We start from the raw sequence: 288,358 nt of genomic DNA, 5'->3' as shown, positions 1-288,358 counted from the left end.
AAATGGCAGGTCATTTATGGCAGGAAAAGACACTGAACCTTCTAATGGCCCATTTCTCTTGATCAGGCATTCGCACAGATGTTCAGAGGTGGTGTGTGGCATGCCGTGAATGTCAGCTGGTGAATCTGCTGGCCACCCCAAGAGTACCACTGTGCCCCCTTCCGTTAATCGAGGTTCCCTTTGAAAGATTTGGCATGGACCTCGTCAGGCCATTGGAGTGGATGGCATGAGGACATCTCTTTGTCTTGGTTCTGGTGGACTATGCAATGCGATATCTGGACGTATTGCCTCTGTGCAACATCTCAGCATGTGGCGATGCAGAGGTACTCTTCAGAATAATCTCCTGAGTGGGGATTCAGAAAGAAATCCTCATTGATCAGGGCACAATGTTCATGTCACAGACACTATGCAAACTATATGAATTGCTGGGTATTAAATAGATATGCACCAGTGTTTACCACCCACAGACAGACTGATTGGTGGAATGATTTTATAAAACCCTAAAAAATATGATTTGAAATTTCAGTCACGAGCGTGCTAGTAATTTTATTTGTAGTTTGAGAGGTCCCGCAAGCCTCCACAGGGTTTTCCCCATTTGAGCTGCAATATTGCCGTCGACCATGTGGTGTGATTGACGTCCTGCGGGAAGCTTGGGAGGAGGGACCTTGAAACAGTAAAAATTTTATTCAGTACTTGAAAAACTAATTCATGCGTTCATGACCTCAAGACTAGATTATTGTAATGCATTACTGGGAGGATGTCCAGCAAGATCAATAAATAAACTTCAATTGGTTCAAAATGCAGCAGCCAGAGTGCTGACGAGAACCAAGAAATATGATCATATTAGCCCCATTTTATCATCGTTACACTGGCTACCTGTTAAATTCCGTATTGATTTTAAAATTCTGTTAACTACGTACAAAGCTTTGAATGGTCTAGCTCCGCAGTACTTAAGTGATCTTCTAACACGCAATATTCCAACACGCTCATTAAGATCGCAAAATTCTGGCCTATTAATAGTTCCTAGAATATCAAAATCCACTAAAGGAGGAAGATCCTTTTCATATTTGGCTCCTAAACTATGGAATAGTCTCCCAAACACTGTTCGAGATGCAGACACACTCTCTCAGTTTAAGTCTAGACTAAAGACTCATCTATTTAGCCAGGCATACACCTAATTTATCCCACAATTAGGCTGCTTTAGTTGGGTCTGCCGGAACCAGAAACCAGAAACATTGAGCATGATCTCTAACTCTGCAATAAATTCAATGGCATCTACGCTTACATCTTTTTATTTGTTTCCCTGTCTCAACCTCGGACTCCTATCCTGAGGTCACCAGAACTGGCTGGATCCAGCACCATTCCTGCTTCATGTTGGACTCCACTGCTACATGTCGCAGAATGATGATGACTAAATGCAGCCGGTGCCAGCCAAACATCACTTCAATCTATTATGACGGACTTCAGAGGATGAAATTATGCCAACTCCAACCTGCATCACCTCGGTCTATTTATGGACTACGATCCTGAAATGAAATGCTTAGACTAACAATTGCCAACAAAAGCCTTCATCAGCCAATTAACAAGGACAATTGCATCTGTGAACTTCTGCAATTAATCAAGATGGACTTCAAAGACTTTGGTCATTAATCTTACAGTTCAAACACAATCTATGTTTAATCAATGACCCTTATCACTTAGTTTAATAATTTTAAACCATGATTTTACCTATACATAATTAATATTTACATTACATTCATAATGTTAGCCAGAGGGAACTGGCCCCCACAGTGAGTCTGGTTTCTCCCAAGGTTATTTTTCTCCATTAATCTACATCTTATGGAGTTTTGTGTTCCTTGCCACAGTCGCCTACAGCTTGCTCACTGGGGTTATTAATACAATTATCATTTAATTATTTATAAACACTATTAAAATTCGTATTTTATCTAAATTACACAATGATGATTAATCGACTTTATAGACATTACAGTTCTTATCGTCTGTTAATGCTAATATTCTGTAAAGCTGCTTTGAAACGATGTGTGTTGTGAAAGGCGCTATACAAATAAAATTGACTTGACTTGAGTACGTTCTTGATCTTTGAGCAAAACTACACACCTTGGGTCAACTAACACAGGAAATTTTGCACCAACCTCAAGAACGTCAAAGACGGCTGTATGACAGGGGCTATGGGAATTAGCACCGGGAGACAAAGTGCTTGTAATACTCCCAACGTCGAGCTCTAAATTACTCGTCAAGTGGCAAGGGTTCTTTGAGAACACAATACATATAGGAGATCTTGATTATGAGGTAAGGCGAACCGATAGCGGTGACGCTTGTCAAATATAGCATCTCAACCTCCTGAAATTATTTACTGAAGCGGTCCCTGTGACATTGGCGATAGTAGTTACAGAGAGGAAGGAGTTTGGGCCAGAGACGATTGTTGGGGATTGCCCCACTGAATGTTTTTTAAGGTGTTAACCACGTCAGTACTCTGATCAGGGAGTAGGAGTCATCAGATATCTTTCCCACCTTTTATTTGTGCAAGATTCAACCTTGTACACATAGCAGTATACAACTGACAATATCAAAGTATCAAACTGAAATAAATAACTTGTCTACATACATACTGTTATGATTCAACAGTAAATTACAAATCAATATATACAAAACAATATCAATATCATATATATATATATATATATATATATATATATATATATATATATATATATATATATATTACACACTCACCTAAAGGATTATTAGGAACACCATACTAATACTGTGTTTGACCCCCTTTCTCCTTCAGAACTGCCTTAATTCTACGTGGCATTGATTCAACAAGGTGCTGAAAGCATTCTTTAGAAATGTTGGCCCATATTGATAGGATAGCATCTTGCAGTTGATGGAGATTTGTGGGATGCACATCCAGGGCACGAAGCTCCCGTTCCACCACATCCCAAAGATGCTCTATAGGGGTTGAGATCTGGTGACTTTGGGGGCCATTTTAGTACAGTGAACTCATTGTCATGTTCAAGAAACCAATTTGAAATAATTCGAGATTTGTGGTGCATTATCCTGCTGGAAGTAGCCATCAGAGGATGGGTACATGGTGGCCATAAAGGGATGAACATGGTCAGAAACAATGCTCAGGTAGGCCGTGGCATTTAAACGATGCCCAATTGGCACTAAGGGGCCTAAAGTGTGCCAAGAAAACATCCCCCACACCATTACACCACCACCACCAGCATGCACAGTGGTAACAAGGCATGATGGATCCATGTTCTCATTCTGTTTACGCCAAATTCTGACTCTACCATCTGAATGTCTCAACAGAAATCGAGACTCATCAGACCAGGCAACATTTTTCCAGTCTTCAACTGTCCAATTTTGGTGAGCTCTTGCAAATTGTAGCCTCTTTTTCCTATTTGTAGTGGAGATGAGTGGTACCCGGTGGGGTCTTCTGCTGTTGTAGCCCATCCGCCTCAAGGTTGTGCGTGTTGTGGCTTCACAAATGCTTTGCTGCATACCTCGGTTGTAACGAGTGGTTATTTCAGGCAAAGTTGCTCTTCTATCAGCTTGAATCAGTCGGCCCATTCTCCTTTGACCTCTAGCATCAACAAGGCATTTTCAGCCCACAGGACTGCCGCATACTGGATGTTTTTCCTTTTCACACCATTCTTTGTAAACCCTAGAAATGGCTGTGCGTGAAAATCCCAGTAACTGAGCAGATTGTGAAATACTCAGACCGGCCCGTCTGGCACCAACAACCATGCCACGCTCAAAATTGCTTAAATCACCTTTCTTTCCCATTCTGACATTCAGTTTGGAGTTCAGGAGATTGTCTTGACCAGGACCACACCCCTAAATGCATTGAAGCAACTGCCATGTGATTGGTTGATTAGATAATTGCATTAATGAGAAATTGAACAGGTGTTCCTAATAATCCTTTAGGTGAGTATATATATATATATATATATATATATATATATATATATATATATATATATATATGTATGTATCTCATATATATACTTAGATAAAGAAAGCAAGGGATATAAACTATGGAAAAGATATAAAAACATCACATTTTGCAGCATTATCATATTAACTGATAACAAACTGCAGAATAAAGTATTATGCACATATGGAGATAAATTAACATATAGAATCATATTGCAGATATTAGCAATATAAGCAGCCGTGCTAGCCATGCTAGCCGCACTAGCGCAAGTGTTTATATGTGACAAACAAATAATTATACAGAGAGCAAAAAGCGGCAATACTGGCTTAATGGCAGAACTAGTTGCAACACATACAGAAACATTCCGCATCAAACATAGAATCATGATATGAACTTACGTCATCAATAACTTTAACTTACACTTAAGGATGCTGCACGTCAATGGAAACATTACAAACTCTGGTTGCGCCGCTTGCGTAATAAAGAATACGTCACTTACGTTAGAATCATATCTGCGTCAAACTGTATAATGCGTGTTTTCCGTAACCCAAGACCTTAACAAGAGAAGTTACGGACAATAAGACAAAGAATTTACAACAGCCGCCCCCACATTTGAGCCGCAAATGTGCAAATTAAGAGGATTCTTTAAGAGCTTTAGTGTCGTCCTCAAAGGCTGGCAACAGAATGAGTCGGGCAAATGGCCTAGAGTACATTTTGTCCCTAACAAGAACATCTGCTGTTCTAACATATCCATCCTTACTGACCACTGTCTTAACCACTTTACCGATAGGCCAATGAGCTCTGGGAAGTTGTGGATCAATTATCAAGACTACTGAGTTGTGCCACTTCTGGTGTGTCTGGAGCGTGGGTAAGTAGTTCCTTGTAAATTGAGTCCAAAACTGGTCCACAAGATTTTGACAATGGCGCCATCTGTGCCGCCCCATTTCTCCTGAGGCATATGCCACCTGAGGAAGCGATGCATCCAGCCACCCCATGAGAAGAAGGTTTGGTGTAATGGCATCGAGATTTGCAATGTCTGAGACGTATCCGAGGGGGTTCAAATTAAAAATGCCCTCTACCTCTACTAAGACTGTAGTTAGAACATCTTCAGAGACTGACTGACTTCCAACTGCCACCTAGAGAGCAGCTTTAATGGAGCGGACCTCTCGCTCCCAAACACTACCAAAATGAGGAGCATTAGGTGGATTGAACTTGAAGAGGATCTGGTAATCGGCTAACTGCTCTTTTAATTTGAATTCCATAGCCGCAAAGGTTTCATGTCGTTCTCGATCGGCACCACGAAAGTTTGTGCCACAATATGACCTAATCTGTTTTCGTCTGCCACATCTGGCTATGAATTGTCAAAGAGCAAGCAGGAAAGCGTCCACATCCATGGAGTTGAGAAACTCTATATGTACAGCTCTTGTGGTGAGGCATTTGAAAATAACACCCCAACGTTTCTCAATCCTTCTGCCTATTTTGACATGATATGGGCCAAAACAGTCCACTCCAGTACAATAGAATGGTGGTCAGAGAAGCCTGAGCCACTCTGGTGGCATATCTGCCATTTGTGGTACCTTGGACTGAGTTCTCCATTGCTGACCCGAAGCTGTGAATGCCCCAAGTATCTGAAAGTGCCTCATCGGTTCACTCTTTGGAGAAATTTCCAAGTTAATCTTGGACCCGGAAAGGTTAGTTAAGTCAGATCGTACTGTGTGTGGAGCTTCAGGTTTCAGGTTCACCCTCCAACTCAAGCTTGTGGACGGATATTAGCAAGATCATAGTTCGCTGCGCTCCATTGTCTAGTACAGCGTAAGTCTCCACTGACTTGAACTTGCTGTGTAACAACACTGGTACCACTTTAAGAAGCACTCTGCAAGTCACACTAGCGGGTGTGAGGTAAATAAGACTTTCTGATGTACTTGATGAACCATTTGTTGGATCATCACGTGCTATACGGTGGAGCACCTGGAGATGTATTCCACCACAGTCACTGCATGGCTTTTTGAGGTTGCATATCTCAGGTACGTGTAATTGAATATACATCGCCAGCATCGCTTCCCATCAGTAATCCACCTTCATAGGTCAGCAACCGACTGCTCTTTGATGTTGTCACAGCGTGTAATGTAAAGTAATGCTCTTTATTGTTGCAAAGCGGCAATGTACCTTAAGTGGTTTCTTTTGCTTGAGCTCTTTGGGATGGGTAGAGAGCACAGACTCAGTAGGGGGTGCACCATGATAAACTACTAGACTTAGTACCTTTGTTTTAGCTGAGGTTTTCTCTTTAACGACACCTGAAAATCTCTCGTGCTGGTAGCGCTGTACTAATCGAATGGACAGTCTCTGCTGCTGTGCTTTGAAGCAAAGTCCTGCTGATTATAAGGGTTAAGACTGATGGAGTTTAGCTTTCCCTGCTGTTGAAGGAACTCAATGAAGCCATCCCGTGCATACTTTGGCAGCTTGCTAAGTAGGTGGTCTACATGTGAGCAGCAATAAAGCTCCATCCCTCTGGGTCCCTCTAGGGACAGTAGCATACTGACTAGGAGATGAACTCTCAAAGCAAAGCTCTGAAAGCGGTGGCTATCACTGGGCTTAACATCTGGTGATGTGACGATGGCTGCTATCTCACTTTGAGCCAGTTGATGTGGCTGACCATACTGTAGTTGAAGTGCGTGCATAGCTACTGAATAGGGATATGGGTGATGCCGGCAAGACTGCCCTATCATCTGAGCTTCAGGCAGTTTAAGACGTTTCAACAGTACATGATATTTACTGTTATTTCTCTGTTAGCTCTGGGTAAGGTTCAAGCAAATTGTCCTGTGCCAGCCTCATATTAGCAAATTCTCTTTCACTGTCACTTGTGAAGTCTGGAATTTCAGGTTTAGGGGGACTATACCATGTCCGTTGAGGTATACTACCGCCCGGTGGAGCTACAGTCTTGGCTGGCATCAGCTGTGGAGGAGCAACTACTGCCGCAGAGCTCACAGAAGGGAGTAAACAAGGAATCATGTTTTGAAAGGGTAATGTTGATGGCATTAGTGTTTGATAGGGAGGGGCATAACTGAATAATATGGGTGCATTCACAGGCTGTATCTTTGAATGTGGTGTTGCAAGGTCACTCGCTAGCGCAAGTGTTTATATGTGACAAACTAATAATTATACAAATCGCAAACAGCAGGCAATACTGGGATCCAGCTGACAGAGCGGTGTCAACAGGTGGTTATGTTTTTGTCTTTTTGTTTCATTAAATATTACTTTGATTGTTCAGCCAGTTCACACCTCCTCCTTGCCCATTTTAACCCCTGTAACATTGGTGCAGAAACCGGGCAGGAGGAGGGATGCGTTGTCTTTGAGTCCTCGCCACTGCCGTCTGACCAATGGAGCAGCTGCAGCCATCCGCAGAGGGAGTTGCTGTCAGCCACCTGGACATGGAGAAATGGCCACGTCCGTGAGGGGCTCACTGCTGGCCGCCTGGAGTGGTGGAGCAGCAGCCAGAGGCGGAGGGGCTTCATCAGCTATTTTTTTTTTCACTCTCTCCTCTCTCTCTCTCACTGTCACTCTGCTTCGCTCTCCATGGTGGTATACCTGAGCTTTATAATATCTAACACCTGTTTTTGATTGCAGTAATCACTGGGGAGAGTGATAAAAAGAGTGACCATGGCAGAGACGAGAAGAGAGCGAGACACACGCAGTAGTGTGTGTGTATGTCTGCGTGTCAGTGTGAAGCAGTGTCTTATTGTGTGTGATGGAAGAATGCAGCAATACAAGTCTAAGTGTATTGTTCAACCCGGTCCCAGCTTATTCCTTTCCACCCAACAACGAACCTTGTTATACTTACTTAAGTGTCTGGGTTTTTTGTAAACAGTTACACACAATTGCAAATGATAAGTACATTCTGAAAAGTAGTACAGCGGTTAAAAAAATCGAAATAAAAAAGAATACTTCTAAATGAATAGAAACGCATAACGGTTATATGTATGTGTGTATGTATATATATATATATATATATATATATATATATATATATATATATATATATATATATATATATATCCTTCCTTCCAAATTTAAAAGCAGCAATTTTGAGGTAATTCGATTTCTTAAAAATGGCCTAAAAACAGACTACTACTAATGTGTGAAACAGCACTCTGGATCACAGACAAATGCATGTAAAAGCATTTCTAGATCTTAGCCATTCATCAGCCAGGAAGCCTCATTATTCTGTTTATATGACCATTACACAAGCCATGATTGGCACTAAAAGAAAAAAAGTATTCCAAAAAGCTTGAGTGTGGTTTTGCTAAGTAGTTCAAAATCTGACACTGGTAATTTTGATGACATCATGGCTTGAAAGATAATGTGAATCAGATAGCTAAGGTCAACAATAGAAGTACTGTATGAAGATGGGACCTATTTCTAGCATGGAGTCAGTCAGTTGTAATCTTATTTATCTATCAGTGGGATTACAGAAAAGACAAGTCAATTGTTGCAGATTTATTATACGAGCTTAAAGTGAAACCTAAGATTCACACAACATCACTTATTTAAGAGAAGCATTTTGAAAAGTAATTTTTATAAAATACAATTCTCTATCATTAAAAAATTATTCATCCAAAGTGTTATGACCTGATTCCAATTCTGTATCTCATCTTTGGTAGAATGATACAAAAAAACTGCCTTGGATAAGACACATTTTGACCCCTAGTGGCAGATGCAATAAACGTTCAATGTTTATGAATACACCATTCCCAACATACTATCCTTATGATAGTATTCTTATGTTAGTAAGATCATCCTCCTCTTCTTGTATATAATCCATTTAGGACAAATGATGGCCAATACTTTTGAAGGGGACATATAATGGGTTGCTCAAAACTGCAGCGTTAATGCAAATAATTTATTTTTCATTCTTAACCATCCATTCTACAGAAGTAGAAGGTGTTAAACATAAAGTTAGACAAAAACTTAATGTAAATGGTTGTAGATTGGAATACATGACATCCAGTCAAATAGTTGTATACTGTGTAGTCCAATACGATCATGAGATAATTCAATGTGTTGCCACTGAATTTTCTAATACCCTCTATCAACCCTAATCTGACAAATTACTGACTAGTGCCATCTCTGATCAGACATTTTTGCATTAATTCAAATGTATTTAACTTGTCCAGTGTTGCACAAGCAGCCTCAGAGACAGTGGTTTGAGACCCATGGAAACCAGGAAGTAATTGCATCCACACAATCAATGGTGAGTATGATTCAGAGATTGCATATTCTCTCTAAGATTCCATTTTTAGGTGGAGGTTTGAGTCAGGGTATAGTTTTAATAAAATGTGTATTCATATTAGCTGTATTACATCATTACAGTAACAATTAAAAATATTACTTGCTTTCTGGGCCACACTGTGGACATTCCACCTGGGAACTGTGCCTATTCGTTCAACAATACTTCCAGCTTCAGCCACTGGGGGTAGTGGTTAACATTTCCATTAGCAGCACTTTCCATTGGAAATGAATGACTTCATACATCTATCATATCGTTTGTCGGAAGCAGTAATGTTTTAATACTTGCATATACACAACCAGATCATGAATTAATTTAGCTGTATGGTTGCTTACATCTACTAGCAGAGGCCTCTCATAAGGGATGCAGGCAGCCTTAGCCACATAGCGAGAGATCTCCGCCACTACAGAAATCAGCTGCTGAACCGTGGGTGTGTGTGGGTCAATGGCATTTTAAACCACCTCACTACAGTAAGAACATCATTCGCTTCAATTAAATAGAATAGACAGGGAGACAGGGGAGAAGGGGTGTTGCGGAAGGAAATGCTAAAAACTCGAACTTCAATCCAAATCATGCTGAGATAGAATAACATACAGCAAAGCATATGTGTCTTGCCCAGCTGTTTTTAATTATTCCAGATACACAGGGGAGTATTGACAGCAGTCGTGTATTTTTTTTTTTTTTAGCAAATATGCATATAATTTATTGTGAGGAACACAATTTACATGGGAAGTCAATGCCTGTTTTATGGTCTCACAAATAGATGTATGAACTGAAGCATATAATGGCTGAAACCAGCGGGTGCAAATACATTCTAAATCTTCCAAATGTGCACCAGGAAAAATGTAACCAAGGTATATAAAACAGATTAATTTGTGTATGTTATGTATTGGTTTTTGATTTACAAATCTAATCCCGGAAATTTGCTTGGGAACGTGGCTGGGGTTTGTTAAATGCCACAGAGCCTGAGGGGTTGGTGGGTGGATGGCTGTCTTCGGTGCAGACGTCTCATGTGGCAATCATGTATAGACTTGAGATGGTAATTTAGAGGCAATATTAGAGAGAGGGAACAAGGATAGTTAAACGGGCAATGAAAACCCCTGAAATGATGCCTTTTATCCTGGAGCAGGATGATGGAGCTGGTCTACACTGAGTGTTTTTCACACCACATTCCCACGTCACGCACTTGAGGCAAATGCATGGTGCACCTCATCTTTGCACACATTACAGCCTGAAGAGGAGATGACTGCAGCCAGTCTTTCAACACTTTATCTTCAAACACAATAGTTCTGACACAAAGGGTTATGGCTACCTGACAATGACCTCGGCCCAATTCCCTTCTGATAAATTTAAGATAAAATAGACCTAAACCTGTAGTGTTAACTACTGCTGCAATTGGTGGGACAGCTATTCCCAAGTGTTTTGAGATTTCCATCAAGACTCAATGAATACCAGTGCTATGTTCTGAGCGCCACCCTGAGTTCTGTCATGGATTTGATCTGAGGGGATATTGTTAATGCATTAGCCATTAAAGGTTTACAACACACGTATAAAAAAACACCAAAATGAGATTGTAACATAAATCAGCCCATTCATGGCCTGGGCCGTTGAAGGGGAAATCTGTCCATGGAAAAAGAAGCAATGTGTTAATTGACAGCTTAATAGTCAATAACTGGTGATAGGGTGTAACCTCCATAAGAGGTAGTATGCAAATTGTTCATTTGGGAATGGCTTTTAAAATGAATCACTGTCAACAAAAGAGGTTGAGTGGCCTGGAATAGGGAGTATTGAGGTCATCACGTGCGTACATGTCCTATAAAGCAATGTCTCTCACAATGGCTCAGAGGTGTCAATATGGGTCATGGCCAGAATGCTAAGTTCCCCAGAGAAGCGCTATAAAAACAGAGGTGAAATATGTTCCGGCTCTTACAGTGATGAAATGGGTGGCTGACAGGTCATGCTGGACATCCGTGTGATCTGACGACAATTTTAATGTGAAATATGTCATTTCTGTGCCTCTAGTGGCACCAAACGGAATTAAACAGGTTTCCCATTCTTCCATTGGTTGGACAAACAGCTAGTCCTGCCCCATTAGTTGAGCTATTGTTGCTCAAACAAAAAAGCAATGTTTTATTACCACAGAGCCACTGTATTTTTTGGGTGAAATCAGCCTATCAATCGGTAAATTATAGTTGTCTGTGCATACTGAGATGGGATATTATAAAGTGTTTAACATTAAAAAAAATACACATGACACATTTAGGAGAAGAATTTTCGGTTCAACATTTGCCGCACATGGGAGGATGAGGCTGGTTATGCTGACATGGCCAAAATACATCTGGGTGTCAGAGACTGGACCGAGGTCAGCCAAACCAGGCGTGTTTTCTCTCCCTCGCTTTCTGTGCGTCTCGCTGCCTGACTGAACAAACACTCTTTGGGCAGACACATAGGCGATCAATATCCAGGCAGCAACCCAGCACACACATACACCCACATTCACATCCACACACATACAGTATTAGCAGACCGAATCAGTGCCGCTCCTAACCTTAAAACAATCACACGCCACCAGTTTTATTAATCTTTAACAAGGCAATCTCTGCCAATGCCACATCGGCGGAGGCAAAACAAGCTTAGAAAAAAAATCATCAAAGTACGTGTGTTAAATAATACATTTGGTTTTGATATGAAAGTGAAAATAGAACCAAAGTTATTAGTTTGCTAAGTGACTTGTGTGGTTTCCCTCGAGTGGGTTTGAGGAATCCATTCGCTGGCACTTTTATATCGTCCTACTTATTCAAGTTCTTTCTTGTGCTTTCCAGCATTTTAATTAAAAGTCTTCCTCTCTTAAAATTAAAAGTCTTCCAATCTTATACAAAATAAGCATCAGCATTTTCTTAAATCATTGTAAAATAATATGCCACCACTGCTATCTGTAAAGACTAGCTACACAGATAAAAGAGTTCTAGCTTAAGTTTACTTGTGGCTTTGGTGTGCATTTGAAGGGGATCAACTCTCCTTTGTTTGATACCCTGAGGTTCACGCTGAGGAAACATGGTCATGCAAATTTCTACAAATTGGTTTAGTTAAAATCTGTATAATTCTGACAAAGAAAAAAAAACACATTAACTAACTAGATCTGGATTTTTCAACAGGTGTTCTGCGGCAGTAGTGCAACTCATTAAACAATATCTTTGTAAAAAAAAGTCGATTTGTTTTTAAACAAAAATATAATATAAAGTTAACTTTTATAAAGTTAAAGGGGTCATGAAATACTCTTATTTTTATAGTTGTATTTTCTTCCCTTAGGTCCACTGATAATGTTAGTAAAGTTTTTTGTATTAAAAAAGTTGGCTAACATCATGCAGCCCCTGAAATAGAGCCATTTTTTAAACTCAATCGGAAGAAAATGAATAAGCACCAAAACATTATGAAACTAAATGTCAGGGTTTACACATAACGCATATCCAACACATTGCATCCGAGTAGATTAAACTGTTCATCTCAAGCACAACTGTTACTATACTCTGTCTACACAGGACATGAGAGTCACGTCAAAACCAATAGAGTAATAGAACCCATTTTAATCAATGATGCTGTCTACAATGGAAGCGTCTGTTGCAGTGCGTTGCATTGCGCCGACAGTAAACAGATGTCCAGTTCCATTTTGCACTGTATACATTTCAGCTACTACTGCCAACAACACAAATAAATAGTTTAGAAAGTTTGTGTCGATGCACCCAGTGACAGCCTCAAGATGCATTGCGTCGAGTCAATGGATAAGCCTGGTGTACACAGGGTATCACATAATCATGACATATGAAAAATAAATGTATGAAGCTGCTCACTCGTGGTATATTGCGATCGCGTCCAAGTGTTTAACTGACCCATCCCATAATAACAGTTAATTTGCAAAGCTTGAATCGTATTATGACTGGTATGATATTAGCCGAACATACAATCCATTCTAAAATATGCCGAAGACACATCCACATCCAGTTTCCAGTATCATTCCATCATGTTTTCATACACTAACAACTGAAAATAGCACAGATGGGTGAAAGAACGCATCCATGATGTGTTTGTGCTCAAAACACCAAGAGACAGCAGCTGAATGACAGAGAGCTTCTCCTCTTCAGAGTTGTAACTTAACACCACGTCTTTTAACCCTCTGGGGTCGATGGAGTCGCCGTCGCAACTTGCTGGATTTTTTCATCATTACACTGGAAACAACATTAAATTCTCCATCATTTTGGGGCATACAGATAAGTGAAAGACATCATTAGAGACTATAAAGCGTTTACTTTTATTTGTGTACACTCACAATAACAACAAAACCTTTTGTAAAATAAAGAAAATAAAAAGGGTGAGCCGAGCATATCTCTGAAACACGTCACATAAATGAACTGAAACTCCACGAATACTTATCACTCAAACATGAAACAGATGTCTAAAGAAAGCTTAAAATGTCTACTTTTAAATAAAACAATTCAAATTTAAAACAAATATTCTCTTGCAATGTAATCTGTATGAAAAGAAGTGATGTACAGTTTTCCTGGCTCAGCTAATTTATCTCTAATGTGATCCCACCAACCAGCAGAGCGTGCTATTCATAAGGTAATGTGCTGAGGCGATCGATGCAAATGGTAAACGCCCCTGACTTTGTCTTAAAAACAACAAGTTAGTTCATTTTTCTGCGTGTTTGAAAGATCGCATGATACACAAGTGAGAAAACTCCTGGATTGTGACAAAGAGTTACAATTTTCCTCAGAAGAAGAGCGGGACTGCGATGAACGTTTGTATTTTCAAGAGAGATTTGTTCCAGCCGAGGATATAATTTCAGACGAGTAAGTCATTTAGTTTTAATTAGTTGACATGCTATTTTATATAAACATGTACATATTTTACTAGTGGGACTGTTTACAGACTTGCCAGCCAGGATTCAGAGTGTTGAAATTTGAATCCTAATAAGCAAGTTTTAGTTACATGTAAATGTTGTTTCGGCTAAAGCAGGTATTTCAATTGTATGCTGTATGATATAAATATTATATGTAATATAATATAAAAATAATAAGAATGTTTAGATTATATTTTATCTGGTGTTTATGCTGCCTCATTATCATCAACAAAGCTTGTGCTTGCAAATATGGGTTCAGGTGTAAATGAGTAAAATGCACTATAAATATGCCCATATTAGAAAATCTGCATATTATTATGATTTCTGAAGGATCATGAGACACTGATGACTGCACTAATGATGCTGAAAATTCAGCTTTGATCAAAATTGCATTTTACAATATATTCAAATACAAAACTGTTCTTTTAAATTGTAAATATAGTTCAAAATATCACTGTTTTTACTGTATTGTGGATCAAATAAATGCAGCCTTGGTGAGCAGAAGAGACTTCTTTTAAACGGTAGAGTAGGTCTAAAATTAAGTAAAGTTTTTATGTAAAGAAAATGTATAGTCAGATTACTTCTTTTAACTTAAAACTTGATTTTGGTCATTAAGAATCCTCACATTCATTCTCTTTCTGTCACATTTCTCATTGATAGGCCCAGGGGAGGGGTCTTTTGTCTCTGCAGGTGTGAAATACAATCAATATTCATGATCATTCACGCCTCCTTGCATATGACCTTTCTAACACTAAAAGTGTCTTACAAAAGTTAAATTACTATATTGTTTTCTATGAATGAGTGATCAGGATATGTTTCACATCATTTTGTAGCAAACACTCTTGGCTACAAAATCCAGTTCTCAAAAGGCTTGTGGACAAATGTTTAGTATGTGTAATATGGCCTTATTTCAATGACTTACAAATTAGGTTTTTTTTCAAAAACCATGCATAAACTTTATTTTCTCAAAAATACAAACATGTACACACATGTTGCTCACATATTATTGTAGCCCAGTTTGTGCTAAATACAGTGTTATCAGACTTTAGCCATTCATGTGTTTTTAAGCAACTGAAAAAAGGACAAATGTCAAGGCATGTCAAAACTTCTCCAGGCCCAAAACACCCTCAGACCCCAGAGGGTTAAAAGTGGCCCGAGACATGTAGCAAGTGGTCAAAGACGTCTGTCTCTGCATGTTTATGTAAAAAACATTTAAATCCAGACTGTCACATGAAGGTCTCATGAGTAAGTACACTTTGGACAAGTCTTCCATGATCTCTCTCCTTTTCACCTGTGTGACTGACTGAGCACCAGTCGGTGGGGCCAAGTTTGCAATGATGGAAAAATAGGTGAATTCCAAATGAGCATTTTCACAGCATTGGTTCAAAATAGGACGATTTCAAATAAATGCTCTTTTTCTATAAAGGAGGATGTTTTCAGTTTTGAAACTTACAGTATGTTTTATAGTACAATGAACTCATAAATGTCAAAAAATCAAGGAAAATTTTATTTCCCATCTGTCGCTCACTTTGATGTTGTGTCGAAGAAACGACACTAGGGGTCTCTTTTGAGAGCCTCGCGCATCTCTGAACTTGAGAAAAGGCCAATGAGAAATTGGCAGACAGAATTTGCATGTCCCTCCCCCAGACATACAGGTATAAAGGGAGGGAAATATGCGTCTGCCCATTCAGATTTTTCCTTTGGAGCCTAGCGGTTGTGTGATCAGTGAGCAGTATTCACCGACTGTTCCACTCATCTCTACAGAGCGTATGCTGTTTGATCTATGTTGCATATCAGCGGCTTTATCCTTCTCTGCACAACAGTGCAGCTTTGCCCCTGGGTGCTTCTAAAAGAGAATGTTTTCCCTAAAAGAGTTTATGTTCTCTAAAAGAGCAATACACAGCAGCATCGAAAGTCCTATTCTGGAGGTGTCTTTATAAAAATGCCCTTCCGCACCTGTGTAGTTCCTGGATGCGGTCGAGTTCTCTCCACTCCTGACGGTCACAGGCGCTGCCTCGTGAGTCTGGGCAGCGATCACAGCAAGGCACCATTTGTGGATGGTTTGTTTTTCATATATCGCTCTCCCTGGTGCATTGTATTGAAAAGATGGACTGGGATATTCAACAAAACACCTATTTTGTGTTCCATATTAGAAAGAAAGTCATCCAAACATTTTTTAAATGACATGAGGGTATGTTATGACATAATTTTAGGTTTGGATGAATTATTCCTTTACAATGGACTCCTGAACAATATTCTGTGTTCCAATCAGCTAAAATGAATAATAACAATATCTACATTAACAAAACTTATAATATTTTCCTTTCATGATGCACACACAGTTCATGTGAACCAGTTTAGGCATAGTTTTAGTTCTGGAGAAGTAAAGCTGGGTTGAACAGACCACAAAAGACCACAAAAGGAGAGAAACAGATGATTTGTGCCCCTGACCATGGCAGAAAGTGTGAGAGTAAATAGATAAATCACAGGTAGATTCTCTGTCTGGTCTTTAGTAGGTCACTGTTTTTGTCCTCAATCCATTAGGGAATAATAGGTGGTGCATTATTAGATGGTGGCTGCTAAGAGGACGAGAGAGCAGCCCTGCGGCGAGGGAAAACCACGTAATCTGGAATGAACGACCATCTACAAAATGAAAACAAATGGGGTGTCATCCCCAGGAGGAAATATATTATTTTCTATTTTTAGTAATCCATTCCTTCAGACACACACACACACACAAACACATCACTCGCATACATATACATAGATCTCAAAATTGAAGAGTCATTCTTAGTAATCAGTTATATTAAGTTATATTAGACAACACTGGAGATTAACTTTCCTATGAAGCCAAGTGCATTCTATCCAAACGTCCAATCAAAAATTCAGTTTCAGTCTGCAGATGATGTTTGAACCACTCAATATGGTTGCAAACATGGGACAATGGTAATCAATACTTAGATTCAAAATGTATTAAGTACAATTTTAGTTTAACATTGGATGATGCTGGCCATTTCTTGTATCAATTTCTTGAATAAATTGTGCACATTTCTGATTGGTAAAATTTTTCAGCAATGGCTATCACTTTTTTGATTGACATTGTAAAGAGAGAACATTGATATTTTTTTTTGCCAAAGAAGAAAAAACATATACAAAACATACATAAACAAATAAAAGTCTCATTTTTATTTGTATAGTTCCCCCCCAAAATACTTTGTTCTAAAGCAGGGAGGTGGAGCTCTACCAGTTGGATCTGGTGAGGCTTACTTAGACGCAGAGTCTTGGCTCTGAATCCATACTCTTGGATAAGGGATGGACTCTATTCTTTTCTGGAGTTTCCCAGGGTGTGAGGCAAAGGGTGGTACAGGCACAAAGGGCTGTACAGGCCCAAAGGGCTGCACCTTCTGCCGTGAGGGAGGCAAAGCAGTGGGTTTGAGAAAATTTCTGAGAAGCCGTGGAGAAGGACTTTTGGTCCACACCAAAGTGTTTCTGGAAAACCATCCACCACCTTAGAAAGGGGAAATGGGGAACCATCCAAGCTGTATACAGCAAAGATGGGATGCTGTTGACCTCAACCGAGGAGTATATTGGGCAGAGGAAGGAACACTTTGAAGAACTCCTAAATCCCAACACGCCCTCTATGCTAGAGGCAGAGCAGGAGGCTGATGGGGGATCATATTCAGTTTCCCTGGGGGAGGTCACTGAGGTAGTCAAACAACTCCATAGTGGCAAAGCCCCAGTGATTGATGAGATCTGACCAGAAATGCTGAAAGCTTTGGATGTGGAGGGGGCGTCAAGGATGAGACACCTCCTCAACATTGCTTGGAAGTCTGAGACAGTGCCAAAGGAGTGGCGGAACAGGGTGATGGTTCCCCTCTTCAAAAAGGGGGACCAGAGATTGTGTGCCAACTACAGGGTTATCACACTTCTCAGCCTCCCTGGTAAAGTTTACTCCAAGGTGCTGTAGTGGAGGGTTTGGGATTGAAGAGGAACAATTTGGGTCCTAGCCATGGAACGACAGACCAGATCTTTACTTTCGCAAGGATCCTGGAGGGGGCCTGGGAGTATGCCCATCTGTTCTACATGTGTTTTGTGGATCTGGAGAAGGAGTATGACCGGGTCCCCCGGGAGATAATGTGGGATGTGCTGCAAGAGTACGGGGTCCTTTTTTAGGGCGATCCAATCCCTGCACGTCCAAATCGAGAGCTGTATCTGGGACCTCGGCATGTAGTCGAGTTTGTTCCATGTGGGGTTTGGTCTCTGCCAGGGCTGTGCTTTGTCACCAATCCTGTTTGTGATATTCATGGACAGGATATCGAGATGTATTCGGGGTGGGGAAGGGGTGCGGTTCGGTGGGCTGGGTATTTCAATGCTGCTTTTTGCAGATGATGTGGTCTTCATGTCATCATCGGTCATTGACCTTCAGCTCTCACTGGATCGCTTGGCAGTCGAGTGTGAAGTGGCTGGGATGAGGATTAGCACCTCTAAATCTGAGGCCATGGTTCTCAGCAGGAAACCGATGAAGTGCGTACTCCGGGTAGGGAAGGAGGTATTGCCCCAAGTGAAGGAGTTCAAGTTCCTCGGATATTGCACTCGCTCTATTGCACTGTTGTCATGAAAAGAGAGCTGAGCCGGAAGGCAAAGCTCTCGGTCTACCGGTCAATTTTCATTGCTACCCTCACCTATGGTCATGAAGGCTGGGTCATGACCGAAAGAACTAGGTCGCGAGTACAAGCAGCCGAAATGGAGGGAGAAGCTCATAGTAGAGCCGCTGCTCCTTTGCGTAGAAAGGAGCCAGTTGAGGTGGTTTGGGCATCTGTTAAGGATGTCCACTGGGCACCAACCCAGGGAGGTTTTTCAGTCAAATTAATTGATTATGAGAGATGTATGAAGTGTTGTGATGGTTGTAGGGTGTTTTGGATGAAAGATAAATGTCATGGTTACTGTTGTAACCTCCGTTCCCTGATGGAGGGAACAATACGTTGTGTTGATTGTAGTGACACAAGGGGTCTTTCTTTAGAGCCTTGCATACATCTGTATTTGAGAAAAGGCCAATGAGAAATTGGCAGACAGTATTTGCACGTCCCACCCAGGACATACGAGTTTATACAGAAGTACGCATCAAGGTGGAGCGAATACTGCTTAAACGAAAGAAAATTGAATCGCATAGCAGTCAGGTGGTCCTGGCCAACCAGCCCGAAAGCCATGCATCCAAGCTCCGTGCGAGGGGAACTAGGGGGATGATAATTTTTGACGTACAGGGTGGGGCTTCATAGCGGGGGGGAGCAGGTAATAATGTGTCAGAGGCAAAAGTGCGTCCCGAGGCTGGGGTGCTGAGAAAAGACTCAAAGCACTTACCTGTCTCCACGCATCTGGCAGGGGTGGGATTTTGGTGCTGGGGTGCCGTGAGAACTTTTATTGACAATGTGGTTACCGCAGTCCAAAGGGGGTGCAGCGAAAGAAAATAAGGAAAACAGGGATTTTCCTCCTGGCCCTGACTACCTGGGTCTTCCATCTCAGGAGCACTTGGGAGCCTTTCGGGTCCTAGAGGGTTCCTGGAGATGGGGGTCGTATGCGCCTGCTAGGCGCTCGACGCTGGTGCTGAGAGCTGGGCCCAGGTTGAGGCAGAGCTGCCTGTTGTTTGTTTCATGAGGCTACAGGGGGACGCCCTCGGTGGGTAGACGGGGCGTGGGCTGCACTGGGGCAGCGTCGCTGCATGATATGAAAGATTGCTTCTGTCTGCCTCTTTACAGCCGAAAACTGCTGGCCGAAGTCGGCGACATCTGGGAGACAGGGACGTCGAGGAAGCAGGCTTTGTCAATGTTGCGCATCTCAACCAGGTTTAGCCACATGTTCCTCGACCATGATTGCCTGCTTGAGTGCCCATGTTGTCACCTTCGTGGCTCTGAGAGCGAGGTCGGTGGCAGAGCGCAGTTCCTGCAGCACGTCAGGGTCAGGACTACCCAAGTGCAAATTTTTCAGTGCCTTAGAACTTTCAGTGACCAGTGGCACTGTAGGCTTTCGAGGTCAGGGATGATGTCATCCTACAGGCCTTGGAGGGAAGTACCAGACGATCCCGCCAGGTGGCGGCATTCTCGGGCACAATCGCAACCGCTCTGTCCACCTGGGGAACCTCTGTGTACCCGTGGGCCGCCCCACCGTCAAGGGTAGTGAGAGCAGATGAGCGAGGAGGTTGGTTCTGGGTAGTAAAAAGTGCCCTCCACGACCTCGTCAGCTCGCCATGCACCTCCAGGAAGAAGCGGCTGAGAGCGGCGCCCTGACCCGAGGTGCCAATCGACAAGCCATGAAGGCTGTGGGGAGGACGGAGGGTTCCAGTCCAACCCGATGCTCACGGCAGCCTGGGAAAGCATGTCGGCCATCTGCGCATCAGCCTCAGACTGGGTGGACTGATCCAAAGGTGGAAGGCCAGTTGAGTCTTCTGCGTCAGACGCCTGGACGCTCTCCGATGCAGCAGCGACGTCATCATCCAACTCAGGGGGCTCGAGGGAGAACGCAGACTGTCCATGAGGCAACTCGCCCTCACCTTGAACCTGGACGGAAGCAAGCCAGCGTGCTGGTGGTTCGTGGGGACGTACCCGGTGAAACTAAGCCCGCTGCCATCCCCAAATCGCCTCTATCACCAACCGGGTCGTCCTCAATCCCATGGGAAGAAGGAGCGACGCGGGGGGGGGGCGGCTGGAGAGGCTTTCACTTTGAGGAATGAAAGCCATGACCGCAATGTTGCCATGGTCATATTCTCGCATTGAGTATATGTACCATCCACAAACGCTGCCTCGGTGTGATCGTGGCCCAGACACACAAGGCAGCATTTATGACCGTCGGATTTGGAGAGATATCGACCACATCCAGGAACTTCACAAAGGCGGAAGGCATCTTTAAAAACACGCGTCCTGAAAAGGACGTCCAATGCCTGCTGTGTATTACTCTTTTATGAATGAAAAATACTCACTTTTAGAGGGGAAAACATAGTGTATAGAGGGTATACACTCTTTACAGAAGCACTGTCAAAGCACCCAGGGGCGTAGACTGCACAGCGTGCAGAGAAGGACAAAGCCACTGGAAATGCGCCGTAGAACCAACAGCAATGCTCTGATAGAGGTGAGTGGAGCAGTAGTGAAACTCAGCTCCGAAGAAAAAAATCTGACTGACAGACGCACGTCGGGCGACATGCAAATTCTGTCTGCCAATTTCTCATTGGCCTCAAATCCAGAGGTACACGAGGCTCAAGAAAGACCTCTTGTGTCACTACAATCGACACAACGTCAAGTGAGTGACAGAAGGGGAACTGTTGTGCTATTATATATGTTGGTAGAGATTATTGTGTGAAGAGTGTTGAAAATGTGTTCAGAGTATTGAGAAATGTGTGAAAATGATAAAAAAAAAAAAAAAAAGTAAAATCTCACATGTGGACATAAATCTTTAGGAAAACTATTTGCTCTAGAATTGTATTTATTTATTTATTGCATGTTTATTCGGTGCTACTAGTCACAAATAGCACCTAAAATGCACACAGCAGTCATGCTCGGGTCTCAGAAGGTCAAATGAGCAATTCTTACTTTTTAATAACAAGATCTATTGTCAAGTTTAAGGTAAAACAGTCTGAAATATATGATTTCCATGTCTTTTTTAGAAATGGAATTTAAAAAAAGTAGAACATATCTGAAAGCAAGCACAGAGAGACAGACAGACAGATAGTGTGTCTGATGACAGCAGGCATAAAACATTCCCAGTGTAATATAGTAACTTGTTGTAAAATATCTTACACTGCTTCCTCATGATGAACAAAGAGATGAGGAGGGTCTTTTATTTATTTTAGCAAGAAAAAAAAAGGCTCATCATGCAAGCCCCTAATTAATGAATAGCTTAAATGTCATGATATTGGGTGTTGAAGGGAACTTGACAAGGAAGCAGAGCCAAGCTCAGCATAGCTAAAATAGGGCTGCCTATCTCTCTCTCTGTAGAGCACAGACACCCCAGGGTTAAAACTTAATTCACTATGTAAGGTACTCAATCCTGGCTCTTAACAACCTCTCTGCCCATCTGCAGGCCACGGTGGGAGGTTCCACCCAGACGGATGACCCCCAACAGCTTAAATATGAAATAAAAAATTAGGGCCTTTTGTCGCCTTGTTAGGGGTCTGCTGAAGGATGGTAATTGAGCCTTTACCTGCTGGGTGGATCTGGGCGAGTGCTGAATGGAGAGGCAGGCCTTTTGGAAACCACCCCTACCAATAGGGGTGATACACTCACACAGAGAAATGTCTTAAAGGGGTAACAAACAGGTACACACATTTACTCACAGCACAGTATGTTTAAACACTTTATATAGTTGCCAGCCGTTATTAAAAAAATACATAAACTCTACTAATTAAAGGGATAGTTCACCCAAAAACTATCCCTTCATGTTGCTCCAAACCTGTATGACTTTCTTTCTTAAATGGAACACAAAAGGAGATGTTAGGTAGAAATATTCACTTTCATTGCACATCGTTTCCATACAATGAAAATTATTGGTGATTGAGGCTTGCATTCTGCCCAACATCTCCTCTGTGTTCAGTGGAAAAGAAAAAAAGTCATACAGGTTTGAAATAACAAGATGACATAATTCTTGGGCGAACTATCCCTTTATGACCATATTATAGTCACACACTGCAATATCACATTTAAAGTGACACATGTTAGCTAATGACCCATAATAGATGTGCAGTTATAAAATGAAAGCCTGATTAAATTTGTTATGAAAGAACTGTTGTGCACTACTGATACAGAACAAGATCTATAGATACTCCTAAATAAAAAAACACACACAATAGCTGTGTGTTCAGACACATACCTACACCATATCACATTGCACGTATACACACCAATAGATCCATGCATGATATGCAAATACCCTGGAGTGAATAAATTATTATGCCTAATGCTGGGGCGAACATGGCAGGCGGGCGAGGAGGACTGGCCCTTTAAAGCAGTCGCCCGTATTCAAAGCAGGCTGATTTTGCTCGGCTCCCAGATAAGAGGTTTGAAAAACAGGAACCCAATTCCCATTATCTGCTTCCCTTATTGTCTGCATTAACCTTCCCCATGGTAACTTGTTCTTCGTAATGCTACACTTGTCTAGCCGCAACACATCAGCACGGCAAGCCAATTGTGTCATGCAAATGAATCCGGGCCCTATTGTGAAGTCCGTGAGAGAGCAGCGGTTTATCAGGAACATGTCTGCCTGAGCAGCACAGGATTGTCTGGTCTTAATGGCAGACTGGGGGCTTCTGCTTTATTTACAGCTCAATGGTCATCCTTAGAGCTCAAGAAAAACGCACATACACACACATACACACACATGGGAACACATGCACAGGCTCCAAACAATGCATACTTCTGCTTTCCAATTTGGTCATTTTCTTTCTTAATTGTTACTGTGCAGTGGCTTCTGTAGAAAGAGGAGACATATTCACGGTTTTGTTTTGCTCCTTTCAAGGTTCTTTTGTTTTACTCTGGTGTAACTGTTGAAAGGTTTTCAAAAAAGACAGCTCCATGCATTTTAGAAATGGCTCTAATCCGCCAGCACTGTCGAGAGAGATTGTGCGTGTGTGTGTGTGTGTGTGTGTGTGTGTTGGTGGGTTTGGGTGGTTTACAAGGATTTTTTTTTTTAGGTTACAAACTGGTAATTACAAAAGTATTAAGCTATAAATGTGGTTTATGAGGACATTTCTAGTGTCCCCATAATTCAAATCACTTAAAAACATTAAACGTGTGTTTTTGAAAATGTAAAAATGCAGAAAGTCTTTTGTGAGGGTTAGGTTTAAGGGAAAAAAGCTATAGTTCATACAGTACAAAAAACATTATGTCTATGGAGAGTCCCCATAAGGACAGCCGCACCAACTTGTGTCTGTGTGTGTGTGTGCATGTGTGTGTTTGTGTGTTTGTGTGTGTGTTTGTTTGTGTGTGCTGTACAGAAGAGCTCTACAAGACTTAACCTCCACAATCCATAATGATAAAGCTCTTTTAGTTTGTGTGCAGACATGGCTGATCACCTGCAACCACATACAGTATTTCAATATTTACAGTATGTCCAAACTGCATAAACTGCACCAGAAGTGTTTGTTTTTTCATTGCTTGAGGTAGTAAAACCTATATGATGCTACATTATGGCAAATAACAATCCAGAACTGCATGATTGTGTGGGTAAAAAAGTGTTTGTCTAAAATGTTGTTGCAGAAATCACTGAATCAAAGTCAAGTTAAATCGAGTCATCATCAAAAAATAATTTGCTTTAAATTGAAAATTCTGTTATCATTTACCAACCCTGATGTCACTCAATACTTTTGTTTTGTTTTTTGTTTTGCTTTGTTTGTCGATTTGAACCCAGGTCCTCTTGCATAATAAAAACAAATACTGGACTTCTACACTAGCATGCCTTACAATTCAGTAAAGAATTACTAAGGATATAAAAAAAGGTGTTTTATTTCTCTGGTCATATCTTAATTTGCTTATGACAAACACACAGACAAAAAAAGTGTATAATGCCCCTGGAGAAGATCTATGTGGTGCCATGACAGATGACACTTTTGTGACCTTAATATTTCTTACAGATGCTTCCTGAGGGATATGCAGATATTAAAAAGTCAATGCATCCAAACAAGAATATGCATAATAAGGCTCATAAACTTCTCTTCTCATGCTGTAGGGGAGGATGGGAAGCCTGCATGCAGAAAATGGCCATATATATGGAGCTCAATAATTATAATTATATAATAATAATTATATAATTAGGATGAATTGTGAGAAAGTTTTTGGCCAGTTGACAGAACAGTCACTGTGTTGCATCATCACTGCCTCTTGCATTAATTAATCATTTATTTTTAAGACTTGCCTACTTGTATTAAACATTGTGTGTTGTGAATTATGCTAATTTTAATATGTCACCAGGGTAGATTTATCTATCTGGCTAACATAAAAAATTCTAGAAATACTTGTGATAGTCTTAGAAACAATAGTTAGAACCACTTAAAAAATGTGGTAAAAAATCATATGCCATCATTTTCCAGCAAAAATGTGTCTTGAGTTTTGACCTTCACCATTATGTATTATAGAATTTGTTTTATTTCTTTTTGTAAGTATACTTTCAGAAATAGTTCACCCAAAAATGAAAATTCTGTCATTATTTGCTCATCCTTATGACACTCCAAACCTGGATAACTTTCTTCTGTGAAACATAAAATAAGAAAATACACCTTTTAAAAAGTATTAACTGGGTTTATTTGACAAATATTGACAGTGAATAGTGACTCTAGTCTGACAAGCACAAAAAAGGACAAAAACAACAATAAAACCACAGGAAAGGTAATATATACTGTATGGCAGGTGCAACTGCTCGGCTCTGAAGAAAAAATCTGACTGACAGACACATGTCCACTTCCCTTTATTTTGCTTCCCGGGGGCGGGACATGCAAATTCTGTCTGCCAATTTCTCATTGGCCTTTTCTCAAGTTCAGAGGTACGCAAGGCTCCCAAGAAAGACCCCTTGTGTCACTTCATTTGACACAATGTCTCGTTCCCTCCCTCAGGGAACGGAGGTTACAACAATAACTGTGACGTTTTCAGACACATATAAAATATGATACTAAAATAGCAATTTATCTGATTTGTGTATGGCCAATAAAAATGTTGGTGGGGCAAGTACAATTCTGGTCTGACGGGTCCAACATAAAAATCCTCTGTTGAGACCTGATATTGAGCTGTCTCCTCAGAAAGCCTTGTAAACATAAGCTGTTCTGTTTTATTAAGCTTGTGTATGAGAGTGTGTTTGCATCTCTGTGTGTGTCCACATCTCATTTTCCATGCATCTCATCCTACATAGCCCACTCAAAGCAACCATGACTGCGGTCCCTCCTGTTTTCCATTCTACAACAACCTCCCCTCTCCCTCATTCATTTTGGTTCTCCACCCTTTTTTTATTCATCTGACTTTTTTTATTTATTTATTTATGCTTTGCATACTAAGCACTCAATACTGGTGTCTGTGGTGCCAGAGATAGCTGTTAATGAGAAGAGGTCCCCCTTTATTTTCTTTATTCTGCCACTATTATCTGCATGCAGTCTATAAGCGTGCAGTTACCTTACAGGCCGATAACACCCAAGAGGCAAACGGCACTGATGAGCTTTCTATACAGTGGAGTCCCACACAATACCTCTATTGGAGGAGCAGACCTCAGGATAAAAGGGAAGGGGAAAGGGTAGAGCAAAGAAGAGAGAAAGAGAGCACAGTAGAGAGAAAGAGAGAGACAGACAGAGAGAGAGAGAGAGAGAGAGAGAGAGAGAGAGAGAGAGAGAAAACCCTGAACCTTATGTGAGGGACAAGCAGGGCCAGCTTGCACTAAATATCTAGTGAATTTACAGCTAGGGCCCCCTTGAAACACGGCTTCGTGCACGCCTGTTTCTCTCCCAGCTGCTGCAGTTTCTTATCTCACCTCTTCCTCTTCTGCCTCGCAGATAACAGTAATTCTTCTCTATGTTGTATTTTCAAGCCCCCCCATACTCCTAACTCCCCCCAATAAACATGCACCAAATTCAGCTGCTTCACTCCTCAACCAAACCCTGTCAAACACACACATACCATACAAAAACACACGCACAAGCACTCACACACCAGCTGAGAAACCTCAGTGTGGGGATGCAGCAAATGCCTTTCTGCTCAGTCTAGATAAAGGGTTAAAGACTACAGTCGGTCTGCTTTTTTGCGAAATGAGTAAAAGGAACGAAGGGAAGGAAAAGGGGGGGAGGAAGAAATCAAATATTCAAGTAGAGATTTTTTTTATCAGTTGTACGGCACATAAAACAGTCATTTTTGCCTCTTTCACGTATGCTTTTTTCACAAATGTGGCTGTAGCCTGGAGTGTTGAAGCTAGATAAAAGAATTAGTGGTTGCACAGAGGGGCCGGGACGCTAAGTACAGCCACGAATTAGAATGTCTATCTCTGTCGCTCTTGGCTCATCCTCTCTAGCCAGCCTGGCTCCGAGCTCGTAAACAATTTAATCTTTTCACTACAGTTTGGGGGGGAAAGGAGAACGATGGGAAAAAAATTAGACGTGGACATTACTTCTCCACTCTCTGTTTCTCTCTTAGTGCTTCCCTCTCAGTGGCTACTCTTTTAAACAAGAAAACTGATGCAAACATTTGTAAGGCGTTTGAAGATTGAATCTGATTTCTTTTTTTTTCACTCACTTGCTCACCCTCCCTCTCGCTTTTTTTGTCCCACTCTTGAAATTTAAGATGTTTTGCTAATTCAGCTCTGGGGCCCATTTTAGAGATGTAATGTAATTCATAGCCTATCATATACCAGGAGCCACTCACAGACAGGCTGTTCTGCTGTTCCCTCAGTGCAAGTTTCGCTGCAATATTTTGACTCTCAAAATAAGCCTGGAAGCGACCACCCACTTCCATGACGAACTCTGAATGATGTGAACTAGTCGTTCTCCTTACTCTTAAACTACTTTTAGATTTGTGTATATCGGAATATTTAGCAGTAAACTGTATTTTTTCTATACTTATCATCAACAACCTAAAATCAACAATTTTACATTTTTATATAGTTTTATTCAATGTCATTCTCAATGCTTCATTGGATTGTAGTCCATGACCTCATGAAAGAAGTACGCAGACTTGTACCATTGTCTTTTTGTCGGATTTCCAAATATTTTTTGCCTTAAAACAAAGTCTGTAATGTTGTGATTCACCTCTGTTTGGTCTCATTAATGTAACTCATTAATGGAGGATATTATGAAAAGTTTATAGAAGAAATGAATGGGAAAAATACTTCTATCAGGAAGACTCACAGACTTCAGTGAAATTTAAGTTGACATTTATTTGATGAATATAAAACAGAAAAGTAATTTCTCTCTTTTGTGTAGGCCCCATCTGGCGGTCTGAAGAAGTTGAACTCGGAAATGTCATATCCTGTCTGAGAAAGGAGGCAGAGATGAGGATCCTACCCTCATGCAGGACGGGACTCGACCTGTGGTGGTGGGGTGGTGGAGTTTGCCGTATTAGCACACTGAAACAGCAATGTGATAGATTGTGAGCAGACTTATAAAGCAATGGCTTATGGTGCGATGATGTACAGCTGCTAGTCTCCCCGCTAGAACTGCGCTGTGCTTACATTTCTGGAACCCAGATGGCTAAAAAAGTGGGCAGGCACTGTTGCGCTCTATAGTGTAGAATCCACAATTTTTTTCAATAATTGAGGGGAGAGAAAAAAGATAACTCAAACAGAAAAAACTGTTTCCTGTCCAGTACAATAATATATTTTTATATATTTGTTTCTTGCATGAAACACAGGTTTACTAGAGTAAGATTTGTCATGTTTTGAAACCTCTATACAAATGAAAAAAACATAAATAAAATACAAACAAATGTAGATAGGCACACTGTATAGAGGGTTAAAAGGGTTATATGTCAACAGGCATGTGTAATAGATATATGTATTTAATAACCAACTGAATGAATGGTCTCCTAAGACTAAAAGGGCAAAAGATTAAATGAATCAAGTGGCAGTATACCTTGTATCAGGCCTCTAGCTTCACATCCCACTGACCCTGTGAGATGATTCATTTGCAGGAAAAACAGTGGTCTCTAAAGGACCCATGTAATCCTCCTATGAATTCCATAACCATCATAAAGCCAACTTAATTTGGTATTGAATACAATCAGTTTCCATAGATCCTTCTACAAAGCAGGCTATAGGAACAAAGTACAAGGCAGAACCAAAGAAAGCAATGTAAGTGGTATAATGGAGGTTAGTCAAGAGAAACTCTGGCTACACTCTGCCAGCAGGATCTGGACCAGACATGGTGTTGGGGGCATCAGAGCAGACTAAGGGGATGAACAGCACTAAGGATGGCAGAGCTTCCATGTCCAACATGTACCATTTAATTTCATTCCATAATCGCACTGCCTCCTGTTCCCTATGCAAATTGTTGATTTTGCTTTGCTTGTCTATTTTTCACTGTTTGATTTGTGCCCTCTCGTCTTTATTTCTGCACTCCTAAAGCTGTTATTGCGTATTCAGGCGTATTCAGGTCAGCAATAGAAACCACAGAAAATGCGATTTTACCTCCCCTGCTGGCTGGACAAGTAGTGGATGACAAATTTGGGTGGAGCAGGACTGAGAAGAGAAGAAAAGCACATCAGACATTACATCTTTTTGCAAGAAATGCAGAATGGAATTTAAATATGGAGGTGAATCCTGAAACCAAGCACCTTTATCCTGAAATGCCATGAAAATTAAAGTGGTTTTGTCACTTTTGGTTCAGGTCTTTTAGCTTTGAGGCCTTCCAACATTTATACGAGATGCCAAAATTGTAAAGTATATTGTACATCTTGACTCATCTGAAAGGAGGCTAACCAAACAAAAAACTGAATTTCAAATTGATACAATTCAGGCATCAAATTTTAGCTAGTCTCCTATCCAACACTATTTTAAGTAAGGAAGCGTCTGTGAACAAATTTGGTTACTCATTGCCTATTTTTTTTTTGCGATAAAAATGACTGATATATCAATTATCTATAATATGCTTTCCCCTTTCTCATTCCAAACCCAATGTTTTCTTTCTTCCTTGGTACACATAAGTAATTTTTCTATTTAAATCATGGTTAGGTTTAGGTTTTGGAGTTTGGGTTAGGGGGTTAAATGAGGGGGAAAAAATTACAACTCTCGTTCAGAACCCTGATGATTCTCTTTCTTTTGTGGAACACAGCAGTGACTTTCTAGGGTTTAGGGTTTAGGAAAGGGGTTAAACATAGGAAAATATTTTTTTTTTATGAAAGTAAAAGGCATATTTACGTACAAGCCAATTCGTACAAAAGACCAGGTTGGGCCATCGATGTGGTAGTATTCTTTTTTAAGTTTACAAAATAATTTAAATTAAAAATGTACTTCATTCCTCTTCTGAGAGAATGGAGCAAAAATAGATCAAGATTGTTTTTTTGTTTTTTTTATTGAATATTGATTAAGAAACATAATTTGTGTGAAAATAAATAATAACAGAAGGTTTTTTTTATTTAAAATGTATTTTAAATTCATTTAAAGGTGGAATGGGAGCCTGTTACCCCACATGTGCAAGATGGTCTTTTGAGTAACAAATTCAGATAATACTAATCAGAAAAGGATTGAAAATGTTTCATAAGAATAAATAACAAAACATAATGCCCCACTTAAGAAAAACAATGTGTTTTATGGGGGCAGTTTGCTCCTACAACAGGGGGTATTTTACTCCAAACACAATCCTTAAATTTATTTGAAAGTTATTAAAAACTATTGATTTAATGACCTTGAACAAAACTGAAAATGATAAATAAGTATCTGTCTAAAAATAAGATGTAGTACCCTACATCTACACAAGACAAGTCAATTTCAAGCTCAATTCTGTTATGCATTAAGTCCTTGTGTTCACTAATGTCACATTCATTGACATTCACATTTAGTGACAGACAATTTCCACTTCACCCAAACATATCTTAAGTCAGGTAGATGTGTATATCTCAAGCCAAAACTGGTAAGCCCTGAGAGGGGTCAAAGTGCACTACAAAATGAGCCCATATCAGAGGAGCCCTTTAACTTGCCCCAGTCATAGACCTTATGTGGCACCCTATTGCTCTGAGGTGGCGTGGGGTGAGAGGTTAACCATTGTAGCAGACTAACAGCTCATCACTGGTATAATGAAGCTGGCCGGCCAGGCTGACTGAATGACTTTGGGACAAGCTGCTGTTAAACCTGCTAAGATCCCATCTCCAAGGTCAGCCCTTTCCACCCAATCTCCCTGGTTGCTGATGAAAGTACAATTTAAGGAAAAGAGAAGCTAGGGGTGGCAGGTGAGTTGGGGGCACCTTGTCGCCAGAGTGGATAAGACTCAATTTGAGAAGCCTGTAGAGGGAAATGACTGTTTTTTGGCCCCCATCATGTTATACAGCGAGGGCAGTTTACTGTGCAGTTTGCTAGGGGGTGCAATTTTACAGCCGTTTCTGCGGCGGGATTTACTGGATGTGCAGTTAATAGTTTATATAGTTGACTTGGAGCAGCAGGGATTAAAGATAGAGGGTTGTTGGGTGCAGTGGCACGTGGAAGACATTTATCCCCAGAAAGCACAGGCCTCTTACTGCACTGTCTGGCCCACTGACCTTGGGTTGGGCCACTATTGGGACGTCACAGACCAGTGACCATCATAAAGGTCTCGTGTGTCTCTATCTCTGATTGTGTGAGTGTGTTTTTGGTAGGGATGTGTCACGATGGCTGACTATCAACTTGTGGTCCAACAACCGTATAGTAAAATTGATAGGTTGAGTAGATCGATTTTCTACCTTTTTTTATTTTAGATTTTTCTTTAATTATCAGACTGATAACATGATGTGCTTTAGAGTTTAGACAGTTTGAACCCCTCGAAAAAAGCATTTTTAAAGCATATGTGGGAACCTGCGTCCATCTGTGCGGACATTGTGTTTTGTCTTCGCTATACACTATGCATAATTTAATTTCATTTAAACCGACTGATCTAAGTTCAGGACAGTCTGAGCTGTCAGTAAAGGGTTAAGCTTTCGACATACCGAGTCATGTGACAAAACAACATGGCTCTGATCGGCTTGGTCCTTGGGTGAAATGCCAAAAAATCTAAGGCTGTGTCTGAAATTGTAATTTTTTTATTAGGTGCTTCTAATTACAAATCAAAAGGAAAATGGAAAATGCACACATCAGTCATGCCTGGGTTTCAGGAGATTAAAACAAGCACCACTACTAGAGCAGATGGATGTCTTTGCATCAAGACTTGCTTTTTGTTTTGAAAGATACTGGCATAAATTTACTTTACTAAAATAAATGTACTTTATTAATATGATTGTATGTGAGAGTTAATAATGACTTAAATTTAGTTAATACATTGCACAAAGTGATTACATGGCTTCAGAAAATGTATTTCTATAGGGAAGACATGCAGGCTTGAGTGAAGTTTAAGATGCCATTTATTTGAGAAATGTAAAACAGAAAGTAATGTCTCTCTCTTTGGCATAGGCCCCATTCGGTGGTCCGAGGGAGTTGTACCCAGAACCGTCATGTCCTGCCGGAGATAGGAGGCAGGGGCGAGGAGCCTACCCCTGTGCGGGACAGGACTCAACTGGTGGTGGTGGGGTGGTGGAGGTTAGCAAACTGAAACAGCAATGTGATAGATTGTGAGCAGACTTATAAAGCAATGGCTTACATGCGATTGGCTAGGAATTACCCAGCTAATAATGTGATGATGTACAGCTGCTAGTCTTCCCGCTAGAACTACGCTGTGCTTCCATATACTGTATGAGTAAAATCAATTCATTTTACTGCGGTTCACAGTGTCCTTTTCGAGCTTGACAGACTGGAGTCACAATTAACTGTCATTACATTAATAAACTATGTGAAGACTTTTTGTGTTAATCAAGAATGTTGTACGTTTTTTGGTGTGACATGAGAGTGAGTAAATAATGACAGAATAAACAATTTGGGGTGAACTTTTCCTTTAAGACGGCATGTAAAGTTTAAAATAGTTTAACTTTCAAAAGCACTTATTGTGACCCCTGCATTCTGTTCCATTCTTTTGTGTTCCACTCAGCTGTTTTTGAACACAAGAGCACATTCTATATGAACACCCTCTAACAATTGTGTCTGATCAGGGTCAGGTGAACCCAAAACCAATCTAGATATTCAGGACTTAGTTGACTAGTTGTCCCACCAACCTGTACACTAGCTGAATATGAAAATATTTAGTCGACGGTTATATAGGTCTTTCTCATTTTGTAGTCATTGTTCTTTTTATCTGCCATTATTTGTAACACATTTTGCTGTCCTGCTTTTAGTCCCAGATTTTCTTTTTTATTTAGCGAACAATCACAGCTTTCTTAGAGCCTCCTGGATAAACAGGAGCCCAACTGAATCTGTGTCTTTGATCCTGTCACCCTCTACATGGGGTTTGTGATAGAAAAAAAAGAGTGACCAGTAGTTCACTCTTGCCCTTCTGCTGCGATACCTTGGTGTCACTGACCCCTGGCAATGCTGGGTAACTTCACGGCTTGGCTGAAAATTAAACAGAGCCTCCCTTACCATCTGAGGCTTGCCTGTTTGTGAGGTTTAGTGCCACGTCTCTGTGTGCCTTTGTTTGTGAACAGCCCTCTCACACCCAATTGTCATACCTTCAACATCGCCCCTCCAGCTGGACCAAACACAAGCCAGCTCTCCTGTCCTCACACACCTGCTCAGAGGCCTCACGCCCAGACACACGACCATTCCAGCACCGAGCTTCGCCATAACCCACAAACAAGCAAAGTTACAGGGACTTCTATGTTGGCCAATGAAACTCCCACCAACGTGACAGGAATGCGCCAACACAATGTCTGTTCATGGCAAGTGGCTGATGGGGTAAACAGACACAGGAGGTGAATTTGTGAGGAGAGCTGATTACAGCTTGCCAGGCTTGAAGACACACTTCACACCATTGTTCCATTTGGTTTATTGAGAAGAACCTCACAATATCAAAGGAGAAGGAACATAAACAACATCTGTGCCATAGTAAATAGAAAAACATAAAACATATGTTTATCCTGGAGAGTAGCTGAGGTGTTTGTTTCTGGAGCTTGTGGGGACAACATAAGGATTTGATCAGTTGGACTGACAGTTCAAAGGAAGATGCCTTTTCTATGAATAAGTTCTCTGGCGTGAGCCTGACAACTTCTGTTTACTGTAAAAGGCTTTTAATTCATAAAAATTTGTACAGTCACTCAGGAGACTAAATGAAACTCTGTAATGTCATGTGTATAGCATAGCTCAGATAATTTACTCCTGAAAGAGTTCCTATTGACATCTCTGACTTTTGATTGCAGACTTTGGTAATCTGTGCACAGTTTGAGTACATTGTAGAGATCTCTTTTCAAATTTAAAAGGAAACACATGCACGATTATCAGGGTCTTTTTCTGTGGTGAAAAATCTGAGAAGCATTAGAATTGAAAGAAAGTCTCAATTTGGTCTCCATAGCATCATTGCTGTCTATGACATACATTTGAGATATTAAAGAGATCACTTTTGTTATTTTTCTTTCCAGTTCTTTCCATATTTTTAGGATTAGAGTAAATAAGAGATTACAAATATTTGTAAGTATTATCCATGTGAAAAAAAAAAAAATACATGAAGACACTGTATATGAGAGTTTTAATTTGAGTTAAAGATCCACAGGCTAAACTTATCAAACAAAGCTGTAAGAAGCTATCTTTGATGAGATATGATCTGTGTTCAAGACGACCATTATTTTTAAGTTTTTCTTTTACAGCTGGTGTATTAAAAATGAAATATGGCCAGGAGTGTGTGCAGGGCATGTGAAGGGCATGAGTTTTCTGAAGGACCAGTGGAGCGAGAACAGTTCTAAACAAACTGGCCAGGAGAAGGAGGTGAGGAAGATTTTGGGGATCCAAGCAGAGAGACCTGAGCAAAATCTGAGCTTCATACAGGCAACTTAAACAATAAGTTCTGCACGGTATCACACAAGCTCAGCAGATTTCAAAAGAATTTAAAATCCCTTTTTTCACAAACTGCTACACACATCCCACCCCTTGCATATTTGTTTACAAAATATTTTGGCTAATTTTATTCACTTTATGTTAGCAATAAGAATTTAGTACTATAAGCTCCAATTAACACATTTTAATACATTTAAATCTAGTCCCCTAACAACCTGATCTCATCGGAAATCGACATTATGATTGGGGCTGGGGGAAAGATCAATGATAATAACTGCACATTTTCTGTGAGAAGCAGGATCATTTCTTCAAACATATAGCATTCGAGTGCAATGGATCACTCCATTGTGATTCAAAAACACCAGTAATTCCTGAAATAACATGACATGGCATTGATGTCAATGCTCATCTGAAAGAAAGACTCTAAAATGACGGTGAGAGAAACACTATTAACTGCCAAAAAAATGCCACTGTAAGGAGGAATACTCAATTTCATGTTAAGTATTTTCACTCCAAATCCAAAATAATGGATGTTTGCTTTAAACAGAACTGAGACAGTGGCCTGAAAAGGCAGTTTTCTTTTTTTTTCTTTTTCTTTTTTTGTGATATACTGTATTCTATTTTTAATACATTAGCCATATACTGTCTACAAACTGATGAACCCAATTTAAAATGGAAAGCTGGTTTGCTGAGCTTTAAAAATGGAAAAGGCTTAGGCTAAGCTATGGGGAAGAAAACACTTGACAGAAAAATATTGTCTTTCTCCATTGATTGCAGATTCGATGTTTTGTCAAAAAGTGGTGTTTATTAAAAATGAAGATTGATAGAAATTTGGTTCTTCCTGGTCATTCTATTAAAGTGGTTTTCATTTTAAGCATATTGGAGGATGTTCACAAAGTTTATGTGTCCGTCTGGGCTGTTTTCCAATTGTTTTACAATGCAAACAAGCTCTAGGTGGACCTCTTTAACTGTTGTGCAGCATCTTACGCCAGAGCCCTGCTGGAAAAACACTGTACCTATTTAAAGCTGGAATGTCCCGTTTTGGTCTGGTAAAAAGGTTGGTAACCCTACTGACAAGTGCTATCCCCCATCAGACATTTTTTCCTCAATTCAAATGTGATCACATTTCCATCTGGCTTGACTGATAGCACATTCTGCAAGAAACCTCAGAGACAAGGGTTCTGGTCCCATGAAAACCAGGAAGTAATCGCATTCATTAAAAAAATTAGAAGGTGGCATTTTTGTTGCAAATTACATTTTTACTCCACTGACAGATAAGTTTAGGGTTGGGGTTTGGGGGTAGAGTTAATAAACCATCCATCTAATACATCTTACAGAATGTTTATCCATTAAAAAACAGTTAAACTGACAGCTAAATAGTAGTCAAAAAATTACAAGAGCTTAAAAATTCTTCCAACCATATACGTATGACTAAAGTGTGCATGTGAGAGTGAAATGGGGCGAAGTACGATTTTGAAGTGCAATAAGTGGATGAGATTTAGAGGGTAAAACTACTCCACTTCAGCAAGCTCACAGCCCAAGACACTTGCACAATTATAACTAGCCAACACTCTGAAAGAAATGGGGGGAATGGAAAAAAGAAAATACAAAAATTGACCCACTTAAATGCAGTCAACAAAAACTAGCTTCTCTACCTTTGGGTTGTGTTGTTTTGCTTTCGCTCGCTTTGCCTGTCTCGCCTTTGAGAGAAAAGAAAAGGTTAGAGAGAAATGATTGTTGTGTGATGTTTACGGTGGCCAAACTGCAGACAAAATTATGCTGTCAGAGACACATCCAGCTCAGATGAGGAGGACACAATTTAAAATTTTCACTGTTCTACACCTTTAATGACTCGTAATGCAAAAGGTGTTGCTATTCCTATTAAATGTGTAGCTGAATCAATAAGAGGCATAATTAGAGTTGTTAGAGAAAATTATAACACAGCTATTATGTATCAGTGCAGTGTTTCTCTGTAAACTGTTATTACAAGAGGGGCTGGGATTCAGTAGGGGGAGTGCTTCGAAAAGGGGTTTTATGCAATAGCTACTACTGTCTGCTATAATTGTGACTGGCTTTATTGACAGCGACTTCACTCTCGTCTTTTGTGTACTCTATAATTTCCTGCACCTCAACCCATCTTCAAACACAGATTGCCCCGTTTCTGTTGTTGTTTATGGATATCAAGTAATAGGAGTTGGGTGTTAACCTCAACTCTACACGTTTTAGTTTTCAACGTTATGTTTCTGAGTAGTATTGATCGATATTGTACAAACTCAAGTGAACGGAGAGAGGATCCGTTCCCACTACATATGTAGGTGAGCTCTGCTCTTCGACAGATAAATTGCTCAGTGAGCCTGACAGACCCTAATGTACTGAAGTGGTAACCCTTGTCAGCTGCTTAGATAAATATGTGTGTCTGACTTCATATATGACAATGGCAGTGGCAAAGCTATGGAAAAACAAATAATAACTCACAAGGAAATGACGGGAAGACAATCCCCTTTTGCTATCTCTCACAGAGATTAAATGATTCAGACATACACTATGGCGGTGAACAAAGATTGGTTTAAGACCAAAGACAAATAATAGTGCTTTACCAGGTAGATGTTCTGTATACATCAGATTCAGAAGTCTCTGTGGACATTCAAACCGAACATCCTTATCAAAAACAATACAGAGCCTTAAAAGCCAACACACTGCAAAAATGGGTGTAAAAAAAAAATGAGGTTAATTGACAAATAAGGCTGTCTGAGGAGATTGAGAAATCTTTAAAAAATCTAGTTTGAAACATGAGTCAAGTTCGAATAAATGTAATCTTTGTGTCCATGTTGGTTGCATAAATAATAATAATAATAAAATATATAGCACTGTCTACAAAAAAAGTATTTAATGACTTGTAATTTGGTGTAACCATCAAGTAAAATGTATTAAAATAACTTCCAAGCACCTTGAGTACATGAGAGTGTACACAACTTAATTATTAATAAAAATACAGTATGTTTTTTTGTTATGAATATTTAAGTTGTGTAATATTTTTCAAGGTAAAAAATATAGTTTGCAAATATCATACATTTGTGGTGTCATGAAAATGCCTTTTCATAAAAATGTCAAAATGTCTGATTTTAATATTTTATTTTATTTTTTGTCACGTGAAAAGAAAATGTTAACCTACATGTTGGTTACACCACCTAATTGTTTTGTGTGAATAGCATTTTTTATGTATTTTTAAATAACTTAATATATCAAAATAGAAATGAGTGTCACATCATTGACCCTTGTGGTTAAAACTAGTGACAAATCAGACAATTAAACAGGTCAAAATACACTTAAATGAAAGATGCATTCTTTAAAAACAAGACTTGATATCTTATGTAATTTTGCTTACCAGGTCCATTTGTCTTATTTTAAAGCTGAAGAATGTAATTTTATTTTTATACTAGCGCCACCGAATGGAATTTCAAAATTAAACAATGTTTTCAATACAGCTTTCTGAATATGCCCCTCAACTGCCATTGATCAAACAAAGAGATATTCCCATCCTCAACTCTCGCCATTGGTTGAGTAACATTGTTGGGGCGGGTCTAAGTGGGTCGCTCAAAACAAACACATGAATTTTCATAGTGCCACAGAGACACAATTTTTACAGTTTTGAGAAAATGAACCTATTTTATGTTTATTTTAGGCTTACATATTTAACAGGGATAGAAGAATGTATTTTAACACTGAAAAAGTTAAATATTTCAGATTTGAGGATGTTTCAGTATTTTACACTGAAAAAGGGAAACACTTTACAATAAAGTTCCACTTGATATCATTAGTTAACAACATTAGTTAACATGAACTAACAATGAACAATACTTTTACAGCATCCATTCATCTTGTTTAATGTTAATTTCAACATTACATTTTTAAAATCAAAAGTTGTATGTGTTAACATGAGTTAATCCACAATGAACTAACATGAAATAGTAATGAACAATTGCATTTTTACAAACGTCTTGATTACTGACGTAACCTTCGTTCCCTGACGAGATGTTGTGTCGATGAAGTGACACTAGGGGTCACTCCTGGGAGCCCCAGACATCTCTGATCTTTGAGAAAAGGCCAATGAAAATTGGCGAGTGGAATTTGCATGCCACTCCCCCATACATACAGGTATATAAGGAGCTGGAATGCGTACACTCATTCAGGTTTTGCACTGAGGAGCTGAGATAAGGTCCCGGATGATTCAGCAGGTAGTTCGGTGTTGTGGCAGGAGGGACACAACGTCTCGTTCCCTCCATCAGGGAACGGAGGTTACATCAGTAACCAAGACATTCCCCTTCTGTCACTCACTTGATGTTGTGTTGATTAAGTGACACTAGGGGTCCCTATGGAAAACACCACGACTACTGAACTGTGTTATGTGGACTGGTGGTGTGAGACGGGCAGAGCTCTGTGTGCCTCATAGCCACCGCACCAGGCCATCACGCTTCGAAGCCTTTCTCGGGTTCTTGGCGGCTGGCTGTAAGATAGTTGGCATCTGCTTCCTGCGGGTTGCTCTACTCCGAGACCGTCCCAATGGGGTGGGCTGTTGCAGAGCTGCTGTTACCTCTGCAGGGGGACGCCCTTGGCGCCGAGCAGACAGGGTGTGGGGTCTTGAGCTGTGCCAGAGCCGTAACCTTTGTCACTCGGAGGGCGAGATCGGTCGATGAGCGCAGCTTCTGCATTTATCCTGAGTCAGGACTACCCTCGTGCAGTTCTTTACCTTGGCTTGGTGCACTTGCAGGAGTTCCATGGCATGCAGGGTGGAGGCAGTGCTTCCAGCAGCACCGTAGGCGATGACGTAAGCCTAAAGGCCCTGGACGGGAGCCTTGGATGACTTCGCCAGGTGGCGGCACTCTGCAGGCACAAGTCCACCATGACCGCCTGATCCACCTGAGAAATTGCCGAGTACCCCATTGCCACCCCACCGTCAAGGGTAGTAAGAGTGGAGGAGTTAGCAATTCTGGTGTGGGCAGTAAAAGTTGCCCACCACGACCGCGTAAGCTACTCGTGCAACTCCAGGAAGAAAGGAACGGGGGCGAAGTGTGATCGTGAGTGGCGCTCTGGCCCGAGGAAGAGCCATGAGCTCGCCCTGAGTCGGGCCCACGGTCTCAACCAAGAACCTGAACAGGGCATACAAGTGTGCTGGAGAATGGGAGGTCCGAGGGAGGTTTCCCGGCAGAGAAGCTTCCATTGAAGGCTCCATATCACCCCCAGTGCCAAACAACTCTGCCGAGCTGGGAGCCCCTGGGGTGGCTTTCACTCTAACGAAGGAAAGCCACAATCGCATTGTAGCCATGGTCATGCTCTCGCAATGAGGGCATGAACCATCCAAGAACGCCGTCTCCACATGGGTAGCACCCAAACACGTGAGAGAGCGATCGGAATAGCACACAAACTGAAAAGGCATCTTGAAAAAGACACTTTTGTAAGTGCCACTCTATTAGTAGGAATATATTCTCTTTTAGAGAAAATACGCTCTTTTTCTTTTAGAAAATATTATATTTTCTGCTGCTGAAGCACCCAGGGGTGTTTCTCTTCACAATACCGGTGCGAGAGGGGGAGAACCGCTGCAAAACGCCATAGATAACAACAGCTTGTAAGAGCTAGAGATGAATGGATGGCAGAGTAATTCAGTTCAGTGAATACAAACGTTCGGCTCCGAAGAAGAAGTCTGTATGCATTCCAGCTCCTTGAATACACATATGCCGGGGAGTGGCATGCAAATTCCACTCGGCAATTTTCATTGGCCCTTTCTCAAAGATCAGAGATGTCTGGGGCTCCCAGGAGCGACCCCTAGTGTCACTTCATTGACACAACGTCCAGTGAGTGACCGAAGGGGAAAAAACATTAACAAAGATTCATAAATGCTGTAAAAAAAATATTTGTACATTGTTTGTTCATGATATCTAATGCATTAACTAACGTGAACGAATGGAACCTTATATTTGTTTTGTTTGTTTGTTTGCATTGCAAAACAATGCAAATATGCTAATACTGTGTATCTGATTTGTAAAATAATGTATGACTAAAATGAAACAGATAATGCAACACTATGGCATCTCATTTAAGTAGCAATCATATAAAAGAACAACATGAATATCAAAAACAAAGTTATCAATTATTGAATCCATTGTTGCTCACTGTTAAAGCGAAATAAACTTTAATTTTAATGCACACTCAGAAGAATATGACAAAGACCATGGACAATCAAGTGAGTGTGTCTTAGAAATCATGTGCTCTGTAGTCTACAGGCTGCTATGGTGGCCTGTAGGGAAGACAATGATTGGGGAAATATGTGATGACAGAAATATCAAATATTGTCAAACTAATTAACTCCTTAAGATCAGGTAAAATCTAAATTATTCGCTGTGAAAAAGGAGTAGCATGCAGAATGGGATTACTGCTTTGCCCGCTGATGAGATGAAATTGAATGGGCCTGGGGCAACATGACATGGTCCGTAAGGAGATGTATTTTCACATTAAACAGATAACAGTCACTGTGTCCTAGATTACCTACAATCTGCCTGCAACAGGGGGACAGTAATGTACATCTGTAATGGAGGCTAATTGTGTTGTGTGGCACCCTGTCTCTGTTCTTTTAAAATTGCTTTGATAAGAAAAGACAGTGAGCCCAGGAGCCTTTCAAACAATAATGGAGTGAACTTCTCTTATTTGCTTGTTTTTTATGCTCAAACTTTACCCTACAAAGTGTAATCCTGCCCAGGGGTAATAGCACAGTTAGCAAAACTGTCATTAACACTTCAGTGTGAAGTTTAAGTTTGAGACGTTCTCTCAGTTTGAAGGAAAAGTAAAGAAAGTGTTAGAAGGGCACCATTGGTTTCAAAAGACAAATGCAAATTTGTTTACTGTTTTTTTATTATTAGATATGACCGGGGCTAGTTGTCACTCTGGGAAGTTGCTTTCTCTGTAACAATGTGGTTTTGGGTCAAGTCAAATTACACAAATGCTTGCTTTTCTCCAGCAAAGGTTTATACTGTATATTGGTTTCAGACCTTGTTCAAAACATAATTTAGATTCTATTCTACAAAATGAAATTAATACTCTTTATATTTTATAATACTGTAGCTCTTGTGTAAACAAGTGAACACAATGATATCACAGTGGGACGCATTCCATCAAGGGGCAACTATAAAATAAAGGTAGATTTTAACTGAAAGATTGAACTATGTTCTCAGGACAATGGTATTTTTAATAAATGTTAGGTTGGTTGTCATAAATGTCAGGCTTGTCAATCATTGTATTGTTTTAAATTCATTAATAACAATTTCAATTGGTCAAAATAATTGCTTAATATTTTTGTAGCTTACTTTTATTTTTTTGCCATTTCATATTAAGTTACAAAATTTATTGTTTAATTTATTGCTGAAAACCCTATAACAAGCTATTTAATGGCAGATTGTGACAATTTACCCCACATAGTGTAACAACATGGCCCGTTAAAGTCGAACGTGTTTAATGTACTATATCTATTTTTCATGGGCATAATGGTGGAAATGTTCAACAGCTTTTTTTGTACTCAAGTCTTTAAGGTATATACTAACCTAAAATTGACTTTCAAATGTAAAGCTTCTCAGAGAAACACTCACTGGAGTAAAAAGCATGACAACTAGACCTGTTGTCACCTATGTCAGCACAGGTGTCATCATTTTAGAGTTAACATTAGCATTTATTCGTATTTTAAATAAACTAGTGTCAAGTGTTTATTTGTCTAGATTTTTTTCTTATTTGTTCTAGTTTGAATGTAACAGAAATAAATCATTCTGGGCTCCTCGGTCTGTCAGAGCTACAGTCAGAACAGGTACAGCAGGACTGAAGGAAAGGAGTGAGAGAGGGGGGAGCAGGGTCAGGGAGAAAGCATGCAGGGTAAAGGGAGGGCGTGTTAGAATGGAGAGAAAAATGGGGGGAAGGAGAGACAAAATGGGGTAGGAGCAGAGGGGGAGAAAAAAGATTGAGAAACAGAAATAGAGATGCTGAAATAAGAAGAGGTAGAGAGAGAGAGAGATAGTGAGAAAGAGAGAGAGAGGTTAATAGCACACAGAAGGCTCAGGGCTGATAGAAATGCAGACCGCATCTGTGGCATGGCGCTCAGTGATGGGTTGGAGCTGAGATCTGGCGCATGCTATAAAGGAGCTCATTGAAAATAATTTAGAGTGACGGCTGTGCAGGCCTAGAAACAGAGAGCAGAGAGAGAGAGAAAGCAAGAGAGATGGGAAGTGTAGGATGGAAGAGGAGGGATGGTGAAAAAGCAGTTTGAGGAGAAGAAAAGCTGTAGAAGTTGAGAAGTCGTGGGAGAGCTATATACTTTAGAGATGCAGTAACACAGACACTGGTTTGCAAAGTAATAAATTATGCAAACTGAGAGGAGAGTAAAAAAAAAAATATTTGATGGATAACATGTCTATGAGACTATTTTATCAATATCAAGATTCTAGGTTAAAATTTGAATGAATGTACTGTAAAAGGGAAAGTGAATATCTTGGGTCATGTAACTGGTCACTTTTGTTTTAAGTTCTACACCATTTTAAATTTAAGTGATGTGAATTTTTAAAAGTATAAATAACCCATGTAGTCCTTCAATTAATATGAGATCATAAAACCTGCATGCAATAATGAGAAAATAATTAGCAAAATGCTGTTTTACGTGGTCATATAGAGTATAGCATGTCAGACCCCAAGACATGTCAACTTCCCAAAAGTAATTCATGTCAACAACACAATTGCAAATGTAAAAATACAGTGTAGGAAAGACTAAAAGACTGCAAGATGTTGCCCTACAACTGAGAATTAACAACAACAAAAAAATTACTTGCCATAATAAAATATTGATTTATCGATTATTGATCAGTACGTTATTTGATCTTTATATTTTGGAGGAGTGGATATATTAACATTAGCTAACATTTAAATTAGAAGCCTAATTTGTATCCTTTCCAATTCACTCAGTTGCCCTTGTTTCATGAAGTCTGGCGTAATACCGTTGAAAGACCACAAAAGGGTGATATAAAATTTACAACACAGGAAGCATTGATGTGGTGCAGGTGGCAGTTGTGGATCTAGTTGCCATTTAAAAAAGTTTTGAAGGTTTTTGTACTTCTTCAAGAATGAACAAAGTGACGTTGATGAGATTGCAGGTTAATGTATGAAACTGGTTTAACTGTACAAATTGTAGTTTTTATTCAAAATTATTATGCAAATTCTCTGTATGTGGCTTTGAATAGGTTTCATTAAAGCTGTCAAACTGTAATAGTAAAGACATTCTTGTAACCAGTGTTGGGTAATGTTCCTTTTAAAAGTAACTCATTAGAATATGGTGTTAGTCCTTAAAAAAGTATGTTAATTAATTAAAAAGTACATTTTTATGGAAAGTAAAGCGTTACATTACATTTGCATTATTTTTTTGATAGCCACTTTCTCTTCTGCTATGAAATGCATTCCATACAAAGAAGCCATCGCGGCTCACCACGATACAGTAGACGGCAAGTCTCTGGGTAAGCACGACTTAATTATCAGGTTCCTAAGAGGCGCCCGGAGGCTAAATCCCCCCCGGCCAAGCCCGTTCCCCTCCTGGGATCTCTCAGTGGTCATCACGGGCCTCCAGAGACCCCCTTTGAGCCGCTAGACTCAGCTGGACTCAGGGCCCTCTCTCTCAAAACGGCCCTACTGATCGTGCTCGCCTCCATCAAGAGGGTCGGGGACCTGCAAGCGTTCTCTGTCAGCGACACTTGCCTGGAGTTTGGTCCAGCAGACACATATGTAATCCTAAGACCGCGACCGGGCTACGTGCCCAAGGTTCCTACCACGCCCTTCAGAGATCAGGTAGTGAACCTGCAAGCGCTGCCCCAGGAGGAGGCAGACCCAGCCCTTTCGTTGCTGTGTCCGGTACGTGCTTTGCGTATCTATTTGGACTGCACGCAGAGCTCTAGACGTTCTGAGCTGCTCTTTGTCTGCTTAGGGGGACAGCAGAAAGGGAACGCTGTCTCCAAACAGAGGCTCGCCCGCTGGGTTGTCAACGCCATTTCATTGGCTTATCACACCCAGGCCGTGCCCCCCCCCCCGCGGGTTCAAGCACACTCAACCAGAAGTGTTGCGTCCTCGTGGGCACTAGCCAGGGGCACCTCCCTAGCAGACATCTGTAGAGCAGCAGGGTGGGCAACATCTAATACCTTCGCGAGATTTTACAATCTCCTGGTTGAGTAGGTATCGTCTCGTGTTCTCTCAGGTCTGAGCCCGTAGAACTCGGTAACACGCTGACGAACTGGCCGGGTGAATCGCTTGCGCCCAGGATCCCTTGTTGATTCCTCCCTAGCCCTCATGGGTCCGCAGTTCAGCGCAGGAACTCAACCCAATCCACTATGGGTACTTAATCTACCCTGTACTGGAATAGGTGCTCCACAGGTTAAAGGCCTCCAACGTGGACTCCCCCTGTGTGTCATCTCCGTGGTACTGTCCCCTCACGAGTGGACTCCCGTGTCTCCCTTAGGCAGTTCCAGCTGCCTCGGTCGCCGTGCTGTAGCAACTCCCCCATCTCCGAGGCTGAATCTACCACCGCGCCACCTTTCCCACATAGGACCTAAGCGGCCATGTGATGTATTCGCCACCGTTACCTCCCCCTGCAGGGTAGGTGTGGTCTTTGCAGGGTCTTCTCCCCCTGAAAGAATAGGAAACTGGGTAAGACCCCCTTCCCTTAATGCATGTAAGGGCCCCGGCCGTGATTGCTCTATGCGAGAAACATAGAGAGAAAAGAGGCCCAGCCAGGCTTGGCCCATTCCCAGGTTGGCAAGCATCACCTTGTTCCTCTCACTAGGGTAACCAGAAGGATTCTGATGACTTTAATGGGGCATTGGGGAAGGGTACGTGCAGCCTGATACAGGTGGTCGCGTTTGCACGTGAGAATACCTGCTTGCTTCTGTATCAGCAGTTCACCTACACGGCCCAGCGCATGGCATGATTTAAGTGGGACCCCTAGTGTTGCTTCTCCGACACAACGTCGAGAGAGCGACAGAAGGGGAACGTCTAGGTTACGTATGTAACCTCTGTTCCCCGATGGAGGGAACAAGACATTGTGTCCTCCCCGCCATGTCACAGAGCCGAGCCACTGGTATGGCCGGACCATTTCCGGCTCCTCAGAAAAATCCTGAGTGATCTCCAGTATTTGCCTGCTTAAATACCCGTATGTCCGGGGGCGGAGTATGCAAATACTGTCTGCCAACTTCTCATTGGCCTTTTTTCATAAGTCAGAGGCATATTTCGGCGCTCAAGAGAGACCCCTAGTGTCGCTTCTCTGACACAATGTCTCGTTCCCTCCATCGGGGAACAGAGGTTACATACGTAACCTAGACATTTCCACTGTTATCCAACTTTATATTTCTTCTAAACCCAACAAAAATTCACGATTCTCCAAATTAGCAGAGTGTATCAATGAAATCAAACATTGGATTGCCATTCCTTCTACTCAATTCTGATAAAACCTCTAAAAATGAGCAGCTAAAATATAATTTGACTCTCCATGGATGTACTGTTATGTCGTCTTCTTCAGCAAAGAAATGTAAGCACAGTGTAGTCCTAGCGGGAAGACTATCAGCTGTACATCATTGTACCATTAGCTAGGTAACTCCTAGCCAATCATATATAAGCCTTTGCTTTATAAGTCTGCTCACAATATCAAAATTTGATACCAATCTTTGAAAATCAAATTTCCAATGTACAGCATTCTTCGACCTCAAAAATATTGGTAAGTTACTACACATGCTCTCTGTTGCTGAATCCGAAAAGAATTCATGCATTCATGACCTATTGTAATGCATTACTGGGAGGATGTCCAGCAAGTTCAATAAATAACCTTCAATTGGTTAAAAATGCTGTTTATAACCAAGAAATATGATAATTTTCGCTCAATTTTATCATCATTATATTGGCTACCTATTAAATTTCATATTAATTTTTAAATTCTTTTAACTACATACAAAGCTTTGAATGGACTACCTCCACAGTACTTAAGTGACCTTCTGACATGCTATATTCTGTCACGTCTGTCACATTATGATAACAAACTTCTGGCTTATTACTTCTTAATAATTCCAAGAATATCAAAATCCACAAAAGTTGGTAGATCATTTTCATATTTGACAATAAACAATGGAATCATCTCCCTAACACTGCAGACACACTCACTCAGTTTAAGTCTAGATTAAAGACTCAACTATTTAGCCAGACATACACCTAATTTATCCATCAACTCACAATTAGGCTGCTTTAGTTAGGTCTGCTGGAACCAGAAACATTTATCATGATATATAAATCTGCATAAAATTTAATGGCATCTACACTAATATTATTCTATTTGTTTCCATGTCTAAACCTCAGGATTCATATCCCGATTAACTGATGCCAACTCCAACTGTAAGACATTGGATACTTCATATGCTACTGCCTAAACCTTGGATTTAGAATGGACCCCACCGAACCTAACCGAAATAACTTCCCAGTTTAACTGAGATGCACCTCATTGATCTCTGCTTGCAACACCTTTGTCTATTGATGGACTACACTCTTGAAATGAAATACTTTTTCTCCATTAACCAACATCCTTGCTACAGTCGCATTCAGCTTGCTCACAGAGTTTCTATATACAATTATTATTTAATTATTTAATTTGTATACACAATTTACAATAATATTTAATCAAACTACACAATGATCCCTCTAAGACTTTATAGATTTTAGAGTTACATTTTTTGTTAACGCATGATGTCCTGTGTGTTGTGAATGCATGTTTCATGTGTGTTGTGAAAAGTGGTATACAAATTAAAATGACTTAACTAGACTAGAATCTAAGACAGTTTCTCTGTGTACACATTCGATGTAGAACGTTGCACGGAGCCATTGATCCAGAGTCAAATTTTCGCATCCCATTTTCCCAGTTATGGGGAGCTGTAACACAAAGCAGTTCAGCTGCAAAACTCAGTAAGTTACACCCTGTGTATCATGTCATGGCCAGTGGAAGACTAGTCTTATAATCATATTTCAATCACGATTCACTCAAACGAATGTTATCCTCATATTACGCTAAAACAAGCAATTTTCCCTGCTTGTATAGCTAATGCTTATGTGTGTCAGCGAGTTGATTGACAGATGATGTCTGTATCTAAAAAGTGACTAGCTCTTTTACCTGCAAGGTGGGACTTCCTTTCTACATCCATTCACTGTTGGGTGCTAGAGCCTCTTGGTTGGCCATTCCAGTTTCTCCCATTCATTTAAATAGAAGTTATTCATATTTGCTAAATAGTTTCTGGCCCCACACTCTATAGAACTATAATGCCCATCATGCACTGCGTCTCCTCCCCGAAGTTTGCAAACTTTTACTCCTGATTTCTCACAATACAGGGAAAGTAGAGGTGTTCAAAAGCAACATGTTAGAATAAAGTAATCTGATTATGTAATGCGCATTACTTGTAACCAACACTGCTTGTAACTGAAAACACATTTTGTAGGCTATATGAAAGATATATATACACAATATATTGTATCATCCAGTGATGGCTAGAGTAAATAAGCTTTGTCCTTTGATAATGATTTGGGTCGAATTTAATGGGAAACTATGTGAGTTGATCTCCGTGGTGCTGCTGAATTTTAAGCAGTCTCTGGAGATGGCGAGTGGTGGCAGTATGTGTGTACCCTCATAGAAATAATTGTTTCTAATTTTAAAACGTGCCAATTCATCTGCCAGGTGTGTCTGGTGTGCGACCCCCTTTAATTTGTCCTGCCACTCACACTTTACCAAAGTTGTGTTGAGAAAAATAACTGAAAGTACTATTATGCAATGAGCAGCCCTATTTATATCTGGAAAATGCTGATATATTGATAAACATAAGGAACATTTTCAAATTATCGATGCGTGGAAAAGGCTTCGCTTCCAAGCCTAACGATTACAATAGCTTTCAGAGCCATTGTTATATGTTAAGTGTATCAATTCTACCTCAATAGCATCATTGGACTGAATTGCAAAAAAATTACAATGTTTCCCTAACACTCCCCTCATCTTGAATTGGTCGGACAAATATATAGTCCCACCCCAAACTAATGCCATTGGTTCAGCCAATGTTGCTATGTCGTGCTGTTTCTGATGCTCAAACATACAAACCAATGTGAAAGCATCACAAAGCCACAGTGTTTACACCTTTCAGGGGTATCAACCTAATAACAGCTTTCTTTTGTTTCTGCATATTAAATTTGGAGAGGAGAAAGCATTTACACATTGTACTACTTGTATTTATTTACAAAATTATACTTATGTATAATACTAATTGCATGTTTATTGTAATAAAAAAGTGTTTAGATTTTACATACAAAGTGACATAATGTTACAATATGCAATCTGCAGTCAAAATGTCCATAAACAAATCCAATATTGTATTTAACCCCAGCCTTCCTTTTGGTTCTGATTTAGTCATTCAGACAGAAGAAAGCCATACTGCTTAGCAGTGCATTCATAGTGTCTGAGCTTTGAGCCTTTAGAATTCAGCACTTGCCTGAATGTGTTGCCAACACAGAGATATGACAGGAGCCCATCACAGGGAGTGGCCTTCTGCCCTCTCCAGCACCACTGTATTAATGTGGACCAGCAGACCTCTATTAAACTGTGCAAAGCTCATTCCAGGCACGAGGACATCGTTTACGCTAACGTCGATGCTTAAGCACACACTGGCCCCAGTGAGAGGCATCCAGGGGTTAATGGGGCTTGTCTGCACTTGGGTGCCAGGGAAGAGGCAGGGGGAGGGAGGGCACAGGGTTTAAAAAAGGACAGAGCCATAAAGCACCGTACAACCCAGCTGAGACCCCATAACCCCCCACAGGCTCTCAATACAACTACAAACATAAATATGCTACTACAGCCAAAATAACGTTAGTGCGTTCTCCATCAGTCAAGGGTATGAAATTTGTACCTTGCCGCAGGCTGATGTAAATAGGATGGACGTCTGTGTTTTGCTCAGAGATGTGCTGTATTTATACCCACTTTAAGAGTTGACTCAATGTATGGAACCATGAGTTCAGAGCTCAGCGATGAGTCCGTCACACTGTAATTTATAGGCCACCAGATTCACAGGGTGAAATTTGACTCAAAGACAGAAGCAAAAATCATTGAGGACTTGAATAACTTTTAATGGTCAAAATAAATTAATTGAAAACCAACCAATTAGCAGCAAATCAAATCCACAAGACCTTTTACTAAAATAATAACAATCGAAATAATCAATGCTAAAAAGTGTTAGTTTTCAGAAAAGGCCGCTCTTGATATCTCCGACTAGGCTCAAATCAGAGGCACCTGCCTCTCTATAGCTGATCAATTTAACGTACCTCCGAACATAACAGTAAACATCGACAAAGTTATTTTTTGTCATATTAATGTTTACAACCAATCAGGAGAATGTAGGCCAGCTTAATTAAATCAAACAGACGGCGGAATGTGCAGAAAATGAGAAGTTCGTCTAGAGACCAAAGACAATTGATCACTTCAGACCATATTCAGTCAATTGTTTCTTGACAGCACTTCAGAGCAGCTGAATTAGCAGAGCTGCATATGGTGATTAAAAAGTTGTTTCTCCCATCAAAAAGCATAGCATCCTAATTGTCAGAAAATGGAAGAGGTCTACACTAATTGTTATATTATATATTGCATCACTGGGGTGGTTTTGTGGATTTTCAAATTGTTCCAAGATCAAACCTATGAGCAATCAACACTTGTTATGATATAACTTACTTTTGAAAACCTTTTAAAAGATCTTAGAAGGAAAAGCTTTAGTAGGACAGTCCTAAGTCACATTTTACCCCAAAATCATTAGAAAAAATAAGAAATGATATGGTAAATAAATGGTCTGCTCTTATATAGCACCTTTATTTAACCTTAGCAGTTACCAAAGCACTTTACACTGCATCTCATTCACCCATTCACACACACACACCCACACCAATGACAGCAGAGCTGCCATGCAAGGTAGCCTGCCACTGGGAGCAGTGTCTTGCCCATTGTGATTAGATATTTTTGTCAACTTGTTTTCTTTCAGTTAGCACAGGTTTTGTTTTTCATTTTGGAGTTTATTGATCGTAGGCTTCATTGAACTGAGCTTGTGTATCTCCGTTTTTGAGCAATAAAAGCATTATTTTTGGATCATTTTGGCAATATTGAATAAAATATGAAAACATTCTGTACTTTATCACACTAGTGTGCTTTAATGTTTAACCAATGTTTAATGTTGTTTTGAAATGTTTTTATTTAGTTTAAAATGGCACAAAGTCACACTTGTGGTGTTCCCGGTCAAAAATGACCGACCTTTAAATGGTCTGCACTTATATAGCACTTTTTTTTAACCTTAGAGGTTACCAAAGTGCTTTACACTGTGTCCCAATAACCCATTCATTCATACACACACACACACTCATACACCAATGCAGGCGCTAGCCTGCCATTGGGAGCAACTTGGGGTTCAGTGTCTTGCCCAAGGATACTTCGGCATGTGGAGTTGTGTGGGCCGGGAACTGAACTGCAAAACCTGCGATTAGCAGCCGACCAGCACTACCACCTGAGCACTACCACCTTGTATTTCTTTTTGGAACTTATTGATCGTAGGCCTTAGTTTTTGAGTGATAAAAGAATTATTTTTGGATAATTTTGGCAATATTTAATAAAATATGAAAACATTCTGTACTTTATCACACATTTATAGTGTGCTTTAATGTATTACCAGGAAATTTGTTTTGAAATGCTCTTATTTTGTACAAAATGGCACAAAGTAAAAAATGACCAGCCATTGAAAATGAATGGGGAAGATAAAAAATTTTGTTTAGAGAATAGATAGAGAATTTAGTGTTCAGGAGCATGCTCATCATGTTCATGTTGACATATGTGCATGTGTGCTTGCAAACATAAAGGCCTCGGACCTGTGGTCTCAGCCACATGCACATACTCCCACACATGCGCAATAACTCACACACATGCGCAATAACTCACAATACTCACGGACATGAACAAACTCTTTTGAGTATTACATGCTTTCTTTTTCATGTAGATTAACTTCATCCTAGCCTGAACTGCATCCAACATTACCACACACACAACACACACACACACACACACCAGAACTGTCTTTGCCACACAGTGACCCCTGTCCAATAGAATCTTTCTTTGATGATCTTTCTTTCATCAAGGTTTGTGTGTTTCAAATGCAGAGCACACATTTGCAAGGCACATGCAAATGCTATTGTCAGTCATGTGCATGAGGACACAAAACCTCCAGGTGTTTGTTAATTTGGTTTGTTGTTGATTAGAAAATGTAACTGAAATATGAACAGTGCCAGATTTCTTTGTCACAATGGTCAGATTTGACAGGGAACACCACAAGTGTTACTTTGTGCCCCTTTTAAGAAAATTAAAACATTTAAAAATATAACTCCTGTTTTTTTTTTTTGTGATTCTCTCCTTTAATTTTCAATGCTAGTCATCTTTGACTGAGTGCACCACAATTCTATGGACTCTGTGGGGCAAAGACAGTTCTGGTGTGTGTGTGTTTGGGGGTGGGGGGGGGGGCAATTTGGGGTAGTTTACAAGGACATTTTTTAGGTTACAAACTGGTAATTACAAGGGTATTATGCTATATATCTGGTTTATGAGGACATTTCTAGTGTCCCCATAATTCAAATCGCTTAAAAAAAAAAACATAATAAACTGTTTTTTTTTTAATGTAAAAATTCAGAAAGTTTTTTGTGAGGGTTAGGTTTAGGGGTAGGGTTATGGGATAGAATCTATTGTTTGTACATTATAAAAATCATTATGTCTATGGAGAGTCCTCATAATGATAGGAAGACCAACATGTAGACCACTCCTGCATGTGTTTGAGTAGGATGTTTTCTCAGAGCAGAAATTTCTGGCGATATGCCTTGGGAACCAGTTTGTACAATTTCAGAACTGCAGATTTAACTTTATCATAGTCCTAACTATCGGCAAGACTAAGAGAATAAGCCTTCTGCACCTTACCTGTAAATACGCACTGCAGCATCAGAACACACTCAGTTTCTGGCCAGGATTGACTGTCTGCAACGGGATAAAGAAGATGTCCACATCCTCCTTACTGAACAATGACACTGAATGCAAGTATGCGGCCATGTGTAATATCGGAGGGTTAGATCACCACCTATCAAACCATCATGGTCACCCTCATCGGTAAACGTTTTCATTTTACCTTGTTTAATCAGATTCAGCTGCTGTTGTTGGAGATATATATATTCCTCTTTTCTAAATCTGGAGCCAATATTGTCTCTTGATCTAATTTTAATTTTTCAATCTCCATCTGGAACGCCATTTTACGGGGTTCAAGGTGGAGAATGGCCAACTCAATTCACTATTCAAAAGTCAGCATTACAGCTGAAGACAGCGGAACTGGCGAATCTAGAGATTCAACTAAATCGGATAGAAACTCGAATACACTCTTACAAGCACTTTTTGCTCGTCATAAGGCCAATGCCATAATGTGTCACAACATCCAACAATTGAACTTAGACAACAAATTTAACATTCATTTAGATGGAGATTTTAAGATTTTAAGAAGCCCTTATTAGGTAAAGGTACCTCAATTAACGATTACGCACTCAAAAGAGACTCACTAAATTAGAAACAAATCCTTACATTCACAACTGTAAAAAACAGAGAGGAAAAATGCCCCATAGATTAGAACTTCCCCAACCCTCACTAATTTACAAAAAACTAAGTCGACCTTAATCTTCGAGCATACAGCGGCGGGTACCTATCTCCTGTAAGCAAAAGAGAACAATCAATTACATTGGCAATTCCTCCAAACTTCGGGGGTGCTTCCGAGACAATGTTCTAACCAATGATTCTGCTCAAAAACAACAAACTAAAACAAAAAACTCGACACGCCAATGAAGGACATGCCGCTTATTCCTAATGGAGAAGCAAATCATAGGGCCCACCACAACAAACCTCTGAAATAGTGATGATACAGGAATAATAAGTGCATCGACCGAATCACAAATTCATTATTAACCAATTTCATACTCGTCTCTCTTGTGCGTATGTGAGCATGTGTGTGTTTGTGTGTGCGTGCGAGTGAGTGTGTGCATGTTTTTTTGTGTATGTATATGCGCATGCACAGATCCAAGGCCTTTGTACGCAAGCACACATGCTCATATGTGAACACGAACATATAAGAAAGCATGTAATACTCAAAGAGTTTGTGAGCATGTGTGTGCTTATGCGTGTGTTTGTGTGTGTGTGTGGAAATGTTGGATGGATGAATGGATGTTGGATGCAGTTAAGGGTATGACAAAGTTCATCTCTGTGAAAAAGAAAGCATGTAATACTCAAAAGAGTTTGTACATGTACTTGAGCATGTGTGTATTTTTGTGTGCATGTGCATGTGTTGGTTTTAGTCCGATGACTTTATATTTGCAAGCACACATACACATATGTGAATATGAATGAGCATGATGAACATGTTCCTGAACACTAAATTTTCTCTTATTTTTAATCTCCCCCATTCATTTTCAATGGCCATTTTCAAGTTGGCAAAAATAACTATTCCAATATTTGGTGATAATGTAGCATAATGAGAGATTTATAAGCTATTTATCGGGAACACCACAAGTGTGACTTTGTGCCATTTTGTAAAAATAAAAGCATTTCAAAACAACCTTCCTGGTTAAATATTAAAGCACAAGTTTTAATCCAATAGGATAACATTAACTAGCATTTTCAAGCAAAAGAATATCCTCTTTGGGTCAAAATGACCGGAACACTACATGAGGGTTAAATGAGTATAAATTAAAGGCATTATATCATTATCTTTTTTAAATCAGCATAAATTAAAGGGAGCGCACCAAATATTACCATAAAGTACAAATATTTTAACAGCTAAATAGTATCATTATTTATGTTTGTATTACAGTAATGATAATGGGATTTTTGTATTAGCGTAATGAAAATGGAGGAGTGATTGTTGTTTGATTTATCATTACATTTGTATTTTTTTAAAAATACACAAAATTGTTGTGTAAAATAATGTTTTTTTATTTTATTTATTATTCTGGGGTGAAAAATTACATGTACATGTTCTTGACAGGTTTTGTGAGATTCATCCCAGTGGTTTTACATTTTCATTTGTTTATTCAACATTCAAATTTACTTATGAAAGATAGGTGGCTGGGTCATTTTCAGGAAAAAACTAAGAAAAACGAAAACTAAAAAAACAGTCAAAAAACAACACATTGTAAAGATGATATCTCTGTCCACAGTCTTTATAAAGCATTTCCCTCTCTCTCTCTCTCTCGCTCTCTCTTTCTTTACCAAACCAGCCTTGCTCCTTACTTCCATCCCAGCCTATGAAAAATCAGCAAATAAAAAGTTACATTAACCCCAGGCCGACCTTTCCCACGTAATACACTGCAGCATGATGGGCTGGTGGGGGAGCTTCATTGAAAAGCTGTCACTCTCCAGTATCCCAAGCACTGCCTGGGGAACATTTACTGGATAATTAATATATTAAATGCATGAAAAATAGTTACACAGGGGCTTCTAGTCAGCTCTTCCCTAGCACGAGGGGAAGAGGGATACAGCCTGTGAACCATCAATATACAAGCATCCCCTTTCAATGGCCTATCATAAAAACTGCTCATAATTTAATGGCTTCATTCACAGCCCTCGCTGTAAAGGAAGGCCATATTTCCTCGTAATTCAATGGATCTCTTCTGGCTTTTATGATTTGGCAGTTTAAAGCTGCCGCCTACTGCAATTAGAAGGTGGTCTTTACTTTTGTGTGAAGGACACAAGGGTCAGCAGCCGGCACCATGACTAAACAGAATACTCCAATGCAAACTGAGCTAAAAATACTCAAATTCAAGGGTACGCTTCTATTTCTTCTCTATGTTCATGCCTGTCTAGACAGTAGACAATGTTTCCAATTCTTGCAAAGGCCAAATGAGAGCACATGGACGTTCTAATGTTGTTCATTGCTGTGACCACTTACAATCAGATGTGATCAAAATCAATTTCAGAGTAGACAATTAGAATGGAATAATGATCTCTTTCCTCTTGTGCAAGAGCGAATAGTTGTTATTTACTGGGGTTTGTACCTGCTCATAGTATGTACCTGCTGAAATTTGGCACCCGGAGTTTGTTTTGCCCACACTCTGGCATGACACAATGCCACCACATTTCTTTGTCTGATCTAAACATCCTATTTGATTTCAGAAGTGAAAAAATTCTTTACAATATATACGGGGGGAGGCACTGGCTTCATTTCTCCTGTAGTCTATAATTAAACTGCTCTCTGCTATTTTCATGGGACATTAAGTTCAGTCACGTGATCATTATTATCGTCATCCAGACACAGATGAACAAACACATGGAAATGCATGCAGCCAGACATGTGCTCATGGTCATAATAAAAGACTACAATACATGCGCTCTCATACTCTCACTCTCTCTCTCTCTCTCTCTCTCTCTCTTTCTGCCAGTCTATTGCTTTCCCTCTTCCTCAGTCTCTCTCTCTCTTTGAAACACACACCTATAAGACAAATGGCAATGCGCTAACATGAGATATGGCATTACATTGTGCAGAGCACCTGCCATAACACAGTGATTTAAAAAACACTCAGAGCAACAATAGTGGTGCAAATATATCAGTTGTGAGAGAATATAAATACATGGAGCTGCAGAACTGCCATACGTCGCCCACTCAAAAAAAAAAACACTATATCCTCCCACTGAGGGTGCATGAAAGGATCCAAACCTTCACAATGCCCTCTCCCATACGTAATCTTGTCTGCGCCTATCCGTTACCGAGAAATTTCCCCCCCCGAGACCCTGCCGTTATTAATATTCCTATTCATTAAATATTACTCTTTGTCAAAAGGGTAGCATAATACTGGCCTGGAGACAGGAGCCCAGATCTGGGGGTAAGCTGAATTAATTTTCTGGAGCAAACGTCCAATTTTGCAAATGGCATTCTGTAGCGGTAACATTTTAAATGTGGCACAAATGGCACTCAATGCGATTTAACCCAGATGCGATTTGAGGCCAGTGGTATGGTCTGTGTGGAGTGCTCACCAAAACAAAGGTCAGTACTGTGCCACCACTTGCCTGACCACATTCCCAAGGCTGTCAAAGAGTGATTTACCTGCAATAACATTAAACTAAATTCACCAAAAGCACGCACAGTGCAGCAAAGAGAACCAGTAACATACATGTTTTAATCATATAGGCCTAGAGGCATTCTGAGGGTCTTGCTATCAATATGATTAACTTTAAGTAAACAATATAAAACAGATGTGTGCTTTTGTTTGTGCTTTTTTATGTTTGCTGAGCACAAAACAGGTCAATCAACTTTCTTTATTTTAAGAATATACTGTTGGGGAGAACGATGCTGGGATCACACAGAAGACCTACTGTATTGTCAGAAGGATATTTTAGGAATAGGAATTCTGTTTTTAAAGGAATATTCTGGGTTCAATACAAGTTAAGCTCAATCGACAATATTTGTGGCATGTTATTGATTACCACAAAAAACATTTTGACAAAGACCCTTTTCTTAAAAAAAAGCAAAAATCTAGATTAAAGCGAGGCACTTATAATGGACGTTAATGAGGGCCAGTCCGTAAAAGGTTAAGATATTCACTGTTTTAAAAGTATAGACACAAGATGTAAACAATATGTGTGTTAATATGATTAAAGTGTGATAACATCACTTACTAACCTTTTCTGTGTAACATTATTGCCAATTTTACACCTTCATTGCCATGGCGATGTAATGTCAACAAACTGTAAAATGACTTTAACAATGATCATTTAAACAACTTTACCGCTCAAATGTAAAAAAGAGTTTAACATAAGAATTTATGTAAGTGCTTTTATAAAATTACAATTCACTTTTCTGCCTTTAAACCCTCCAAAAACTGGCTTCATTTACTTCCATTGTATGATGCCTCATTGTAAACTCAATTGTTTTACCTCAAAATAATTTCTGGTGGTAATCAACATTATGCTACAAATGCCACAATCTTAATTTGTATTGAACCTGGAATATTCCTTTAAACATGATTTTTTTTTTAAATCTGAGCTTATGGTAGGTCTGTCTTTCAAGGTTTATATGCTATTGATAATAATCAATTTCCCAATGAAAACAAAAATGAATGGGATTTTTAATTTATAACTTGACTGTTGTGCTCTATAAAACCACACTAGCATAAAATCGGGCAAGGGTCAACTATATGAAGAAGGTAGAGTTTTTTCAGGTCAAGTTTTCACATTTTATTGGGGCAAGTTGTTACATATGTTTTTATATTATATATGTATACTATTAATTTATACTATATTATAATATAATGCAGTGGAGTGGTGGTGGCATAGTGGGCTAAAGCACTAAAATGTTAAGCAGAAGGTTGTCGGTTCGATCCCCACAGCCACCACCATTGTGTTCTTGAGCAAGGCACTTAAATCCAGGTTGCTCTGGGGATTGTCCCTGTAATAAAGGCTCTGTAAGTCACTTTGGATAAAAGCATCTGCCAAATGCATAAATGTAAATGTAAATATATAATATCAGTTTAGCTGGATAGCCTATAGAAGGTAGCTTAATATCAGGTTCTATTGTGACATCTTACCACAAACAGACAACATGCTCTGTTATTGAGTCAACATGTGTTCAATAAACTGTATTTGTTTCCTTGGCAATAACCATGGAAATGTTCAATAGCTTTTCTATCATAACAACAACTAGTCACACATGTGTGTGTATAGGTATACGCCTACAAAGAAATTAATTTTAAAAATAAACACTGGAGAAGAAAGTGACAATTAGGTCTCTCTTATATAGGAAGTTTTATTAATATTAATCACAAATAGTTTGCTGCCCACTGCATCACCTACTGATATTTTAATAGTAATGGAAAAACAACATACAAAACCTATATGGGCTAGCAACACATAATAAGCCTATAAATAAAATGGGCTTTTAATCAGGACTAAAGGGGAATATTTATTTGTCTCTGTTTATGCTTTAAATAGCATGGCTAATGTACTCAAACCTAATGTCATGTGCATGTACAATGCAGAGTATAGGTGATCCCAGAGAGCCAGCAATAAGCAGACCTAATCCTGTTGACTAAGAATGGGCACAGGGAGCCATGCCAGGATGCAAAGAGCTCAGTCTGCTGAGTACACAGGGGAATTACTCACCATGCCAGGGTGGTCCTCATTTGAGTATATTCTGCTGCCAACGGGCCCCAGTGTTAGACTGCCATGTCCAACATCGACAACCCCCACACCCGTTTTTGCCCTGTGCCAGCAAGGACTTGGAATTGAGGGATGTTCTCAAATTATTACATTAGAATAGAGTTGCAAATTGACTAAATTTCTTTTTTTGTTTGTTTGTTTGTTTGTTTTATCTAATTTCTAGCCCTATAAGCCTCCATATCCTCTTATGACAAGGCCACAGAGGGCATTACCAAAGCTAAATGGGCATTTCCGCTCCCTGCAACATTGGCAGGCCATGGCAGTAGTTTGGTGCCAGCGTGCACCATCCCTTTGTCAACTGCTGTCAGGTGGTACTACAACACAATAATTATAAGGCTGGAGAAGCTGTTGAACCTCAATGAGAGAATTAGCACAACATTATGAGGAAGCTGTAGATGATTTGACATTTCCAGTTTGAAAGACAGCTCCTTATTGTTCCTCAGAGTGTATGTGTCACTCTAATACCCTTAACTCTTGACTAGACTTGCAGCTCAGTGTCATACACAGACCCATTCAATAAAGTGTAGTGCTGCACTGACTTAATGTCAAGCCTCTGTGAGCCCTGCAAAGATTTTCTTAAGTCATTACAAGAGTGTCACCAGTTAATGAGATGACAGAGATTATGGCGATCGAGAGAAGGAGCACAAAAGATATCATTATGAGCCCCCTCCCCAATTTTGCTCAAATTTTTCATTTTTCTCCACTGAGGGCTCCCCTCAGACGATTGAATATTAGCTGTTTAATCAGTTTAGCTGCAGGTTACATGAACTAAGCAGTGGAACAGCTTCCCCTGTGCCCGCTCGGCCACTGTTTCACTATTAGGACGTAGGGACACGGGAAGGGAAAAGGAGGTCCTCAGGGGGTCGTAAGCAGAGGCGGTCAACCCCAGTAGCCCCATTAAATCATTACATCCCTTTCCTGCTTGGCCTTTATGAGCTGTGTCCTAATGGCCAAAAAGACAGGGAGAGGTGGGCCAGCAACACTGATGTAGGATCAGAAAAATGCCTAGCACAGGCCAGGACAGTTACGTTTACTAATGTGGTATCAAATACTTCAGGTAAATCTGCCCCTAAACGGTATTTAACCAAAAATTTAAATAAATAAATACAGTAATTGGAATTTTACATGTCGATCAGACCGTTTCTTCCTCTATAAATTGGCAGTTCTTGGCCATAATAGGCTGCAGTATTCATCCTGGTCTCATGAAAATTACGTGACTGTGGCGATACGTTTGCAAAATTATATTATGTGGTTACTTACACATATCGCTGCAGTTCAGAGGAGAAATGTCCACTCTGTGGTGCTAAATGTGAGATATATCTTCTCTCAAAAGAGATAGTCCATCCAAAAGTTCTCTCATCATTTACTCACTATAATGCCATCCCAGGTGTGTATGACTTTTTTTCTTCTGCTGAACACAAATTAAGATTCTTAGTTTGCAGGTCCATAGAATGCACACCAAAACTTTGAAGATCCAAAAGCACAAAATAGCAAATGGATTTAACCATTGGAGTCTTATAGATTATTTGTATTCTGCCATTTGTTAATGCTCTATCAAGTTTTAACTCAAAACCTACCTCCCTACTCTTCATCCTAAACCTAAAACTGAAGGATAGTGTGATATAAAAAAATTGTATATGACAAACACAATTAGTGAAGAAAGCATGCATTTTGTTGTGCTACTATGACAATTTCAACTCATGTCGACTTGCATGCTCTTTATGTCTCTTACCCCTGGTCTTTTGTATCACACAGTTTAGCTCACGCGCAATTTGATCATGCTCGACCAAGCTTGTAAACATAATTATGTAATGCAAATGTTAAAGTGAATCACCTTAATAGTCATACAGATTAGTATAAGGGTTTAGGTGTCATAAGATAGCATTGTGTGAGGAACAGGATGAAAAGTATTTGTTTATGAACTGATAATCTACAATTTTAAAAGTCTTAATTGTAGCTGTAGTGTATCTTGGGTTAATTTCACCAAAAAACTGCTGCAATATGGAGACAATATGCTGCTTTATATATTTGCAAACAAATAAAGTATTGCAAAAGCTTTAATTGCAAAAAACAATGAATGTTATAAACGAAACCCAAGAAATTAGATCCTTTTTGAATCTGGAACATACTTTTGGCATTAATTCTTTTGCAACAATTATTTTTCTTTGAGCTTCACTTTGTGGAATGTATTTTTATTTGCGATGCTCCTTTTTTATTCTTCGAGTTTCTTCCCTTTTTCTCCCCAATTTGGAATGCCAAATTCCCAATGTGCTCTAAGTCCTCCTGGTGACCTCAATCTGGGTGGCGGAGGACGAATCTCTGTTGCCTCTGTGTCTGAGACCATCAATCTGCACATCTTATCACATGGCTTGTTGAGCATGTTACCACAGAGGCATAGCTTGAGTGTAGGCTTCACGCTATTCTCCGTGGCATCCACGCACAACACATCACACGCCCCACCGAGAGCGAGAACCACATTTTAGTGACCATGAGGAGGTTACCCCATGTGACTCTACCCTCCCTAGCATCTGGGACAATTTGGTTGCTTAGGAGACCTGGCTGGAGTCACTCAGCATGCCCTGGATTCTAACTTGTGACTGCAGGAGTGGTAGTCAGCATCTTTACTCGCTGAGCTACCCAGGCCCCCTGCGATGCTCCTTTCAATGTTCATGGTACCTCTTTCCCTTTGTGCTTCACTATGTGGCACTGTTTTGACATGGGGTGGAGTTTATGATATGTGAGTTTAGAGTCTGACAATATCACGTGGGGTGTGGCTTATTCACAATGTCAAGGAGCATGCGCAGTTTACATGCACCATGATGCCCGCTAACTTCAAAACAAGTGGAGACGATCAGCAGAAAAATGTCACTGTGATATAAGGTTTGTCTTATTTTCTGCATTTCTAACCAAGAATAATATCACTTAATGTTAAAAGCTGAAAAAAGCTAATTTTTATAGTGAAAGTCCTGGTTACAGTGCTTTTGTGCTTCATGTAGCTTTTTAGCTAATATCACTGGTCTATGTCATTTGATGATTCATTCTGCTATTTTCACCTAGGTTTTTAAAAACTCCCTATAAGTAAATAGGAAGTGTGTGTTTGTGCCATCAAATTAGTTCAAATCTTGATTAGTTCTTAATGTTACCTGTCTGATTAAAACACCTGACACTGTTTAATGTGCCATGTATCACAAAAAAAAAGCTGAACAAATTCTGGATTCCAGGATTGGTATTAGTTTGACACAGCTCACCAAATCAAATCAGGCTTCATTAGGGTTAAGTGATATCGAGACGCTCGTTACCAACTTTCTCTATCAATTTAGAATTTGATCCCAAGGTTATTAGTTCACGTGTACATTCACATGAATAAAGCAAACAGCCAATCGAGTGTGAGATAGTGCAAGTCACGTCTCACGAGACGTGAGATTTACTTATGCTGAAGATCTTTAGTTATTAACTTAATATAATTGAATACTATTAGACATAAATACATTATCGAATAATACAAATGTGAGCAATTGGAAAATAAGTAGATGGTATGCACTAATAAAGACTTATTTGTTCTTTCTTTCTAGCAATATAAGACACAATAAAGACATATTTGCTAGTGTGCTTTTATTGAACTCCAAGTGAAATTCTCTATATTTATGGAATCTCTGCCAACAAATCCTAATAAGAAGGGGTTTGGGTGGCATTTACACTTTTCTGACATACCTACAGTATATTGTGGAGTGATTAAGTTTTTATATTTGAAAGTAATTTGAGTAATTCCTACTTAAAATTATAATTATTTTAGGTTTATTTATTCATACATACTTTATGGCCAGTGTGAGAAAATGTCTTTAAACAAATGCAAGACTGCCAAAAAATATATTTCTTGCAATAAATAATTATCATAAATAGCTTATTTTGTAAATATATATACAATTGTCTTGTTGATGTGCACTGTAAATTGGAGTGAGAGATACTGGGGGGAGTGATTGTCACTTTGCTCACAGCTGATTGGTCCAGAACCTGGACGAGATCTTTGATTGGGAACATAACCTTAACAGGTTAACAAATTAGCATATGTTACTATGGTGTAGAACCCCGATGAAAGCCTATTCACTTTACTGATACTGCAAATTCAAAGTTCGCTTGAACTGGTGGAGTGGTGGTGGAGTAGTGGTCTAAGCACATGACTGGTAATCTGGTAATCAGAAGGATGCTGGTTCAAGCCCCACAGCCACCACCATTGTGTCCTTGAGCAAGGCACTTAACTCCAGATTGCTCCAGGGGATTGTCCCTGTAATAAGTCCACTGTAAGTTGCTTTGGATAAAAGCATCTGCCAAATGCATAAATGTAAACGTAACGAAGTTTAAACTTATCTAGCTAACTGCTTAATCCTGCTTTGTGACATAGGTCAATGGTATCATCTGATTCGGTGTAAGAAGCTGTTTCTTTAAGTGCAACATAACACAACACAACAAAACAATCTTTATGTCTTGTTCTTGTTATTAATAAAAAATAAGGCATTAATGGAGAAGAACAGCAGTATAGCTATAAAAGTGCCTTTTTGAAATATGAATCACAATTCCTGAAGAACATATACCATAAACTAACACTCTAAATTAGAGTTTGTGCAAGAATTGAGTTTCACATTTGTTAATGTATTTAATAAAAAACATTATATTTAGTATATTAAATTTATATATAGTATTCTTTTGTGCTTTTCTTTGTTATGGCAGAAAAGTCTTATATTACTCTCAAAAAATACTATTTCATGTTAAGTGATGATTGGCTTATTGATTCTTGCTATCTTTTTCAGATGTTTTCCCTGTGAATTACCCATCAACTTTGAGCACTTGACTCCCTTGCTCCTAAACTCTGTGTTTCAAGCTCCAAAACAGGATACATTTTTAAATGTGTAACATAAGATCAGCAATTCTTCTCTGTGTTGGTTGTCAGGCTTTTTACTAATATTTCCATGTCTTCAAATAAAAGTATGGTAAAACTTGACAAAATTAGCAACACTGACTTCTTTTGGCTGCATTAAAGGATTGGTGCACTCAAAAATTACAATTCTGTCATTGTTTACTCACCCTCGTGTACAACTTCTTTCTGTGGAACGTGAGAAATTGTGAATATTGGCGTCTCTGTTTTTCCAGTCCCTAACATCTTTTGGGTTCCTCAGAAGAGTGCCATATGGGTATGAAACTACACAAGGTTGAGTAAATTACAGATTTGTTTATTTTTTTTGTTTAACTAATCCCTTTAAAATCATAAATCTCTTATTGTGTGTTTTACCCAGACACTTTTAAGTTTCTAAACAACAACAAAAATTACTCAAAAGCAAGTCTGTTTGCTAAAGTACTATTTAGGAATTATTAAAAACATTCAGTATAAATTGTTGTTTATGTTACCACAAAAGACAACATATTTAGGTATTTTGGTTGAGGCATTTTGTGTGTGGTCATGTCAGTTGTCTGGGACTGATGCCACTAGTCAGCGCAAGAGCATTCTGGTCAAAAAAATAATTAAATTATATGTAAAGTCCACTCCTTTATTGAAAGGAAAATGTTACACAAAGAAACAAGATTGTGGCCATGAAGCGTTGTAATGCCTCACCAGTAGCACAAAAGCCCCACAGCTGTTTTCATCATCTTGTGATAAGGAGCAGGGAGCACCATTTCTCCAACATATAAATTATTTGGTCTTCTTGTACCTCACAGCCATATGCTTCATCAGTAAATAACTGGAATACACATTGTTTACATGGTTAATGTAACATAACTAATCCTCATGAGTAACATTGTATTGGTCTGAAACAAAAACATACAAATGTGCTGAAGAAAAAAAAAAACATTTCAAAACAAGACATAAAGATTGTTAAAAGATGCTGTGTTACGTTGCACTTAAAGTAACAGCTACTTACACTGAATCATACATTTTATCAGACAGATAATGTTAAGAACTAATCAAGAATTTGATGGCACAAACACATATTTCCCAATATGTAGATAGGTGTTTTTAAAAACCTAGTTAAGGTGAAAATAGCAGAATGAATCATCAAATGACATAGACCAGTGATATTAGCTAAAAAGCTACATGAAGCACAAAAGCACTGTAACCAGGACTTTCACCATAAAAATTAGCTTTTTTTTTCAGCTTTTAACATTAAGTGATATTATGCCTGGTTAGAAATGAGAGAAAATGAGACAAACCTTAAATCACAGTGACATTTTGCTGCTGATCGTCTCCGCTTGTTTTGAAGTTAGCGGGCATCATGGTGCATGTAAACTGTGCATGCTCCTTGACCTTTTGAATAAGCCACACCCCACGTGATGTAGTCAGACTCAAACATTAAAACATTAACAGTGAACATTAAAAGGAGAATCGCAAAGAAAGAATACTTTCCGCAAAGTGAAACTCAAAGAAAATGAAAGGTTGTAAAAGTATTGATGCCAAAAGTCTGTTGCAAATTAAAAAATTATTGGGTTTATTTGACAACATACATTGTTTTTTGCAATTAAACACACATTTGTCTTTTGCAATACTTAATTTTTTGGCAAATATATAAGGCATCATATTGACTCCATACAACGAGCCACAAAAACATCATTTTGCAAAAATGCAGGTATAATAACGTGATTCTTTGAGACCAGGTTGGCAATGTGGATCAGACCTTTTGGTGAAAGATCTGGCAATGTGAGACTAGGGAGGGTCCAGAAGAGTGAGGATGCTTTTGTCACAGGTCAGGTGCCTTTCCTCTGGACGTCTTGTGCTGGGTTCACACAACGTTTGAGGAAATTCTGCTGTGTGGGAGGGATTTGTTTCTCTCTCACTGTTCCAACTCACAGCCTTCACGACTTGAGCCAAAATGTCATGGCACAGATGCTCTGGCAAGCTGGGTAGACAAGCCAGGCGGACAAACCTTTTAGTGACTTGAGCATGTCGTTTCTCATTATTCTTAGATATAAAAACAAACAAAGAATTTCAGGGGGTCTTTTCATTAGATCGGCTTGGACAAAATTCCATCATATAGTAAAAACTTACAGAAAGCATGGATAGCAAAACATTTGCCATAACAGCAGCCAAGAATATATGACCATATGCCAGTGACATGCAAAAGAAGAACTACACAGCAAACAGACGATAGGCTAAGATGTCAACACCATCTTGCACCTGCGTGCAAGAACCATGCACAGTTGACAGACAGAAAATAGGAACATTCATCAGTTAGGAAATAAAAACTTATCGCTGCTCAGAAACAAATGCCCAACAGTCAGATAAAATGACATCTATTATACTTTGACTGTACTAGTAATGAAGTGGAGCAGAAAAAGACCACACTCACTGGGACAGGTTGTGAGACAGATTCATGGAGTATCACTAGTCATCATAACAGGAACTCAAGTAATTCTCTTTAAGGCAATATACACACTGTAGCTACATGGGTAGTTGACAAGAAACATGCCCTACTGTGTGACATGCAATACTAGTGTTTCTCAACTGGTGGGCAAAAATGGGTCGCATGTCTGGTCTGACAATGCTAAATTTGAACAATGAAGAGCAACTACCCATATAAACATGCATAGTTAGGATAGCAAATTAAACTTTTCAAAGAGAGAACAGCTGTATAATTTGTAGTTGATGTCAAAGACTGGGCGTCCAATCACACTCTATGGAATTTTGACAGAAAGTCTTCTGAAAGACGGTAGAAGTTAGCCAAATAAGGCAGATGCCAAAATGGTTAGTTTACATGGCATGCCTTCATTGTCGACAACCATTAACAAACCTAAACAAGATATGACTCAGAATACATTAAATATAGGTTCACTTGTTAGACCGGTAAATCACTCTTCTGTTGTTGTTTTTACATTTACAAATTGTCAATTTTCTTATTCAGCCTATGTCATTTTAATAATTTTGGATATTGTGGTAAAACTGCATTTCAGTAGTATAAGTTATACATTTATTTTTAGCACAATAAAAAATGTTTGATGTAAAATCTGGGACCTAAAGCAAAACCATCTAGGTATGTCTAAAACTATTTTAAACATGTTTATATATAATTAATATGCATGCAGCTTTAAAGACGTCATAGTGAGAATCTCTGGAATATTTGTACATTTAAAAATGTGTGTCACACAGCAGGACCATTGAACTAGTAAATGCAAAAATGTGTCTAAAGATGTTAAAAATTGTGTGTGTGTGTGTGTGTGGGGGGATACTTAAAGACATAGACATTATTGGGACCTACAGTAAGATGTGCACTTTCCCTTAAACAATCATACACATTTCAATCTAAAATCTTCATGTTGTTATTAAAAATAAGTCTATGGACACATAATACATCAAATACCCACATAAAACTGTCACTCCTCTGCTGAATGATTAACATAGCTCTGTGCACACAAAATCTAGTTATTTAGAAGAATTGCATCAAATTCTCTCATCATTTACTCACCCTTATGCAATCCCAGATGTGTATGATTTTCTGTCTTAAGCAGAACACAAACAAAGATTTTAGAAGAATATTTCAGCTCTGTACATCCTTACATTAAAAGTCAATGGTGACCAGACCTTTGCAACTTCAAAAATCACATAAAGGAATCATAAGTAATCCATAATGTTTCAGTCTCCACCCAGGGATAGCATAGTATATTTTATGCAACATTTGTGAATGCAAATCTGCTTAGATTTGCTCAAGAATTAGTCCAATTTTAATTGTGTGTGTGTGTGTGTGTGTGTGTGTGTGTGTGTGTGTGTGTGTGTGTGTGTGTGTGTGTGTGTGTGTGTGTGTGTGTGTGTGTGTGTGTGTGTGTGTGAGCGTGTATTTATCGCTTTGTGGGGACCAAATGTCCCCATAAGGATAGTAAAACAAGAAATGTTTGACCTTGTGGGGACATTTTGTTGGTCCCCATGAGGAAAACAGCTTATAAATCATACTAAATTATGTTTTTTGAAAATGTAAAAATGCAGAAAGTTTTCTGTGAGGGTTAGGTTTAGGGGTAGGGTTAGGTTTAGGGGATAGAATATAAAGTTTGTACAGTATAAAAACCATTATGTCTATGGAAAGTCCCCATAAAACATGGAAACACAACGTGTGTGTGTGTGTGTGTGTGTGTGTGTGTGTGTGTGTGTGTGTGTGTGTGTGTGTGTGTGAGCGTGTGTGTGTGTGTGTGTGTGTGTGTGTGTGTGTGTGTGTGTGTGTGTGAGCCCAGGGCCCAGCAGATGTGAGCAGATGTCAGTGTAAGTGAGTGGGGACTTGGGAGAGAGAGAGAGCAATGTGCCGGGCCAACGCTCTAATTTACGCATGAGTGGAGCAGCACCACCGATATTTACATTTAAATTGATGTTTCAGATACTTAATTAAAGACGAGGACTGGGCTCTTCTGGTCGACAGCGGCTCCTTCCTCATCCTCCTCCTCCTCGCCGAAGCCAACAGACCACTCACCGGAACCTAGAGCACTTCCCAAAACCCATATAAATATTTCACTGGAGTCACATTAATGACAATGGTCCCAGTCCTTTCTATGGTAATTTGTAAGAACATTACTGAAGACACAATGCCCCCTGGTGGATTCTAATTCTCATTCATACTGCAGAAACGACTATATTGTTAATGTTGCTTAAACGTCGGCTTCCCTTTCAATCAACCATTGTTTTGCAGACCGCCCTGATGAAGACCTGGTGTTGCCCAGGAAATGGAAAGGAGGGGTGGTGATATTAATGCCCTGGGCATGCAGTCTGATGATGAGGGGGATCCTGTGGGGCCCGAGCTATAATACAGTGGCACTCCAACCCTAATGAACTGAAGTCCCAGCATGCCTCTATGGTCTCCGGCTTTCGCCCATCGAGGGACCCGTGGCTCAACACAGGACACCATCCTCAACCATTTACTCTCAAACAGCCTTTTAATAGAGTTTAAAAGACGGTTATTAACATTACCTGCTAATTATGTTAAGGACCTAATTAGAGAAAAAGAAAAAAGGGCCTTTTTGGTCTAATTAGGTTTTCTTTTTAAGTACACTGATAACCAGGGGAATGCTGAGATCTCCGTAGAAATGAGAGTGCAATGAGCCAGTGAGAGGCTCCTTCGGAAAAGAAGTTAACCCTCTCATCAGCCGAGTTGACTCTATTAACGGTGCCCTGGCAGAGTGCAATTACCACCCAAATCGTTTATTTAGGTCGTGTTTATCTGGAGTGGACTGCATCATTTAGCGCGTTATAAACTCACTGCTGGCTTCATTTGTGATTACAGTCGGTGGGTGGTAATACCTGCCTGATACAGCCAACAGAAGCCTGATGCTATCAGTGTGCTGCTGAATTACACCAAACGGATTTTTCAGCAGTCCACAACATTTCTGGCTGCTTCCTCCCCTCACCTTAAACACACTCAGCACTGTGCCACTTAAGTGATCTAAAGCTGGAACTAAGGCATTGATTATAGGATCTGGCCTTGAAATCACACGGACAAAACAGAAGAACAACACCACATCCAAGTAGGTTTGTGTGGCACTACAATAACGGATACCTTGTAAGCACAAGGCAATGCTGCAATAACATTTGATATTTGATGCTTTTTCCTTTTTCTTTTTTTGCTGGATATTGTTCTGTTGTTGTAACTCAGTGTGCCTTTATCCAGTTCTTGTCAATGAAATCAAATGTCAGCAAAGAGGAGACGTCTTGAGCGTTCCAAACACAATCCAAAGCCACTACTGGGGTTCAAGTGTATACTCCATCTGCTTTTGCTAGTGACACCAGCTCCTACACAGACTTTGAAGAGAATGAAGAGAAACAAAAAGCAAGAATGTTTAGAGATAGAAGGCTATGACATGGATTTCCCTGATGGCTGCACAGAGCCCAGAACATTCCAAAGTGCCTCCTTCCGTGATTACACGTTTAATTTACTTCTCATCTCAAAATTGTCCACTCTGACAGAGCCAATTTGTCGTGATCCTGTGCGAGCGTCACCCAAACCGGGGGGCAAGCGCACTCCTACGTTCCTAATGGAATCTCAATGAAGCCAAAGCAGAGGGTACGCGGGTGCAGACAGCCACTCGCCATTACAAGAAAGAACCCTCCTTCACCCGGACACCTCTCACTCACGGCTGTTATTATCACTTCAAGCCACAGGCTAAAGAGCCAGGCGGCCAGCAGGAAAAAGCCACAGAAGAAAAGAGGTTACTATTACTTATCACTGTGTACCTTGACATTTTTCAGATCTGGTTTGAAGGAAATAGGCAGTCTTCCAAATTTACAGCAGTAGACACTGTGTTTAAACTGATAGTTGATCGTAGCCATGCAGTCATCTCCCATTTATTTTCAAAGCCTGAATCATAAATAGACAGACAAACCACAGATATCTGAACTGTAGGCGTCTACCTGTCCATTACTTTTTTCTGCTTTATAGAAACAAGCCTACTTCCTTTTCAAAAGTGTTTTCTCCATTCCATATTTCTCAATCCTGAGAAATTAAGGAAGTGTTTACAGATGTCCAATATAATGCAAATATGTGGGTACCTCTGGGCCCATGGGCTCGCTGGTCTGCTGAGGCCCGCTTTAAGTTGTTGAGAGGGTGGGAGGGTTGGCTTTGGGATTGTGGTGCTGGTCCACTGAGGCGCTGGTCCGCTGAGGCCCCCTTGAAGTTGTTGAATTGGGTGGGGGGTTGGGGAGGTGGAATAAACTGCTGTGCATTTAACAAGCACTACACAGATGCCTTTAACGGTTGCGCATTGTTACCATGTCAACAATCGTGTCTCCGACAGAAAGCATTTCAATGCGCTCCTCCCGCTAGGCCCTATGGGAGTTGTAGGCCCCTGGGCTTCAGCCCGTATAAGACCCTGTATACTGCATGAAGTTTGTAGGTGTAAAAGTGTTTTAATTCTAGCTTCATATCTAAAAATCATATACCAGTACCAGTCTGGCACTATTTATTTAGCCTAACCAAAGAATTCAATGTAGACTAATTTAACAATTATGCACTAGAATATTTTTTAAAGTATAATATAAGTATAATATACTATAATATTTTATTGTTTTCGGTGATAGCTGCCCATTGAACTAAAGCTTAACATAAACCTTTACTTAATATGGGGGAATATCTGATAAGATGAACATTGCAGTCTTCTGTATTAAAAATAATTAGGAATATTTGAGACTGACATGCTTATCTGAGAGAATAGCTCATGATTTTGGAAAAAATATATAAATATGTGGGTTCTGCTTAAAATTAATAGCAAAAATCAGGAGAGCACATATGAAAACAGAATCTAAATCTCAATAGTGCACAACAGTGTCTGCCCACTTTTTCAACAGTCCTGGTTCAGGGAGCAATTTTTATTTATTTATTTTTTTTTCATTCACTCACTATTACCATAGGGATCAAGTACATTGTAAAAGAGTCCTAAGCCATTAAACAACTCAATCAACTAAAATTTTGAATTTGAATTAAGAACGATGTTACAAATATAAAACTATTGATCTACAGTTGTTGAATCTTAAGTATAAAAACAATATATTATATTTTTATGGGAAAATATTGAGGTACATATATAAATATATAAATAGATTTAGAGTGTAGGGAGACGACTCAATTGTGTCATTCACAGTGCATCATGAGAGAGGGTAGTCGCTGCAAAGCACTTTTGTTGCAGTTTGTTTGCCACGATTCACAGATTGATTTTCCCCATTGGGATCATGGCTAGTTAAGTTCTTCACTAAGAACCAGATTTTTTTTAAATGAAGTTGAAATATTGTGGACTGATGTCTTCAACATAATTATACACCATTGATTAACTACCTTGGATCTTACAGGTTTGTCTTTAGTTTTTATATGGTATCGTTAATAATCAATTCTCTTATGAAAAAGAAAATAATATGATTTCTATTTTCAGAACCAGATCAGATTAAACTATAAACATCATCACCAAGAAAATTATTTTACATTTCATTATCATTCTAGAAGTTTTATATGTGCTATTGTAATGTAACTAAAGGCAATATAACAATCACAATATTTTGTTCAAAGTATGAAAAATTAAGACTTCACAGGAATATAAACACACATTCTGTACTACTTTGTCCTCTGAGGGGCCCTTGAGGGACCTTTGGGATGCTCTATGAGAGTAGCATGTTTAATGGTCCTGTACTGGGAGCACTGCCGTGCAAACTAAATATGTTTACTGTTTGCTCAGCCAGACCCTAGTCAGGAAAGACAAAATGAATTTGATTGCTAATGCAAAAATAACAGACAATCATAAATCATGGAAGTGGGAGTGGGAGTGGGAGTCGATGACGAGAGTTAATCAATACGAGCCCTGACTTTGCCATTGTGCAGAGTGACACTCCATTTATAACAGAGGAGTTTGAGAAGAAACATTATTCACATTAGGGTATGCACGGAGAAGGGCACGGGTGCGAGGCGAGGGTGCTTAGTCACCGCAGCTGTGGAACGCTGGGAGCGTGCCTGAACAGCAGCCATCATCCACACACCTCATAGCTCTGCAGGGGCACAAACATCAGTTCTTAAGACCCCAATGATAAAGTTTTAATACGAGTTAATATTTGAGGCACGAAGATTCATTGCAACTTGATAGAGCTGTTTGATTTGAAGTCCTAAAACCCAGAAGAGAATTGGCATTTTTCAGCCATCGGTTCCAATGGGGTTTTTAAATAATGTTTTTGATTTATACAAATTTGTAAAAGAAGGTCTGTGGTTAAAGGAATAGTTCACCCAAAAATGCTGACATTATTTACTCACCCACATGTCGTTTCTTCTGCAGAACACAAAAGGAGATATTTTTATGAATGTTTCCATACAACAGTTTAAAATATCTCACTTTAAAGATGAAAAAGCACCCAAACGTGCCATAACAGTAGTCTATGAAACTCGTGTCATATTCAAGTCTTTTGAAGGCATATGATTACTTTGTATAATGTTCAGGCTGAAATTATATTTGTTTTTCTCTCTCAAATCAAATAAAATCATTGTAAACTCAATATGGTGACACGTCAGTAACATTAAACCTCATTGGCTCTTTTGTCAGGATGTTTGCAAGAACTAGTTGTTTGATGTTATCGATTCTTTGCCATATTGTATTTGTGTGCTTTATACATGTGTTTGCAAAGATTTGATCTGAAATGAGAGTGAATAATGACTTAAATTTGTGCTCAGCAGAAGAAAGTCATATGGGTTTGGAACATGAGGGTGAGCAAATAATGTTAATTATTAAAAATTTTGTGCACTCAATATTATGCCACAAATGTTGTTGATAACGCTTAACTTGGAGCTTAAAACGCCATTAGAAATACCTGAGGGAACACATGGCAAATTAGCCAAAAAAAAACTGATGTCTTGACTCAGCTCTATATAGTAGAAAAAGACAATAAGCATTGTATGTGCCAGATAAACAGAAAAGTTCACTAAATTCCATTTTACTCTGTTGAGAGGCCTGCTGACCACAGTGGTGGTGTTTCATGATTTCTTTTTGAAAGTCGGGCAGCCTGCTTGATTTGAGTGGTTCTAGAATGGAGCTCTCGGGGGAAATTGGGCCTGGGGAGCACCACCTAATTTACTCTGGGCTTGACCTGTCTGTTCTATGAGCTGAAGGCATGGAGACGACACATGGATCTCATCCCTGCAATATTTATAGCTGCACGCTAAAGGACAGGCCTAGTGCACCACAGCCCGGGCATTGCTTCCCCTTCTTCATCTTCTCCTGGTCTCTATCGCTCTCATTCTCTCACCTCTGCAACAACTTTCTCACGCTGCAGTCATTTTTTCTTACCTAGCTCACATCCAGCGGTTCTGGAGTTGGATGTATGGCTTTATTTGAGCCGTGCCGGGGTTTCATTGGATTCGTATCACCCTGAAACAGGAAAGGACATTTCGGATTTATCAAGAGACAGTTTAATTCAGGATTCAAAGAGTCTGCATCAGTCAACATGCCAGGTAAACTGCGCTCAATGTGGTCTCGATTTGTTTGGGCAACAGTGACTTCACAATGAAAGATAAAGTACAGCATTACATGATTAGAAAATACTCTAATGGTTTAGTTTACTTCGATTTAAAATAGAAATAAGAAATGCCTTCTTTTACCATCGATATGGATGAAAGGAAAGGTAAGGAAGCTAGTGTATCTGCATCATTAAGAGTAAAAGGTATTGGTTGTGTGAGATGCTATTTTGAAGATAGAACAAACACCACTGATTGAACGAATGAATGAATTAATTAATTAATGATGAGATGGATGATAATTATCATATAGATGCAAAAATTTATAAATGATTAACCTTGTGTGACCCCGCATGTATTTTGTATTTTGGCTTCTCTATACACAACGCATAATTTTAATGTATTTAAACCGACTTATCTCAGTTCAGGAGACTCTGTGCTGTCATAAAAGGGTTTTACTTTCTGATATAAAAAACAGTGTACTCTAATGTGTGCTTTAGCATTTTTTCTTAAGAAATCTTATATTTACTATGCATTATCAAATTTAGAATCAATGGGTTCATCCAAAAGCTGAACAATTTTGCTTTCAGAGGCTTTATATAGCTTTATCAGTGCAGACAGACAGCACACTTGGGGTTAAGTCATTAACTAAATAGGGAGCAAGGGAGCATCCAATAGCTTTCCTATGCAGCTAAGAGCATTGAATCTTCCAAACTCTTATAAAATGTTCAGTTTCAGGCTGCGGATGATGTATGGAACACTCAACATGTTTGGCAGACATGGAACAGTGGTAATCATTACTTACTGTATATACAGAATTTATAATGTATTATATTTTAACATGGTTGGCAGTGATTGGATGATGCTGGCCATTACTTTGAATCAGAAATAATTATGCTAATTTCTGATGTCCATAACATCTCAAAAAGATGCATAACCAACACTCCTGGAAATGTAATAAACAATTTGCTAAAAAAAAATTATAATAATAAAAAATACGCTTTTTAGACTTTCTATATCTTGGTATTATTTAAAATGTCACAATTTAGACCCACTGTCCACATATGTTGCCATCAATTTTTAGGAAAACTATTTTCTCTCTATTTTTAATTTGATTTATTTATGTATTTATTTTGTGTCATGTTTATTAGGTGCTACAAGTTACAAATAAAAAGGGGAAATGGAAAATGCACAAAGCAGCCACGCTCGGGTTTCAGGAGGTTAAACAAGCAGAAAAACGTTTTGTCACATTCTGCAATGGATTGTATACAGTGGTCCCAAAAACATTTTTGTACACTTAAGCCACACTTTATAAATTATATAACAAAATATTATACCAAGTGGCATTTAATTAAAAGATATATAGCACAAGCACACATATCAAGCTTAATATTTCACAAGAAGAAGTTGGTATCGTTCCAAATGATAAAGCAATAGATATACTGTTTACAATTTAGACAAAACTATTGGGGCAAATTCTGAATGTCGAACATTAGTGGATCATATCAGAGTTAATGTGATGAATTACACCTGTAGTTACTATGCTAGGACACTGTGTGAACTTGAAGGGAACTAACTTCATACATCCACAACAAATCAGATTGGGACCAAAATAAATATTAGTTTGGAGAAAAGGTCAAGCATCATTTATATGTAGATGCCACTTTATTTGATATTGTGTTATCTAAAGCAGCATTTATGCATTTTAAGTGTTTAAGTCATATGTCCAAAAGTGTCCAAATACTTTCTAAGGTCACTGTGTGTAAAAAGGAGGCCCTGTGTGTGGTTCTCCAACCTGTCCTGGAGGCTTCTCAACACAATATTGTGGCAGCAGGGGTGTGGTCAAGGGCACTTACACCTGAGCTCTAATTCTAACGCAGAGAACATTCTTGTGTTCTTATGAAAACCAGTCTTGCCAATGTGACGTGGCGTTAGGGGGAAGCAGGACAAAACTAGTATAGCTGATTATGCCACCCTGTTAAACAGGGAAATATTAATATTTAATTAGATAACCCATAAAGGGCACACAGGTTCACTTGTTTCACAAAAGGACCCAAGACGTGGATACCAAAAATACAAAACTTTATTTGCTACAATTATCAAGCAGTAACTTTAAAACATGTATGACCAGGGCAGAAATTGCACACATCAACACAAACAATACAAAACAAGAAACTGAGGCTTACCAGTGGCAGGTAGGCTAGCTGATAAGCACAAGGCTCCAATCATTAAATCTTACCACCCAGTGCACGAATCTCACCACGCACACATCAGCACACCAATGAAGTCAAGCGTGAACACACGTCACTCAGTGAAAGAAGTCCCCCCACCACACGAAGCTAGCTAGCTGCCTGCCCTGGGTCTCGGTTCCTGTAAACTGAAACAAAAGTTAACCACAAATAATAATAATTAATGAAATCATGAAAAACACTTCAACAGCACAAGAATGGTAGCAGTTGTTAGACAGGGAAAATGGTGACATAAAACATCGGTTTATATGTGAACCAACTCTCTATGAGCAGATCAAGACAATAGATTAACCTCACAGGCCCATAAATATAGCACTTGAATGGCGGTGATTCACGTAGTACTCAAAAATCACACAGAGCCAGAGAAGAGGTTAGATGAAACAAAAATATTCAAAATAGCAGATAGCAATACAATTTTGCAGGACTGGTGACATGTTAAAAGAATAAAGTCTGTAAACACTTGTTTTCTCTGTGTTTATTACTGTATTAAATGATGCCCAAAAAAACAACAAATGTTGTCAGAGTATAACAACTCTCACAAGCCGTCACTTTCACGAGCTTACAGTAGGAAACTCTTGAGGAAAAAAATAACTGATAAATGTCCTTCGTCTGCCACCATAGTACCGAATACTTGTCCACAAGTCACCATCTGATGCATCCTCGATATCAAGGACACATCCGGGTAATTTCATGCTCTCTTTGTACTTGCGTTCTTGAGGATTGTAATCGAACTTCAGGAGTGGATGATGTCGTAGAATGAGTCCACGAGAACGTAAGAACATAAAAGAACACACATTGAGAAACAGCCCAAGATTTAAATTTGGTGTGTCAGAAAAGGGCGAAATGCAAAATGTGCAGTGTTTGGAGGGGCTTCAAGGACCAGATTGAGAACAACTGCTGTAAGGGATGTAGTTAAAAAAATATTGATCAAAATCTAAAAATAAATGTATATATATCACAAAACAACGATAGAAAACAAAGTCAGCCAACCACAGTTGGAAAAAGCAGTTCAGATGTTTGTTTTGCCTCCTGCCAGGAAGTCTCATCTCCTACACCCATAACAGGTCACATCAACAACCTGCTAACCAAGATAGCACACAAGCTAACACACACTCATTGTCACACATATATCCACATCCACTCTTTTTTCAGCCGCTGTATCAGTCCACTCGTCCTGACTTCTGGAAACGGTTAGAAATTTCACACAATATCCCAGCACAGCAGTGTCTGTGGCAACGCTGGGATCCAATATGTTTCCATAATTGGGCCTGTAGTGGGGGCAGAGTCCAAGGCAATTAATCCTTTCCTCTTCTGTTGTTTTGCGGCCGGATGGCGGAGACTAGGTGCAGAGTAATTGGACAGGAGCGCCCTTGTCCCCTCCACTTCACATCAATATCCTTCCACCCAGGCCTTAATCCCGGCCAGGCCTCAGCCCACACCGCCTGAATTGCTCCCATGTCAAGTGCTTGCAACATATGCGTGGATCCAGCCTGCAGAGAAATGAAGAGAACTCTGACCTGGATCAGAAAGGAAAACGGGAAGGAAAAGAGGGATTGGAGGGGCCTCGACACCATGAATGTACACCAGTTGTATAGGAGCCTAAATGCTCAAGTATATTTAGTTTTTCCACATGCCTCTAAGTCTTGAGCACAATGTGCATGATGCAAATTGCATCATTAGTACAGTACACATAGACCGTCAACATTCAACACATTTTTTTGACACACAGTTTTTCCTCTGTGTGCGTCGCTTGCACGTGCTCCTTGAGTTGACTGAGCAGCCGTAGTGCGCAGCTGCCAAACATCTCCATTCGTGTTAAAAGTATACTTTAAAGGGCTAAAACATACAACAGTGTGCAACATGTAATGGCATGCTGAAAAGTCATATATGTGGCCTAGGAGTTAACACATGCTCTGACACATTGTGCTGTGATGCTCATGTGGGAAATGCAGGTTTGAATCTGGCGTGCATCATGTGCTGATCATGTGTCCCCACTGTCTCCTTCAATGACTCCACTAGCTAACAGCTACAAAAAGAGTGTTATTTATATTACTGATGGCAAATATTTGTGAAAGATACACTCACTTAGCACTTTATTAGGAACACCGCTATACATACTTATTCGTCTGATTATCTATTCAGTCAAACGTGTTGCAGCAGTGCATTAAATCATTCAGATACAGGTCAAGAGCTTCAGTTAATGTTCACATCAACCATCAGAATAGGGGGAGCATTTTATCTGGGTGATTTTGACTGTGGCATGATTGTTGGTGCCAGGCAAGCTGCTTTGAATATTTATGTAACTACTGATCACCTAGGATATTCACACAAAACAGTCTCTAGAGTTTGAAAATTTCCAATACAACCACCACAACCTTAATTTCATCAGACATTTCAAAAACCACAAGGTAAGGTAAGTTTATCATTTAATTATCCAGAAAGATTAATATGTAAAATTACTGTTAAAATGTTTGAGGGTTGTCAGTAAATTAAAATGATTCAAGATTAATCTCATGTTTTGACAAGTTTGAAATGACCCAACAAATACCTCTAAATGTGTGTGTGCCTTTTCAAAACCTTCTCAACAGTCAACAATATACCATAAACATTTGTTGGCAATATAAAACCATAACGGGCAGATTTGCAGTCACAACACTTTATTTAAAACATGACAAGTAGTATAAAATAGAAAGAATGACTCGTGATGAAATCTAAGTGCTCTCATAGTGATTATGACTTCTGAAGTCTTTAACTAAAGCCCTTAAATGCAATACCTTAATGACTATTTTATATAAATGTCTCTCTGAAGAAAACTGACTGTCTTCTGAAATGTTTCGATGGCATTTTCTTTTCATCTTACTTCCATATAATGCCTAATAAACTATTGTTTATAAGCGCAGGGCTGCTTTGTGTACAGGCATTACCAGGATAACAGCTGTATTTCTGCTGCATAAGCGCCACCTACTGTCAGAGAGTGAATTTGCATTTTCATTCAGCCCGTCTGCCGTTTGTTAGATCAATGTGAAAATCTGACCGCATGTTTATGTGGTTTTACACATAAAATTTTACACAGGTTAATTCTAAAAATAATAAAATTAGGATAATAAGGTATCTAGATGTATTTTTAAGTGTCCACGATAAAAATATAGTGCATGTTCATTAACGCAATTTACTATATATATATATATATATATATATATATATATATATATATTGTATAACACATTACTGTTATACTATTAATATTAAAAAATGATGATAAAATATGTTATATAAGTTCATCTTTTTGGAGCAAAAATAAATATTTATTTAAAAAATGAACCTCTATTTATTTTAGTTATGTGGATTGACTCGAATTGACTTGAAACTCATCAGGACTTGACTTGATTTGACTTGATTGAGGTGAGTCACTGACTTGACTTGACTTGCTTGATTTGTCTGCACTGCACTTCAGACTTGACCAGAGACTTGATGGTTAAGACTTGAGACTTGCTCCCCCCTTGCTCCTCACCTCTGCCACTCTGTAAAATTGTAGTGAGCATAATAGCTTCTCAGAATTCTCAAAACGTTGAACCTTGAGGCAGATGAGCAACAACAGCAGAAGATCATGTCAGGCACTTTATTATGACCATATTGTTCCAAATAAAGTACTCAGTGAGTGTATATGAATACTTAGAATCTTTCTATGTGAACATATTCACATAGGTCATTTCAAGGTCAAGGTGCACAGATCAATGAGCCATTTTGTGATTCAAAACAACAATAGGCGATTTGGATTCACACACACAACAAAAGCTCTCACTTACAACAATTCTGGCCCACAAATGTGCACAAAGCATATTCACTCCATGTCCTTTCCTTCTTTCTAGCTTTCTCTCTGTCTCTGTTCTCTCTTTGAAACCCCTCTCTCTAATCTCCTCCAGCAACTTTTATAAGCCTAGGTGCACCTCAAAAACAAATCAATAGAGGTGTAATAGCACAGAGCACAGGTTGTAATTTTTATATCATTAGTTTTGTTTTTACCACACTTGCTTCTCATGCATCAAAAGGTGGGGTGGGGGAGGAGGGGTTGAACATGCAACGGCGCATTCTTGTAAAGTTTATTTAGTATTCTATGAATATCATATCAGTTATGTTTCCTAATGACTTGGAAGAGGTGATGGTTGACAGGGGGGAGGGGGGTGCAGGTGCTGATAGGGAAGGCAGAGGGAGAAAAGGGAAAATCAATAAGAGTAGCAGACTTTTCTGCAGCATGCTGGAGAGGGGATCTATTGTGGAGGAATTATGATTTATGTCAGGGGTGGAAGGGCCGTCAAGGTGCGGCACGGACGGAGGTGTGCGCCAATAATGATTAATGCCCCCCTCTGTCCCCGACACAAGGCAGCCACAGCCCCTCTCTAACCTACACCACACACACACATCTCCATCCATTTTGCTTTCGCATAATCCTCAAGACTGTGTTTCCTTCTCTGGTCCTGCCAAATATGCAGATATGCCTTTCATATCAGGCCTGTTTCACACCACAAGCGAAAGCAGAGTGTAAGCGAAGCAGCAGTGTAACTGCAACAACAGGCTTGCACTATGCAAGTGTTTCTAGTGTAACAGAGAAACGGCTCTATACTGAATATATTCTATACTGAATAATAACAGGTATAAGGTAAACACAGTAAAATCAATGTAAAAATATCTGATGGGAGATGGCAGAACTCGGCAGAATGGGGTCTATGTCAGGGTACTGGAACATTCGGTAGCAACATCTCGATTTCCTGTGTGAGAGTATGCTGTATTCGTCCTCTCTAGTTAATGTGCTTCATAAAAACTTATATTGCAAAAGGTCATGTTGATAAATAATTTTCAGTGCATTTATTATGTATGTTCCTTTATGTGTACAATGCACAGCGTGCTTCTCCTACGTAGCCCCGCGCTGCTTATGTGTGCAATGTGAATGCTGTAACCTGTTAATAAGGAACCAAAACTAAATATGTCTCTTATTTAAGAGTAGATATAGCTTTATATTATTCTGTAACTCTCGCATTTTCCATTAATGCTTTATTTCACTCTTTATCCTTCCTAAGAGTAGGTATTTGCTACATGTCTGTTTGGCTAGCAGGCTGCAGTTGGCCATGATAGATTTGCAGCTCCCCAGCTGTGCAGCTGCAGGACAGTGGTCACTTTTTAAACTGGACATCCGCACTCTGTCTTTGCCAGCCCTGTCAGCACTCTCAGACCGGAGACAGAGTGTGGGAGGGATGGACAGAGAGAGAGATGGACAGAGCAAGAGAGCAACTGATGAAAGCAAATGAAAAGATGGAAGAGGGCATGGTGACAGCAGACAGAGAGAGAAATGGAGCTACTCAGAGTAAAAAAATAAATAAAAAAAGCAGCCCATAGTATCATAAGTGAAAAGATGCTTTTCACTAGTCAAGCAGTTTTCACTTGTGTAGAGATATATTAGAAATGTTACAATAATAACAAAGTAATTCTAAAAACATAAATTCAATCTATATTTAGGTCTATAGTGAGGTTCAAAAGTCCACTTGTGAAAATTCTTCTCATTTGCACTTTTCTATTTATATACAGTATTTATATATACATATTGATTATTTGTTTAGAGCATATTATAGATTTAGACATGAGCTATTTTATTTTTAAGGTTGTATTATTTTAAAAGACTAACATTTAAACGTAACTGTGTATAGCATGGCTGATTGTAATAGCCAACATACATTTAACTTGATAACCAGCGAAAATTTGTCAGAAGTTATAAAACAAAATGTGGATTGTCATATTTAGCATTTTGTACATTTCTTGTATGTTTAATTTGCTTGCTAGCTTGGCAAATGTTGGATGTTGATTAACTTTTGAGTTTTTTTCTATGCAGGAGTGGATGACGCTAGCTAGGTTGCTGTGAGCCATTTCCAAAACTACTATGAAGCGTGCACATCAAAGAGCATGGATTATTTCCTCAAAAGATTTGTCAAGGGATGTGGGAGGCTAAAAGATAATAAGCAATTTTAAGTGACTTGAGGTGGGCGATACCGATTACATCGATATATGGACAGAAATCCAAGACATTATTGTGTATCCTTGCTATTGCTGTGAAGCAAAGTGCTGCTGTTTGCTAGGGAATGTGCATTTGTAGCCATTGTAAGTTGGTTGTGCGTTTTTCATTTAAATGTGCACTTTTCCTGGCAGACAGCGTGGGGAGAGTGAAGACACCTAAAGATGCTTAAAATGAAAACTGACCTTGATGTATTTAAATTTGTTCTGTAAATATTGAAACAAAGAGCTTGCTAACTAATTATTAAAAACAATATTTATTTAAGTACTTTCATTGAACATGTGGATATGAAACTTTTACCATTACTCTGGACACTTGATTCTTTCAGAAATGTAATCACTTTCCATAAAAAAAAATATTATTTCATGATATATATATGTAGATAACGTCTAGGCTACTGTTGTAACCTCCATTCCCTGATGGAGGGAACGAGACGTTGTGTCTGTGTCGAATGAAGCGACACTAGGGGTCTTTCTTGAAGTCCTCGGTTACCTCAGAACTTGAGAAAAGGCCAATGAGAAATTGGCAGACAGAATTTGCATGTCCCTCCCCCAGACATAAAAGGAGGGAATCGTGCATCTGTCCCTTCAGGTTTTGCACTGAGGAGCCGAGAATAAGGGTCGCCGTTATAGTGGCTCGGTACAGCGTCGTGGCCGGGGGGACACAATGCCTCGTTCCCTCTATCAGGGAATGGAGGGTACAACAGTAACCTAGACATTCCCTGTCAGTCACTCACTCGAAGTTGTGTTGATTGAAGTGACACTAGGGGTCCCTATTCAATCACGCCATGCGATGAACCGTGTACGTAAGCTGCTGATGCAGGTGCAGGCAGACAGTTGCGTGCCAAAGCAGCAGGCTGCATCAAAATGCACATACCTTTCCCCAACACCCCATAAAAACGTCATAAACTTTTTTAGGTTCCCGGCATCCCAGAAGGGGGGGAACAAGTGACGTGCCAAGCATGGGAGCAGGCCGCGCTAGCTGTGCCTTTTCTCTCTCTTAGAGTTAAAGCAGCTGGGGCTTTTTAATGATATAACATGCATCGGGGAAGGCATTCTTTTCAAACTCATATTCTTTCAGGGGGAAAAGAGCACCCAAAGACCACATCCTGCCCAGGCTGGTGGGAGGATAAATGTGGTGAATACATCACATGGGTTTTCAGACCTCATGTGGAAGTGGCACGATGGTAGATCCTACCTAGTGAGAGAGGAGTTGCTACAAACACAGTGACCGGGGAGCCAGGGGGACTGCCCAAGGGAGATGCGGGTCCACCGGCAGGGGGATTAATCCGTACACACAGGGGGCCAACCCTGTAGAGGACCTATTCCAGTACAGAGAAATAAGTACCCATAGTGGGTCTAGTCGGGAATTCCTCCATTAGGAAAGAAGAACATACAGGGAGCGCAAGTTTAGTGGACTCTCCTGGGAGAAAAGAGCGCACAAGATCACTTCAGTGGAGGGGAAGAGCACTATGTGCAAGAGGAACACCTGGTCAGACGTTCCACATTACCGAGTTCTACATGTCCGGGCCCGAGAGAATACGGGACGAAACAGACTCAACCCTGAGATTATAGAATCTTGTAAAGGTATTGGGTGTTGCCCAGCCCACCGCTCTGCAGATGTCTGCTAGGGAGGTGCCACTGGCTAGTGCCCATGAGGATGCCACACTTCTCGTCAAATGTGCTCGAACCCGCAAGGGGGTGGGCATGGCCTGGGTCTGATAGGCCAAAGTGATGGCGTCGATGACCCAGTTGGCTAGCCTCTGTTTGGAGACTGCATTCCCTTTCCGCTGTCCACCAAAGCAGACAAAGAGCTGCTCAGAAAACCAAAAGCTCTGCGTGTGGTCCACTTAGGTATGCAACGCATGCACCGGACACAGCAACGAAAAGGATGGGTCTGCCTCCTCCTGGGGGAGCGCTTGCAGGTTCACTACCTGGTCCCTGAAGGGGGTCATAGGAACCTTGGGCACATAGCCCGGTCGAGGTCTTAGGATGACATGGGCATCTGCCAGACCGAACTCCAGGCAAGTGTCGCTGACAGAGAACACTTGCAGGTCCCCAACCCTCTTGATGGAAGCGAGCGCAATCAGGTAGGCCGTCTTCAAAGAGAGGGCTCTGAGCTCGACTGATTCTAGCAGCTTGAAAGGGAGTCTCTGGAGGCCTGAAAGGACAATGGAGAGATCCCATGAGGGGAAAGGCATGGCCTGTGAGGGTTCAGCCTCCGAGCACCTCTAAGGAACCTGATGATCAGGTCGTGCGTCCCTAAGGACTTACCGTCCACAGTGTCTTGGTGAGTATATATAGCGACTGCATAAACCTTCAAGGTGGAGGGGGACAGCCTCCCCTCCAGCCTCTCCTGCAGGAATGAGAGCACTGACCTGACTGCGCATCTCTACGGGTCTTCAGATTGGGAAGAACACCAATTTGCAAACAAACGGCACTTCAGGGCGTAAAGCTGCCTGGTAGAGGGAGCTCTGGCTTGGTTGATCGTGTCTACGACAGCAGGTTGTAGGCCACTTAGATCTTCTGCATCCCATCCAGGGGCCAGAAGTGGAGATTTTAGAGGTTTGGGCGCAGATGCTTGAGGGTGCCCTGTCCCTGAGAAAGAAGGTCCTTCCTCAGGGGAATTCGCCAGGGAGGTCCTGTCACGAGGAGTGTAAGATCTGACAACCAAGTCCACATGGGCCAATAGGGGGCCACTAGAGTGACTTGTTCCTCGTCCTCCCTGACCTCGCACAGCACCTGTGCAAGTAGGTTCACTGGGGGAAATGCATACTTGTGCAGCCCCCGGGGCCAGCTTTTGAGCCTCCACTAGGGAGTACAAGAGCGGGCAATGGGCGGTCTCTTGGGAAGCCAACAGGTCTACCTGTGCTTTGCTGAACTGCTCCCAAATCAGCTGGACTGCCTGGGGGTGGAGTCTCCAATCTCCGCTGAGCGTGCCCTGTCATGACAGCGAGTCTGCTGCTGTGTTGTGGTTGCCTAGGATATGAGTGGCGCGCTGCGACCTGAGTCGGCGGGCGAGTTGCGACATGTGATGAGAGCGCACACCGCCGTGGCGATTTATGTACGCTATCGTGGTGGTACTGTATGAACGGATCAAGACATTCTTGCCCTGAAGTAGCGGGCAAAAGCAAGAATTACAGCCAGCAGCTATAGGCAGTTTATGTGCCAACCCTGCCAGTGCCCCGTCCCAATGCACATGGCACCCCAAACCCATTTTCAGTCATCTGTGGTGACCAGAATGCGTCAGGACACCTGCTGTAGGGGAACTCCTGTCCGCAGAAAACAGAGGTCTGTACAGGGGTTGGAAGTCTGGCGGCATGAGGGGTGATGAACACACAGTATGACTGATGTTTGGAAGCCACAGGGGGACACCCTCGGTGAGCAGACGGAGCACGACTCGCACTGGAACGGCGGCGAGGCATGGTGTGAGAGATGGCCTCCGTCTGTTTCTTCACCGCCAAAAACTGCTGGGCGAAGTCGTCAACAGTGTCACCGAATAGGCCGAGCTGGGAGACTGGGGCGTTGAGAAAGCAGGCTTTGTGATGGTCAGTGACGACATCATCCTACAGGCCTTGGAGGGGAGTACCAGTCGATCCCGCCAGGAGGCGGCGTTTTCAGGACACAGGTGGATCGCAACCGCTCTGTCCACCTGGGGGACCTCCAAGTACCCGTGGGCCGCCCCGCCATCGAGGGTAGTGAGAGCAGACGAGTGAGGAGGTTGGTTGCGGGCAGTAAAAGGTGCCCTCCACGACCTCATCAGCTCATCGCACACATCCTGGAAGAAAGAAACCGGGGGTCCTCCATCGCCAGCCGGGTTGTCCTCAATCCCGTGGGAAGAAAGACAGATGCGGGGGGCGGCTGGAGTGGCGTTCCTTTTGAGGAAGGAAAGCCGCGACCGCAACATTGCCATGGTTAAGTTCTCGCAGTGAGAACAAGAACCATCCACAAATGCTGCCTCAGTGTGATCGTGGCCCAGACACACAAGGCAATGTCTATGACCATCAGGAGTGGAGAGATATCGACCGCATCCAGGAATTACACAGAGGCGGAAGGGCATCTTTAAAAAGACGTGCCCTGGAAAGGAAGTTCAACGCCTGCTATATGTGCTCTTTTAGAGAAATTAAACTTTTTTAGGGAAATAACGCTTTTCAGAAGTGCTGTCCAAGCGCCCAGGGGCAAAGCTGCACTGGCGTGCAGAAAAGGAGAAAGCCGCTGATTCGTGCTGTAGATCCAACAGCTAACGTCTGCAGAGGTATGTGGAACAGGAGCTGAACTCACAACCATTCGGCTCCGAAGAAAAAATTAGAATGGACAGATGCACGATTCCCTCCTTTTATACCCGCATGTCCGGGGAAGGGACATGCAAATTCTGTCTGCCAATTTCTCATTGGCCTTTTCTCAAGTTCAGAGGGAACCGAGGCATACAAGAAAGACCTCTAGAGTCGCTTCATTTGACACAACATCGGGACAGGGAACCAAAAGTGTTAAGAATGTCACAGTACAATATTTGCTTCTATCGCCCACAACTAAAAGGGACAATTACAAACATCAAACTTAATGAGTGCAGTAAGATGTCAGGTCCAAATGAGTAAGTGGTGTTTTTGTGAACAGACATGAGCAACATGTGGAGAAAGCTGGTACCTCATCACCCATCAGTATATACATATATATATATTAGGGCTGTCGATTTAACTTGTTAATTCAGTGCGATTAATGGCTGTCGATTTAACGTGTTAATTCAGTGCAATTAATTTGACAAAAAATAACATGTTAAAGTTACGCAATTAATCGCATGCCCCCGGACCATAATAAGGAAGATTCCTGAGAAATGCAAGATTGTAGTACCACCTGTTTACTCCAGAGGGCAGTAAGTGAAATTTCAGCTGTATGAGCAACGCAAAGTATATACAGTGAAGAAAACACTTCAGTAGGCAGAACAACACAAACATGCGTTACGTTCTTGCGTTCAAAACACTTGATGGAGCGCAAATCTGAACCAAGGGATCTCAAGATGTGTTTAAATAGTGAGTATTTAACTATATTTAACTTGACACAGTGACCTAAACATTTTATGTTTATGACACAATGCATCCGAGACGCTACATAAGCATGTCTGACGTAGGTGTAAATTGACAGGGTCCTTAAACAAGCCCTCATAATAAATCTCGAACTGATTGACAAATTCACTTGTGAAATGGATTGCTGTGAACTGTATGCCAATGATTGACTTATGATCAATAATATGGTAGTAAACAATACATTGTATTGTCTTATCAATGATTATCTCTTCTGCTACAGGAATGTAATCAATTGTAATTATCAGAATATTTTGTATTATATATATATATATATATATATATATATATATATATATATATATATATATATATATATATACTTTTAAATATTTAAAAATAACTATGTATAATTATATATTTATGTAAATATGTATAATCATTATATATTGAATTATTGTTATGTGATGGGCTTTCTCAGCAATTATTTGTATATGCGATTAATTAATGGGGACACCATGTAATTAATTGGATTAAAAATTTTAATCGATTGACAGCCCTAATATATATATACATATGTGTGTGTGTGTGTGTGTGTGTGTGTGTGTGTGTGTGTGTGTGTGTGTGTGTGTCTGTGTGTGTGTATTTAGTCCATTCAGATGGAAAACATTTATACATATAAATGATGAGATCCAAAGTGCATTTGAACAGCGGTGAAACACTTTCTTATGATGTGTTACATTCATACAAGCAGACAGAGAAGTAAGTTTGAAGTAAGTTTGGAGCAAAAGAAATAGAAATAAACCTTGTTAATAAAAATTGTCAGATTTACGCTAAGCTAAAATGCTATTTCTAGCCATTTTACATGCACGTTACCAGGCACGATCATATTTTTTTTATCAAGAAAATTCACGTTGGATCACAATTTCTTTTTCTAGTAAGACCTTTGATATTAGGGCAAAAATCATATTTTTGATAATCATTTTGTATTGTTTTCCTGTAAAAATATCTAAAAATCCTTAAGACAAAATCAATTTGATTTATCTTGTTTTTGAAACAATACTGCATAAGATATTTAGGTTTTTCAGATAATGTATTTTTAACATGTGTATTTTGTCTTACTGTACTGGCAGAGTTTTTATAGTCAAAACAAGAGAAAAAATCCACCAGTGCTGAAGAAGTAATCCAAAATATTTAGAATAAGTTACTGACATTGAGTAATCAAACGGAATATGTTACAAATACATTTTTAAAGCATGTATTCTGTAATCTGTAGTGGCATACATTTCAAAAGTAACCCTCCCAAACCTGCCTGTATATATATTATATATGAGATCAAGCTTTTGACACTTGGTACAATTGAGGGATGTTTACACATCTGTGCAAACAATAATTGATGCTCAAGAAGACAACGCACTAATACTGTATATGCATACAATATGTTTTTATCTGTAATGTAGATTCTGAAGAGCAGTACTAAATTTAAAAATATTTGATCTCCTATACTTTTAATTCTCATAATAAATTACGAAAGGTGTGTGAAAATGTATGAGGCAAAAGGGAATGCAAACTAATCTTCTCAACTATGTATACTGTTTATAAAAGCACTGATTAATGGGTTATCAGCTGTCTTTTCTTCTGCTTTCTATCTTGTTTCTGAACAGCAATCTAAATCGAGCAATTCTGTGTTTTGGCAACTAAAAACAGCCATTTGGCTCCATAATGTTTCCGCTTAGGAGCCAATGCCTCATAAGTCATTTTTTAGTCTGGAGCCCTGAGGTTAGTAAATTAGATTAAGTAAATTTTCAAAACAAGTAAGTTAAGTGAGGATTAGAATCATTAAACCTTGACAGTGAATATGTTCGGTCCATGATAGTAACTAAATATGAGTAATTTGTGTTTTTGTAAACAGACATGAGCAACAAAGGAAGACAGCTGGTACCTCATCACCCAGCAGCGAGTGTTTGAACAAGTTAGTTAATAGTTTTAGTTAGACAAAGTAAATGTCCAAAACAAGTAAGTTAAGTGATGATTAGAATCATTAATCCTTAAAACTCCTTAAAACACAGCAGACAGTGGAAAAACCTGTCACTATTATAATCCCCTCAAAGAGGGAAAAAAAAAAAACCTGAACCATTCAATTGTCTATATTAATATATGATTTTATTTTGCTTATATAAAATAATAATAATTTAAAGAAAAGTGTAAACATTTTGCAATATTACTTTGTGGCATGTGATGGCACCCCTGAGAGAGACGTAACAGCACTGATTGTTTTCCTGATAGACCTTCAGTCCACTTAAAGAAACATACCGGGGAAATTGAATTTCACGAAAGGCACTGCTCACACTGAGGTATATTCATACCCGAATGTGCGCTACTTTGTGAGGGGCACTGAAGAGGAACCGCTGTGCTGAAAGCATTCTTTGGAACGCCTTTCATTATCACTTGGAAAGCAGGGGCACACTGTGAACTATTCTAATATGTGGGGAGCTGAATGAGGCTTGTGAGGAGGGAGTCAGAGGCGGCCCATTGTGCCCTCACTCCTGGAGCCAACGCCTCAGCACACTTTCGATGAGGGCACTGGAGCCACTGCAGTGATTTGTCTCGGCCCCTAGAGGGAAAACCTAGGTCACTGGAGAAAGAAGACCTGACAGAAGAAAGAAAAAGCTAAACTTTTGTAGAAACGCAGAGACAAATGAGAGGAAAGCCAGGCAAGCAACTAGTTTGCTTTAAATAGTGCCGTGTGGAAGGTTATGGCGCACAGTCTGATTTCACAGTCACAGATAGTGCCCTGAATGTACGCGGAGGGAGAGAGGGAGCAAAACAATGGAGGTGAGAGAGCTGAAAGAATAGAGGTGGAAGGCAAGGAGGGTGCTGGGTACAAAAGTGCGGCTGAGGGGGAATACGGGAAGGAGAGAGACTGAAAAGCTCATTTCCACCCTCCACTGCCTTCTTCTGCCTACTGTAAAAGATTACCCTACAGCAGCAGAGTATAGTGGGGCTTTGCACACATACTGAAGGAGAAAACACACACACACACAAATGTACACATGCACGCACACACACACACATTCTGACATGCTTGCGGTGAAACACTTTGTCATATGTTTCCATAGACTAACACCCATGCATCTGCTTGCAAACGCTTTTTCTGTCTCTGTGTCAACACATCCAAGCAATGTGGGAGCTACTGCAGTCAACATGTCAGCATGTAAGGAAGACTTCTAAAACATACAACCATCCTGGAGCTTGGAATAAAATTCTGATTTTGTTTCTTTGCAATAATGCATGCATTAATAAATAAAGCAATAAGTAATTTTACCATATCTAAGGGTTGTTTCTTAAACTATTAGTACCTTAAACTCTCTTACCTTTGGTAAATTCACTATAAGGTACAGACTTAAAGGAATGTTACAGGTTCAGTACAGGTTAAGCACAATCGGCAGTATTTGTGGCATAATGTTGCTTACCACAAAAAATGTATTTAGACTCTTTCCTATTTTCTTTAAAAAAAGAAAGAAACAAAAATCAAGGTAACAATGAGGCACTTATAATGGAAGTGAATGGGGATAATAAAAGCGAACATGGCCAATTTTTGGAGGGTTTAAACAGAAATGTGAAGCATAATTTTATAAAATCACTTTACAAACAAAAACAACTTGTGTATTATTTGAGCTCTAAATGTTTTTAAATTTTTACAGTCATTTTGGGGTTTGTTGACAATTCATCATCATGGTAAAGAAGTTGTAAAATTGGCTATAACCTTACACAGAAAAGGTTAGTAAGTGACTTTAACACATTCAAATCATGTTTACACACATATCCTTTATGTCTTGTACTTTATACTTTTGAAAAAGTGAGTATTTTAATGTAAAACAAAAATACTTTTAATTTTTTTTTTTTTCTTTCAAATAACAAATGTGGCCCCCCCATTCACTTCCATTGTAAGTGCCTCACAGTAACTTTGATTTTTGCTTTTTTTTTAAAGAAAAGGAAGAACAAGTGGAAATAATTTTGTGGTAATCGCCATTATGCCACAAATACTATTGATTGAGCTCAACTTGTATTGAACCTGGAACATTTCTTGAAGTGACTTAACGCTTCTATCTACAGCAACAGCACTGTGATAATAAAGAGTGTTCAATAGAGTTAAATCTATTAGTAATGATTATGAGTAAAAAATATGTTCCATATGGCATTTGTTGTGAAATCAATCAGGAGTTCAACACAGCACTTAATGCTGAAAACACAGTGAGAGGAGTCACAATGGTCAAAGATGACCATCTAGTGCATGTTTACATAGGCCAACAATTAAAAAAAAAGCATAATATCAATAGCCCCATCGATATTCCCAGTGGTGAGAGTCATCAAACAATTAGAAATAACTCCCATGTTCACACAATACAACAAATGCCATATAAACATATGTAACCTGAGGTATATTAATTTAATTGTGGGATTTTATGTATTAGAAGACTATCTTTATTATAGTTTTATTTTATTGATTTATATTTGCAAAGCATTCTTGTTATTGTATTATAATATAACTACAAATCTATAAATCAACAGTGATTTATAGATTTGTAGTTATATTATAATACAATAACAAGAATGCTTTGCAAATATAAATCAATACCACAGACATTCTGTCACCTTTTAAGCATAAGATTTCAAGCTTACTGATTGTGGCACCTGGTGGCCGAGGTTGGTACCACATGCTAATTATTAGCTAGCAAGAAAAATAAAATTATCATGTGTTGCATCTTGAAAAGAAAAGAAAAAACTACCAGATAATTTTTTTATTTTTTTTAGGACATACAGTAGTCTCAGGAAGGCATTAAGACACCGTTTTAAAAAATCCTCTGCACAGACCCCTTGTCTTGTAACAATGGATGTAGCACCATGTCCTGACCTCCAGACATTGAATTCGGTCTTGACCTCACAGTTCTTTGTGGGGCTTCTCTAATCTTAAAGTCTTCCGTTCTTTTGCCTTGCACTATGCAATGATTCAACCCAAAATGCAGGGCCTATAAAAGGGTCCAATGTCAATTCACACATAAGGAATGTATGGGCTTTTATACACGTTGTCCACTGTTGAACTCCTGCAGTTGAAATGTTTTGCTTTGTAACACAAATCTGGACTGCAATATTTGTGATAAGCAATAAGTAGGAGTTTTGATTTAGGATACAGAGTGACCTTTGACATGAAAGATAAATAAAAAAGCAAGGCTCCCTTAAAAGGTTCCCTTCTGAAATTCTGTATACTCAGCAGACCTCTATAGTATAATTAATTGCTTTATCACCTACACTGTTTACAACATATTGAACTTAACCTCAGACAGCACAAATAGCATCTTTAAGAAGTTTTGATCCAAAGGTTTGTGCTTAAATCCTTAAAATTTGCAGTGTTATGGAGGCTACACTGAAACTGTTGCATCCCAAGCTTAAATATATATATATAAATATAATTAGACCAAATAGAGTTCTTAAAAATGTATGTCCACATATGTGGACAGTGGGACTAAGTTGTGAAATTAAAAAATATATATATTATAAAGTTATAGAAAGTCATATATATATATATATATATATATATATATATATATATATATATATATATATATATATATAAAAAATAAAAAAAACATTCAGAACTACTTCAAAGAGTTCTCCACGTGCAGCAATGACAGCTTTGCAGATTCTTGGCATTCTAGCTGTTAGTTTGTCCAGATACTCGGGTGACATTTCACCCCACACTTCCTGTAGCACTTGCCATAGATGTCGCTGTCTTGTCAGGCACTTCTCACGCACCTTACAGTCTAGCTGATCCCACAAAATTTCAATGGGGTTAAGGTCCATAACACTCTTTTCCAGTTATCAGTTGTCCAATGCCTGTTTTTCTTTGCCAACTCTAAACATATTTTTTTGTTTGTTTTATGTTTCAAAAGTGGCTTTTTCTTTGTAATTCTTCCCATAAGGCCTGCACTCCTGAGTCATCTCTTTACTGTTGTACATGAAACTGTCAGCTGATGAAATGTGATGCGTCTTTTTCTCAAACTAGAGACTCCGATGTACTTATCCTCTTGTTTAGTTGTACATATGGCCTTCCGCATCTCTTTCTGTCCTTGTTAAAGTCAAAGTTGTCCTTTGTCTTTGAAGACTGTAGTGTACACCTCTGTATGAAATCTTCATTTATTTATTTTTTGCAATTTTAAGCATTGTATAGCCTTCATTGCTCAAAACAATTATTGACTTATGAGTTTTTACAGGAAGCAGTTTCTTTTTTTGCCATTTTTGAACTAATATTGACCTGAAAAACAAACAGAAAGACACTGGTAAGCTTCATTTAACAAAATATATTTCAGCAGTGTTTGATATAAAGGCAAGTCATTTTCTTGAACCAAATTAGGAATTTATCATGATTACTCAAGGATAAGGTGTTGGAGTGATGGCAGCTGGAAATGGGGCCTCTCTAGATTAGATCGAAATAGAAAATTTTCTAATAGCGATGGTACTGTTTTTTACCTCATTAATGTCCTGAATATACTTTGTGATCAGTTGAATGCCACTTGAATTAAAGTACCAATTTCCTTCCAAAACAGCAAAATCTGTACATTATTCCAAACTTTTGGCTGTCAGTGTGTGTGTGTGCATATATATGTATATATACTATTTTTATTTATTTATTTATTTTCAAATTGCTTATTGTTTTCAGGAGTGTTGGTTATTCATGTTTTTGAGATGTTACAGACATTACATCAGAAATTAATATAAATAATTCGGCCAGAATCATCCAATCACTGCCAACCATGTTAAAATAAAATTTAGCATGAACATTTCTGAATCTATGTACTGATTAACATAGTCTATTATCTGCCAAATCTGAGTGGTCTAAACATCATCTGCAGTCTGACACAGACCATCTGACCGGATGTAGGAGTGAAAGCACTTGGCTGCAAATGAAAGCTATATGATGCTCCCTTGGTCCCCAATTAGGGAATGACTAAACCTCCAGTGCACTGGTCTCAGAACAGTTTGAAATGCAGCTTAATTTCAACCTAACTCCATATACAGCCTCTGAATGCAGCATTTTCCAGCTTTCTGATGCATCCAGTGATTCTTAATGTGATAATGCACAGTGAATAAAGGATATTTTAAGGAAAATTAGCCTATAGTCCACATATGTGGTTATTGTGTTTAACAGCATGCCGTTTCGTGATTAATTGATCAATTTATTAAAATAGCATATCGGATGAAACTAGAGACTCTATTTATTCAACAGTCAATAGAGTACTTAATTAAGTTTCTAACCAGATGTAGTTTTGTTGCTGTTTCTCCAAAAGACAAACTCTGCTGCGGTCGTCGCCGTGTTGTTTTGTCACATGACTCGATGCATTGAAAGTTTAACCCTTTAATGGCAGCCTAGCGTCTCCTGAACTGAGATCAGTCAGTATAAATTAAATTATGCATTGCCTATAGCAAAGCCAAAATGTAATGTCCACTCATGTGGACACAGGGTCTAGGGAGGTTAAATAAAACAGGATCAATTACCTAAATATTTGGCTTCATAAAAAGAAGGAAAAGTCCATTTAAAGATGTGCAGAGGCTCAAGTGAACTAGTCCATTTACTTGAACTGTCCAAATTAACTTATTCACTAATATGGACTGGAGTTACCAATGCTGAATAAAATTGAATGGTTTATTTTAAACGGTTGGTTGAGAGAATGCCCAGATTGTGCAAAGATGTAATCTAGGAAAGAGTAGCTGCTTTCAACAATTTAACATAATAGTTTTGATTTATACAAAAAAACTGCATAATTCCCATTCTTTCATTTGTGTTATTTTATAGTTTTAGACTATACTGTTATTCTAAACTACATTTTGGAAAATAGTAATAATAACGAATGAAACAGTCAGATATGTGCATGTGTGCAGCAGGTGTTGGTGGGTGTGATTTGACAAGCTGACCAAATTTTCAAGCTCCTGTTGTGATGGTGATGCTGCCTCGGGTGGCTGGTATGGAGATGGGCAGGAGGATGGTGGAGTGGTTGTGGAGATGGAGAGGGAGACAGGCAGACAGTGGTGGGAAAAAAGTTTCTCTGGCTCCATGCAATGTGCACAGCCACTGAAAATAGAGCGGCTCCCAGCGGTGCCACTATTAGAGCGTACAAATTATAAGACTATTAGCCAGGATTGTAACTTCCAATTAAAGGATGATTCAACATTGAATTCTGATGGATGAATTTTGATTAAATAGAGACCCCATTTGGAGCCGAGGGAGATGGACTTCGGTGGGCTCTGGGTCTGGTTTAGTGGCAACGGTCTAATAAAGATTTCTGTCTTTTCGGCAAATTAAGGTTAATTACTTTAAATAACGTGGCTGGAAGCGGGCTGAAAGGGAGATGTGCTTTACTCTCAGGACAGTTGTAATGGATAGTGCAGGTATTCATCACCTACTGTAGGATTTCATGGACGGGCACCCTCCAGATATGCATGAAATCACTCTTACTTATGCCAAGGACACATACATACACACATATACATTGTAAATGAATATGAAGCTATGAGCTCCAGTGCAAACAATCCAGCAGCATATTTTATTATCTGAGGTGTCTGATCATTGACCACCTGTTTTGTAATCCCTGAACACAAAGGTCTGAGTGACAGCACCATTGGGTAGAACAAGACAAAAGAGTCCACAATAGATTCACTCATCTGGAGATCTACATGCAATATATCTAATGCTGTATTGTAAGGTATCAAGCTTAGTAATTTTTATAACTAAATTGTTATACAAGTAACATAATATCTGCTTTGATACATTCCTTGATCAGTCATAAATGTATAAACAGTAAATATCTCTCTCTCTTGCAAATCTTAAAGATCATATAAAATCACTTGGCTTTCCTGGTTAGTACAATAAATGTTTTGAAAGCTTCATTGTACACTTTTCTACTTGCAGAAGTCAGAAAGATCACAGCCCAATGCAGAAATGACGTGTGTGTGCCGAGAGCCTGGCAAACAATGTCACCAAGCTGCACTGATGTGATTACTGATGATGTCTGCCATTGATTAGCCAAACATAGTGGGAAAGGTAGACACACAGCTGGGACAAACTCGTGTCTCCACAAGTTTACATATTTACACACTGAAGTCCACTACATACCAATTATTGCTCCTGTACACATAGTTAATATAAACATGTCATAAAACCCTACTGAAAAAAACAGCTGAAACCAATCTAAGATGGTTTGCTGGTCTTAGCTTGTTTAAAATGACCCCCTTAGCCTGGCCAAAATGGTGGTCAGCTGGTTTAGCTGGTGTGCCAGCTGGTCTCGCAAACTGACCAGTAGCGCTGGGCGATACGTAAAAAATATATTTTTATAATTGTATTATTATAAAAATATCATGATATCCAATTACATCGTCAACCCCCATTACGAGGGTCAGTGAAAAAAAACAATTCTTTATTGATTTTGCTTTCAAATTTAATTAACTAATTGAAAACATAAACAAAAGATATTTCTAAATTCAAATTGCACTTTAAACTAAAAAAGCAATAAAATAACAAAGTGATCAAAAAATCTTATTTAACCACCTCCCAAATCCTAACATTTACCGTCTCCAACGGCTCCATTTGCCATCATGCAAGCATCCATCAATACAGATGAAAAATTACTAATAGCTTACAGACTAAGAACTAAAGACAATTATAAATGTAAAGACAATAATAATCTAAATAAATAAGCTTAATAAATTCCCTTGTGTTCCCAAAACTTACTACTAGTGTATCAATATCCCACCCAGTCCTACGAACAGACTCAGTAAAATTGATAAAAATTTGAACGTTCAGCAAAAAGAAACCTGTTCTGAACAAAAGCCAGCCTTGCAATGGGAGTTTGTTTCCAACCTCATCCTTTCCACACATTACTTTTCAATTTGTAGCTATAGTATAAGTCTCTGTTAGCCTTCTCACTGGCAAAAGCTGTTGTGTAATTGACAATGACAGAGAGCAGTCAGACTTGATTAGTTCAGGCTTGGTAAGCAGTTCATTACTCCCCGGGCTGGCGGAGAGGGCGGGGTGAAGGGGAACATAGTAGTTAAACCCTCAGAAGACATGAGGGGAAATTTCATGGACTGGTTCGTATCTTTGTTTGTTAAATAATTTTGAGAATTACTTTAAGATCATGGAGAGAATCCCATTTTTTATACTGTTGGTACATGAAGATCTTTGCATGACTATCTCATGCCATATGTACCACATAAAGTGACCCAAAAAAGTATTTGGACACGTAAAGTCACACTTTAAAATGAATGAATGTCATTACATAGATAGCAAAACATCAAAGCAAGTGGCATGCATCTGCATAGACAACTGATTGTTTCTCCAACCAGCTCATCACCAGCGGCACCTGCCTCAAATTACAAGCTCATATATATCCTCTCCTGTGTTGTTCTGTCTTGGTTGGATTGTTTTGATGTGTTGCAACTCCGTTATCATGTTCTGGTCTGTTCCTTTTTTCCTGCCTCCAGTTTTAGTTGAACTAGTTTCCATTTTGTTTTCGGTTGTTTATTCCTCTCCCTTGTGAGAATTTTGATTTGTATTTTGTTTATTCAATAAAAGCCCTATTCTGCCTTCCTGCATTTGGATCCTTCTCTCTGAGGGGGGGTTGGCCCTACTGGGATTTGTTAGACCGCATCGTTTGGCTTGCAGAGGTGGAACTTCTGTTGCTGAGATGGAGCAACAAATCCAAAAACCCCTCTCAGCCTGTGCCCTGTCCAACCTCTGGCTCTTCCTAGAGTTCGCATTGCCACAGGAGGAGGAAGCTGGCGGCAGAGGAGCCCGTCCAGTAGGCGGTGGTCGTTCCCGCAGCAGTGCTTCCGGCTGTCTGTAAGAGAAGGGCCCAGCTCCCCAGTCGCTGCCAGCGCTCCTGGCCACGGAGGCCGGTCCCCAGTCTCTGACAGCGCTCCTGGCCACAGAGGCCGTTCCCCAGTTGCTGTTAGCGCTCCTGGCCACAGAGGCCGTTCCCAGTTGGTGTTAGCGCTCCATCAGTGCTTCCGGCTGTCTGTAAGAGAGGGCCCCAGCTCCCCAGTCGCTGCCAGCACTCCTGGCCATGGAGGCTTCCCCAGTCTCTGACAGCGCTCCTGGCCACAGAGGCCGTTCCCAGTTGCTGTTAGCGCTCCTGGCCACGGAGGCCGTTCCCCAGTCGCTGCCAGCACTCCCAGGCCATGGAGGCACAGCCTGTCCAGTTCCAACTAACTGGTCATCGAGCTAGTTCACTGTGGACGAAGATCCTGTCCAGTTCGCTGTGGACGAAGAGCCAGTCCAGTACGCTGTGGCTGTTGTCGAAGAGACTGTCCAGTTCCATGTGGCCATTGAGTCGGTCCAATTTCTTGGTCTTCGATGACAAGTCTGTCCAGTCCCCTGTTACTGTCGATGATCCTGTTCAGCCACTGGTAACCCTGGTCTTGACTCTGTTTGTAGTCTCTGTTAATTGTTTGTGTCTAGATCTTATCAAGTGTAAAATTTATATGCAACATAATATACACTTTCCACTTATTGGAACATCTTTGTTATTGTATCACACGATTTACACATGATTCATTTTAATTTTAATTTTTATTTATAAATAGCCTACACCTGAGCGTGGTTAAATTCCTGACCTGAAGTGATGATTTCACATCGGAGCTTATCTATCCATCTTTCAAAGTTGACCACATTTATATCCACATCAGTGTTTAAGAAAATTATCTATAAGACTTTATTCTCTGAAGAAAGTTAAAATGCTCCATAAAGGTTTAAATGCTCCATAGAGTTTCATCTATTTTTATTTGTTAAATTTGAAAATGTGGTGTTCTTGAACTCAGGTGCCATATAAATGTATTATCATGATTATTTAACTAAATTGTCATGTTTATTTTGTTTATGTTCATGTTTTGGTTAATTTTATTTTGGAAGTCTAGTACCCGTTCTGTTACATACTGTTGTCATGTGTTTCCTGGTCATGTGATATATTGTTTCCCTCCATGTTCATGTGTCTTTCATTGGTTTATTGTCTTAACTTGTTATCAGTTCTAGTTTGTCATTGGTTTAAGTTTATTAGTGTTATCTTGTTTATAGTTCTGTCTGTTCATTGGTTGTCTTGTTACCCTTGTCCATGTATTTAAACCCTCATGTTTGCCTTTGTCCGATATTGTTAATGTAATTTTTATCAAGTCCATGTTTTTGGATTTCATGTTTATAAATAAACTGCACTTGGGTTCTTCACATCTTCGTCTGCCTGTCATTGCCTGCACACGTTACAATAATGGTGTCCTATCCTATAAATTCCTGAGACTTCTGGGACTTTCAACTGTTTGTAAGATATATTGATTTTAATTTCTATTAATATTTTAATATTTATTATTCACTGCAAACACTTGACACTTCCTGCCTTCAGAACAATGTTGTTATACCTGCCCAGACAAATAAAAATTCTGTTTCATGCAGCTGAGAAACCACAACATACACTCACCTAAAGGATTATTAGGAACACATACTAATACTGTGTTTGACCCCCTTTCGCCTTCAGAACTGCCTTAATTCTACGTGGCATTGATTCAACAAGGTGCTGAAAGCATTCTTTAGAAATGTTGGCCCATATTGATAGGCTAGCATCTTGCAGTTGATGGAGATTTGTGGGATGCACATCCAGGGCACGAAGCTCCCGTTCCACCACATCCCAAAGATGCTCTATTGGGTTGAGATCTGGTGACTGTGGGGGCCATTTTAGTACAGTGAACTCATTGTCATGTTCAAGAAACCAATTTGAAATGATTCGAGCTTTGTGACATGGTGCATTATCCTGCTGGAAGTAGCCATCAGAGGATGGGTACATGGTGGCCATAAAGGGATGGACATGGTCAGAAACAATGCTCAGGTAGGCCGTGGCATTTAAACGATGCCCAATTGGCACTAAGGGGCCTAAAGTGTGCCAAGAAAACATCCCCCACACCATTACACCACCACCAGCAGCCTGCACAGTGGTAACAAGGCACGATGGATCCATGTTCTCATTCTGTTTACGCCAAATTCTGACTCTACCATCTGAATTTCTCAACAGAAATCGAGACTCATCAGACCAGGCAACATTTTTCCAGTCTTCAACTGTCCAATTATGGTGAGCTCTTGCAAATTGTAGCCTCTTTTTCCTATTTGTAGTGGAGATGAGTGGTACCCGGTGGGGTCTTCTGCTGTTGTAGCCCATCCGCCTCAAGGTTGTGCGTGTTGTGGCTTCACAAATGCTTTGCTGCATACCTCGGTTGTAACGAGTGGTTATTTCAGGCAAAGTTGCTCTTCTATCAGCTTGAATCAGTTGGCCCATTATCCTCTGACCTCTAGCATCAACAACGCATTTTTGCCCACAGGACTGCCGCATACTGGATGTTTTTCCCTTTTCACACCATTCTTTGTAAACCCTAGAAATGGTTGTGCGTGAAAATCCCAGTAACTGAGCAGATTGTGAAATACTCAGACCGGCCCATCTGGCACCAACAACCATGCCACGCTCAAAATTGCTTAAATCACCTTTCTTTCCCATTCTGACATTCAGTTTGGAGTTCAGGAGATTGTCTTGACCAGGACCACACCCCTAAATGCATTGAAGCAACTGCCATGTGATTGGTTGATTAGATAATTGCATTAATGAGAAATTGAACAGGTGTTCCTAATAATCCTTTAGGTGAGTGTAAATTCAGCTTCATCCGGTAAGGACAGTTTGTATAATTATCAGGCTGTCATGAAAAGGCATACTACAACGCATATTTAATTAATAGAAACTGTAAGAGTAATACTTAAAAAGTGGCATTTCACTTAGTTTTGACGCAATTCTGGTTGAAAACCCGGCCACTCTCAATCTATCCATAAACAGATACAGAATTTTGTCATATGAACCGATACAGATAATGGCTCCACTGCACACCCCTACTGTAAACCTTTATGGCAAAAACTCATCTCTTTGTCTTAAAAATGCACTAGACTACTGTCTGCATACCTGCCAGTAAGCAAAATCCTCCATGTCCCCATACAGCAAGACGGCATAAGATGTTTTTAAAGTACATTCCGTGTTTATATATTCCAACAATGTTCACTAATGTTACTAACATTTGACTTTATTATAAATGTCATACTGGAGAAGATTTCAGTGTATCATTACTGTGTGTTAAACAGGTAAGATAATGAGAAACAAAGGCACATAAAAGATGGGAAATATATATATATATTTATATTTTTTCCACTGCAGTTCTGTTAAGAATTGCAAAAGCCTGGGCTTTAAAGCAGCTGACAAAAGGCCTGTCCCGAACGATTACATGATCTAAATTCTAATCAAACATCATTTACAGCTTGTTTTATTTGGACCTCTTGAGAGACTGTCCCTCCTGCCTCTTTGCCATGGCAACCAGTGTCTCATTTCAGAAGTGTCATGCCACATTATCATCTGGCTAGCTCACACACTCTGCCTGACAACTTCGCCCACCCTCTCTTTCTGGCTACCTCCATTTTCTCATTTTTTTTATTTATCTTTATTAGCCTATGGTTAAGGTTTTAATACGGTCTGCCTTTTGGTTTTTGCCTTTATTTTTTAGACTGAGAAAATATACTCAAAATGTATTGTCATGTTATGGTTGTTGCAGACATGTAAACACAAATCACCCTAGTCCTAATGATGTTAAATTACTTAATGCTGTATACATAGTACACCACTTCTTTTGCTAAGAAAATGCATTCTGAAAAGAAATACATTATTTACCCTAATGTTGTTCAAAACCCGTCCTACTTTTTTCTTCTGTGGAGCACAAAAGGAGATGTTAGGCTGAACCTTAGAGACTGACAGCCTCAGTCACCATTTACTTATGTATATTTTGTCCATATAATGACAAAGTGAATGGTAACTGAGGCTGTTATTCTCCTTCTGTCAACTCCTTTTTTGCTTCTTGGAAGAAAGAAAGTCATACTGAATTATAACAACATTAGTGTGAGTAAATGATTGCAGATAACAATTACATTTATGTATTTGGCTGACGTTTTTATCCAAATCAAGGATAGGCTATATAGATTTCATAAGCATGTTCCCTCAATATCTAACTTATGACCTTGGTATTGCTAGTGCCACAGGAAAAGAAAATGAAAAATAATAAAAATAAATAACAATAACCATAGTCAGACCTTAGGTACCGCTTTCATCCTTAATATAACCACTAAATTTACCAAAGGAGCCAATTATGCATATTAGCATTAACACATTAGCATAAAGGCAAAATTTGTAGCTATATGAAATGCTTTTATTGGTAAAATGTTGCTAATAATCTGCTTGCGATTAAATGGTTGTTCAGGCATACTGATAGTAAAGAAACACATGCTGAGATGTGTCTAAAAAGAGCTTGCTTCTCCAATGTGTTTAGCATATGATTGGTATGATGCACACAGCTGGTGGCTTTTTCCATGGTGCCGCAGTCTGAATCACGCTGCTAATTGTCTAGATGGATCACTTGCATACCGTGCAGTGTCTATACATTCAAAAAGACATAATTTTCAAAAGCTACACCAAATTAGCTATCTCTTCTCCCAGTCCCATATGTACGCATGCCTACCATAAATGGAGGACAATGGCACATTCTAGACACCAAAAACACAGTAATTTACAGCAAAATGCAAACATTCTTAGCACAAAGTCCAATTTCATCAGAAATAAAACTGAGGGTGCCACTGATTACACACCACAACTGTCCTTAAACAGATACATTTGAACGTGACAAAAATACAGGCATATGGAGGTGGTGTGAGCCATGCCAGGGGTGGGCCTTCTTTTCATGTAATTCAGCATGCAATGCCAATTATGGCCCTTTTAAGAGGAAAGACAAATCACCTCCCTTGCTTTCTTAAATGACCAGCCTCATTGCAAGTTTGGGCCAGAAGAGAGAGAGTAATTTGAGAGGATATTTGCTTACATGTGTATCAGCAATTTGGTGTATTAGGATGCCCCCTCCCTGGATGTATGCTAGTGTGTGTGTGGAAGTGTGTGCATGAGTGGCACCATGCAGGCACACTCACTGCCATGCCACAGGACGGCTGCTGCCACGGTATCGGTTCCCGCGCCACCTCCCCCCTCCACCTCCACACTCGGTGAGAATTAAATTCCCATCATCAGAATCTGCAATTTGCTCAAAACAATGTGAAATCACATGCCGGCGTGTCTGGACAGCTCCGGCTCCCGAGGCGTGCTGCACATATGCAGATTTCTGGATTAATGTCCCCTGTGTGTAGGACAGAGGACAGGGAAAATGAGGGGAGGGAGGGAGGAATGGGTGACGAGATGAAAGAGTAAATGGGAAAAGAATGTTAACAGGACCAGTTTTTTTTTTCTATTGTCTTTCTTTGATGCTGCTTGCACAATTCAACATGTACGTTTAATAGCTTACTCAACTGTAACTCAAGATAAGATCAATATTAAAGGTATATTCCTTGTTAAATACAAGACAAGTTCTATTGACAGCTTAACAAAAGGAAAATTTGACTTACTAAATAAGGTATTGACAGCTATGCACTTACAATGATTGTGTATGGCGCAACCATTGTATGTTTGTATAGAGTACCCGGAAATATGCCATTAAAAAGTGCACTCAGTATTTATTTATTTTTTTGTTTGTTTGTTTTGTTTATGTTGCACTGGGAGATTACGCAGTTGTCTTGGTTAATATACTGACACCTGGTGGCGTGGGTGCAGCATCATGCAAAAACATCTAGGTTACTGATGTAACCTCCATTCCCTGATGGAGGGAATGAGACGTTGTGTCGAATGAAGCGACACTAGGGGACTTATTTGAAGGCCTCGGTTACCTCTGACCTTGAGAAAAGACCAACAAGAAATTGGCAGACAGAATTTGCATGTCCCTCCCCCCGGACATACAGGTATAAACGGAGGGAATCATGCGTCTGTCCTTTCAGGTTTTGCACTGAGGATAAGTGAATAAGCCAAGAATAAGCTTTGGCCATAACAGTGGCTCGGTTCAGCGTCGTGGCCGGGGAGACACAACGTCCCGTTCCCTCCATCAGGGAACGGAGGTTACAACAGTAACCTAGATGTTCCCCGTCTGTCGCTCACTTCGACGTTGTGTTGCCAGGGGTCCCTATTCAATCCTATGCCCAATAAAAATCGTCATACATTTTTGGTTCGTGGCAACCTGAAGGGGAGAACAAAGCGACGTGCCAAGCATGGGAGCAGGCCACGCCAGCCACGCCTTTTATCTCTATATATTTTTCACATAGAGTTAAAGCAGCTGGGGCCATCTAAACGCTATCACACGCATCAGAGAAGACGTTCTTTTCTAACTCCTATTCTTTCAGGGGGAGAAGACCCTGCAGAGACCACCACCTGCCCAGGCTGGGGGGAGGTAAAGAGTGGCGGAATACATCAAATGGGTTTCCAGGCCACATGTGGGAATGGCGTGGTGGTAGATCCTACTTGCTGCGATTGAGGAGTTGCTACAAACACGGCGACCAGGGGGCAGTGGGGACTGCCCAAGGGAGACGCGGGTCCGCCTGTAGGGGAACAGTACCACGGAAAATACACTCAAAATGAAATTACAGAATAATCCACACAAGGGCCCATCCTGTGGAGCACCTATTCCAGTACAGAGTAATCTTAGTACCCGTAGTGGGTCTGGTCGGGGAATTTCCTCCAGGGATCCAGGGAGCCTACTCATTCAGGGAGCCGAGTTAGTGGGATCTCTTGGGATAAGTGCGCACATGTTCGCCTCAGTGGAGGGGAAAGGAGCTAAGTGCAAGCGGTACACCTGGTCAGTTGTTCCGCTTTACTGAGTTCTACCATCTCGAACCTGACAAAACACGGGACGAGACCGACTCAAATCTGAGATTGTAAAATCTCATAAATGTATTGGGTGTTGCTCAGCCCGCTACTCTGCATATGTCTGCTAGGGAGGTGCCGTTGGCCAGTGCCCACGAGGATGCCCCACTTCGTCCACTGCGTTGTGGTGAGCCGATATGGTGGCTACATAAACCTTCAAGGTGGAGGGGGACAGCCTCCCCTCCAGCCTCACCTGCAGAAATTAAAGTACTGACCCGAATGCACACCTCTGCGGTCTTCGGATTGGGAAGAACACCAATTCACTAACAAGCGCCATTTTAGGGTGTAAAGTTGCCTGGTAGAGGGAGCTCTGGCTTGGTTGATCGTGTCTATGACAGCAGCATCTAGTGACTAGAATGCATCGGGACACCTGCTGTAGGGGGACTCCTGTCCGCAAAAAACAGAGGTCTCTCCAGGGGTTGAAAGTCTGGCAGCATGCGGGGGTGATGAACACACCGTGCATGCAACCATGAGTGTGGAGCCAGTGCTGAAGCGGTCTCATATGCATCAACCCCAGTGGCGCGACCACCATAGAGGATGCCATATGCCCCAGGAGCTTCTGGAATTGTTTTAGAGGATTGTGACTGGCTTGAATAAGGTGAGGCTTTTCAGAACTGACTGCACGCACTCGTTGGTGAGGCGCGCTGTCATTGAGACTGAGTCTAACTCATGCCGAGAAAAGAGATGCTCTGAACCGAGGTGAGTTTGCTCTATTCCCAGTTGACCTGAAGCCCTAGACGGCTGAAGTGCCTGAGCAACTGGTCCCTGTGGACGCACAGTAACTCTCGAGAGTTAGCTAGGATGAGCCAGTCATTGAGGTAATTGAGTATGCGGATGCCCACTTCCCTTAGCGGGTTAAGGGCTGCCTCTGCGACCTTTGTGAAGACGTGAGGGGACAGGGACAGGCCGAAGGGGAGGACCTTTTACTGATACTCCTGGCATAAAAATTTAAAAGAAACATGTCAAAAGAGACACATAGCCTACATTAGCTCTTAACACATATGCACTGCTCTTATACTTTAGTTTAGAACAGCACGAACACAAGCGGAGTGATACACACAGTGAGGCGTCCGAGTGCTGATGGTGTCAGACCATCAGTGCTCATGGACTGCCTCTAGTCCAATCAGATTTGAGGACCAGAACTAACTGTTGTATTATATATATATATATATATATATATATATATATATATATATATATATATATTTATTTATTTATTTATATACACACACACACACACACACACATTTAACTTATGCAATTAAACTTTGTTAAAATAACCACTGCTAGTTTTTGATGCTCCACCCCAAATTTAATGGGGGTCTTTCATAAATTTACAGTATGCCCACCACTTCAGACACTACTACACCACTTCATGATTCTATGAGACCAGATTAATTTATTCTGTGAGCAAAATGTCTGAAAATAAGGGGGCTAACAAGATAAATGTGTAGATTTGGCTGGTCATGTGATCTCAACCTAACTTTTTTAATAAGAAAAAAAATGACTGAGTTCACCTAACAAATATCCAAAAACAGTGTGTTGTGTGTCTTTCTTTTAGTGGGTGCCACATGAGAGGCGAGTGCTAGTCTCTCAGTATCACAGATGTTTGAGTGTGTAGTTCACTGCACGGTGTGGGAGACTGTTCTCGCCTGGCGTTGTTTGTTTGTATACCATGAGCATGAAAGCCATGGTTATCACACATTTATTGTGTGTGTGTGTGTGTGTGTGTGTGTGTGTGTGTGTGTGTGTGTGTGTGTGTGTGTGTGTGTGCACATGTGGGTTCACCCTGGCAGCAGAGACAAGGCTGGATAGCACACTAAGGGCCTGTGGGGAGTCAGGGCTGTTCCACATCCCTGCTGTAATTTTCTGTCAGCCTGGTAGGATTTACCTCACCTGGGGCAACAGTGGCTGGCTGTGGAGCATGCCACCAATCAAGGATTGAACCTCTCACCTCACTGGCCCTGCATGTGCACAACACTGCCTGCTGTCTTTAATGTGAGTTTGTTTGTGAGTGTATATATGCATGTAATTGAGTATGTGTTGTCAAGAAATGAGAAATACTAGTGTTATTAACTCATAATGATAACTGAAATCCTCTATGACACTACAAAACAACAGTCATTATACTGTATTTACATAATTAAACCAACATCGTATTTACAAATCAGAGGTGTAGCAGCCATTGTAACTTTAAGAAATAGCTTAAAATAATGTTGTCCCTTTCACCCTGGTATTTATGGGAAATAATCATTATTAACAGCTTTAAAGATATATTTCACCCAAAAATGAAACCTCTATCTGCATTTACTCGTTCTCATGTTATTTTAAACCCTTATGACTTTCTTACCTTCAATGGAACACAAAAGGTTATTTTAGTCAAAATGTTAACCTTAGTCATAATTCACTTTCGTTGTATGGGAAAAAGATGCAATGAAAGTGAATGGTGACTGAGACAAACATCCTATGGTTCCTAACTCTCATGTGGTTATGAACCACATGAGGGTGAGTACATGATGACAGAATTGTAATTTGTGTATGAACAATCACTTTAAGACAAAACAGAAGCCTCTACCAAAAAGTTCTGTCAGCAAACTACTATTTAGCACTTATATAGACAGATACTATTTAAAACTAAACTACTGCCATATATACAGGCCACATTTTATTGTTGTGATTGATACTGTATTTTGTAAAAGAAAATTCATCACTAGACTGGCACCATGGTGTGTACACAGTTGCTCAACATCAAGTGGCAATTGTGCTTAATTTGAAATGAGACATGAAACAGAACGCCAAGCATCATGGCAGTCTGGAAAAGGCTGGTCAGTTACCTCAAACACTCGAGAGCAATCCCCCTTCATCCAGTCCTGGCCACCTGTCCCTGGAGTCTGTGGGGGTTGCATTTTCAGAGGCAGATTTGCAGGTCAGCAGATACTTGGGGAAAGAGCTTTTACCATGGCCCCTTTCTCTTTACTCTGAGACTGATGAAGCTTTGGCCCCAGTACTGCTGTAAATATACCAACAGCCATGTCAGAACAGCAGTCCAACACTCACCACTGACAGCTGGATTCTACAAAGCCCATATTCTATTCTATCAGACCACTATAGACTCATTCACTATAGAACAGCGCTACCAAACACAAGGCCAATGGTATGTACAGTATGTATTGTGCTGTCACAGGTGTGCAGCTTGAAATGTGGCTTATCCAATTATGTTTATAATGTATAACTGTTTTGAGTCTTGTTTTTAACTTAAAGGCACAGTCACATATCTTTGCACAGCGAATTTCCATGGGTGAAAACACAAGCCAAATACAGTCATCTCAATGGGAATTTGCACCATTTTGAATTTCATGTGACAGACTTCCAGTGGCGAAGAAATTTCCTTTTTTGGGAAAAGTTTTTGCTTGCAGTTCAAGTGTTTGGACTCTGGACTGATCTGGCTGAGCCCTGTGTGTTTGTATGCTTGTCTTTGTTGTGTGTTTGGGAACACAGCTTTGTTTATGTTCATACTATCCTTGTGCACTCCCCACTCCTACTTGTTTATACAGTACTGTGACAGGGCAGAGGGCGGGGCCGGGTCGTGATTATACACACCCGGTCTCACCCTGTCACAAGTACTTACCACACCCTGCTCACTTGTTGCTGATTTTCTCTAGGTCTAATTATATCCTCTGTTTGCTTAGTCTGTCACTGGATTTTCTCTTGAAAATAACTGTTGCAGATTCGTCCAGGCTTTTGGAACATTTGCTGTTGCATACATTTATTTTTATTAATTTTGCTGCATGTTCTGCCGATCTCAGATTACTACTCTGTTGGCATTGTATTGCCCTGCCTCTTGTATCCTTCTAGTGTTAACTGTTCTCTCTCTCCCTGTGTTGCCAGCCCAGTTTGTGCCTCCTCTGTATTCCCTCAGACCCCGTAGATCAGCCAGCATGCACCTCTTCTCACAGGAGTTGGATTATACACGACTCATCACTCATCTCCTTGGATGGTACCTCTCTCGTCGGTAAGTCCTCCAGTGGTTCTCAGCCCCACTATGTGTGTGTGAGTGTGTGCCATTTTTTTCTTCTGCTGACAGATTAATACAGACTCTGTTATTGTCATCAGCTTTTGCGTTCTCGTCTCTCTCTCTACATCTCGTGACATCAAGTTTGGTGAACTTTGACGGGTGAATTTTTTGCATTGACCAATAGAAATTTGCTTTGGTTTGGAAGTGACCTCTATGTGGGTGATGATTCATACACTACACAGCTGCACTGGTATTCACAACCGACAAGGAAGTCATTTTAGCAGTGAGTTTCTTTTTAACTCACAAACTATTTTTAAGTCTCAAAGAGTATAAAGTGCAGCATTAAAAAGAGGCTGCTTGGCAGTTATATTTTTGCTGGTTTTACACACACTCAACGTCCACCTATGCTATCTTTGCCAATGGAATTTCGCAGTGCGAACGTATGTGTGAAGTTGCATCCATATATTTTAAACAAATCAAGTCAAATAAATCAAATAATGCGTCCAAGTTCCAAATTAAAAAAGAAAATGAGATAAAGCAGTAATAGTTGTGTTTGAGTTCTTTAATTGTCAAAAGCAGGATCTCACCATCATCAAGTCTGTGCTGGGATGAACTCAACTGTGCAGAAGATGCTGGGAAACCAAACACTGTATAGTACTTGGAGGATTTTTCTTAAGAACAGTGGACAGCTTCACTGCTCAGCACAAAGCAAGGACTCATACACAACAATGACAAAAAGACACAAAAATCATTGTTCATTAAAAAAGCAACACACAATATTAAGAACCAAGAGGATGTAAACATTTAAACAGAATATATTTGTGTATATTCAATTATAATTTTTTCTTGATATATGTCAAATAGCTTAATCAGGCCAGTACTTATTAAAACAACTAAATGCAACTTTTAAATTGTTAAACTTTTAGCAGATCCTGAAATGGGTGAAAACATTTGCACTTAACTGTATGTATATATGTATGTATATATATATATATATATATAAATAAACACACACACACACACACACCAATCAGCCAAAACATTAAAACTACCTGCCTAATATTGTGTAGGTCCCCCTCGTGCTGCCAAAACAGCACCAACCCACATCTAAGAATAGCACTCTGAGATACTATTCTTCTCACCACAATCGTACAGAGTGGTTATCTAAGTTATCGTAGACTTTGTCAGTTAGAAACAGTCTGGCCATTCTCTCTCATCAACAAGACATTTCCATTCACAGAACTGCCACTCACTTCATGTTTTTTGGCACCATTCTGAATATATTCTAGAGACTGTTGTGTGTGAAACTCCCAGGAGATCAGCAGTTACAGAAATACTCAAACCAGCCCATCTGGCATCAACAATCATGCCACGCTCCAAATCACTGAGATCAAAATTTTTCCCCATTCTGTTGGTTGAACATTAATTGAAGCTCCTGACCCATATTTGCATGATTTTATGCAATATACTGCTGCCACAAGATTGGCTGTTAAAAATGGATGATTGTTGGTGCCAGATGGGTACATCTGATATCGGTGTGTATACAGAATATATATGTACACTACCGGTCAAAACTTTTGAAACACTTGACTGAAATGTTTCTCATGATTTTAAAAATCTTTTGATCTTGAAGGTGTATGTTTAAATGTTTGAAATACGTTTTGTAGACAAAAATATATTTGTGCCTCCATATTAATTTATTTCATTATAAAACTAAAATTGTATTTTGACTTGGACCAAATAATAGAAAAGAAGCCAATAAGTGCCCAACATAGATGGGAACTCCTTCATTACTGTTTAAAAAGCCATCCCAGGCTGATTCCTCAAGAAGTTGGTTGAGAAAATGTCAAGAGTACATGTCTGCAAATTCTAGGCAAAGGGTGATTACTTTGAAGATGCTAAAATATAACACAGTTTTGATTTATTTTGGATTTTGTTTAATCACAACTTAATTCCCATAGTTCCATTTATGTTATTCCATAGTTTTGATGACTTTACTATTATTCTAATATGAAAAAATGAAAATTTGATTAAAGAATAAGTGTTAAAAAACTTTTCATGTGTGTGTATATATATATATATATATATATATATATATATATATATATATATATATATAAAATAAACTCAGAGCCCAAAATGAACACTGTAGGTTGAGGCAAAAAAATGAAACAGCTATGTGATATTTTTACCTTTTCAACTAGATGTAAAAGACTATTTTAGTAGTATGAAAATTTAATTAAATTGGCTGAATAGAATAAGTAATTATATACAGGATGGTTAAGCATCTAAAACTATTTCAAATGGCTACATTTTTAAAAAACAAAATAGCAGTTTTATGACCTCAAATTGACTACATGGAATATTTGTACTTTTAACAATTTATGTCTCACCACAGGACCATTTAAAATGAACTTGTGAAGGCATAAAAATAGTGACTAAAACATTTTAAAGGGAAAATGTATCCAAAAATGTTATTTCTCTCATCATTTACTCACCCTCATGCCATCCCAGATGTGTATGAATTTCTGTCTTCTGCAGAATGTTTAGAAAAATATCTCAGCTCTGTTGGTCCTATGCGATATGATAACATGAGAAACGTCAGTATTCAAGTCCTTTTTTACTATAAATCGCCACTTTCACATTTTGAATATCAAATATTGAATTGTTTCTCACCCACACCAATCATATCACTTCAGAAGACATGGATTTACCACTGGATGGATTACTTTTACTTGGAATATATGTGATTTTATTTTAGCCTCAAAGGTCTGGTCACCATTCACTTGCATTGTATGGACCAACAGAGCTGAAATATTCCTAAATACATTTGTTTGATTTCTGCAGAAGAAAGAAAGTCATGCACATCTGGGATGGCATGAGGGTGAGGAAGTGGTGAGAACCTTTACATTTTTGGGTGAACTATCCCTTAAACCTAAAATCTTGAGGTTAATTAAAAATGGATACGTCAACTATCTGTCTACATTCTTTTTCTTTCTTTTTGTTCAACTGCCTTGCTAAAAGACCAGCTTAACCAGCAGGAAATTTCCATGCTGGTCTAGGCTGGTTTATGTTGGCTTGAGGTGTTCGGTGATCGTCTAGCTGGTGGACTAGCATAGCTATGCTTTTCACCAGCAAAACCTCGCTGGTGAAGCTGGTTGACCAGTATGGTCTTTCTGAATAAGCTGGTTAAGATAGTTTAAATGTCTGATAGGGAACCCAGCACACCTGCCTCCCATGCTGGAGGACCAGCACACAAAACACAGCATAAGCTGGTGACCAGCAATTCTTTTCAGCAGGGTGCAAGGGGCAAAATCGAAATAACATCACAATACCTCTCCCACCGCAACCTTTGATAATTTGAAAAAATGGTTAATAACCAAAGCAGATTATTAACCTGGCATTAGTGTGTCCAATGACAAAACTCCTTAGCTTGTGTGCTAAGAAGATAAAAGGACTCTGGATCAACTCTCTTAGTAAGCATCCCTCTGGTGAAAGCCTAAATTTAATCCACCCCACAAAAAAAAGAAAATGCTGTAAATAAATATCAGTTTCAAAGTAAAGGCACCAAAGCCCTATAGGCAGGTGTACTTATTTCAATCAGGTGACATTTGTTAGTTACCCACACCAAAAAGGAGGCAGCCACTGGCTAACCTTTCAGCAGTGAATTATGAGAATTTACCTTCATGCTTCAGTGCTTTTGCTGTTCTGCTGCCTTTAGTGTCTAAATCAAAGGCGGGATCTGCCATCTCGGCACTTTCTCTGGCAAGGGAAGCCATTGCACAAACGCTTGACGATCAGTGACATTTACTGTGTCGCCTAGCCCACTACAGCAGACAGCGCAGAGCCCAAGAGGCAGGCACAAGTCAATTCACAAGAGCAACCATTTTCCCTCCAATACTGCAGCACCATAGACTCAAGAAAACACAGGAATATGTAGAGTACTTTTTGATCAAATTGTTTATTATGTATATTATCAGTGTTTTTGAGATGTTACAGACATTACATCAGAAATTAGCATTAATAATTCTGATTCAAAGTAATAGCTAGCATCATTCAATAACTGCCAACCATGTTAAAATAAAATTATACAATATCAATTCTGAATCTAAGAACTGAATACCATTGTCCTTTTTGTTCAGATTTTAGAAGTGAATGCACTTAGCTGCATAGGAAAGCTATAGAATGTCCCATTATGCCCCCTATTTAGTGAATGACTTAACCTCTCATTTTCTTTTTTAATCTAGTTCGAATTGCACCTTATTTTCATTCTAACTCCATATAAATCCTCTAAAAGCAACATTTTCAGCTTTTGGATGAACTAATTGATTCTCAATGTGATAATGCACAGTAAATATATGATTTCTAAGGAAAAAATGCCCTAACGTACATATTTGTGTACATCGTGTTGAGCAGTGTGGTGTTTCACGTTAAATCGCTTGTATTTTTAAAATGGCATATCAGATGAAACTAGAGACTGGTTTCAATGTAAAAACAGCACAGTGTCTTCTGAACTGAAATCAGCTGGTTTAAATGTAATAAAATTATGCATTGTGTATAGCGAAGACAAATTTTAATGCAAGTGTATGAGAGGTTGTGTGGGGATATATAGTTATATGCAGTATAGTGTACTGAATATTGTTAATCAACATTAGTGAATAAATAAGGACTGCTGAACTGTTAAAAAAGGATTACATTACTCACCCCCATGTTGTTCCAAACCTCTATGCTGTTATTTCTTTCTGCATTTTTACATTCAACTCAACTGATTTCTATTGTTTTTCAGTGAAAATATGCTCTAGACAGATGTATTTGAACATTGCAGCACATTTTTTAGATGCCATGTCAAATTAAAAAGAATATCAAATTCTTAAAACACATCCCGAGACGCCTGCGTTCTGTTCCATTTGTTGCACTTCATCTAGCTTTTTAGACAAATGTACAATTGTGGTGTGAATGGCCCATAGGTACCCACATATGGACTACTTTTAATGCCATTATTTTTAACTTTTTGGAGCTTGACATTACCTGTTTTTTATGAATTGTCATTGTATGCTCTGTAACAATTAATTTAAAAAAAAATTATTCCATGAAAAATATAACAGACATTAGGGTTTGTAATGACATGAGGGTGAGTAAAAAATGACAGAATTTTAATTTCTGGGTGAACTATCCCTTTCAAAAAAGAAAAGTATAAAAACTTCATCTCGAGGCAGAAGTTACAAAACTTCCGATTAGATCCAGACAGAGCGCAATAGATATTTGCGAATAGAGCATCGCCTCAGGGAGATGAGAGTGGCTCCCAATGTCTGGCTTAGTGAAGCCGGGGCCCGTCACTCCCCAGACAGTTCTCATTTATTTAACAGCTCAACAGGTAATTTTCCAGCAAAATGCTGATTTTCCTCACCGTCTTCCTCTTCAGCATGTATTCTAATTACCAGTGGCTCTCTTTGATCTGAGGCCCGCACTTCACACTGCTCCGGCTACCCCGGGATCTCATTTCATTAGAGGTTCATTTCGTCTTGGCTCACTCCTTATTCCACTGATACACATTCAGTTAGGGGGGGAGATATGGCCTGACATATTAACTGAGCGCACTGACAAATGCTGTCAAAATACACAGCAGCCCTTCCACCCACTCCCCGGAGACGGGGCTCAAAAACAAAGTCCGCTGCATTTAAGGAGATGGAAGATGGGATTAAAGATGAGTCCATGTTCTGATTACCTGATTAAAATTTGGAGGCTGGGTTAAAGACAGCAGTATTAAAATTAATGTCATCAGCTCTGTATAAATCATAGTGCTCGGGCTCGCGGGGGCCGCAGAGGGTATAAGTGGTTTTAATCTGTACTTGGTAGAGAAAGGAACACTGAGAGGTTTTCTGATAGCAGGGGCCTCCAGTTAATGACAGTTTTCAGTGTCAGGGTTTCATTGTTACGATATAGTGTGGCATGAAAATAAAACATCCATTGCATACATGGCTCATCATGATAGACTTGTGATTAGGCCCAGATGGAATCTCAAAACTTGTTTGGCATATTTGCTCTGATTTTCAGGGCGAAATCTATCAAAATTTGAATGTATTTAAATGTTGTAAAAAGTGATAAAGGAAGAGCTCACCCAAAAATGACAGTTCTATCAAAATGTACTCCCCCTGATGATGTTCCAAACTTGCAACACTTTCTTTCACAAGTGGAACAAAAGGGTTTAAAAAGGACCCAAAAGTTTCATAGAAGTAGTCCAGGCAAGTTATGCATCATGTTCCAAGTCTACTGAAGGCATACGGTTGGTTTTGGTAAGAAACAACCCAAAATCACCCTTTAATTTGTTGTATAAATCTCCATGCCAGACAACTAGTCCTTGTCCCTGGGCCAAAATTGCACAATGGCCTATAAGTGGCAATGTGCTGGAATGTTTGGGAGTTTTTGTTGTGCAAACTAGCACTCATGGACTCCGACAACATAAACCCAAACCCAATTTGGTAAAAATGCAATAGTGTTGATTGTGCTAAGTGCTGTGCTATCAACTCAACAGTCCTGCAAATAAGTTGATGCCATTCCACACACAGTATTCCTCTCAGCTGAAAGTGGGTCATTAGGTACTGCTGAACAAAGAGAAAAAGGTGCCTCGTCCCCAAGCCGAGAGGAGGCAGGACGTGCAGTATTAAAAGGAGTCTTTTCAGAATGTAAAAGTGCACAGAAGGTGGCAGTTCTCCGGGAAGGGCCCCCTCAGTTGCTCCATCTGTCCATATGTCTGTCTCTGCAGAGGGTCACTGCAGGGGGTGGGTGGCACACCCCCTTCAATGCTCGGAACGATGCCACGCCTGCACAGAGCCGCTGCGTAATATGGACGATGCCCTGTGCTGCCATCGGATGGCCGAGTCTGCTTTACCTGCTGCGATTCCATTACCAGGCTGCCTGTTCCTGCGCTCAAGTGTTTCTGTAGCATATTAAACAGATTAATAGAACAATGCTCCAGGGAGCGAGCGGGCTGTCAATCTCGGCTAAAAACACAAAAGCAGAAAATTAAAAAAGCCCATGGCTGAACTCCAGAGCCGATAAAACACGCTGGAATCTGCGGAGGAGGGGGGGAGGTACACAGATGGTAAATATTTATTCTCCATCTCGGTGGTTTAGAGACCACACAAACACTCTCGTGTACAAAGATGGCCATTCTCACACTCAAACACACACATATATGAATGCAGGTGTTCCCTTTTACTTGGCTTATCTGTATGTCACACACTGTATGTACTCACATAATCACAACAAGAACATATATGCACAAAAGCTAAAAAAAGATATGCACCATCTTTATTTCTGTGACGTAATTAAATATTCGATAAAGAATTTTGTTTTTTATCCATAGTACTGTATTTAGCATTTTTCAAGGTGCATCATGTTTAACTTAGATATGTTGTCCATGAATGCAATTTAATGTTTTGATTTAAAGATCTATAGACACATCTCACTTTGTCCTAAGAGGTTTGGAGCAAATTCACTCTGCGCTGCGTTTTATTTCTCTGAGAGATTCCAGGAGATTCAATCTGGTCTACAGAGACCACAGAGGCATGCTGGTCTATCTGCTATCTTGATCGCAACTCAGCAACCAAGTCTGAATCACCGAAGATTTGAAGGAACTGATTGTTTGCTGTGTTTGGCAGTTTGTCTACACCAAACAGCCATCATGGTTTCATAAAATATTCCCACTTCTTCAAAATGCAAAATGTTATTAAGATAATTTTCTGGGAAACAATCATGGCAACATAAATCCACTTATTGTGCCCATCAGATTCCATGCAGGTCCATTATAACATTGTCTTTTGTTTTCAAAGCCAGTGGCTTTCCACTGTCCCGGAACTGTATTAGCAGGTGAATTGCCACAGTTGCAGTGCCCTAAAGTGACTAATCACTGTCATTATATGGCAAAAAAGCAGTGTGAAATTCTTTTACATTTCTCCTTTTGTGTTCCACGGAAGAAAGTAAGTCATACAGGTTTGGTGCAACATTAGGGTGAGTAAATAATGACAGAGTTTCCATTTTGGAGCGAACTATCCCTTAAAGGTTTCAAACAAGTATGAATTTCTCTTTAGTGGAACACAAAAGGAGATGTAAGGAAGAATGTTAATGACTGTCATTCTCAGTCACCATTCATTATTATTGAATGAAAAAAAAGAGCAGTGTCAACATTCTTCAGAATTTGTCCTCTTGTGTTCGACAGTAGAAAGTCATACAGGTTTGGAACAACATGGAACAACATAATATACTGTATATTTGGGATGAACTATCCCTTTAAGGGCAGAACTTGGTTCATGGCTTTGCGAGTTGCTGTCCGTGGTGCTGAAAAGATTAACTAATCACCATCATGCTCTGCATACAAAGTCTTTTCAAGAAGAGGTAATGACAGATTATTTTCACTATCTAGTCACAACCATCCACACCTCAGTTCAGTTTGACCTTCAAAGGTGCCCTATCTTGCTCTGTCGCAGTACATCCACCCACCTCTCTCCATCTCTATCTCTCTCTCCCTCCCTAGTCTCATTCACTCTCTATCTCTTAGCCTGTCATTTTATCTCTCTCTTTAACTCAGCTTGCACCTCTCCCCTAAACACCCCCCACTCTCTCCACTCTTTTGCATTCCTCTCTGGGTGCTCCAGGATCATCTCCACTTGGCAGCCAAGCCGGCCCTGTCTGTTTTCATTCCCTTCCAAGAGGACAAGTAATTTGGGAGAGAGGAGAGCAGATGACCACTGGCTTCTGACCTTTTCTGCCTCAATTTAACTCCTCTGTGTAGCACCACTAAAGTGGCAATCAGACTAGGCAGAAGTGACAACCTCATCTGAGCATGGCGGAGCTCCACACACAATCACGGTGTCACTTTCCATCACGGATGCCATGGCGACTGGGAGGAGAGTAGGGGTTGGCCTGGACGACCATGGCCACCTCCCTCCACACAGCTCTTATTAATGTGATGGCAGTGTGGCCAATGAGAAAAGCATCATTAACACAGGCTGAACTACGGCTTGTCATCAAAATACGATGACATAGTTGGAATCATTCTTGCACTTTGTGTTTCAAGTGCTAATAGACTTTGGTAAGGAGTGAGGCAAACAGGAATGGCAAACCAGAGATTTTGTGTCATGGGTTAGATTACATGTAAAAAGAAAATAGTTTATTCTGTTGTTATACATAGTTTCTCTCTGTCCCTTTTCTTTTCAAGGACAGGGTTGCAAATTAACTAATGAATTGTCTACTGACATACAGATTATACTGTATGTACAACGCATTTGATGCATAAATTAAGGGAGACCAGGAGTAGTTGTCACACTTTTTACTTCAGTGATATATATATATATAAATATATTAGGGCTGTCAATGAATTAAAATTCTTAACTGAATTAATTACATGGTGTCCCGATTAATTAATCGCTATTAATCGCATTTAATCGCATATACAAATATTTGCTGAGAAACCCCCTCATATAACAATAATTCAATATATAAAGATTATACATATTAATATCAATATATAATTATACAAAGTTTTCTTTAAATATTTACAAATTATATATATATATATATATATAAAAAGATATTCAGATATGAAATGCATTACATTCTTGTGGCAGAAGAGTTAATCATTGATAAGACAATACAAAAAGCGGCTTTAGAATACAGTGTATTGTTTACCACCATATTATTGAACATAAGTCAATCATTGGCATACAGTTCACAGCAATCCATTTCACAAGTGAATTTGTCAATCAGTTGGAGATTTATTATGAGGGCTTGTTTAAGAGCCCTTCAATTTACACCTACGTCAGATATTATTGTGTAGTGTCTCGGTGTGTTGCATCATAAAAATAAAATGTTTAGGTCACTGTGTCAAGTTAAACATAGTTTAATACTCAATATTTAAACACATATTGAGATCCCTTAGTTCGCATTTGCACTCCTTGGAGTGTTTTGAACGCAAGAACGTAACACATGTTTGTGTTGTTCTGCCTACTGAAGTGTTTTCTTCACTGTATAAACTGTGCTTTGCTCATACAGCTGAAATTTCACTTACTGCCCTCTGGAGTAAACAGGTGATACTACAAGCTTGCATTTCTCAGGAGTGTTCCTTATTATGGTCCGGGGGCATGCGATTAAGTGCGTAGATTTTTTTTTTACGCGTTATTTTTTGTCAAATTAATCGCACAGTATTAACGCGTTGAATCGACAGCCCTATATATACATATGGCAAATAGATGGTAAACCAGATGGCAAATAGCGACAGATCAGTTTCAAGGTTTATCAAATCAGAATGAATCTCTCTATGCTTATAAGCAAAGCGTATCATCTGTTTCACAAATTGCATGCTCCTTAGCCGAAGCACTACTTGAGTCTGATCTCCACCCTGTCAGGCCTTCAGAATTTCTGCAGAATCCCTCAACAGTGCAAATGAATGGACATCTAAAGTCAGATTGTCAGATTCATCAGCCAATCAGATTGATTTATTTGTTCTTGGTGGGTGTGATCTTTAGGATATGTCCCAGTCGAGGCCTTCTAGCTGGCCTTGAGTGACGCAATCACGCTTTAAGTGACGTATGTAATTTGAACGCGAAGAGTGTGAGATCTTGCTGATGAGTCGGTTGTCATTGCTGTTATTGCCATTGAGAAAGAGATCCTTATGGATTTAAAAACCTGAGATGTTCTGCGAGTTTGTGCGATTGATTCATTAATCAGGAAAGGAGGACTGATTTTCACCTCAAGTAAATTGGTACGTGCTTTTTGTTGTTGCTTTTTGATGTTGTTATAGCAACATCGGTAGTTTTCTAAGTGGTTTTTATGTGATGGTGGCGTAGTGGGCTAAAGCACATAACTGTTAATCAGACGGTTCGATCCCCACAGCCACCACCATTGTGTCCTTGAGCAAGGCACTCCAGGTTGCTCCGGGGGGATTGTCCCTGTAATAAGTGCACTGTAAGTCGCTTTGGATAAAAGTGTCTGCCAAATGCATAAATGTAAATCTAAATCTGTAATGTAAATTAGGCTGCTTGAGAATTCAGTGTCAGATTAAGTTTTGAAAAGTAACTGTGTACCCTTACGAAACAAAATGTATTGCAAGCAACATTTAAATCGCAAATATCATTAGATAGCTTTTTCTTCGTATTAGACCTCCTTGGTTCTGGCTTTCGTGCGTGAACGTGTTTTTAAAATGTCATTAAGTATTATTAGTTGACTGCCAAATAACGTATGATAGGCATATGGTGTCTTTTTCATTGTGAAACTGTATTTTCTTAATGGCATGAATCATACTGAAGGCCTAGACTTAAAATGCATGGGCCGCCTGTTATGAATTGGGAAGCAGGACAAGACAGGCAGAGGTGCGGATCCAAACGCGGTATTTATTAAGGCAACTAAAAATCACATAAAAACACAGGAACAAAAGAAAAGGGAACATCTACAAAGGGCACAGGAACCTCGAACGGATGAGTAATCACGGGAAACACGGGCAGGAAACAAGGAGCTAACACATACAACGATCGACAAGGAGTGGAAAACACACAGGGTTTATATACACAGACACAGGAGGATCACAAACGACAAACAGGTGCAAACAATGACACAGTGATGGCAGTGAGAAGATCTGGGAATTGTGGGAAGTGTAGTTTTTCACAAGGACAGTGAGTCTCAGGGCAGACAACAGGGAAAACATGACATGGAACGGGATCGGTGATGGGTGAAACGGAAAACACGGAGCGGACAACAAGGAAACGTGAAATCAACGTGATAGTGAAACAGAGAACAGAGGGCAGACAACACAGGAACGTAACATAACCCCCCCTAAAAGGACCGGATTCCAGACGGTCCTAAAGCAAAAGAAAAACCCACACAGAAGAACCAAAACAAAAGATCCAAGGAGTGAGGGGGTAGACCCGGGGGGACACAGACAGAGAAAAGGGAGCACAGAGACAGACCAAGAAGGCACAAGGGACACGGAGACAGACCAAGGGGGCACCAGGGACATGGAGACAGACCACGGGGGCACAAGGGGCAATTAGGCAGTCCACGGGGGCACAAAGGGACAGGTTTAGGAGGCCAGGGAGGTATCGACCGGGCAGGGACAGGTTTAGGAGGCCAGGGGGTATCGACCGGACTGGGACAGGTTTAGGGGGCCTGGGAGGAGGCCACAGGACAGAGGCCAGTCTAGCCGCTTAAGGCGGAGCCAAGAAGGACCTCTGAGGCGGAGCCGAGGGAGGCTCGGGAGGCGGAGCCGAAGACGGCTCGGGAGGCGGAGTCGAGGGAGGTTCAGGAGGTGGAGCCGAGGGAGGCTCGGGAAACGAAGCCGAGGGAGGCCCCGGAGGCCGGGCCGAGGCAGGTCCAGGAGGCGGAGCCGAGGAAGGTTTAGGAGGTGGAGCTGAGGAAGGCTCAGGAGGCAGAGCTGAGGGAGGCTCTGGAAGCTCAGGAGGCGGAGCTGAGGGAGGCTCATGAGATGGAGCTGAGGGCGGTGGCACCGTAGGCAGCTCTAGAGGCAGAGGCCTGGAAGGCTCTGGAGGCGGAGCCAAGGGAGGCTCAGGAGACGGAGCCGTAGGAGGCTCAGTGGTCGGAGCAGTAGGAGGTGGAGCCGTAGGGGGCTCGAGAGGCGGAGCCGTAGGAGGCTCGAGGGGAGGAGCGCTAGAGGGCGGAGCCGTAGGAGGCTCAGGAGTCTCTGGGAGAGGAGCCGTAGGAGGCTCGAGAGGTGGAGCCGTAGGATGCTCGAGAGGCAGAGCCATGGGAGGCTCGAGAGGCGGAGCCATAGGAAGCTCTGCAGTCTCTGGGAGCAGGGCCGTAGGAGGCTCGGGAGGTGGAGCCATAGGAGGCTCTGGAGGGGAAGCCGTAGGAGGCTCGGGAGGCTCTGAGGGCGGAGCCGTAGGAGGCTCAAGAGGCGGAGCCCTAGAAAGCTCTGAAGTCTCTGGGAGCGGAGCCATAGGAGGCTCGAGAGGTGGAGCCGTAGGAGGCTCGAGAGGCGGAGCCCTAGAAAGCTCTGAAGTCTCTGGGAGCTGAGCCATAGGGGGCTCGGGGAGAGGGGCCGTGGAAGACTCGAGAGGCTCTGGAAGCGGAGCCCTGGCAGGCTCGAGAGGCTTGAGAGGCGGAGCCCTGGAAGGCTTGTGAGGCTTGAGGGGCAGAGCTCTGGGAGGCTCGAGAGACTTGAGAGGCGGAGCTCTGGGAGGCTCGAGAGACTTGAGAGGCGGAGCTCTGGGAGGCTCGAGAGGCGGAGCCCTGGAAGGCTCGAGAGGCTTGAGAGGCGGAGCCCTGGAAGGCTCGAGATGCTTGAGGGGCGGAGCCCTGGAAGGCTCGAGATGCTTGAGGGGCGGAGCCCTGGAAGGCTCGAGAGGCTTGAGGGGCGGAGCCCTGGAAGGCTCGAGAGACTGGAGAGGCGGAGCCCTAGGACGCTCGGGAGGAGGAACCCTGGGAGGCTCGAGAGACTTGAGAGGCGGAGTCCTGGAAGACTCGGGAGGCGGAGCTCTGGGAAGCTCGAGAGGAGCCCTGGAAGGCTCGGTAGGCGGAGCTCTGGAAAGCTCGGGAGGCGGAGCTCTGGAAAGCTCGGGAGGCAGAGTACTAGAAAGTTCGGAAGGTGGAGCTCTGGAAAGCTCAGGAGGCTCGGAAGGCGGAGCTCTGGAAAGCTCGGGAGGCTCGGAAGGCGGAGCTCTAGGAAGCTCGGAAGGAGGAGCCCTGGAAGACTCGAGAGACTTGAGAGGCGGAACCATGGAAGGCTCGAGAGGAGGAGCCCTGGAAGGCTCGAGAGACTTGAGAGGCAGAGTCCTGGGAGGCTCGAGAGGCGCTGGCTCTTGGACGGTCATGGCTACTGGCGCTGGCTCAGGGACGGTCGAGGCTACTGGCGCTGGCTCAGGGACGGTCGAGGCTACTGGCACTGGCTCAGGGACGGTCGAGGCTACTGGCGCTGGCTCAGGGACGGTCGAGGCTACAGGCACTGGCTCAGGGACGGTCGAGGCTACAGGCACTGGCTCACTGACATCGGGGGCCAAGGGCTCTGGCTGGTTGACCGTGGCTGAAGAGGGCTCAGGCTCGCTGACCGTGGTTGACGTGGGCTCAGGCTCGCTGACCGGGGAAGGCGTGGGCTCAGGCTCGCTGACCGGGGCAGGCGTGGGCTCAGGCTCGCTGACCGGGGCAGGCGCGGGCCGGGAGGCGGAAGCCCGTCTTCTCTTCCTCCTCCGGGCAGATGAAGTGGACCGTGCAGGCTCATGGGAAACGACTGGTGTGGGGGTTTGCTCGCTGGCAGGTGGGGCAGGCGTGATGGGAAGAGCCATGGGCGAGTGGGAAGTCTCCACTGTGGAAGGTGAGGTTGGGTCCTCCTCTGCCACGCCCACAGGGAGTGGCGAGCCGCTGACCAGCAAAGTCTCCTCCACGATCTCCTGCAGGGTCCAGTCGCGCGTCACCGGGGTCAGCCGCTCCTTCAGCGAGGGGTCCAGGTTACCCAAGAAGAAAACCACCAAGGATGAGTCCGGTAAGTCGGAGATGTTTGCCAGCTCCAGGAAGTCCCGGACGTGGTCTTCTACTGGTCGGTCCCCTTGCTTCAAACCAAGCAGTTGGTAGTTGGCCTGCTGGACCGCTGGATCCATTTGTGAGGGTCGATCGTTCTGTTATGAATTGGGAAGCAGGACAAGACAGGCAGAGGTGCGGATCCAAACGCGGTATTTATTAAGGCAACTAAAAATCACATAAAATCACAGGAACAAAAGAAAACATCCACAATGGGAAAACAGAGACTGAACCTTTGAAAGGACACAGGAACATCTACAAAGGGCACAGGAACCTCGAACGGGTGAGTAATCACGGGAAACACGGGCAGGAAACAAGGAGCTAACACATACAACGATCGACAAGGAGTGGAAAACACACAGGGTTTATATACACAGACACAGGAGGATCACAAACGACAAACAGGTGCAAACAATGACACAGTGATGGCAGTGAGAAGATCTGGGAATTGTGGGAAGTGTAGTTTTTCACAAGGACAGTGAGACTCAGGGCAGACAACAGGGAAAACGTGACATGGAATGGGATCGGTGACGGGTGAAACGGAAAACACGGAGCGGACAACAAGGAAACGTGAAATCAACGTGATAGTGAAACAGAGAACAGAGGGCAGACAACACAGGAACGTAACACCGCCACTGCGACAGATACTACTTGCATTCCTAATTTTATATTTATAGTGTAGGGGCATCACTGAATTTTGCTTATTGCATTTATTTACCAACTCCTACCCCTAACCTTCCATTACAAATATTATTGTATGGTATTTTGTGGTATATCATATCATAATCATAGTAACCACAAAATTATATTCCTGTAGTAACACCATGGTTAGCTGCATTAAAACTATGGCTTCTGCCAATAAACATGGTTACTACTGCAGAATGCAGCATTTTTCACGTGGCTCACGATCACAAGCAGCCTCAGTGAAAGACAGCGGTTGGATCTTCAGATGACATGCAGCACATATCTCTGTCTCTGTGAGTTAATGAAACCCCTCATGATTAACATGATACACATGCATGTACAGTGCAGCATGGCCTTCACATTATATGACGTGACAGACAACTAGTTGTACAGTGCGGTTCTGTTCACACAGCACAGGTTTGCCGATAATGCGGTTGTGAGACCTGAACATTTGTGGGTGTCAGTTCGGTTATAGAATGCGGTTGTCACACTCGTAAATAACCGACTTGTGTGTGAACGCAACCGTATTAAACATACTGACTACCATATTCTACTGCAGTGTGAATGTGGCTAAGGGGGAATCGAACCCAGGTCATCCACATGACAAAAGCCCATCCAAAAAGTTTAGACTACTTGGGTGCAAATAGCCATGCTGTGTGGCAGGTACTGTTTATACTACTGCAAATAGTCACTCCATTTTTTTATATTCAATTAAATCTAACAACAGAGCACCTTCTGTGATCAACAAAAGAAGAATGAGTCCCTTCCACCACATTGCGGGAATTTTTTATGTTATTTATAAATTTTTTACATCATTCAACAGCATACTTTTTACTTGTTATTTGTAATAATTAAAATAGTGTACTGTAATGTTGAAGTGTACATAATACAAATTGTAAAAAAATATATATATATATATATATATATATATATATATATATATATATATATATATATATATATATATATATAATAATAAATTCTCATTCCTTTGACTCTCACAAGAACACAATCATCATTTCATCTAAGAGGTCATACTGTATACTATTTGAAATGTCCAGTGGCAGCTAACAGTTTAGAGACTTCATCAGTGCATTCTGAAATTCTGAGGCAGACGATTATGTTTGTCTAAGCAGAAGAGGGGAGGGATGACGGGAAGTTTCCATGAATAGGAAACTTAGGCAAGTTTCACCACTGTTGCTAAAAGACAGGCCATTGTGTGTGGATGTATGTAAGCTGGTGTGAAATACAATGAGTGCCATGCTCACAAGCTACACATGTTATGGCAAGAGCAGCCATGAAATAGAGTCGCTCAAAGGGGATCTGCTACAAAGTGGCATATATGCAAAAAAAAACATCACACAAGCCACAACACACACTGGAATAATGGATTACAGAGAGCGTCCATGGACTAGTTGAGGAGTGGGAGACTTAAGGAGCCATATAGGCTTGTAAAATTATCAGAAATGTGAATAGCTCTGGAAGGAACTGTGGCAGATGCAATATGTGGCTCAAGTGTTCAAGTGAAAGGCCAATGAATTTCTGAGAAAAGACTAACTAACGTCTTTCTTTTAAAAAGAAAAAAAAGAGGGAGTTTATTGACAAGAAAAAGAATATCCTAAATGATGATTCGCCTCTGAGGGGGGTAGTATCAATTTGAAAAGATCCAGACATTGTACTTGCTCATCCCCCCTGTGCTGAAAATGAAATTGTCTGATGTGCAAGATTTACCTTTGCCGCATTTGGCCTCATTCAGGCGAGAGGGTCGCGGCTCAACGTGTCATCATGAGGCACTATCGTGGTGGCTCCAATTTACACACAGAGCCTTTCTGCATTTCAAAGGAGCCCAGCGCGAGCCCTCCTGTTAGCGATCGCTATCTGAGCCCCGCGGATGTGAGATTAGGCCAGCTGGAGAAACCGCTCGCTGCTTCCCCTGCATTTACATTTTCATATTAGATTTTTTCCTCCATTCCCCCTCCTGGGCTTTAACTAGCCTGTCCGTACAACTTCCCCTTCCTAGATCTCCCCAGAGCTGGGCCGTGAAGGCTAAAGCCTGCCGCTCCTTTTCCGAGCCCGGCATCATTCTACGGTCCTTTACACAGCTACGATTAATGGAATAGCTAATGAAACTTTTGATGTAAAAACAAATAATGGAGTTCATTGGCGGAGCAGCTTTCAAGTATTTCATCTCGAGAAAAAAGACGACTGTTTTAGAACGATGGAAATAGATCAAAGACGAACTAATAAATCCATGCAAGGAATACGAAAAGCATTCAAACAATGTCTGCAAAAAATGAAACGACTACGAGATAAAAGAAGGTTTGCGCAAGATCTACTAGTCTTCATGTTCTTCTGTGGTTTTGGGCTGTGAATCTGGGGTATACTGTTCACAGAAGGCTAGACATTATTAGATGTTCTTGCCCTTGAAAATCAAACTTATAAATGCTGACACTCAAAAAGAAACTGTTGAAGTGGAAACCAGCCATGTTGCTCACGCAAAACTTCAAAATCAGACCTTCAAAACACAGGCCTCAAAACCATGTGGTTCCTACATATTTTTTCCTCATTAAAAAAGAAATGTGTGTCACCTAAGAAGTAACATTATGTGGACCCTTTCTACAGCATGGTAGGAAGTCAAGTAAATATTCCCATTCCATTTGGTCAATTCTTATAAATATTGTTGTGTTTATTCTTCAAGCTCAACCAATCAACCCTGGTTAGAAAAATTATCAACCATATTTTTTTTCTTTAATTTATGGGATTAATAGCTTTATTAAAGGGATAGTTGGTCACCAAAAAATGAAAAATCTCTCATCATTTACTCACATTATGCCTTTTTTCTGCTTAACACAGAGATTTGTAGAAGAAAAACTCAATATACAATGCAAGTGAATGGTGACCAGAACTCCAAAAGCTCCAAAAAGGATATAAAGTCAGCATAAAAGTAATTCATAAGATTTCAGTGGTTTAATCAATGTCTTCTGAAGTGATCCAGTTGGTTTTGTTTGAGAACAGACACAATGTAACTTATTTTTCACTATTCATCTTGTCATTGCAGTTTCTTGGCATGATAATGATTTCAATATCGGTTACACTTCCTAGTACTTGATGCATGTGCAGAGCACTAGATGGCAATATAGGAAGTGTAATTGAGCTCAAAATCATGATCACCAAGGAGACTGCAAAACCAACTGGTTTGCTTTAGAAGACGTTGAGTTTTATGGATTACTTTTATACTGACTTTATCTCCTTTACGGAGCTTTTGGAGTTCTGGTCACCATTCACTTGCATTGTAAGGACCTACAGAGCTATTCTGAGATAGCTATTCTGTCGCAGAGATATTCTTCTAAAAATATTTGCTTGTGTTTAGCAGAAGAACGATAGCATACACATCTGGTATGGCATGAGGGTAAGTAAATGATGAGAGAATTTTTATTTTTGGGTGAACTAACCCTTTAATAACTATAAACCAACATTTAACTAGCCCATACTAGGGGGTAGCTTAATTTAGACTAAATTTAGTTTCTTGCAACACTAGCTTTTACATATTTATATATATACAGGATTGAGAAGGTTAAATGTATTCCACTACAGATTACTGAATACATGCTGTAAAATGTAATTTGTAATGACTTCAGTTAGATTACTCAAGGTCAGTAATGTATTCTAAATACTTTGAATTACTTCTTCAGCACTGGTAGATTTTTTTAACTTGTTTTGACTATAAAAACTCAGCAAAGTCAGACAAAATACACATGTTAAAAATACATGCTCTGAAAAACCTAAATATCTTATGCAGTGTTGTTTCTAAAACAAGATACATGTAAATCTAATTGATCTTATTTTAAGGATTTTTTTATATTTTTGCCGGAAAAACGATACAAAAATTATTATCAAGAATAAGATTTTTGCCCTAATATCAAAGATCTTAATAGAAAAAAGGAAATTATGATCCAAAGTGAATTTTCTTGATAAAAAAATATGATCATGCCTGGTAACATGTGCATGTAAAATGGCTAGAAATAGCATTTTAGCTTAACGTAAAGCTGACAATTTACACAAGGTTTATTTCTATTTCTTCTGCTCTAAACTTACTTCAAACTTACTTCTCTGTCTGCTCGTATGAATGTAACACATCATAAGAAAGTGTTTCACCGCTATTCAAATGCACTTTAGATCAAATGTTTTTATATGTATAAATGTTTTCATTCTAAATATTACATGAAACAAATAACAATAAAATGCAAAGTAATCTCTTCAGAAATCAAAATACTTTTTGAATGTAACTATTCTAATAACCAATTATTTATATTGTAACTGTAGTGGAATACAGTTACTTACATTTTGTATTTTAAATATGTAATCCTGTTACATGTATTCCATTACTCCCCAACCCTGTATATATATGTATAGATATATGTGTGTGTAAAACAGTTTTTGACCCAAACAGGGTTGCAAAAATTGAAAGCTTAATATAGAATTAATAACTGCTTATATAATATATTGTTTGACATACTAAAGTTGACAATAAACATTTTTGGAGGGTCAAGTCCTTCCAATGATCATTTGTTGATGTCTACCCTATTTTGTACCCTAGTCGTAGAAAGTGATATCTGAGTTGACCAGTTGGTCATTGTCCCTACCATCCCAGACATCATGCAGTTGCCAATCTACTTTGAATTTGACAGGGAATTCATACAGAAGGAATAGTTGTATCATTCCAGAGCTTTCACCACTTAAAAAGCTTCTGTCTCTCAGGCAGATCTCATTTAATGTGTGAGTGCAGGGGCCTCATTCAAAGTGGCACGCGATGGACTTAAAGGGCCACAGTGGTACAGTGATGCATTGCACACATAAACACCAATGACTTGCCCTGCATATTAAAGGCATGGAACTGCACACCTACGTATTCTCATCACTTTCCCTGGCCCTCCACAAGCAGACAGAAAAACGAAACCAATCTACCAACAGAACATATTCACCAACATGCCATAGGCTGACAGTGGCCAAACAGGTCAGCCGTCAATGTACTAGCTGTAAAAAGGCTAATCAGAATATGTGAAGCAAAATCAATGTTTGTCTTAGGTCCCCATATTTTTACAGTAAATGTAAAAAAAAATTCTGGAGTGTCTTAAAGGGAAGTTCATCCAGATGTGTACAACTTTCTTTCTACTGATTTTTTAAAGAACATCTCAACTCTGTTGGTCAATACAATGCAAGGGAATAGTGACCACACTGTTTAAGCTCCAAAAGGCACATAAAGGCAGCATAAATGGAATCCACACGAATCCAGTGGTTAAATCCATGTCTTCAGAAGCAAGATGATAAGTGTGGATTAGAAACAGATCAGTATTAAAGTCCTTTTTTACTATAAATCTCCACTTTGACCAGCCATCCTATGCATGTTTATGTGGGGACAGAGTTCTTCTTCTGTTTTTTATTGATTTGCATTCTTCATGCATAAAGTTACCTACTGGGCAGGGAGGAGAAAGAAAAAAGGGGAGGGATAAAGCAAAGGAAAATAATAAATATATCATATTTTCAGAATAGCCCAGTAGGTGGCAAACTGCACAAAGAATGCAAATTGGCAAAAAACAATAAACCTCTTATAAATGCGTATAGGAGGGCTATTTGAAAGTATATTAATAGTCAAAAAGAACTAAAATATATTTATTTTTCTCACCCACACCTCTCATACAATGTCATGAAGACATGGATTTAACCACTGGCATTGTATGGATTACTTTTATGCTGCCTTTTTGTGCGTTTTGCAGCTTCAGAGTTTTGGCCTCCATTAACTTGCATTGTGTGGACCTACAGAGCTGAAATATTCTCCAAATAAAATGTGTTTGTGTTCAGCAGAAGAAAGTCATACACATCCGGTATGGCATGAGGCTGAGTAAATGATGAAAGAATTGTCATTTTGGGGTGAACTTTTTCTTTAAAGAAACAGAACACCCCAATATTACAATTCTGCATCAATTTACTTACCCTTATGTCATTACAACATTTCTTCTGTGGAGCACAAAATAATACATTTAAAAAAAAATGTGACACTGCACTTTTCCATTCGACAAAAGCGGTAATCAGAAAAGTAGTACCATAAAAGTAGTCCATAAGACTCATACATTATAGTTATTGCATTTTAAAGCCACATGAAACCTTTGTGTGAGAAAAAGATGAGAATTTCACTTGTTTCTAAGATTACATTTTTAGGAATATACGCATGAGTAGTTGAGATTTAAGAACTATGGCCGAGAGGAAGATTTTCAGTGAATAATGACTTAAATTTCGGTCTGTTGCTCACACAATGCCATATCATATGGCTCCCAGTGACCTATTCCTTTAAATGTTGCAATAAGATATTATAACGCAGATTAGTTAAATAGTAATATGGTGCATCAAATCTTTCTAACCAACAATTATCATTTACATGTAACTTTTCCACATATCCATCAGTTATCTAATATTTATTGTCGGCTGACAGTTGTCGAATGAAACATGAATGTTTTCTCTGTGTTGTGCATTCACACAAAAATAACGAGAAAGATTTGGACATTCTATCGCTAAGACATGCAAACTTATTCTATGCAATATATACTTATATGGCTGTATGTTTACTTGTGCGGGTGACTCAGGCTTATCTCCCAACAAAGGGAGAAAAAGGGAGGAAGAGAGGGAGAAGGATGGAAGAGAATAGAGAAAGACTAATTTTACATTTTCTCCATGCTCCTCATTGCAGACATCTGACCTTCACTGCAGACATGCTTGGGCGGGTAACGCCGTTCAAATTACGTTCATTCCAAAGGACTACATGAAACAGCCACGGTGCTTTAAAGTCATTCATTCAGATTATCCTTTTCATTTATTTCTTCTTGCATGTAGAAAAGACGCAGACACACAGTTGAAAAAATTACAGACAGCCGCGTATACATGAAGGAATACACACATCCACACATGCATGAACTCAGTGGGAAAGGGAAGAGTAGGGTGCAAGTGTAAGAGAAAGAAATAAGAATAACAAGTAAGCAAAGCATACGTGATCTGCAGCCAAGATTTTGTGACTAGCAAAAATTTAACCCTGGAATTCAAAACTGGGACTGCCTTCTATAGAATAAATAGACCCAATTTATTTTTTTAATACACATTAATACACCGTCTTATGCATTATAAGTCATCAGTACATGTTATTTCAAAGAAAACACATTTTTATCTTCGTAATCGTTCACCAAAATGTAATAAATTGCTCTGCCTCTGAATTTCTCAAAGTAAATTCATGCTGCTGTCTAATACAATCACTGTACCATGGTACTGCCACAGTACTTTTTTGTAAGGTACTGTAGGAGTCAGATATATTATAAACAATGCAAAATGGAACATACTGTATATATTAGAGTTCCATACAAATACATGAATCAAAAGTCATCCCTGCTCTTCCAACCCTGCTCTTTGATTCACCTCCACCGACACAGTCCATCTCTCTTTCTAACTCTCCCACTTTCTCTCTCTGCACTTATTTTCTGCCCCTGCTGTGGTTTTGAATCCCTCTAGCTTGTCAGGAGGACTGGCTGTGTGGACAGCACCGCATCACGCATTACAATTCAATACAGCTTTGTGTGTGAGAGAGAGGAGGTGTGGGGAGGGGGGGGGTGTGTCTATTTTCAGGGGAGTTACCATAATTATATGACAAAATGCTGCAAATCTCACAGGGTGCAGAACACAGGAGCAGGGGTCAGGGGACAGAGCACTTTCGGCGAGGTAATTTGTAAATGTCATTCAGTTGGGCTCCTCTGTCAAAGCCCAGCATCCGAAGCAGGCTTTCTCATGCAGATTTCTATAACCAGAACTGCCAATGCTGCTTAATTCTGCTGACCCCCTTGGCACGACTATCTAGTACTGCTTGTATAATCAGCATAAAAATGCTATAAAAAAACACATACTTAGGATGTTCATGAACAAGATTCTGTTGGCCGTGTTATGCAATGAGGTGTTTTTTGCATTTTAATGTATCTAAGTAATATTTGTCATTATTCGCCTTCAATGATGGATGCAGAATTACGCAAAAGCAATATTTTTGGATTACCAATGCCACTGTAGAAAAGCGCTATTCACAGTCAACCATGATTAATAAATTTAAGAAGTAAAGGAATCTGATAGCAGTGGGGTTAACAAGATAAACTAGAAAAAGTTCGTCGAGACAAACTTTAAGTTGGCTTGTGAAAGTTTGGACCAGAAAGTTTGAAGTTTAAAGTAGTTTGAAGTTTAAATTAGTTTATAGTTTAAATTAGTTTAAAGTTTAAATTAGTCTAAAGTTTAAATTAGTTTGAATTTTAAAGTAGTTTGAAGTTTAATGTAGTTTATAGTTTAAATTAGTTTAAAGTTTAAATTAGTCTAAAGTTTAAATTAGTTTGAATTTTAAAGTAGTTTATAGTTTAAATGAGTTTAAAGTCTAAATTAGTTTAAAATTTAAAGTAGTTTGTAGTTTAAAGTAGTTAAAAGTTTAACTTAGTTGCTAGATAGATAGATAGATAGATAGATAGACACTCAGATAGATAGATAGAGAGATAGATAGATAGATAGATATTTACCCTCAGATAGATAGATAGATAGATATAGATAGATAGATATTTACCCTCAGATAGATAGATAGATAGATAGATATTGACCCTCAAATAGATAGATAGATAGATAGATAGATAGATAGATAGATAGATAGATAGATAGATATTGACCCTCAGATAGATAGATAGATAGATAGACAGACAGGTAGATGCTAGCACGTTTTTAGCATCTTTTAGCACTGCGCTTGGCGATGCTAGCATGTGTTAGCATGATGCTAGCACGTTTTTAGCATGTTTTAACACTTCGCTAGGCGATGCTAACATGTGTTAGCATGATGCTAGCATGTTTTTAGCATGTTTTAGCACTTCGCTAGGCGATGCTAGCATGTGTTAGCATGATGCTAGCACGTTTTTAGCATGTTTTAGCACTTCGCTAGGCGATGCTAGCATGATGCTAGCACGTTTTTAGCATGTTTTAGCACTTTGCTAGGCGATGCTAACATGTGTTAGCATGATGCTAGTACGTTTTTAGCATGTTTTAGCACTTCGCTAGGCGATGCTAGCATGTGTTACCAGTGTAGACTGATTCCCAAACAAATGACTCTAATGAGCCGGTTCTTTTGAATCTACAGTATGAAACATACAGTGTGACCAGTGTAGTCTGATTACAACATTAATGACTCTAATGAGCCAGTTCTTTTGAATCCACAGTGTGAAACATACAGTGTGACCAGTGTAGACTGATTCCCAAACAAATGGCTCTAATGAGCCGGTTCTTTTGAATCTACAGTGTGAAACATACAGTGTGACCAGTGTAGTCTGATTCCCAAATTAATGACTCTAATGAGCCGGTTCTTTTGAATCTAGTGTGAAACATACAGTGTGACCAGTGTAGTCTGATTCCCAAATTAATGACTCTAATGAGCCAGTTATTTTGAATCTAAAATGTGAAACATACAGTGTGAGCAGTGTAGTCTGATTCCCAAATTAATGACTCTAATGAGCCGGTTCTTTTGAATCTACAATGTGAAACATACAGTGTGACCAGTGTAGACTGATTCCCAAATTAATGACTCTAATGAGCCAGTTCATTTGAATCTACAGTATGAAACATACAGTGTGACCAGTGTAGTCTGATTACAACATTAATGACTCTAATGAGCCAGTTCTTTTGAATCCACAGTGTGAAACATACAGTGTGACCAGTGTAGACTGATTCCCAAACAAATGGCTCTAATGAGCCGGTTCTTTTGAATCTACAGTGTGAAACATACAGTGTGACCAGTGTAGTCTGATTCCCAAATTAATGACTCTAATGAGCCGGTTCTTTTGAATCTAGTGTGAAACATACAGTGTGACCAGTGTAGTCTGATTCCCAAATTAATGACTCTAATGAGCCAGTTATTTTGAATCTAAAATGTGAAACATACAGTGTGAGCAGTGTAGTCTGATTGCCAAATTAATGACTCTAATGAGCCGGTTCTTTTGAATCTACAATGTGAAACATACAGTGTGACCAGTGTAATCTGATTACAATATTAATGACTCTAATGAGCCGGTTCTTTTGAATCTACAATGTGAAACATACAGTGTGACCAGTGTAGACTGATTCCCAAATTAATGACTCTAATGAGCCAGTTCATTTGAATCTACAGTATGAAACATACAGTGTGACCAGTGTAGTCTGATTACAACATTAATGACTCTAATGAGCCAGTTCTTTTGAATCCACAGTGTGAAACATACAGTGTGACCAGTGTAGACTGATTCCCAAACAAATTACTCTAATGAGCCGGTTCTTTTGACTCTACAGTGTGAAACATACAGTGTGACCAGTGTAGTCTGATTCCCAAATTAATGACTCTAATGAGCCTGTTCTTTTGAATCTACAATGTGAAACATACAGTGTGACCAGTGTAGTCTGATTCCCAAATTAATGACTCTAATGAGCCGGTTCTTTTGAATCTACAATGTGAAACTTACAGTGTGACCAGTGTAGTCTGATTCCCAAATGAATGACTCTAATGAGCCGGTTCTTTTGAATCTACAATGTGAAACTTACAGTGTGACCAGTGTAGTCTGATTCCCAAATTAATGACTCTAATGAGCCGGTTCTTTTGAATCTACAATGTGAAACTTACAGTGTGACCAGTGTAGTCTGATTCCCAAATGAATGACTCTAATGAGCCAGTTCATTTGAATCTACAGTGTGAAACATACAGTGTGACCAGTGTAGTCTGATTCCCAAATGAATGACTCTAATGAGCCGGTTCTTTTGAATCTGCAATGTGAAACATACAGTGTGACCAGTGTAGTCTGATTCCCAAATTAATGACTCTAATGAGCCGGTTCTACAGTGTAGTGTTAAAAAAGTTTAACTTAGTTGCTAGATAGATAGATAGATAGATAGATAGATAGATAGATAGATAGATAGATAGATAGATAGATAGATAGATAGATAGATAGATAGATAGATAGATATTGACCCTCAGATAGATGCTAGCACGTTTTTAGCATGTTTTAGCGTGTGGCTATGAAGATTTTAGGTCATTACTTTTTGGCTGCTTGATAAAAGAAATCCTCTGAGGGAGAGAGAGAGAGGAGAGATGCAGGGCTGACAGGCCCTTTTTGTCTGTGTGTGTGTGAAAATGTCAGTTGGGATTTAAATTTCTGAACATTCCGCAATGTTAAGTCAATGGGAGTTTTTTCCGAGTTTGATCGTCATTTTTAGGAAAACCGTAAGTCCGATCAGTTAGAAAAGATATAGCACACTATTCGGGATTAGTCTGAAGGTCTGTGCCGAGTTTGGTGCCTGTAGCTTAAAAGCTCTAGGAGGAGTTAGATACCGAAATTTCACCGCTAAGAAGAATAAGAAGAAGAATCGGTATAATAATAAGTTTAAGTAGGATTTCAGTAAGTTGGCTCTCACAAGCCAACTTAATGAAGTAGTATTCAGCAGGTCATGTGACATCTAAACATGGTGACCCCACAAAGAACTTCATGTAAAATAAAATGGCTTTTTTTAATCTGCTGATACTTGAGTCTTCATCACATGGGAATATACTTGAATTTAAATGGAATAAAATTGAAAACATTTTCAAAAGCATTATTTATTTATTTCTGGGTAAAACATTTTGCACAGAATGCACAGGAATATGTGCATTTGTGTGCATGAGTCTCAATTAATAACCTACATATTTATGTTATTAATTAAGAAATAGAATAAATAAAAAAATATTCGCTCTATTATTAGATAAATAAACTGATGCAATTGACTAATTGATGTGTATTAAATTCAGCAGTGATAGTATAGGCCCTATAATAAAAGCGCTTGCACTAAGCATAACTCAAAAGCACAAAATCAATGGGCATGCGCTAAACCTAGGTGCAAGTGGGTTTGCTAATGGGATGGGTCAAGGGCAATTTAATTCTGAGGCTTTTCTCCAGATATTGCAACATCGCATCAGGGGTGGACTGGCCATAGGGAGAACCAGGACTTTTCCCGGTGGGCCGGCCGCAAAACGGGGCTATTCAAACATTCATAAGAAGTTTGTAGTGTAAATGTACTGTATTCAAGATGAATACGAAGAATATAAATATGGACTTACATAATTTTGTGGCATTAACTGCATCCTTGTTAAATGTAATGCTCCTTTTATACGCATAGAAAATGTTGTTCAGGATACGAATATAGGCTATGTTAAATTTTGTAAGAATGTAATTATTATTCATCATTTTCATCTACTGACACACAAATCATGGCCAGTATTAACATTAATTGCGTCGCCATGCACTTCACTTCTAGCGGTCGATTATGAAAAATGTAATTAATTTATTGAAACATGAAAAAATTTAACCAAAAATATTTCAAATTCTAATTATACTTCAAACCATTTGAAAATATAATCAAAATAACAAAGTGGATAAAAAAAATCATACCAATTCCAAACATATTATCCTCTTCAATTTCATCCACCGGCCTCTTTAGCAGTGACTTAAAAATCACTCAACGACAACAGGTGGAAAAATACCAATACAAATAAGATCATAAATACAATTGTTAATATAAACATAAACATCATGACCTATAGATAGTTTAACACAAATCTCATACATTTTTGTTTCATAAAATGTTATATAATTATTTTGTCCAATGGAATTTCTCTTTGAAAAACAAAATAATGTCCATTACAGAGATAGCCACCAAAAAAAAACAAAATGCATTGCTATGATAAAACCATTGTGTTACATTTCTTTTTGAGTGTTTGGACTCTCCAGTAAAGCCAGCAAAGAAATTACATGAGGTCAGACAATCGCTATATGATTATGGGCTGGTGAAATTACCAAAACCTAGCTTTAGAATGTGTTGCTACAATCTGAATAATTACAGGAGAGCATTCCAGTCCCAATCAATGCGCTATCACTATTACCCTCAAAAAGGCCTGCCTTATTTTCCTTCAAGTGGGCCATCAGTGCACTCAAACACATACGTTTCCAGGCCTGGCCAAAGTTTCAATTTCTTTATATTTATTTCAAGGCCATCACTCACTGCAGCCTTGTTCGCGAGAGCTTGAAGGTTTCTTCAGGATGGTACATGTTTTAGATAGACACTTAACTCCTATGATGCGGAGCTTCTGATGATACAGTCAAAGCCTCAAGGACTGAGCCATTGCACAGAGTGAACCGTTACACAATGAATGAGCAATTGCAGGCATTGCCAGGCTTTCAGAAATGCTTCATTAAAGGTTTTATTGAGGAACATGGCATGGAGAGATATTTGGTGTTGTGGGTCTTACATGAGGATCCTTGAGGTGTTGATCATTATATCCTGTAACCTCCATAGCGATTGTGATTCATGGTCTGCAAGACAGAAAGGTAACATTTCTTTGTTAGCTGAGTTTCGCCTCTTCTAATCTGAATCGCTGTTTACTAAATAAACACTAATCTTAAACAGTATTCAAGGTGAATCATTTAAGCCTATGCTGTGAATGTCACATGTATATGTAAAAGAAAGTCCAGATCAGGTAGACTCAAAGTTGCTTGGAAGAAAACAGCACTGTACAAAAAAATCCATAGCGTCTTAGGGGTTCAAGGAAAAACATGAATACATAGAGATGATATAAATTAGCTCAAGAAAAAATGGTCTTTGGCAAGGGTTGCATGTTTAGAAGCCCCATTCTGTTGAACAAAAGCATTTAAAAAACTCACACACACAAGAGAGAAATTTATTTCTGTGGTCTTGGCATTCACTGGTGACTTTCATATCTCTGAAATGGAAAAACAGGCATCATTCGAATATTTCCTTTAGCACCGTGGCTATAATAGGACCACGGGTTTGAAATTCAAGTGGATTTTATACTTATTCTCTCTGAGCACTGCATAGCAGCATCCTATCCAAAGTGCCAATAATTATATCTAAAGCAGCTGTGATATTCATTATGAGGAGGCACCTTGCCTTGACCATTCTACTCTCAGTCGACGGCACAAAAGACTCCCCTCAATGCCTCGCCAGCACTCTTACATTGTGACAGCAATGCAACAAACCTGTATATATATGCTAACCTGTTTAATTCCATTTTACTTGACTGTTAATATCTCCTTTTACTCTCCAAGCACACCACCTCCCGACCCCTTTAAAGAATTGTGCAAAAGGATTATAGAGGTGTTGAAGCCTCATTTTCTAACTGAAAACCCAGAGCTAATGAATCGGAAATGTCCTTTAAAATACACTTAATTATTATTTTACAGTTTTACACAGATACGTGCCGAAGAAACACATTTAACTATTCACACAATTAAAATGACTGAGATGCAAATCAGAGACATTTCTTGAGATGTGTCATTTGAGATTGAGGCGGTGGTGGTCTGACAGAGGTGGTAAGGGAGGCCGAGTCTCCTCAAAAATGCAACCTGGTCTCAGGCCTTGTTCAGACTACCACTAAAAATCTGATTTCTTTGCATATCCAGATTGTATCCAGATGAGTTTTTGACAGTCTGGACAGCAAAAAAACACATGAAATCAGATTTTTCTGAATTTGATTCAAACCACATCGGGAGGTGCTTTCAAATGCGATTGAAATCAGATTATTTCAGATGGGTCTCAGTCTGGACACTGGCTGCTCAATTCGGATTTCAAATGGTCTTTTGCGTCACTCTTAACGCGACACACAATGATGGCGTCAGAAATTGGTGACTGCAGCAAGGAACATCACAATATTAAAGTATTAAAAGAGTTCTGCACCGCGACTGGATAGGGTCTTTAAATGGAGAGCAAGATGATGTACCTCCATTTTTCCCGCATCTGTTTTGAAAGCATCGTCACATGGGTATACCTACGTAGTTACCAATGCAACCCATGCAGATAGGTTGGTTATGCCTGAACACGCAAATCTGATTTGATCCCTTGCGATTAATAGTACGGACAGTCTGCCTGAAAAGATCTGATTTGAGAAAAATTCTGATTTGCATGTAGTCTGAACATAGCCTCACAGTACTATATACCCGTATTTTTGCAAAATGATAGCAACACTGGAGGTGCTACAACGAATACTTTTATTCCCTCTCACAAGTCCTGAAGAGCATGCGAGATGACATGGGGTAAAAGCATCATAGAAGCGTCACAAAATGACGTGGTTGTTTCAGCAATCGCTTTTTCAAGTTTCATTAATTATTGTGAGATAAAAAAGTTGCCGGTTATGTTTAGGTTAAAGATTTAGGGAGGTGGGTTTTGTTCTTTTAAAACTCAATAGAGCATTAACTTTATAGACCTTATCTATTTGAGAGAATATTTTACTTGCTTTTGGCGCCACTCAGTGGACATTTGTACCTCTGAGTTGCCACAATTCATGTAAGAAAAACTTAATATAATTTTGCAAGAATGTTGCCAGAGTTTGCACTGCATTCAAAAGTAAATGATTGAAAGTTGTTCTGATTAATTTACCAGCTAATGTGCAGGTGCATATCATGTACAAATTCAGTATCTATAATGCAAGTTTACATCACTACCTTAATTACAGAGGAGGCTGAGAGCATAAAGGCTACTCTCATTAGTAATGAGAGTTTGATTAATCAAAATGGATATTCAAATGACGCAACGTCATTTGCTTCGGTCCAAAATGCAGCCGAAAAATTCTAGATGGAAGCTAAATGAAATGTTCCTTCTACATTCCTACTGCATTAATAACATTAATGCATTAATCATTATCAGAAGTAACCTTCCCAGCCAATCAGCTTTTAGAATTATGCTAGTGTGACATCAAGCTTATTGAAAGAGCAAAGAATGGAGCTGCTCTACTTATAAGTGAGTAGATGTTAAATGTAATGGAGCCCTCCATTCAATTATAATTGCTCGTAGTCTGCATACAATGCTGCCTAATTTGTCAGTTCATTTACAATATTGATCACTGTTTGGTTGGTGATCTGAAAGATTATAATGCGTCGTTAATTATCAATATGATTTTACAATATCAGGGCAAGATCATCTGTGTACAGTAGGATTTTTAACAGCAAAAAAAGTATATGATAATAATAAAACATACTGCAATCATTTAGAGGCTTGATGTTTAATCAAGGTTGGTTTAATTATCGAAAATTCCCTCACGGTCTACCACTGGATCCAGGTTGAGAAAGGACAAAGTCTCTTTCAAGGCAAGTCAGTCCACTCATCGGCCATCTTTAGAATGCTCCTGGGCAGCTATGAGAAGCAGCATAAACGTGCAGCTCCTATCAACTTGAATGGAAAGAGACTAAAATGGTTGGTCAAGATTATGATTAAACGACGCATTTCAAATCAGAAGTAAAATCTGACAACAATGGTATCATAAATGGTCCTTCTTTAGCCTAGATCACACAAAAAAAAAAAAAAAAAAATATATATATATATATATATATATATATATATATATATATATATATATTTTCCCAGCTGGTACATCTTATGTGCATTTTTGAGTTGACTAACATGCTAAGTCTGTATCTAAAAGCTTATTGGCTCTTTCACCTTTTCTATGATGTTGTGTGTTCTAATTTCTCCCATTAATTTTAATACAAGTAGTTTGTCTCTGGCTAAATAGTTTCTGGAAAGGCCTGCCATTCTTAGTAAAGCATTTTTCCCCACACACAGCAGTTCCATCTACAGCCCAATACTGTAAGAACTTAATGCCATCAGGGACTCAGCTATTTGAATGCTTGGGCTTTTTTATCAGTAGCACAAGTGGTGCAGAAAAAATTGCTTGGGATTAATTTGGGTGGCAGTGAACATGCAGCTGGGATCAGTGTGTGCAGCTTTCTCAACCCGTGCTCCTGATATGCTGGGATTGCATGGTCTGTTTATTAACGGTGACTTGGCTCCCATTGAGAGTCTAAGACTGGGGGGCTGGAGTCAGTGGTGCAACTTTAAAAGGCATTAATCCAATAATAACATACATGTACAGTATCAATATGATAAGAAAATTAAACCTTTTGGTCCTCGTCTAGCCACACCTAAAAACTGCCCGTTTTCCCTCCTTTTATTCATAGCCAATGCAGAGCTTGGCTGTATCATCTCAGAACATGCAGGATCATGTGTTTGTGTGTGTAAATAAAGAGAAAGCATATTATGACTGTGTGTAAAGAATCAAAGCTTTTGGTCCATGATACAAACCTATTGGGGAGGTTTGTGAATGTGAATGTAAATGCATGCTATGTTGTGGCTGTTTTATTTCTCGGTCACACCAAACTGTTTCTGTGGGGTGCAGATGGGTATTGGAGTTAATGGACCAGCACTCTATGGCATGACTGCATTTGATTCAGCCTGACCGTAGATCTTTTCCAGCAGGAGTGGACAGTAGGATTTGAGCAACGTTTGTGCCTGGGCATTCATCCATTTAACACTGTTTCTCAGGGCTGATGATGGTGGGCCAACTGTGGAGGAAAATGCTTCACGGGTATAGCAGTTTCTCATAATGGACTCCCTAAAATATTTCAGCTTAACCTTACTGTCAAGGTTTGTATTAAAGTTATTGTTCACCCAAAAATGTATATTTTGTCATTATTTACTCACTCTCATTTCCAAACCTGCATGCTGTTAATTTATCTATGGAACACACAAAGAAAACATTTTTGAAGAATCATTGTGCTTCTTTTGCCATACAATGCTTGAGAGGTCCCCCTCAAGTGTTTTGCCACATCAATACAGGACACTAAGCTTCCCAAGCTTTTAAGTTGCAAAAAAAATTTTTTATTTTAAATGTATGCACACCTGGGCTAGCCAGTGAGCTTCATGGGAGGGTAATATTATCAGTAAATAATTACTTAAATTTCAGTCTATTCCACAAAAAAGCTATCATATGGCTTCAGAAGAATTGAAATATAATACATGAGCCATGTGAACTACTTTTACAATACATTAGTGATGCTTTTTGTGGTGCTTTTTATGTTTTTTTTTTATTTATTTTTTTGGAGCTTGAAAATCTGTGGTTTTTATGAACTCTCAATTTATGGAGATGAGTAAAAGGAAGTTCAGCTCAATCGAAGGTATTTGTGGCATAATGTTGGTTACCACAAAAATTTATTTTGACAAAAATCTGGGCTAAATTGAGGAACTAACAATGACAGAGAATGGGGCCAATCCAAAAACATTAAAAAGACTCACCATTTCAAAAGTGTAGCCACAAGAAATAAACAATATGCATGTCTACATATTACATCACAGGGAGTTGCCTGAAGTGGGCACTATGCCTGTGGAGCCCAACCCCAGTGATGAGCACTCGACTCGTGGTGGGTCTGGCGACGAATTCCTCTGCCGAATCTGTGGCCAGATGGCTAGAGAGGAAGAGTATCCAGGGAGCGAGAGCTTGCCTGATCACCTGGGAAAGAAGGTACTGAGTTCTACTGACTCGGACCTGTCAAAACACGGGACGAGACTGACTCAACCCTGAGGTTGTAGAACCTAGCAAATGTGTTTGGTGTTGCCCAGCCCGCTGCTCTACAGATGTTTGCTAAGGAGGTGCAGTGGGCCAATGCCCACGAGGATGCCACACTTCTCGTAGAGTGTGCTCGAACCTGCATGGGGGGGCACGGCCTGGGTGTGATAGACTAGGGAATTAGCGTCAACAACCCAGTGAGCTAACCTCTGTTTGGAGACGGCGTTCCCTTTCTGCTGTCCGCCAAAGCAGATAAAGAGCTGCTCAGAGCATCTAAAGCCCTGCGTGTGGTCCATGTAGATACGCAAAGCACGTACCGGACACAGCAACGAAGAGGCTGGGTCTGCCTCCTCCCTGGGCAGCGCTTGCAGGTTCACTACCTGGTCCCTGAAGGGGGTCATAGGAACCTTGGGCACGTAGCCCGGTCACGGTCTTAGGATGACGTGAGCATCAGCTGGACCAAACTCCCGGCAAGTGTCGCTGACAGAGAACGCTTTTCCAACCCTCTTGATGGAAGCGAGCGCGATCAGGAGGGCCGTCTTCAAAGAGAGGGCTTTGAGCTCAACTGACTCAAGCGGCTCAAAGGGGGGTCTCTGAAGGCCTGAAAGGACCACTGAGAGATCCCAGGAGGGGAACAGGTTTGGCCGGGAAGGGTTTAACCTCTGGGTGCCTCTAAGGAACCTGATAATCAAGTCACGCTTACCTAGGGACTTGCCATATACTGCGTCATGGTGGGCTGCGATAGCAGCGACATACACCTTCAAGGTGGAGGGGGTCAGCCTCCCCTCCAGCCTTTCCTGCAGGAATGAAAGCACTGATTGAACTGTGCATCTCTGCGTGTCTTCAGATCTGGAATAACACCAATTTGCGAACAGACACCAATTGGGGGGCATAAAGTTGCCTGGTAGAGGGAGCTCTGTCTTGGTTAATCATGTCTACAACTTCAGGTGGTAGACCGCTTAGGTCTTCCACATCCCATCCAGGGGCCAGACGTGGAGATTCCAGAGGTCTAGACGCGGGTGCCAGAGGGTGCCCCGTCCCTGAGCAAGAAGGTCCTTCCTTCGGATCAAGACATGCTTACCCTGAATCAGCGGGAGAAACCTCCACAGCAAGGAGTACAGCCAACAACTCGAGGCAGTTGATGTGCCAACGCAGGCGGAGCCCCGTCCAGGAGCCAGCGGCTGCGTGCCCGTAGCACACGAATCATTGTCTGTGGTGACCACGACACATCTGGACACCTGCTGTAGGGGGACTCCTGTCCGCAGAAAACAGAGGTCTGTCCAAGGGTTGAAAGTCTGATGGCAGAAAGGGGTGATAAACACACGGTATGTGCCGCGGCGCCATGCCCATCTCAGGACTCAATCTGAAGCCAGAGCTGGAGCGGTCTCATATGCATCAACCCGAGCGGCGTGACCACGGCTGAGGATGCCATATGCCCCAGGAGCCTCTGGAACTATTTGAGAGGAACCGCTGTGCCTTGCTTGAAGCGAGAAGGCATGTAAGCACTGACTGCGCGCGCTTTGTCGTGAGGCTCGCTGACATTGAGACCAAGTCTAACTCCAAACCGAGAAAGGAGATGCTCTGAACCGGAGAGAGCTTGCTCTTTTCCCAGTTGACCTGAAGCCCTAAACAGCTGAGGTGCGTGAGCACCTGGTCCCTGTGGGCGCATAGTAACTCTCAAGAGTGTGCTAGGATGAGCCAGTCGTCGAGGTAATTAAGTTTACAGATGCCCCTTTCCCTTGTACTTATATGCCTGGCCGTCAAACTGTAAGAAGGGTCGGTGTCGAGGCAGAATGGAGACGTGGAAGTACGCGTCCTTCAGTTCTACCGCCACGAACCAATCTTGATGCCGAACGCAGGTTCAAATTCACCTCTGCGTGAGCATTTTGAACGGGAGTCTGTGTAAAGTCCGGTTGAGAACTCCCAAGTCCAAGATTGGCCACAACCCACTGCCTTATTTGGGTACGATGAAGTAAGGGCTGTAGAAACCCTTCTTCATCTTGGCTGGAGGGACTCTTTGAGTGGCACAGTGGCAATCTCTGGTCGTAAGGTGCTGGCGTTTTTGCCCCGCTGAAATGAGGCGGGAGCCTGGCGATTTGAATCGCATAGCCGAGTCGGATGGTCCTGGCCCGCCAACACGACGGTCTGGGAAGCGCAAGCCATGCGTCTAAGCTCCGTGCGAGGGGCACTAACGGGACAATTTTTTGGATGTACTGGGTGGGGCCTCGTGGCGGGGGGCAGCAGGTAATAGTGCATCGGGAGGCAAACACACGTTGTGAGGCTTGGATGCTGAGAAAAAGCTCAAAGCACTTACCTTACTCCGCACACCCAGCAGGGGGCAGGTTGTAGACAGAGGAGGGGGTCCTGTAGGCACATCCTCGAGACTCGTCAGCGCTGGCCTGCCAGGACTGGGCAGTCGTGGGTCCGGAGGCAAGATGGCCACGTCTGGGGAGCCGGGACTGCAAGGTTTTGGTGCCGGGGTCTGCACAGCGTGCAGAGAGGAGAAAGCCACTGGAATGCACCGTCAGATCCAACAGAAAGCTCTCTTGCAGAGTTGGGTGAAGCAGTCGTGACACACAGCTCGCTGATCACACAACCATTCGGCTCCGTAGAAAAAAAATTCCCATATGTCCGGGGGCGGGGCATGCAAATTCTGTCTGCCAACTTGACATTGGCCTTTTCTCAAGTTCAAGTTCAGAGGTACGCAAGGCTCCCAGAAGAGACCCCTTGTGTCACTCCAATCGATACAATGTTGAGTGAGTGACAGAAGGGGAACAACCAATAGCTGGAATCAAGCAGATGTGCATATTTTCAGAACTTACCAGGTAGTCCATCTTCCTCGCTCACTTTGCTCCAAGCGATGCCTTTTTTCATCCGGTGTCTGTACATGTATGATGTTGTGTCTTACAATTCTGGGTACCCATACACCATTACAACAATTTTTTCATCCATGTTTCCAGATTTCTTCTGCTACTACGTCAGTACATCAGTGACATTCTCAATGATGACAGGCTTTCGCGACAACGCGGCATGCATGCTTCATTTGTGTCTATTTGTACCGCGCAAAATGCTTGCTTCGTGTTGTATGTGAACGCACCATAAGCGTAAATTGATGTCCAAGAGATGAACTCCTAAATATAAATCCAAAATGAGATGTAGGGAGAAAGAAAACAATTATTTCCCATCTCAATTTTCCTTTTGCAAATTGCAAATGTAGTTTTCAACCAAAGCTGCCTGTATGCAGTTATGACACTTAAGATGTTAACAACTAGTTCCCCTTAGTCAAAGAGAAAGCAATGGTTTCATTGCAACTATCTCTGCCATAACACAAAAGCACACTGCATTACATCCATTTGGAGATGTCATGTTTAAATGAGCTTTGCATCAGGCATGAACACACATGCATATAGTATGCACTATGCTTGATGAGGGAGAACTTATAGGCAAATATGCCAAAGGCAGTGTGTTATTTCTTGTCACATAACAAACTGACTGATTGCTCAGTATCCAGTAAGAGAAGTTGGAGAGAGACAGTGTTGGTGAGCTTCTTTTATTCCCACTGAAGAAAGCCCTTTGCAGTTTGGTCACCAATACATTCTTAGCAAGCCACAATTGAATATGGTATATACAGTCTGAGGAGCTAATCCTTGAAATGCATGTAAAAAAAAAATGTTTTCTGTTTCCACAACCTTCTTGAACAATCAGTTGGCGTGGACGTGATGACTTTCTAATTATGTTAGCCGTTTTTCCCTTTCTGGTCTCTTTACAAATTACTGTAGTAGAAGATGCACACATACACAAACCATGAATCACAAACATTTAAAAGATACACAGGTTAAACATGTGCTGCCATAAAACTAGGTAAGTTTAAGTGAAAGGAAATATTTGTATCACAAACAATTTAGAGAGGAATGTTCATGCTCATACCCCCTATGCCTTACGTTTTATGCCAAAGTAGGAGGAAAGGAATTGAGCAGGTTTGCGGCTCAAAGAGAGTGCATGTATGTTCTTTCCATTTTAGAGATACATTTATTTTTTATTTTTTAAAAGTTAAAGAATCTGGAGATGTACCTGGTTTATGAATGACCTCCTAAAACCAAGCACTCAAAACATGCTGCCCTACAAAGGCAAAAAGCAGTACCTGCACATTATCAAAATTGAGTTGTGACCGCAATCAGGTCTCTTAGACTATGAATAATCCTGAGGCAGAAAGGTTTGACGTAACTATGCTCTAATTCAGAGGCAATGGAGCATTTCTGCTTTTTGTTAATTAAAAAGCTTTGAAGTATTTTTTTCTAAGATTCAGTGTTGGAATAGTTACTGCATTTAGACTTTGTAGGGTAGAAAAACACATTAACATTTAACTGCAGAAATTTTAAGTGAAATGTGAAATGACTATGTAAAATAATAATAGAAGCTTTGGTACAGAAACTTTGGTAACATTAAAAAAAAATGTAAAGACACATTTAGTCCTGAATATATCTGTTTGTATTTTCTTTAAAGGGACAATTCACCAAACAAATTTAATTCTCTCATCATTTACTCACCCTCATGCTTTCTTTCTTCTGCTGAACACATACAAAGATTTTTAGAAGAATATATCAGCTCTGTTGGTCCATACAATTCAAGTGAATGTTGACCAGACCTTTGAATCTCCAAAAATCGTATAAAAGTGACAGTTAAAATGGGAATTTATGTTAAAAAAGGACTTTAATATTTAAATGTTTCTCACCCTCACCTATCGTATAGCATCTGAAGACATGGATTTAACCACTGGAGTCTTATGGATCACTTTTATGTTGCCTCTATGTGATTTTTGGAGCTACAAAAGGTCTGGTCAACATTCACTTGCATTGCATGGACCAACAGAGCTGATATATTCTTCTAAAATCTGTGTTTGTGTTCTGCAGAAGAAAGAAAGTCATACACATCTAAGATGGCATGAGGTCGAGTAAATGAAGAGAGAATTTATTTTTGTTAAAACTGTCTCTTTAAGCATATTGTTAAGTGTTTATGTGTAAAGACCTGTTATATTCTCTGCACACAATGCAACTCTTTTCCGTATTCTTACAGAGATACTATACTATACTATAGTACTATAATACAACCTTTTTTTTTTAAGTTTAATTAAACACTTGCCACTTAGATGTTTATACAAATGTATATAAAAACAACAAACTTGTTTGTCTATCGGGTCATAGAATGGAAAGGAATAGAAATGTAAAGAATTCTGACCAGGAAAATTCTTCCGGAGGAAATCACAGGAAATTTTTCAGGGAAAAAAAAGGTTATATAGAAAGCATATCTATAGGATAGTGCTATCCAAAGAAGAAAGAGCCGATTGTAAAAGTGACAGGGTGAAAGTTAAGCAATCCAAGCAGTTTGTGAGCACAACATTGCATGAAGAGGCAGGAAACATTGGTTGCACTGGATTTAGTAAATGTGTATGAATGCAATCAAACATTGTCCGGACCAATACTGGCCTCATCATGATAGGAGGCAGTTGTGGGCTAGCAGGCAGCTCTCTTATCAGAGGCCGTACCACCGTAACTGCCTGCTACAATCTATCTCTGCCACTACCGCCTCTATACTTTCTATAGCATTAGAAGGCTGCCCAGTTCATTTCAATACGCAGCGCGCCATCAAGTGAAATTGGTAAATGGAACTGCTGTTTATTTTGTACATCCTTCTGTCGTACTGGGGCCAAACACAAAATATAAGAGAGTGCTATTAGCTCGAGCAAAATCCACACAAACCGCAGAAATTACAGTCAGCAGGCAACCCTCCGCAAGCCACAAACAATAGACACATCCAAATTAAAGCGCAATAAATCACATTGAGCCCACCAGAGTCTCATCTGTGTGTGTGTGTGTGTGTGTGTGTGTGTGTGTGTGTGTGTGTGTGTGTGTGTGTGTGTGTGTGTGTGTGTGTGTTTCAAGGAGTGAAGGGCCTAGAGCTCTGCATGCAGTGGTGGAAAAGAAGGTCTGGTGAAATCTTAGCTCATTATCAGGAGGCACATTGTTAAATTCACCTCACACTGCTTTTAAACTCACTCTTGAAAATAATGCATGCCAAACAAGTGTAATGGCTTACAGAGAAAATAAGATAATAACAGTGAATGGTTCTGTGTGTGTGTGTGTGTGTGTGTGTGTGTGTGTGTGTGTGTGTGTGTGTGTGTGTGTGTGTGTGCGTTAAGCTAAAGAATGGATTTTATGTCTGGACATTTGTTTTCCTCCCTGTCATATAAAATAAAAACTCATTGAAATATTAACTATGAAATGTACCCAAAAGAAAAATAAGGTTGAACAATATTCTGCAAAACACTTTATGTAAAATATATCTGATGGAAGCATTAATTTACCATAAAATAACTCCAGTGAAAATCAATCTATAACAAAAACAAAACAAATGACAGTCTGTGCAACAGGGTGCAAAATGTTAATACAATGACTTTATTATTGTGTATACCTTTTAAAACATTTACTCACTGCATGCATCCCAGTCCCTGATCTTCAAAAGACCAAACAGAGTAAATACATACCTATATTTGCATGTGCAAACACCTTCAGAGGTCTGACATAATTTGTTTTCATGGCCACCACATAGTAAGCAGGAAAGAACAAATCAATAACTTATTTTAAATGACCTCATGAACATTACCCGTTACAAACTGAGAATAATAGGAGCCCCGGAACCATCCATGGAGTCCCGGAAGAAGTCAAGGCCACCCGGATTTGTATAGAAAATCTCAGTTGCCTTAGTAAATCACATGTATGTTCCTATAAAGTCACATTATTTCTGTTTTCTGTACATTAGGTCATTGTGTTACACATCGCAATGAGGCAAACAGCAAATGTTTGACAGTATTTTTACGAGACAGGACAGGGGAGTATTTTATATGCTTTTATGAGGGCACTTGTGCTTTTTCAATCAGCAATAACAACAGTATTTGGTGGCTACTATTCAGGAAGAGCCACAAAAAATTATGTTTGAACTCTGGGTTCAAAGTCCTAGGAAAAAAAATCATTCAGCCCCACTTTGTCAATTTTGGATGTTCTGAATACAACAATTGAGGCTGAATGGTGGCTTTATCAAAATAGGCTGCAGCACTATTCCTTAAAATGACCTCTAATTACATAAAAGATATTTGAGTCTTTTCAAATTATGGAGTATTTGCCATTAGCCTCCACTCAAGACTTTTTTTCGCTAAAGAAAATGGGCAAACAATTTTCGTTCTCTTCAGTCATCCCAAAATGTTTTTGTTTTTTGAAGTCGGTCTAGAGATTTTGCCATTGGGTGGTGCTGGGCATGGTTTGTTTAATTCTGATGTCAAACGCTTAATGTGCTGAGACCTAGTACACAGTTTTCTTTCTGTATGATTTCAGAATAATTCTGTACTTTTAAAGCAGCCTATTAAGAAAAGATAGGCATTAGATAGACTTTTTATTTTATTTTATTTTATTTATTTATTTTCAATCACAAGACTCCCTGAAGTAATTTGTGATATTCAGATTACAGGTAAAAAGATCACATCAGGTAATTTCACCACAATCTCCCTGATATCTATATTTGTTTTCTTATTAATTACCACCAATATCTAAGAACAGTCTCCAGCACCTAAAGCCCAAGGAACATTACTGACAAGGGCCTTGACTAAATCAGATTCTAACTGCTAAATCAATGCCAATTATTGTGAGACAATTGACAGCAATACATCTGAAATGAGCCTCTACATTTTATCTGCCACTCTTTAACAAGGACCAGAGGAAAATATAAGACATTAAAATGTTGGTTTTGGTGAATTATGTTGGCTTCCATGACAAGATTATACTGACTAGCAGAAACAAGCTGTTTTTTTTGTATCTTGTATGCATACACACCTAATTTCACAGGATTTACACACAACACCGTCAACATCCAATCAAATACAGCTAATCTGTAAACACAACCACTCGCTCCAACACACTAGAGGTCATCAAGTCTTATTTTCTCATGTTGTCAAATACATCATTATAAAAATATCAACAGCATGTATTTAGGCCTAGTACTATAAAAAGAATAACAAATTAAATACTCATTTTAAACATTTTAATATAGTACCGCACCTTTAAAAAAAAAATGTATCTATGATTTTGGTGAGATCTTGTCAAAATGTACATAAAATGTTGTGTAACTAATTGCAATGAAACATAGTTGGTTCCCAATACTTTAAATTCATTGTCATGTTTTTTTTTTTTAGAGGTAACACTTTACAATTAAACATTAGTTAACAACATTAGTTAACATAAACTAACAATGAACAATTGTATTTTTATCAACTAAAATTAACTAAGACTAATAAATGCTGTAAAATATGTATAATATATATATATATATATATATACACACACACACACTGTTCATTGCTAGCTCATGATGTCTAATGCATTAACTAATGTTAACGAATGGAACCTCATTGTAAAGTGTTACCATTTTATTTTTTGAAATGGGGGTGGGGGTACTTTTGCATTGGGGACTCCAATGCATTGCAGTGACTCTTGGTTTGGACTCACCACAAATCACAGTCATACATTAATACTACAAGAGTAATCGATTAATTCTGAATGTTGGGTCTTTCACAGTACACTCTATTATTTCTAATTACCCAATGGGTCATGGAAGTATGCTTCTGCAATTGCACAGTGCCTACCAGGTATGTAAAAAAAAAAGTCATTCCAGCCCTCCTGTCCACTCTTTCTCCCGCTCCCTTTCTCACACAAACCTGCACACTCACACTCACACTCACACACCCACACACACACACACACACACACACAACTCAGTGGCCCTCTACCAAAAGATCACAGCTCCACCTAGTGCGATCTACAAGAAACAAATGTTAGTGAACAGTTCTGGGGCACAACTAGACTATGTGATCACTGCTTTAGATTAAACATGCATTTGAAGTGACTTTTGAAGCTACAAAAGTCAACTTAAAAGATGGCATAAAATAACTCCCGTGAAAACAAATACATAATAAAAGAGAGAGTTCTTGCAAAAGAGTGCAAAACGTCAATACAATCACTTTAATATTGTGTATAGCTTTAAAACATTTACTTACTGCATACATCCTAGCCACTGATCTTTAAAATATCTGTAATAACATACACTGTAAAAGAAAAAAAAAATCCTGTTAAATTTACGGTAAAAAAACTGGCAGCTGTGGTTGCCAGAAATTCACTGTAAAAAATATGGTAACCATGCTTCAGGCTTTACAGGATAAAATTTTGATGCCTTATTTATTTTTTTTATTCTTTATTTTGCCTGTATATTTTACGGTGCATTACTGTTTATATTATTATTAAATTATATAAACTTAATGCTTTAACCTTCTGAATCCATATAAATTTGCTTTTCACTTTATAATGTATTGTTACTCACCATAGTATTTACAGTAAGGCACATGGTGACATGAAGTTCATCAGTAGTGGCCTTTCCAAGAACTATGACAATAAACATGTAGAGACATGCTTGGTGTCACTCACACAAACACTAAACACCGCAAGGGTAACACATGAGAAATGTAAATAATGCAGTAACATTAAATAAACTTAAATATAAAACAATGTAATTAAATGATATTAATAATAAGAAGAAACAACTATTCCCATAAAATATAATGAAATTTGATGGGTAACGCAGGGAATTCTGGGAACGCCCTATTATTGTTTTTTTAAACAGTAATTTTAAAAAGTACATGTACTGTCTTGTTAAACATAATATATATTTTTACTGTTAATTATAAGGTAAAATCTAAATTTTACAACATTGCCATTTTACCAGTTAACATTACCAAAGTAGCATATTTGACGTCTTTTACAGTTAAAATGACATTTTTTACTGTGTATATTTGTGTGTGCAGACTCCTTCAGAGATCTGACATAATAAGTTATCATGGCCACCACATAGTAAGCAGGAAAGAACAAATTAATAACTTATTTTAAATGACCTCATGAACATTACCCGTTACAAACTGAGAAAAATAGGAGCCCGGGAAAGATCCATGGAGTCCTATTATAAGTCAAAGCCACCTGGATATGTATAGAAAATCTCAGATGCCTCAGTAAATCACATGTTAATCCTATGAAGACTTTTCTGTACATTAAGTACAGAAAAGTTACAAGTTGTGATGTGGCAAACAGCAAATATTTGACAATATTTTGACAAGACAGGACAGGGGAGTATTTTATATAATCAAAACAACAGGACTATTTCATAACCAGTAGCAAATTTAACGCAACTGAATGAATATGATATTCTCGTTTTCAATTCACAGAAGATATGAATAAGTTCATCAAACCTCCAAAATACATACAGTCTCCTGTCCTGTCCTAAACTCTGTACACACTTCCCACTTTATCAAACTCTGTGCTCTGGTTTGATAGGCCAGGCCCTGTTTTATGTAGCACTGTCTGTGTCAGTATTGAAATTAAATGAGGAAAAATGTATATGGAATCCAAGGCACTACCGTAAATTATATGCAAAATATATGTTCTCAGTGTTTGATCAAAGTCAACACCTTCTAACATGATGTAAAATGTAGCTAGCATTGAAAAAAGAAGTGTATCTGTAACTAAGATGGCTTATGTTTTTACTGTCTACTACATAATAACTGTTGGTTACAATGATGTACTATTGTGTAAATCAAAACAATGATTTGTATTTTATGGTATTTTATTGCAGCAAGAACCTTTATTAAATACAGTCACATTCTGAATTGTTTCCCTTATACCATCTATCAAAGCGATGGGTTTTGTTTTTGTCATCTTTATTTTTTTCCACATCGATCTGCATTATGCACACTAGTTAATTTTGATTTAATTTTAATGGATAGGCATCTGAATAGTATTTAGCCATTTATAAACAGAAAACCAACGCATCTATTTTTGTACTGTCACATCTTGCCTATCCAGAGAGCAGACCATGCTGGAAAATAGGCTCACTGCGCACACACACACTCACACTCTCTCTCTTCACACATACACACACACACACACACACACCCACACTCACACACACACACTCACACACTCACACACTCACACACTCACACACTCACACACACACCCTCTTCACCCGCTGAGTTCCACAGTCTGGGCCTGCTGCACCGAGAGGGAATTTACATTTTAATAGGCAGAGCTGCTCGCGCCGACTTCGAATGAGGGTATATGCTCAGCTGAACAGCGGGAAATGCACCCCACAGCAGAAGTTTAGAATGAACCTCAAGACAATTCCTGGTGCACAAAGACAGAAAATGATATATTTTAGCCCATCTCTGTCGTGTGTGTGTATATAGTGAAATATGCATACATATAGAAATAATTTTCAAGGAAAACTCATCCATATGTCTCAAGGTTTGTGCAAATTTTCTACACTTAAGCAGCAGCTTTCACCACATTTTTTCACAAGCAGAACTGAGATCTAATGTGCTGTTCACAGAATGGCAGAAATCTGTAAGCAAGGTTTCCAGTATCAGTGTGCCACTGTCAATATCTTCATTAGCCACTAAACAAATGGATATTTAGGGACTGACTGGGTCCTACACTTGATGATACAGGCCCACAAACCATTTGTGTAACAAAAAAATAAGCATTATGCAATAAAGATTTTTGAGCCAATTGGATTTTAAATGCAACGATTTTGTATATTTGATAATTAAGTTGCACACTATTTGTAGGTCACAGAAATCACCTATTCACATGTCTACATTTGGTCAGCCAGATCAAGTCGCACCTTCCACAGATCATTTGCTTTAAACTAGATATATATATATATATATATATATTACAAGATTAATATTGTTTTTGAAACAACACTGCATAACATATTTAGGTTTTTCAGAGAATGTATTTTTAACATGTGCATATTGTCTTATTGTACTGGCAGAGATTTAGAGATTATAGTCAAAACAAGTGAAAAAAATCTTCCAGTGCTGAAGAAGTAATCCAGAGTATTTATAATACATTACTGACCTCGAGTAATCTAACGGAATACGTTACAAATTACATTTTACAGCATGTATTCTGTAATCTGTAATGGAATACATATCAAGAGTAACCCTCCCAACCCTGTATATATATTGCACATTTTTATCTATCCATTTTCCTTTTCTTAGAAGGAACCCTTCTGTCCTATCATCCTACACGCTATGTCATGAGTGAGTGTGAAACAGCACAAGATGTCACCGCTCCGGGCATGCAATCAAGTGGCGGGCCCCTCCCAGCTCTAATTAATAACTATTGAACATGCTAACAACAATCAACACTAATTAAATACGAGCTTGTTGACAAGAGTGCAAACCTTATCAAAAAACACCCCCTTCAAAAACAAAAAAAAAACCTTGCTGTGGAGAGGGGGAGGCGGGAGGAAGCTCCTGTTTTCAGTAATTAGTTAACGAAGTGCCCCGAGCCAGTCTTTTAACTTAGGGCCCTGCAAGCCAGTTAGGAGTTTTGTTTGACACCCTTAACAGTCACACGAAGCAGCCAGCCTTAGCAGTTGGTCACATGACCATGCTGAATATCTATTCCAGTTATGGGGCAAACAGAGCAGAGAACTGACTTGCTTTCAGTTTTTCCAAGAGTAAGCGTTGACTATGAGGGGGATTTTTTTATGTTGCTATATTTGCAGGGTCCAAAATTAATACTTGCCAAACACTTAGCAAAAACATTTGTTTTGGTAGGTAACTAAAACAGGAACTCACCATGTAACATTATAAGGAACTGCATATACAAAATGGGCTAAACTGAATAGTTAAGAATGATGACCTTTGCTAATGCAAAATATGTATGCTATTTAAAACAAAGACATACACATTTTCTAATAAATATAACATCTGTCACTACCTGGGCTTCTGCAAACATCCTTTTACCTTGGTGGAAAATTTACCACAAGATTTTTATTTCTTTTTTAATTTTTAATACTTATTTTATTTGAAAAACGATAGAGACTTGGCTCCGTTACAATGCACCATATGCAAGTATTTAACAAATGAATTAAGCTTATTACAGCCTATACATTCACTATATTCAGATGAAGAGTTTTGTATATACAGCATACACCGATCGGCCACAACGTTAAAACCACCTGCCTAATATTGTGTAGGTCCCCCTCGTGCTGCCAAAACAGCATCAATAGCATTCTGAGATGCTATTCTACTCAACACAATTGTAGAGCGGTTCTCTGAGTTACCATAGACTTTGTAAGCACTTAAGATATTTCACAAAAGCATTTGTCTTACGATGATTACTTATATCTTCAGCTTTAGTGTGTCAATAGATAAAATACATTTTAGACTCCCAAACATTACTTTTGCAAATAGAAAAGATTAGAATAGAAGAACAGGGCACACTGCAAGAGATGGTATTGCCCCCACAGAGCATCGAGTCAGTCTGAGATTACTTAAAGATAAAGAAGCAATTGAGATAAATAGAAGAACTGTGGCGAATCCTCCAAGAATCTTGGAACATCCTTTCTTCCAACAACCAATAAGAACTGTGTCCAGGAGTACCCAGGAGAATTGGGGCTGTTTTAAAGGCAAAGGTGGTCACACTAAATATTGATTTAGATTTTTATGTTTACTGGACTTTGTATGATGTTAATTGACAAACGAAAACTATTTATTTAATTATTTTTGAAGACATCCTCACTATGCAAAATATTTCACAAGTGCCTAAAACTTTTGCACAGTACTGTATAATATATATATATATATAATATATATATAAATAACATTTCACCAGATGAGGTTTATTGTTGAGGAATAAAAAATAAACTATCGGCTTATATTTTTAACTGATAGTTCCATCGTCACCAATTTATCTGTAAAACTGATCTCTAATTAGTGGTGCTTGCCAAAGGCAAGGCATCACTATTGTTATCGCCATACTTACTATTATAATTAGTGGTGCTTGCAAAGCATCACTATTGTAATCTGCACATACTTATTATTAGTGGTGCTTCACTATTGGCATCACTATTGTTATTCGCCATACTTATTATTATAATTAGTGGTGCTTGCAAAGCATCACTATTGTAATCTCACATACTTATTATTTTTTGTATTTTTATTATTTTTATATCTCCGTACAAAACTTCAGCACCTAACTCGTCCCGCACCGTTTGGCATAGACCCACGAATGAGGTGTCAAATCGAACGGCCTATTGATGACACGTGTGCTATGACTTTTATAAGCGATCAGGGGTACGGTATTTGCCCCAGGGGCAAAAAAGCGGCCGAAAATCCCATAGACTTAACATTGCGACAAACTTTGACGCGTCACAGCTCCGATCGAGGATTTCACAGAAACGTGTGATTTGCCACATTTGAAGAGGCTGGCAGGCTCTGTAAGAGCATACCTCAATATGGGGTAAAAGTTGCACCCCTGGGGGGCAGGAGCTGTCCAAAGTTGCCCCCATTGACTTACAATGGTGTAGGACGGCCAATGAAATAGGGATTTTTTATTAAACATAGCTCTGGATCACAGTGTCATAGAGACAAGGGGCCTGCCTCATTTTACTCAGACGACCAATCAGTCTCTCAGGATCATTGCAAAGCTATCAAGCCATGCCCTAGCAACCATTTAGAGCACCTTAGCAACAACTCCCATAGACTTCTAATGAAAGAGATCAAAGGGATATCTCCGGATAGAAGTGTCATACAAACACAAGGGTGGTCTCTTTTGACTCGGGGCAGCGGGCAGCAAACAGCCAATCATGAATCACCTCAACACTTCCTAGCCCCTCCCTAGCAACCATTGTCGAGCACCTTAGCAACCAAAATCCATAGAGGGATATCTTCCATTCTGAATGTCACAGAGGCATGGGAGTTGGTTTATATCATTCATACTGACAAGCAGCCTTTGGAATTTCATGATTGGCAGCTGCCAAGCCACTCCCTAGCAACTACACATAGTACCCTAGCAACCGAGTAACAAATCACATATTTCTGCACCGGAAAATCATACAGACTTCTGGGTTGATTTAATTCAACCAGGATGGCAAGGAGACTTCATTAGTATCACTATGGAAACTTCCTAGCAACCAGATGGGGTTACCCTAGCAACCCGGTAACAAATCACATATCTCTGCACCAGAAAACAGTACAGACTTCCGGGTTGACTTATTTCACTCAGGATGGAAAGGAGCCATGTGTTGTATTACCTTGCTAACTGCATAGCAACCACATGGGCTTACCCTAGCAACCTAGTAACAAATCACATATTTCTGCACCAGAAAATCGTACAGACTTCTGGGTTGATTTATTTATGACCATAATTTTTGTTCTTTTCAAGCATGCTATTTGACGAGTTTTGCCACGGCAAGCACCACTCATATTTTCTTCAGGAAATGTACCTATCTAGTTGTGTATTGTGATTCATTTTTAATTAAGTAATCAGTAACTGTATCAACATTTTTGAAATGAAACAAATTTTGAATATTCCACTAAATAATCTTATTGTCATAGCAACGAACATCCATTTAAAAAAATAATAATAATAATGTAAAAAAAACTGTTTCATGGCCAGTAAGTTTTCTCTATTCACTCACCACTGGCCAGTGTGGTAAAAGGTTAATATTGCACCCTACATATTGTATATGTCTTTCTACACTCCATTTGTTAAAGTACAGTATGATCACAAAACTTCAGCTATCATACAAGGAAAAAGATCTAACACAACAAACTGATGAGAAACTCCAATATACGCATTTAAGTACACTAAACAGCTTAAATGTCTGCCATTGTGGGCAATCGATTAATTATATTAGCTGTCATTAGTGGTAACCAACTTGAAAAAACTTAGCAAGCATCACAAAAAGGCAGGTTTATGGTTTTAGGAATATGTTCATAGCAATACATCTTCAATTCGGTCTTCAGTATGAATTGGACAGCAACTGTGCAGAGAGTTTGAGAGTTATTGGCCACAAACAGGACACAGTGGGCAGTCTTGGGGCAAGATTTTGCCCTCCAGTGCCCCACTAACCTCAGACAAACGTATGTGCACAAACAACCCCTGACGCTCTCCCAAACCGGGAGTAATGCTGAGTGACAGCTACTATAGGGTACAGCCTTTTCATCGACAGGAACAGTTTGTTTCCATGATCGCTCCCTGATAGGCAATTGAATTTGTCAGTGACCCTAAACAATTGCTCCGATGAGATCCAGCAGGCCCTTCCTTCCCCTGGCCCCACTGCCCATCCTGATCAATAAGCCTGATCAATGGCCAGCAGCCGATATTGATGACTCTGTCCCATCTGCTGCCTGCTCCAGAGAAGCTTGCCAAGAGGGTAGCGAGCCTCCGTTCCCCTGCACTTGTTGATCACTGGCTTCCATTGTTGGAAGTTATGTCTAAATAAGTGTCTGGTCTTGCACCGCCACTGCATGCACAGTCAATCAACCCCCCCTCCCAAAAACCATAAAGAGTGCAAAAGAAGTGCATATGCATCAAAAAGAGATCAATATGAACCCTAATTCTAATCAGCACACACCACCTGATCGCCATTGTGCTTGAGATGCTGTAGTAAAAGAAGAAGGTTTCATTAGTCTGCATAAGAGCGACTCTCTGGTTCATCAGGTAGGGGTTTGGAGAATGGGGGAGTCCCAGCTGTGAAGGACCATCAGTTTCCATCAGCTGTGAGCTCCCGTGTGTTTGAAGAGTCTAGGGAAGTAGGGAACCATAATTAAAACCCTACCTGAACCGCACTCTTGATTCAGAACAGGGAGCACGTTCCCCATGTGGCACAGCAACGCAGCCCCCTCTACACTGCATGCCCCAAACCCTCAGTCACATGTGGCTAAGGATCTTCCATCATATTAGATAAATTGCTAGCTATTCTAAGTAGTCTACCCCGATTCACATTAGATCCATAAATAAAAGGCCCTTGTGGTCTCGCAGGCCTGCTAAGACACACTGACCCAGACTGTGAGACCACAGCAGCTGCAGCAATTAGAACACATTAACAGAAAATTAAAAAGAATGTGGAGAGGCATGTGAAGTATACACGACACAACTTGCTGCACGTCACTCCGAGAAGGAGATGTGGGTGTGGATTTTGTTTTCCATCCCATTGCCTCGCACATCTGTTTGTGTGTGATGCTTTGGCATGCTCCCGCCATTGTCAGAGCCAAGAGGAGTTAGTTCACCATGCTCCTTAATTAACAGATTTATCCCCCCTGAGAAAATGGCTCAAAGGCACCACAGTCAAAGCACCAATCCCCTTGCTTTACAGTTGTCATGATATTTGTCCATGGACTATCCTTTTAATTGAGTGACATGGCATATTTGTACTTTTAAAAATTTAAACCCATTTATTCCCATTTAAACCTCCTTGAATGCTTGAGTAGCACTCAAAAAACAACACCCTTTTCAAAACAAAAACAAATCTTTTAAACACTAGACCTGGAACGTAGAATGTGGAAAAATAAGTCATAAATATTTCTTATTCTTCACGCAGTGAATGGAGTGCTAATAGCGAAGCTGATGGGAATGTTTGATCCAGTCCAGCCTAAAAAAGGAGCCTGTTTTTCTTCAACTCACCCACAAGGAGTGCAATTAGTATCCAATCAATAATCATGCTTCCTCTGAATTTCTCCATCCATTTTCAGCAGATTTCAGACAAAGAGTGAGCCTTGAACTGTCAATAAGAGCTGCATGTTTACCTTCACACCAACATTAACGTTTACACCAAGCTCTCCAGACAAAGTTGCGTGTACAGAATTGGAATTCTTTAATTGTCTTTGAGTAACCGGCCAATTCGCACTTGACTTGGCATTTGAAAAGAAAATGTAACTGTTGTTCCATTTTGATGCATCAAAACGATTTTTGTGAAGCTGTTATTTTTTTCAGAGATATCTGAAACAAGTTACGTCAGCTGTGCTTTTTTAAATTATCTTAATGAATGAACCCACAACTAAAGGAAGCCATTCATTGGATTTATAAAGAACAGACTAAAGTTGTTATTCACTGTTAATCTTTCCTTCCAATGAGCAGTTCACTCCCTGTCTGTATCTGTCATCATATAAAGACTACTTTTATGCTTACCAGCCATGGTTAGAATTCTTCTTTTTGCTGTTGTTCCACAGAATAAAAAGAAGGTTATACAGGTATGGAACAACATGAAAGTGTAAATGATGACATCATTTCCATTTTTGGGTGAACTATTATTTCTTCAAGACCTCCTTATTAAAAGACCTACTGTTTCATAATACATCATCTATATTCTCAGGAGTATGACAGATGAGAGTAAATACTGCACATTAATACTCCAGCTATGTGTGTGTCAACAAAGTAAATTGTGATTAACAGCGATTCTGTACACCCATCTCCGCCTCCATACAAACAGATATGCACACAAACAGAGAAGGATTGATGCTGCATGCAGTTTTGTTCCCTCTTTTGAAAACGGCACGAGATATCAAATTCCTCCTTCGGGACAATCTTAATGTTTTTTGCAAATGTCCTGTACTCATTTGAAAATGAGTGATTGCCCAATAAATCCCTAAAATAAAGCAAAATATTGTGCTTTATTCCAAAGTAACTAATTGGCAATTAGTAAAACAATTGTGGAGCATTGTAGCATCCGCCTAATTGATAGCGTTTATAAAGCTCGCTTTCCCAGCAGCATGCTTTCACAGCTGTGCACAGCAAGCTACATTTCTTCATTAGATTACAAGCAAATTGCTAAAACAAGGAAATGGGCTCATTTACCTATATGGTGTAAATGAATATATGTTTATGAAGCTTTTCTGAAATTAGAAATAACTAGCTTTATTTAACTTTTTTAATGCAATCCCGTCTCCAGGTACAGACAAAGACCAACAGGGTAATTAAGACCAACACATCACTGGAAAAGTTTTAATACTACCTGACAGGTATTGACCCCACATCCCTGCATCTCTTAACTTTAATATAATACAGACTACAAGGTCAAACTAATTCTATAGCATTATAAATTGCAATAAAAAGCACAACATTTCTATACAGTGAGTACGCTTTCAAAATTAAACATGAATTTCCAGAAGGAAATGTAGAAAGTCTATATAATCAAAGGGGTAGTTCATCCAACAACAAAAAAAGATTCGGTCATCATTTACTCATCCTGATGTTGTTACACAAGTTGCATGACTTTTGTGACCGCAAGACTCTTCTGTGGAACACAAAAGGATTGTTAGGCAGAACGTTAGCCTCAGGCACAATTTACTTTCATTGCATCTTTTTTCTATTCAATGAAAGTGAATGGGGACATTTTGCCTTTATGTTTTGAGTTTCATGTAAGAAAAAAGTCAAGATATGAAGGTGAGTAAATTATGAGAGAATTTTTATTTTTGGGTGTACAATCCATTGCAGAAAAGAAGAATATTTAAGAATTAGCAATACAGTGCTGCCTTGTTTTTACACAATAGTATTGCATTAGAAAAATAAAAAAAAACATGCATGTAAAGCATACTAAGTCAACATTTGAAAAAATATATCATATCTAGAAGTAAATTATGACACATTTAAATAAAAAGAAATGACATGTGTCTCTAATTTGTGGCGTGGTCTCATTCCACACCCCGTTCTTTGTACAGCTTACAGTGCTCTCATGCACAAACACCTACTGTGTTCTTAAGGGTCTGGTTTCCATCTGCCACCTCCCACCACAAAACCTTAATTACAAATCCAGCAACACAATAGCAGAGAGAAAGACAGATGAGAGAGAGAGAGAGAGAGAGAGAGAGAGAGAGAGAGAGAGAGAGAGAGAGAGAGAGAGAGAGAGAGAGAGAGAGAGAGAGAGGACTAAGAGGAAGGTGTGAGCTGCTTTTCTGACAGTCTCAAGCATGCGCAGCATATTTGTAAACATTGCTAATCACAGATTAGCAGATGGGGGTGTTAATTGCACTTGTGGAAATAACATGACCCAGAGGATGCTTCTATTTACCGCCTTCAGATGGCATTTACGCACAGGGAGGGTGAGAAGGAAAAACAGGAAGGCTCTGCTTATGATACAAGCAGCCTGTATTTGACTGACTCTCCAAAATGTTGTCACCAACCCTCACAATCAAAACCTCCTCCTCCCATCTCGCACCTTACGTTTCACTCCAAAGTGAGACCAAGCATCACTTTGTCTCTCTCGCTCCCCTCAGACAGAGACTGGAGATCGCTGCTCCCCTGACCACCTGCTACCCATTGTACTGAAAACCAAACATACACTGTTTAATATGGCTGTACACTGAGCTATTGAAATAATCTCAGTGACAGCAGTCATTTAGAATAGTCATATAGAGCAGTGATAGAATACATTTCACTTATTTAATAATTAGTTAAGTACATTATGCATTCAAATTGTTGATAAGTTAATGATTGCTTATGAAGAGTCAAAGTAAACACTTGTGAAATCAAATGAAAGGTAAAGAGTTTTATTTCTGCTCCACCAAACAGTTTTAAAACAGTTTTCCCAAAAACGTGTTGCATCTGCAATATTACTACAATAATGCTTAATAAGCCGACAACATGTGTGTAAAACCCTAAACAGCATTCCTTTACTGGCTAAGGTCATAAATGGTTTAAGTAAAAAAAATATACACTCACCTAAAGGATTATTAGGAACACCTGTTCAATTTCTCATTAATGCAATTATCTAATCAACCAATCACATGGCAGTTGCTTCAATGCATTTAGGGGTGTGGTCCTGGTCAAGACAATCTCCTGAACTCCAAACTGAATGTCAGAATGGGAAAGAAAGGTGATTTAAGCAATTCTGAGCGTGGCATGGTTGTTGGTGCCAGACGGGGCGGTCTGAGTATTTCACAATCTGCTCAGTTACTGGGATTTTCACGCACAACCATTTCTAGGGTTTACAAAGAATGGTGTGAAAAGGGAAAAACATCCAGTATGCGGCAGTCCTGTGGGCGAAAATGCGTTGTTGATGCTAGAGGTCAGAGGAGAATGGGCGACTGATTCAAGCTGATAGAAGAGCAGCTTTGCCTGAAATAACCACTCGTTACAACCGAGGTATGCAGCAAAGCATTTGTGAAGCCACAACACGCACAACCTTGAGGCGGATGGGCTACAACAGCAGAAGACCCCACCGGGTACCACTCATCTCCACTACAAATAGGAAAAAGAGGCTACAATTTGCAAGAGCTCACCAAAATTGGACAGTTGAAGACTGGAAAAATGTTGCCTGGTCTGATGAGTCTCGATTTCTGTTGAGAGATTCAGATGGTAGAGTCAGAATTTGGCGTAAACAGAATGAGAACATGGATCCATCATGCCTTGTTACCACTGTGCAGGCTGGTGGTGGTGGTGTAATGGTGTGGGGGATGTTTTCTTGGCACACTTTAGGCCCCTTAGTGCCAATTGGGCATCGTTTAAATGCCACGGCCTACCGGAGCATTGTTTCTGACCATGTCCATCCCTTTATGGCCACCATGTACCCATCCTCTGATGGCTACTTCCAGCAGGATAATGCACCATGTCACAAAGCTCGAATCATTTCAAATTGGTTTCTTGAACATGACAATGAGTTCACTGTACTAAAATGGCCCCCACAGTCACCAGATCTCAATCCAATAGAGCATCTTTGGGATGTGGTGGAACGGGATCTTCGTGCCCTGGATGTGCATCCCACAAATCTCCATCAACTGCAAGATGCTATCCTATCAATATGGGCCAACATTTCTAAAGAATGCTTTCAACACCTTGTTGAATCAATGCCACGTAGAATTAAGGCAGTTCTGAAGGCGAAAGGGGGTTAAACACAGTATTAGTATGGTGTTCCTAATAATCCTTTAGCTGAGTATATATACTGTATATATCCACATGTAGATTTCTGCACAGTAGCCTGATTTACCGGCATTTTTACGACACATGGTGTTCACTTCATGTCAGAACTACCATAATTACAAGATTCTGATCTGTAAAAATCATTTAATTCTGCGTAGATCTCGTAATTACAAGTTGCTAATTCTAAATTTGATAAAATATCCAACTTGACAGTCGTGCTGTCATGTAAAATGCCAGTGGCCTTAAAGGAATAGTTCGATCAAAAACCCTTGTACCATCCCGGATGTGTATGACTTAATTCTGCTGATCACAAATGAAGATTTTTAGAAGAATATCTCAGCTCTTTTGGTCCATACAATGCAAGTGAATGGGAGCTCAAAATTTCAGATAAAGTCATCATAAAAGTAATCCATATGACTCCAGTGGTCAGAAGTAATATGATAGATGTGGGTGAGAAACATCAATATTAAGTACATTTTTACTACAAAATCTAAATTTTCCCTGCATTCCAAATGGGATGAATCACCCACTGAGGGGCACTTTAATGGGAGAACAATCATGATAGCCATGCAGTAAGATCGCTTCAAACAGATTGTCCAAAATAATTACTTAAAAAGTGAGTTTTGAATGACCCCGTATGAATTTCAGGGTCAATCTTTTGAGCCCCGCAACTTTTATCCCTCCAAAACGCTCAGCGTGGACGGTAAAGTCTTCGAAGAGAATAGGGTTTAGGAATGATAACTTGTGTATGGAAAGCACTCACAAACTTTCACATTCTTCTTGTGTTTTAGGTGATTTGCATTCTTCATCCATATGCCCCCTACTGGGCAGGGAGGAGAATTTCTAGCAAAAATTGACTCTTAAGATATAGATTTAACCATTGGAGTCTTGTGAATTACTTTTTTGCTGCCTTTATTTGTATTAGGAGTGTCAATATTTTGGCACCCATACACTTGCATTGTGAGGACCTACAGAGCCGAGATATTCTTATAAAAATCTTAATTTGTGTTCTGCAGAAGAAAGTAAAATGCATCTAGGCGGTGAGTGAATTCATTTTTGGGTGAACGATTCTTTTAACAGTTGAAGGTAGTGAACTAATATTTCTGTTTGATATGCCATGTTATTATGCCTCTGTTGCCTGGAGCACTATCGTTGTTCTTAAACATTATGCAAAAGCATAAAGAGGTGAAGTAATGTAGAGATGAATATTTTGCCATTATCAAAAACAAAGACATTTTGTCTTCATGAATGTTCCCATACAAACAAATAACTTACTAGATTTGAAGAAGTGAACATATCCCACTAGATTCTCCAGGTTGGCATCTCATAATTTCAGTAATTCCCATAGTACATGAATGCAGCATTATTCAAAGTGTTTTGTGTCAAAAGCAGAGAATCCGAAGATTTCAAATCTCATCAGCTAGACTGTCTTCACATTTCTTCCTTTAAACCCCCCAAAAAATATGCCCCAATCACTTGCATTGTAAGTGCATTAAAGTTGTCTTAGCACGTAAACATAAAAAAATTAAATGTACACTCCTCAGCTTTAATAAACAGTGGCTGGCACAGAAATCATCTGAGAGTTCCAGGTATGTCTGTAATGTTTTTACAAAGTCAACAAGGGGCATTTGGTTTTATTTTGACATCATGCAGTGAAATTAGTCCTTTGAACTAATTCAGAAGCAGTTGGTCACTGCACACTCACATACACACACACAGCTGCTTCCTCACATGCCCTAGCATGCCCCTCGCCAAGCCTAGCAGCAGCAGCAGTCTCTCGATCAATCAGTCTCCTCCCATGCAGTGATTGCTAATTGATGCACTAATCCAGTCGTTAAGTACTGTGCCAAAGAGCTCGGGAGTGCGTCCAAAGTAAACACCTGTCGTCACTCATCAATGTGTTTTGCTTCTACAAAACGAATCAAACCGGACGGTGTACTTACAGACTCACCGTGCATGAGAACCATGAGATGGAGGAGACTGAGAAACATCCTTCATGTAGAGATGGACCAAAGATCACAAACTTTATCATGAAACTTTACCAACCTACATGGGCCTTCTGCCTTTTCTGATTCAACACTATACATAGTGTCTCAATCCTCTAGTAAGAAATTATAGGAAACATGCCCATAGGAATGCACTTTTGAATATGATCTTAGTCAAAAGATAAGGGTACAACTGAATAAGTGCACAGCGATGGCAAAACAAAAGTAGAATGGAAGAACTGCACTGGATCAAGTCATTCGTTTCCCTCACCTTTGTAGCCTTAAAGGGATAGTTCACCCAAAACTGAAAATTATGTCATCATGCATTCATCCTCATGTTGTTTCAGATCCATATGACCAATGTTCCTTTATGGAACACAAAAGGAGATGTTAAACAGCAAGTGACCATTACTTTCATTGTACTGAAAAAATTATGAATTAAATGAAAGTGAATGGTGACTGAGACTAACATTCTGCCTAACATCTCCTGTTGTGTTCCACAAAAGGAAAGAAAGTCATACAGGTTTGGAACAACAACAAAAAACATTTTGGGGGGGGGGGGGTGAACTTTTCCTTGCACAGTATACACCAACTTTTAAGCCAGAGAATGAATATGATGTAAGGGTGATGTCTATACACATAATGTCAAAACATTACAATCAAATACCAAGTGAAGTAAAGGATCTTTCCGCAATGGGTTCTGTTGAAGATGCATAGATATGGGTAATAGTCTATAACAAGCCCTCGTTTTGCCTCTCCTGCCACACTGAATGGCTGTAGCCCCTGATGCACACTTTCATTCAGTAGAAAATCAAACTCTAATATTACATGAAATTACTTTTGCAATTCTCAGTGTAATCTAACCTACTTTATTCTAATGATTGTCATCTTGACAGAGGTCTCTGTAGACTTCTCAGGTTGTGTCGCCCAGCAGTTGAAAATAGTCAAGTATGGCACGCTACTGCCACCCAGTGAACCACAAAGACACTACATCCTAATGATAAGGCAAAGGAGTCTCCGATGATGACCTTATGCATTTTCTACTCGTACTTTGGCATGAATTTGAAGATTCATGACATATTTTTCAATTACAAATTTTATTTTCAAAACAAAAACAACAAAATGAGAGGAGCCAGTGATTTCCATTTAGGTCCAAAGAGACTGATGATATGAAAACATATTGTAAAAAATCCACAGCTTAAATTATATGTATAGTATCTTTATTTTTCATATTATATATATAACATTGTAAATTCATGATAAAAGTTTAATATAAGACCTTTATAAAAAAAGAGGAATTTACTTTCTTTTAACTAGATTTTTTTGCATTTCCTTTAACTAGAGGTTGACTGATGAAGCTTGTCAATGGCAGATGCTAAAATCTAGAGTACAGAATGGCAGATATCTTGCTTATATATTATACATAATTCAATTTAATGATGGTAAATAAAATGCTTAGATTTAATAAAAACTTCAATTAGATCAAATAACTAAAAATATCTGAAAATAGAAAACTATTAACAAGTATAACTGACACAAGAGAAAACTAGCACTTCTATTTATCAGAAAACCAAATAGGATTATTGGCAGATGCTGATAATCTAAAAATTATGAAATATTGGCCAATTTTTTGGTCTACTCTGGTCGATATATTGGTCTATCACCACTTTTAACGTTTCTACTCAGAGAGTAAATACAAATTGCAACTCTACTTCACCTCCAATATTTTGATGAAAACAAATAGAGGTGTAGAGTAATTTAGTATGCATTTAATTGTTAAAGTGCTTAATTATGCAAATTAACATAACAGATTAAAAACATATTAAAGGATCCTGTGGTTAATTGTTCTCCAAACAATGTTGTTACCTCAGCATGTTCATATAAGGCAACAGTATTTTTTAAGAGCCCCTTCAAATAGACTGTACCTGTAACACCACGAGTGAATTACCTGAAGAACACTAAAGAGAGTTCAGCAGCTAACACTCATAAGGCTGTTGTTGGTTTCTCCTTTCCTCAGTTACAGTTCGATTACTCCACAAACCTGCATGAGCTCCTTCACTGAAGTCCACACAACCTCTCACTCACTTCCCAAAGCTTCTTGGCCAGTGCATCATCCCGTCCCAGCTTACTAACACCCTGCAGAGCACAGCAGGAGAAGTACCGTCCACTCAGAGACTCAAGACCCTCTTGCAAAGCACAGTAAAGTGTGGTTTGTGCACCTCCCTCTGGACTCAGGAAAAACAGCTTAGACATGGGCACAGAAAGCAGCTTCGCCAACAAGCCCATGTTCCGTCCGATCTCAGTGGATATTACACCTGTATGGATGATAAAATGGAGAAAAGCTATTAGAAAAACACAACAAGGTTTAGTTCATGCATAAAGGAAAATACAAAATGTACTCACTTTCATGCTTTTCCAAACCACTATGACTTTCACTCTTCCATGGAACACAAAAGAGGACTTTTTGAATTATATCCTGGCTGCTATTTTCCATACAATGAAAGTAAATGAGGACTAGGGCAATCAAGCTTCAAAATGACCAAAAACAAAATAAAAGAATATTTGAGTGAGGAACAGACTCCTTTCAGCTGATGTTCTGAAATGGGCTACGAGTCATATAGAATACAAAAATGGCATGTTGTTGCCACTGACCAAAATGATATTGGCTCTTGCTTGTCCCATGACCAAGCGTTGTTGACATCAATAGTTCTATACTTTATTAATCTCCGCAGACCCGAGTGTAACTGCTGTGTTAATTTTCCATTTCCCTTCTATAGGATACTTCCTTGCTCCCTATTCATTGAATGATTTGACCTCCAGTGTGCTGTATGTCTGCACTGGTCTAAGAACAGTTTGAAATGCAGCTTCTTTTCATCCTAACTCCATATAAAGCTTATTTTTTCTCAATGTGATAATGCACATTTAATATATAGGATTTCTAATGAAAAACTAGCACTATTGTCCACTATTGGGCGGCTGTGGCTCAAGTGGTAGATCGGTTTGTCCAATAATCGCAGGGTTGGTGGTTCAATTCCCGGCCCACACGACTCCACATGCCGAAATGTCCTTGGGCAAGACACTGAACCCCAAGATGCTCTCAATGGCAGGCTAGCACCTTGCATGGCAGCTCTTCTTTCGTTGGTGTGTGAATGAATGTATGAATGGGTGAATGAGATGCAGTGTAAAGTGAATTGAATACTGCGAAGGTTAAAAAGGCTCTATATAAGTGCAGACCATTTACCACTTCACTATAGTGTTCATTTTGATTAACAGCGTGCAATTTTGCGATAAATTGCTCAAATTTAAAAAAAAAAAATGTCTCTAATCTTTTGACTCAAACAGGTTTCAATGTAAATACTTAATTAGGTTTCTTGCCAGATTAAGATTTGTTGGTGTTTCTCCCAAAGATAAATTCCCCTGTGATCAGTGCCATGATGTTTTGCCACATGACTCCAGACATCAAACTTTAACCCTTTACTGACCGCCCAGAGTCTTATGAACTGAGATCAGTCAGTTTAAATGAATTTAAATTATGCGTTACATATAGCAAAGCCAACACACAACATCCACGTAGAAGGACGCGGGGCTGCACGGGGTTAAGAGTCACAGCATAGCTGAAGATTTTCAGAGAATAACTACTTAAAATTTGGTCTGTTCCTCACATAAAGCTAACATGTAAGCCTATTCTTAGAACTTATCTATCGTAAAAATATGATAGATTGTGTTTCATTTTGGGGCTTGACAGCCCGTCACCTTTAAAATTCTTTATTTGGTAAAAAGTCGGGATATGTGTTCCACAGAAGAGAGAGAGTCATAGGGATTTGGAATAACATGAAGGTGAGTAAATGATGATAGAGCTATTACTTGAATATATACAAAAACACTTTCCTATACACTATAATGGATCACTGACCTGGATGCAGACAATAGCAGGTGACATTGGTCCCCTCCAAGCGGCTTGCAAGCTCTCGGGTAAAAAGCACATTACACAATTTGCTGTGACAGTAGGCTCTGAACGAGTGCCAGTATGATTGGCCCGTGACCAGATCCTTGTGCGTTTTGAGGAGGTTGAAATCTATAGACCCCAGCCGATGAAGCAAGGCAGACACGTTGACTACACGGCTGTTCTCTGCTTCCTTTAGACGATCCAACAGCAACAGGGTCAGCAAAAAGTGACCCAGGTAGTTCACGCCAAACGCCATGCCAAAGCCATCTTCTGTTCTGCCTGATCCAATTAGACCTAGGAATAAAACATACAATTTCCCATAAAATCATCTTGGTCCCATACAGTAAAATTCCTTAAAGGGTTTGAATAGTGACTGAGACTAGCAGGAAGATAAAAATCATTTGGATATAGAATATCACGAGAGTGAGTAAATGATGACAACATTTTCAATTTGGGGTGATCTATCTTCTTAATTATTACTGGTATTGTCTGATATTCAACAGATTTGGTTACCTGCATTATTGATGAGCAAGTCAAGCCTCGGCTCACTCTTCAGAAAAGTCTCAGCAAAATTGTGCACAGACTTCAAACTGGCCAAATCCAAATGCATGTACAACACCTCAGAGTTCCCGCTCTCCTGGGAGAAACAGGGCAGAGAAGATCTTTCTATTAGACTCTTTAGACTTCTATTAGAAGTCAATAAAGGAAGTGTGGTCAGTGCATGAGTTTACCCTTCTTATGTCATACACTGCAGCTTCAGCTCTCTGATGGTTTCGGCAGGCGAGGATCACTCTGGCCCCTCTCTTGGCCAGATCCATAGCTGTGGTTTTGCCAATGCCAGTATTACTCCCTACATACATATAACAGAGATCAGATTTAATGAAATAACATTTCTAACCCTGTATAAATAACCAAAACAACAAAAAAATGTCAAAACCATAAAACAACTGAAAATGCACAGTTGTCATTTTATTTGTATTCCTATAGTGCTTTTCACAATACACATAGTTTCAAAGCAGCTTTATAGAAAATGAAGCTTTAATGTATTCAATGTCTTAAAGTCCTCAATTAAGCAGTTTTATTAAAAGAATATAGGCCTAATTGAAAACCAGGCCCCCAGACAGCAAGCAGCCACTCATAAATGCTTTTTCAGCAGTCTTAAAGGAATACTTATGCTTTTTTTTTTTAGTTTAGTAATGAAATTAATACACAGGCAAAATACTGTTGATATTTTTCTACACAACTAATTTCAAGAATTCAACATAAGCTTTTTTTTTTATGTTAATAATTACCAAATTATTATAAAATGTATTACAGTTTTTATTCTGCTTTCTAAAGGCTGGTTGTAAAACATGGTTGTAAAACATATTTAATCAAGATTAAATGTTATTCTATTGACACCAGCTGAAACAAAATTAAATAATCTGCATATAGTTTTGTGATAAATTGTGATTGTTTACCTCATTAGTTGCAAAGTAAACATTCAATAATAGTTTCTACTTGTGTTGTATCTTCCTAGGGAGATTTTCCTTGCCACTCACTGTAACCTATAGCTTACTTGCTTGGGGTTGTAAAACAATATTCTTTGTAAACTGCTTTGAAACAATATTTATGTGTATTTTGGGGGAATTTTTTTATTTTTAAACCTCAGTTCCTATAATGCTATAAATAAACTGTGTACATAGTTAAACACACAGTAGGCTACCTTAAGGACAAAAATAATAAACAACAAATAATATAAATATAAAAAACAGTGGCATTATATAAACATACTCCTGAAAATGAATGAATATTTAGTAGTTATGCTCAGGACTGATGCTGGTTAAAAAATTATCTAATTGAACGTGGAAAATAATATTAATATATAATATAATTATGTCAGTTTTGTGACGCGGACATTTTTGTCCTTTGACCTTTGAGTAACTTTTTTTTTTATTGACTCACAAGGGTTAAATGGACAGTTTATGTGTAGTTGATATATTATTTCTATAGACGCAAACATATTAAAGTATTTTAAAATAGAATCAAACCTGTAACAATTGCTGTCTTCCCCTTTAACGTCACGTTGCTCTTAAATCGGGCTCCTTTGAACAAACAGTAATAAATCAGTAAGTATGCAGCGAGCCCAGCGGCCAGCACTGTCAACAGGAAAGACATCTCGCTTGAGAGCATCAAACAGGTGATGTTAGAAAGTTTACAAGAACACAAGTGAACTGTTACTTTCTCCCATATGACAACTTCTTTACGCTTTCGTAACGGCCTGCAACAACTTCCGGGTTTCCATTCTCTCTTACTGCTGCCAACCACTAGATGGCGCATTTACTCTTCTTTATGAGGTTTCCAAGCACTATTCACTTTTCTTAATTAAATTAACATAAACTAACATTCTGCCTAAAATCTCCTTTTGTATTTCACGAAAGAAAGAAAGACACATACAAACGTCTATGTTCTTTTTCTTTTCTTTTTTTTTTTGTACGTATATGTTCTAATAGTACACCACATAGATGCAGAAAAGAACATTTGTATTGTAGTTAACAACAGCTCTTAGCATTTTTTAATGATGTAAGTAATATGAACACATGGCAAATGTGTACTTCCTCTTGATTGTATTTTGATTGAACGAGGATGCTTTAAATATCGCAATCTTACTCCTACAAAAATACTATCATGGCAACCAATCGTTTCTGTCAAAATATCATAGTTGGTACCAGAGTTATTGCTTAAAAATAAAAAATAATAATAACTTTAATATTTACGAATTTAAATTTCATATAAAAATTCCATTCAATTTAATTGAGTTATCTCAGAGTGAATTTAGCATAGACGGACCACTTCTATTAAAATTAATGGGAGAAATAAAGCTCAACAGTCTGGTTCTGGAAGTTAAAATCCCATTAATTTATCCCATAGACAAATTCATTTTCGACGATAATTTATAAACCTTTAAAGACAGAGCTACCATGAGCTCTGAGGTTTTTCATTGATGGTATATGCTTACGTTGAAGCCATCCGTCTACGTTATTTCAAATTTTATTGTTTAAAATTTTTACAAAAATCATGTTAGATAGCGTAATTCGTGGTAAACAACTACATTACCCATGGTACATCAGAGATAGATCCACCAATCAGAGAACCGCTGCCAACAAAACCCACGAAATGTTCCTCGGAGCGACCACCCATGACGCACTATGAATGGCATAATAGACTCGGTCTCCCTTCATCCTTAAACTATCATTAATTAATTAGTTATACTGTATATTTGTACTACATGTAAAATGTTTCTTTATTTATTATCAACAGCCTAAAATCAATAGTTTTATATATTCCCATCGCTTTTTATAAACTGAAATAATTTGCGAAGCTTCATGGTATTGTAGTTCGTGCCTTCATGAAAGACGGTAAGTACACAGCCTTGTACCTTTGACTTTATGTCAGATATTATAAATAATGTTTTGCCTCAAAACAAAGTTTGTGATGTTGTGATTCACCTTGGAGCTGGTTGGTTTGGTTCATGCTTTACAACTCCTTTATAAAGGATTTTATATAAAGTCTATGGAAGAAATTAATGTGGAAAATATTCTTGAAACAAGATGGCTGAAAAAGTGGGTGGGCACTGCACTCTTTGGAATGCCCAACCATCAAATGATATAGAAAGGAAGTCCCTCTTTACAGGTAAAAGAGCCAATCAATTTTTAGATCCAGACATCGCCTGTCAATCAACTTGAGAATGCGAATGCGCATTAACTATACAAGTCAGGAAAATTGCGTTTTTTAACCGTAATCTGAGGTAAAGATTTCACTGCTGATTTTAAACATGTATTTTGATCATAATCTTGACCAACCATTTTGGAGATTTCTGTCTTTCCCCATTCAAGTAGATAGAAGCTGCTCTTGTAAGCCGCATGTTTACATGAGAGCGAGAGCATTCCAAATATGTCCGCCAGTGGACTGATTTGCTATAATGACTTTGGTAATCTTATACAAAATTAAATGAAAATAGAAATAAAATCTAAATTAAGTTTTATTAATTTCATTTTGTTAAAAAAAAAATGAGGTAGAACTGTGGTAGTTTGTAATAAAACATACTACTAAAAAACTAGACACCACTGTTATCAAAACAAAATAAAATGACAGAAAAATTCTGAAAGCTTCTTACACAGTTTGAAGAAGATCCCATGTTAATTTATTATAATTCTACAGTGATAAAAATAGCTGTGGAATAGATGGTAAATGTTTTTAGGTTCTCTGCATCTAAGTACTATTTTGTGACTACATTTTGGTCACAGCTTCAATATCAAGCAAACAATCACAGTGCTTATTTTTTATATATACTTGTGCCCTTTATTGATCTCTTTTGCACAGACTACATGACAGTGGTGAATTGCAAAGCTTGAGTCACATCACTGTGACCACCCACAGAATCAGTCTGCTTGAGTTCTTCTTCTCGCTCTTTCAATCGATGGCATGGAGAAAGAAGAAAGTGCTGTGAACATTTGCCGAATGCACCAGACGTTCTGTCTGTGCTCTGTCAGGTCTAGCTGGGCTTGATGGTGTCAGAGTAAAGAGGTGGAGGTGTGGAGGAGGTGGAGGAAGAGGAGGAGCTGGGGTAGGGAGGAAGGGAGGTGGGCAGGCTGCTCTCACTGCTGAACTCGGCGGAGGGACTGCACCTGGAATGTCTGAGCATGGGATCCCCACTCCCTGTAGTGTTTGTACTCGCCACCATGGTGGTCACACTCCAGGATGTACTGGTAACCACGGTAGCCAGGGTACTGGTAACAAACCCAGCTAAAGGCAGTAAGAGAACACATTACAAATGCAAATTGAAATTCCCAAATGAATATTTCCAGTATTCCCCAACTCGCATATAAGTACTGAATTGTAATATCTATGGTGTAAAGAGACAAAAGTATGGTACTCACGCCCCACTTTGCACCTGCATTGACCCAATCTCATTTGTGGGCCAGCCCATGGCCTGGAGAGAGGGGTAGTCATCAGTTATCTCCCACTGGTGTCCGATGAAGTTCTCCCGCTCAAAAACAATCATCTTGGACTCCTTATGGTTCTGCACAGATCATAACATTTGGAGAGAGAATATTAATTTAAATAGACTGTTGCACAGTAACCACACTGTGGTAAGTCAACAGTTTTAGACTTACAGCAGAGCAGATTGGGCGGAAGGACGTTAGCCTCTCGATGTGGTAGGCATTGCTGCCACTCCAAGACTCCCAGCGAGGGTAGTCTCCTCTCTCCAAGATGAACTGCTGCCCACAGAAGCTGGAGTGTTCAAAGCCCAACCAGCTATTCAAATGGACACATACTTTCAAGAGTTAGAGAGCTAAAAGGGACTGGTAATCCTGTCATAATTTACTCTCATGTTGTTCTAAACTTGTATGGCTTTGTTTAATGGAACTCAAAAGGAGATGTTAGGGATGAATGTTAGGGACTGATAGTCTCAGTCACCATTCACTTCCATTGCATTATTTTAAATACAGTGAAAGTGAATGGTGTCTGAGGCTAACATTTTGCATAAGATCTCCTTTAGTGTTCTACATAAGAACGTTATATGGGTTTGGGATGAGATGAGGGTTAGTAAAGGTTTGACAGAACTTTTATTTTTGGGTGATTTGTCCCTTTAAAGACCCATTGAAATCACTTGACAAGTGCCATTTCAGTCCAGTGTTTACGTATTTCCAATTGAAAATGGAAGTTTGGGTTGGACATATCAAACTTTTTTTTTTTTTTCAAAAAGCCAATAGGCTTTAGTTTACATCAAAGACATGAACCATGTTTTGCTATTTGCTAGTTGGTTGCAGGTGGTATTAGGGAGAGGGACTCATTCTAGAGAGCGTTTGATCTGACAAAAATCAGTGTCGTGCAAGTTGAATCATTGCTATTTTTAGTCAGTTTTCCAGGAAAAGAGAGAAGCATATATGTTATTTTAGGATATTTTAGGAACTTTTAGGAGTCCACTACCATATACCTACCAAGCTAATTGACATGGATTACAAGCCACAAAACTCCCATTTTCATTTCATGGGGGGTTTTAAGACTATGCGAGGTATAGGAATCTGTGCATGTCTTTGTGTGTATTTGTGTAACTTACGCGCCACACTCCACCTTCACTGAGCGGACATTGTCCATGCCACATTCCATGATGTTCTGACAGGCTGAGGTGAACTCCATGCGCTTGCCTTGGAAGTTCTCCTGGTCGTAGACTGTGAGCTACATATGTTCAGAGAAACAACTGTTGGCTTTGACATACTTGAAAGCATTCTTATTAATGTGAGATTTCAACACTTTGTATTGATGTTGGCATTATACCTAGCCATCAAGTATTTACTTGCCTTCCATGGCCCCATTGGCATGGGATTTGTCAGAGCCATCCTTAAAGATATCTCAATTCTGATAGACCTGAAGAACGCAAATATGCAATTGAAGAATATTTCTATATATGTAATGGCAACTGTACAAACAGCCTGCAGCCGAGGAACAAGTTAGTTACCAAAGGTGCTGACAAATGTAATTGAAATGTCATTGTTGCTCCAATAAATTAATCAAATAAAATAATAAATCACACTGATTCTCTCGCTGATTTAGAGTACATAATCCAAACATTACAGAGTAAAGCCAAACAGCAAAACATCTACTTAGATGACGAGAAAAAACAGATTTATGGCTTATGTACACAGGATCTAAAAGCTTTACATATTGCAAATATGAAAACATACAAATTGTATAGATTATAACAGCAGCTGCATAAAATATCAGATTTAGCCCAGAAGCATTAGTACAATTTTACAGACCTCTTATTAAATGTATTGAAGAGAACTGATGCCAAAGCATTCTAATGTAAAGTATTTTGATGTGTGGTTTGTTGTTTTATATTTAGTTTCTTGAAATGTCAATGCCTGCACATGTGATTGATATGTTTGTTTTGTTCTCAATTATATTTGTGTGATTAAGTGCCTCTCCCCCAGAGTTTTACAGATCAGCAAAGCACACTAAATGGAAAATGACTAAGCAAATGAAAGGACTAACATGGAGGGCTTACCTGACCTACCCAAAAAATAGCTGTAAGAGTTCAGGGGCTCCACACAACGGTCTCCAGACCTCCGACTAAGGGCTCTATTTATATGTAGCATGGCAGAATGGGAAGATTGGCCACAGGGCAGGCAGGAGTCAGCACTTTGCCCCAGGTCTCATTGTTTTGGACTGAGCCTTTGGCTTTACCTAGCTCACAATGCCATCTGCCATAGCCAGGAAGGCATCGTGCCTACTGGCAACTGCTAGCGGAGTGGATGCCAGGCACATTGATTCCATGCATGCTTTTATTCCATAAGCCTTCGTACAGCACTACTGCAATCCTTAGCTCCACATTTATTCTTTCAAATGTTTAAAAAAAAAATGTTGCAACTACTAAAACAGCTTGAATGTACCCCTAAATACACAAGGAACTACAGCTCTTAAGAAATCCACTCTGACAAACATCTTTCATTAAAAACCCATGGCTGCCTTAGACATGTCTGCTTTCACCGCAGTGGCAGGCACAAAGTGTTTAAACTATCCATTTCCACCTGCCTTTACATACTCGCACACATGCTGTCTCTCATATATGTATACACACACAGCACTTTACAAGCACATCCATTCAACATCCATGTCCTGCCCACTTTGAGATTATGCAAAGCAGGCTGGTTGGGGCCCAGTGTTGCTATAGAATGAGAATGACTGAGTGAAATGAAAATGTGACTTGTCATTCAAGTAAATAATAAAACATATTTTAAGCTTTTATACCCACAGGTATAAATTGAGCTCAGATAAGTAATAACATGACTGTGTCATGACTGTAAATCTTAAATTAATTGCTGTAAGTGATTGTTTGTTTTCGACTTTATTCTTTTTCCACTGTTGCACTTACAGTTAGGCTAAGTAGGGTAACAGGGTGCACGCTGTTTAATGTTATATACTCCTATCATTTTGCTTCTGAAGATATGGAATGAACCACAATATTACTTTGCTGTGACGTTTATGTGATTATTGGAGCTTCAAAGGTCTGGTCACCATTCACTTGCATTGAAAGGACCACCAGAGAAGACAATTTTCTAAAAATCGTTGTTTTTGTTCTGCAGAAGAAAGAATGCCATCTGGGACAGCATGAGGGTGAGTAAATGATGAGAGACTTTTAATTTTGGGGTGAACTATCGTTTTAAACTAAAGTGGGTGGCTTTTTTTATTATTTTTTTTTTATTTATAGTTAGTATACAACAACAAGTCTCCCTATTTCTGTCAATGGAGAGGTCTGTTGCCAGTCTACTGAGGTCAGCATATTACTAGCTCTGCTACAGAGTGTGAATGAGTATGAGAGGGAGAGAGTTGAAGAGAGTAGAGTTCCAAAAAATATTTGCTGATGGAGGTAGACATCAGACATCCATCCAAAGCTTGCAACAAAGCAATGAGCAACATCAGCAGGGTCACATAGATAATCCAAACGGCTATCACTTTTATCCAATAGCCTGGCCTTGTTCTGGCCTAGAAGTACAGCTAGGGATATATATATATATATATATATATATATATATATATATATATATATATATATATATATATATATATATATATATCTGGATATATGGATATCTCATCCAAAGACCGAACCCTAGTACTCCTCTGCCTCTAGCTGCCTCTGCCAGCACTCCTCTTACATTGTTTTGACTGCAATGTTTTGGTGAGCTCTTCTTGGGGAAGGGATTTCTAGGTTGGCTAGCAATCAAATTAAAGATGAAAGAATTGAAAATAATTTCTTGAATTTTTTTCTCCAGCTCTCTGTTTGGTAACAGCTGCAGTCATGTCACATACTGCTGTACAGGGAAGCATGGGGAGTCGCTATGCCACGGGAATGAGTTCCCACAGAGTACCGGTAGGTGAAATATATTTCATTAGGTGCATAAACAAATTCTCATTACTCTATTAAGGAAATGTTCAAGCATATATGAAACAGACTGGTAAAGTTCAAGATGCACTTGTTTGATTAGATGTTGTCATGTAAATCCTTTGATCAGATCTGTTTGAGTACGAGAATGGAAGGGAATGATGGAGCTGAGTGTAGAGTGTTGATACGTCTGTTAGAAGAGTCTGAAACATGTGGGCTCCATTAGAGTGGAGTGTGGGCTGTAAGTATAGAATGATCTAACAAATTACATTATTTATTAATAATTATAACTGTAGCATAAGAAAAAAAAATTATGATGTAATTGAAATGTAAAATGGGTAACACTTACAGTAAGGTTCTATTTGTTAAAACTGAAGTATATACATTTTTCAGTGTTAAAATACTTTTTCTATCCTAGCTTAATATGCAGAGACAACTATAAGTAAGCCATTCATATGTTAATCTTCTCAAAAAACACTGTCTCTGGCACTATAAAATTCCTGTGTTTGTTTTGAGCAACCTGCTAGACCTGCCCTAACAACATTACTCAACCAATGGCAGGAGTTGGGGGCAGGACTATCTGACGGTTTGAACACTTGCAGACGAGGGGCCTATTCAGAAAACTGTTTTGAAAACATTGTTTATTTTTGCAATTCCATTCTGTGGCACTAGTATTGCAGAAATTACCTACTTCAGCTTTAACATTAGTTACCAACATTAGTTACAGTATTAATTAATCTTGGTTCATTATAATTTCAACATAGTAATACATTTTCAAAGGTTATCTGTGTTAACATTTGTAAATGCACTATAAAATGAGCTAACAATTAACAACTGTATTTTTATTAACTAACATTAACAAAGATTAATAAAAGCTGTAAAAAATATATATTGTTTATTGTTAGTTTGTGATACCTAATGCATTAACTAATGTTAACGAATGGAACCTTATTGTAAAGTGTTACCATAAACTGTAGATGTGAGTTTACATCTGAATAAGTAGTTAATTAAAAATCATAAATGTCCTAAGTGTAACTGAAGTAGCTTTATTGGGGACTATTAACTGTTGTCGTGCCAACTGTGATCAAATGTGTACTTTAAAGCTACTGTAGCTGTGTTAATCATAATATCTGAGTTTTAATTATACAATTTCTTCTGTCTGTTGTTTAACAATAAAGTACAGTAAATGAAAAAATAAACAGCCCATTGTGTATTATGAACTACCTTGCAGATGGGTAGTGGTGAGATTTTCAATCTGGAGAGGGGCGAATACCCTCGCTGGGACACTTGGTCCAACAGCTATCATTGTGATCGTCTCATGTCTATCCAGACAGTTTGAATGGTGAGTTAACATTTATCACTAACCATCAGTGTTGGGGAGTAATGGATTACATGTAACAGGATTACGTATTTAAAATACAAAATATAAGTAACTGTAGTCCACTACAGTTACAGTTTAAATAATTGGTAATTAGAATACAGTTACATTCAAAAAGTATTTTGATTACTGAAGAGATTACTTTGCATTTTATTGTCATTTGTTTCATTTAATATTTAGATGTAAAACATTTATACATATAAATGATGTGATCCAAAGTGCATTTGAACAGCGGTGAAACACTTTCTTATAGTGTTACATTCATACGAGCAGACAGAGAAGTAAGTTTGAAGTAAGTTTGGAGCAGAAGAAATAGAAATAAACCTTGTGTAAATTGTCAGCTTTAAGCTAAGCTAAAATGATATTTCTATCCATTTTACATGCACGTTAGCAGACACGATCATATTTTTTTATCAAGAAAATTCATGTTGGAACATAATTTCTTTTTTTCTAGTAAGACTTTTGATATTAGGGAAAAACTCTTATTCTGGATGATAATTTTTGTATTGTTTTCCTGTAAAAATATCTAAAAATCCTTAAAACAAGATCAATTTGATTTATTTTGTTTTAGAAACAACACTGCATAAGATATTTAGGTTTTTCAGAGAAAGTATTTTTAACATGTTTTTCAAAACTTGTTTTTTGCCTTATTAAAATGTTAACTCACGAATCAAATTGGCAGCGTTTTTACAGTCAAAACAAGTGAAAAAATCTACCAGTGCTGAAGTAATCCAAAGTATTTAGAATATGTTACTGACCTTGAGTAATCTAACGGAATACGTTACAAATGACATTTTACAGCATGTATTCTGTAATCTGTAGTGGAATACATTTCAAAATTAACCCTCCCAACCCTGCTAACCAAGAACAGTTAATTCAATGACTTTGATTATTGCTTTTAAGGAGGACCATGGAAACTATGAAAGACAACAATTCTGTGTGCTTTCTCCTTGTAGGACCCAAAGGACCATAAGATCTGTCTGTATGAGTATGTGAACTTTGATGGCCGTAAGATGGAGATTTGCGATGAGGACATTCCAAGTTTGTGGTGTTATGGCTTCCAGGACAGATTCGCCAGCATCCAAGTGAATGGTGGAACGTAAGCGATTTAGCATCCCTTGTATTATTGCCAAAGTGTCCAAGTGAAGATGATTATACAGCTATTGAATGATATCTCAAGACTTAATGTATGTTACTTCCATATCCAGGTGGGCTGGATACCAGTACCCTGTATATCGTGGATACCAGTACCTGTTTAAGTATGGACCCTATAAGCACTGGAATGAATGGGTGGCCAATCACCCCCAGATCCAATCTGTACGTAGAGTAAGGGACATGCAGACGCACCACAGAGGTTGCTTGGAGATAACAGCATAGGCAATGACACACGGTATGGACATATGGACACAGCAGGGTCCTGCAGTGAAAGCTCGATGGAATGTACAATCATCTCTCACCACAAGAGGTTCATCAGCTGAGATAATCAGAACAGACAATGACTATTGTGGTGATAAACTCCACTAGCATAATAATATGTGTGCACATTCACACCACTGGTTGCAGAATCTTTTCAGTTTCTTGAGTGCCTTTAAGAGCAAAAACATTCTATGTCCAACCCCTAAAAATTATTAAATTAAAAAAAATTACAATATGTGCAGCTTTGATGCTCATTAAAGGGATAGTTCACCCCAAAATGACAAATTATCTCACTCTCATGCCATCCCAGATGTGTATGACTTTCTTTCTTCTGCTGAACATGAACAAATATTTTAAGAAAAATATTTCAGCTCTATGGATCCATACAATGCAGGTGAATGGTTGCCAGAACTTTGAAGATCTAAAAGTAATTCATAAAACTCCAGTGGTTAAATCTATGTCTTCAGAAGTGATATGATCCATGTGAGTGAAAAACAGACCAATATTTAAGTAATTTTTACTATCAATCTCCACATTCACTTACACTTCTTCTTATTTTGTTTTTGGTGATTTGAATTATTTGTTCATATCACCAACTACTAGGCAGGGAGGGGAATTTATAGTAAAAAAAAGGACTTAAATATTAATCTGTTTCTCACCCACACTTATCATATTGCATCTGAAAATATGTATGTGATCACTGAGTCTTATGGATTACTTTTATGCTGCCTTTATGTGATTTTTGGAGCTTCAAAGTTCTGGCCATTCACTTGCATTGTATAGACCTACAGAGCTGAGATATTTTTCTAAAATCTTTCTTTGTGTTCAGCAGATGATAGAAAGACATACACATCTGGGATGCATGAGGGTGAGTAAATGATTAAGTCAATTTTCATTTTTGGGTGAACTATCCCTTTATGCCTGTTAAGCATTAAATGATTTCATTTATACAGCCCTTCTTTTACTGACACGCTTACATGTTTCTTAGCACTGATTAAACATGCATGGACTTAGACTTTATTCGATTATATTAGAAGAATATAATATAGAATATAGAATATATCTATCACATAAACAGCTGCAGAATACCTGCACATACAGTTCTCTGAATCAATTTCTCTCATCAGGAATATTCACTTAGCCAAAAGGAGGTGCAAAGGAAATCACAAGCTTTCACCATCCAGTGGAATTATGCAAAATGATATCAGCATGGCAGGTTTGATCGAGAGAGGAGAACACTTAAACTTTCTCGGGGATGCTGGCATCAACAAAGAAATTTGCTGCAAATAAAATAAAAGGTTGTAGAAGCTAAATGTCATTTTTGTTGCTCTTCTTCCATCTTGTTAGAGGTTATATTTGATAAACTTTCACATTTACATCTGAAAACCACATGTGGTGCCTGTTTAATTTCACTTTTTATATCTGAAATTGAAAGTGGAGATTTAGAGTTTAAAAAAAAAGAACTTAAATATTGATCTGTTTCTCGCACACACTTAGCATATCTCTTCTGAAGATATAGATGTAGCCTATCCACTGCACTGGAGTCATATGGATTACGTTTATGTATCCTTTATGTGATTTTTGGAGCTACAAAGGTCTGGTCACTATTCACTTGGACATTCTTCTAAAAATCCTTTGTTTTTGTTCTGCAGAAGAAAGTCAGTCATACACATCTGGGATGGCATGAGGGTGAGAAAATAATTAGATCATTTCGATTGTTTGGTGAACTGTCCCTTAAAAACACGTATTTGCATTTCATATTTCGATTTCATTTTCCTCCAGGTTTTCCTCCAGAGGCAGACGAATAAATGCAACTTCTCGTCCACATAGAGAACAAACGGAGGAACAGTATGAGACCGTCCACTAAAGAAAAGCGACTTAAATTAACCGTCTGTCAACTTACTTCCGCCCTTAGTTAATACAGTTCTTCTCTCTCTCTCTGGTTTTGCTCGAATGCTTGAAGTATTTGATTGCACTATACATTCAGTAGAGTATGCAGATTATAGAGTGAGCGGCATTCGCATTGAACAGAAGGAGTGAAATCACTCTACATCTTAACAGACTGGATGGGGGAGGTGAATTGACTATTCTTGTAACAGTAGCCCTTGTAAGAACTTGCGTTAAATAGTCAGGACGCAGCAGGCAGCAGAGTGGAAGCAAACAAACGGCCTTTGCCAGAGAGAGAGAGAGAGAGAGAGAGAGAGAGAGAGAGAGAGAGAGAGAGAGAGAGAGATTGGGTGCGAAGAACAGTAAACGCCTCAGCATAATATCTTAACGCGCATTTAGAGATGAAAGTGAAGCAAGGCTGCGACGCTGGTGTACCATGTACAACCGAAGAGGATTTGTTGAAAAACCCAATAATAACGCCGGAGGACGTTCTTGGGCTGCAGAGGATCACAGACAGTAAGTTTTCGCCCACAAACAGAAGCTTCCGAATAGATCGCACGCTTACGAGCTGCTCCGCCGAAGCAAATATTTTGTCATACAATACTTCTGACTTCAATATTTTGCCAGTGAGAAATTGCAGATTTCCCTCCGGAATGTTTAGTGCTGTCGATGTTTTGATTAGTTTTGACGTGAGGACGCCTCATTTCGCGTGTCAGTATGAATACATAATTTAAAGGTGCTGTGGGCGATCTTTTTTATGGAATAGTAGGCTATGATTTTTTTAAGAAATAATAATCCAACTAACTTAAAGATATTAATAAAATTATTGTCGTGAAATATCTCACCTGTCTCTGTGACATTTCTAGGCTATTTAAAAGCAAACAAAAATGTATCTGCGGGCTGCCGTCTTTGATGCTTTCTGCCTGTCAATCATTTTGCGTGTACTTACTGTAGCGGCTGCGAATAATTGAGGCTTAATGCCATTTTATTCCATGTTGTTCATAACAGTTGTCAGTTGAGGGCGCTATTGTGTTGCTTACAGTGTTACGTCTTAATTTATAATATAAACATCTTCATTTTGAATGTAATGTCTTCATAAAGGGTCATTCAAACAGAATTTTGCATCCTTCCACACTAGTTTTTCAATTACATGCACTTGACGGGCGTCTTGCTGCTTTTTTAGCATCATGCGCAGGACAGGGTGTTTTGTAGATGCCTTGTCAAGTTAAAAAGAACATAAAGAACATCCTTTTCCATTCATGACGCAGTGTTTAGCTTTTTTTAGCGCAAGAATGTGTTAGGTGTGAACACCCCTGAAGGTCTTTATTGGAATGTATTCCACTTTTTCCTATACGTGGAATATTTCCACAATTTATAAAGGAAGACTGTTTTCGTTTTCCAGTCTCCAGTGTTATCATTGCATCGCTTTTTTTTTTTTTTGTGATGATATTTTGATGTTTTGCGTTTTAAATTTGTAAAAATTTCCAAACAAACAAAAACATGTGGCTTCATGGTGCCGATAAATTACAGATTTGCAATGACTGTCTTCTGGCAGTGCCTCACCTGTCAGTTTAAGGTGTGGGAGGTGAAATGAAGCAATGGCTTGAGGTTAGTTACGACAGCCAACATCTGCACAAGTTAATCCTGAAATAACTTTTACTCCAACTACAACTTAAAATGGTTGTTGTTCTCCGTCTAGATTGTGTTTGTTCGTTGCTCGTGTTGTGCTTTTTGAGATGCTATTGGGCTCACTACAGTTGTATAGGGTGGTTATTGTAGTTACCGTAACCATTCTATCAGCTCAAATCAGTCTGGCCATTCTCCGTTGACCTCTCTCATCTACCAGGCATTTCCATCTGCAGAACTGCTGCTCACTGGATGGTTTTTGTTTTGGCAAAATTCTGAGTAAGCTCGAATCTAGAGACTGTGAAAATGCCAGGAGATCAGCAGTTACAGAAATACTCAAACCAGCCCGTCTGGGACCAACAATAATGCCATGGTTGAAATCACTGAGATCAAAATGTTTTCCCCATTGTGATGGTTGATGTGAACATTATCTGAAGATTCTGACCCATATGTGCATAAGTTTATGCATTGCTTTGCTGCTACCAGAATATTAATGTATGCAGGTGTTCCACAAAAGTGCTCAGTGAGTGAATAGGTACAGTATGTGGGTGTTTTAGGCCACACACAGATAAATGTATAACATTATTGCATAAATTAATGTTTGGAGATTAATTCTATCCAAAGCAACTTACAAGAAAAGGCATGTAACTGGCCAGTACTTCAACAGGTAGCTAAATGATATGTCATGACAAAATTTCAATAAGCTAGTTACTGCATACAAAGAGCAACAACAACAAAACAACTGATAATAGAGTTAGAAACTCCCTTTATTTACTGAAAAATTTGCTAGTTTTCTTTTACACAGTATTTATGAAACAGTAGATAAATAATACCTGAAAGGCATAACCTACTGGATCTGCTGACGTTTTGAAGTGTGGATACATCCATAAGGCCACGGGAGCTAAAGAGCCGTCAGATCTAAATAATTATTGAAGAAATGTGAGCCAGGCAACTCTTTTCAAGTGTAAGTTTAATAAGTACCAAGAAAGTTTTCCCTCATGGTTAATTTAACATAATAACAACTAAGTACATTGTTTTTGGGGTTGTGTTTAGTAGGGGTTGCACGACTACTGATTTGTAATAGTCAACTAGTCGAGCCCATTAGTCAAGTCAAATTCAATTTGTCGTGATTCGTGATGTCACCGAACAACTAAATTGTTTAGAAACTTGCAAGTCAGACACTTGTGGATGCACCAGACAAACAGTGTGTCCTGAATAGAAATTTAGAAATTTTGTTTTTATCAAAATTTCTCAAATTTCTGTGTATATATTGTTGGAACGTTTGCAGGGTATAGAGATATAAGTGCTAAAACCTGTCATCTTTCCATTATAAAATTTTTTTTTTGCTCCAAAATGGCATGAAAAAGTATTTCTGCATACTTTTTCAATTTTCCCAGGCATTGTTTTTCCTTCATTCAAGTTGCCTGGGAAAAAAGTGATTTATTATATATCATATATTAAATTAAATTATAATGATGCATAATATGTATGTAACGTAGTCCAATGGAAAGGAGGAGGCGAGAACCGGCTTGGCAATGTAAATAATATTTTAATGAGTAACATAAACAAAAGACAAACACACACACATGACAGACATGTCCGTAAACGATCTCTCTCTCCCGCACCACCGCCCGCAATCGCCCTTTATCCCTCTCGGAGGCTTAATTAGCCTGATAAGGGACCGGGTGTGTATAATCACAACCCGGCCCGCCCTCCGCCCTGCCACAATGTATTTATAAGTATATTTTGTTGTCTGTGTTTCCAAAATGAGTTACTAGGGGTCTGCGTCCACCAGTCCATGAACACCACTTCACACCTCAACACCACTACCACGGAGACCTCCTGAATGTCAATGTGTAATTTGGACCCTATAACCAAACCCCTAAACCTAATTCTAACAAATAAGGTAGAGCTTTTCTCATTAATATGAATGAGTCTTCCCTTCCCATCTAAGGTTTCAAAAATCCCCAACCTGCTGTATTTACAACAAACACATTTTGTAAATCATGTGGAAAGCGACTCGTCTAATGTAACCCTCAAATCAAATTGCTTTGTCATTTTAGTTTTTTTAGTTTAGTTTTTTACAAGCACAAAGAACGTTTTGTAAAGGTGTAAATCAAGTTGCAAACTTTGTAGTCAAAAGTAGTTTAATACCAAGTCGGTATTAAAATAAAAATTATGTAACGATACCAGTGTTTCAGCAATACCGGTAGTACCGAGCAACAACACTGTCTGGTACCAGCGCACAGAATGGCTGACACACAACTGCTTTAAAATGCTAACAGGCTTAATTTGAACGCATGCTCTGTTACTCATTTTAGACTGAAATGGACAATGAATCCAATTGACGTCTCCTAATATGATTTATTAAACCGCAGAAGGCTGCAATCTTAGCATGGATGAGCTGCATACTTTAAATGATTGTATAAATCCGACCACTCATACACTGGAAACTCCACAGAAATTGAGAATCATTCATGTTGTTTGAGATGGCTAAGCAGAGCACTAATCCACTGTGAACCAAGCAGCACATGTAAACTATATATTTATATAATTAAATCACAGCATTTGCGCTTTAATCTCAACTCAACTTTATTTGTAAAGCATTTAAAACAACAGAGTTGACCAAAGTGCTTCACAGTAATACAATTTAAAACGTAACATTTCAAAATGACCACATACACAAACAACAGTAATCTAAAATACAAATACTCCAAAACTGCATCCTACATTTCACTTGTCAGACTCATAGGACAGTGTAAAGGGATGAGATTTCAAACATGACTTAAGTCTTCAATGATCACTCTGGGCCTTGTCACAAAATGTTTATCCAGTAAAGTTAAGCTTCTGGCAAAAAACGCATATCATAATAAAACATGATTCAAAATAAAAGTTAGATGCTTGAAATTGAAGAAATTAAAAAAAAAATTAATAAAAATATATGAATAATACAACTGTATAGTAATATGTAATATTCTCTGTAGTAATAATAATAATAACAATAATTTATCACAAGCACTACAGCTGTTGATAAAGGTTTGGCAAAAATAAATGCAATGACGTTAAAAAGTTGTATTTTCACTTATTAAAAGTTAATTAAATTAAATTTTAAAACATGTTCTGGAAAATAATAATAATTATTAAACTATAATTATTAAAATAACTAAATGTATGTGTTCAAAGGCACATTATCATATTAGCAGATTTCTTCTGTGGTATTGAAATTGGTATGGAGAACCGTGCAATTTCACTGGTATCGGTACCGACTACTGAAATATTGATACTATGACAACACTATTGCAAGCGTAAGAAAAAAATATTAGCAATACATTAATGCTTTGCATAAGTGTAATTCATGTGTTGTAAATCTGTAACTTCATATTAACACTAATTAACTAAATTTGATTTGTGTTCTGACTTTTTTTGCGGTAACACTTTTGGCACTGTTTTAGCACCTAAACATGGTCAAAAACATTGCAAACCTGCAGTCTGTTGTTTAAATGTTTCTTCTTGTTGCTGTTCATATTTTTAATTTCTCAACACTCATGCTAGAAACAGATATACAGATAGTGTTTACTTATACAGTATCATTTTGTTTCTAGAATGAGTCTATGAAACCAGCATGTCTCATCCATGCACCAATCGAATCATTTACCATGCCAATGATAATTGAAAGTAATTAAAATATAAGTAAGATTATGAACAGCAACAAAAAAACATTTGAACACCAGATTGAGATTCATATTTATATAAAAACAAATGGTGACTGCTCAATTTTACTCTTACATTAAAAAAACTTTCAGTTTAATATTTAAAATAGGAAATATACAGAGGAACGACGCAGAGCCTTATGAAGAAGAAGAAGCTGTCTGTTGTGTTATGAAACCAATCAGGTCAGAGGAAACTGGTCAACGAAAACCTCATTTGATTGATTACTAGAAGCAGGTAGACCCGCCTGCACCCTCGCACATGCAAAACTATTTTCAGGGAGAAAATCGTGTTAAAAGTGCGATCGCAACAAAAGGGAAAACAGAAGAGTTTTTATCAGATTATTTCTTAAAATATTTTGCCACAAACAAGTCATTTACATTTCTGCAATAATTAATTTTTACACATACAGACTGATTCTATGCGGTCAATCCATTTTACTGTTCATGGCACCCTTTCTTTGCTTGCATGTTATGTTGCTGTTTGCATGTTTGCAATGTTTTTGGCCATGTTTAGATGCTAAAACAGTGCCAAATTTGTAAGAGCGAAAAAAGAAAGTCAGAAGAATACAAACCATATTTACTTTGTGCTAGTATGAAATTTACAGATTCTCAACACATGAATTATACTTTTGCAAAGCATTAAAGTATTGCTAATATTTTTTTTTTCTTAAGCTTGCAACTTGATTTACACTTTTACCAAACGTTCTGTGCGCATGCCATTTATTTTTACGCTTGCAATATGATTTACACTTTCACAAATCTCACTCTACGCATGCACATTTTTCTATCACACTTGTATCTTCATTTGTATTTTTACAAATCTGACTCTGCGGATGCAAATCATTTAGGCACTATTTGACCTTCATATAGTATGTCATATAAAAAAAACACACAGATGTTGGTGGACAACATGGCAGATGTAGTACGTCCGGGAAAGTATATTGAACACCTGCATATCAATATATTTAATTAAGGGTCGACAAGTAACTTCATCAAATTCGGTACTCTAAAAGTATGGGAGTTTGGATACAGATTTATTTACTTTCCTGGAAACAACAGATTCTGAGAAGTATTCAAAGGTGTTATGGCAAGTTTTAAATGATGTTTTGCTTCACAACAAACTGGCACTAAAACCATACTCCCACGAAGTTCAGTTAATCAATATGAGAACAGTTTTACAGAGCTGGCACTGCCACAATTGAAAGAGAGTGGCTTTACATTTGCCTTAATGTCACCCTTATCGCATAACTTTCAAAGCAACCTAGAGCAAATCTTAGCTTCTCATATTTACAAGGAAAGTCCATTCTGCAAATCTGCTTTAATGTATCATGTTTGCCACCACTTGTTGTGGGTGAGTTAGTTATTCCTCTGAAAGACAAGTGGTTTGTTGTTAAAAATAAAAATGAAGCTCCAGGCTACAAATAAAATATTTAGGAATGTGTGGATGAGAATCTGAGAAAAATGCTGATAAATCACAATTGGATGTCACTCTTCTTTCTTTCTGGTGTCTGACTTATCACTCAGATAAGCCCTCTAAAAATAGAAGCTGCTCTTGTTTAAGGTTCTAGGCAGCTATTCTAAGAAAGGTGAACTTGTGTATACATGGTTGCTTTAGGTGCTTGATTGAGGTCAGTTAGAAGTTAGAACATGAAGTATGTGTATGGGTGAAGAAAATGTGTATAAAATGTAAGTCATGCTAATTAATGATACAATGAATTCATTGAGCAAGTTGATGGGCTGCTTTTAGCAAAAGGTTGCTGGCTTTTTTCTCTGGATTAACTGCTTAATTCGGTGCTTTGTTTAGAGTAATTGGAAGTGGACACTGAAAGAACCATAAACTGTGTTTGTTATATGCAGCAGTTCCCTTTGTTCACCAAAGACTAACAGGTGCTAGAAGCTTGTAGTTATCCTGGATTTGTATCAGAGGACATGTTGCTAGGTGACAGCATTAGAAGCAGTGAAGCGTGGCTCCTTGCCGGTTAGGTTGAATGAGGGTATAGATGGTCTGATGATTTGGCAATTACTAGATTTCTGTCTCTGTAATGACCATTGACATGTATGTTGGCAAAATGTACATAATTAATGTAAGCTAAACTAAAGCATGTACTTCATGTGGTGACATTAAAATTAACTGGCTTTATTCAAATCAAAGAGTTAAAGATTTTGTCAGGTATAACTCTTTAAACAAAATGTAAACCAGATCATTTAAATCAAATCATGCATGAGCTTTTCCCACAACGTAGTCATTTTTGAAAAGAAAATATCACTTCTATTTTATTAGCAATTTGTAGTCATAATTCAGAGATTTCAAAGCAGTGTTTGACTGTATAAGTACATAAGTGACTTACTGTATGTCATGGATTGATATACTGAAAGTTTTAGGCATGTGAATATCTAGAGACCTAATTGATTATTACTCGCATAATCTTGATTATTGGCTACTCTATACAATATATTTAGTCAAGTTATGTGGTAACATCTTAATTTAATGGTTTAAATAAAAAAACATTGAATGAAAGAAATCATACCCCATAATGAAAAATCAAAAACCAGATTTTACATAATTGCAAATGTATTAAAAAGAAAACTGAAATATCACATTGGCATAAATATTCAGATTAACTCAGTACTTAATTGAAGCACCTTTGGCAGCGATTACAGCCTCAAGTCTTTTTGGGTATGATGCGACAAGCTTTGAACACCTGGATTTGGGGAATTTCTCCCATTCATCCCTGCAGATCCTCTCAAGCTCTGTTAGGTTGGAAGGGGGTTGGGTCGGTGGGTAGTCATTTTCAGGTCTCTCCAGAGATATTTGATTGGGTTCAAGTCCGGGCTCTGGCTGGGCCACTCAAGGACATTCACAGACTTATCCCGTAGCCACTCTTGCATTGTCTTGGCTATGTGCTTAGGGTCATTGTCCTGTTGAAAGGTTAACCTTCTGCCAGTCTGAGGTCCTGAGGGCTCTGAACCAGGTTTTCATTAAGGATATCTCTGTATTTTGCCAGTACCCTGACCAATCCCCCAGTCCCTGTCACTGAAAAACACCCCCACAGCACGATGCTACCACCACCATTCTTCACCGTTGGGATGGTATTGCGCAGATGATGAGTGGTGCCCGGTTTCCTCCAGACATGACTCTTCGAATTGAGGCCAAACAGTTAAATCTTAATTTCATCAGACCAGAGAATCTTGTTTCTCACAGTCTAAGAGTCATTAGGTGCTTTTTTATGTGTGTTTCACTCAGGAGAGGCTTCTGTCTGGCCACTATGCCATAAAGCCCAGCTAAGTGGAGTGTTGCAGTGATGGTTGTCCTTCTGCAAGTTTCTCCCATCTACACAATTGATCTCTGGAGCTCAACCAATGACCATTGGGTTCTTGGTCATCTCTCTTATCAAGGCCCTTCTCCCCCAATTGCTCAGTTTGGCCGGGCAGCCAGCTCTAGGAAGAGACCTGGTTGTTCCAAATTTCTTCCATTGAATTATTATTGAGGCCACTGTGCTACTGGGTAACATCAATGCAGCCACAAAAATATGTAGCCTCCCCCAGATCTGTGCCTTGACACAATCATGTCTCTGAGCTCTGCCGGCAGTTCCTTTGAACTCATGGCTTGGTTTTTGCTCTGGTTTGCATCTTCAGCTGTAAGGCCTTATATATACAAGTGTGTGCCTTTCCAAATCATGTCCAATCAATTGAATTTGCCACAGGTGGAGAACATCTCAAAGGTAATCCAATTGCATAAAGAAATTTGTTACAAAACATGCCCCTGAACAATTCTAATGATAGCTGAAAGTGTTGATGTTTGTGAATCATGCTTGGTTGGATTAGAAAAAGGGTAAAAGTAGCTTTAATGCAAATCATCTGTCTAGTCTATTCAAGTTTTTAAGTGTTAATATGCCACTCTGATTCAACAAATCGGCTCTTACTGTTTAGTGTGTCTATATCTGCTGGACATTTTTGAAAATCACACATTCGAAAAAAAATATGATTTATGCATTTTAAAAGTTGTCGTTAATATGTGGACTTTAAACTGCCTTTTTGGAATTGTGAATCATCACAATTTTCATCCTTAGTAGGCAACATGGGAATCGCTGCAATATACAGTTAAAAAATTACTCAGAGAAGTACTGTATAGAGATGCAGGGTTAAAGAATAGTTTTATTTTGTTGATGATTTTAAGAAAGCGTTTGTGTGTAGAACAGACATCACATAGTTAATTATTTCATTAATTAACCACTATATACAATATAGATGCTTCAAAGCCACGGGTCTTCAGCAGATGTTTGCACTTTACCTACCCTGTCTCTGCCTGGCACACTTAGAAAGCTGATGAGCTATAAATATCTCAAGTGATTGTCTAAAGCCGGTATGTCCATCTGTTAACTAGCAGGAAGCTTGGTGGATATGGATGGTTTAGGCCTATAATGTTACTTTGCAGCAACACTGATAAGGGGCCTAAACACTAGAGAAAACGTACGCAGGAATACAACAGATTGGTTGGACTGTGAATTTGGCAACAGTTGGTCAATAGTTCTACTGCTGAAATCTGTCTGTGCTTGGGTCATTGGCAAATAATGTTGTACGAGGTGATAAACAAATGAGAAATCTTTTTAAAAATATATAGTAAACACATGTCAAGTTCATAGAAATCTAGTCTTTGTGTCTAATTTGGTTTCATACATTTTTTAAAAACAAAAGGATATTCTACAAAAAATGTACTTAGAAAATGTCATGTGGTGTAAAAATCAAATTAAAGTGAGCAAATTGTCACATGGTAACACACATATATGTGTGTTCAACTTGAACTGCATCTCGATTTACCAATTTGCGATATTTGCCAGTTGCAGTCGGGGGATGATAAAGGATGAAGTATATTAAGGATCATTTGGATTTTTTTTATGAATACACATGATATTAATGTGAAAAACATGTGTATGTTATAAAAACATGGATTTGTGAGAGTTTTTGCCAAACTGGAGGTGGATAAACAGCTTAATAATGGCAGAATATTTAGACTGAAAAAGCAGTAGTAAGAATAGTATGTGAAGTATGCCATTGCGATGAAACCTATGAAACACATGTAACCATTGTCACAGTGTGAGTCTGGCCAATCGTGAATAAACTGTGTCATCATTTAGAGCTTTTTGCAGCCACTCTGGAGAAACTGCACCAGCTGCACCAGGTGGCTGATCTCGAATCGCTGTACTTTGATGGCATATGTCACGGTGACGCAGCATTTTTCTTTTCTTTTTTATTTAAGTCCTAAAAACAACATAAAATGACTTTGAACTCCTTAATTGAAAACATGTACATTATAGGAGAGGTGTATTCTAGAAATAATTTTGTGTGAACTGCATTTTTAATGTATTTCAAACCACTGCCACCAGTGGCATAAGATGGAATAGTTTTTGTATGGGTGTGTGTGAACTCCAGTTTTTGGGTGAAATGTCTACATAGTGGTGCCAAAAGAAAGCAAAAAGCAGAAAGAAACCCTAAACCTAAACTTTAGTAGGTGCACTTATGCTTCTATGCATGGCAATTAATTAACATTAAAAAATAATCCTTATATATATTTACTGTATTTTGTCATGTTATACTAGCAGGGATGGACATTTCAAAAGTTAGTGTTGTCCTATATCCCCTTAGCATTTCACAATCCGCACCATATGATGGTGAACAGTGCTAAGCCTCTTAGGTATAATCCAACCCAGAGAGAGGAGGGCTGACACAGCTGCTGATCGCACCTTAAATGCCTCCACTGGTAGTCTTTCACAAGTAAACAGGGATGCCGTATAAAAGGTTTATTACGAATAAACTGGCCTAAACATTTTCACCAACCACTGGCCAAATATGCACACATACTGTATAAATCCACATATAGAGTCAGTGGAGCCCAAAATTATTTGTACACTTGAGCCACACTTAAAACTACACTGGGGCAGATATGGGGCAGGAGCTTCAATTAATGTTCACATCAACCATCAGAATGGGGAACAAATGTGATCTCAATGATTTCAACCACAGCATGATTTTTGATGCCAGTTGGTTTGAGTATTTCTGTAACTACTGATCTGCTTGGATTTTCACCCACAACAGTCTCTAGAGTTTACTCAGAATGGTCAAGGTCATATACATCTTGGATTGCCTAAGGGTGAGAAAAGTATCAGATTTTCATTTCTGGGTGAACTATTCCTTTAACAGTGTCAGTAAACTGCAGGCAGGTAATGTCATCAGGGTGTGGTGTGTTCATCAACAATGTCATTTCCATATCACATCAAAGAGTACAGAAATAGCTCTTTTGTCTCTGTAGTCCATCAGCATTGCACAGCCCTGAGGCATGTATTTTACCTATGTCACACACAGATACACATTGTGAAAATGTGTTTAGCTACATATTATGAAATGATCTGGAGAGAATCATGCACATGGTAAATTTCATTTCACATGTCATTATCTTATGAATGTTGATTAATGAATGTCATAACTGGGGCACATCCTGAATTGCTGTGTGTATTTTATTTCCCATAGATTACCTCTGTGGTCCAGAGCAGAACATTCACAATATTGACTTCACCAGGTTCAAAATCCGAGACATGGAGACCGGTACAGTTCTTTTTGAGATCACCAAACCCCCTACTTCACGTAAGTCACAAACCTGACCACTTAAAGGGATAGTTCGGCCAAAAATGGGAAATTCTGTCTTCATTTACTCTCATTTTGTTCCGAACCCATATGACTTTTGTTCTTCCATGGAATACAAAAGGAGATGTTTGTCAGAATTTTAGCCTCAAAAAAGATAAAATAAAAGTGAATAGTAACTGAGACTAACATGCTGCCTACACAAGGGTAAGTAAATGATAGAATTTTCATTTTTGAGTGAACTATCCCTTTAAATTCACACATCTTTTGATCCCCACTCCACCTAAACAAGCTTCACATTTAAATGCAAGGCTTTTCCATAAAACCCTGATTTCCATTTAGATGCAGTGCACTTCACAAGAGCCCTTCAAAGGCTTGTTCGGTAATACAGACCCCTTTCTGATTCACAGAGAGTGTGGAGGATAGAGAGCACTTTGACCCTAACACTGGACGCTTCGTACGTTATCAGTTCACCCCCGCTTTCCTTCGACTACGCCAGGTTGGTGCCACGTAAGTAAGGACTTGAATGCATCGGTGCCAGAATTACACTTGATCCTAAGATTGCAGTCTAAAATAGCCTGAAATTACTCTTCAATCTGTTTGACTTAATCTTTAATACATGCATATTTTTAAAGGCAGCCTCCTGGCTGGGAAAGTGGATCTTAGCCAGTGAGCAATGACCTTTCAAAGCCAAGAGACGTCACATGTTTACTTAAGAGGTTAAATTGGGATTTTTGAGGTGCACACGCCACAACCCATTAAAACAGTGCCACTTTAGGCGAACATAGTGGACCAGGTTCCGACACAGTCTAGACGGAAGCATAATGCTTATGTTGTTATCTTTAAAAACTTTAAAGGTTTTTTCAAAGCAAGCACACTCGCTAAATGTAGATTGAATGCATTAAAAAAACTGTAGTGAACAAACTGCCTATATATATCAAAAGTTATATATTTAAGCAATATCATATGAGCAAGTGTGTGATATGGCCCTACATCAGCACTGCTGTGATTCGGCCACAGGCACGAGGCCAAAGGCCGAGTGTCGTAAGTCTAATCACAGCAGTGCTGATATAGGGCCATATTGCACAATTGCGAGTGTGATATTGTGTATATACAACAGTTCAATGAACAAGTACATTTTTAAAAATTAGGGAAAACTGAGTACAGTCATAAATTATGCATTTGTGCATGGAACTAATTTCTTAAGCAACGGATCAGAATCTGCCATTGCAGGTTCGAACCAAATGATGCGTCCAAGCCTCCGTTTGTAATTAAACAATGTCACTTCAGAAATAGTATCACGGCTTGTGCTGTTTCGAACAAGTTATTGGATAAACAAGGGTGCGTGTGTGTGTGAGAGAGAGAGAGAGAGAGAGAGAGAGAGACGGAGCTCTCAGAGATGCTGTCAGCTTTCTGAAGGTCAGCTTTCTCAATGGAAAAATATCGTCCAGGCGGGGGTATTTCTCCCATTTTAAACAGCACCCATTGTGTAATTAATCAGTCTGCTGTGCCTCTCTGCTGTGATGAGCCGTAATGCTGGAGTTGTTTGTTTAAAGCCGTTTAAAGCTATTTCCTAGCTTTAGTAGAGTAGTAAGCGTAGTAAGCATAGTTAGCGGTTACGGAGTGCTGTTGTATGTAAACGGCTGATGCGGATTCACATCACGTCACCTAGCTGGCTCATATTACAAACAAAAATTCTATTTTGCCACCACCTGCTGGTTAACATATGCAACGTAATTTTTTTTTTAAAAGAAACATATCAAAAGAGACACATATTCTTACACTTAGTTTAGAATGGCACAAACACAAGCGGAGTGATACACACACAGTGAAGCGTCGGAGTGCTGATGGTGTCAGACCATCAGTGCTCATGGAATGTCTCTCATCCAATCAGATTTGAGGACTGGAACTAACTGTTATATATATACTGTATAATGATTAACAGAATTGTTAACATACATTTGAATGGTTAAAAAACGTCATTAAAATGTTCATAAATTATTCAGCTCATGCAATTTTTACATTTACAAATGTTTTCAGAAATTATTTATATTTATCACCACTTCACATACTATACATGTTTACAAATTATTCATACATTTTCAGCTAATTAGTAACCAAGGTCTGTAAAACCACACATTTACTGTTTGTTTGTTCTGGTATGTATGCTAGCTTTTACAATTTACACATCTTTAGAAATCAATTATTAATTAATTGTTCATATTTGCAGTACCCAATCTAAAGTTGAAACAATTCATCCATTGTTTACAAATACTTTATTAGTACCTTATTGGTGATTATTACACTAAAATGTGAAAAACAGTAATAGTAAAGAATGAGTAAGTGCATCCAAACTTTTGACTGGTCAAACACATGTCATTAATTGTAATGCATAGTTTATCCAACATTCATGTTTTATGTCTCATCTCCTTCTAAAATAAGTATAAAGCCACTTTAATGTCTACAACTTTCCATTTGTCCTTAAATCAGCTCTTTTTCCACCTCCACAGGGTGGAGTTTACTGTTGGAGATGCTCCCATCAACAACTTCCGAATGATTGAGAGGCACTATTTCCGTAGTCAGCTGCTGAAAAGCTTTGATTTTGAGTTTGGCTTCTGCATCCCCAGTAGTAAAAACACCTGCGAACACATCTATGAGTTTCCACCTCTTTCTGAAGACATAAGTAAGTTGTGGATGTAAAAGATTAATTCACTTAAAAATGTAAAACATTCTGATATCATTCACTCACCTCATGTTGTTCCAAACCCATATGATTGTCTTTAATATAAGTCAGAATGTTCTCATAGCTCTTATCCATACAAAAAAGCTCCAAAAAGGACAAAAGATTATACCATAAATGAATTGTCCACATGAATTGTGCGCTATCTTGTCCAAGTCTTCTGAAGACATACCGTGTGGAAGCGACAAAAATGTAAGTTGTTAGTTGTTTGAACAGAGAACCAGTTCTTATTCAGAACTGCATCCACTTTTTTTAAATACCGGACCTGCGGATCCATTAACGTTTTTTGAACGGGCCTGGGTAGCTCAGCGAGTAAAGATGCTGACTACCAACCCTGGAGTCACAAGTTTGAATCCAGGGTGTGCCGAGAGATTCCAGCCAGGTCTTCTAAGCAACCAAATTGGCTCGGTTGCTAGGGAGGGTAGAGACTCATGTGGTAACCTCCTCGTGGTTACTATAATGTGGTTCTCGCTCTCGGTGGGGCTTGTGGTGAGTTGTGCATGGATGCCACAGAGAATAGCGTGAAGCCTCCACACACGCTATGTCTCTGCACTAACGGGCTCAACAAGCCACGTGATAAGATGTGCAGATTGACGGTCTCATACGAGGAGCAACTGAGATTCATCCTCCACCTCCCGGATTGAGGTGAGTCACTACGCCACCAAGAGGACTTAAAGCACATTGGGAATTGGTCATTCCAAATTGGGGAGAAAAGGGGAGAACATTTTTTTTTTTTGCATTTTTCTGCCTATGCGTATGGAGCACTGTACTAAAATACTCAGACAGTGTTTCCTGCTGCGCTATACAGCGACTGAGCTGCCCAACTGCTGAATAAACAATGCGATACATAAACCGCAAACAGTGAAGTCTGATTCTCGAACAAAGTACTCTTATGAGCCAGTTCTTTTGAAAATACAGCGCAAAACACAGCACAGCCAGTGTAACGGATCAATAATAAATTAATATTAAGAGACATTTCTTGTTAGTAAATCAGAAACACTACAGGAGTGGTAACTGAATTAATCTCACAGACCTGGGGTGCATTTAAAAAAAAGCACCGTTAGCCAACAATGGTCGCAAATCCTATCGTTACAGACATAGTAATGTGCACGCCAATTTTGTGTTTTCGGCAACTTTCACGATTAAACATCTTATTGGTGACCGTGTGATGTTTTACAGTTACTACAGTTTGGGCAAACAGTCGTGACAATCTAGTTAATTTCTCCAACAATGCTTCGTACTGTGGTGGTTAAACAGTGAGTTATGTTGTTGGACGGGAAATGCACTCCTGGATTTTATGACATCATATCCAGCTCAAAACTAACAAAGAACTGTTGTTATGTAATGTTGTACTTAAGGCTCATGAGACTTAAAACAGGCAGTGCAGATACTGACTATTCATATGTCAATGTGTAGTTAAGAGTTTTGTTGTAATCAGTGAAATTTTATATAAAAAATAATAAAACTTTTAAATATATGTTTTAATGTGTTTAAAGTTTATATTTAAAAGTTTAATGATATATGTTAGCACATATTTGGTTTGTTTAGATTTTTTATTTAACATTCAGTTAAAGTTGCAGTTACAATTATTGGATAGGAATAATGGATTTATGCCTCTAAAAAGTCATTTAAAAGTCTGTGTAAACAAGCCTTTTGCAAGAATTGCATGCAAAAAAATCTGAAACGATCTCATCATTTGGTTACAGACTGCAGAGGGCAGTAAATGCAATATAAATTGAATTTCTTATTTCCAAATATTTCTTCTTCATAAGTAAGAACCGTTAACGATCTGAATTGTTTAGAGGAATCTGAACCAGAATTGTTAAATTACTTACGATTCCTATCCCAAGTGACATGAAAGATTGCATTTGAATATACAGTCCTGAACATTTGATTTGTATCGCTTAGTAACTATTTCTTGGTTTTAGATTTTATGGCTTGCCCCAAAGGCATCATGTGGTGGTATGGTGATGTGCATGATTTGTCTTCATAAACGCCTATATTTGATATTTTGTTTCTTGCATCTCTCCATAGTGCGTGAAATGATCCTTCACCCCTTTGAGACTCAGTCTGACAGCTTTTATTTCGTGGACAACAAGCTGGTAATGCACAATAAAGCAGATTATTCCTACAATGGTGGACCGTAAGAAGACTTTCATTTCATTTGCAGAATGGACTGGTGTAGTAACACCTACTGAAAATGGCTTCTAGGCCTCTAATATTTTATGAGAGTGTGCATTGGTGCAGGAAAAAAAAAATCACCCCAATCTCAGGATTTTTGTGTGTGTGCTATATGTTAAAGGGAGAATGTTAATCTCAGAAAATATTAAGTGCACATTTCGTGCACAGTTCATTTTACAAACATTTGATAATTGACTCATTACATTTTTTTTCCTCTCTGAGTAGATGGGCGTGCCTGCACACGTGCATTAATCGCATGCTTGACATCAGCAAAAATCTGTGTTTTTTATGTATTCTTCAACACCCAAACCCAGATTATTCTACAGTGTGACACCTACAGTAGGAGTTCCTCTGAAACTATTTTATGTTTTCATGTATAGACATGCAGGTTTTAAGACTTCATGTGCAGATTGTCCATACAGTGTCATCTCACTTAAGTTCAGAATTATTCAATTGTGTTTTGTCCCTTATTATTAATTGATTGATAGCTTCCTCATATGCTGACAGTTCTTGAGACTTTGCTCATATTATGATCTGATTCTGTGTTTTGCATTTAGAGGACACAAGGCCATAGAGTCAGAAGGAGATAGAAAGCCTGTAAGATTCAGTGTGTTGGAATCTTTAAGAGGTTCAGACTAAAACTGAATAAACTGTGAATTCAGGGTCACTTCACTTTGGCCTCTATAAAGGAGGCCTCACTTTTATCACTTTGGCTTTTGAATGCTTATACCTGTAGTTTAATTCTATAATTATGTGTTATTTATATGAACATACAGTTATTTATATTCATATACATTGTTTATTTTTATTAGCACCTTTTGTCAAAAAATTGTTAGGTAGGTCTATCTGTTCTGTGTTAATTGTTATATGTGGTTCAACAAAAGTGAGACCATAAAAAATTCCAAAGATCATGTTTTGGTAATCATTTAATGATTTGATTTAATTTCTTTCCTTTATTTGTAAATGTTCTGTATTGAAACTCATATAAAACAATGCTAAAATAGTTGAAAAGAGAATAATATACAGTAAAGGGAAAACAAATAATTTACAGTACCGGTAATATGCAATTATTTCCATTTTGAAAAAAATGCTAAGGTTTGTTGTTGTTCGCTGTTGTGTTTTTCAGTGTTTCTTTTTTTTTAAAAAAAAAAGAGGCAACCACACCTCCCTGTGGTTGTCATGGCAAATGCAAACATAGAAATCAATACTGACTATGAAATTTATACTGAATACTGAATACTCATTTACACAGCAAGTCCGTAACGACTCATTGAAATCTTACAAACCAAAACACTGAAATGGGTTTAAACAATAACACTTGCACAAAAGAAAATACAACACCATAATTAATGAAGACATTGTACCATTGACAGTTTAGGCCACACTGAAGGGCATATGAAGTTACAAAGGGTTACATGATTTAGAGCATAGTAAATGCTTACAGAACATTTTGGAATTTAAAAAAAAAAAGCCCAAAAGACTTTGAATTAAGTGGCATTTGATTATATAATTAGACATAAAAAAGAAGTTTTTGTTGTTTTTTACCTAAGCACCACCTTAAAAGTCACACTTTTCAAAAATTCTAAAACATGAACTTTCAAAATTCCAGTGGTTTTAAACTGCATTTTCTGGTATTAAGCCAGTAATTCACCACATAAAAGGTTGGAGTAAACTATGCTTATCTTCAAGTGAACCCGTATCTAATGTAGTTTTTGTTGTTCTTGGTTTTCTTTTGAAGGTTGATAAGCCTAAACATTTTGTTATCCAAACTATGCACAATTATGTGGTTAGCTGTATTTTATTATTTGCATTTAGTATTTAAAAAGGGACTGATTTGAAAAAGACTGATTGCTGGGACACCACATAGAGGTTTCGTCCTCAAAGCAGATGGATTGGAGTGTTTCCTGAGGAAGAGAGGAGACCTGGCATGCCGTCTGTGCTGGTAAAAGCAGTTGTGAATAGCCCATTGAGGTACAGCTCAGAAACGCTGCCTTGCACCCCACCTTCATTCCCCACTGACCCCACCTCCACAGTAGACTGGCCATAGACCCCATCACTGTCACTGGCTTGGGTTGGACTAAGCTGGGTTGGGGAGAGGGATGCATCCATGACTACCAGTGAATCTGGAGTGAGGCTGTCATTTCTTAGCTCTTCCCAAAGATGTCCTTTAAACAAAGATGAAGAGCATTGCATGAACCACACAAGAAGTTAAAAGTCACTTTTATCCAAAGCAACACACACAGCAACACTGGTTCAATCATTGGTGTGAGTTTTGGCAGGATTATGTTTTTGTTCAACCACTGCAAGACATTTTTCTGGGATTGAAAACAGATTATTTTTGCAATTCTGTTTAGTGACGCTAGTGGATGCTAACAGAAATGACACACTTTAGCTTTCAACACTGTACACTCCATCTTACCATGTAATTGTAGGTCTGTGAGGCTGGGATTTAATGCATCAACATCATTACTGATTTCTCCCTCCAGTAGAATATCCTGCATGCCCCCCGCAGAACTGTGAGTGGCCTGCAGGGCGGTGCTGTAACTTGGTGGGGTGTGTGCTGGTAAAGGGGAGCCCAGGTTGCCATTCCTAGGGGGATGCCCAACGCTGGGCAGCTGGGTAACGGGAGAGTAGTATGAGAAAGCTAAAGGGTCTGGGGATAAGTATGGGGGAGGTGGTGGGATAGTTTGAGAGGATAAATGGCTGTAGAGAGGCTTCTGATGCAGGACACTGGTCTCATTGCCAGATGGCTGCTTGTAGGACGGATGCATGCCAACTCTTAGGGGCTGAGAGTATGAGTGACTGCTTGCTAAACTAAAGTGGACACCAAGAGGTTTCAGCTTCTCCGGTCTCTCCCCAAGCAGACGTTCCAACTCCTCTGAAATAATGAGCAAAATTTAATATAAAAATCAATTGATTATATTCTTTTAAATGGCTGGATAAAATCTAAATACTGTATATTTTGTCCCTCTTCTTCTTTATTGAAAGAGGGCACCATGTCTAATTATAAAACTATATATAATTGTTTTTAAAAAAATTAAAATGTTGCTATTTATTTGAATTAATGCAATACAATTCCATGCAGTCAGACCAATATGAAGCAATGCACTGCAGCAGATAAGTTTGCAATACATTGCATAGGGACATGCAATAAAAAAAATAACATTTTGTTTAAACATATACTTGGTTTTACTGGATGTACACAGTTTAGAAGTGTTTATTTGTCCCAAATGACCAAAATTCACATTATTATTATTTGCACATTGCTTTATTTATGCCAAGAGGCAGTTGCACCCTCTGCACACCTGGTCGGGCCATGCTCCTTCGTACAGTCAGAGGGTCTTTACGTCTCCACTTGTGTAGTTCCTCCTGCATCTTTTCTATCTTTGCTGGGTTCAGGGCCCATAGGCAGCCCTTTCGAGAGGAGTTTCCATTCTTATTCTCCACTTTCTCAAAGCATTTGTTCAGTGAGAGGTTGTGTCGAACAGAGTTCTTCCAGCCATCAGGTGCTGTCTGAGGAAACACAAATGGAATCTGAGGCTCAAAAAAGTAGCATGATGGATGGATGGATATATATATATATATATATATAAGCATATAAACTCAGCAAAAAAGAAACATCCCTTTTTCAGGACACTGTATTTTAAAGATAATTTTGTAAAAATCCAAATAACTTAACAGATCTTTATTGTAAAGGGTTTAAACAATGTTTTCCATACTTGTTCAATGAACCATAAACAATTAATGAACATGCATCTGTGGAACGGTCATTGAGGCACTAACAGCTTACAGATGGTAGGCAATTAAGGACACAGTTATAAAAACTTAGGACACTAAAGATACCTTTCCGAGGGTCCCTGCTCATCTAATGGGTCTTTTCCACTGCATGGTAGCTCAACTCGACTCTCTTTTGGGGGTTTTCACTGTGAATAGTACCTGATACTTTTTTTACCACCGCGAGCCGAGCCGATATTAAATGTGATGTCAAACCCCTGCATATCACTGATTGGTCAGAGAGAATCGTCACTACCAGCATCACTGGATTTGTGACACGGGATATCAACCCGCTAGTTTCACTAGCGATAGTAGGATCATTTGTTCACTTGACTTTCAAATTGTAAAAAGAAATGGCAGTGTGTAAAACCACACCGTGGTCAATAAACGAGGTGCAGACGTTCCTCTCGTTATCGACGAACGAAACAATGCCAAACATATATAAAACATATAATATATAGGCTATAAAACATTCTTTTTGCAAATATAATCAAACAGAATAGAAGAACAGGGAGCCCTGTAACAGATGGCATGGGCCTCAGCCCTCCACTGAACATTGTGTCAGACTGAGATTACACGAAAAGACAGAAGCAATAGAGACAGTCTAAACAGACAGAAGAACTGTGGAGAATTCTCCAAGAAGCTTGAAACACCCTATCTGCCAACATCCAAGAAAAATTGTGACCAGGTGTAAGTAGGAGAACTGGTGATGTTTTGAAGGCAAAGATGGTCACACCAAATAGTGATTCAGCTTTTTTATGTTTACTGGAATTAGCATTACATTAATTGATAAATGAAACTATTTATGGCATTATTTTTAAGACATCCTCACAGTACAATATTTATATTGCACTTAGAACATTGATTAAAGGTAATTAATTATGTTAATTAATTATTGGACAGAATAATTAGATAGAAAATAAAAATTATTTAACGAACCCACCTTGATATTATTCCATATTACTTTTAACACAAAATAATGTTTTAGCTTAATGTCTATGCTGCTCCATACAATGAAAGTGAATGGTGGTCAAGAAAGATTTTCAGTAAACAACACAACACATTTTGATCAAAATTTGTCTTCAATACATTATAGCACCGGAATATGTCTGATATCTCTTTTTGTGTTTTTAAAAATAGAAAGTAATGTGGGTGTTAAACAACATGAGAGAGTGAAAAATGATAACAGCATTTTCATATTTAGTTCAACTATTCCTTTACAGCACACCTACTGAAGAACATCCCCTGAAGAAAACTTTAGTATCAACTTAATTTTAAAACAGAACAAATACCTGTTTGTTACTTTGGTCAGATTCAACTGCACACACACACACACACACACACATTTTAACCATGACAGAAAACACTGATGCATAATGTGAACCTGGACCCATTCCATCCCCTTACCACAAACACCTTCTGTCATATTAAGCAGCCCATCATTAAGTTATTTCATAATATGGCTTCCTTGCAATTGTTTTTTAGTGAAATCAACAGAAGTTATGTAGATCGGTACAGATCTGTATGATTACCTGATGATGAGCCAGAATAGTGTCACATAATAAATCCCTTTACCAGCAAAGCCTCAGCAGGAAGGTAAACCAAATCATCAGGCATATGAGATCATGCCAGAACAGGTCTGCTGAACTGCTGCTCCAGAAAAAAACTCTTTTTGCAATCTGTATTTGGTACATTAAACATGCACATGCAGCCCTTTGCCAGGATGCTCCTCCAAGATATCAGCAGATCACTGTAGATCATTGTACTGTACATTAGATGTAGAAACTGTTCTGAGATGTGATAATGAAGCTCACCTTAAAGTAAGGGAAATGTTCTGTCATGAAGCTGTAGATCTCACTTACTGGCAGACTACCAGTCTTGCTATTCCTCAGTGCCAGGAAAATGAGAATACTACAAAGAAACATTGAACATCCAAATGAAACAAGACATTGTATTGTGGTGGTTTGGTTTAATTTTTTGGCTTTGTGTTAATGCAGAAATTGTTTTATGTTATAATGTAATGATTGTTTTTTCATGTTGGAACTTAATAAATAAATGGATATACTGTATATATATATATTTAAAAAAAAAAAGCTCATTCTTATTTAGCAAAAGGGCTTATTTATCTTTTGACTTGCTAATTTGTTAATTTATTTGTCTATATTTATTTATTTAATTTATTTCTTATTTATAAAATATTAAATATATTATGTGTTAAAGGAACACATGTATACAGTACAGAAATAATATATATACAATATCACATAATGTTTTATTTTATAAATAATATATGTATGTATATATATATATAGTATAGATACATTATTTATAAAATAAAATTAAGTATACTAATATTATATAATACTTATATATATATATATAGAAAGAATATATATACAATATAATACAATGTTTTTATTTTATAAATAATATATATATATATATATATATATATATATATATATATATATATATATATATATATATATATATATATATATATATATATATATATATACATACATACTGCATACATTATAAAATACAATTATTATATACTATTGTATATATATTCTTTCTAAAGAATATATATGCAATATTATATAATACTTTTATTTATATATATATACTTTTTACCGATATTATCATCGTTTTGCAAGTGAGAAGTGCACACACTTACCTATAAGAGTAGACAGGTTTAGGGTAGAGTGGCTGTGCACTGTCCTGGGACATTTGTGAAGAGAGGTTGTGGTTATAGTAATTAGAGATGCTGTCTATTCCTCTTGAAGAGTACACACCTGAAAACTGGAAATAGTATGCATAAATATACAAACAAATCCACATTAAAAGCCAAGCCAGTTAAAAATAGTTGCCTTTAGAGTGTAAAGTATGTTTATTTATTTGATTATTGGATAACATGAAAGGTTTTTATCATAAGCCTAATATTTTTGGCATGTTTTAAAAATAAATTTAAATAACATACAACACCCATGTTTTTACCAGAGTGTGTTCATAGTCAAAACATTGGCTGGAAATTCTGCTACATACTCAGACTGACAAAGAACAAAGCCACACTGTTGTAAAACATGGATATTAAACCTCTGTTATCATTTGATCTTTTTTATACCTTCTAACACATGCCAAGGTTAACCTGCATGTAACACACAAAATTTTGACTTTTTACCCAGAGTTGTGTCCCATCAAATAAATAAATAATGTATTAAAACACACACTTGCTCTTACTCTGTCTATCTCACCTGCTGTTGTGGAGGACTGATGGGGCTGTATGTCTGATGGGTAACCGACGAGTAGCTGGGAGGTTCCTCAGAGCTCATCTGTGGCTCATCAAAGGGCTGTTGAGTTCCCTGCCCCAAGAGAAGACCATGAGCTGCTCAGTTCTGACATATCATAATTTAATGCTTCTTTAGAAAGATTAATAAGGACATCTGCTAGCACATCTGCCTGACAAGTCTTCTTGTTTCCATATATTTTGCCCCTGGCTGCTGTGTGCTGGCATGAATTTTCATGGGGTAAAGGTTATCTTGATTTTATGTTGTTTAATTCTTTAATTTCTTTTTCATTTCATTATTATTCCATTATAAATATTTCCTTATTTTTTCTATTTTAGACCATTAAGCAGGATTACGTATTTAAAATACAAAATATTAGTAACTGTATTCCACTACAGTTACAATTTAAATCGATGGTAATGAGGATACAGTTATGTTAAAATGAATGCTATTTTAGAAATAGCAATAAACCTTATCATACAACAATACTGAACCAATCAACCTAAATTGTCATGTGAATATTTAGCTTTATGCTAATGCTAATTAACCATTTTACATGCACCTGTTACCAGGCACAATCTTATTTTTATCAGGAAAATCCACCTTAGATCATAATTTTTTCTCTATAGTAAGACCTTTGATATTAGGGCAAAAATATTATTCTTTTTCTGTAAAAATATCATTTTTTATTGTTAAAACAAGTGAAAATTTTTTTTACCAGTGTTGAAGTAGTCCAAAGTATTATGTTACTGACCTCTAATCTGTAGTGGAATACATTTTAAAAGTAACCCTTTCAACCCTGCCATTAAGATATTTAATTATTTTAAGAATTTAATAAAAAAAAACATGCACCACTACAAGCTACAAAATGGGTACATATATACTGTGCCTTCACAGTTCCTCAGTCTTACCATGAAACTGGTGGTCTCCACACTGTTGCTTAACGGAGTCCATGAGGATTGTTCCTCTGATCCATCAGCTGTAGTCAGTTTCCCAGCCAATCCAGCCCCTCTGTGACAACTAAAGGCATGAACTTCAGGGACAGCCCCTTCACTGCACTGGCGGTTGTATGGATGAAAGTGACTGTTCTCTACCAGACCAGGTTCCTGTTCTGATCCTGTCCCATTTACACTGTGTCTACGAAAGCGCTCAGCAATAGCACTCTTCAGCCTGTAAGGGAGTCTTTCTCTTTGGGAGTACGGTGCATACCCTTCCCCAATGTTGCTTTGGTTAAACTATATGTAGAGTAAAAAAATATCTCAAATAAAAAAAATGCATATTAGCACAACAATATGAATTTGAACTTACAGTTGCATATCATAGACTAAACATATGTAAAGAAAGGTTGCATTTGTATTCCTAATTAATTCACTTAAATGATGCAGGTTTTCCAAGTGGAAATGCAGTAGCATGTACATTTCTTTGATCTGCTAAAGAATCTGCTAAAGAATCTGCTAAAGCATTTAAAGTGATATACAGCTTTCCCCAGGGGCCATAATTAATAAATATTAAATCAAAAGGGTTTGATGTAAAGGCAGGATGATATACGTCTATTTCTGCCCAAGGGTCTTATGTCCTTGAATGGTGCCTTTTGCAGGGGGTTATGTCCTCATCAAATGGTAATAATTATGACACCGTGCCTCAATGAGAGCAGCTGGCGTGCAGCAGTTTCTAAGCAGCAACTACATAACAGAACTGATGGTGCAGAAGTTAGAACCAATGTCTTGCAGCTTTATACTTGGGGTCAGATACCAAAGATATCAATCTATCTGTCTGTCTGTCTGTCTATCTATTTATCTGCTTGTATAATTTGCTTAATTTTTATTAACTACAGCAACACAATTCTAGAACATCTAGTCACAACTTGATTTAATTGCATTCTATACATTTAAATTTGTAAAATGGAAGTTTAATTAATCCATTTGAGTTGGGACTACATTAATACTTTTTGCAGTGTTAATGTATCATTGATAAACCTGGGAATGGGGATTTCCATTTCCCAGCAATTTTTGCATCGATAGGGAGAGTAAATGTTAAACTTAAGTGTAATAGTATGTTCATATTCACTGTCTGTCTGTCTGTCTGTCTGTCTGTCTGTCTGACTATTAGTTAACCAAGCTGGATTGACTTCAAAACTTGTTAAAATACCTGTGGTTCTGGCATCTGAAAGCAGGGTGTCCCTAGATGGTCAAAGGAGTGTAGTTGGCCTGGAGAAGGTATTGGTGAGCTTCTGTTGTTTGTGGATGGGAAAGACTGGCCCTGGGGCTCAGAGGACATTGTCCTTGCAACCTGCCTCTTCAAAATAGCAAAACAAATTTAATTAGGTCATTATTCAAAAAATATTTGTTTCACAATATTTTCTAATGGAGAAATTTGCCATTACAAGTGACTACAATATGTGGTGTATCTATATTAGGGCCCAAGCACTGAAAGTGCGGAGACCCAATTGTTCTTCTACGGATTTGTATTAGGGCCCAAGCATTGAAAATGCGGAGACCCTATTGTTATTCTGAGGATTATTATCATTAGGGTACAAGCAAAGAAAGTGCAGAGGCTTTATTGTTCTTCTTAGGATTATTATTATTTAGGGCCCACGCACTGAACGTGCAGAGACCCTTTTGTTCTTCTAAGGATTTTTCTCCTTCTTTTCAAGGTTTTCTGCTTACAACTGTCAAGACAGTGCAATTTAAAATTCTGAAGGGATTCTAGATATCTTCATCAGTGTTGCCCTTGCAACACATTAAATGTCATTATTCCTGTGTACGTATATTCACTAGGGCTGTGATTTAACATGTAAATTCAGTGCGATTTATTTGACCAAAAATAACGCGTTAAAAAAATTTACGCCATTAATCGCAATGACCCCGGACCATAATATGGAAGATTCCTGAGAAATGCAAGCTTGTAGTACCACCTGTTTACTTCAGAGGGCAGTAAGTGAAACTTCAGCTGTATGGCAATGCACAGTTTATACAGTGAATAAAAACACCCTTGAGCAGACACACAACACAAACATGCATTATGTTCTTGCGTTCAAAACACTTGATGGAGCGCAAATCCGAACTAAGGGATCTCAAGATGTGTTCTAAGTATTAAACTATATTTAACTTGACACAGTGACCTAAACATTTATGTTTATGACTGTGCGATATAAGATTATATGAGACATTGTACTTTTGCATAAGACTAACTGCTGAACAAGATGTTCGTTCTAACTTGTTTTTCTCTTTCTTATTTGTTTCTCTTTCATAGAAGAAACTATTCTGCTATTGTGTAGCCCACTATGTTAAACTAGGTCAACCCATATAAGGTGAAGAAACTATTCTGCTAAATTATATTGGGTTATACTGCTTTAATGAATGATATGTAAAGATGTGCTTGAACAATAAACGACAAGAGAAGGAACTGATACACTCTGTGTAGTTGTCATTTGTTTCTCTTCCCTCATGAGGTTCGGAGGCGCAAACTCAACGAATGCAGACTGAGACAAACTATTGATAGAGGGACCAAAGAAAACCAATCCTTACTAAGTAAACTCCAGGGTTTTCTTACAGTTTTGGTGGCTTGTCCCGGGATTTCTCCAGACAGGTAAGGTCAATCTATTTATTTGACAATATTCCTGTCTGCTGAGAAATCGAATAAAACATAGATTCCATTTATGTGCCGTGTTAGGGTACCTCTCTTTCAAGAGACGTTTTGCCCTATTAGGAATATAGGAAGAAGGTTATACCTTATTTTACTAACACGGTAATACTGTGGTGTTTCAGTTCACTATACGTGATTCAACATTTTTGAAAAAGGGTTTCTCTGCATCAGTGTGCCCCTAGAAAGGGAGCTCCAGCTCTGTGAGATACAGAAAGGAGGTAGAATACCTCAGATTTACCGTTGCAGTTTAACATATCCTCACTAAGGTGGGAAGAGGACGGGATAAAGTCCTATGGATTATAGTCTGCATCCGCATTTGCAAATCTGATTAAGTAAAGTTATGACATTTTTAGATTACAATATATATATTTAAACTCTGATACATACAGTCTCAGACATGGCTACAGTCACACCTCGATAGTTCAAATTGATAAAATGAAAGTACAACTTGGCACTCAAGTAATAACATTTCCATTAGATAAATAGAATCAAAAAACGCTATTGGCATGGTTGCAGATCAGAGGGCCCCTGGTATTCAACACAATGCCAATACGCAATGAAGAACATGATAAAAGGATAGACGTCTGAAAGGAATAAACACCTACTGACCCATTACAGTTTCGAAGGGGAAAAATACCATCGATTGTGAGTTTTTGTGACTCAGCTATCAAATTACACAAGTTGAATTATTTTTGAATAACACTATTATAACATAGCATAATAGTACTGTACATGACCATAAAATAGTGTTACGATCATAAAATTCATAATGTAAATTGTAAATTGTAGATGAATGTTAAAGTAACTTTAGACTCTGTGTAACCTCAAGTGCTTCAGAGTTTCATCCCACCAGATCATAGGCGAGCAGTGCGAGACCAAATAGGCTGGGAAAAGCAGAAATACCTGGCCCAACTGAACCCAATCAAGTAATCTATGATATTTGAACAATTAAAACTGTGACATTTTGAAAATATTTTAAAGATATGGGATCTGACATAAACCGTCCACTTCCTAACGAAACTCCAAAACAATGGATGTTTCATAATAACCAAGGATACAATACTGAACCATATATTAGTCATTTGGCCGGCTGGTCAGAAGGAAAAATGCATTTAGATCCATATCAAAGAGATGGTTCATTTAGCGATAGGGACATGAGCAAAGCTAAATCTATGGTAAAAGGGGGATGCTGGGGACCCACAATGGGATTACAAATATATGAAAGAGTCGTATGATGTATATAAAAAAATAAAAAAATTAAATGAAACCATTCTGGGACCAAGGGCCAGACCACAAACAGGCGCACGCGTCCGTTGCGTACAGCCCTAATAGCAAAAGTACACCGCCGCCACCGTCATACGAAGTCGACGCAAGTGCTCCTAGTGCAACAACACCATATTAATTGATAAAGTGCCTTTGTTGGATACAAAATTTGATCAGTCACAAATAGAGGAAGGAAGAACCAGATCAGGTAAAGACTTTAAAGGAACCAACATAGACTGGGCATGGGGAGACAATGATGCTTTGCTGATATTTTGAAAGACCTCCTCACATTCCTGCAGAGTATGGCAGCATCTAGACAAGATATTAATTTTACCAGAATGTCCATTCTGCTTATTAGGTTGTGATCTGATGCATAAAATTGGGGCTAAGATAACATTTGACTCTAACTCTCTCCAATTGCTGTTCCCCTCAGTATATTCCCAGTCTGTGTACACAGGATGTTGTGGTGATGTCTGCAGCTTCACATCTGCTGAATCCTCAGCAGCAAAAACAGAAATGCCAAATATCAACCGATATGGGCCGCACACAAAGACGAAGTAGGCCTCATTGATGTCAGACCATATGTTGCAAAACTCCGCTCTGACATGTCGGTATACTGCAAAACAATACCCATTATCAAAGGAAAAGGAGAAAGGTATAGGTCCCATAATACAACAATGTCTGAGTAAAGGTATTATAAAACCTATAAACTCTCCATATAACGCTCCAATTAATCCTGTAAAGAAGGCCAATGGCACTTGGCGTCTAACTCAAGATCTGAGAAAGATTAATGATTTAATCATTCCACTCTCACCGGTGGTGCCTGATGTGTGTACAACTATAAATTCAATACCTGCAGATCACACTCATTTTACTGTAATCGACTTATGTTCTACCTTTTTCAGTGTACCAGTATCTCATGCCACACATCCTCTGTTCGCATTCACATACGGGGGCCAACAGTACACTTGGTGCTGTCTGCCACAGGGTTTCCGAGTTTCGCCTGCTGTATTCTCTGCTGTAGTGCACGCCTCGCTGTAAGACACAAAGCTTCCACCTGAACTGCTCTCTATATGACAATATTCTGAGAGAAGCCACACTCTCAGGGGCCAAAGAACCCACTAAGTGGACAGCTGAGATGGACATGGCTTTTAAGCATCTCCAGAGCAGCCTTTGCTTCCCACCAGCTCTGGGCTTACCCAACTAACATTCCACCTTTACGTGCACAAGGCGGTAGGTACAGCAGCAGCGATCCTTGCACAATCCCATGGCGGCACCTACAGACCAGTTGCGTACCTCTCAAAGACCTTTGATTTGGTCGCCAAAGGCCTCCCTGCGAGTCTGAGAGCCATGGCTGCTGCAGCATTGATAGTGCAAGATGCAGAGCGTATTGTTCTCTCACATCCACTCATTGTGCACACATCTCACCAGGTAGGTGCCATTTTGCATAAACATTACCACCCAACACATGACCGTTCAACATCGCTCAGGCTATGAAGCAATCTTATTGGCAACTGCTAATATGATACATGGTCCGACACTCTTCTGACACAAATTGCTTACCAAAGGTGCTTTTTGTAATGACTCTCATGACTGTATAGACCGTATAAACACATGCACTTCCTGCAGGCCAGATGTTTCATCATCAGCCCTGGAGGAGGGGGACCATTGGTACGTCGATGGGTCCTCTTCGAAGCCAAATTATTCCGTATACTGGTGTGGCTACGCCGTAACAGAACTTCCTAATCAAATCATTGAGGCCTACTCCCTCCCATAAAAATCGCAACAGGATGAGAGAGGGATTTCAAGAGAGCAGAAGGGAAACCCCATATCACACCAAAATCTAGTTGCAGAATTACTCAGAGCAGCACAACTCCCAAAGAAATTAGCTGTCATAAAGGTCACGGGCCACATGACAGGGAACTAGAGGAGGTGAGAGGAAACAGATTGGCTGATTAAGTAGCAAAGTTGGCTTCAAAGGAAGTCGTGATAAGCCCAGAGCTAAATCAAGCTGAATAAACTGTTTCTATGATGCTTTAAACTTTAGTAAAATATATTGACATAAAACATTTACAGGCAAACCCATCTGAATATGATAATCAACATTGGGCCTTGAATGAAGTGAAACTGGATCAGAGTAATTTGTTAAGAGACAAGCAGTGTCGTCTGGCCCTGCCAAAACTGAATGACATCATCAAGTGTAACTAAACTCTTCTCCCTTTGAGATACTAATGGGTAGGCTTTTCCCGACCCCGTGGGTCAGAGGCCACGCTGGCTTTCTCTCCACAGGTGACACGGAGGTGGTGATCGAGGAATACTTGGATTCCCTAATCAAAACATTGAATGGCATTAATGGTGATATCTCTCTCTCTTCCTATGCCCACAGAAAAAACACTCACCCATTTGTTCCATATCAACAGGTCCTAGTGAAGGGTCTAAAACCGACTAAGTTGGGAGAGACGAAATACCTGGGCCCAACCACCATGCTGGCAGTAACAAGGACCGGTGTGCTGAGCATCAGAGGAGGGTAATACTGATTCGAGGGATATACAGTGAAAGCACTGGAGGAGCTGAACACTCAGTGCTAGTGCCTAACTGACACCCGAGAATTAGGAGGCCTTGAGGAGGGATAAACTTGGAGTTTTTAATCCCAAGAACAACTAAACCTAGTAGAAATCTACCAAGAACTATTTTATGTTAAATATTTGGCTACAGCCCCACCTGACCCAGAAAGACTGTCTCTAACTATCATAACCAGACAAAGACAAAGAAAAAAGAGACATTCATTAACCTCTCCAAATTATACGCCAGACGATCAAAGAATATGGACTCAAGGACATTTTTCCAATCATTCCTTGCTCCTGTTGCGACATATGAATCAAGTAGAAATGAATAGGTTTGATCTAGTAATGTTCATGAATGATACAATGAAGGTTATGGAAAGTGTAAAGAAAGAGCTTAGAGCTCTGCATTTAATGGCACTCCAGAATAGAATGGTCCTCGACCAATTGACCGCTGCTCAAGGTGGCGTATGTGTAATGGTAGGTGAAGCATGTTGTACATACAGTGGGTACAGAAAGTATTCAGACCCCCTTCAATTTTTCACTCTTTGTTATATTGCAGCCATTTGCTAAAATCATTTAAGTTCATTTTTTTTTCCTCATTATTGTACACACAGCACCCCATATTGACAGAAAAACACAGAATTGTTGACATTTTTGCACATTTATTAAAAAAGAAAAACTGAAATATCACATGGTCCTAAGTATTCAGACCCTTTGCTGTGACACTCATATATTTAACTCAGGTGCTGTCCATTTCTTCTGATCATCCTTGAGATGGTTCTACACCTTCAATTGAGTCCAGCTGTGTTTGATTATACTGATTGGACGTGATCAGGAAAGCCACACACCTGTCTAAATAAGACCTTACAGCTCACAGTGCATGTTAGAGCAAATGAGAATCATGAGGTCAAAGGAACTGCCTGAAGAGCTCAGAGACAGAATTGTGGCAAGGCACAGATCTGGCCCAGGTTACAAAAAAGATTCTGCTGCCCTTAAGGTTCATAAGAGCACAGTGGCCTCATAATCCTTAAATGGAAGACGTTTGGGACAACCAGAACCCTTCCTAGAGCTGGCCGTCCGGCCAAACTGAGCTATCGGGGGAGAAGAGCCTTGGTGAGAGAGGTAAAGAAGAACCCAAAGATCACTGTGGCTGAGCTCCAGAGATGCAGTCGGGAGATGGGAGAAAGTTTTAGTAAGTCAACCATCACTGCAGCCATCCACCAGTAGGGGCTTTATGGCAGCAGGCCCGACGGAAGCCTCTCCTCAGTGCAAGACACATGAAAGCCCACATGGAGTTTGCTAAAAAACACCTGAAGGACTCCAAGATGGTGATAAATAAGATTCTCTGGTCTGATGAGACCAAGATAGAACTTTTTGGCCTTAATTCTAAGCGGTATGTGTGGAGAAAACCAGGCACTGCTCATCACCTGTCCAATACAGTCTCAACAGTGAAGCATGGTGGTGGCAGCATCATGCTGTGGGGGTGTTTTTCAGCTGCAGGGACAGGACGACTGGTTGCAATCGAGGGAAAGATGAATGCGGCCAAGTTCAGGGATATCCTGGACGAAAACCTTCTCCAGAGTGCTCTGGACCTCAGACTGGACCGAAGGTTCACCTTCCAACAAGACAATGACCCTAAGCACAATGTAAAATAATGAAGGATTGGCTTCACAACAACTCTGTGACTGTTCTTGAATGGCCCAGCCAGAGCCCTGACTTAAACCCAGTTGAGCATCTCTGGAGAGACCTGAAAATGGCTGTCCACCAACATTTACCATCCAACCTGACAGAACTGGAGAGGATCTGCAAGGAGGAATGGCAGAGGATACCCAAATCCAGATGTGAAAAACTTGTTGCATCTTTCCCAAAAAGACTCATGGCTGTATTAGATCAAAAGGGTGCTTCTACTAAATACTGAACAAAGGGTCTGAATACTTAGGACCATGTGATATTTCAGTTTTTCTTTTTTAATAAATGTGCAAAAATGTCAACAATTCTGTGTTTTTCTGTCAATATGGGGTGCTGTGTGTACAATAATGAGGAAAAAAATTAACTTAAATGATTTTAGCAAATGGCTGCAATATAACAAAGAATGACAAATTTAAGGGGGTCTGAATACTTTCCGTACCCACTGTATATCCCAGAAGAGGTTGGAACAGGTGGAATTATAGAATTAGGAATTAAGAACATTTCTGAGATAGTTAAAATATCACAAGAGCGCACCACCAATGAAGACTATGACTTCTTTTCTTGGTTTTGGACTTTGGTGTATAAAAATGAACATGCTGCATTGATTGTAATAATCATATTTGTTGAATTTGCATTACTTGCTTGTCTATGGCCCTGTATCATGAGAGTAATCAGGAAGATGATCCGAACGCATGTAACCACAGCTGTAGGTTACACTGTAATGAGAAAATGAGAGGGGTAGGAGCTTTAATGTCCATGGTATGCAATGTTGAATAAGTAAAGTTTTGTGATCTCTCCATGATCAAAGGGGGCAATGTGAGACATACGATTATATGAGACATTGTACTTTTGCATAAGACTAACTGCTGAACAGCGGAGATGTTTTTTCCGCTGAACAAGATGTTCATTCTAACTTGTTTTTCTCTTTCTTACTCTCTTTTTCTTACTCTTTCTTCTCTCTTTCATGGAAGAAACTATTCTGCTATTGTTTAGCCCACTATGTTAAACTAGGTCAACCCATATAAGGTGAAGAAACTATTCTGCTAAATTCTATTGGATTATACTGCTTTAATGAATGATATATAAAGATGTGCTTGAACAATAAACAACAAGAGAAGGAACTGATACACTCTGTGTAGTTGTCATTTCTTTCTCTTCCCTCATGAGGTTTGGAGGCGCAAACTCAATGAATGCAGACTCAGACAAACGATTGATAAAGAGACCAAAGAAAACCAATCCTTACTAAGTAAACTCCAGGGTTTTCTTACAATGATGCAACGCATCCAAGACGCTACACAAGCATGTCTGACGCAGGTGTTCACTGGCGGGTCCTTAAACAAGCCCTTATAATAAATCTCCAACTGATTGACAAATTCTCTTGTGAAATGGATTGCTGCGAACTGTATGCCAATGATTGGTTTATGTTCAATAATATGGTAGTAAACAATACATTGTATTCTAAAGCCACTTTTTGTATTGTCTTATCAATGATTAACTCTTCTGCCACAAGAATGTAATGCATTTTAATTATCTGAATATTATTTGATTTATTTATATATGTATATATATATATATATATATATATATATATATATATATATATATATATATATATATATATATATATATATATATAATTGTATAATATTTAAAGATAACTATATCATTATTTCATCATTATATATTGAATTATATTTATATGAGGGGCTATCTCAGCAAATATTTGTATATGCGATTAATCACGATTAATTAATCGGGACACCATGTCATTAATTCGATTAAAAATGTTAATCGATTGACAGCCCTAATATTCACATGTTTTTGAGGTACTTGGCATGCTTGAATTTTCATGATATTTTGCACACACATCAGAGTTGTCAGCCATTAGGCTTGAGCAAAAGTTAACGAATGGGTGTGGTTGGGGAGCTCCGTAGTACCACCTTTTGACGAAACTGTCAAAATGCTCACCAAACTTGCTACATATCTTGTTCTCTTCAAGCTGGACAACTTTCAAAATAATAAAAAAAAGTGCCGCCCAAAAGGAAATTGGCCATTTTAGATAGAATGTGCATTTTTTGAAAATTGCAGGCCCTGAACTTCTAACAGAGAAATGTGCCATTAGAGTAAGTGGTGTGTCTGTTATTAGGACCCAAGCACTGAAAATTCAGAGACACTATTGTTCTTCTAATGAATATTATTACGGCCCAAGCACTGAAAGTGCAGAGACCCTATTGTCCTTCTAAGGATCATTATTATTTAGGGGCCAAGCACTGAAAGTGCGGAGGCCCTATTGTTCTTCTAAGGATTCTTCTTCTTTTCAAGGTTTTTCTGTACTTTTGGTGTACTTAACAGGCATGAAAACTCTTGAAAGTTTGCACATACATCAGAGTTGTTGGCTATTAAGGCTGGGCAAAGTTGGTCATGTGGGGGGCTCTGTAGTGATACCTAGAAGATGGCATGTTCAGGGGGCTCCATAGCATATCCCTTTTGAGCTACCATCACCAAACTTTGTACACATGTAGATCTCATCAAGCCGGACAACTTTCATGCTGACATTCATAAGCCCCGCCCAACAGGCATTTTGGATTGTTTGAAAAATACATGCTATGAAATTTGAAATACTACTCCTAGGGCTTTCATGTTACAGGTACCAAATGTGGGTGACATCATGCCAAGACATTGATGATGCTAAATTGCAAACAGATCTTTTATATACATTAAACAGTGTTGCCATGGCGATGCAATACATTTATGTCAAAAAATGGGAAAAAAGAATTGCCTCATATCTTCTGCGTGCATTGTGTTATTTACATCAAAACTGAGCCAAATGTTTAGTCTTGTGGGCTGATTAAATGTATGTGGCCATTGTGGGTCACGATCATAGCACCACCAATTGGCAGAAGGAAGTGTGGCACTTTTAACAGACTTTGAAATATCCCTCTTATGTTTTCCTGAATTGCTTCAAATTTTTATTGAATAATGTCAAGTCAGTGCAATTTAAAATTCTGGATATTTCCAGCAGTGTTGCCCTTGCAACACATTAAATGTCAGTATTCCTTTGTATGTATATTCACATGTTTTTGAGGTACTTGAATGCTTGAATTTTCATGATATTTTGCACACACATAAGAGTTGTCTGCTATTAGGCCTGGGCAAAAGTTAACACATGGCATGGTTGGGGAGCTCTGTAGCGCCACCTTTTGACAAAAATGATGGGGTCAGTTTCTTCTACATTCTTTCTGCTACATTTTGATATATTGAATAGTGTTGTCATGGCGAGGCATTCAATTATTGGCGAAAAATGGAAAACAGAAAGTGTCTCTTATCTTCTGTGTGCAATGTGTTTAGATAAAAATTGAGATGTATGTTCAGACTTGGGGGATAATGACATGGAATTAACTATTTTATGTCACGGTCATAGTGTCACCACCTGGCAGAAGGAAGTATGGCTCTTACAACAGACTTAAAAATAGTCCTCTTATATTTACTAAGATTGCTTAAAATTATTTAGAATAATGTCAAATACCAAATGCATGTGTCCACCTTGCATTGTTTTCTGAAAGCCACTGGGTGGAAATGGACTAGTTGTGCTTGGGCCCGTCATCGCTGCTTGCAGCTATATTTATTATTGTTGTTGTTTTCAAAATTTTCGGTACTTTTGATGTACTTAACATGCATGAAAATCTTTTCTTGCAAACACATCAGAGTCATCAGACATTAGGGCTGGGCAAAGGGGCGTGCAGTCGGGCTCTACAGCACCCCCTTGAAAATGGGCATTTAAGTGGGGCTCTGTAACATCCCCATTTTCACCTACAGTCACCAAAATTGGTATATATATAGTTCTCATCTATTCGTACAACTTTCATACTCACAGTCATTAGCTCCGCCCAACAGGAAGTCAGCCATTTTGGATTTTCAGAAAATTGCAGGCTCTGAACTTTTAAATATTCCTCCTAGGGGACTCATGTGACTGGCACCAAATTTGTGCAACATCATGCCAAGTCATTGTAGAAGCTTAATTGCAAATGGATTTTTGACATTTTGAATGGTGTCGCCATGGCGAAGAAAGAAATTGGAAATGGGAAGTGCCTTATTTCTTCTGAGTGCATTTTGTGATTTTGATGAATGTTCAGCTGGATGTTTGGTAATGAGGGCTGATCACACTGATGTGGCTATTATGGGTCACGATCATAGTACTACCAACTGGCAGCAGGAAGTATGGCACTTTTAACAGACTTTGACATAGCCTTCTTGTGTTTACATGAATTGCTTCAAAATTCTATAGAATAATGTCAAGACTCTGTTGATGTAAAATTGTAATGGAATTTTTGACAACTTTTATTCCTTTCTTCTTAAATTTGGGTGTTTTTGAGGCACTTTGTGTGCTTTTGTTGGCATGGCTGAAGTCACTCAGCACACCCTCGATTCTAACTTGTGACTTCAGGGGTGGTAGGCAGCGTCAATACTCACTGAGCTATCCAGGCCCCCTGGCAATTTGCCTGCTTAAAATTTCATGAAATATGTCCTCACACCTCAAATCCTTGGCCATTAGAGATGTGCAAAATTTCACACATGGATGTGTATGGGTGGCTCTGTAGCACCCCCTTTAAAATGGCCATGCAAGATGCCTCTGTAGCACACCCATTTTCATCTACAGTCTCCAAAATGGTACATATGTAGTTCTCATCAAGCCGGACAACTTTCATAATTATATTTATTAGCTCCATCCAGCAGAAGTCAGCCATTTTGGATTTTTTGAATTAATGCATTCTCTGAACTTTTAAATACTTCTATGTGAACAGATTTTTTATATTACAAATGGTGTTGCCATGGCGAGACATTACATTAATGGTGAAAAATGGGAAACAGGAAGGGTCATATATGCAATGTGTGATTTAGATCAAAATTGAGATCTTGAAGGGCTAATCACATGGATGTGACTATTTTGGGTCAGGGTCATAGCACCACCACTTGGCAGCAGGAAGTGTGGCTCTTACAACAGACTTTAAAATAGTCCTCTTATATTTACCAAAATTGCTTAAAAATTGTTTGGAATAATGTCAAATGCCAAAATGCATGTGTCCACCTTGCATTGTGTTCCGAAAGCCACTGGGTGGAAATGGACCCATGGTGCTTGGGCTCGTCATCGCTGCTTGCTGCTATATTTCCAATTGATTCTTACTGCAACATTGCTGTTTTAGGGTTATTTCATTTTTTATATAATAAATACAAGTGTTACCTTATACAAGGTAACACTTTACAATAAGGTTCCATTTGTTAACATTAGTTAACACGAACTAGCAATAAACAATACTTTTACAGCATTTATAAATCTAGTAATTGTTAGTTTATGGTAGTTCATAGTGCATTAGCTAATGTAACATTAACATATAAAACTTTTGTTTTTACAAATGTATTAGTTTATGTTGAAATCAACACTAATAATTGTATTTTTATTAACATCAGAGTTGGGTAAGTTACTCTAAAAAGGTAATTAATTACTAACTACTTATTACATCTTCTACAGTGTAAATAGATTACTGTAATAATTACTCTGTCTGAAAAGCAATTGTGTTACTTATTACTAATTACTTTTTAAAACCCTCAACAACAAAAGCAAATACATTTTAAGAAGAAAAAAATATGTTTAGATTTTTATAGAATTGTTTTAAATAAATATATATACCTGTAAACCTATGTATATGTGCAGTTAGTTTACCCGGATTGAGGTGAGTAACCGCACCACCACAAGGTCCTACTAAGTAGTGGGAATTGGGCATTCCAAATTGGGGAGAAAAGAGGATCAAATAAATAAACAAATAAATAAACAAATAAATAAAATAAAAAGACTTCAGCCTTTAGGCCTGTTGTTCCCTAATTATAACTTTAGTAATTACAATATTTTTTTAAGTAACACTGGTGCAGTTATAGGTCAGTTGGAGGAGAAAACTACAGATTGATGTTCAGTGCATTGACTGGATGATACTGTTATACTGCTAATCACAGAGATGTTCTTTAAAACCAACTAAAGGTTCAGAAATTGCTGTCCATTTGTTCAGGGTCTCACTGGCCATCATAAGGTTAGTCATAACTTACAAACATGATTTAACATACAAATGTGGTCCCTAAAGCTACTGTAAGAGAAGAAAGGCATTTTCACAGGTGTGTAAAAACCCGGTACACTGGAACCTCAAACCTCAATTTGTGGTGTGAAGTGAGTGTGCTAAACAAACAATTTGTGTGACCCTTGCTAATTTGGGAGCATGCAGAGACCTAGTTCAAGTTAATGAGTCCAGCTGGATTTTCAAAGCACAGTTTTCATATACAGAAAATGTACAGTACCAATAAATGTTCAGTTGTACATTTATATTGCACTTATATTACCTCATGGCCACTGAATGGTTTGCAAAATCACATTGCATATTACTGTATTATTCAACCTCATGTTATTTTCTTCGAGCATCATGTCATAAATTAATTTAATGTATCCAAACAATCTGTCTACACATCTGTATGGCCTCTGGGCAAACTTACACTTTTACGGGGCATATTGTGTAACTACATGTTATGAAAATTCTTTTCCAACTCTCTATTAAGTATTTTCCATAAAAGTGATGGCATCGTCTCCCTGCTGGAATGCAAGGGGCCCAATTCACTGAATTGCATTGCCCTGCAATCTGATCATAAACAAGTAAAACACAGGACCACAAGAGTATCAAGTATTCCTGGAAACTCTGGCCCCTCTCACTTACTGTCAGCAGACTGTTGCTTTGTGCCGTTTGAGCCAAAAACTCATTAAAATCACCAACAAACCATGAAGGAGAAGCTAACAACGACCGAAGTGTGTTAGTGACATGAAATGGAGATGGGGGAATTTTGCACCATGTGAAACATAGATTGTAATTCAGTATTGGACAGGAAATAGAGCTGGCCTTTATGGTTCATTACTGTGACTTTACTGATCATTTGACCTGTTATGGTTGAGATACAGACCATTTCCACTTCTGAGAGGAAAGAGAAAACAGCTGAGTATAAAAAAAAAGGATATAAGGACCACGTTTGTGTTTAAGATTGAACTGGGTAGCAAATCAGGTTTGAAAACTTGTAACAGGCTTTATGTTATATATACTGGTAAGGCCTATGGTGTGGGCATTTAAATAAGCATATGACAATGGAAAATTAAATCCAAATATATTACAAAATAGGAACCCACTTGTTGCTCAGATGGACTTGTGGTCCTTAATATGTGTGTATAGCTTATTTAAGCAAGAATGCATGCATTTGTGTGTATTGAACTGCAGGAGTGACCTATAAGCTACTGAGAACTCGAAAACCAGCGTTTCAATGTCACTGTGTTACTAAAACACACAAAATGTTGCTCCAGGGGGTTGTAAGGTGTGGACACTGTGCCAGCAAATGTACTGATGAAAGACATCAGCTATCTGGCAAGTAATCATTGATTGCAAGGGGGAAGAAGTGTGGAAATGACATTCTGCAATGATGTCAAAAAAAATGTAATAAAAAACTTTTCAGGTAACCTTAAAAAAATTGCTTAATGTCTTAATTTAACATTATAATTAACTGGTTAATTTTTTTTTTGTTTAATATTTAAGGGAAAAATAAGACAATTACAATTATGTTAATAGCTATTTAGTGAAAATGCATGTGCTGAACAATTTTAGTTTTGCTTCAACATCAAATTCACCCTTTCGGAAGCAAAGGTCAGAATGCTGTATGAGGAAGGACCAACTATGCTGACTCATCCTCTAATACAAGACTGAAAAGTGTGAAGATCATCTGGTGTAAGCTAAAAATGTGTAACACTATATTTCTAAAAGTCTCCCTACTTTCAGTCACATAAGACTCCTTCCTCTCTCAAGATGATCACATTTATCTTACTTTGATCTGGTCTCTTGCATGTCTATACAGCCACACCCCGTACACTGGAACTGCTCTCACCACACTTGAATGACATTTCAAATGGACTGTGCATCTTCCTTTACACTGTCATCCATCAAGTAATTGGTAGGATTTCTACTTGTATGTCTACACAGCACTTTCACTTATCTTCACAGGGAACAACTCTGTAATTTGTAAACCCCCCTGTAATTAAATTCTGTAATTATTTATTCACCTTCTTGTCATTCCAAACCTGTATTATTTTCTTTCTACTGTTGAAAACAAAAAGAGAAATGTAGCAGAATGAAAACAACTATTGTTTCTATACAATGAAATAGGGCTGCATGATTTGGACAGAAAGTCATGTTTGTTTTTTATATTTTTTTAAAACAATATTTTGATTGCAATATGAACTGTGATATGATATACAAAAAACTAGTAAGTGATTCTATGAAAAAAAAGGGTAAAAAAAAATACTGCCTTCTGCGTTCTTTTTTTTTGTTTGTTTGTTTGTTTTTCAGAGTGAAGAAAGCAGACAGGCATTTCAGATGAGCAGGTAAAAACTGTAATTTTCTGAAAGGGTTAATGGTCAAAACCAAATCTAATGCACTGAGTTAAACCAATGAGTTCTAAACAGTCAAGCTTTTATTTTGGCAGACAGCTGCATGAAGAGTTTTTGTGTAGCTGAGTTCACATTCACAACAGCCTCATTTTAAGGCATTCTCTTCTGTCCACAAATACCCCATGCCATGGGGTGTATTATTTGTATTTGTATATTAACTTATAGTGGCCAAACATATTTAGAATTAAGCAAAACTGACATTAATGTGAATCTGGAGCTCTTTAAATACAGTATAACTCTCTCAGAGCGCGTAAGCAAACAGAACCAAACTCGGAGTGTATCTGCTACTCTGAGCACGAGATGGAGTTGTGGATTACAGAACCACTCTAAAAACATGGTAAAAATGCACTAACACAATACAGAAAATTTAATCTCAGCCCTTGCACAAGGTCATGTCATGATATCTATTTTATTTGTATTCATTGTGTAGCCCTACAATGAAAGTAAATGATGAGCAGGGGCTGTCAAGCACCAAAAATGCAACTTGTACACTATATTCCAAGTTTTCTGAACTCATTCATAAATTAGTTAGCAAAAGTCCATGTTCACCTCTAACTTCCATTGTATTGAAAAAAAGCAGCATAAGCATCCAGTCAAACATTTCCTTTTGTGTTCCAAGGTAGACAGTAAATCACCCAGATTTGGAATGGCATGAGGATGAGTAGAATTTTCAAATTTGTGTGAACTATCCCTTTAATAATGTATAAAATATAAGGAAAACCTATAAACCTCATAATTTCTCATTAAGTAGGAATGCTGTTGGCAGGTTGCTGCATGAACATGCACTTGCTTATACATTGATTACACACAGTATACATTAAGCAACATCCTAATGAAGGTTTCTGGAAACACAAGGTGTAAGTTTGTATTATAAATGTCAATCAAATGCAATGAACGGTTGTCGTTACACAATTCAGCACGGGCACAAATCGTAATCATAGAGTTGTATTTGCCATATTCTACACTTAATGGATGACACAGGTTTGATTCTGCCTTTTGTCCCATTTCTTCACAACCTGTTTCCTGTCTCCATTCTTAATATTTCCTTTAATACAACTTATAATAAGAAATAAAAATGTATATAAAAGTTGATTGCCTCGCAGCAATTTGATAACGGTGAAGGTCAGGGATTTTTTTACTAAAGTAATATTGTAGTAACCATGTTTTTTGTTGAAGCCATACTATTAATGGAATTACCATGGTATTACTACAGTAATATGGTGTAAATATAACAACCATGTTTCATTTTGTGGTTAATATGATTTTAACACTACTATGGATACTGTGGTTACCGCAGTAAAACCATGGTTAATTTTTATTAGGTTTAGGTTTAGTGATAGGAGTTGGTGTAGGGTGTCTGTGGGACTCTAAATAAACACAATAAACATGCTGCAGTGATGTCCAGTACTGTATGTTAGTATTTAATTGTGGGTGCAAATAGCATCTAACACTACTTGCACTTAGTGCAAAGAAGATGCTTTTGGTTGCTTTTTACGCATAGTGCAAATAGCCTCTGCCTTAAAAGAATGAATAAACTTGACATAACAACACTGCACATTCCTGGACTTCTAAGTCTTCCGAGGATTTCTATATCTGCTGTGTTAATTACAGTAGAAATCAGATAAATATGTATATGCATTTATTAGTGTTTATTTAAGTTACATAATCAGCAGTGTCTCAAGTACCACTCATTGTAGTCCTAGCAAAAAAGCAACGTATAACAAGTGTCTATACCTGGCAAAGCTGAAAACCATATCTGTAATTATACATTTGTAACTACTCATTAAATAATCAATCACATTTATTTCATAACTCATGCCACATAAAAATAAATCTCAGATTCAAATAAGAATATTTAAAGAGCTCAGTCCCTTTGGCTCTCAGCCAACATGTGATGCCACACCCCAAGGGGACAGGCCTGCTGCAACAGGTTTTCTGACACACACATGCATACACACATGCACACACACACACGCACACACACATGTACACATTTCTTACTGAAGTTACTGGAGCTGGGAGCCTCTTTAAGAGGTAATGAGAAACATTTTTAAATGTACATCACACACATCCTATAGAGAATGGGAGTTCAACACCCAGTGGGAGAAGACTCTGCTGATAAAATATGACTGCACCTGCCTTGCCCTGCCCTGCCTCTCTCTCTCTCTCTCTCTCTCTCTCTCTCTCTCTCTCTCTCTCTCTCACTCTCTCAATCTTTCCTGTATACTACTATTGTCTTTTTTAGATGAATTTGAGCAGAGATTTCATCCAGGTGGAGACAAGCCTAACAAGGAGCTTGGGGACTTTTTATGATGCCTTATTTATTGATGCCACAATAGTACAATAGTGTCTATGTAAGATGGAGAGCAATGCGAGCCCGCAGATGTTTACATGTGTGTATACTACCTTTGAACCTTAAAACACAGCCCTTCTAGACTTTAGTTTTTGATACCATATCAGTACTACAAATTATCCTACTATGTCCTATATGGATATAAATGATAGTTCACTCAAATGAAGTTGTAGTGCACACCTCAATCACATAAAGTTAAAAAGTCTCACTTACCACTTTGTGTGGTGCTTCTAGGCCCAGGCTGTAAATTTAAGGCAGATGGTTCACACTCCACACAGGTGCCTACAAACTGACTGCAGATCTCAAAAATATCTCCCTCTCTCTCTCTCTCTCTCTCTCTCTCTCTCTCTCTCTCAGAGTTGCCACTCTGCTTTTATTGTGACTGACTGCTGACAAGAAAAACAACTGAGACATATCTAGAGAGAGAGAGAGAGAGAGAGAGAGAGAGAGAGAAGATAGAGATAGAAAAGAGAGAGAGAGGGAGGGAAATATGTATGTCAGTACAGGTGAAATATTCCCCTACCCTCCAAGTGAACCTGGGAGGCATTGCCACGGCCCTCCTGAGCTGCTTTATTAAAATCATATTCTAATGGGAAGGGGAGATTGTTTAGGTAGAGAGGTAGAGCAAAAATTGTGATAGTGAAAGAGAAGAACTGAAAAAGTGCTGATGTTATACTGTTGGCTGAGGCAGTATTGGTCTCTTTCAGGTTAAGCAATCATAACTAGAGGGAATGAGATGGAAAAAGGACATAATGCAGGAATTGAGAACATGCAAGAAGTTGTCTGGGTATTGAGATAGATAGATAGATAGATAGATAGATAGATAGATAGATAGATAGATAGATAGATAGATAGATAGATAGATAGATAGATAGATAGATAGATAGATAGATAGATAGATAGATAGATAGATAGATAGATAGATAGATAGATAGATATTGTTCTATATTGAATTCCTTCAACCTTTCACACTAAACCCATTGGCATGTTTCAGCAATGCTAATTCAAAATAATACAATACATTGTCCTATTACATTTCAACTGTCTCTTTGATTAGTCTTGTTTCAATGTGCTCAGTAAAGAAACCTTTGGAATAACATGCCTTAAGCCCTGTGATGGGGTAACTGATCATGGTGAATAGTTTGGCATCAGGACATGGCACGACAAAGCACACTTGACAGACACATGGTTTTCTGGTTTGGCATCTCAGCTCATGCTAAATCAACACAAGAAGATTACCCTTTTTCTCAGTAGTGTGCAGAAAATCAAAACGTGTTAATGATGAGCAACAAACAAAAGGGAAAGATTACATTTCTTTGTGAAATTACTGGACCCGATCTTTAAGACACTAAGGCAGTAAAACTTATCAGTTATCACTGATTTCAAACAATTGTTTTCTGGTAAAAAAGAATGACATTTTGAAATAGCAATTGTACATAAATGTGCAGTCTTTGATGGGTGAAATTTCAGCCGTTTTTTGAGGGAGAGAGATTTATGGTTTGAAAATATTATCCAGAAAACAAATTGCAGCACCTGGATTTATGAAGCCGGGTATTCACTTTTGGCTGAATGGTCATAACATTTTGTATGTAGTCTATCATGCACACACCTCAACAGCTGCTGTGTTGTCTGAGATGTGAGGCAAAATTTCAGTGTGCAACTGAGGTCAGATCCCTTAAAATTGTCATCAGGTTTTTATAATTAACCCTTTTTTTGACAGTTATCAGCAGTTTGTTGTACATTTAAATACATATAATCTGACCCTCGCTGATGAAAGAGACATGCCCATTTAGAATGACACCAAGTAGGTAGATTGGAGATCTCCAACTGGGGTTGGAATCTCCAAGAGAGGGCGGGGTTACTCCAAAAGGGGATTGTGCCAACTCCAAATCCTGAACCCTGTGCTCCACCAAAGATTGCATCCTAGTACTAGTCCTCATCAGCAGGCTGGCAGATTAAATGAATCTCTAGAGGTTAACATCCAGAGGTTGACAGTGCCCTCAGTCCCTCTCCACCCATAAACATCCTGCCAATGTTACCCTTGAACTCTAATTCGTTTCCTCGCATTAAAGGATTTGTCTTCAGTACCCTTCAATTTGTACAAACCAATCAAGGACTCTGAAACATTAATCCTATGGAATAGAGAGGACCTGCTGCAGACCTCCCTGTTCTCATCTGAAAAGTGTTGCATAAGTAGCAGAGCACAACAAAATCAATCTTTTAAAATTAAAATTATAAGTTTTATGTGTTAACATTATTTAATGCATTTCATAATTTCATAAATTTCATTAAATTAGATCTATAAATATATGATACCTAATGCAATTACTAAAGTTAACAAATTGAACTTTATTGTAAAGCGTTACTTCTTTTATTTATTGTATGTCATTAGCATGACTCTTGCATCATAGCTTAGATGGATGATGGTGGTAATTGGTAAATGTGTGATTTGGACTCATGTTGCAAATAAAGACTTGTTGTCACATATATGGCATTGCCAAGGCTACACTTCACCAGTTGAGCTACAGCTATATTTCTGCCTTTAAACCCTCAAAAAAATTGGCCCCATTCACTTCCATTTTAAGTGCCTCACTGTAACCTTAATTTTTCATTTTTTTTACAGAAAAGGGTCAAGTCAAAATCAATTTTTGTGGTAATTAACGTTATACCAAAAATAATGTTGATTGAATGTAACTTGTATTGAACCCCTAATATTAATTTCAGTAAATGTAATATGAGTTTGACAAAGAGATCCAAAAGCCCCATCATGCTAATTCAGTTTGAAAATGTATTGTCATAGGTTGCAGTGATCACTGGGAGCATGAGGGTCGGTGGCTTAGTTTTAGAACACACCGTTGAAAAATACTATCAAAGGTCTCAGTGACAATCACCACAGGTTTTTAGGTTTTCAGTAAGCCATCTAAAAGATCTGCTCCATTTTGCATAAGGAGAACCAAAGCAATGTGAAACTTATGATCATTACAAGAAAGACAGTCTGTATGAAACTAAACCGAGCTCCATCATTCATTAGACATAATAATGACCTAGTTAAAAAAAACTTTGCTATTATAATTACAGCCTGTCACAGTTTTAAATACTATATACTATAGCACATGTCTTTATTATCAGAGATGTGAAGAAATGCTTGATTCCTAATGTGGCTCTCACTCATTGATCATGCCGTCAGGATGTGTGTGTGTGCTGGTGAAGGCAGTTGTACTGCAAGTGCTGGCAGCATAATGCACGTTCAGGCTCATCCCAACAGAAAGCTGAAGATACCTATGCTCTGGCAAAACGTTTCTATACATTTCCCACTGCAAATCTCAGAGGTCACTTGAAAGTGAGGTATGAAACCGCAAGGTGCTTCACTGGACTGTGCACAGTTCCATCAGATGAAGACTTTTAAGGGCAATGCCGATTTATGTTTCAAACCCTTCCTGTTGGAGAACACAAGATGAGTGATATACTATCATACCAGAGGCCATGCCAAACCACATGTCGTCAGTCTTCACTCTTGTATGCGAATGATTTGACATATTCTTTAAATGCCACATTATATCTAAACAATGTGACCCTACGAGATTTACAATGGTTTATTAAATTCCTAACTGTAATTTCGTCTGAAACTGAATGTTTGTTATGTCAACTGTTAAAAAATACAAACACACATAAAGCAGTTTATCTATCTAGATAAGGCTTTGTCAACCCAACATCAAAGTTTGTCTTGACAAACTTAACCTATCTAGTTTAATGTAAGAGAGTTTTGGCGTTTGAAAACACACATTTATGTAATTGGACTTTTGACTCAAATCTTTAGTTACTTAGACATAGCCCTTGTGACAACCAGCCCCGGTCTCCCCTATACTGTTGCTATATGTTTATCACTTCCTTTTGCAGGGTTTTGGGCTTTAACATCTTGCAAACATAGTTTCCCATACTCATTATTTACTGAACAGGAAACTTTCATAACAGTCTTACATAAACCTTGTGCACAGCCAAACATCTTCTTTAATTCAAAACAATGCTTACATTGAATACAAATGAGAATGCCTCCGGCACATTTACAGGGCTCTGTTCCCACTGTATTGAAAATTGACAGGTAGAGCAACGTTTATTAGTCAAAGATGAAGTCACACTATTGATTAAACTATTTGGTAGATGGACAGAATTACTCAGGAATTAACCCTGTGTTGTTAAAATGTGTTTGTTATTTTCCATTGATATTACAGTACTTGATTTATCTGTTTAACATAATGCAGTAGCTAAAAAATAAACTTATTTAGAGTCAAAGGTGGGTTAGTAGGAGATAGTGTGATCATCAAGTGATTTGTTCAATTTCTACATAGTTTAGTGTGTTTCAATGTGTAGTGTGTTGTCAAAAATGCTCCTGGTATGGTGAGGCAGGTGGTAATGTTAGTTACTACTGAAACATTTTGAAAACATTTACTAGTTTTGAATCCTTAATTAAGATGTTTACTGTAATGGCAACTGTTTAAGATGTATCTGTTTTTACAGACATTTTGACTATGACACAAGTTGTCTGCTTGCAAAAGACAATATGTCTAAAAGACGAAAAGCTGAATTACCTGAAATGCTCATGACAACAGAAAAACATACTTGGTGGCATGCAATAGGTGAGATTTGGAAGAATTTGCATGCTACTGAAGAACCTTTCATAAAGGTCAAGTGTTATAAATCTGTCACTGCAAAAAGAGGAGCTGAACTAAACAGCTGTCATTAACTTGGTTCCATCACATGCCAAAGTGCACTTAGCTTCACTACATTTAGGAATATTCATCTTTGTATCCTCCATCTCTGTTTCTCTGCAACATTATCTCAAAGATAACATCAAAGGAGCTGAAAGTCCCACAGGAAAAAAAATTTGTGGGCGTGCGTGCGTCTTCGTGTATTTTTATTTCTCATGACATTGTGACATAGATTCAATTTTTATGTCTTGAAATTGCTTTCTACGTGTCATATGCCTGGGGAACATAGGTATGTAGATAATACTTAACTGTAGCTTAGCCTGTCATAAATTTTACTATCCATTTCAACTTTTTCACATCTTAAATAATAAGTCAAAGAAATGTTCCCAGCTTTAGACCTCCAAACAAAACATATTATATTGTTAAACATTTTATTTAAAAATATATTCTATCTTATTCTGTATAACTATTTATACAAAGTCCCTTCCATAAAAATGTACTCAGAATCAAAAGCACAAATAATTGACTTGCATTCAGTTCAATACAAAAAATAAATACAATTATAATAATAAAAATAGTCTGCATATCTGGTTATTATTATTTGAAGGTATCCTAATCATTATAGTACATGGTGTATTACTTTGAAATTGGATTGCTTGAAGAGTAATTTATCTTTCTAAATTCCCATGAGTAAGTGTAATTGATATATCATATTCAGCCTGCAGGAAAGAAATCCTATTTGAGAAGTTAAACCAGGTACATTCTTCTTCAAATTGATTTCCAGCTCAAAAGCTTATTGAATCGCATTATTATTCGGAGACATGATCTGGTGTAAACATTAAAAACGCAATATTACCAGTCAAACATGTTTACCATTAGAGCGTAAACTGCAGATCTACTTATTTCACAAAAATAAAATAAAACGTTAAATATTTTTTTTTTAATTCATGCATTTGTTTATTCATTCATATAAATGTAAATGCTTTGTCTTTCAGGTGTTCAGAGGCGAAAGGCTTTTGGGTGTTTCTCAGTAAAATAATACAATGACGCCAAATGAAAAAAAAAAAGAAAAGAAAAGAAAAAGAAAGAAAAAATAAATATATATATATATATATATATATATATATATATATATATATATATATATATTATTATTATTATTATTATTAATGTCATTAAACGGTTCAGAATATTTCTTACACTTTTTGTTGGATATTTTGTTAAAACTGCCATGCAGTTTCATAAGCGTTTCGACCGGAGGCGCCAACAACACACGTGCTGTTTTTCTGTGAGACACGTTGAGCGACTTCCGTAAGTCACATTCTGTTAATGGCGCTTTTTGTTGCTAATGTTCGATGGTGACAATTCTTCAGCGCAGAGCTTTATCGTGTGTGTAATTGAGTATTGGTACTGTCAAAAAGCGTTCAATCATGGTTGATTCTGACACTAGCGCTATTCTTGAAGAGGACTCTTCAGAGTCGGGTAACTCTAGCAAAGTATGTTGTTGTTTTAGGGTGCCTGTGGGCACCAAACCACCGCCGTGTTCATGTCCATTTTCCGTGACCGTGGAGCCCGTGATGTTCCTTTCCACGTTCTCCATAGCTCTCCAAATGCCTCTGTACACGCAGTACCTGTGGGATCGTATCAGTGAAGATGTAGGTTACAATAGAACAAAGGGAGGAGGATGCAATGCATCGACTGCCTACGACCCTCTGCAGAAGGTAACGTTCACTGACTGTACTCTCAAAAACCAATGAGCTGCCAGTCATGTTCGGAACGCGCCTGCGATGTATACAAATGCTGTATCTGGTATATACACCTAGGTTTTGTGCTATAAGAGTTAATAAAGTAAAAAAGTAATTTATGTTATGAAGCGGTGATTCTCACGAAACCTGTCAATAAAACATTCTGGTCAAATGTAACCTCAAATCTATATCAAAACAATTACATCATATTTTGCATTAAGAAAATAAAGCCGACATTTAAGATTATTTGCTTTGTGAAATTCTTTTCTGGACACATTTTACCCCACCATTTCTTCTTAACCCTTGTGCTGTCTTTACAATTTTTTACCTAATTTGGTGTTCATGGTCAAAAATGAACAGCCTATTAAAAATTGCTTACAAGTCTCTCATTAATCCAATTTTTGGTGATAATATAGCTTAGATCTTTTTGTCAACTAGTTTTCTTTCAATAAGGACAGGTTTTGTATTTCTTTTTGGAATTTACTATATCGTTGTCCTCATTAACCTGAGCATATGCATCTAATTTGTTAGTGTAAAAAAGGATTATGTGTGAATCGTTTTGACAATATGAAAACTTTCTTTTCTATTTATCACTCTAGTGTGCTTTAATATTTAAACAGGAAGTATGTTTTAATGCTTTTATTTAGTAAATAATTGTGCAAAGTCACACTTGTGGTCTTCCCGGACAAAAATGACCTGCTTATTAAAAATGCCTTATTAATCTCTCATTATGCTATTTTATCACCATAATTGGATTAGATATTTTTGTCAATCAATTTCTTTCAATTAGGACAGGTTTTGTATTTCTGTTAGAAACTTATTAGCCATGTTTCCACTATCGGGACAAATAAGGGCATGCTAGTGCGTGCCAGGGCCATTTGCATTCCCACTGTCACTTCCAGTGGTTCATTGTTCCTCCTCTGGGCCATGGCCAATGGCCTTTGGCCTGTCGATTACCCTTGAGCCGAACAAGGCCAACTGGGGATTGAAGTAAGTGCTATGTCAAAGGCATCTTGACAAGATAAGTATCCAGTGCACAAGTTCAGGGAAAAAAAATGCTGGCACAGTACAAATCTGTTAAAACGCACAATGGACAAAGCAGTGCCCAAAGAAATGTCTTTCCACGGTTTGGATAATTTTCATAGATGGTGTGCTGGTAAACCGTCCTGCTGTTAGTGGAGACACCACTCGGGACATTATGGCAGTTACAGTCGATCGAGTTTGTATTGCTAATTTATCTTGTTTGCTAATGTTTACATTTGATATATATATAAACTCAATATTCAAGATAACATGATACCGCAGCTTGAGCTCCCCTTTTGCTTTTGTGGTCTGTGACGTCATAATATTTTGTCTGATAGGTGTGATGAAAGAAAGATTCTATTAGAGAGGGCCCACTGTAGGGCAAAGAAAGTTCAGGTGTGTGTGTGTGTGTGTGTGTGTGTGTGTGTGTGTGTGAGAGAGAGAGAGATAATGTTGGATGCAGATCAGGGTAGGATAAAGGTCATCTCTGTGGGGAAAAAAGCATGTAATACTCAAGAGTTTGTGCGTGTATATGTGCATATGTATGTATGTTTGTGTGTGTGTAGTTTGCAAGCACAAATAAGCATAAACTGTCAGAATCTGGTTTGGCTACCAGCTGCATTAAGTACTGCAGTGCATCTCTCCTCATGGACTGCACCAGATTTGCCAGTTCTTGCTGTGAGATGTTACCACACTTCCACCAAGGCACTTGCAAGTTCCTGGACATTTCTGGGGTGAATGGCCCTATCCCTCACCCTCTGATCAGGTCCCAGACATGCTCAATGGGATTGAGATCCAGGTTCTTCGCTGGCCATGGCAGAACACTGACATTAATGTCTTGCAGGAAATCATGCACAGAACAAGCAGTGTGGCTTGTGGCATTGTGATGCTGGAGGATCATGTCAGGATGAGCCTGCAGGAAGGGTACCACATGAGGGAGGAGGATGTCTTCCCTGTAATACACAGCGTTGAGATTACCTGCAATGACAAGCTCAGTCCGATGATGCTGTTACACACCGCCCCAGACCATGACAGACCCTCCACCTCCAAATCGATCCTGCTCCAGAGTACCCCTGGTGAGACAAAACCACGACATGTCAGTGAAGAGCACTTTTTGCCAGTCCTGTCTGGTCCCTCAAAGGTGGGTTTGTGCCCATAGGTGATGTTGTTGCCGGTGATGTCTGGTAAAGACCTACCTTACAACAGTCCAGTTCAGTCCAGCCTCTTTCAGCCTATTATTATCAAACAGATAGAATGTTTTAAAGTGTGACAAACCAGCTAATGCCACAAAACATAACAGATTTCACAGATTCCTTTTGGTAATAATTGAAGCAATATAAACGATATTCAAATGGGGAAATCCATATAACCACTGAAATGACAGCGACCATTGTTTAATATGCTGATTATATCCTTCATCTAGGAAGTGGAGACTCTGACTGCCCACTGGAACCTCTACATCAATTTGGGTGGATTTCTAGTTGGCTTGATTTTGGTCACCCTGCTGGGCTCATGGAGTGACCGTGCAGGTCGGCGTCTGGTTCTGATCGTCCCATCCTTGGGTATGGCTGTTCAGGCAGCTGTGTATCTTATTGTAATGTATTTAAAGCTGCCTGTCTACTGGTTCCTCATTGGACGCATTTGCAGCGGCCTCTCTGGGGACTTCAATGCAATTTTGGCTGGTTGCTTTGCTTATGTGGCCGACATCAGTGGCAGGGGCTCTCGCACCTTTCGGGTGGCAATACTAGAGGCGTGTTTGGGATTGGCTGGCATGTTTGCGAGCATCATAGGAGGGCAGTGGCGACGGGCACAAGGGTATTCATGCACACTTTGTACATTATGGATTTTTGATGAATTTTAAAAGCATTGTTCACCCAAAAAATAAAAATTCTGTCTTCGTTTACTTTCAAACTGTATTACTTTTTTGTCTTTGGAACAAAAAAGGTTTTCTCTTTGTTAGCCTCAGTCACCATTTACTTTTATTGCAGATTTATTTTTTCTTCTTACAATGCAAGTGAATAGTGACTGAGGCTGTCAGTCCCTAACATTTTGCCTCAAATTCAACATGAGTAAACAATGACAGCATTTACATTTTTGGGTGTAATGTTTCTTTAACATCTCTGACATTAAAGATACAAAATAACCTTACTATAATTTTTCTCTACAGGTATATTAACCCTTTCTGGCTTGTTCTGGCCACAAATCTTGCAGCAGCCCTCTACGCATACCTCTTTGTGCCTGAATCGGTCACGCCTGACCCCGAGGCAAAACTTCTATCCACTAGGCACCATCGGGCTGTCTACCGACTCTATAAATCTGATGCACCGCAGGGACGCAGAACTAAACTGTGGCTGTATACTCTTTGCTTCTTTTTGGTGGTGTCTGTACATTTCGGATGCAGAGACCTTTATGTGCTCTATGAGTTGAGCTCTCCACTATGCTGGGGTCCAGAGCTGGTTGGTTATGGTTCTGCAGCCCTGCATCTGGCATATGGGACCAGCCTTATCGGGCTGAGGTCCATGCAATGCTGCCTGGAGGACTCCTGGGTGGCTCTGGTGGGTCTTGCCTCCAATTTTGCTGGCTTGATTGTGATTTCAGTCGCTAACACCACAGCTCTGATGTTCACAGGTAAAGTCTCCAATGGTAATTTGTATCCAGTATATATACTGTATTGCTGTGTTAGTGTGTGGGTTTATTACACTGATTGTGGCCTGGTTAATGTTACATTTGTGAAGGTTGAGCCCATCGCAAATATCGTTAAAGGGATAGTTCATCCCAAAATTAAAATGCTGTCTTTGATTTCTCACACTCTATTTGTTCAAAACCTGTATGGCATTCTTTCATCCAAAGAACACAAAATTAGATAGTAGATAAGTAGAATGTTAGCCCCAGTCACCATTCACTTTGATTGCATCTTTGTGCCATACAAAGAAAGTGAAAACTGAGGCTAAAATTCTGCCTTTTGTATTCCATGGAAGAAAGTCATACACGGTTGGAACAACACAAGTGAGATAATAATGACAGAAGTTTCATTTTTATGTGAACTGTTTCTTTAAAAGGGTTCAGTTATGTGCATTTAAAAAGGTACAGAGTGCTGACACTGACATATAATTTAGTGTGACCATAAGATAATATGTTAATGTTCCACCATTTAGAGTAGCTCTATATAACAGGATAAAGGTCAGGGCACTATGTCAGACCACCTGAGATATGAAAAACATGCAGCAAGATTGCAACTCCACACTATCCTCTAGTGGTGGCAGTATGTAAATATGCAATTTGGAGGTGAACTGACATAACAAAGTAGTTGCTTGTGTATACATATTTGCTAGGATATGCCGGATACAGCACAAGACCCACCTTTGTGGTGGTAGTTCGTGAAAGGAACAGTGGCACGCTCCTTCCCTCTGTAGCGCTAGGGTCAACTCCTTTGAACTTAAATCTCAAGGAGGGATGTTTGTAAAAAGCATAACAATCAAAAGAGAGGACCGAACTATCAAAACTGGCACTTACATTATTACCTTCAATAAACCTCAACCTCCAGAAAGATTCAAAATATATAGATATATGAGTGCTCCAGTTGATCTTTTTATATCCAACCCACGGAGATGTTTTAACTGTCAAAAGTATGAACATGGACCCAACAGCTGCATGAATAAGTGTATCTGTGGTAATTGTGGTGAGGATGTCAAAGAAGACTGCCAGAAGCCATCCAAATGCTGCAACAGTGCAGGAGAGCATTTGGCTACATCGAAAGAATGCTCGATACGGTTTAAAGAGAAAGAAATCCAGAAAATCAGATGTACGAAGAAAATCAGCTATAAAAAATCATGTAAATTGGTCTCTGTGATTCCCTCTTTCACTGTAAATAAAACTTTTGCTTCTGTGGTCAAAAAAAACTTTCTCAGAAAGATCTGACCTTGGTTGCAGAAGGATAAACCATAAACTTCTTTATAGTAACTATAAAGAAATAAATCCTCAAAGAAAAAAAAAAAAAATGCAGGAAATCAGAGTGAAATTATATCAACCCCAACCCAACCCAAACAAAACTTGAATACAGAAAATAAAATTATTGACAAGAACTCTAAAAAAGGTGGATGTTCACAATCTAAAGAATCTCAAGATGGTGCAAAGTCAAAAGCAATTAAAGATGTAGAAATGAAAGAGACTGGTCATCGCAGTAGGAGCCACTCACCAAAAGGCAGAAATACTCACTCTGATCACACCATTGTCCAATGGAACTGCAGTGGGCTCAGAGCTACCTTTGCAGAATTGCAACCATTAGCTACAACTATCAACCCATTTGCGTTTTGTTAACCAGAAACTCATTTGTCAAATGACTCTACCATCTCTTTTAAAAATGTAATAATTTTTTTTATTCTTTTGGTCCAAAAAATAGACTATAGAATAGCTGTTTTAATTCGAAATTATGTGATACACAGTTGCATCACACTAAATATGAAACTACTAGTCACAGTAGTATATCTGACCCACCAGAAGAATATAACTATTTGCTCTATACATTCCACCAGATATTACTTTTAAGCATCAAGATCTAGACACCTTGTGGAATAGCTTTCTCCCCCCTTCATACTCATGGGGGATTTTAACATAGTAATCAGTATAACACAGAAGGTACAATAATTGAGAACAACCATGCCCTATGCCTTTTAGATGATGGGTCTCAAACATATTTACATCCTGGACATGGAACCTATTCTGCAGTTGACCTAACTATTTGCCAGAGTTACTACTATACTTTTTATGGAAAGTGTGGAATGACCTCTGTGGAAGTGACCATTTTTCACTAATTTTGACCTTCAATGGAAGAGTAGAAGCATCAAATGGACAGAGATGGCAATTTAAGCCAATTTGTATGATTTCCAAACAAGAAATTACAAATATTCTAGCAGAAACGTTTGAAAAGAACTTTCAAACTTATCAAGCTTGGGAAGAAAAGAGGTTAACTTTTCATCTAATAATGTGGAACCTTATAAAAAAAAATTCACAATGGAAGAGCTGTTACAGGCCATAAACAGCTCACATGATACTGCCACTGGACCAGACAATATTCACTAAAATTTACCTCTATCCTATCCTTGCTTTTACATTTTTTAAACTCCATATGGGTATCGGGGATGTTCCATATTCCAGGAAGGAAGCAGAAATTATTCCTATTCCAAAAGCAGGAAGGGATCATAATGATCCTGCCAATACTGCCTTATTGCTGTGATGATTTATGTAAAACCATGGAGAGAATGGTGTATGGATGCTGGTATCACAACATCTAAGTAATAAGCAAGGTGGATTTTGAAAAGGAAGAATCACTATAGATCACCTCATCAGCCTTGAAAGCTATGTTTGTGATGCTTTTATCAAAAAAGAACATGCTGTTGCTGCGTCTTTTGACTTGGAGAAAGCTTACGATACAACTTGGAAATATGGTATCAACTTGGTTTTAGAGGACGTTTACCCAAGTTTATCACCATTTTTTTTTTATCAAATAGACATTTTATAGTCAGGGTAGGTAATACCCTCTCTGACTAACACAAACAAAAGTTAGGAGTTCCTCAAGGAAGCATTTTATCAGTGACCATTTTTAGCATCAAAGTAAACAGCATTGCAAGAATCATTGTAGCAGAATTTCATGGCAGCCTTAAGTAGATGACATTTGTATTTTTTATAGAAGCAAATTCATTAACTGTATTGAACGATAAATCCAGCTAACAGTACAGTCCAGGCTTGGTCAGTGTCCAACGAATTGAAGTTTTCAAAGACCAAAACAGTCTGTATGCAGTTTTGCCAATTACGCTCTCTTCATCATGACCTAGAGTTATTTCTGGATAGAGATCCCATCAAAGTTGTCAAGAAGACCAAATTGGACAGTAACCTTGGACAGTAAATTGTCTTTTATCCCTAATATAAAGATTTTAAAGGATAAATGTTTTAAAGCCATGGAAATATTAAAGGTTTTAGCAAAGACGAAGTCGGAAGCAGAAAGCTCAGTTCTGCTAAACCTCAACAGAATGCTGATAAGATCACGTTTGGACTATGGATGCATAGTGTTTGGACCATTCACCATCAATGCATACATTTGGCACTGGGGGCCTTTAGAACATCTCCAATTCATAGTCTGTTTGTAGAGGCTAATGAACTTTCTCTGGAGAACAGATGCCTCAAATTAGCCCTACAATACACAACAAAGTTGAAGACTAACAAAGAAAATCCAGCCTACCTTGCATTCTTTTCACCCAAATATTCATGTCTGTATGAGAGTAAACCAAGGTATTTTCGGCCTCCTGGATTACGAATTAACCCCCATCTAGACAACCTAAAAGCTGATTTAAGTATACTGGAACAGACACTCTATTGCAGTATTCCTCCCTGGAACCTCAAAAAACAAAAAATATCCCAAACCCATTCAAATGAATATCTGCAACAATTACTATTTATCAGAGACATTTTTCCATCACACACTCCTAGATATAAAGTCTGGAGATCATGTGTCGGCTGCTTTTGCGATCAATCGCCAAAAATTGGAATGAGGATCCTCAGTCAAAGCTCAATTGTTTTTTACAGCAGAGGCCAATGCTATCATCTTAGCTCTGGATTACATTAAGACCACACAACAGAGGCATTTCTTAATAATAGCAGATTCAAAATCACATCTTCAAACTCCTGCATAACTCAAAAATTACCATCCAGCTCGTGTAAATATTTTTATCAAGCTGTCAGCTCTGGAGGCTCAGAATTTTTATATATTTGTTGGTACCTGACCATTGTGAAATCCCAAGAAATGAAAAAGCTAAAGAAGCACACTAGACAGATCTTAAAAAATGCTCCATATCACTTTCAGACCTCAAACCAACCATAATCTCCTACATAATCAACAAATGGAAAACTGAATGGAATCAATGCACAATTCAACCCTGTAGTGTATAAAGACAGATATTTTACTTGAGGACTCGCTGGGACCAGATCATTTACACCCGTTGCAGATTAGGACATTCCAGACTCGCACATACGTTTTTAATATCAGGCGAAGATCCACCATTATGAATCTCATTCCAAAGTCCACCTTCTCTGAAGCATATTTTATTAGATTGTGCTGGTTACATTTCTTTTAGGAAATTATTTTACATAGCAAATACTTTTGAAGAGATTTTAACAAAATCAACCCTGAATCGGTTTTCTAATTTTAATCGAAATACATTTTAAAAACCTTGTAACTTTTTTTAATATTGTTCCCAGAAATGCATTTTAACTTGTTTTTTGCCATAAAAATAGCCATGGAAGCTGGCATGGTGTTCAATTACAAATTCACTCTCCCACTCATTCATTTGCTAGGGTATGGTCTGTGTTTCCTATTTATGGCCTCTACACCAGTCCTGAGATCTAAACTGTCTAAGTTGGTGGACCCTTCAGAGCAAGGTGAATAAGAAAAAAAGAACAACATTAAGACATCAATAAGTAACAATATTAAAGGGATAGTTTACCCAAAAATGAAAATTGTGTCACCATTTACTCATCCTCATGTCATTTGCAAATGCAAATGGAGATATTAGGCATAATGTTAGGGACTGACATCCTCAGTCAACATTCACTTTCATTGCATCTTTCATGCAATGAAAGTGAATGGTGACTGAGACTAAACATTCTGTCAAACATCTCATGTGTTCCATGAAAAAAAAAAATAGCGATTTCAGACATCATGAGGGTGAGTAAATGAGGACATAATTTTTATACTTGAAATGGCGATCTGTGTTTAATAAATTTGTTTTCCTTTGCTTTGATTTAGGGGCTCTGTTTGCTTCAGTGGCGTGTGTGGAAGGTCTGTGCTCACTAGTATCTAGTGGGGTTTTTAACACCCTGTACCCTGCCACCTTACTCTTCATGAAAGGTTTCCCCTTCCTTTTGGGGGCCATGATCCTTCTCATTCCAGCTGGAATTATTGGGTAAGATACTTAAAGGGATAGTTCACCCAAAAATGTAAATTCTCTCATCATTTACTTAACCTCAAACCTTCCCAAATGTTTATGACTTTCTTCTGCAGAACACAAACAGATTTTTAAAAGAATATTTCAGCTCTGTAGGTCCATACTACGCAAGTGAATGGTGACCAGACCTTTCAAGCTCCAAAAATGAAATAAAGGCAGCATAAAAGTAATTCATACATCTCCAGTGGTATAATGTGTCTTCAGAAGCGATGCCATCACTTTATTTTTTGCTATAAATCTCCACTTTTACTTTCAGAAAATGAAAGTGGAGAATTATAGTAAAACAAAAAGTACTTAATTATTGATCTGTTTCTCACCCACATCTATCATATTACTTCTAAAGACATAGATTTAACCACTGGAGTCATATGGATTACTTTTATGCTGCCTTTATTTGATTTATGGAGCTTTAAAAGATCTTGCATTGTATGGCTATATATATCTTCTAAAAAATCAGTTTGTTCTGCAGGAGAAAGAAAATCATAAACATTTGGGATGACATGAGGGTGAGTTAATGATAAGAGAATTTTCATTTTTTGGGTGAACTATCGCTTTAAAATGATTGTTCGTTCTCTCAATCTATGATTGGTTCAATCAAATACATTATTTAAAGTTATAGCAAATTTAGATGTAGACAGCTAAAACAGGGTTTTTTTGTACAGAAACAAAAAAAAAAAAATCTTATGTCATATTTTTCTCTTATATAATGTCTACAGTGGCTTGGGTTGCCAGGAGATGAGGAGGAACAAAGAAGGCTTCAGACAGTGATTCTGCTTGAACTGAGCACAACAGCAAATTGTGGTCTGTTATTTCTTTAAATCTTTTGTTAACATTTTAATACGTTTTTAATTAAATGTGAAAAACATCATAAACATGAAGTGTTCAGTTAGAATTGTTTATTTTGAAGGGCAGTTTAATCCACTTTTAGATTATAATGGTGATGAATTGATTTTTACCATGTAAAACTCATTCGATTCTAACATCAGCAATATTGACTGAAAAATTAAGAGGAATATGTTTCCCTGTGTAGATGTTTATGTGAAGACTGTTTACTAGCTCAGGAAACTTGATCACAGCCCAACTCGCATAATGCTGAATTTAAAGTCTTCCTCTTATTAATTGTGTTTCAGAAATGTTAAAACTGCCAAGTAAGTGAGAATTATGTGGATGTGAGTGGAGACTTAGTATTCTATCAGTATTCTAATGAAAAGAGAATATAAAATCTAATGCTTCCTCTTAGTCTGAAAGTGTTTTTTAAACAAGAATATTTTCCTCCATTGCAACATGCACATTTTTGTGAATCTAACTTTGAAATTAAAAGGATATTTTCCAAAACAAATTTTATTGCTTTTTATTTATTTATTTTTAAGAAAAGGTCTTTATACAGATTTTGTACATAAGCACTTGACCAAGTCAGATTTATACCTCCTAAATGCACTGTATTTTATTTAAAAGAGACCCAAACAGACATCACAAGACAGTAGGGAGCCCAAAAGCAGGATAAAGCAGAACACAACTTGAGGTGTTAATGTTCATTAGGATCTTTGCATGTGTGATTTGGGTACACCTTATTCACAGTGAAAATATACCATTAACTTAATGCATATTATTCCAGCAAATCCTAAGCCCCTAAAGCCATATTTGAAATCATGATACTATCTAATAGGATATTTTCTAATACAGTTTTGAGGTGATTTATGACCATAATGATTTACACTTGATTTGAGTTTCATGAACCGGTGTGATAAATGGAATATAGGCAGATGTGAAAACTTAGTACTTTGCCTTGTGGAATAAGCAAACCTGCCTCATAATGTAGTAAATTACTTGTAACAACCTGTGTAATAATCTGCACATACCTGAAGACAGTCACGTAAGATCAACAGTTCACTATAATATTCAGACCTCTATATTACTTCCATAATCAAATCCAAAAAGGTCAAAGTTCATGTATGTTCAATGGTTTCATAAGGCTTTTTCATTAATGTACATAAATGTTGAATCAGTAACCCAACAAAAGCAAAGATTATCTTATTTTGTCTTGTATATAAAGATTAGAGAGCAACTATGCTTATCATTAATACTATTGATAATGCAGAAATTTATTAAAATTCCTGAGTTATAGAAATGGCTGCACCTCACCCGCTGAGGGATTTCCCTCTGGGGCAGACAAGAGATGGGTCTCTCAGGCATGCCTTTGACCAAGTGAGAGTAACTGATGGTCAACAGCTTCAGCCCGGCACTGCGCTCTCCTACCCCTTCTTTTCAATTATTAAAAACCGGTTGTATGAGGTGACGCAGGACGCCCAAACAAAAGAAAACACAACACAGTTGTTAGTTCTGAAAAGCCACCGTAAAATAGCTTCCCAGACAGCTCATAATATCCGATGGTGGGACATTTAGGGCAAGATAAGACACTGAATTGTCTCATGGCCCATTTATATTGGCCGGGCATTCGCAGGGATGTAAGCAAGTGGTGTCGCGAATGTCAGTTGGTGAATCCACTGGCCACTCCCTTAGAACGGACGGCATGAGGGCATCTTGGTGGATTATTCAACGCAATATCCTGAAGCAGTGCCCCAGCACAACATTTCGGCACCCAGTGTTGCGGAGACACTCTTTAAAATTATCTCCTGAGTTGGGATCCCGATAAAGATCCTAACTGATCAGGGCACCTTGTTTATGTCACGTACACTCCATTAACTTTATGAACTACTGGGGATTGTCGATCCGCACCAGTGTTTACCATCCTCAGGCGGATTGTCTTGTCGAGCGATTTAATCTGATCCTTAAAAATATGGTTCAGAAAATCGTACACAAAGATGCACGAAATTGGGATAAGTGGCTAGAACCCCTGTTATTTGCAGTAGGAGAGGTCCCACAGGCCTCCACAGGGTTTTCCCCCTTTGAATTACTATATGGCTACAAGCCTCAGGGCATCCTAGATGTTCTGAGGAAAAATTGGGAGGAGGGACCTTCAGAGAGTAAGAATGAAATTAAGAGCAAAACTCCAAACATTGGGGCAACTAACACAGGAGAATTTGCTTCAGGCCCAGGAACAGCAGTCCAGGCTGTATAATAGGGGCACTCAGCTATGGGAATTCTCACAGGGAGATAAGGACCTCATGTTATTACCCACATCAAGTTCTAAACTATAGGCCAAGTGGCAAGGGCCTTTTGAGGTCACACGGTCAGTTAGGGAAGTCGACTATGAGGTAAAATGAACAGATAGAGGCGATGCATGGCAAATTTACCACCTGAATCTCCTAAAACCATGGAGAGAGGTGGTACCCGTGGCTTTGGCTATGGTAGTATCAGAGAGGGCAGAGTTGGGTCCGGAGGTGGAATCAAAAATCGCCCATCAAACCACCCCAGTTACCTGTGGAGACCACCTCTCACTGTCCCAATCAGTGAGGTTGCCAGGTTGCAATAGGAGTTTTAGAATGTGTTTTCAGCTCTACCCGGTCATACGAATCTCATAGAACATCACATTGAGAAGACTCCATGAGTGGTGGTGCACACAAGAAACAAGTGGTCTGGGAAGAACTCACGGCCAAGCTTGATATTGGTGTGATCAAGAAGTCCTACAGAGACTGGGCCAGTGGTTTTGGTACCGAGGTCCGACGGGTCAGTCCAGTTATCACGGTGTCTAAATTCGACAGGTACCCAATGCCTCGCATTGACGAACTGTTCGATCGGTTAGGTGCAGCTCACTTTTATTCGACACTGGATTTAACGAAGGGTTATTGGCAGATCCCCTTGACTCCCATGTCCTGAGAAAAAAGAAATGTCCACTCTGTTTGGCTTACACCATTTCGTTACCCTTCCGTTAAGTTTGTTTGGGGCCCTGGCTACGTTTCAATGACTCATGGACAACATTATCCACCTGCACACTGCATATGCAGCTGCCTACCTGGATGATATTATTATTTATAGCAATGATTGGCAGCGGCATATCCAGCATCTGAGAGCCATAATAACAGCAAATCTGAGGAAGTGTGCAATTGGACAGGTGAAAGAAAGGTATCTGGGTTTCCACCTGGGTCATGTACAAATGCATCCCCAAATGAACAGCAGCTATTGCGGCTTGTCCGAGACCAAAGACCAAAAAGGAGGTGAGACAATTCCTGGGGCTGGCTGGCTAATATTGTAGGTTTGTTCCTAAATATTTGGATGTCACCAGCCTGCTGACTGATCTCACTGAAATGGGAACACCAGACCCAGTCCAGTGGATGGAGCTGTGAATATTTCAGGTTATTTATGTCTATGGACGGCTACATTGAGTTGTAAATAACCAGGAATATTCTGGAATATAAGATGGAAAAGCCACTTGTGTCTTCAGACAGGTTACATGGGGCCTGGATAGCTTAGTAGTAAAGATGCTGGCTACCACCCCTGGGTTTCGCTGAGTGACTCCAGCTTGGTCTCCTAAGCAACCAAATTGGCCTAGTTGCTAGGGAGGTTAGAGTCACATGGGGTAACCTCCTCGTGGTCGCTATAATGTGGTTTGTTCTCAGTGGGGCACGTGGTGAGCTTGGATGCTTCAGTGGATGGCGTGAAGCACTACATCTCCATGGCAACGCACTCAACAAGCCATGTGATAAGATGCATGGGTTGATGGTCTCAGATGCGGAGGCAACTGGAATTCGTCCTCCGCCTCCCGGATTGAGGCGAATCACTACGTGACCACAAGGAACTTAAAAGCACATTGGGATTTGGGCATTCCAAATTGGGAGAAAAAATGTAAATAAATATGTTACATGCATATTGGCAAAGGAAATACTGCCTCTGAGTAATAAACAGGAGTGTTCTTGTTACATGGTGGCTATTATTAGGAAGGCCTATACATACCATGCATTATGATATAAGGTTTTATATACGGACAGATGTCTTATTTCTTATGTGGATCTTTTTTGTCTGTTTTTGCTGTTTTTTCTGGGTTCTCTAGGCTGGGGCATCCTTGAAGGAAACGCAGAATCTTTTCAATAGTGGCTTCCTGATACTCATGGGACCACCTGTGTTATTGAAAGAAGAGATTTAGATAAGTTAAACATCAGTCAACATAAAAATACAATTAAAATTTGCCAACATAGTCAACATTACATGAAATACAAATTGACCCTATTTCCTTTCTTAAAGCACATTCAATTACTTTTTGTGCACAATTCATTGGCTCACATCTTTTATTGAAAAATAATAACCTTTTTGGCAGACATAACAAATTGCTCTAATTAACCCTAAAAATGCGCACTTCTTATGATCCGTTTCATTTCCAATAAATTAACTCAAGTTTTGTTGAATACGGTGACAAATAAAAGTATGTGAACCCTTTGGAATTGGCTGGTTTTCTGCATTAATTCATAAAATGTGATCTAATTTCATCAAAGTCACAAGTATAGACAAAGCACAATGTGCTTAAGGCATCAACACACAAGCAATTATAATCTTGCATATCTTTATTAAACACCCATGTTTTATTAATTAATGTTTTATCCCATTAAACATTCACAGTGCTGTGGAAATAGTAAGTGAACCATAGGATTTAATAACTGGCCCATCCTCCTTTGGCAGCAATAATATAATAGCAGCAATAAAACGTGATATGAGCGTGAAGCGATCGTCTGTGTTCCGCAACTGCTTTCGGGTCCTTGAATAACGTCTATCATGCGAGTAAGGGCAGTCGGTGGACTTTCTGGTGCCCTCATAGGGTAAGATGGTGCCTCCCTAGGTAGTTGGTGCCCTACGCCGACTGCGTAGTATGTGTGTAGGGAGCGGCGGTGCTGGCCATGGACACCACAAAGGGTAAGCCACCTGTTTAATGTCTTCTGTATAGTAGATTCAAGAACAGAGATGTTAACCAGTTCCAATGATTCATTCAATCTTTAGCTGTCACTCAAGGGTTCTTTGCACCTCATTAGGCATTCTGCAATGTACCCTTTGAGTCATCTTGGCTGGACAGCCAATTCTAGGGTGAGTAGCCACAGTACTAAATCATCTCCATATATAGAACATTTGTCTAACTGTGGACAGATGAATATCTAAGCTCTTCCAGATATCTTTGTAACCCTTTCTAACTTTATGCAAAGCAACAATTCTTTATCGTAGGTCTTCTGAAAATTTTTTTTTGCAATGCATGGTCCATGTCAGGAGATGCTTCTTATGAATAGCAAACTAAAAATGTTTGAGTGGGTTTTTTTTAAGTCAAGGTAGCTATAATCCACACCTCCAATCTCGTTTCATAAATTGGATTCCAGGTTTGCCATCTGACTCTAATTCGTTTTTGTATTTTTTTGTAAACTTAAGCCTAAGAATTCACTTACTTTTTCCACAGTACTGTTCATTTTTAATGGGATGTGTTCAATAAAGACTGAAAGATTATAATTGTGGTTTGTTAGCTTAAGCACATTGTGCTTTGTCTATGCTTGTGACTTTAATGAAGATGAGATCAAATGTTATGAGCAATAAATGCAGAAAACCAGCTAAATCCAAAGGGTTCAAATACATGTCCTTGCCACTGTGTCCTGTTTCACTTTGAAATATGTGTGATAATAGAAGTAAAACTATTGGATCAGATTCTGGTGAAGACGTACAGTTTTAAATAAAGCTGGTTCCTGAGAAAGCATAAACTAGATTAGGAAAAAAATAGCTGTATATTGTAAATCATAGAGTAACTGCATAAAGCATAGTGTTGCTGACTTGGCACCAACATGTTTAGTCAGGCAGAGTGTTGACTCACTTAATGCCATTAAATTTGAGAATGGTGCTCATATCCTCGGGCAGAGAGGCCGGTTCGGGCCAAATGAAGTTATCAGTGACAGGGATAATGTTCTTCTTTCCATTTAAAGCAGTGACAATCTCCTGCGGATAGCGCAAATGAAAATGTTTAGCTTCACATGTCAAATTAACAATATTAATACATAATTTTATATAAAGGTGTTGGCAGAAGGATGTTTTTGCTTGTTTTGAGAGAAAAAAAAATTGATTATCTTGAAGAGATGCAGGCAATGAACTCCATGACAGTGAATTGTCCAATCAAATTGCAGCATTTGTATAATGACCTAAACCTTGATCAGAATAAAGAGGCCTTTTCTAAGTGCAGCTTGATTAAGGGGGATTTATGTTTCTGACCTTATGTACCCAGTCCTTCATGGCAACATCCCCCATACATTTGTCCAGTGCATTGGCTGAAAGCACTAAGATGAAGTTGTGCGCACGCTGCACGCTCGTGATCAGCTTCTCTTCAAACCTGCCAGCCTCTAACTTCTCCACATCAATGAAGACACTGAAACCACGTAATTGTAGATGCACCTTTAGCAGGCTGCAGAGAAAGAGAACAGAAAACACTGGGTCAAGAACTTTCATTTTCTGCATGGGTTATTGAGTTCTGCATTGGTCCACACATGCCACTGAAGCATTCAAACTCCCATCTTTCACTTTAATTTAGTAAGGAATAATGTACAGTCAGCCCAGTCATTATTGAAAAATAATTAATTTCTTCTGCTGAAAATAAATTAAGATTTTTAGAAGAATACCTCTGCTCTGTAGGTCTTTCAATGTAAGTGAATGGTGACCAGACCTTTAAAGCTCCAAAAATCACAAAGGCAGCATAAAAGTAATCCATAAGACCTCAGTGGTTAAATGTCTTCAATATGATAGAGGAGATTTATAGTAAAAAAAAAAAAATGTAATATTGATCTGTTTCTCACCTTTAGTGATTGCATTGCTTCAGAAGACATACACTGACGGCCAAAAGTTTGGAATAATGTACAGATTTTGCTCTTATTGAAAGAAATAGGTAATTTTATTCACCAAAGTGGCATTCAACTGATTACAATGTATAGTCAGGACATAATTAATGTGAAAAATTACTATTACAATTTGAACTAAATGTTCAGATCATCAAAAAATAATCCACGTGCAGCAATGACAGCTTTGCAGATTCTTGGCATTCTAGCTGTCAGTTTGTCCAGATACTCGGGTGACATTTCACCCCACACTTCCTGTAGCACTTGCCATAGATGTCGCTGTCTTGTCAGGCACTTCTCACGCACCTTAAAGTCTAGCTGATCCCACAAAAGCTCAATGGGATTAAGATCCATAACACTCTTTTCCAATTATCTGTTGTCCAATGCCTGTGTTTCTTTTTCTGTTTCAAATGTGGCTTTTGCAATTCTTCCCATAAGGCCTGCACCCCTGAGTCTTCTCTTTACTGTTGTACACAAAACTGGTGTTGAGCAGGTAGAATCCAATGAAGCTGTCAGCTAAGGACATGTGAGGTGTATATTTTGTATGTACTTATCCTCTTGTTTAGTTGTACATCTGGCCTTCCACATCTCTTTCTATCCTTATTAGAGCCAGTTGTCCTTTGTCTTTGAAGACTATAGTGTACACCTTTGTATGAAATTGCAAGCATTGTATAGACTTCATTCCTCAAAACAATGATTGACTGATGGGTTTCTAGAGAAGGCTGTTTATTTTTGCCATTGTTTTTCATTCTTAAGACATGCCAGTCTATTGCATACTGTGGCAACTCAAAAACAAACACAAAGACAATGTTAAGCATCATTTAACGAACCAATTAGCTTTCAACTGTGTTTGATATAATGGCAAGTGATTTTCTAGTACCAAATTAGCATGATTACTCAAGGATAAGGTGTTGGAGTGATGGCTGCTGGAAATGGGTCCTGTCTAGATTTTTGTTTACATAAGTAATGTTCTTATTATATTTTGTGATCAGTTGAATGCCACTTTGATTAATTAAAGTACCAATTTCCCTCCGAAATAGCAAAATCTGTACATTATTCCAAACTTTTGGCCAACAGTGTATATTAAACCACTGGAGTCATATGCATTACTTTTATGCTGCTGTGACGAGGAGGAGGGTGGGGGCAGGCCGTGAGTCCGCACGGCCGGCCTCCAATTGGGCTAAGGATAGGGATAAGGCCGAGCTGGTTGTGGCAGTTTGGGAGAGAGAGAGCCACACGCAGCTGCCGTGTGTGTCTCTGTTTAAATTTTCATTAAACATTATTTTGACTGTTCATCCGGTTCCCGCCGCCTCCTTGCCCAGCGGCTCCATCGCTCCAGGTGGCTGGCAGGGAGCCCCTCCTACCCTCACGAACGGCCGTGGCTGATCCTTTGGGCAGACAGCAGGGGCGAGGACTCCACGACACACATCCCTCCTCCTTCCCGGGCTTCGGCACCAATGTAACGGTTTAAAATGGGCATGGAGGAGGTGGGAACCGGCAATTAGCCTGATTGGGGGTCGGCTGTGCGGATTCACGGCCCCACACTCCTCGTCACAGCTGCCATTATATGATTTCTGAAGCTTGAAAGGTTTGGCCACCATTCACTTGCATAACTGAGATATTCTTCTAAAAACCCTTGTTTGTGTTCAGCAGAATAAAGAAAGTCATACATATTTGGGATGGCATGAAGGTGAGTAAATTATGAGAGAATTTAAATTTTTGGGTGAACTATCCCTTAAATATAGTAATACACTATTAAAATTGAATGTTGTATATGTTAACATTAGTTTATGCATTATGAACTAACAATGAACTGCGTTTTCATTATCAACTAGCATTTACATGGATTAATGCTGTAAAAAAAAATATCGCTCATTGTTAGTTCATGATACCTAATGCATTAACTAATTTCAACAAATGAAACCTTATTGTTAAGTGTTACACCTAAAATACAGATTTGAATTTGTATTATTATGTGAGAAGTCAAGACAGCGGAGGGCTATGAGACACCAGCACAATATAGGAAATTGGCTGCAAGTCAAATAAACATTTTAGTGGTCATTATATAAAAATATTTTACCATAATTGACCAATCAGAATCAAATATTTCAGTGAGCCATGTAATGATGATTGAATGTTAGAAAGGTTGAAACAGATGTAGACTTTAAAATAAGGTCAAGTCCGACAGTTCAAATCTTTACACACATTAAAGTAGGACATGGGCAAACCAGTACATGTATTATTGTAAAGTTTATTATAATATCTGGATGAAAGCCATTCCATGTGTGGTCTAACCTGGCAAGCTGTGACCCAGTGGTGCGACGGTAGCTGATGAATACATCAGGACCAGCAGGCTGGGAATCAGTTAAGCAGGGTTTAGCGGGACAGCAGGTGGCAGAGAGGATCTTGGCACGATGGATGCCATTCTCTATTTGGCAGTCCAACTGCAGCTGTTGGTCTGTAATATGGACGATATTCTTCCGATCAACCCCTGACTGAACCAGGCCATAGGTGTACTGACGGAATCGTGGCTCTATGTCCGCCAGCAAGTCTGCCAAGTTATTAGGGTCACATGTGGAGTAGTTGGCGTAGGTCTTCAGTACACGCAGGTCTCTTAGAAACCTGCACAGAATTTTTACAGTTTACAATAATATATTTCTTAGTGAAATTGGAAAAATGTTACAATAATGTAACAAAAATAACTTGGTAACACTTTAAGGTTCCATTTGTTCACAACATTAGTTAACATGAACTAACAGTGAATGTCAATTCAACATTTACTAATACATTTTTAAATCACAATTTGTATGTGTTAACTAAGATTAATAAATGCTGTAAAATATATATTGTTCATTGTTTGTTCAATGATACCTAATGCATTAACTAATGTTAACAAATAGAACCTTTTTGTAAAGTGCTCCCAATCACTTTTAAGTAAATGTGTTTAAATATTTTTTCAATTCTTTCATTTACTCACCCTCATGTTGTTCCAAACCTGTATGGCATCTTTGAAACACAAAAAAGAGATGCATCTCACTTTCTCTCACTTTTTCATCTCTTTATTCCATACAATGAAAGTGAATGGTGGCTGAGGCTAACATTCTGCCTAACATCTCTATTTGTGTTTCATGGAAAAAAAGAAAGACGTACGAGTTTGGAATGACACAAGGGTCAGTAAATGGTGAAATATCTATTAAATCAAAGATTTTTTAAACAATTGATAGTACTGGCCTTTTGCGAGTGAGCCCAGAATTCATGCCCAAATCATGGATCAGATCTTGTTCTGTGATAGTAAGCAGTAGATCTCCATCCACCTGCAGCTCCTGAGACACACAGTGCACCAAAACGTGATCAAGTTTGTACTCAACAGTTACACTAAAAACTACACATATGCCCATATAAAGGCATAAAAGACTACTACTGTCAACAAACATGACAGTATACAGGCCTGGCCTATAACTGTATCTAATAGACATAGTCATGATAGTCACCATATTTAACTTAACCTGAACAAAAACAAGGCTGTGAGGGATAAATGTACAGTCTGTTCAATAGTTTGTATTGTCTGAAAGGGATAGTTAACCAAATCATGAAAATTATGTCATCACAGAGGAAAGACATATAGGTTTGGAACAACATAAGAGTAGGTAAATGATGACAGAATGGTAAACTATCCCTTTAAGATCCTAAGTTACATATCGTTTTCACAACCCATGTTTTCTGTCTACTGGAAATCTTTGGAAAGTAATATTTTCATAATTGTATTGAAGTAGCAGACAGCGGCATTGGGACTGAGTAACAGAAATATGATATTATACCCTGCACCTTTATCTTGTTCAGCAGGAAATGGGAGCATTGTACAAACCTGAAACTGATCACTGAATGCACTGAAGCCAATCTGCTGCAGCCAGGTCTGAACCTCTCCACTCTTCCAGTTGGGTACAGATGAAAGGATACGACGCGGGACAACCTCGCCCATCATCGCGAGGGCCCGCTTAGACAGAGAGCAAACTGTGCCATTACTGGAGTACATGACAATTCTCTTAAGACTCTGAACAGCCCCAATCTCCTGAAATATCTGTATAAAAATCCAGGAAAAAAATATACAGACTGAATATAAACTTGAAATTCGAGAGAAAGTTACAAAATTACAGTTCTATATCTTTCACTCAACCTCGTATCAATACAAACCCAATTGACTTTCTTTCTTCCATAGAACACAAAAGGAGAAATATTGAGGAAAGTACTGGCCACTCTTTTCCATATAAGGAAAGTGAATGGGGTGCTATCAAAAATAGCACCAGAAAAGTTTCATAAAAGTAGTCCATGCGAATCGTGCACTATATTCCAATTGTTCTGATGCCATAAGGAAGCGTTTTCTGTGGAACTAAAATTATATTAGTCAGTAACATTTTACAATAAGGTTCCATTCACTAACATTAGTTAATGCATTAGGTATCATGAACTAACAGTTAACAATATCTTTTCTACAGGCTTTATTCATTTTTGTTAATGTTAGTTTATAAAAAATACAACTGTTCATTGTTAGTTCATAGCGCATTAACTAATGTTAATATATACAACTTTCGATTTTAAACATTATTTATTATTTTTCTTTTTAGTTCATGTTAACAAATATTGTTAACTAATGTTAACAAATGAACCTTATTGTAGTGTTACCAATTTGTTATTTCATTATATGGAAAAAAGTGAAAAATACTTTTTTTTACATTCCTCATTTTGTGTTCCACAGAAGAAAGAAAGTCATACAGGTTTGGAACGACAAGAAAGTGAGTAAATGATGACAGAATGTTCTTTCCATTTTTTGGGTGAACTATTCATGCAATTCATACATATGGTACTAGATCGGTACAATTGTCAAGCCCTTACATGCTCTCTTTGAAGTGAATTGAATATAGTGTCTGCCTGACCTTGGTATTACGTTGACGGGATTTAATACTAGTCTCCACGCACAGGTAGAACGCTGCAATGCATTTCCCCTCGAGCCGTGTGCCATCCAGCAGAGGCAGCAAGTGTTGCAGATCTGCTGCTGTGCGGCCCTGCATACTGTCTGCACTATCCAAAAGATTGCGTGCAAACTCATCAGGGTCCAAAGAGGCAATGAAAGGCTCCACCAGCTCCAGTGTGCCAGACTTCACCACCTCTTTCTCAATCTCCCTGTTAGCTGCCAGCACAGCCACTGCCAGACAGGCATGGAAACGGATCAGCTCATCCTCTTTAGAGAAAGCCAGAGGGAACAGCCATTCAGCCGCCTGTTTTTCTATCATCAGCCTTTGACACCGATGCCCACCATACATAGCGCAGTTAGCCAGTGCCACAGCGCAGTGGCGCAGTACAGTTGGGTCTGTTCCACGGCACCAGTACAGCAGAGTGTCCAGTGCTCCGTGAGTGATGAGCTGGGCAGATGTCTCTTCTGTGTGTTTAAACATGTGCTCGAGGATACCCGACACACTTCGTGCCAGCTGGGCATCCTCCTGTTCACGGGTGAGGTTCAGTATGACACCGAGTCCCATGCGTGCCACATAGTCCCTGCAGAGAATAACAAAGAGAAGCATTTAAAATAGCAATTGGGCTATATGTAGGCACTTATCTAACAAAGATAATACAGTAGCCCAAAAATATTTTGGACACTTAAGCGACATTTAAAATTGATGGATTTAATTTATATTAGACAGGAAAATGTCAAACCAAGGAGCATCTTACTGTTGAGCAACTGGTCCCATAGTAATTTTTAGTGAATGTATGAAGTCAGTGCATAATTCATTCAACAGATTTCTACTTATATTAATGTCTCATTAAAACTGCAATTTGAAACTCTTTACCAGGCCATCATCATTTATTTTGTTACTTTTCAAACGCCTTGTATGTACAGATTTAACAGCTTTAGCCTTGTCCCAGACACAGACTTTCAATATTAGACTGAAAATCCATTATTAAATAAAATTATATATATTTATTATTACATGTTTAAAACTATTATATTCTACACAAAGAGTGAAGTAAACAAACCATTTAAATATTTACTGTGAGAAAATGATTTATATAAAAAAAATCACTGGCTTTTTTTCCCCAAAATTACGATGGTCCCACAGTTGTGGTGTCATTTCCATCCCACCGAACAATTTTGACGTTTTATTTTTTAAGTTAGTGTACTTGGCAAGTCAACTAAAGTGTCAGTAAAATGAATGGTTGAAACGAAATATGAGACAAGTGATTTTTTTTTTTAAGAAAAGAGAATTCAAGGAAAATATCCCTTGTGAGCGGTGTTATTATTTATAATACAAATATTATTTTATTGTCTGTATTTAGGAAACGTACAATTTTAGCTGTCAAATTAACCTTACAAATTTCCAAAATGTTCTAAAAGTCAGTGCTAAAAGTGCACAAAGTTAAAGCTGTATGCAATTTCTGCTAGTGAAATTACAAAAATAAACAATGTTTTCAAAACAGCCTGCCGTCGGTCAAACAAAGAGATAGCCCCGCCTCCGACTCACATCATTGGTTGAGTAATTTTGGTGGGCGGAGTCTAAACAGGTCTCTCAAAACAAATAGGAATTTTCAAAGCGCAACAGAGACACAGTGTTAACAGGTTTAATGAAAATTAACCTTAAAATTGCTTACTTCTAGTTGTCTATGTATATTAAGCTGGGATAGGATAAGCACATGGAAAAGTTACATACTTCAGCTTTAAAGAAACACCCATAAAATAGGACGAGCTGTTCCTTGCCTGTTTTCTGAGACCAAAATCTGCTCAAGGAGCTTGGCAGACTCGTAGGTAATTTCTACAGCAGGTGTCTGAAGCAACTGTAAGAGTAACTCTAGACCTCCATCCAACCGGATTCTGATGCAGATCTCCTCTGCGACCTGTCGGCCCACCGTGGGCAGCACCCAGGCCTCCTCAACCAGCTGGAAAGTTTCGGCAATGGCCCGGCGGGTCTCATCCAGATCTCCAGTATCTTTTGCAGATTTTAGTGTTTTGATTGCAGAGCGCAGGGCAGGGAGAGAGCCGTTCAACACGATCTGGACGTCGGTGCTGATGCCCGGAGAGACGGCCTTGGGGTCAGAGACCGTCCTCCGGGGGTGCAGCCGACTGACATATTCAGGAACCGAGAGTCTTTCTGAGCTAAACATGGAGAAATACTGGCAGATCTTGCTGAGGTAAACTACAATGGATAAAAACATCTACCAGCTGTTTCTTAAAGAAACAGGTGCTGCAGTGTCCTTGTGATGATTCTTTTATTGAGCACACGGCAACAGTCCTGGCGTTTATTTTTTTATTCCTTTGCTTCAAATATGACAAAGAAGCAATTATAGGCCTTTTGTTTCCTTATATTTACGGTAAAACGTCATTAACCGGTTGGGTTGCGGTGCTACGCCATCAGTGTATTCGGCTTTGGCAGACAAAGACAAATATTTCCAGTTTCCTTTTGTCACCCTCGGATAGATTTGGGGTGAAGCCCGCGAAAGCGTAGGTAAAGCGATGTTTGTTGAGCGATATGACGCTGTTAAATTAGTAAATATTAGTAAATAAAGGCAAATTTCCTGATAAATGCATCGCATCCTCAAGCATCCTCGCCGTCCGATAGAAGACCCGCCCAGTGTAGGCTATATATCACTCACCCTCAGCATCACAGTGGCCTTGAGTTTACTGCTTGGCTTCCTCTGGTGGTGTAAGATGATAATGCAACATGTCACCTTTTACGACAAATTGTAATCTGCAAAAATACAATTGAGTGAATTGACAGTAAAAAAAAAAAAAAAGAGTTATAAATACTACAATATAATTTATCTCAATTTGGTATTAGTCTCCAATGACAAATTGTGATGTCATGTAATTAACATATTGCATAATAATATATTTGAGTACAAAAGGGCTTATAGGAAAATGTGCTGTTTTTTTTCTGGTTGAAAGTTTATACATACATTTTTATTGAATTATTGTTTGTATTATTGTAAAATTTTGTTAAAAGAAATAAAAATGGAAGGCTGATTTGATTAAAATTTATTTTCTTACAAAAAGGTGGCAAGGGAGCCTTTTTACCCACAATGCAGGGTAAAAGGGCCTCACATTTGGGGTAAAAATGCCCAGGGGGGTTTACATTTACATTTATTCATTTGGCAGATGCTTTTATCCAAATCATCTAAAGGAGACAGAAAAGTGCCATATTACAAAGTTTCACTAGCATCAGAATAGTAGTATTAAAGTATTTACAAGTATCACAGTTAAAGCGATTTTATGTAAATACAGTAACAACGGTTATAGGAAAAAATTTGTCAACTTAGGCAAAAAAAATTTGAGACAGCAAGATGCTCTTTTGAGTAACAAATGAAGATAATGTGTATTTAAAACTAGAGGTAGACCAATATATTGATTAATCTGTAATCAGTCGTATGTTTCAGGCTTTTTTATACTTAAATGTCCCACATTATGCACCAAATATTTTTTTTTCCTGATTATTCTTGGATTTGGTTGAACAAAAAAATAAATAATCTGGGATTGTATTCATTTTGGACTCTTTGTATATAGTAAATACAATAATACATAAAGATAGTAAATCCATAGTAAAAAACATATATATATATATATATATTAAAAATTGTATATATCGATTTAAAAAAATCGCATAATGGTTTAGCTGCCTTTCCCACCACCTTACTTATCAGTATCAGCAAAATATACTACCGGTCGGCCTCTATTCAAAACAAACACTTCACAAAAGTGTTAACAAATTCCTGTTAATATCAATCGCATTTAGCATTTCATAACATCTCAAGTATCTATAAACAAATTAATCTCCATTGTGATTGGATCAGTCAATTTGAGCCCACTTTGAACATTTTTCAACAAATCTATTCACCCCACTTAAGAAAACAATGTGTTTTATGGGGCCTTTAGCCCCTGCAACAGGGTGAGTTTTACCCCAAAGACCATCCTTTCACTTATTGGACAGTTGCTAAAAAACTTTTGATTGAATCACCTTAAACAAATCTGAAAATGTCTAATAAGTATTTTGTCAAAAAATAAATGTGACAATTTTAGGGATTTTTAATTAGAATCATACATTTTCAACATTATTAAATATTAGAACAAATTACCTCATAATCAAACTTTAGACATTGTACACAATGATCTCATAGATCAGGAATATTTTGCAGCGTAAAGTGACTGACAGGTGTTAAGGAAATTACTGTAGTAGTTTTTGTTGCTGTTTAGTGTTTTGTGAGAAAATAAAATCAAAGGTGCATTTTACCCCGGTGGGCCTTTAGCCCCATTGTATCCTATGCATTTGACATATTGCCTAATACTGTTTGTTTAACAGTTTTCATAATAACTTTATTAATTATATTTTGGCAAAGAACTATGGTTAAAAATGGTATATCATTTTTGTAATGGAGTCAACACATTAGAAAAGGATGAAAAAACGTATAACAAATGTGAAACATTACCGCACTGTATATAATAAGTAAGGAATAATATACATAATACAGGCAGCATATATAAATCAATTAAATAAGGGCAGTGAGTGATAAAGGATGTTCACATTTGAGGGCAGGAAAGTTGTTTCAGTTGGTGTTTTTATACTACACTGTTTATGAATCTGTTAATCATTAACTTTTCACAGATGTCAACAGAGTTATTTGCGACAAGAGTTCCTAAGCAATGCACTCCCATATGAGCCTGAAAAAGAATGTCTTGTTGGAATTTGTATACATAATAAATTCACTGAGCACTTACTTATTTATGCAATAATCAGCCAATCGTTTGGCAGCAGAGCACTGTATAAAATAATATATGAGTCAGGAGCTTATGAGCTCATGTTCACATCAACCATCAGAATGGGGGAAATTATGACCTCGGTGATTTCGACCGTGGCGTGATTGTTGGTGCCAGATGAGCTGGTTTGAGTATTTCTGTAACTGCTGATCTCCTGGGATTTTCACACACTTAACAGTCTCTAGAGTTTACTCAAAATGGTGCCAAAAACATCCAGTTAGTAGCAGTTCTGCGGATGGAAACGCCTTGTTGATGAGAGTCAATGGAGAATGGTCGGACTGGTTCAAGCTGACAGAATGGCTACGGTAACTCAGAAAACCACTCTGTATAATTGTAGTAAGCAGAATAATGTCTCAGAATGCACAACATGTTGATCCTTGAGGCAGATGGGCTACAACAGCAGAAGACGTGCCAGGCACTTTATTAGGACCATAGTGTTGCTAATAAAGTGTTCAGTGAGGGTATATCCTACACTTTGAAAGTTGTAAAAAAGCATTATTTGTTGTTTAATACCTTTACATTTATCACCCTGATGTACAATACTACATTGGTGAAATTAGGGATTGCTATAACTTTACTGTCATTTAAATGTGTGGCATAGTGTCTATTACCACAGAAAAATAATTTCGACTCATCCCTCCTTTTCTTAAATAAAAGAAGCAAAAATCGAGGTTACAGTGAGGCACTTACAATGGAAGTGAATGGGGGCAATGTTTGGAGGGTTTAAAGATAGAAATGTGAAATGTATAATTTTATAAAAGCACTTACATTAATTCTTCTGTTAAAACTTATATTTATTTTGAGCTGTTAAGTTGTTTAAATCGTTGTTTTTACAGATGTTTTCAGGTTTACAGTATTACGTGTTCATGGCAACCAAGATTTGATCACACTAAAATCATATTTGCACATATATTGTTTATATCTTGTGGCTATTCTTTTGAAACAGTGAGAATTTTAAAGTTTATGTATTGGCCCCATTCACTTCCATGATAAGCGCCTCACTGTAACCTTCATTTTCTTTTTAAAATAAAGGAGGGACGAGTCAAAATTAAGTTTTGTGGTAATCAATATTATGCCACAAATGCTGTTGCTTGAGCTTAACCTTTATTGAACCTGGAATATTCATTTAAAGTTTATTTTACCATTGCTCTGTACAACAGTTCCCCAGTCCTATTTTAAAAGACGAAAGACAGTTCACATTTTAACATTGCATACAAGTTAAAGTAAACAAGAGTGGGTAAGTGACCTCTGATTCTATTGATCTACTGATCTCTCTGTGGGCTACCTCAGCCTGGTTTTTCAGTCAGATTCTCTCAGACACACCAGAATGAGGCTTATTCTGCTGCTAGGACTGCTTACCTTCACATATGCAGCTGAAGGTAAGAATTAACATCTTAACATTTCAGATTAATAATGTTTTCGATAATGTTTCCATGCTTAGCCTACATAGTCAAACTGGTTAAATTGCAAGAATGTGGGATTAGAGGAAATATTTGAAAGATTATATATATATATATATATATATATATATATATATATATATATATATATATATAACATATATTTCTGTGTCCTCTTCCTTTTGTCAGAGTCTTGCATTGAGCGGTGTGAAAATGGTTTCGACGCCACCAAGAACTGTCAGTGTGACTCCATGTGTACTTACTACAAGAGCTGTTGCAAAGACTATGAGTCCACTTGTCGTATTTTAAGTAAGTTTATCTCACGCAGGTTTAAGATTTGTGCATATTATATAGGCTGATGTAGGATAAAGAGCCCATTTTCAAACAAACTTCGGTTATGAGTTGCTAGAAATATCATAAAAGCCAGTAAAACCTGTCAAGAGTAACTTGTAATAGTCAATGACCAAACAAGGTGCTTGAGAAACTGTTCTTGTTGTTGACTCACAGCTCGTGGAGACACCTTTCCCTTTTATCCTGAAGATGATGAAGAGGAATCAAACAGCACAGAGGAGTCCATCAGATCCAGATCACAGCACAACATGATGACCCCATCTCCAGCAACCTTTGCAGAAATATTAAGCCTATTAACAACAACTACGCATGTCTTGGACTCAAAGCCAGATGATAAGACAAAACCAGTGATTGCCACTGCTGCCACTCCAACTTCTAGATTAACCTCCATTAAGACTTTAACCCCAACCAAAACTGAAAACCCCACCCCAACAAAGGCTAAAGACCCTGATGCTGAAGTCTGCAGTGGTAGACCCTTTGACTCCTTCATGCAGCTTAAAAACGGCTCTATCTACGCCTTCAGGGGTAAGTGGGTTACAGTAAACAAATCTATAGCAGTTAACATAATTATTATTTATTATACAGAGTATACGTAGACTTTCGTTAATATAAAATAATGCAAATTACAAAAGGCAGATAGAAGACTAAAGTACAATCTGTGTATAATAATAGGCCAAATATATTAAATAATAATGAAGACAATACAATAAACAATAAAAAGTACAGCTACTAGAATCTTATGATGGTTTAATGTTAACTCTTAACTACTGTTGTTGTACCTATATTGACTTAATTTGTTTGAATTTGATTCGCCTGAATGTTGTGTGGTATGTATGTCCCCAGGAGAATATTTTTTTGAGCTTGATGAGAAATCAGTGTTGCCCGGGTACCCAAAGCTCATCCAAGACATCTGGGGAATTAAAGGTCCAATAGATGCTGCTTTCACTCGCATAAACTGCCAAGGAAAGACATACATCTTTAAAGTATGGAAGACCTCACACTTATAGGGATAGTTCACCCAAAATTGACAATTCTGTCATCATTTACTCACACTCATGACAAACCTGAATGTTAGGCAAATATCAGTCACCATTCACTTTCATTGGATTTTTATTTGTTTTTTTCCATACAATGAAGGTGAATGCTGAATAAGGTTGTCAGTCCCTAATCTTCTGCCTAACATCTCCTTTTGTGTTCCATGAAAAAATAAAGTAATATAGGGTTTGGAATGACATGAGAGTGAGTAAATGATGACATCATTTTCATTTTGAGGTGAACTAACTTTTTAAATTTTACAATTCAAACCATTGAGAAATTGAAGTGTTTATTTATTTATGAAATTCAAGAAATGTTTCTCTGTACTACTGGCAATGGAATAAACAGTTGCATCAGTAATCTGAAATAATGAGTTTACTATATTATATTATTGCCAGGGTAACAAATACTGGAGGTTTGATGAGGGTGTATTAGATGAGGACTTCCCACGAAATATTTCTGTAGGATTTGAGAAGATACCAGACAATCTGGATGCTGCCTTTGCCATTCCTGCTCATAGCCACCATGGGAAAGAGAGGGTTTATTTTTTTAAAGGTTGGGCCTTACTTAAATTCATTTATTCATTTAGATTGACATTTTAAGTAATTGCTTGTTTAACTCGCTTTATTATTATTATTTTAATAATTATTATTATTACTCTTATTCTTTTTAAACACTATCTATATAATGTTTTAATGTATTCTTATTTTTTATCTTTATTATTATAACCTGTGTATTTTTTTATTTAGTATTTTTATTATTATTTTTATTGATTGTTAATTCATTTTTTGGCACTGCTGTATTGCCTGTTAAAACCAATGGAATAGAACATAAAATAAATGTATTTTTAATGTTAATTTAACTTGAAATCTTACTGTTTAACTGTTTCTAGGAGACCAATATTACCAGTATGATTTCAGGCACCAGCCATCGCATAGGGAGTGCATTCAATTGTCATTGAGATCTCCTTCAGCACTCTTCAGAAGATACACTAACATTTATAATGACAGATGGTTTGAACACTTCAACCAGCTCTTCGGTGGAGGTAATTATTTTTTTAATACTATTTAACTGAGAAAGCTTCTGTAATACAACCTAAAATGCTTTTGTCCAGCCCTAAATCATCACGGTGACCATCACTTCATCAACAAAGACTGGATTGGCATCAAATCTCCTGTGGATGCTGTGCTGGCTGGCAGACTCTATGTCACTCCAAGATGGCCCAGCAGGAGGCACCAGGACAGGCGGGATTACCGGCGGAACTGGGACCAGCAGTGGGATCAAGAATGGGGCTCCAGACGCAGACAGAATAGATCTCCATACTGGGAGACTATGGCTGAGAGAGGCATCGGCATTGGACAGGAGTTCACTCAGAGGTTTGGCCAGGACAGGTGGAGAGACCAGGACAGACGCAGAGATGATTATCGTAGGAGGAATGACGATGATTATAACTACAGGTACAACCCTTCTGAAGACATAGCCTATGACATACTGCGCAGGAGCCAGCCCTTACAAAGCGTCTACTTCTTCCAAGGAGGTACTTCACATATACCTTTCACAGCTCTAGAATTTTTGAGTGTTGTGTTATACTCAAATCTCAATCTTTCTTCTTTCAGATCATTACTATCGAGTAGATCTGCGAACCAAGCAAGTTGACTATGCAAACCCTCCATACCCGAGACCTATTGGCAAATACTGGCTTGGCTGCAAAGACACACCAGGGGCAGAAAAAAGATGAGTCTGACTGCAAAAGACTGGCATTTATTAGTATTTATCATGTCATAAGACGAGCATTTGTGTGGTCTAAAAAAGGCATCAGCACAACTGTGATTCTGTTGTATGTAATCACAGCCATGCTGATATTTTGTCATTTCTTTCTTTTGTTTTTTTCACCATTCAGTTTATGTGGATTATGTTATCAGGAAATGAAAACATATTTAATGGATGGACCAAAGAGATCCATTTGGATAGCCACACGATCTACACGGTCCAATTTGAAATCAATGACTGTGTGTGTTTTTACCTCAGGACCAGGTCAATGTTACAGTTAGCAGCACAATCAATGGGGACAAAGTTCAGCTTGTAACCTGTATTCCTGATTGTTGCATTGATTAGTTCTCTGTTGTCACCATGTTATTCCATAAATATATCATCTGAACTAGGCCTATACAGATGTGGGGACATTGAGAATTATTCATTTTTATTGAGGACTTGCATGAAGCAATTTAATTGTGTTCTGTACTGAGGGTTACAAAAGAAGGCAAACTGCTCAGGCTACAGCCATAATCTTTACCTCTTTTACTTAGGAACAGTAATGCATTTAATAAAAAATCAGTAATTCTTTTTCATGTGTTAATTCATCATTCCTTTTCAAAGCACATCATATTAAAGGTGCTTTAAAAATACAATTTTGATGAAATGACATGAAGAACATGTCCTATTACCTGTCTTATCAGACATAGGTGCCATGAAATATCACACCAGTCTTTGTTACACTAGGGCTAGGCTATGTACTGTAAACAGCGGGCCATGGCCAGAACAATTTGAGCCATTTCTGCCTGCTAATAATTCTGTGCGTTAACAGGGCAGCGCATATGGGCAGCAGGAAGTTTCTTGTTTTATGGATGTCTATGGGGGGGATGCTTCAGTGCGTTGAAATAGCTCATCCCATTATGAATTTGCCACCTGTCTGCTAATCTTCAAGATGTTTTACACCTTGTAAATTTTTTGCATCAGGTAGGTTCCAGTGTCTGTAAATGAAGACTTACTGTCACAACATAGTTGACCATTATGCTCTCAACTATGGTAAAAGTGCTGAGGTTCTTTTATCTCAGTAAATAAAAGCATTTCTGCTGTTAGTTTGTGTGAGAACACTATGTTACTACCTTTGCTTTGATAACTAACATCAAAGTAGGGCTACTTGTACATGGTCAAGCAACCAAGTAGCTTGCACACATTAAATTACTTTCATGTTTACTTTATTTTACTTATTTTACCTGTGACACTGAGCTGCTCTTCTGCACCATCTCTTATTGCAACAGTCTCCAAGCATTTTAAAGGAATAGTTCACCTAAAAATGAAAATTCTCTCTTCATTTGCCTCATGCCATCCCAGATGTGTTTGACTTTCTTCTGCAGAACACATATTTTGGAAGAATATTTAAGCTCTGTAGGTTCGTACAATGCAAGTGATGTTGATGCTCCAAAACGCACATAAAGGAAGCATCAAATTAATCCATCAGAATCCAGTGGTTAAATCCATATTTTTAGATGGTGAGAAACAGATCACTATTTAAGTCAATTTTTGCTAGAATGTATTATCCCTGCCCTATAGGGGGCATATGCATGAAGAATGTGAAAGTTAAAGTGGAGATTGACTGAGCAGGGAGGAGAATTAATAGTAAAAATGGACTGAAACATTGATCTGTTTCTCACCCACACCTATCAAATCACTTCTGAAGACATGGATTTAACCACTGGAGTCATATGGATTACTTTTCTGCTAACCTATGAATTTTTGAAGGGTTAAAAATTTTGGCACCCATTCTCTTGCATTGTATGGCCCAAAAGAGCTGAGAAATTGTACTATATCTCTAATGGCGGTTTGGAGCTCCAGCCCCTTTTTGAAGAACTGACTGCAGCTATATCCTTTTCAAGTATCTTGCCCTGTGTGAGGGCGGTGATTTGGAAAGAGAGGGTGTGTCTAATTCATCGGCTGGGATCCCTTGCATAGCATCTCTTGGTCCAGTACATTGGCAGTAGAAATAACTGCCTTTACAAAAAATCTTTCTCACTTAAATTGAAACTCTTTGATTTATATTCAGCACCATGTCTTTTATAACTGTATAATTTCTTTTGAAAGTTATTAACAGAAATGTAAGTCCAAAAAGTCAAAAGTGTTTTTTTTTTACCTTCAGCACTGTAAAATGGTGTTTCTTAACTGCTTTGCTGTCAACAATGTCCTAATACATTTCCTGTCTATGTTTTGGCATGATTCGTCTGTTCAATGTGGTTGATTGCTCTCTCCAAAGAAAATATGGCACCTAATTGAATATATCCACATCACCCCCTATTACTAGTAATCTCTGTCTTGCTGCAAAGAACTGCACAGTACTGATGCATGAAAGAACTAATCCAAGAGCAAGAGATGACAAATACCAAGAAATGCAATTACACAGGAACGCATTAGGAGAACCAGGAAGTACTGTATCTGTTGATCATGTTATTTTTAGGATGTATACCATAATAATTCCCCTCAATGCCATTTTAGGGCAAACTTTAGCTAGAATGTCTTTTAGAGGAAAGTTTCAAATGTAATGCTTTTAATGGAAAATTATAAATTAAAGGCAATTTCTTCAAATGATAAAATAGCAATTTAATGGGAACCATAATGGGAATATATAAACAAAATAATCCCAACAATGCTTTTCTCTGAGATTCAGGGGATATGTATGTATTATGAATGTTTTACATAAACATTCTCATAATTTGGCTCAGTTTCTGCTTGTTCAACAACTGTCTCATTGATAATAATATCTGAGGAGTTGGAAACGCCATCTGACAGAGCCACGGTCTCATATACATGCTCTGCTGGACTGTCTGGCTGACTAATAGTTTCTGCATCTTGTTCCACCAATGATCTTTGCACATCGCTCTCTGGAACACTCTTTAAAATGGAGGAAAGGGGCCTCTTGGGGGTGCTTTTCTCCTGGGGAATGTTTGTTTCCCCCACTGTACAGGGGGAGCTGAGGGAGATATGTTTCCTCCGACTAGGTTTTCTCATGATCACTTCCGCATGGCCTGACCCAGTAGCTTGCTCCCACGCACTGGCCCGTGCTCCCAGTTTTCTCCTTGGAGGCTTGGCAATTGCCTGCCCCCTACCTTTTGGCTGGGTAGTCTCCTCTCTCTGTCTCTGGAGGCTGCCCAGTCTTCGGAGCATTGCCTGGACAGATCCCTGAGAGCTGGACTCTTCTTTAGCCATCTTTGCGGTCTTACCCACAGTCACATATACAGTCGTCAGTTTCTCTGCATCTAAATCCATCTCTTGGCACCCATCGGAGGAGCTCTGTAACTGTGTGTTCTTTCTGGTGTAGGAAAGTCTCCCACCTGGAACAGTGAGGTGAGTCCTTATTGGACCAGAACTATATTTTTCTGAGTTTGAGGCTTGAGGTGTCACAGTAGTAGCTTCTTGATCCTCACAGGATGCATTCTCCCCATTGTTTTTCTCTTCCTTTTTAGCTTCTACCTCGCAACGGTTCCCCTGTCCTCCTTGCAAGGCTGAGAGCATCAGAACACCCCAGGTTTTGGGTTTTCGGGTAGAGCCGGGCAGATCTTGGATTGAGCTGCGGCGTTCTTTAGGGCTGAACTTTGTGCCCTCGGCAAAGGAGACAGAAGGGCGCTTGGATTTGGCAATGCTGGAGGTACGGGGGATGCCAAAAGCTTGTGACATGTCCTCACTGCTGAAGGTTGATGGGTCAGGGAAGAAGTTACACTTAGAGTTCAGCTCCTGGAGCTCTCCACCAGTCACAGTGAGGACATCTGTGAGGGGAGAAGCAGAGAACATTTTGGTTGATATTTCATAGTTTTATTAAAATCCTTATATTGTGTTCTTTTTTTTCTTTCTTTTTCAGAAAACTATAGTTTATTTCATCCAGTTGAAATAAAATTCCATGACTTTGTTCACACAGGGCATCTGAACACAAAATGTTTTTTTTTAAAAATAATTTAATAACATTTTTGTGGTTTTATTTCACTTTGTTACATTTGTGTTCCTGGTCTAAAGTGACTGGCCATTGGGAATTAATGGATTAGAAATCCTAATCCTAATCCTTTAGATAAGCACATACAGTATGTGGATGTGTGGTTGCACACACACAGTCCTCAGACATGAGCACACACAACACACACACTCACACACGTGTGTGTTGAGCGCCCTTTTGTGCATCATCTTTCCATGTAGACTCTTTGAGGAATAATTCAAGATCTACTTTCTTGATTTACTTTCAACATCTACTTATCATATAATGTTGTGTTTGGGCTCGTTTGAATCAGGATTGTCAGCTGAAAGTTGCCATATGTCATTATCTTTGATATAAGTATGCTTCAGTAAATCAATATGGAAAAATGGACAAAAAGGCACTCATGTTTATATTATATTATAAACTTATATTATATTATATTATATTTGTGTGTGTCAGTGGGAATTTCATACACTAATACTCATTGCAGTTTGGCCTCTTAGTGAAACAAATTTGATCATTGAATTTTACTAATTTAGACCTTTTCAATTATATCTGAAACAGGGCTATCTCATATTTTTTATGTTTTTACCAACTCTCAATATAACTGTTGTGATAGAAAATTTGCTAATTAAGAAAAAGCATTATTTAAGAATTGATAGGATAAGCTTAGATCAAGCAAATTAGCAACTTGTTGTTTCTCCAGAAAATCCCAAGGAGAAACAAATATAGAAAAAAATAAAAATAATTGTTTTTATATGTAGACGGGGCTATATAGAATGCTGAGCTCTAAAACTACTTTAATATGGATAACATAGCTCAAATAAATTGGTCTTTGCAGAAATGTACAAGAAATGTTTGAGTTCATATTTAAATGTTTTGATTGCAGACTTCTGAGCAAATTATTAGATATTGTTGAGATTTCTTCTCAAACTCTAGAAGAAACGTATGTGTGACTAGGGTCTTTTTCTCACAAGAAATATCTCAATTTAATCTCATAGCTGTCTAGGAGAAACAATTAAGATGTTAAAGAGATCTCATTTGCGATTTGTCTTTACTTTGGGAACTTAACAAAGACAACCAAGTACAATTACCAAGGCAAAAACCTAATTACACCTGTAGTTCCACAAGATAGCACGATAGTAAAAAAGAGGAATGCCAGAATGATAAAGAGGAAGGTGAAGTATAGATGTAAAGTCTTTTACCTTCCCTAGGAGGTTCGCAATAGACAGCCTCTCCTTCATCATCTGTTTCAAATGAATCAGTCACCCAGCTAGAGGAAGGCTGCTCAATGAAGCTGTGGTTAAATGTGAGCTCAGGATCATGATGAGAGACTGGAGACACAAAAGAGAACATTGTCACTCCATTTCTTAGAGTACAAGAAAATGGAGTACATTCACTTGCATTGTTTAAAGGAGGAGGCCTGAAATAAAATCCCAAAAATCTTAAATTCTGTTTTGATGAATAAAGAAACTCTGATACATCTTGGATGGCCTGAGGGTGAGTAAATTATTAGCACAGGGTGAACTATTCCTTTAATTCCATTCAACAAAACACAATGTACCTTTTATATGTGTCTGAGTGACAGCTGCATTCGGTAGAGATTCTGAACAGATATGCATACAGAACAAATACATATGTCACCTGTAACTCTGGGCAGAGCAGATGACCAAAGGGTATTACATGGCATGGCTGAACCCATGTTGGCCAGTACAGTATAAACATGATGCTTCATGCGTACTGCAGGGCTTCCATCTCCAACCACCACTCTGGAGGACACATTTTTGCTAAGGTTAGTTAATTTACTGTTTATTAAAGTCACAGGTACAACAAAACATCTAGAAATGTTTATTTCATCCCCTTAGTGATACGCTCATTTAAAATGACACACACACAGACATGCACACACAAATAGGGCCAGAGATCTTTAAATGGGATGGAATCTCCAAAAGAGGGTAGGTTTTTTCCAGAAGGGGGCGGGGTTACTCCAAAAGGGTGTTGCACCAACTCCAAAAGGGGGCATCACTTCCACACATGGTTAGGGTTAGTGAAAGTGTTAGGTTATGGGCTCCCTGTATCTTTGCTGGGCAGTTTGAAGCTCCTGCCCCTTTTTTAGAGATCTGCCTGCAGCTATAACCTTCTCGAAACTTTTGCTTTTACATGATGCTTCTTCCACACCACTAGGTGTCAGTGTAAGTCCAATACAAATGCCATATATGATAGCGCAACAACAAATAAAACAATAGTGAATGCACCGTTAAAATGAGGAACACATACCCTTCCTTGCTTTCGACTGGACCTCCGCAACAGCAGCAGCAGAACAACAGGGCAAAAATTAAAATAAACAGGGGAACCAAAAGCCCAACTAAGAGACCTGCTCTGCTACCTAGTAGACAAACATACATACAGAAAACTTATTATGGATAATGAGGATAGCAGCTGCATTAACCACATGTAGTGTCTGCACATACTGTTTGGGCAAGCCCCTGTGGTTGGATGGCAGGCAATATTCCCACAGTCACAAATGGAAGAGCAGTTAACGCCATACAAGTGGCCAGGACATGTGCTGTTACAGCTACAACAGAGATTTAATTATAATTAACACTCATTTAAATAAAAGTTTAGAAAGGCACTCATTTTAAACCAACATAAAGTCACAAACAACCTATAAATAGCACTGTACCCTTACCTCTCACCCTGGAAGCCAGGGAGACAAATGCAACTTCCTGTCACATGATCACAATGGCCGTGATAGCAGATTTTACACAGGAAGTGACAGCCATCTCCGTAAGTGCCATCTGTACAAGGTTTTTCACATCTGCAGCGAGGGAGAGGCCCAAAATAAAGTTGGATAAAAATAATGGGACGTCACTTGCACAAGCACACTTTTCAAGCAGAACATTTTTAAAAAAAATATGTTTCTTGGTTCCAAATGATAAACCAATATAGCATTCAAAAAGAGCTATATTTGGTTGTGAAAAGTAAGTGTATCATGTCCAATGTGATGAACTACACTTGTGGTTACTCAGCAAGTGTATCTGTGTGAACTTGAGGGGGACTTAAGCACATACACTATTTGTGATTGCAAAAATGGTTAGAAAAAACATTAAGTTAAGGTCTATTTTATAATCCAATGTAATGGTGCCACTGTAGTTTGCCACATTATATAAGACAATAGGATGATCCTTTCATGCAATTGACAACAACAACCATTAGCTGGATCCCAACAGATCTGTACCTTGGTCCAGTCCAGCCAGGGTCACAATGTAAGCACACTCCAGTTTCCGGATCACACGGGTCCTTGTTTCTGCAAAGTGGGCAAACATCCCGGCAATGATGGCCATAATAACCATCTGGACAGCGCTGATCGCAATGAGTGCCATTCCACCCTGGTGCACAGGCATCACACAGGCCGTCCAGTATAGAGCAAGGTCTGCCTCCCTCACAGTGTCCACAGCTACAATCACACACACACACACACACACACACACACACACACATACAATGTTTTTGAAATTGATGATTTGGACCAAATAATAAAGAATAGCGGCCAATAAAGTGCCAAACATAGATGGGAACTCCTTCAATACTGTTTAAAATGCATCCCAGGGTATATATATATATACATATATTAGGGCTGTCAATCGATTAACATTTTTAATCAAATTAATTACATGGTGTCCCGATTAATTAATCGCGATTAATCGCATATACAAATATTTGCTAAGAAAGCCCCTCATATAACAATAACTCAATATATAATGATTATACATATTCATATCAATATATAATTATACATAGTTATCTTTAAATATTAAAAATTATATATATATATATATATATATATATATATATATATATATATATATATATATATATATATATATACACTCACCTAAAGGATTATTAGGAACACCTGTTCAATTTCTCATTAATGCAATTATCTAATCAACCAATCACATGGCAGTTGCTTCAATGCATTTAGGGGTGTGGTCCTGGTCAAGACAATCTCCTGAACTCCAAACTGAATGTCAGAATAGGAAAGAAAGGTGATTTAAGCAATTTTGAGCATGGCATGGTTGTTGGAGCCAGACGGGCCGGTCTGAGTATTTCACAATCTGCTCAGTTACTGGGATTTTCACGCACAACCATTTCTAGGGTTTACAAAGAATGGTGTGAAAAGGGAAAAACATCCAGTATGTGGCAGTCCTGTGGGCAAAAATGCCTTGTTGATGCAAGAGGTCAGAGGAGAATGGGCCGACTGATTCAAGCTGATAGAAGAGCAACTTTGCCTGAAATAACCACTCGTTACAACTGAGGTATGCAGCAAAGCATTTGTGAAGCCACAACACGCACAACCTTGAGACGGATGGGCTACAACAGCAGAAGACCCCACCGGGTACCACTCATCTCCACTACAAATAGGAAAAAGAGGCTACAATTTGCAAGAGCTCACCAAAATTGGACAGTTGAAGACTGGAAAAATGTTGCCTGGTCTGATGAGTCTCGATTTCTGTTGAGACATTCAGATGGTAGAGTCAGAATTTGGCGTAAACAGAATGAGAACATGGATCCATCCTCCGATGGCTACTTCCAGCAGGATAATGCACCATGTCACAAAGCTCGAATCATTTCAAATTGGTTTCTTGAACATGACAATGAGTTCACTGTACTAAAATGGCCCCCACAGTCACCAGATCTCAACCCAATAGAGCATCTTTGGGTAGTGGTGGAATGGGAGCTTCGTGCCCTGGATGTGCATCCCACAAATCTCCATCAACTGCAAGATGCTATCCTATCAATATGGGCCAACATTTCTAAAGAATGCTTTCAGCACCTTGTTGAATCAATGCCACGTAGAATTAAGGCAGTTCTGAAGTGTTCTGAAGGGGGTTCTGAAGGGGGTGAAACACAGTATTAGTATGGTGTTCCTAATAATCCTTTAGGTGAGTGTATATATATATATATATAGACATTTTCAGATAATTAAAATGCATTACATTCTTGTGGCAGAAGAGTTAATCATTGATAAGACAATACAAAAACCCGCTTTACAATGCAGTGTATTGTTTACTACCATATTATTGATCATAAGTCAATCATTGGCATACAGTTCACAGCAATCCATTTCACAAGTGAATTTGTCAATCAGTTGGAGATTTATTATGAGGCCTTGTTTAAGAGCCCGTTAATTTACACCTGCAGCAGATATTCTTGTGTAGCGTCTCGGTTGTGTTGCATCATAAACATAAAATGTTTAGGTCACTGTTTCATGTTAAATATAGTTTAATACTCAATCTTTTAAATACATCTTGAGATCCCTTAGGTCGCATTTGCGCTCCTTCGAGTGTTTTGAAAGCAAGAACGTAACGCATGTTTGTGTTGTTCGGCGGGACTATCTGACTGTTTGAACAACTGCAGGAAGGGGCGTATTCAGAAAGCTGTTTTAAAAACAACGTTAATTTTTGCAATTCCGTCCAGTGGCGCTAGTGTCGCAGAAATGACATATTCCAGCTTTAATTGTTGAGGCCACTGCCATTTTTTTATCTTTTTACATGACGTCACAACTGTTAAGTCAGAGCTTTTATAGAACTCAGAGGTCACGCCTTATTACAACTTTACGAAGACGTTAACGCTTTTTACATGTTTTTCTCGTAATTACGGTTATTCTGACATGACGTAACTGGACCATCACATTGCCCTTTCCTAATATTTACCTCTTCTTACAGCCGCTCCCATAATTCCCACTGCTGCATGGCTCGTTGCAGAAAGGGTCCTTGTAACCCGAGTGGCACAAACAGACTCCAGTTAGCGGGTCGCATTCAGCATGTTTTAAATTACAATTGCACCGGCGGTCGCAGGATGGACCCCACCAACCAAGCAGGCACTGACAGGCCCCTGTGTGCTGATGGCAAGGAGACAAATAGCAGTTGCAACGTAAGCTGCACTTTTGACCCCAGAAGCCCTCGTTACAAAAGCAGCGGCCTGTGGCTTGGTCACAGGTGGATGTGCCAGGATAGCACTGGCAGGCCATTGAACAAGTGGATGTCCACCATCCCTCCTCACAAGTGCAGTTGCCAAAGACCGGGTCACATTTTCCATGAGGTCCACATTTGCAGCTGTTTTGGCAAAGGTTGCCCCAGTGGCTAGGCAGACATGAGCACTCACCCGTGGCTGGGTCACAAACACCACCAGGGTGGCAGGGGCAGAGCTCACGGCAATCAGGCCCCCAAAATTCAGGAGGGCAACCTGCAAAAAAATAAATAAATCATCTCAAGCATTCTCTTTACTGAAACTTGTGTCGACTTGTTTAACAAGTAACTTTTGAGGGGGAACCTTTTTTTATAAGGGGCCAAATTGTTTGCTGTGGTGGAAATGATGCCACAACTGTGATTGATGGAAATCATACATTACACACATTACATTTTGAAATAGCTTGTATTTATTTCACTCTTTGTTTGGATCATCATATTTCAAAAAATTAAATAAATTGTATTTTATATCGGACAAGGCTTGTTAAAGTCCTGTTAAAATGTTTAAAAGTCTGTTTTAATGTGCCCTTCAAATAACACAAAGAAAACATTTAAAATATTTTAGTTTAAATAAAAAAATCAACCCCTGGGACACAAATTTGCCTTTTAAAATTGTTAGTTCATGATACCTAATGCATTAACTAATGCTATTGAATAGTACTGATATATTTAATCACAAGAGCACAAAATTGCTAAAGCAGAGCCCTGAAACAAGAAACCTGTTTTCCCAATGATGTACTTACGGGTTTTGCACTGGTACCCATAAAATCCAGCCTTGCAACGACAAAGTCCTGGGTAAACACACACTTCATCCAGCAGACAGGCTCTGTCCCCCTCACAGAGTGCTGAGAAAACAGTCAAGAGACCACGTCATAAATGATACCTGAAATCACAGATAAAATCATAGGAAAACCACACAAAACTGCTGACATCTACAGACTCGCAGGAAACTGTGCCATCAATAAAACATTTGTATTGAACTACCTCTACAGCAATGACATCAATACTCACGAACAGTGCATTCATCACTGTGCCGTTCCCATCCAGAACAACATGTTGGAGAATTCCTGTTAAGGAAATACTGTATTCATTAAACACAGTAGGCTCCAAAAGTGTGAGACCACTAGTGAAAATGCTAATTTGTGTTTTACAAAAACAAATGTAGCTTAACAATTTGACTGAACAGTTTATATACATATATTTAACATAATATATTATATGTAATATGTACAAGTTATACACATATTACATTATGAGAACATTATATTAAAAACATATTGAATCTACAAAAATAGAGTATACGTACTGAGAATATGACAGAAGACATAAACAAGCATTCTTAACATTAATAGTACCTGGCATTGAGGCAGACGTTCTTCCCTGTTGGAGAGAGTTTCTGAGCTGAGCACAGACCACACATTAGCATCAGTCCAAATGAGGTCAGAAAGGTGTCCATACCCTTTCGTCTCAGTGTCAAGGAAGGAACCGTACCACCAACCAAAACCAGACCCCTTATCCCTACCACAGGACCAGTACAGTACTTCTGGAACAGAAAAGACCCAGTTCTACTCTGTCTTTCTCTCTAGCCCCTATCTTAGGAAGTCTGTAGAAAATGGGCTTTCCAATTCCCTTTGTTTCCTCTGCAAGTTTCCTGAGGAAGAAAAGTCAGCTTCCTCTAATTCAATAAGTCACTGGTTGTTTAAAGACAAAAATCAAGGCCCAGAATTCTAGGGGAGGGGTGGGGTATTATATCTCGACCATATCTCGACACCAATTGCTCTCATTCATACACAGACATACTAACATGAATTTAAAAAAAATTAGCATACATGCTATCTTTAAGTGGCCTTTTTTAGAACAAAAAGTAAAAGGAGGAAGACAAGTGCATCAACCAAAATAATCACTATAATCTTCACAGGTCAAAAATCACTCTTGCAAATTGGACAATAACAACTCAAGGATTTATTTAGTCTTAAAGCACTTGTTGGTTACAAATGTTCTTACAAAAATAAAATGCATTAAATACGCCAGTTATTCACTTTTAATTCAGCTATGCAGGGCAGGTTCCAAAGGTACAAAGATTTACAATATGGATGAGTCACAGACAGAAAAGAAGTATGAAATTACTTTTCACTGACTTAAAAACATACGGGCACCAATTATCACTAATTTCCTCTGGAGGAAACACAGACTTCCTTTCTATCAGGGAACACCTAAAGAGTCATACATGTACTCCAAGTGGACCTAAATCATATAGACAGAGTAAATGCAACTCTCTGGACAACTAAAATCAGAACATTTAGTTTACAGTTACAGTAAGTGCACTGACACCATAGCTAACAACCAGACAATTGGCTGAGGATGGCAAAGTGCTGGCTCATTAAACAGATAGAGCAGACAATAAAAACTTGATTTACTCTTAAAACATTGCATTCATATTCCAAAGTATCTATTGCTTTTTAAAATCAGGTCAGCATGAGTTTGCATGAACAAATGGAAACAGTGCTCCTCAGCACTAACTTTGTTAATATAATTAAATGTTTGATACAAATCATTTAGTGACCTACTAAATAATTAAAATCACACATGGTTAAAAAAACTTACAAAGATATAATGTTGACTCTTATGTAGGGACAGCTAATGTTTCATAAGAAAAAAGTATTGGAGGAATACTAATACAAAATACTCAAATGCCCCCTTGTGACATAAAAGGGTCACTGTGATTATCGCTTTTATGATGGAAATGCATATCAGTATCTTTGGATAATATCCACATTAAATATAATCTCTATAAAAAAATAACAGCTTAAATTCTCTGTAGCTTAAGAGCAAATTATAAACAAGTGTATCTAGACATTTGTGGTCTATAATGTACTATTGCCAGGTGCATTATGATTATCAGAACACCACAGATCATTTATGTCATTGTATGTCATTTAAGTGCCACCGGTTGCATGAATCAAAATGGCAAAAATAAGGACAGTTTCCAGATAGGTTTTCCAAAGAATCCTACCACCTTTCCCTTTTTTCCCGTTATTTAGAAAAGTAGTCAATTCCCCACTAAACAGCTTATTACAGATAGAAGTTGTAATGACTGCTCAAAAAAACAGAGCAATGTTTTGAACACAAACAAAAGCCACTCTTTGGGGCAGGCAACATACAAAAGGCTTACATATAGTTGACGCTGCAAATTAAACTGGTATAGTAGAAAATATTTAACACAACAAAATGCACACTTCCCCATATATAAAAAGTAACATGTACTATGTGACTTACGGTCCAATATTAACTCAACAAAAACCTAGTGCTAACTGATTTTTTTAAGTGTGTAAAAATGACTGCACAGGAAACAACCATTACAAACTGAGAAATGAAGTTCTTTCAATACATTCTTCAGCCCATTCCCTAGTTTAAAACCTTAGACCCGTTTACACCCGATACACCTGGTTTATTAAGATGCATTTCGAGTGATCGGCTCACAAGTGGTTAGCGCTAAATACAGGTGTAAACTGGGTCAAAAACATTTTGTGATCAGGTCACAAAAACCACATACGAATGTAGTCAAAAACACACATGACCACATTGCATTTGAGGTGTAAACGCTAATCTGTCCTGAATGCAACCCAGACAGCAGCGAAGTGCCACCCTAACCTGTCAATCAACCGCTGATCTAAAACAAGAGTTTAAACTTTGCTGTTTACAAGTGGCTTTAAAAGGAAATAATCATCTGATCAGAAAAATTTAAAAAGCAAATACATACACAATCACAAGAACTTTACGGATTTTCTTCAGTGTGTCTGATATCAACATGCAGTGACACAGATGACAAGCACACATTTGAAGATCAGGTTAATACAGGAAATCGACTAAAATAACATATAATTCCACTTGAAATGTTTCATTTGTGCTTAGATTAAATTTCAGAAGCATCTGGGATTTATTATCATGCAGTAACACTCTGGCATAGTGATTGATGTATATTGCATGAAATCAGAGACCCTCCCCCTTCAAATCCGAACACAAGTGGTCACAGGAGACGCATTTATGCGACCAAGTGTAAATAGCGATGTGTCTCGCCTGACCACATGTGATCGATCACCCGAGACGCATCTTAATACCAGGTCTAAATTAGGTCTAAATGTAAGATCCAAAACATATTTTCAAATCTCCATTCTTTTTTCCAATCAGTGTCAAAAAATGAATCAGGACTCACAGCACAAATGCCTAGGGAAAAAATCTAGGGGGCAAATATTTCCCCATAATAAAACGTTCATTTTTTATGCTATCTCCAACAAAGACAAGCAGCCTCTGGTGAGTGAGAATGAGTGATAGGTGGGGGCTGGTTCTCACGAGGAGTGAAGGGTTTGTGTCTTCTCATCTGGACTGATGATTTCCCACGTGGAGCTGGATGCGGGATATCCGGAAGCCTGGGAACCAGCGCTCTTAGTAATACTGGAGAGCGTCAGCAAGCCAAATCTAAAGGGTTGAGAAGAGGAGATACGACAGATTTGAAATCACTGATAGAAAAATGAAAGAGATGGATTTCCTTTGAGCATAAAGTTTAGAGTTAGACAGTTTTTATTGTTAGCAGATCTAGTTATATGAAATGAGGTTATTCATTAAAAACAGTAAACAAACAAAGGGCGAGGTTACTAAGCTACAGTTCATAGCTAAATGTAATTAAGAAGCTTAATGCTTTCAAAAGAACATGTAGTACCATTATATCAGTGTATCAGACTTGATACTAAATAACATGCATAATGTAGAGATTCTCTTTATAATAGTCGCTTTCTTAAAAATGTGGAGTATTTCATGTTTTTCTTGCTAGGATTGTCAAGGCATAGAAAAGGAATAATCCTCAGTATGTCTATTAACATACCATGCACAGGTGCAGTTTAAGGAGACTATAGAGCACAACCTGCCCCACAATTAAACTGCAAAACATATTTTGTCCGGTAACCTAAAACATATTTTTTCATGTGGTAATGTTTAAATGGTTAACTTATTTTTGAAGTCAAAACTATTATTTAATATCACAGAATCAAGCTGACTACATTAGGTTACTTAAAAGTATTTTTCAGATCAGGTAGAATTTGCTCTGTAAAGTGTGCAATTTTTGCATCATTAGCGACACCAAATAGAATTACAAAAATTACTTTTTTCAAACAAGTCTCCCAAACAAACCTATTTGCAATTGGTTGGCAAACAGGTAGCCCCCCCCAAACTTAAGCAATTAGTTGAGGCACAACTCAAGCTGCTCAACTAAACAGGAATGAGAAGCACCTCAGAACAACAGTGTTTACACTTTTCAGGGTGGCTTACTTATAGTTGCTCAAAAACAACTTTCGCACAATATCGTTTACACTCATAATGTATTTATTGTACTTCGGATTAGTGGCTTAGCCTGTAACTTTAAAGTAGGTTAGTTGTATTAAATTAGGTAGCTGTACTAAAGTAAATTACTGCTGAAAGTCTGTACTGATGTTGCATGAATGCAGTACTCACAGGTTTCTGATGCGGGATTCTTGGGGCCTGTTGTCGTGGCTGTCAGTTTCATTGTTTTCATTTACACTCCTTTCAAACAGTGGACCATCGGTCTCATCTCTGTAACACAACGAACACCCAGTTAAACACAAAGGTGATCACAAAGACAGTGAACTACCAAGGCAGATAACTTTAACTCACGTGCTACATTCACTAACAGGTATGCCAAGCATTTTAGACTTGATGATGGTCCTCTGTTTCTTTATCACTGAGCGTACAGCATCGAGTAAGAAACCTGGGCATCTCTCGTCATTCAGGATTTCCCTATGGAACACACAGATATGTGAAAAGTTCCAATTTCTGATATAAATGGTTAGAGTGCTTCATAAACATCCATATAACCTGTCTCACCTTTGGTAATAGGCAAGCTCCTCTTTCACCAGAAATAGATTGGCCTTCAACTCATTCCTCTCAAAAAGCATGTCCCGTACTTCCTGCTTGGTAAAACACGGCCGATTTGGATCCTTCAAGTCAATGATCATCTTATCTGTGAGGTCAATGGCTGAACTAGTCTGAAGGAGGCAAAGGTGGAATTATATGAGTATATGAGTATGTGAGTACCATATGTCAAATACCATAAATGTCTGACACAGTTTTCTGAGCACAGTAGACGATCTGTCATTTCACAATCACATGTGCAAAATTCCCCCATGGTTTACAATTCCCCTCCAAAGTGATTACATTGCATTTTATCATTCGAAAAATGAAAATAATTGAGAAGTGGTCTAGTTTAGTGTACAGTATAAAAAATACCCCTGTTTTGCACACGTAGGGTTGCTTTTTTGTGTCTGTCTAAGCTGTTTTTCAAGGGTTTTTCTACATAAACATGCACTAGACCGATGTCTTGGACCGCTGTGCCGCTTCTCGCTGTCTGTTGTAGTCTTTGCGCTTTGCACATCTAAATTATTTTAGCCCAAGAATGCGATCAGCCTCAAAAGCCTCTTAAAGGGCAAGATCACCCAAAAATGAAAATTGAATATGAATATTCATCAAAGGTCAAATAGGTTCTAAAAGGTTTAAATGTCAGAATTTTATAATAAAAAGAAAAATGTTTCTAATCTGAAAGGGAGCTGTGTACAGCCATGTCCTTTCCACTACAGTAAGGTCATACATGACCTATATATTCATCATCCAACCAAACAACGCTGAAATGATCCCCTGTGCTAAATTCCAAAACTTTAACCACCCAAGAGGAACATTCAAGTTTCTGTCTAATTATGCCTATGGGAAGTGCACATACACATGAAAATAGCATGACAACATCACCACAGATAGAGTTTATTTGACTAACCATGTTAGCAGAAGTGTGCATGCTGGCTTTCTCCAGCTGTGAGGTCATGCACACTATCTCCTTCTGTTTCTCACACAGGTCAGCCTCCAGGTCGGTTCTCCTTTCCACTGCGCTCTTCAGCTGAGTCTGTAAGATGTTCTGCTTGTGCCTGAGCTCTGAATTTATTTTCATCAGCCGGTCTTGCTGCTCTTGGAGCTGTAGAACAAAATGTAAGCATAGCTCAAGGAATGACCTTTCACTTTCATTGTATGGCTGAAAACAGCATAAGAATGAGAGTGAATATAAGTGATGACAGAATTTGAATTTTTTAGTGTACTATCCTTTTAAGGTAAATAATGACTTTTTTCAACGGACCACTATGTGTTACCGGTCTGACCAGTTTCATTATGAAGGCAAGGTAACATAACATATATAAAGGGAACGTATGTAGTACTACTGTCAGGTTTTAACAATGTAGTAGCTATGTAGTTTAGCACTGAGAAAAATGTAGTTTAGCACTGAGAAAAATAAATACAGGTAACCATGGTTACCTATGGCATTTCTACAGGGTAACTATTTTTAGAAAGATAACATTTCTTAAAGTTTAGTGTGGTTTTTCCAAACCGGCAAAACTTCTAAAACAGATTTTTGTCTACAATCAATTCAGCGAAAAAATTAGCAGAGAGAGCCTCCCTTTACCAACTATCTATAAGAAATAGACTGGTTTTTGCCCAGACATATTCTCTCTAAGGCGTGGTGATTTTGGTCTTTGACTGCACTAATCCTTATCATTAAAATGTACTTGAGTCAAGTGTAAAACCACCAAGTGAGTTGTCATTCTCCACAATTCACTCCCGCGTTCAAACCCTCAAGAGGGTGAATCATGAACTGGGGAGGTCCTTGAAATGTTAAAGGGGTCATTTGTCATGAGAAATAAATATGTCCTTGATATTTTAAGATATACACAAAAACATTATGCCTAATATGTTGTTGGTACTTCGCATGCTGCCAAAACAGCACTGACCCGCCAAGGCATGGACTCTACAAGTCCCCTGAAGTTGTCCTATGGTACCTGGCACAAGACTTTAGCAGCAGATCCTTCAAGTCCTGTAAGTTGCGAGGTGGAGCCGCCATGGATCGGACTTGTTGTTCTAGCACATCTTACAGATGCTCAATCGGATTGAGATCTGGGGAATTTGGATGCCAGGGCAAAACCTTGAACTCTTTATCATGTTCCTCAAATCATTCCCAAACAATGTGTGCAGTGTGATAGGGCACATTATCCTGCTGAAAGAGGCCACTGCCATCAGGGAATACCATTGCCATGAAGGGGTGTACCTGGCCTCCAACAATGGTTAGGTAGGTGGCACGTAACAAATTGACGTCCACATGAATGGCCGGACACAGGGTTTTCCAGCAGAACATTGCCCAGAGCATCACACTCCCTCATCTTCCCACAGTGCATCCTGGTGCCCTCACTTCCCCAGGTAAATGACGCATACATACACAGCCGTCCATGTGATGTAAAAGAAAACGGGACTCATCGGACGAGAAGGCCATCTTGCAATGCTCCAAGGTCCAGTTCCGACGCTCGCGTGCCCATCGTGCCCACTTTCAACGGTGGACAGGGGTCATCATGGGCACTCTGAATGGTCTGCGGCTACACAGCCCCATACGCAGCAGGGTGCGATGCACTGTGAGTTGACACATTCCTCCTGTAACAATCATTATAATTTTCTGTGACTTGTGCCACTATACACCTTCTGTCGATTAAAACAAGATGGGATAACCTTCGTTGCCCTCGTGCATCGATGAGCCGCAAATAAAATCATGGTCAGTACTCCAATGAGGAGTGAATCTTGCATTTTATGGTTACTTACCAAAGACACACATTATTGCTCACAAAATATTTATTTGATATTAAATGATTTGTTTTATGTAAGAAAGCGGAGAACAACGAACAACAATGATACAGATTGTAAAGAGATTGTAAGGCTGACAAATGTTTTGTGTTAGCCAAGACGTCCTCGATTTTAACTGAGTGCTTTTAAGTGATTTTGTCAAACTCTTGCACGATTTTATTCTCTCATTCTTGAAGAAAAAAAAAACAGTTCCACACATGTAATGGCAGGGGGCGTTTGCTCTATAAAGATGGTGGCTAAAAAGTAGAAGAACTTAAAGAGAAGTACACAGAGTTTCATATAGAGGGCCAAAGACAGTATAGAAAAAGGTAATGTAATATTACATTATGACTGTTTTGTTTTATGCAAAAAAGTTGGCTAGTGAACTTCAAGGAAAGAAAAAAAAAGAAGCATGACATGACCCTTTTAAGATAGATTCATACCGCTTCAACTTCTTTGGACATGGTAGAAATCTCCTGAACTTTCGCACGTAACTCATCGCGCTGCTTATCCACCACTTCCTTCAGCTTGAGCATCACCTCTCTTTCCTGACGCTGTGTGCGATCTAGTAAAGAGATTTAAAGAAATACATGGGCACATCACAAAACAATGCTTGCAGACAGTGATGTACTACAAAATGTCTAAAACACAAGTCTAAATAAGAACACTGAGTAGTCTGTGATTGTTATTTCTAACTAAATGTGTACTATCTTTATATACCAGAATTGTGCCATAACATTTGTAATAACTTGTTATTAACAGCTTGTTTTAACAGCATAATTGCAAAATAACAGTGCACGTCATGTTACAATATAAAATAACTAGTATGGTTGTTTGAGCAAACTTGTCATTCAAGTTAATTCTCCACAAATTTACCAACTTCTTTGACTCTGATTTGACAGTAAAAAACAAACATGAATAAACACAATTTTATTCAGTCTTTACACATAACACACAGTTGCTTTGTTTTATATTCCAAGAGTGTAATTACACTTTAATTAACAAGGCATTGCAATTCTACTAAATTTAGGTGTTGCCAATGTCATTTTACCTTCTTTGGAGTGTGTGCATTGCAGGTGGTCCAGAAGCTCCTGGTTCTCTTCCTTGAGTTGAAGCACCTGAGCCTGCAACCCATCTACAGTCTCCTTTAATTTCTGCTCTTTCTGATACCAGTCCTGCAGCAAAACAAAATGCACCATAACAATCCATTCAAACCACAAACAAACAGATGAGGTGACACTGACCACTTCACCATGGCATTACACCAGCTTCAAAATCAGCTAATAACAATTCACAAATCACATACAAACACAAAAGCTCTGAAGTCATTTATGCATTAACATCAACAGGCCCATATACATTTTGTACATTTTGTAAAAATTTATAGTTCCATTCCTGAATGCTGATTGGTCAACAGCCGTGATTTATTCATGATTAAGCACAGCTCTGACCTCTTCACAGAATTTCGAGTTGTATCACCCCGCGGCAACCATTGCTGACAGTTTTTCTTGTTGCCTAGCAAAATTCTGTTTACTGATTACTGCCAGGGACTATATTTTCTGGCAGAAGGATGGCATTTAATGATTTGACTTCCAAAATATAAAATGTTTAAAGTTTTATTATGTGGTAACCATTTTGTTAAAGCACTCAAGGCTAAAATTGTCAAAAACCATGTGGTTCTATAATGCCGATTCTTTTTTTTACAGCGCCTCACCAGGGTATGTAGATGAACTAAACCAATGGTCTGAGGTTATTTATGTTGATGTCATTAACTACTATGAGTTATGACAGCTAACAACTGCACAAGTTGAGCGTAAATTTCATTTTTACTTCAAATAGCACTTAAATGATTGTTGTTCTCCCTCTGGTCGCTCGTTTCATTTAGTTTTACATTGCATATATAGACCAGAAACATACAACAGGCAATAGAGCACAACAATCTGGTTCCGGAAGTAAAAATCCCATTTATTTATCCCAAAGACTAACTCATTTTCCAAAATAACTTATAGCTAAACCTTTAAAGGCAGACCGAACGAGAGCTACGAGGTTGTTCATCAATGGTATGCTTCTGTCGAAGACATCCATCTGCGTTATTTCAACTTTAAACTCCCTTCACCCTTAAACTACTTATATATTTGTACATATCGAAATATTTTTCAATAAACGAAATATATTGTATTTATACTTATTATAAACAACTTAAATTCAATAGTTTTATTTGCAATCCTTCATGGGATTGTAATCCTTGCCCTCATGAAAGACGTAAATACCTTTGTCAGATTTTCAAATATCTTTTTACCCCAAAACAAAGTTTGTGATGTTATGATTCACCTCAGAGCTTCATGGCTTACAACTATTTTATTAAGGATTTTATGAAAAGTCTATGGAAGAAATTAATGGTAAAAATATTACGGCATCCAGATGGCTGAAAAAGTGTGCAGGAACTGTTGCACTGTATTCCTTAATTTTAGAACAGATAGTTCCGCTCCTGGATGCTGATTGGTCAACAGCCGTGCTTTAATCATGATAAAGCACAGCTCTGACCTCTTCACAGGACTTCTATTTGTATCACTCCGCAGCAACCATAGCAGTTATTCTTCTTGCCTAACAACGTCCTACAGCCGTGACTAAATTCACAATAGGAAAAGCACTCCAATGCCTTATTGCTTAAATAAATGGATGGAACATGATATTATTTTAGCTTGACACCAAGTCGTCTAACAACGCAGGTCTCCTGCGCGACGCAACGGTCAAAAATGTATGTCAAGCTCATGGTACACAATTTGGACTGACTCACTAACATGTTCAGTGTTAACGTCCCCTGACATGGTTGATATGTCGGTTTTCGTGCTCTTACCAGACTCTCTGCGCTGACGCTTGTCTCATCGAAGTCCTTCACATGTCGTTTCTTCTGCTGTTGTACCTGTAGCGTCTCAAAGGCCTTCAATAGTTCCTCTTCTTTACAGGTTTGAGCTTGATTTCTCGCAGCGAAACTCTCCAAGAGCTCCAACACTTTCACTATGTGAGACACCAAACCCTCCACACTCGCCTTTCCGTAGCTGTCGATGAGTTTCTCCACTTCTGATCCCACGACTTTAGCGATTTCATACACATCGTCCACTGTCATGGATAAAAACGTCATTTGGAAACATGAATATGTCTTGATCGTATCGTTTTGGTTTTGCTCGACGGCGACCTCGCAAGTCTCCATATTGCACATGAAATGGGCTTGTAATAAAAAGCGACAATCGAAAGTCCTATATTTGTCCAGTTGCAATTCAGCATAAACGCGTATCTTTAGTTTCGCTTCGAAACGCATACATTTTTGCTCAACATTATTTTATAACAGCATTCAGAAAAGCCACGCGACCGTTTGGTTGATACGCTCCAATAAACCAGGAGTTATAAAGGTGACACATCCATTCAGTGTTAAACATTGCATGTCCTAACTTGAAGATCACACCCACAGCACCAACACGTGGAAGAATTAAGCCCGGATATGTTAGTGGAGTATTCTTTTACACAAAATAGCGGTACATGAATTAAGCCCAGTGGAAGTTTGCCATAGTTGTTCCCTCTTCTTCTTCTGGCCATTGCAACCCGAGAGCTTTAATGCAGCACGTGTTCAGAGGCTGCTCAGTGCAGATTGGCTTTGATCTGAAGACATACGCCGTTCATAGTTTTTAAATATAGCAGCTTCTTTAAGAGATGGTTCACACAAAAATGAACCGTACCGATCACCATTTAATTTCGTTGTACAGAAAAGAATGACAATGAAAATGATTGATGAGCAGGGACTGCAGAATGAATATTCTGCTAAATATCTCCTTTTGTATTCCATGCAAGAA

The 288,358-nt window shown here is 38.8% G+C and overlaps 10 protein-coding genes across 11 annotated transcripts; 4 read left to right on the top strand and 6 right to left on the bottom strand.

The window, feature by feature from the left end:
• Positions 1–167,817: 167,817 nt before the first annotated feature.
• Positions 167,818–172,903, bottom strand: LOC127629861 (dehydrogenase/reductase SDR family member 13-like). Its single transcript, XM_052107139.1, has 5 exons — positions 172,657–172,903; positions 171,358–171,476; positions 171,140–171,263; positions 170,594–170,920; positions 167,818–168,995 (listed from the first exon to the last, which is right to left on the bottom strand). Exons 1-5 carry the CDS (start codon positions 172,796–172,798, stop codon positions 168,736–168,738), a joined length of 972 nt encoding a protein of 323 aa, XP_051963099.1. The 5' UTR covers positions 172,799–172,903; the 3' UTR covers positions 167,818–168,735.
• Positions 172,904–174,941: 2,038 nt separating this feature from the next.
• Positions 174,942–177,776, bottom strand: LOC127629989 (beta-crystallin A1). Of its 2 annotated transcripts, none has more exons than XM_052107346.1 (6): positions 177,687–177,776; positions 176,971–177,037; positions 176,730–176,848; positions 175,783–175,924; positions 175,546–175,688; positions 174,942–175,411 (listed from the first exon to the last, which is right to left on the bottom strand). In XM_052107346.1, exons 2-6 carry the CDS (start codon positions 177,007–177,009, stop codon positions 175,264–175,266), a joined length of 591 nt encoding a protein of 196 aa, XP_051963306.1. In that variant the 5' UTR covers positions 177,010–177,037; positions 177,687–177,776; the 3' UTR covers positions 174,942–175,263. The 2 variants fall into 2 exon arrangements, with proteins under 2 accessions (XP_051963306.1, XP_051963305.1); XM_052107345.1 differs by having other exon boundaries at positions 177,678–177,772.
• Positions 177,777–179,249: 1,473 nt separating this feature from the next.
• On the top strand, positions 179,250–183,744 carry crybb1l3 (crystallin, beta B1, like 3). The gene is given in 6 exon segments (XM_052107541.1): positions 179,250–179,351; positions 179,446–179,543; positions 179,686–179,796; positions 180,787–180,897; positions 181,890–182,032; positions 182,142–183,744. Coding segments are annotated over 3 exon segments (423 nt in total). The 5' UTR covers positions 179,250–179,351; positions 179,446–179,543; positions 179,686–179,796; the 3' UTR covers positions 182,311–183,744.
• A 101-nt stretch (positions 183,745–183,845) lies between these two features.
• unc119a (unc-119 homolog a (C. elegans)) lies at positions 183,846–202,030 on the top strand. The gene is made up of 6 exons (XM_052107373.1): positions 183,846–184,038; positions 184,132–184,752; positions 196,098–196,211; positions 196,619–196,718; positions 198,719–198,891; positions 200,983–202,030. Exons 2-6 carry the CDS (start codon positions 184,638–184,640, stop codon positions 201,093–201,095), a joined length of 615 nt encoding a protein of 204 aa, XP_051963333.1. The 5' UTR covers positions 183,846–184,038; positions 184,132–184,637; the 3' UTR covers positions 201,096–202,030.
• Positions 202,031–202,103: 73 nt separating this feature from the next.
• On the bottom strand, positions 202,104–228,594 carry foxn1 (forkhead box N1). The gene is made up of 9 exons (XM_052107656.1): positions 228,442–228,594; positions 210,342–210,488; positions 209,105–209,428; positions 208,161–208,268; positions 207,584–207,708; positions 206,718–206,814; positions 204,435–204,642; positions 203,549–204,007; positions 202,104–203,294 (listed from the first exon to the last, which is right to left on the bottom strand). The coding sequence occupies exons 2-9, from the start codon at positions 210,468–210,470 to the stop codon at positions 203,008–203,010; spliced, it is 1,737 nt and encodes a 578-aa protein (XP_051963616.1). The 5' UTR covers positions 210,471–210,488; positions 228,442–228,594; the 3' UTR covers positions 202,104–203,007.
• Positions 228,595–234,236: 5,642 nt separating this feature from the next.
• Positions 234,237–245,029, top strand: slc46a1 (solute carrier family 46 member 1). Its single transcript, XM_052107384.1, has 6 exons — positions 234,237–234,655; positions 237,126–237,517; positions 237,870–238,330; positions 243,050–243,133; positions 243,501–243,657; positions 244,416–245,029. Exons 1-6 carry the CDS (start codon positions 234,365–234,367, stop codon positions 244,465–244,467), a joined length of 1,437 nt encoding a protein of 478 aa, XP_051963344.1. The 5' UTR covers positions 234,237–234,364; the 3' UTR covers positions 244,468–245,029.
• A 1-nt stretch (position 245,030) lies between these two features.
• On the bottom strand, positions 245,031–259,053 carry sarm1 (sterile alpha and TIR motif containing 1). The gene is made up of 8 exons (XM_052107383.1): positions 258,193–259,053; positions 256,376–256,994; positions 255,310–255,522; positions 254,676–254,767; positions 253,740–254,066; positions 250,828–251,017; positions 250,436–250,557; positions 245,031–248,714 (listed from the first exon to the last, which is right to left on the bottom strand). The coding sequence occupies exons 1-8, from the start codon at positions 258,645–258,647 to the stop codon at positions 248,591–248,593; spliced, it is 2,142 nt and encodes a 713-aa protein (XP_051963343.1). The 5' UTR covers positions 258,648–259,053; the 3' UTR covers positions 245,031–248,590.
• Positions 259,054–262,531: 3,478 nt separating this feature from the next.
• On the top strand, positions 262,532–268,070 carry vtna (vitronectin a). The gene is made up of 8 exons (XM_052107773.1): positions 262,532–262,619; positions 262,830–262,949; positions 263,148–263,516; positions 263,835–263,974; positions 264,425–264,581; positions 264,919–265,071; positions 265,141–265,563; positions 265,643–268,070. The coding sequence occupies exons 1-8, from the start codon at positions 262,568–262,570 to the stop codon at positions 265,762–265,764; spliced, it is 1,536 nt and encodes a 511-aa protein (XP_051963733.1). The 5' UTR covers positions 262,532–262,567; the 3' UTR covers positions 265,765–268,070.
• Positions 268,071–268,376: 306 nt separating this feature from the next.
• scarf1 (scavenger receptor class F, member 1) lies at positions 268,377–277,377 on the bottom strand. The gene is made up of 11 exons (XM_052107772.1): positions 277,151–277,377; positions 276,807–276,862; positions 276,539–276,640; positions 275,481–276,012; positions 273,002–273,220; positions 272,453–272,581; positions 272,235–272,338; positions 272,041–272,149; positions 271,408–271,532; positions 270,969–271,097; positions 268,377–269,563 (listed from the first exon to the last, which is right to left on the bottom strand). The coding sequence occupies exons 1-11, from the start codon at positions 277,249–277,251 to the stop codon at positions 268,482–268,484; spliced, it is 2,688 nt and encodes an 895-aa protein (XP_051963732.1). The 5' UTR covers positions 277,252–277,377; the 3' UTR covers positions 268,377–268,481.
• A 368-nt stretch (positions 277,378–277,745) lies between these two features.
• rilp (Rab interacting lysosomal protein) lies at positions 277,746–288,000 on the bottom strand. The gene is made up of 8 exons (XM_052107409.1): positions 287,368–288,000; positions 285,562–285,685; positions 284,954–285,075; positions 282,631–282,825; positions 281,691–281,851; positions 281,481–281,603; positions 281,301–281,399; positions 277,746–280,271 (listed from the first exon to the last, which is right to left on the bottom strand). The coding sequence occupies exons 1-8, from the start codon at positions 287,827–287,829 to the stop codon at positions 280,142–280,144; spliced, it is 1,416 nt and encodes a 471-aa protein (XP_051963369.1). The 5' UTR covers positions 287,830–288,000; the 3' UTR covers positions 277,746–280,141.
• Between the last annotated feature and the right edge of the window lie 358 nt (positions 288,001–288,358).

Source organism: Xyrauchen texanus, chromosome 36 (assembly GCF_025860055.1).
Source record: "Xyrauchen texanus isolate HMW12.3.18 chromosome 36, RBS_HiC_50CHRs, whole genome shotgun sequence".
Lineage (NCBI taxonomy): Eukaryota > Metazoa > Chordata > Actinopteri > Cypriniformes > Catostomidae > Xyrauchen > Xyrauchen texanus.
This window is presented reverse-complemented; position numbering and strand designations above follow the sequence as displayed.

Coding starts and splice junctions, on each gene's coding strand:
- slc46a1 (XM_052107384.1), top strand. CDS start 234,365: ATGGTTGATTCTGACACTAGCGCTATTCTTGAAGAGGACTCTTCAGAG. Junction 237,518..237,869: donor CAGTGGCGACGGGCACAAGG/GTATTCATGCAC, acceptor TTTTCTCTACAG/GTATATTAACCCTTTCTGGC. Junction 238,331..243,049: donor CACAGCTCTGATGTTCACAG/GTAAAGTCTCCA, acceptor TTCATTTGCTAG/GGTATGGTCTGTGTTTCCTA.
- sarm1 (XM_052107383.1), bottom strand. CDS start 258,647: ATGTTTTTATCCATTGTAGTTTACCTCAGCAAGATCTGCCAGTATTTC. Junction 254,067..254,675: donor TCTGGGCTCACTCGCAAAAG/GCCAGTACTATC, acceptor AATTCTGTGCAG/GTTTCTAAGAGACCTGCGTG. Junction 250,558..250,827: donor TGAAGGACTGGGTACATAAG/GTCAGAAACATA, acceptor CGCTATCCGCAG/GAGATTGTCACTGCTTTAAA.
- LOC127629989 (XM_052107346.1), bottom strand. CDS start 177,009: ATGGCTCTGACAAATCCCATGCCAATGGGGCCATGGAAG. Junction 176,849..176,970: donor TGCCAATGGGGCCATGGAAG/GCAAGTAAATAC, acceptor GAACATATGTAG/CTCACAGTCTACGACCAGGA. Junction 175,412..175,545: donor ATGCAGGTGCAAAGTGGGGC/GTGAGTACCATA, acceptor TACTGCCTTTAG/CTGGGTTTGTTACCAGTACC.
- scarf1 (XM_052107772.1), bottom strand. CDS start 277,251: ATGGACACCTTTCTGACCTCATTTGGACTGATGCTAATGTGTGGTCTG. Junction 273,221..275,480: donor GGGAGCGGCTGTAAGAAGAG/GTAAATATTAGG, acceptor GTGTGATTGTAG/CTGTGGACACTGTGAGGGAG. Junction 272,582..273,001: donor CCTGGCTGGACTGGACCAAG/GTACAGATCTGT, acceptor CCCTCGCTGCAG/ATGTGAAAAACCTTGTACAG.
- vtna (XM_052107773.1), top strand. CDS start 262,568: ATGAGGCTTATTCTGCTGCTAGGACTGCTTACCTTCACATATGCAGCT. Junction 264,582..264,918: donor GAGGGTTTATTTTTTTAAAG/GTTGGGCCTTAC, acceptor AACTGTTTCTAG/GAGACCAATATTACCAGTAT. Junction 265,564..265,642: donor CGTCTACTTCTTCCAAGGAG/GTACTTCACATA, acceptor TTCTTCTTTCAG/ATCATTACTATCGAGTAGAT.
- rilp (XM_052107409.1), bottom strand. CDS start 287,829: ATGCGTTTCGAAGCGAAACTAAAGATACGCGTTTATGCTGAATTGCAA. Junction 285,076..285,561: donor ATGCACACACTCCAAAGAAG/GTAAAATGACAT, acceptor TCTCTTTACTAG/ATCGCACACAGCGTCAGGAA. Junction 281,604..281,690: donor GAGCTTGCCTATTACCAAAG/GTGAGACAGGTT, acceptor TGTGTTCCATAG/GGAAATCCTGAATGACGAGA.
- foxn1 (XM_052107656.1), bottom strand. CDS start 210,470: ATGTCCTCTGAGCCCCAGGGCCAGTCTTTCCCATCCACAAACAACAGA. Junction 207,709..208,160: donor TCAGTCCTCCACAACAGCAG/GTGAGATAGACA, acceptor TACTATTTCCAG/TTTTCAGGTGTGTACTCTTC. Junction 203,295..203,548: donor CACAGACCTACAATTACATG/GTAAGATGGAGT, acceptor CTTTGTTTAAAG/GACATCTTTGGGAAGAGCTA.
- unc119a (XM_052107373.1), top strand. CDS start 184,638: ATGAAAGTGAAGCAAGGCTGCGACGCTGGTGTACCATGTACAACCGAA. Junction 184,753..196,097: donor GCTGCAGAGGATCACAGACA/GTAAGTTTTCGC, acceptor TATTTCCCATAG/ATTACCTCTGTGGTCCAGAG. Junction 198,892..200,982: donor ACCTCTTTCTGAAGACATAA/GTAAGTTGTGGA, acceptor ATCTCTCCATAG/TGCGTGAAATGATCCTTCAC.
- LOC127629861 (XM_052107139.1), bottom strand. CDS start 172,798: ATGCTCTCAAGCGAGATGTCTTTCCTGTTGACAGTGCTGGCCGCTGGG. Junction 171,477..172,656: donor GAAGACAGCAATTGTTACAG/GTTTGATTCTAT, acceptor ATATGTATGTAG/GGAGTAATACTGGCATTGGC. Junction 168,996..170,593: donor CTGCTATTGTCTGCATCCAG/GTCAGTGATCCA, acceptor TCATCCATACAG/GTGTAATATCCACTGAGATC.